General features: G+C 42.8%; 2 protein-coding genes and 1 non-coding gene across 3 annotated transcripts; 1 reads left to right on the forward strand and 2 right to left on the reverse strand.

Moving 5' to 3' along the window:
• Positions 1–7,462: 7,462 nt before the first annotated feature.
• Positions 7,463–37,879, reverse strand: TFCP2L1 (transcription factor CP2 like 1). The gene is made up of 15 exons (XM_036386802.1): positions 37,818–37,879; positions 33,440–33,591; positions 20,624–20,700; positions 18,964–19,069; positions 18,608–18,714; positions 17,866–18,018; positions 16,875–16,985; positions 15,076–15,167; positions 13,676–13,724; positions 13,486–13,579; positions 12,530–12,620; positions 11,859–11,959; positions 10,743–10,885; positions 8,330–8,381; positions 7,463–7,890 (listed from the first exon to the last, which is right to left on the reverse strand). The coding sequence occupies exons 1-15, from the start codon at positions 37,877–37,879 to the stop codon at positions 7,853–7,855; spliced, it is 1,428 nt and encodes a 475-aa protein (XP_036242695.1). The 3' UTR covers positions 7,463–7,852.
• Positions 37,880–58,151: 20,272 nt separating this feature from the next.
• CLASP1 (cytoplasmic linker associated protein 1) lies at positions 58,152–228,835 on the reverse strand. The gene is made up of 42 exons (XM_054515484.1): positions 228,730–228,835; positions 216,809–217,283; positions 183,919–183,997; positions 183,580–183,683; positions 183,012–183,103; positions 182,849–182,924; positions 180,156–180,253; positions 178,839–178,906; positions 148,449–148,601; positions 147,414–147,487; positions 146,663–146,755; positions 145,178–145,323; positions 144,300–144,435; positions 143,496–143,566; positions 142,488–142,547; positions 141,705–141,782; positions 139,692–139,859; positions 138,856–138,905; positions 137,519–137,689; positions 128,657–128,764; positions 127,155–127,181; positions 125,557–125,724; positions 120,343–120,450; positions 116,737–116,799; positions 112,752–112,855; positions 110,261–110,284; positions 109,102–109,346; positions 105,465–105,528; positions 104,129–104,131; positions 103,727–103,890; positions 102,767–102,845; positions 102,350–102,493; positions 90,207–90,350; positions 88,857–88,963; positions 83,853–83,969; positions 80,125–80,275; positions 79,282–79,528; positions 78,324–78,514; positions 76,556–76,684; positions 66,219–66,425; positions 63,935–64,051; positions 58,152–62,186 (listed from the first exon to the last, which is right to left on the reverse strand). Exons 2-42 carry the CDS (start codon positions 217,001–217,003, stop codon positions 62,100–62,102), a joined length of 4,710 nt encoding a protein of 1,569 aa, XP_054371459.1. The 5' UTR covers positions 217,004–217,283; positions 228,730–228,835; the 3' UTR covers positions 58,152–62,099.
• Positions 185,147–185,263, forward strand: LOC118689207 (U4atac minor spliceosomal RNA). The gene has a single exon (XR_004980586.1). It is a non-coding gene; the product is annotated as a U4atac minor spliceosomal RNA (small nuclear RNA).
• Positions 228,836–236,096: the final 7,261 nt, after the last annotated feature.

Consider the following 236,096-nt stretch of genomic DNA (forward strand, 5'->3'; position numbering starts at 1 on the left):
GGAACTTTCTTCTGGGAGGTAGTAGGCTTTGAAAATATTTTCAAGGAGGAATTCCTCTCAGCATTGCCTTTTTTTTAAAGTGTATCCAACATAATATTTCTAGCTCGTCTCTTCTCTACATCAAAGTCTTCAGCATTTAAATTTTCACTATGGAAAAAACTATTTCTCAGTGCACTAATGTGCTCAGCTAAATTTGGATTGTTGCTAATCAAACTTTTTTCCAGCTGCATCATACTTGCTTATTACTTAATATCAGATAAATCAGAACTGAGGCTTTTCTAGACAGCAAAATGGATAGTGGCACTGTTTGCAACAGCCAAAAATAGAAGATTTAGGATGGGATAGGATGAGACAGTCCTGCCTCCCTCGGCCACACATCTCTGGGGAGCAGAGGAGTCAACACTTGTCTGAAACTCCAGTTTGATCAGGACAACCAGCCTCTGCTGTAATATACTAAAAAAGCCTTCAGCAATTTAATTTATTGCAGGATCAAATCTTTCCTACTCAGGTAAGCCTGGAAGCATTTAGCTTCTTTACGGAAGGAGTATGACAGGTCTGCTATTTCCCTGTCTGCTCCATAGTTGTGACTAATCTAGCTGAAAGACTGCATTGTTTTGGGAATTAGAAAATTAATTTTAAAATGTTTACTTCCTGTTGAGGATTTAGATGAGACTATGCCAGTGCTTTGACTAAACAGCTCCAGTCTTAAGTCTTGTTTCTCCTCACTCATTAAAAGCTCTTAAGAATTCCTGTCCAGTCCTATAGCTGCTGCTAACTTCGGGATCTATTCTGAGGTTGTTTACATGTGTTTCCCACAGAAATTAAATTGTGCAGAACTACCACTTTCCCAGTCCTTGAACACTTTTTCTTAGGTAAAAACCTTCCTAGTGTTCCTTTCTGCATTGATCAACCCCAGCCAGCACACGGGTCAAGCTTACAGGAGAAGAAGGATAGTTTTGTGTGGAGTTTGGTAGGAACTATCCACGCACATGACACTCCCTTGGCCCCCCACCTTGCAGGATCAGGGAGGGATTCACCTCCAGCTCCCAAGAGCCCCAGGGATGGCCCCTGCAGCTGGCAGGCCTCATACACCCCCACCAAGGCACCAAGCATTTGCTGCCAGTGACCCCCCACACTTTGCACCCTCCAGCCAGCCCTGAAGAGCCCAGATGCCAGCCTTGGACCCTGGAGTGCCTACCAGCATCCTCCCTCAGGGACCAACCCACCCAAATTCCCTGTTGCTGCCTGGATGTGGATTTGAAGCTACACTGAAGCTGTGTGAACCCAGGAGCCCTGTGGGACACAGGGCTGCCTCGCCATGCATGGAGCAGCTGAATACAGTATCAGGCCTCAGACAGCTGGACTTCTGCCTCCAGAGGAATTTTAAACTAATAGACATTGGGGTAGACAGTCCCTTTCCTCTTCTCAGGGACGCATGAGTCACTGGTAGGAAAAGATAATAAACTCTCTTGGACCTCTACCTAGGAACATTGTCTGTGCCCTTATACTCTGCATATGAACTGCTGTTCACACCCAAGGCCCAAGATATGTTTTCTAATTTTGAGATTCAAATACTTCTTCAGCAAAGGAGCTGAAATGGCTTGAGGTCAATTCAGATTAAGGAGCACCCTTACATTGGTTGTACATCCATTCTCATTACTTTGCCTTGACATGAAGTTTGGCTGCTGGAAGAGTATTCTATCTCCAAAGTGGGCTCCATCTTCTCTGACTGGAAAATGACTCTGAACATCTGCTCATTTCCTGACTATGTAAGTTACTAGATCTATGGTTTGAACCTTAGAGGATACTGGAGTTCTTCCAGCCAAACCACTGTGAATGCTCCACAATCCAAGCCTCACTGCCAGCATGTGTCTCACAGCTGCTCAATGGGACAGAGCATTGCCGTGAGGAGGGACTCTGCTCATCTCTGATGTCAGCCAGGACAGGCTCTGAAATGGCTGTGCCTTCTGAGCACTGCAAGACCAAAGCCAGCTGCCATCTGACACAGCTGGTGCCCCCAGTAAAGCACATGCCCACAGTCACAGCCCCTGCAGGGACGAGACTTCTCCTCGTGCCATGACCCAGATCAAACATGAGCTGGTCACTGTGCTGTGGGGAAATGCAGGCAGTCCCAACTCGAGGAAAACACTGCAGGACATTTGGCTGCAGCTGACATTCTCTGCCCAGCACTTGGCACCCCCTGCTCCCCCCTCACCCCGAGATGGTGCCCAGCCCCTCACAGCTGCACGCCGAGCAGCAGCCAATGCTGAGGTGCTCCTGTGCCCAACCGCACCAAATAACCAGAGACCATACCCGTGCTTCTTACAAACAGATTTATTTGCATTTTGACTGGAGCACAGATTCTAGATACAGATTTCTTCTGCACAACAGTACAAGAGCCAGTGCAAAATATGCTTTTTTATTATTTATTCATGTACAAAAAACCCCAAAAACCAACAAAGGAAAAGACGAAGAGTGTGGCAGTATTTACTCACAACTGATACGCCTCAGCCTCCCATCGACCCACCTCCACTCGCCCTTGCCCATCATGCCAACTTTGTGGCCAGCACTGCCTGCCTCTAACAGCTGCATTGTCAGTGAAGAGTGGTAACTCCCTTTTGAAAGATAAACACCCCAAGCAAACCAGGACAGCAGGCTACTTTAAAAAGTTGGGCACACCATCTGGTCACCAATGCATCCCTTGCCAGGGAGCAGAATTTTGAGGGAATGGGAAAAAAAATACAAATCAAAAATGCACAAAAAATTAGGCACTAGCTTAACCTATTTGTTAGAGAGAGCCAAGGATGTTAGATACACCTCCAGTCTGCCTTCTCATATTCACTCACAGTAGTGATGGTCAAAGCCAAACACTCCCCACTCTGAGTACCCTGTGCTGTCAAGAGATTATAATCTAATGAAAATATTTCCATTACTAGCATAAAGTTAAACCATTTCATAACTGGAGGAGAAAGACTAGCTAGTCTGAATATAGCATTTCTTTGAAAAGTAAAGAAAATCCCAACAGATAAGAGACAAAAAAACCTATTTGAGTCATCCACCAGATGATTATTAGAATTACAGCCAATGCTTAAGCAATACAACATTGAGCTAGGAAAAGTCATCGTATGGTTGTTCTGCTTATGGAGTAGCCTTACTAGTTCACTAGCATTGGGCAATCTATTTCTCTGTTACTCTAACTAATTTTCAGAAGCTGCAATGTAGAACTGCAGTGTTAGTGAAAGAATATGCTTATCTTCACCAAGGCCTGGGATTTGTATCACAGAAATTCATCAAACTTACATCACTCCAAGTGTACCATGTCCAAATCACCTAGTTGCTACTATAGACTTTTACATTTCTACCCAAGGAATGGCCGGGTTTTGAAGCTTGATCAACCAGAGTCTTTTACACTGAACTGCAACTAAACAAAGCAGAGTACCAGTTAAAGCCAAAGAACACATGTACTCAGCACAAATATGTGTTGATACAGTACAGTATGTATGTGGATATATATGTATATATATATGCATATATATGTATATGTTACATTATAAGGAGAGTGCCATTCAGGGCTTCTCAAATGCAAGAATCCTTTTACCACCTCTGAGTCTTGAAACTTCAGCCCATTAAATTTCACACTAAAAGTCAATGAGAACTCCAGTATTTTCCACATTGAATGATTATTTCTATTTTAGCCAATTAACCATGCAGGGCCAGCAGAAAGAACAGGAGCTTTAATTTTAATAGCACCAGTCCTGCCACCTCAATCAGATGGCCAAGATTTTATCACCAGATCGTTTGCCCTCTCCCTGCCCTGCAGTTGTGTATCATGGGCATTACTGAGAGTTTTCCAGACATTACCAGAGTCATATTAATTGATCTCTATCATTTTACTCCATTGATAGAGAAAACGCCACAATTTATGAAATTTCAAGCAGACAGTACAGATCCGACAAGAATGCAAGTTTATACTCTGCAGTACTGGCTAGAGTCATATTGGTATTAATCACATGATGATTCTCCCTTTTCATCCCTAGCAAGCCCACTTTTACTCATAGTGGCTGTCATCATACATACAATTGAAGAACTGGACAGCTTGGGAAACTGTGTTACTCACTGTTATCCTAAGCCCCAGTCCTTATAAAGTTCTGCTGCACCAATTTCACATATAGCTGTAAAAAGTTCCAGTTAAATCACTTTGAGTAGGTTTTCTTACTTTTTTAAGAAAGAAATAGAAGCAACAAACAACAATAAAAAAGAGTAAAAATAAGTGTAACAGGCACTTAATAAAAACTAAATGCTATTTAGATGAGTGGGAGCTACTCATCTCCCTTGCCTTTAGTCTATCTAGAATTTAGATATCTATCCCAGACTAAACATTTGTGCTTCCTCCACTCTTGAGGAAACAAAAGTTTCCTTCTGGAGGCTGTCACTTCCACAAACGAGTCAAACAAGTCCCTCTAGGGATGGCAGATCCAAGGACAGTCAAGGAGTACCTGACACACAGGTGATACAAGTCTTTCCTTCTCTCTTTGTCTCTCTGCACTTTCCTCAAGGGCAGCAGGGGAGGGGAGGTGCTGATCTCCCCTCTCTGGTGACCAGCAGCAGAAGTGAGGGAATGGAGTGAAGCTGAATCCGGGCAAGTTCAGACTGGACACTGGAGAAGGTTCTTCACTAGGAGGGTGGTTGGTCACTGGGACAGGCTGCCCAGGAACTTCCCTTGCCCCTGGTCATGGCACCAAGCCTGCCAGAGCCCAAGGAGCACCTGGGCTGCTCTGGATGACACTCACAGACACAGGGATCAGTTTTAGGTACTCCTCTAAGGACCAGGGCATTGCACTCTGTGACCCTTCAGGGTCCCTTTCAACTCAAGACAGTGAGTGAGTCTAAGCTGAAGTAACTCAACAGTCTCCTGGACACCAAACCAGCCATGCTGTGTCTTCATGGACACATATATTGCTTAACCACTAACCTCCAAATTCCTGTTGGGGCTACAGAGGTTAAACAAGGACTAGAACTACTCTGTCAAATACAGGTAGGTATTACACACACCCCTAAGCCATACAGCTTTACAACAGCCTCACACAGAGCCCACCCATAGGAAAATATACATAGTCTATGGGATTGTTTACTCTGGTATATCTTTTAGAGCATGAGAGCAAGATATATTGTCAAATTCATCCTCAAATTATTTGATTTATTTTAAAAAATCTAAATACAGGAAGGCCCTAAGAGACTTCTTTTTGTTCAAAATTCATCAAGCAAGTACCATTGAAACACTATGAGGACTCTGGCATATAATTCCTTACAGGCAAGAGTTGGTTTTTAAAAGAATCAACAAGTTAGACATTTTATAACAAACAGTTCTCAGTCCCTAACTCTGGCAGCAAAGCCACCTCTATCCTTTCTTCACTCTACTGTATCAGTATTGCTGCGTGCCCTCAGTTACAGGGCTACCACACATATCATACCCATGTGGATATGATATGATACAGGCTACACTCCTGGAAACTTCAAGGTCTATTTAGAACCCTTCCCATGAGGTCAGATTTACCTGAGCTGCATGCCAATGACAGCCATACCATACACTGGGCCAGTATTACAGAGCAGGATGAAAAACCACAGCCAAGCCAACATCCATCTTCCAAAGCACCTTCTGGAAAATAAATCAAGCAGCTCCTGGTACACAGGGGCACACTGGTCGCACCTGCTCACAAAGGCATCTGGAATTCATTCACTGTTTTGGAAGGCAGCTGTGCGTGGCCACAACCTGGATTCCATGGCCAGGAGCTCCCTCCTGACCTACACAGCTTGGTTCTCAACCAAAAAGCCTCAATTCCTTCATTTCAGAAGGGGGAACCACCACGCCCCAAAGCCTAGACATCCTTCTTGCACGCCTACAATTCATGAAGCATCCAGGACAGTCAGTTGAGCAAGATCGTGCCTAAGGAGGCATTGCTGCTCAATTAGCTGAGTTGGCTGAAGGTTTTCCCATTGTAACACAAGATTTCTATTCTAGTATTATTTTCGGTTTTAAAAAAACCAAAAAAACAGTGGAGATGGGTGGGGTTTTTTTGCGCAAAACTTGATGCTTTAATGAAAAAAAGGTTGCTTTTCTCAATATTTTGCTGTTTATTTCTGTTGGGAACACTTGAAACACATAACTTTTGTCAGAGAAATATCAGTCCGTGTCTGTCCGAATTCCTCCGGTGTCAGCTGGGAGCTGTAACTCAAGGGCTCCATGGCCCCCTCTCTCCCTGGGCACCTCTCCAGCCCTCATGACGCATTCCCTGTTTGACTAACCCAGGGTAGGAGCATCATGGGATCTGTAATTCAGCCAAAGAGCTCAGCCCCAAGGGAGACATGGCGCACAAGGCACTTGAATGACAATTTCTGAGGGCTGCAACAGTAGCTCAAACTGATGCTGCTTGAAGGGCCAAATGGATTTAATTAAATGTTTCCATTTAAAAAGGCTGGAACATTTTATTCAGTGTTTTGCAGCTGACAATTTCTCATTTTTTGAAAAATTTCCATTCCAGGAAAATGTTTGGTATTTCACCTTTCCATGTCAGTTCAGGATGTAATGAAATGTTCAAGAATCAGATTTTAATGGTATATGGACACTCAGTTTGGGGAAACAGCCACATTAGTTAGCTGTCAAAAGTGAAATGGTTTCATCCATGCAAGAAAGGTGCAATCCAGTTTGCCTTTGACTTCAGTGGAAGCCATCTTTTTAGCTTAATGGAGCCTGGATGGAGTCCCAAAAGACCAAGGGAGGGTGGAGCTGATCATAGTTACAGATATGGGAAACAGGGGTCAAAAGTGAAAGAGCAAGAATACAGGAAGCAGCAACTAAGATGATCTGTTACCTGGTCTTGATCAAAACAGTTTTACCTCAGTAACAGGATGAAAATCCATTAAGATTATAACTTCTAATTCCCAGTTACAGTAAAGATAGCAGTTAATCACTAATTTGTAGAGTAGAATAAATCCATAGTATGAATTTGTCATGAGCACTATAGCTTCCAATGCTCAAAACGGTTCCTCAGAAAACCTTCATATGCTCCATTCAAGGACACTACTCTCAAGCTACAGATAATAATATGGTACTGAACTGCTCACCACAAGTTGTCTGTCCTCCCTCAAATCCCCCAGAACTGCTCTGCTGGATTGGTACTACAGAAGGTCTGTCAGGAGGGACCAGGGTCTCTGGACTTTGAGCACACCTGCAGGTGGAGAACAGCTAAGTGTGGGCTTCCAGAGCTGACACATCATTGAAGGCTGGGCACCAAACCCATCCTCTGCACTGCCCAAACTGTTTTGGGAGGTAGCCCCAAGCCTTCCACCTCAAAGAGTAGAAGAGGAACCCCGTGGAATCCACATCCATCAGCATCAGGGTGTGTGTTGAAAGCAAGAGAGCACTCAGAACTGTAAGTAAATCAATTCATGAGGGGTGAAGAGAATTGGGATTTGTTTATCTTTCATTTCCCTTTAGTACAAGGCAGATGTTTCTAAGTAATAAGCAGAAACCTCTACAATTTTCAAGACTGAAGAGGAAGGGAGGGAGAAAAAAACATGTACAAGCTTTGAGGATGTTCTCAGCTCCAGCTTAAAAAAACCAAAAGAACCAAAACAAAAATCAAACCAAACAAACAAAAAAACCAAACCCACCAAAATCACACACCACCAAAAATTTTTATCTGTAAAAGCAAGTTTTTTCTTAAGCTGTTTGGTAATTCTAAGTTCACAGGAGCATTTATCCAGAAGGTTCTTCGTGTTTCCAGTCTAGGTTGTAGCAATCTCAGTGAGGCACTAAGTTTTAGGCCATTAAAAGTCTCTCTGTGCAGCATGGTCATTTTAAAATGATGTGGTAGCCATCATTGCTCTCAGCTGAAACAAAGAAATGCAAAGCATATTTTCATTGCTTTTAAGAAACACCAGAAATACAGAACTTCAAATTTTCTTTCTCAGTATTTTGCAATAGTTCATACACTTGTTTCACAACCCACTCATGAAAACCAATGTTGAACACCTAAGTAAAATAATTTACATTAAAAACCCCTACATACTATCATATTTTATCATTTTACTCAAAGGCTTCCTGCTCATTTATGTCAGTGGTGTCAATGGATTTATGGAATTTTTGTAGCAGTGTAACTGAGAGTAAAGCACTGATCAGTCTATCATAGTGTAGTCAACAGCTTGACTTACACTAGATTAGATTACTTATCTTTTCAGGATAACAGCATTGAATTTGTGATAACATTTAGTGCAATTGAAAGGAGGAATTATCTTTAGAGTAACAGGTAACAGCAGCAGCAATACACACCTTTCAATGTACTGATAACAAAACAGGATTCATCTTGGAAGTTTTGCACCATCTGAAGGGCAGAAGGAAAAAAGCCAACACAATACATTTTTAGCAATTAAATTCACAATTCTTTCAGAGCCAGTATAGACTTAGAGGAGAGGTATTAAACAGCATTTGGTGTCTAATCCTGCACAGTCCTGAGCAACCCTGCCCATGAGATTATTAATGTACATGACTGATCAATTAAGGTCCTTGCAGTTGCTACTGTGTTTAAGGGAAGCTCACACTAAATGTGTTTGCCTGAAACTGATCTAGCTTATTCAGCATTTTACCATCCTCTTTGTAGCTCTTGATCCTGAAGGTTCCTATACCACTCCAATTATTCTATTAAAGATCATGCTCTTTGCTGCTTTTAGTGAAGCTGTACTAGTTTAGACAGGATTAAGGTAGCCCCTTTCCTAAAAATCCAATAGTGGTAATTATATATTCAGCTAAACTATGGAGCTCAGCTGAACTTACATCAGCATTTAAAGAATACCTGGAAATGGTAAACCCCAAGAAATGGACTCCCTTCTGAATAAAGGAATTGCTACTGAAAAGCCACCTCAGCAGCATCCATCTGGCTATTTTGATCAGACATTAGTACAGATGCTGTGCTTGCAGGATTAATTTACCTGTTTGTATTTTGTCAAGGAACAAGAATTGTAGTGAAACTATTGTAAGAAACAAGGCAAATCATAGAAGAAAGACTAGAACCTAAAGCTATTTGAGCTATTTGTGAGAGGCAACTAGATTTTCAGAAGAACTGCAGATACTAGTGACAGCTTTAAATAAGGAGATAAAGATTATTTCAGCTGCAATATGAAGAGCCCATTTAAGATTCATCCTTAAGTCAATGCTTCCTCTCATCTTAGAGTAGTTATGTGGGACAGAGGAGGTAAATTACCTTCAGGAGATGTCTCATACAGTTGAAACAAATGCTGGACACAATTCCAGAGAAGGGAAGAGTGACCTGAACCTCTCTGATCAGTTCATGAAATCCAGCCTTGTGAAAAAGCCTTCTCCTAGCTACTGAGTATCATTCAAGAAGTACATTTTTCAGCTGTAAGTTCTCACATCAAAATACCCTTTTCAACTTAGACTGATCTCCCTATACTCTTTTGGATTTAACATCCAGCCTCTACTCCTTCAAATCAAACTTCTCTGGCCAGTTTGTGTGTCTTTGCCTAATGATGCATGAAGTACATTCACAGACTGCCACACTCTTGCCACTATAGTACTAGTACAAGAAGAAAAATATTAGAAAAGCAATAGAACTTGTTAATAATTGACTTCAGCAAATACTTAAAGCCTTATACCCCGGCTGGTTCATGCAATTCCCCTACCAAGAGCTGCCTCCAAGCATTTTGCATCCATAAAGCATTGAAGTTTCAGATTTAATCAGGCTGGAATAGCAAGGAGACTTCAGGAATAAGCATTACAGCCTTCCATTTAGGCTCCAGTTGAGACCTATGCTCTGCTTCATTTGTTTTAACAATGCTTCTTAAAATGAAGCTCCTTAAGTGATTCTGGTGCATGAATGAGTAAGTGATTTAGTAGAGGAAAAAGAGGAAGAAGGGCAACTCACTATTAACCTGTAAGTTAATGGAATGGACTAAATTAAGGCATCATATAATGGGACACAAACAGTATCAGAGGTCCATAAATTATAGTATGCATATAGTGACAGACCCAGTGCCTGGAAACATGGGCCAAGATGAAAAACTAATTGCCCTACAGATTTTCAAACTTACCTTCTTTGGGCAACTTACCTATTGAATTTTAAAAATTCTTTAGATCCTCACTTCAAAATGTGTGTAAGTAGCCAAAATTAAAAGAAATTCATAGAATCATTTAGGTTGGAAAAAACCTCTAAGATCACCATGCACAAACATTGATCTGGCACCAGCAAGCCCAACTCTAAACCACGTCCCCAAGTGCCCCAGGGATGGTAACTCAACCACTTCCCTGAGCAGCCTGTTTCAATGCTTGGTAACCCTTTAAATAAACTGGTTTTTCCTAATACGCAATCTAAACTTTCCCTAGTACAACTTGAGGCCATCTCCTCTCATCCTGACACTTGTTACTTGGGTGAAGAGACAGAGCCCCACACTGTCACAACCTCTTTTCAAGTAGAGCACAATAAATGACCAATATTTTTTTTTTTTTTTACTTTAAAAAAGCAAACAAAAACCCCAACATCTTTTACAAAGCAAAGGTCTTGAAACCACACCAAAATCAGTGTTGTGCATGCTGATTCACTACTTTAACTTGTTGGGATTAATGGCTTTACAATTCTCCCTTGAAGATGCATTCCGTTATTTGAAAGTTCATTCTAGCTTCAAGAAGTCAGACAACTGCTCCACCTCTGACAAAGCTGCAGCCCCCTCACCTCATTGCTCACTAGGACGTGGATCCCCGTGGGTCCCTGCCGGTAGATGCGGTTGATCTGCTGTGGAGAAATGCTGTACAAGTTTGCAATCTTCTCCAGCAACTCCAGCATGGTCAGCTCCTCTAAGAAGATTGCATGATACACTGCAACAAGTGGAAAGCAGCTACAGAACAGCAAATACAGATGGCACCAAGACACTCAGCATCAACAACCAAATAGGTTCAAGATGAAGGTTCAAATGGAATAAACAAGCTTAGTATTTTAAAGCATCCTCCGAATATCTGATTTGATGATTTGCAGAAAAATAGCCACTCTTCCTATGCAGCAGGCAATTAAAACACACACAACTTTTACCCAGAGGAAAACATGGGGACTAATTACAACTTGCATCATGAGGCACTAAAATAGCCTTCTCATAAAGCTGCTTATATTTGTGGATAATCTTCTTTTACTGATTTTTGAAGTTTAAAAAAATAATTCAATCAAATAGTAAAACACGGGCTATGTCACACCAAAGCAATATTTTATTAGATACCATTCACTGATTCCACAGGCACAAACTAGAACATACAATGTAGAAGGTAACACCATGGATGACAGTATTGTTTTAGAAATCTAATCCAAATTATAGCTATGAGGTAGGAAAGCTGTGCCTGTTTATTACTAAATTCAAGATTTAAGGAGAATCTTTGTTCTCATTTGATTGTACATTGTGTCATGAGGGATGAAAAATTCCCAAAAGCTGTGAACTTTCAAGAATTATAACATTACTTTAAGACCTACCAACCTTCCACTCCCCCTGAATATTTTCAAACAAGACAATCTAAAGAAAATTGTGGACGGAAGGGTGGTTTTTAATGCTGTTGTCCCTACTAAGAACTGAATAGAGCTTTTGCTGTGGCACTCTGCAGACAATTTGTAAGCTGGGTCTGTCTCCCAGGCAGACAGTGCCATTTGGAATCTGTAGCTGTTAAACCATAACCAAAGTGGCAAAACTGGGATAAACAGGATCCCCTCAAACCCTAAGGACACCAAGCTGTCCTACACAGGAGCTCAGGCAGAAAGCAGCATTCTCACCAGGTAAGTGTTTAACAAAATCCATACATAAGAACTTACCACAAAGACTGCCATCTCCATTTTCTCGTTTTTGGTGGAGATGGGACCTGTTTTGCTCTGGTTCTTGACAGACATAAATTGTCATCTTGGGCCTCACATTTCTATGGATTAATCAAAACCAGCAGTAAGTTATTGAGTAGATCTGAAATAGATCTAAAAGTTCCAGGTCAGCTATCAAACAGTAAGAGATGGAATCATTCATGCCATGCATAAGTAACAAACTAAGGGATAGTCATGATGCTGGTGACTAGACAGCCTAGGATGTCTAGCAAGAGACTCCTGGGAGGTGATGCAGAGCATCTTAATCTTTTCAACATCAGATAAGAACAAACAGTTTACAGCACTTGCTAAGCAGTTCATCATACCTGCCTCTACTGATTTAAATCCTGCTCAGCTGTAGAATTTATGAGCAGCATAGGGTAGTGTAGGCTGTGTATCTCATGAAATGATGCAAGCAATCAGCTGGCAGCAAATAAACCACTAGAGATCCACATTATGCTGCTTTGTTTTGGCAACATTTCTGAGCTGTGCTTGGATTTGAATATCATTGTGATCTCCAGTCCCCTGAAGTATTAAAAGGGAGTATAAATGCTACAACTCCAGGATTAACTTCTAGTTAACACTGAAATTATCAAGGGATCAGAAAAAAATAGAAAGGAAATAGTACAAACCTTCCTTTAATTGCATTAAAGAGCCGAATTCCATCAGCAGGCCCACAGATTTGAACAAAATCTTCTTTGGACATCTTCAGTAAGTCGGCACCTACATATTTCAAATTGATTTTTCTTCAGAAGTTAAGCAAATCCCAGATTCCAAATAGTACGTATGGGCAGCAGAAAAGGGCAGGGGTAGAGGGCATAGAGAATCCACAAAGCTAAACCACATAGATTTATACAGAGAAGTTGCAAATTCAGAGAGGTGTGCACTTTAAATCAATCACTGTGAAACAGAAAGCTGGAAGCTGCCAAAAGAACAGTGCTGCATTGGAAAATACTCCAGCCAACTCATAAACAAGGTAAATATTTCACACTGGCCATTAAATGACCTGTTCTTCTGTAACTGTCACATTCACTGAGTTATTTCATCATGCTGCAAGTCAGAGAGAGTCTCCTCATAGTTTCAACACCTCTAACAACTGCCCCTTCCACCGTCTTACTGGTGTGTACAACTGCTGAATGGGAAGGCACAGTGAAGGTGCCAGATGCCTCTTAAATGTGCACATGGACAGGATGGGAGGCAGCAGACAGAAGATGAAATGCTGATTAGATATAAGAAAAAACATTTTCACTGTCAGAATAGGTAAATATTTGAAGAGGTTGTTTAGAGAGATTGTTGCATGTCCAGCTTTGGAGATGTTCAAAGGCAACTGCACAAGGCCCTGGACTTGCTTTGAAGTTGCACTTCATGAACTTAGGAAGGCCCTTCCATCTTAACTTATTTCCTTCCATTTTTACTTACTCTGTAGGTCTACAAACTGTTTTGACAAATGGTAACTAATCTAAGAACCAAAGAACAACCACACTGGATCAGACCAAGGATCCCATCAAACGTGGCCAGCAGCAGATGCTACATGAGCTGCACTTACAGAAGAGAAAAAAACCAGAACATTTGGACTGTTTAAACTCACCCGAAAAACTTGAGAAGAGTCTACAGAATGGAGAGAACCTATTACGATGAAGCCACTGCTGGGCATCTTGAATAGAAGCAGAAGGAAGGAGATGCTACATTGCAAAAAGAATAAGAAGGTCTTGAAATGAACTGTTCACCAGTGTCCTAAAAGAGAAAAGCACCACATTAACATGATCTCAAGTACTTACATCATTGCTGGGAGGCAGGAGCTCCATTTGGTGGGTTGGAGAACTGTTGCTAAAAGAAATTACATAAAGTTGGAAGAGAAAAAAAACACATTATTTTAAATTTTACATTGCAGTGTCCATCCTCTTCCCCCTCCTCTATTTGACTCAACTTTCACAAATTACATCCAATTTGGCTTTTTTTGTCTGTTACATCCAACTTGGCTTTTTTTGTCTATCAGATCTTTAAAAAGGTGTTCAAAATTTGGAACAAGAATAATAAAAAAAAAGCTCTCTACCTGAGTCATTTGTTGGTCATTTGAGGTCCTCATCAAAACTAAGAGAAAAACTCAGGTTTGCTCACCTCAATCAAGCTTTTCCATATGGTTAACTCACTAATGTGACATCACCTAAGCAAGAAAATTGTAACCTACAGGGTGGCTGAACTTGAAATTTCTATGAGCCAGAAATATCCTAACTAAATCCACTGTCTAGTAATAATTCTTTACAAAAAAATGAATAAAAGACCTTATAATTCAACCCTAGTGTTATCTTAAACATAGTCAAGTGCCATAAATCATGCAAAACCACATTTCTAGTAAATTCCCCTAAACACAGACAGGACTCCTAAACATATCAGGGATTTTACCAAAGGAAAAAAAACTTAGCAGATCTCTCTACTAACACAAAATTTTGTAATTTCAGTGTTTGTTCTTTCTCATAGTCTGAGGGGATTCATTGAAAATTAGTGATACAGCATGGATTAATACAACATGGTAATTAAGTTGTGTAGGAAGGCAATAAGATGGCAGAGTTCTACCAAAAGAAAAAGGCCTATACCAAAGTCCTAAGGGGAAGTATGCAGAAGGGGGGGACTGATAAGTACTGAGGGACACCAGTTATCTTCAGCATTTCAGAATCACTAGAGCTGTCTTGTTATGATGGCTATTTAATGAATTAAACATGTCTTCATTAGCCCTTTGTTCTGAAACAGCATCTCAAAAGCCAGGCTGTTTTGCCACAAACAGGATTTCTTTACATGCCATTCACCTAGGAATTCAGCACCCCAAACTACCTCAAGACAGAAAGTAAGGAGGAAACACCAACTCTGAAGAGGTGCTGAAAGCCTCTACACACTTGTGAGAAGACACTGGGGTCGGTGGTACAAGGCATGGTGTATTCTCACCAAGAGTGGCCCTGAGGCCCTCTGATGCTCCTCTTCCAGCCACCACATAAACATGCACAAACAGTACTCTGCACTACAGGGAATTCCTGGATGGAAGGTCTTAAAGGCTTTTGGAAAATACTTTCTCCTTGCCAGAAAGGGGGGAGGTCCTTAACATCATCTTGCAGGCTGTGAGATGCATGGACACACAAAGGCTACCATATCAAGAGGAAAGATAAAGCATGTATTTGTTACATACCCATCTCCGAGGTTGAAGCTGTTGGGAGAACTGTTGTAGCTTGGAGATGGAGCATTGTTCATTTGATAAGGCACATCTGGCCAGGGAGAGCACTGTTGGAAGAAAGGCAGTGGGGAAACTTTCATAAGGATGGAAATAAAGGATTTGATTCTCCTCTAATACCACATTCATGCTGTTGCCACGCCACTAACTTCAGCTCATCACTCCTGCTGGGAGGAAGAGACGGGCCATGGATTTTCTACACTGCTCTCCAAGTGGGCTGTCAGGGGGCCAAGATTGATTCCAGTTGTGCATTCCACATTTCTTTCTCCCATTTCACAAAGCCTGTCCCCAAATAACACTGGGCCAAAGTGTGCACAGCTGTAAGTCAGAGCAATGCCAGTAAGTCAAGTCAGACCGAAGGCAGCAATGATACAGAAATACCCCTGGTCTCAATTATAAATCCCTAATTAAATCCAGGCAAGAGTGACAAAAATGCTCCTGTGGCATTGCTTCAGGTTTATACCAGCAAAAGAGCAGAATTTGAACCAGCCTGCTGAAACCTCTGGCTATTAGTCAAACAGCTCCAATCATAAATGGCTACTAAGTGGAAAAAACTTTAGACAGACAGACACAAAGCTACTAAAGCCTTCACAAATATAGGTCAGACTCCACATTCCATGACAGTAGCATAAAACCAGAGTAACCCAGCTAGAATTGGTGACTGTCCTGAATTTAAGCCACAGTAATCAGCAGGAGAAATCTAGCCCTGTGAACCCCCCACCACCAAGAGCTCAAGAAAATGCTCTGTAGTGGCCTTGTTTGCAATGATAAAAAGACAGCAAGTGTAGCTTTGGAGCTTTATCATCTCCACAAACACTAGCAAATATTTTATAATCTCCACAAGCACTGGCAAATATTTAACTCTTTGGCAACCCACATTTCCCCACGCAATATGTCAAAGTGCATCAGAGCTCGCAGGCAGCGTCTGGGATCTGCCAACTCAGTAGAATTAGGTCTGTCAATCAGAAAACATGCTGGTTGCTCCTGGCAACATGAGGAAAATGGAGTGGGAGAGATTGGATCTCAAAAATAGGAAGTTTATTTAAATTAAGAATAATTAACATCATTTTTGGAAGTCCAGCAAGCTGCTCCAAAAAAAAGAAGTACTAAATCAAATAACAAGTCATTCCCATAGGGAGACTGAGCAACACTTAAATCTCTTGAGCCCTGTTGCTGACTAATTCTACAGCCTATGCTAAGTTTATACAAACATCTTAGTAATGACAGGGAGGGGCAGAAACACATACAACTTTACACCAGCTGCATCAGAATATAAAACAAGATATTCCTAGAGTACAACCCAAAATCTTGCACGTAACAACAGCTTCATAGGCACATTCCCAGAAAAACAGATCAATAATTTAATCAGACAGCCTATTCATCTGCTCAAGTGTCCTATCTTCAGCATGAGCTTTTGCCAAGCAGTTCTGAAAAAAATAGACAACTGTATTTTCATACAACTGGCACCTGAGGACCATGACAAGTGCCCAGGAGCACAGTGGTGAAAACTGAGAAAGTTGTTTTGGTTTTTTTTTTAAAGCCAGGCTTCTAAGGGTTAGTTTATACCCCAAGACAAACTTTGGCACCTTTCATAAATTTCAGCAGTGAGTCATTTTATAATTTTGTTTCACTCTCAGTTTCACTCAGATCTGAGCACACATGTCTCCACACAAGACAATCTCCAGGGGCTCAGATGCTGTTTTCTTTTAAATTTATCTCCCAACATGATGTAGTATGATGTGTCTAAAACACTTTACCTCTGTGAGAATAGTTGTCTCATAGGAAGGCTGATACTTCTCCTTCTCTTGGGTGGTCTTCTTTTCCATTTTTTCCCTGTCAGTCTTCTGCTTTCTGTCAGCTCCTTTAGGCTATAAGTACAAGCACAGGCTCTCCCTTATGCCAAGCATTACAAGTTTGGAGACAGAGGCCAACAGATTAATCTGTTCACAAAAGTCTCCTTAAGATTTACAGGCATTCTACATATGAAACAAGATCAGATCTGCATTTTCTAGACAAAAGAACTAATCAAGCATCCCCACTGTTTCTGTACATTCACCACTGATGCCTATTGCAATTCTGAAATAGGCTGACCACAGCCCTGAGATGTGATTCCAACTACTTCAGTCCATAAGTTACACACCTCAGCTGGCATTTGTAGCATCTTTCCAGAAACGGGAAAGACACTGCTCACAGGAACACAAGTGGAGCAGCACATCCCTTGAGCAAACAGGCCTATGGAGAGTTTGTTGTTAAGTAGCTATAGGTCTGCTATGCCTGGATTAGGAGCTTCAAAGATGCTTGTTCTATGAATCTTTTTCTCCTCCAGGTACCATAGAGACAAACTCTGCTCCAACAAAAACAAAACAAAAAAAAAAAGGTATTTAAGATCTCCACAATAAGATTTTATTGTTCATGGAGGGTTCAAACAAAGAAACTGAAGATGCCCTAATGCCTTGATTGCCTAGGAGCATCAAAACACACCGGATACCCCAAATATGTCCGTATTTTTGTAGTGTTTGAAGTACAACAGACTAGCACAAGCCTTGGTGCAACATTTCAACTAGAATTGCTGTGTAGGTCAGTGTTTATAGCAGCATGTGCACAGGACTCCTGTTTAAGATCTTAAGCATACCCAGTTAAAAGTCTGTTCTTTTACTCCAGTATTTGCATTGCTCCTATACCACCTGAAATCTTTGCGTATTCCTGTGTCGTAATCTAGTTGATGACAAAGCCAAAACTACCTCATACCTTGAACACTTTGATCTGGCAGCTTGCAGAATGCAAGTGTTCTGTGTATTCACCATTTTCATTCTGCTTAAAGGTGTCGATTTGCACCCGGAAGGGCACCCCTTTCTCTCCTCCATGCTTCCGTGGAGTAAATTCTGTGCTGATGCAATGTACCTGGCAAAACAGAAACTGTGCTCATCTCTGGAGACAGCTGGAACCTGTGCTCATCTGGATTTCAGATACTGCCTGAACATGAGGTTTTGGCTCCTCACAAAAAACGAAGAGGCAGAAGAGCTCGTATGTTTTCATTTCTGTTCTCCTTTCAACAAAATAATCAGAACAAGCAGTTCAGAAAGAAACAGGGCATCAGGAAAAGCATCCTTTAAGTAAATACCTCATTCAGATTAAAAACAAATCATTGATGCTCAGAATGAGAAATAGTCATGAAAGAGGAAAGCAAGGAAAACTAACAGGTTATGAACAGGTTCCTCGAAACAAAACCTATGCTTAGAAAGCAACACCAGTGTCTGAGTACTTTTTTAAAGAAAATCCTGGCAGTAGCAGGTAGTACCCCAACATTAACAAGTAGCCAGCAAATTGATTTAGCGAGTATCCTACAAATTAATTACACATGACTATCACAAGTTAGTAATTATCATTACCATCCTTCTCTCTTGCTCATGCATTGGCTATTTTTTCTCCCCAGGTCTTTAAAAGATATCTAACCACTGTATTTAGCACAGAAATATGACTTATCTCTTACCTGAATGAATGCTGAAGCCCTCTTTGACGGATCCCAGAGAAATTCAACAGTGTTCAACTGCGTCGGGCTAGCCCTGGGATCCAAGATACCAACTGACAGCGGGATATCTGTAGAAGAAAACCCCTAAAATTTTAAAAATATTAAATTGAAGAAGAGAAAGCATTTCCATACAATCAGAACATGCATGTGAAAGCGAAGCCATCAAAGACAGCTCTACTTGTGCCTATAGCGCCAGATCTCCTTCCCTCCCAAAGACATACAGGATTCTTGGGAAACCTAAACGCACATGCAAACACTGCATCATGCACCACTCATCTCCCCAGCAGTGCAGAGGTTCCACAATGAAATAGCCTCACCTATATCAAGGATGCGGTCCCCAGGCCGACTCCACCTCCAGCCCTCGAGCTGCTGATGCTCCGTGTACTGCAGGCGGCGGTCATGGAAAACCACACGAATTATACTCTGTTAAAAAAAGAATGAACAATGGCATCCAGAACCCTCTCTCAAGATTAATTTGGTTTTCCAGAGTAGAAGCAAAAGCTGATCTGTTATGCTTCTCACCTCCATTGATGAGGAGAGTAGAAGGGTCCACCCAAGAGACCCATCACCATGTGTATCAAATTCCCTAGGGACCCCTGAGAGAGAAACACACTTCCCCCTTCACAGGGCACATCTTACAGGAGTAACACAGCCCTGTACAGCTTTCTGGGATTCACTCTGGAAGCACTATAGCAATGTCCACCTAATCTTAAGTGTCATGGCATGTAAACTTCAGTATTTTGCCTCAACACCCAAAAGGGCTCATATGGGGGTAATATTTAATGAGTCTGTACCATGTCCCAGCCCCAGTATATCCCATTCTGATTTGCAAACGTGGAAGCAAGCTCACCTGTTGCTGTCCCAGTGGAGCTGACATGTCCAGACACCTTGTCAGTGGGAATTAAACTTTATTCCAGCCATTAAGAGCCAGTCATTGGATTTGCCCCAGAGTAGTTAAACAAGGGTAGGCAGAGTAGGAAAGCACCTGTAACAGCAGGCTGGTCTGCAATGGTGCAGCCATGCCAATAACTGGAGAAAAAAGGCTGGAATAAGGGCAAACCCCAGGGCAGACAATCCTAAGTACTCCTAACTAAAATGTTCTTTTGTATATTCATAGTGCTATACTTACATGAGTTAATGACCCCTAACATCCCAGTTTCTCAAGCCCACACTCTTGCCGGGGACTTCTATATCAAGTGAGTGAGCAACTTTTGCCAGTGAACCTGAGAAATGTCCAAAGCAAACCCTAGCTTAAAGATGCAAACAAGCCACAGTGGGAACACCTGCAAAATTGGAATCTCAATCCACATACTACCTGAAATGGGCCAAAAGACAAATCGGGAACGGCCTAAACTTGGACAACATTTGAAATCCAAATTGGAATACTAATTTTGCAACTAGTTCCCACTTCTCCAAGGAAATCCTGAGGCAGAAAGCCAAGAATTGAAGGTTGGATCTAGAACCAGGGTCCAGACCAACGTTTTTGAATTTGAACTGTTTTGGCAGTGGAGGAAACAACAGGAAAAAGTCCCCCAAACCAAACGATTAAGTTCTATATGTTCATCATTATGCCCATCACCAAAGTAAACTGGAGCTATAGAGAATCTGCCTGGCAGGACTATGGAAACACCCTGGCCCTCCATTTGTCACATAACAACCCAGGCATGCTGCTGTGATTCAGTAGGGAGACAAGACTGCCTCTCCACAGCTTTGACCATGTTCACCACTGAACTTTGGGATTCCCCTGAACCCAACATTCACAGTGAAACTCTGGGGTCATGATCACAAACAGAATAAAGCCCTGCAAAGCCAAGCTGCATAGTCCCATGAAACTAGCACTCAACAACTCCATCACCCCTGCTTCCATTAAAAACAATGGCAAAGTGTTTTCCATTGTCTCAGTGGGAGCAAGGTCAGGCCCTTCATTAAAGGCTGTATGTAGTAGCAGGAAGAAAAGAAATCTATGTTTCTCCTTACCTTTACATATTTTGTGTTTAAATCTTGAAACTCTCCCAATTTCCTATTCTCAAGTAGACGGATTTCATAAGACTGACCTAGAGTTTAAGGAAACATTTCCAAGGTGTTTAATATGTTGTAGCAATGAGAGAGTCATGCTGGCATTTATGTGGCTGATAAAGCATACATTTGATCAGGGAAAGCTTATTTTTGCTAACATAATGCATTTGCCCCAGTAATCGACAGGCACTAAAGCACAGCAGAAATCTGAGGGGAAGGTTTGCCTTTTGGCAGCTAAAAGCTCTCCATTAGGACATCAATTACAGCTGTCTCCCGAGGCTGCCATGGTTTTCTGGTCACCCTTCAGAAAGTCACCAGGTTGCTTGAGGCAGTTGTCCCCCCTATGCCACATGGCTGTAAAGGCACTGCCTCTGTCTGTCCCTTCTGCCAAAGCAGTTCTGCCAAAGCAATGCCTGTGTGAAGAAGTGTGTGCTGGCACAACAGGTCCAGGAACAATTCTGCAGAGGATGGCAACTGGAGAAAATCTTGCCATCTTCAGGGAGCAGCCAGGCCTGCAAGGTGTTTTGGTGAACCACAAAAAAAAAAAAATGTTTCATAAGGCTTGGAAAGTCGCTGCCAAGGGCATAAGTATTCCTCCAGACTTGTGTGGAGGCAGCAGTGGGTATTACAGCATGTGCAAGGACCCGTTCCAGGAAGGGAATACACACTTCCACCACCCCACCACCACCCTCACATAAGGAATTTTGTCAATTCAACAGAATTCAGCTACCTGGTTTATGAAATAACATCTCTCTGAGGCTGACAGCAGACAAAGGAGACTGATGTCTCAATACCTTACACATAGAAATTACTAAGACAGTACAAAAGCTCATTGTACTATACCAAGTCTTTACAATAAGCCTGCAACCAGTATCAAGGCAGGGTAGTACCATTAGGATTAACGGAGCATATGTGTACCTTATAGCTAGCTTTTCTTGCTCATCTTGCTATCCTCCCTTTTCCTGGAAAATGCACAGGGTATGTCAAGTCAGGCACCAAGGAGGAGATCAGTTTGGTTTTTCTGGCTCAACCAGTATCTCTGCAGAACTGGCCCTGCAGAAAACTGCAAACAGATCTATCTCCCTCTAAGCAGCTTCTACCAGAAGAGACAAAAATTCAGAATTTTTGGATCTGGATTTAGAAATGGGAGACTTATGGCAGCAGATGTGTCAGAGAGGCAGATTGCCTTTTGAGAATCCCACCTGCATGGGTACAGACCATATTCACAGAGCACAGAGATAATTGTGCTTATTCAGCTGGCTGGCAGATAGGAAAAAGAAAAAAAAGGAAGGACAAAAGAGGCCATATTGAAGCCCCAAATGTTTGCACAACAGCCCTACTGATGTTAGTAGGAGTTCTGCAAACAGGAAATGACCCTTGAATCCAGCAAGTGACTGAGGGCATGGGGAGAGCAGAGAATAAACCATATGAAGTACCAAAATAACCATGAGAACATGCACCGATCTTTACCCATCTCCTGGCACACAAGTAAAACAAAATTACAACAGTGACCTGCCTTTGAAGACTGCTAGAAAACAAAAGTGGATTTTGTAAACCACAGTCCTGAAATTGAGGTCTTCCACACTTAAATTCACAAGACTTTCCAATGCTTCCACTGATACATGTTAATATTGTTTTCACCTGGCAAATTTTAGAGATATTTACATCATCAATTCTGTTATATCAGCATAAAAAAGATCAAGGTCAGGTTAAAAAAATGGGTTTCTCTCAGAATCATAGAAAAGACCCTTTAGACCATCAAGTCCAACCATTAACCTAGGAATGCCAGGTTCACCACTAAAACATGTCCCTGGCACCATATCTGATGTACTACGCATTTTTATGTGCTGTACATGTTTATCTATGTTGCACAAATTGGCTGCTCCGTGGTTCACTCTGGAGATGCACTTCACCAGCTATAGAGTGATACAGCTCATCATCTTGAACCCATTCACACAGCCAAGTATCTTTTGCACTGACAGTTCATTCCCATGCAGATATGAGGCTAATTAATCATTACAGAATATTAATTTAGGTTTTGGAAGCAAGAGACAGTAAAAGACATCTGTGACTGTACTCAGGGGTAACAAGGACAGTGAAATGTAGTGGTATGAGCTGTGCTATGGAGGAAGGCAGTGGTCAAAGCAGAAGCATTGTCAGCCATTCAGCAAGTATTTCAGGAATGAGCAGGTTTTTGGGACACCCTTGTGCACTGATACACGCTTGCACTTTGGTCAGCTTGATCTGCTTATCCTCAGTTACAATGAGACAAAAAAATAACAGGCATAAAAGTATCATCCATATTCCTTTCAAACTAGCATGAAGCACTCAAAAACTCAGCAGCCATCTCTGACCCTTGCAGGGATAGGGGCAGAATTGCAGCCTGGAATGCAGTGGGCACCACACATCTCCACCCGACAGGAGCGATTCACCTCAGAAGGAGCCAGAAACAGATCCTGCAGACCAGTGAAAAAGAAACTGCAGTGTAGACAGAGTTAATATTAAACAGAAAGCCAAAGAGGAAATAACATGCTTTGATGAAAGATATATGGGTCATCTGATGGAAGCCCTGGAATGCAGTTTATGCCATGAAAAACCTCAATCAAAATGGTATTTTATGCTAACTGCTTTCCCCTTGAACTCTGAATGTTTAACTTGAGTTGCTACATGATTATCAAACAAGACTGCTCCCAGCCAAGCTTCAGAAAACATGAGGGTATGTTCCCCTCTCTGTGAAACTCTGTCAGTGAGAATTTGGTCCCAATTCCTCAAAGTTCCCTTATCTATCCATCTTCTGGTAGTGGTTTTTAATTTATTCTCCTTAAAGCTTTCCAGCAAATTCATTGCTTTGTGGCTTACGGTACCCAGAATTTATTAGCATGGACAGCATTCAGATATTTGTACTTTTATAGCACATAACTGCTTGGATTATACTTTCTCCTTGGAAAATACCTTCCAAACCTTGTTCACCCTATATTTTCCACCATTGCTACCAGCAAAACTAGTGAAATGGTGAATTACAATCTCAGCCCTGCAACTATTACTGTAGAGAAAAAAGCCTCTAAAGAATGACCACTTGGATGTTGGAAAACAAAATCCCTTTGTAAAATAAAGCAAATAGCAATCTAACCTAAAGGAAGCTGAACCCCCCTGGTGTCAAAGAGGGCAAAGAAGTCACACAAGGCTCTGATACACAGATCATTTATGAATCCTGCACCACTGACTCACCAGCACAAGCAGGCACACACTGACAGTTTTCTGCTAAAACTAAATCAGTAACAGATCATTCTTAGTCAGGCGTCCAAATCTGTAAAGAAACATGTCTGTAAGTGTGATTAAACAATCTGCACTTCCAGTTCCCAAGTTAGACTACAACTAGCTAAGCCCAAAACAAAGCTGAAATACAGAGTTCCCCTATACCGAGTTTTTCCATGTGTCTCAGATGGAAACACAGATTAATACAGGTCAGACTACAACTTCCCAAGTCAATATGTGGTGGTAAAGCTGGAGACAGGAGCAGAGGATACCAGTGCTGAGACTAACAGTGATTTGATTGAACAGCCCAGGTCAGGTGTAATACTGGGCACAAGCACAGGGGCACCTAAAGCACTTCTGTCACACCTGAAACAAAGGGGACACTTTGCAAGCAATCCCCAGCACAGCTGATGCTGCAGCAGCCTCATCCACGACTGTGTGACCTGTGCTCCCCTCACTCACCACAATCCTTCTTCTCTACCTCAGGCAGAGAACAGGATAGTAATAATGCTCAGAAAACCACAACACATTCCTGAGGTGCAGTTTGTCTCCCAACTTCATGGAAAGCTTCAGGGGCACCAATAAAAACCCAGGCAGGTGACAATACACTAATTTCTATTTTAAACAGACATTCTCTGGGCAGAAGGAAATTAATGTAATCTCCTCCTAGGCTAGAGTTTGAGCAATTCACTTTACAAACTAAGTAGTACGCAATAAATAGTAACCACCCAGGTCCAGAGAGTTCCTGGTTCATAATTCATGAAGCCAACTCCACCTATCTGAAGGAGGATTTATAGACTGCTTATTTTTTAAACTTGCATTGTCTTTGATAATTAACACACATTAAATGTGGGCATGGCCACTTAATGTGGGGCCAGTAGAATTTGAAGTCAAGCACTTACTACAGATGAAAAATAATTCAGTTCAACACAGGAGTGATTTCACCTGCTCAAAAGGTACAAGTTTAACAGCTTACTGATTTTCATGGAATTTAGACAGCCACAGAAATTTTAGGCAATTTCTGAATACAAAAGATTATCACTATTTCAAGCTCAAAGTTACATTTTGTTCAAATGTCATTTTACTACACAACCACAATATCCTGTTTGCTTTTCTTTGTTTTGGTGCTACATTTCAAGGGCCACTTGCACTATGCATTTTGTGGTTTTCCACAATACACCGATACAATACACTCATTTCCAATTAGGATGCTGATGTTCCAGACTGATATGACTCAGGCCTTACTTAATCTAACAAATCAGCCTTTCCAGAAATTAATTAAACCCTAACCTTTGAATAAGCAATATCCCCAACAAAAGTCTGTGGAAAAGGGAAAAAAAAAAACCCAAAACCCAACAGTGTCCTCTTTCTCAGAATGGATCCACATAGCACTAGACAGAACCAGCCTGGAAACTGTTTGATTATTAAGCCAAGCCAATAAAAATTCCATTTAGCAACTTTATATGGACATCCTAAAGAGCGCACAGATAAAGGCAAAGGAATGCTGACAGTCAAATGCACCATGCAGAAGGAGGGGGAGGGAAAAAAAACCCCAAGCATTTATCATACCAAACCAAAGCATATCCAGCAGGCAGGAGAATCACCTTTGAAACAGCCAAACACAACTATTCAGGGCATCAGGCACACACAAAGATTTTTCTGACAAGAAAGATTAATGAACCCTCAGGGTAAACACACAAGAGTGGCAGAGCTGGCATGTGAACTTGCATGCTTGATGACACACACCTTTTTAGCCAGTCACAAGCTGAAATAAAAATTAGCATAAGACTTGCTCAAGTGTCCCATGTGTGGACACTCTGCAGGACAAGAAGCAAAAGCAGAACCCTCAATCCCTGAACCACAAATGACAGTGAGATATTCTGCAGTTGCTTACTGTAGCCTCATTTGACAAGATGCTGTAGATGTTTATCCAGTGGATATTTTGAATTCACCAGCGACACAATAGGCCACCCTGGAAGTTCCCACTATGCTAGGAACATGGAAATCCTGCAAAGGAGGACAAGCTGCGGGCCGAGAAATGCAAAAGGAACACTAGAGTCATTCTAACACTGCAGGCCCATCTTGCCCCACATCCCATCTTCAACACAGCAGCCAGAGATGGAGCAGGGTTAATAAAGCCAGCCTTTTCTTCCTTGCCATATCTTCTCAGTTTCTGGTATTCAGAGTCCAGATTGCATCTACATTGAGCTGCCCAGCCATGACCAATGCTCATTAACTCTTTTGTGTGGTCTCCTGAATTTGCTTGTACTGTGGCAATCAGAACCACAATTTACATATGCCTTGCTTTAGCACTGACAGTCTGGGCCTTCACCTGCCTCCTGCCTCTCCCCTTGCACAAAGCCCCCTTAGCTCCACCATGTTTTGGTACTGAGGATTCCTGCTCTGCTTGCCCCTACCATCAGGGCAGCAGTGCTACAGGAACACAGCACAGCAATTCAACTCCCAATTCTACCACCACACCACAGAGCTTCACCCTCATCACGCCCCTTTTATGTTTTTCCTCCTTTTACAATGTGCCCCCAACTCAAGGGGGGTTTTCTTGTCTCCTTTTTCTACTTCCCTACCTCTTTCTTGTGGGAAAGCCAAAGAGCTGCCTGGGAGCCAAGTTTGCTGCAGGAAAATTTCACTGCTCATTTACTATATGGACATTTTTCAGAGTCCTACTCTCCACAGACTTTTGAAGATGGTCTATTTTACAGTGGTGACACTTCATAGCTAACAGGCACTAACAGAAACACTCCTCATTGACAATGGTTTCCACTCAAGAGAGGGAGGTGCATTTAAATCCCCAAAGTCTCACTTTGAATCAAGGACACAAGACAAGCCAGTGGACACAAAAATTCTTCTAGTTGCTCACTTCACTGTGTGCACTTGGGTTTCTTCTGCATAGACTTCCACTTGATCTCACCCAAGCTAAACCATGTTATAAATTTTGATTTTTCATACAAATTAATCAGTGAAAAAATTATGGACCTCCAACGGAAAGCTTAAAAAAATACCTACCCTGTGAAAATAATTTCTTCCTGTATTTCCACTTCTTTAGCATGTATTGAAACACCCAGGATTATCTTAGTCACATCTGTCCAGCTCAGAAAACCTCAACCCTCTCTGTGTAAGTAAAAAATACAGGCTTTTTCTGGTTTCAACCTGTTTTAAGTCAATTTGGACAACAGGTTTTATAGCTTTGAAGGAGTAGCTTTGTGTGTAATATTTACTTGAGTTTCAGATAACTAAAATGAATGGTCCTGGGTGAGGGTGCTGACGAGGGATGCAGAAGAGCTGAGTATGACTCCTGACCTAGCAGCTCCCTTAGATGCCCTCAGGTTAAGTCCCTTCCTCCACATTTCTGCAATAGGAAACTGGGAGAAGCCAGTCCCACTCCCACCCGTAGCTGCTCAATCAGGCTGCCACCACAGGGCAGGGAAGGAGATGGGATCAAAGCTGACTGTACCTTCCACACCAGTCCCAAACGTGGCACCAAGCTGGGACAGGAGGAATTTCACTGCTTGCTGTCTAGTTTCAGGGACATATAATAAATGCTTCATAGGAAGCAAATAGGAGGAAAAAAAGGGTGGGTTTTTCCCTACCTCTTAAGGAAAAAAAGTATATTCACTTATAAAAATGTATATTATTCCTACAAAAACAGTTAATCAGGTCAAACCTACAGTATTTTTCAAGCTTCTTACTGCTATCTAAAATGTGATCTTTTAGGGCACGAATTAGAGGAGGCTAATTGGAAAACTTCTACATCACCTCACAATGACAAGTAACATTCACACAAACAGCAAATCCTGTAAAATCACAGGCAAAAAACTCTCTGTCATAATTAAAGGAATCTCAAATAGATATGGATAATGAGGTAAAGTTACAAAAATCATGTGGAATATCAGGCAAAAATCTTCCCAATATTTTCATACTTCTTACTACACTCTGAGGAACTTCTGAGCACTCCCTTTTTTCACAGATATTGAAGATTTATGGGGGAACAAAATGCAGTCTAGGGGCTTCCAGTAGGATTTGTGCACAGGCTACAATCCAGCAAGCTCACAATCCCGTTTGAATTTCATCCAGATGTTAGCAACAGAAGAAAGGATTACAAAAAGAATAGAAAACAGCCTCTTGGTTAAAAGACAACTGAGATTCTAGCTTCCTCGGGACAACAGAAGTCAGATGCTCTACTTACACAGAGGTGCCCTGTCATCTGAAGCAAGATTCATGGTGAGCTTTGGGATGGTGTGGTTTGGAGACAGGGTTGTTTATCCTGGGCTGCCAAGTGAAGACAGAGCTGCCAAACATATGGGGAAATTGCTTCTAGCACAATTAATGGCTTCAGCTGAGACACCAGAACCTACTCAGAGCTGTCTTCAAAGTCAGGCAGGAGACAAATTCCTTCTCCAAAGATGAAGTGCACCACAAGAACCAAAAACACCAAAAGCCACTTTCAGAAATGGGAAAGACAAATCAGCATTGTTAGCCATTTCATTTTTTAAGCCATCCAAACCCAAGAACAGAGTGGAAAGGGGTCAAGGAGCAGTATGGCATCCCATTACAATTAGGGAAAAAGGATGCATGGGTGGGTGGGCAGGAACCAGGGGCACCTGGTACTCACAGTCCCAATGGCACAAAGCCACTGTTGTGCCTGTGATCTCAGGCAAGGGTGGAATGTTTGTCCACATGGGAGAAGCCACCAGCAGCAGAGCTCCTACACATGTCCAGAGCCTGGTCAGTGGTGGCAGTCACTGTTAGGAAAAGAGGTAGTCCTAGCACGGGACAAAGCAAAAATATCCCCATAAACAGAGCTATAATTAAACCAGAAGCACACCCAGCCAGAGCTGGTCACTCAGCTTTCTCTACACTTCATTTAGGCAAATAAAGAACCATTCCAGGAAAAGTATAAACATCCAGGCAGTTGTGACCCCATAAAAACTCAATTACGTAGGAGTTAACGTCAATATAAAACAGCTTTTTTCATTTACTGTAAAACTCAGTGTTTAAAACTGGGTTCTCTTGCTGTAGATTAGGCAACCAAATTTGAGCTTTAGACTTTCTAAGGGAGGCAAAGGTTCTCTTCTGCCTCCTGCTGTAAGCAATTTCATCTCCCACTCAAACAATTAGGCATCTACTCCAAAGCATCCTCTTGCCCAGTGCTTTCTGCACCTTTCTTTGGAGAAGCAACCAGAGCACATCTGCAGTCGAGCTGAGGCAGGACAACACCTAACAGATTTTAATGCAGCACCATTTAAAATGTGCCAGTTTATGCACACATATCTTGAACCTGGATATATGCCTTGGCACTGTGGGGGTGAAATTTGGGCTTTTGTTGAGGTGTGACCCAGACTCAAGTCCATCATTAGGTTTATGAGGCGTCACTTGCTAATACCCCTCTACAGCAACACTCCCAAAATCACAAGTTCTCTCAGATATTAGTGGTTTTCCCTCACGGCCTGGGTTTGTCTTCTGAACCATGTAGGACTGGCACTAAGGCTGACTTCTGGAAGACACCATAAAGCAGGGGTGTCCAGCCTTCCAAACCCTAGCCAGCTGTACACTAAAGTCTTTGCAGAGCCAAGAACCACAAGCCACACACTGCAGAGCGGGAGAGCTGAATGGAGCCCAAGGAAACTTCACAGGCAGATGACAGCAAGTTACTCTGAAGTACCACTGGGACTCTGGGCTGGATCTCTCACACAGCTTTCAGTGACCCTCTGCCACCAAACTTAGCCTCCCTCCATCTGAAGTAATTACCATCTGAAGTTCTGAGCCAGCCCAACACTGGTCATGAAACAAAATCATGACTTGAACAGCTCACAGTCCACATGTGGTTCTGGCACTACAAGCTGATTCCCCTGGGCAATGACTTTCAGGTTTTTGTGATTTTTGACATTTTGTTTTTTACAATAATGACTTTATTCCTCAAATTTATTAGCCTTCAGATCTACTGTGCACAGTGCTTGTTTCCTCCACATTCCTTCTGCTGCAATGTCCGGAACCACCTTTCATTGCATCCAATTCTGTCCATGACTGAAACTGGTTTCAACCAGCCTTGGTCAAACCACACCCCATATGACCATGGAATACGCACTGCATCAAGCCATCTTGCTGAAGCAGTGGTTTGTAATATGGTTGCTGGTTGATTGTTTGCTTGAAAATCCCTATCCACAAGAGACACTGAAATAGTGCTAAAAGGCAGGCTAGTTCCAGAAACGTTAGGATGTTTGTGCTGCAGACTTCTGGACAACTTAGTTCTGTTGACAGATGTGATCCCTGACCAAAGGAGAAATGCCAACAGCAGCTTCCAGTGCAAGGACAGCACCTTTACCAGTCTCATGGACTGAAGGTGGAGTGGTATTGAGACACCACACTAATAAGCCTGTACTTTGTCCCATCAGATGAGTAATCCTCCTGAGATCCAGTAAAGACCTCTTAATGAAGGAACTGCCCTAAGGATCAACAAACTAATACTGAGTTCAATTTGGCTCCAGTCTCCCAAGGAATGTGGGAAGGCAGGAGAGGAAAGAGATTGGGACTGACAAGTGTAATGAGTCAGTCTTTGGAAACCAAGCTACAGATCTGACTCTAGTTACCTCATTTACAGGCTGGTTCTAGAGTTGTGGCCAGAGAGCACTCATGGTTTCAAACTGGAGCAGACAAACTTGGGACTCTGCCACTGCTGAATGTCCCCAAGTCAACTTAACAGCTAAGCTCACTCCGTTATGCTCCCTCACAAATCCTTCCCCTGCCCCTTTGTGCAAACACTGGTCTCTGGTTTCCAGCTCCAGAGTCCTCTCAGCCTCCATCCTTGGGGAGAGTCCAGACCAAAGACCTCTTCCTCCTCAACACCACTGACCATCCCTCTAGGTCTATCCTGCAAGAAGCAAGGCTCAAGAGAAGCCATTATGCTTCCCAAGTCTGGAGCCCTCTCCCACCTGCACACAAACACAGCCACTGGACAGTCCTCCTTCCTAGACCATATGAAGTCTTTTCAGATCCCACATGGAACTCTCCACTGATTCCTCTTCCATCTCTGCTACTCAACATGGCCTTCAGTTTGCTACCCAGTACTTCCAGCTTTCCTAAGCCCATAGGTCAGGTCTGACAGAGCTTTCTTCCATGCACTTCTGCATATGCACATTCCTGAGCTGGTCCACTCACCACCACTGGAACCTGTCACATGTGGAGAATGTGTTCCAGGGCAGGAAGCAGAGCTGCTTCACAGTGACAAAAGCTCATAAGTGAGTGGTAAAGAGCTAAAGCTGAGAAGGAGCATTTCAACAGCAAGAATCACCTAGCAAGGAGAAAACCCCAAAGCCCTTACTCACATTTTGAGAAAGCAACCACACTGGATGTGAATTGCTTTGTTGGTGCTGCTGGGACAGCCACTGTCTTTGTACCTACCTTACTACAAGCCAGCCATGACGGACACACAGGCAGGGCAGAGGGACATTCATTAATGAAGTTACCCATTTGCTAAAGTAACCCATCACAACACTCAAGAAGGGAAGTTTTATGTAACAGTGCTTGGCCAATCCACGATAAACACAGAAGGAGGTTAAGGTGCAAGAGGTGTCCCTTTGCTTACAGCCAGCACAAGCTGATAAGGCACAAGGAATGGTCTTAAATTGCTTCATGAGATGTGGCACTGTAGCTGGGTCACAGTGCTTTGTAGTCAGCCAGTTCTTCTCCCATGCCACAAGCACTGGTTCCAGAAACCTCAGCTGCCTCGAGGTCCCCTTCACAGACCTCATCAGGCTCATAGAACACAACTCTACTAAGGGGATTCATTTTCTGACAGAGCCTTTTAATCCTCATCCCTTTTCAACCCATGGCAATGTTCTCACCAATAGCCCACTAACAGAAACTAGACAGCCCAGCTTCCCCAGTCGGCCCCTCTGCACAGCTCCTGCCCGCCTCATCCCTGCTCTGCTCCTCCAGGCCTGCCCAGATTCATGCTCTTCTGTATTCTGCAAAGACATCCCACCTTGAGGGATGAAAAATAGATGATGTCCAAGAAATGACAACAAAGCAGGAAGCACCGTTCAAGATGTAACTGTAGACAACTCCTTGCAATAGTAAGCAGGACAAAGCCTAACACAACATGGTCTATATAAAAGGCAGTAACTGTCTCACTTTACAAAGGAAAACATGGATTGCTCCAGTCACGAAGTTTTTTAACAAACTCATGGTATTGCATTAAGAGCTGTCTAACTTTTTCCCTGCCAAGGTAAAAAAGTAGGCACTGCTTCAAGTATGCTAAAATATTTGGCTGTCAACAGATTTTCATTTTAAAAAACCTTTTATTCCAATAGGAAGAATTGTGTTTCATAGGAAGACTGATCTCAATTTCACAATTGATATGCCCCATTATAACCTCCTGGGATCAGCTGTGTTTAGATAGATAAACTGAGATGACACAGTCACATATTCCAAGCATCTTTTGATCCTGAAAGATAGAACAGTGCCAGCTTAGATGACAGGAAATACCTCGTTCCTTGGGTAGAGGCTGATCTTTCTGTGGGGGTTCTATGGGTCTACCAGCTGTCAACACAGATCCAGCAGCCAGCTGCGCCTGAGGTCAGAGCCCAAGGGAGGTCAGGGCTCCAATTTCTACCAGCATTAAGAGACATCTATCCAGGGAGGCACCCAAGTGAGCATCCTACTCAGGGCATGAAGCTTACAGATGAGGCAGTATCCTGAGGCAGGAGGGGATCTCAGTGAAAGAGCAGACAGCCTTCAGCTTGTTGTTAGACCCTTTTTTACAGCCTGGCAGAAACTGAGCAAAAATTTGTTTTAGCATAATCTGTGCATGGAGAGGTCTGATCCCCTCAAGACCCAGCACAGGAGGTGCTGCAAAGTGACAGCCAAACACCAACCACAGATGTGTCTGCACAAATGCTGCCAAAGGGGGGAAAAGGAAAGAACACAGAGAAACAAAGTGTTTATCCAGGAGTATGAACCAGTCTGTGAGGTCAGCTATACAGGGCCTTGCTGCACTGAACCCTGGCAACTTGTCAAGTTAGGCACTGAGCAGAGGCACCAGCCAGCCTGCTGGAGAGATGTCACTGCCCAGACCTCAGAGCAGCCCTTGGATACCTGCTAAATCATTCCCTGGCTATACCCTCCAGCAGTGCCACGGGACTTGCAGTGGGGTAAGAGCCCTCCCCAGTCCAATGTGCTTCATCAATCTGGCCCTGTGAGATAAAGGCAGGAGGCTGCAGCTTAAGGTGTCTGAGATCAAGCCAGTGCTTTGCCACAGGGAACTGTGCATGCTGTAACACTGCCTTAAGTCAACAGTTAAATCAGAGGTATTTCATTATTTTAAAATACTTGATAATCTGGTATCTAAATGTGGAAAATTAAATATTTCTCCTTTCCTCCACCCCCTCCCCACTTCTACCCCTCTTTTCCCATCCCGCTGCCCTCCCGGTAAGGCAAAGTATGGGATCACATCTCATGAACTGTTCCCAGGAAATATCCTCTCCTTCAGTGTACTGCAGACCCTACCTTGGTTGAGGTAGGTCAGAGTCTCTTCATGCAGTTTCACGGCGGGGGAGGTGGCTGTGCAGAGGACGTACTGAAAGGGTGGCAGCTTGGCATCGTTCTCAGGAGACAGCTGCGGCTCTTCCTGCTTGAAGATGGGCAGCGCAAGCACATCTCTGCAATGCACAAGTTATACACAGTCAGAAAGAGTTTATGGGCTATCCCAGCCTCAATCTGCATCTGCTTCTCACCATCTGAGATAACAGGATGGTCTCTGGAGAAACACCAGGTTAAAATGGCTAAAAGAGGAAGAATTTGGCCTGTTTAATGTAAGCAGGCAACTTCTGCATCTAAGATATCAGCACTGCTCACAAAAGAACAGCAGAACAGAGTATGCCTGAGAACTAATGCAAGGTTTCAAGAAATAAATCAGATTCACTTTTCAGTTAAGCAGTCTTCTGGATGAGGAAAAAAAAAATCAAAAATAGATCCTTCATCCTTGTGGATGTATTTGATTAAGAGTTCTCAGGTTCTCAGATGAAAGACTTTCAGAAAAAAAAAAAAAAAAACCAAGAAAGGGCACTTTGACAGCCAAAAGTCAGATCAGTAAAATGTCTTCAAGTAGCAGCCATGGGTGGGAAGCAGACAAAGCTCTGGTGTACAAAGGAGATACTCAGGTAAATGATGGCATGAACGGCTGGATTAGTTTATTCATAATATGTCCCTGCATTCTAGTAAACCTGGTCCCAAGGAAGCATACAGCTCTTAAGTCAGCACGGGGCTAACTTTGTAAATGCACACACAGGTGTGTGGGAGCAGCTTCACTAGGACCTGCACACAGCCCCAGCTCCCACTTCTTTACAAAATGCTGATAGTGACCTGCCTGCTGATTTAGTCCCAGGCTGATCCCAACCCACACTAATCCCCAAGCAGAACTGGTATTAGCAAGGCTGAGAGCTCAACAAATGATGAGTTGATTAGTACAAAATGAGATGTCAGGAATAAGCATCCTTATCTCAGCCTGTCTGATACTGAAGAGCCACATTAGCCTTCCTATGCCACTAACGCTGCTGATCACTGTGTCCATCTACTTAAAACATTAATACCCTTCCAAATTAGGAGGATTATACTGAACACGGTGACAATTCAGAACAAGTGATTCTTTTTCTCCTCTATTTCTTCCAGATGTGTGAAGACTCGAGATTCACTTTACACAGGCTATAGCTCTGCTCCTTTTGACAACCCCATACACAAAATGCTCTAAGAAAAACCATCCAGCACGTACAGGCACGCAACCTGAAAGGCCATTAAGAATTTTTTCCTTGCCTGTTCAGTTAATGATCCACTTATAACACTCACAACCTTGAAGGCTACCCAGGTCATCAGTGAAACAGTGCAGCAGTTTAGAGTAAACTGCTCAAGTGCCTGGTTCAAACACAGGTACTCCTGTTTAATAGAAAACAATGCCAGAGAGCAAATTGTGCCATTTCAGATGCAGACAGAAGAAAAGAAACACCCATCTCTGTTTCCATTCTCTCTTGCAACCCCACGCCCCCAGTATTATCAGCCACTCGAAGGCATCCAGCCCCATTTGCTTCCTGGCATTACTGACATAATCACAGCTCTTGCCTAACTGCTGCCACAGAGAGGCTTTTTTTTTTTTTCCTTAGTGATGATTTACTACAGCAATGAAGTGACAGAAATGCCTGCAGTAGATTTCTGAAATAGATAGCATTGCTCCACACACATGCAGGATCTGATACTGCTCCGGAGTCATCTCACCCAGCCCGGAGTCATCTCACTCGGCCCGGATGCCAACATTTGCTCCTGAGGATGCCAACATTTGCTCCTGACCCTCTCTGCACAATGCTCTCTGAATGCCTGTGGCTTTACAGATGAGAACAGGTCAAAAACTCCAGCGCCCGAAAACTTCTGCACTCCGGCAGAAACCGCGCACAAAATCTGGCCTGGGTTTAACAGTTAGGGGTGAGGAATTTTTACATACACTCACCTGGAAGAGCTGAGAAATTCAGGCAAGGGGAAGTCAAAATTTAAATACCATATTTCACATCAGGTTCTCTGCACCCCTACACCTGCCAGCACAGCTGTCTGATCACTGAATTCTGCAAGCATGGAGGAATCCATGACTTGGTTTCTGGAAAGCTTCACCGTATTTAAGCTCTAACAAAGCCACATAAGTTAATCACATTTTTATTCCTAGAGCATTTAAACTAATGGCCTGTGGTGTAAACTGCTTTGGGCAAGACCTTCTTAAGCATTCGACCTTATTATAAGTGTTTGGAACTTAGAATGAGGTCAAAAGATTTTTTAAGTTATAAGTATATAAGCCATCACAACACTTATTTAACTCTTCACTCAAGAGCTGAAAATCAAGTTTAGGGAAAAAGAGGCTTTTACAACAGTTCCTATCCTAAAAAAAAAAAAAAAAGAAATATTGAACTCCTTAAAACTTTCCCAATTTTCACCGTGATCCTAAAGAATTACAGTTCTGCACTTAAATAACAATTAGTTTGCATCCCTGGAAGGAGAGAAAGCTAATTGAGAGTTCAGTCAGCTGACAGAACAGAGGGTAGAACATGTACTGCGTTTTCATTAAAAATGAATGAAAATTTATAAGAATTTTTCTGTAGCATCATCTTGCTCCTACTACAAATACCACTGAAGTACAGCAGAACTTACACTGATGTCTCAAATACACAGAAAGCTCTTGATCTCTGCAAAATGTAACTTATGTAAACTCTTCTTACAGCAACTTCAAATATTGTACTATTTCAGTTTCTTGTAATCACTACAAGGCGGTATAGAAAGCCTTCAGAACGGCATTGCTCAGCAGAAAAATGCCCCTGTTAGAAATGCATGTCTTGACACATTCTCATGGAAAGTGAATTGGCCAGAATTAGCCATCTCTACATAAAAAACAAGGGTTTTGTTCAGCCAACCTCCCCTGAAACACCTGAGGGCATTGTTGCCATAATAGTGGCTACAGGGATTTTAATCCCAGATCAAACCCGCCACTTATACAGAGACAGGTACTCACTAAAGCTGAAGTTTGTTCCTAAAACACCCACACGTCACCTCCATCCCAACAAAAGCCTTCCTGACAGAACAGATATCCTTTATCCCCCAGCTAGCACCAAGCCAGCAAAAATAAGCTAGTATGTTTTCTGGCCCATTAAACAGAATTTAAATTGTGGAGTAAAGCCTGACCCAGACCTGATGATCTTCTAGCACTCCTGCTACAAATCCATGGAGTTAAATGCAGCAGCCCGACCACCGTAAACACTCTCTAAAGGAGAATATGCTGATGCTCCTCTGCCAGTACCATTTTCACTGTTCTAAACTAATCAGATTTGCAAGTGCAAAGCAAGAGAGAACAAGACTTTTGCCACATACATGTTGTGAAACTGAGTTATTGACATAGAGGGAGGAGATGAAGAATCTTGTACGAAGAAACGGAAAAGCTGCCAGAAAGCAAGAATCTCCTAATATTGTATTATTGGATAATGGGAAATTATTATTTAGTCCAAAATAAAATTCCTTTGCAAGTACACTGATAGGCAGCAGAAATAGTCAAGATAGCGTGTCTCCTTGAAAGAGAAGCATTATCTGCAATCTAAGTGCTTCCCCAGACAAACTCAGTGCTCTCTCAAGAGTGGTTATTTGGGGGTACATTCGAAAGTCAGGGTTCTTGGGCCACAGCCAGGTTCTCCACTGCCACAATTCAGCAAAATCCCACTCCAGCAATCGCCACCAGCTGACGGCTGAGCTTTACATCTTCAGAAGGCAAATCGCTCACAAGCACCCAGCAAAAAGGGAACTCCCAAAGTTGCCTGCTTTGACATCGTTTGGAGGGAGGAAACACGGGTTTGTGCTACACATGTCACAGACTATTGTTTAGCAGCCCTTGTACTTAAATTAGGCACATTTAATTGAACGCAACTGTGCGGAGGCAGGAAAAAGCTGGTTTAGGCAAGTTCAGAAAGTGAAATTCTGCGCTTTTCACACATCGTCCTAAAACGCAGAGAAAGAAATCCCATCCCCAGAAAACTGGGTGCCTTCTCAATTTGCCAGCAGGCGTTTTCCTCAGACCTCTAACAGCGCTCCGCCGCCGCCGCACCTCCTCCCTCGGAGCTGCGCTATCCCAGCCCGGAGAAGAGGGAACCCGGCACAAACACGAAAGCAACGCTGCAGGGAGCTGCCTAACCAGGCGCTAAAAAAATAAAGAAGGGAAAAGAGAAAGCAAAAAAGGAAAACGGTCCCTCAGGCAGAGGGAGCGGCGCGGCGGGGCACTGGGAGGGAAGGCGGCGGGCGGGCGGCCGCGGGACGGGGGCACCCGACCGAACACGCACCCGGGCCAGGGCTGCCGCCGCCCGGGACTCACCGCAGGTAGCTGCCGGTCGAGTGCTGGTTGTAATGCTCCGGCTGCGTGTGCCAAAACAGCATCTTGGGGGCGGCCGGCGGCGGTCCCTGCGCTGCGGAGCGGCGGCCACGCCGCGCTGCCCTGCCTTGCCCGCCCCACGAGCGCCCGGCACGGCTGCCGCCAACTGGAGCCGCGGCCCCGCCGCCTCCCGGCGCTTTTATGGCCCAGCCCCGGCGGGCGCGGGTTGGCCGGGCCGGGGCGCCGCAGCCCGGCGAGCCCTCCCCCGGCCCGCCCCAGCGCCAGCCCCGGCCCCCGGCGGGCACGGGCCGCGCAGCCCCGGGGCGGAGCGCCGGCCCCGAGGGACTGGCCTGGCGCAGGGCGCGGTGTGAGGGTCCTGGGAGGCACGGACCTGGCAACCCCCGGGCGATCCCCGCTGTGCTGGGGCTGCCGCCTGGGATCTGGGCTGTGATTTAAACCGGGCCGCTCCATCCTACACCAGTGTGAAACTCCTGCTCAGGCTCCTCGGAAGTCCCTGTTTTCTTTAAATGAACGACAGCTGATGGCTTTAGGCCCGTGCTGTCTCTTACACTGCCCTGTGCCTCAGGTTAATGCGACCTTTGTGTCAGGGGGTGTTTTCCAACTGAGAGAGCGAGAGGCAAAGTTTGCCAGAGGAGGTGGATGAAGAAGAGAACAGTGTCAGAGACTGAACTCACACCTATGTATCCCATTGGAAGCCCTCCTGTCCTTTCTATCTCAACTCCCCCCCACAGTACAGAGAAATCTGTTTCTTTTCCATGTCAAATTGCAGATCCCGATCCTCAGCCACAAAACTGCCCACAGGTTTCATTTTCCTAACCCCCTGCTCTCAGGGCACCTTCATGTCCTACCAGTTCTTCTCTGGTCTGATAGTTTGGACAGGATGGAACAAAAGAGGAGAGGGACTCCCTGTTTAGTCATTTCATACTGTCTGTCCACCAGCAGAAATGGGAACAGATCCTTAGTTACTCTGAGTCACTAAACTAAATCTTTCAGTGAGTTTTTCAGGAGAGGGCTTCCTATCCCTGAGGTTCCTGGTCAAATTTCAGCTGAGAAAAAGGCACTTCACTCAGGGTACTTGTCAGCACTGGCTGTCAGATTTCACCCTTGGATGAGTTTTTTCAGACAGATGAATTTTCTATTTTCCTGCCATGGTTATAGAATATTGCTATTGTCATAACATTTATAGATCATAGTTAGGTCAAGCCCAATAGAGTCAGATGCAATATAATGATGGTCATTGGTGTTTCGTATCTTGAGATAAAGAACAAGGTAGCCTGAAAAGCAACTAAGCAGCTTTATAGAGATAAGTCTAGAAGTTTTTAGGATGTATTATTTATATCTGCTTGTTAATTTCAGAGCAAGAAATTGCACAAATCAATGCGCCTTTACAGTATCCTCAGTTATTACACAGTTAGACAAACACTGGCTCTAGCAAAGCAAAATGGCTGGAGTTATCTTTTTTATACTCTCGAAAATATTTAGCTCTGCTCACACAACTGAGACCTTGATTAGGCAAAGACTATATATAGCTCTTGGACTGAGAAACAAGGCAAAGTTTGCAGAGCTGTCCAAGGACTTCTCTAAATAGTAAATATCCTTCCACAGTTTAAGTAGTTTGCTGCACTTACTGGGGAAATATGAAGTCCAATGTAAAAGTAAGTTGCCACACTCTATAAAACAAAGGATCCCATCAAGACTGGAATGATATATTTTCTTTACTATCCTTCTAGAAAGTACATATGTTGGAATGAAAATTACTTTAAAATGATTCCACTCATTTCCTCTCTAGCCTGTTGATGAATGTAGAAAATAGGGTAAAGTCTACTAATTAATTTTACAGAGATCTGGCAGCAGCTCTGTCTTTTAAACATTCCTGTCCTTCCCATTCCTTTCTACGCCAAATCTGATGAAGAAAATGACTTCTTTGTTCTTTGTCTACCTCTCCTGAAAGAAATCTCAGCCATTTTCTGGTCTATCTGCTGCTCTTCCCCCAGTGTGGAAGTTTGTGCCACAACATCAAATACCTTCTCCTGGCCTTCAGAACCCACCACATCACATAGGCCAAATCATCCTCTGCACCTGTCTCTCTGGGGCTCTCAGCATCTGCTCTTCCTCTTAACACAACCCCTCACTGAAGAAGTCTTCTCCACCACAGCTTTGTCACCCAAACTTCCCTGTATTCTCCTACTTCCTCACAGATTAATTTCTTTGCTGTGCTGATTGCTTTTCATCTCTTGTTTTAGATGGTTGTTCAATTTGCCATGGTAAAATAATTTGATCATATGATTAAAAGAGATTGATTGAATATTTTGTTTGTTGGATTTTTTTCTACTTGAGGTAATGATATGCAGGGACCTTGGGATACTTTTTGTGTTGAAAAAAGGTATTTAAAAAAACACAAGTGTCTTCTCCTATGGATGTTTGTACCTGGAAACCCAAGCTGTGTGCTAGTGAGTTCAGTCCAAAAGTTCATTCTGCTGCTTCACTGTTCATTGCAATCCCTTTAGGTAAGCACTGAGTGGGAAACCTGTTTCATCTGCTTCACTGGAGAGTTGAGAGGTTTTGATCAGCTTTTCAGCACCTGGAACCAAACTAGCAGAATTTGCAGTGAAGTGACTGAGATACAGTCACATATTCAGTTCCTTTCTGCTCTGGAAGAACAATGTTCCCATTAGCCAAGGGTATAAATGGACTTGAGCTAATTGTCCATTGGACTAATTGTCAATTGGACTAATTGTAACACTGTAGAGATGGCTACAGAGCTATAAAGAGTGAAACACTTCACTTGCTTCTGAAACTGAAAAGAAACAGAACATCTCCATACCTTTATGACTTCCATCACAAACATCTGAGTTGCTTCTGGGAAGTCTAAGAGGATGCTCTATATCAGTTTAGCAATTTTGTGTTCACAAGCCCCAGATAAAGGATCAAGGGTGAACATTATAGTGTACCCAAGAGCAGCCAGTTATTCAGGGATTACTCCACCTCCCTCCTGATGCACAGACCATGGAATCTGGATGAACTGCAGGGATCTGAAATGAGCTGCAGAGACTTACTGAGATGGTCACCCAAGCACTGAATATGCTCTTATGAAAAATAGTCAGCATATGCCTTTGTGTTGCCTCTCTGAGTATTTTAGCTCACAGGTTTCCAGCCTTTGGTTTGGGGATCCTTGGGGAAGTTATACTGAAGGAGGCTCTCCAAGATAACCAAGAAATGTGACTGGGCTATGACTGGCTAAATTTGCTCAACTTTCCTTGGAAAATACTGAAGGCACCAGAAAATAGAAAGGACTGCAGGCCTGAGGTTTTAATCAACAGCAATATTATGAATGAAGAAAGGAACAGCTTTTACACAGCCCTTATTGCTTTAAATTAGAAAAAAACACATTTATTTGGCTTTGTCAGGGTTTGGGACTGCTTCCAGTGGCAAGTACAGGCTTTCACAGGTACTGACCCTCAAGTTCTTCTCATCTATTCCATGCTGGTCCATTTTTCACATGGAAACCAGCCCAGGTGGGTTCCCATTGCCCTCTGCTGAGCAGAAGCTGTGGGCAGTGGCTACCACCAGGAGTATGAATGTAGTCGTGGTGTTACAGCCAAGAAGGAGGACACTGAACTGGAAAAACTGAGAATGAATGAGGTCTTGAAAGTGTGCATTATACTGACAGAAACACTGAGCTTATTTTGGTTTTACAAGAGGAAGATTAACAGGTGACTCAAACATAGTCTATAAATACTCACATGGAAAATCAACATTTAATAAAATATGCTCCTGAACCTCACAACAAAGATACAAGAGCTACAGAATAAACACTGCAAGTTAATAAGAACATACTGCAGTGAATGTAATCCACCATGAGTGTAACTTTCCCAAACTTTGTGGTTAAAGCCACCTCCCGCCATCCCTATTTTCTAGATATAATTACAGACTAATTTTTTTCACACAGATACAAAAAAAAAAAAAAAAAGAAAAAAAAAAAAAAGTTGAACAGAAAGTAATTCATTTAGGTCCTGTGGCCAGTTTGAGAGAGGAGAGTAAAGAAGCTCACCAGGACTCTTTCTGTCATTACAATCTGTGACGTCTCCTGCCAAAGGCTTCCAAAAGCCATCTTATTAAAGTCACCTCCCTGCTCTACCTCGTGAGTGTGGAGCAATGTGTCCCCTTCCCTGACAGTCAAACTGCCCCGTGCTCATATATTGTGATGTGCTGTCAACACAATCATCCTGACACAATGAGAACCACATTAACTGAACTTAATAGCAAAACAAATATCAGGAAGAATACCACACAGACTGGCTTATTTTGTTATTCAAGTCATTCATTAAAACCCTCACCATTTTCTTACTTATCAGAGGTCACCATCAAATTTCCAGCTGCCACTAAATTTCCAGGCACAACATAGCACTGATGTATCCACGAGGTCTTTTTGCCACAGAAATTAAGCCTCATTTGCGAGCTCTCCCCAATGTCATATTAATCATTTTGACTGTCCTGATTTTATCACCAGAATCAAAATTTTCTTTCTTCCTGGTGAACATTTCTTTTAAAGTCATTTTGTCGTGGAAACAAAAAAAAATATATTTACACAATGAGGAAGATGGATGATTGGATGACAAAATAAGTGCTTTTTAAATGCTCATTATACATCTATTCATCTATTGGCTTTGGCTGTCTCATTGTGAGCTACAGGCTGCAATCGTGGGGACACACAGTAGCCGTGTTTACATTGCTGCAAGAGAGACCTCCGGAGGCAGCAGCACAAGCAGGAAAGCAGCACATGACTTTAAAAAAAAAAATTAAAAAACTAACAAAAGCAGAAAAAAAAAATCATGTACTTTTTGGCCAGCAGCAGACACTGACTCTGCAAACAGCTGTGCCCAGAAGCTGGCTGGGGTTAGTTATGGTCCCTCTGCCTGAGGTCACCGTCTGTGCTGCGCTCCTGTCCTGGCTGGAGCAGCGTGAATACATCACACCTCACACACCAGGGTGGCAGAGAGGGGGGACTGTCACTGCCTGGAGCTTTGTGGGGAGCCGTGGCAGGAGGTGAAGCATCGTCACTCAGAGCTGACAACAGCCTAGCTCTGCTCACAGCTCTGCTGCTAGAGGAAGCTTTGCTTCATAGCTGAAAATTGTAGCTGGGCCAAAAATATCTGTGATGGCTGAGTGTATCCCACATCCGCCCACCAGCCTGGTCTGCCACCCTGCCCCAAGCACTGGTGTCAGCACTTGCAGGGAGAGGAGAGCAGGGAAAGGAGAGGCCAGGAGCCAGGCTGCAGCAGGAACTGACTGCTTCAGCCAGCTTTGCCAAGGGTGGGTGTGGGAAAGCAGAAGAGGTGCCAGAAGATGTCTAGTCCATAGATCCCACAGACCAAGGCTGTGTCCTCTCTACTCATGGAAAGGGAGTTCTAAAAGCCTGAACAAGAGGCAGAAGACTCCCTCTGGAGATTTGCAGGCACCACCAAACTGGGTGGGGTGGTTGGCATTCTGAGCGCCCGTGCTTTGATCAGCAAGACCTTGGGAAACTTGAGGCCATGAGAAACCTCAGTGAGTTTTGCAGAGCCATGCAAAGCACTGCACCACGCTGGAATAACCCCATGCATCAGTTCAGGCTGGGAACCAGCTGACTGCAGAGCAGCCCTGATGAGGAGGACCCAAGTGTTGTCTTGAAAGATTAGGTACAAAACAGCAGTTCCCCCTTGCCACAAATGAGGCAAACCATTCCTCATAATGCATGAGATCAAGGAAAGCTGTTGCCCCTTCTCCTTGGTGCTGCTGGAGCTGCACCTGTTTGAGATTCCTGTTCAAGGTGGAAAATTTTGACAGATCCAGCAGGTGAACTGCTGAAACACTCAGTAGGGCACAAACCACCTCTCCTTTGAGGAGCGCTTGAAGGCAGTAGGCTTGCTGGGTCTGAGGATGATGACGTCAATACAGGGCCTAATAGCAGCCCACTATGCAAAGGCATTTAAAAAGGTGATGAAGTCAAGCCTTCTCATTGGCAGCAGTGATCAAGGCAATGTCCACAAGCTGTCACTTGGAGATTAGACTGAGCATTAACAAAAACTTTTTCACCAGAGGACTGGAACAGGCTACCAGACAGGCTGTGGCATCTCCATCCTTGGAGGTGCTGAAGACGACAGCAGCAGAGCCAGGGTTGATGCAGTTCAGGGGAGGCTCCAGCCCTGTTTGGAGGTGGAGTTTAGATTAGAGACATTCAGAGGTCACTTCCCACCAACATTTCAACAAGTCTAAGAAATCCTGCAAGGGGTACTGTGGTCCTGACCCAGGTTTTAGTCTACATGCTCCATAATTCCCTTTCTGCTCAAGGCAATGTCCAAGTCTTTACCAAATGTGTAATGCCCTAGCACATGTGGGACGTCCACAGTTTCCTGAAGAGACTCATGGTAAAAGGTCTGCATGCTGCTCTACTGCATGTGCTGTCCTGCCCCAGCAAGACTTCTATGCAAAAGCCAGCTGAAAAGTGGTTATTTTTAACTCTAGAGGAAAGGCTTTATTATAATCTGGAGTTGGCAAAGTTACAGTGTCAAGTAGCCACATCCTCTCCAATGTAAACTCTTCAGACATGAAATAATTTCAGGATAATTACTAGACACAGTTGAGCACGTCGAAAGAACTCAAATGCTCCACTCCAGGGCATTTATCTGTTTTAGGACAGCACTAAGTATGAAATACATTACAGTCTCTCATTTCCCCTTAAACACTTTGGAGACATTTTAAATTCCTTGAGAGGAAAACAATTCAAGATGCTTCATGTACTCAAAACACCTTTCAATAGTCCCTCGGAGAATGCTTAATACCTCAGCAGAATCACATAGTCCTTCACAAACACTATGTTTAAAAACTCAAAATACAATAATACATTGGCAATTATTATCATTACTATTATAATAATATTTGTTTTTGCTTCAAAGTAAAGCTTCCATCAAATTAGGCTTTTCTTATAGAAATGCTCTAGTTAGATGATTCACACGACAAATTCATAACTAAGAAGATAGACTGGAAAAGGGAGTGTGGTTTTCTTTTATTAGCTACATGTAGTCTGACTGTAATTATTCCCAACTGGAATATTTGTACATAAAAGCAATTTTGCAGTGGCAGTAATTTGTACAATTATTCTAATAACATGTTATTCCCTTAATTTTTATAAACAAATTCTAAGACTCTTTTTTATTGTGTTTGCAGAGCAATTCCCAAGTCAAATAATGAGGCCTCCCAAGTTCCCTGCAAGGTAAGGTAAGGTAAGGTGAGGTGAGTGGAGACTGACCTCTACTGCTAGTTAAAAATGCATTTATTTCCTCAATATTCCTTTCTCCCCCAGGATATCCCAGATTTCCTGCTTATACAAAGTGTCCTCTCTTGCCTCTGCAAGTCCTGTGGGACAAGTTAACACATTTGTATTAATGAGTTAATACATTTGTATTAACTTCATATAGATGGTGCAGAGTGTGTGTTCACCTTACACCTGCAAATATCCCATCACCATTAGGTAATGACCAAGTCACCTCACACTGCAGGAAAATTAAGGGCAAGCTGACATCACCAAGAACAGTGGTGGATGTGTGAATAAATCCCGGGGTGATGAGGCCCAGTCTGGCTCTCCTCAGCAGCCATACAATAGGGCCATGGAGAAGCCATCCCTTTCAAGGTGGGACATGCAGTACTGAAGTCTGTGATTTCGTTTTCTTCTTATGCATCCAGGGGTAAACTTCAGAACTATTTGACAAAACATAGTCAAGTTACAGGAACGTCAAAACCTTGCATGTGAAAGAAGAATCACAGAAACACAGACTATCCTGAGTTGGAAGGGATGCACAAGGATCATCGAGTGCAACTCCTGTTCCTGCAGAAGACATCCCAAGAATCTCACCATGTGCCTGAGGACATTGTCCAGACACTTCTTGAGCTCTGGCAGGCTCAGTGTTGTGACCACTTCCCCAGGAAGCCAGTTCCAGTGTCCAGTCACCCTCTAGGGGAAGAACCTTTTCCTGATATCTTAATATCTATCCTAGAGTCTTTATATTCCACATAACAGTGGGCACATTGATATAACTTTACAATAACCAGAGTGGGACCAATAGAAATGTGACAATTTCAGCACCTTCCCACACAACCCAGGGCAATGTTTAAGATGCTGTACTTTCCAAATTTTTTAAGACTTGAAATCACCAATTTCAAGTCTCTAATACACAAATCATCTGCCCACTTGTGCTGTGGATAAAGACTCCCAGAAGGAACGGGATAGCATCTGAGGGCACAGACTATTTGAATGAATACCCTCAAATAAGACAATCCCAGTGACCAAAGCACAAAACTGCTGCACCTGCACTTGCCAAAGAAGGCTTGTGGGTTTGTTTTCACAGTGCAATAACTAACCTCCCTGCACAGCCCTCCTGGGGGCCATCACTTCAGCTTTTCCCATGATGTAGTTGGCGGAGGTCAGCAGCAGTTCAGATGCACACTATTCAGTTCTGCTGGCTACAGCATGGCAAAAATGACCCATTTCTTGCCTCCTCTAGGTCTGACTGTCCAACAGCAGCTGGACTAAAGAGACAACGGATACCAGGGATAAAATTAAAGCTCACTGTATGGAGCAGAAACTGCTGTCTTCAGCAGGATTTTGTCTCAGGCTAGAAGCACTCCTGGATTTCATAGCAAAGACAAGTGCAGACTTTCAGAGGGAATTTTTTCTATTGTTCTACTTTAATCAATCAGTGCCAATTAACCAACATTTAGTTTCAGCTTGAGGAAGGAATGACAGAAATAATTACGTCCTGAGACAAACATGCCATCAACTTCTCCAAATCATTAACTGCATCAGATGAATTGGCAATCAATTAACTGAGATTAAAAAGTCTAACACAAAACCATCTTCATTCCCCTCTCTAGAACCAGGATGACACAAAGTTATGCCCAACCTCTGCATGTCTTCATATAAATGCAGCCTTACTCTGCCCATAAAACAGTTTTGCTCATTCATCTCAGACAGGGGTTCCTCTGACACTGAAATTCAACGTGGATTTGCTCTTAGCTGACCCTGAGCAGGGAATGGAATAACCCCTCCTGACATGTCTGTTTATAAGGCATCAGCTAAATAACTGTGTTACCACAGAATGATTCAGTCAAGAGCCTTGTGCTATAGATACATGTTGCCCATTGTAAAAGAAATTTGTAGGCTTGAAGACAGATTATTGTAGATAAAGTGAAGATGTGAAAAATATAAATACTAGTGTGAAATAGGCTAAGGTTGTAGTAGTTTCACTGTAGCTCTGCCTTCCTTATTTGAGTTATTATAAATATTTTTTTAGTATAGGGTGCAGAGCATCCTGAATTCCCTGGATTGTGCTAGTGTGATCCCATCGCTATAAACACTGAAGACGAATCAGATGAATCCTGCCAAACACCTGTTTTCATTTATCAAAACAAGGATAAGAAACCTGGCCACAATTTACAAACATCTCTTGGGAAGGGTCTCTTCTTGACAGAAGAAGAGGTGGTAACACTCAAGGGGAAGCTGAGTTCATCCAGCAATGTCCAGCTCATAACACCTGGTGTGGGCAGTAGCAGTCATGGGGATTATTAATGGTGAGACAGGACCATTATTTTTATGATAAATAAATAGAATAAACCCAAAGTGACAGTCTGATGATTATATACACTTAGTAGTGTCAAGCAGTCAGATTTATATCTAATCATCATAGCTGCTTTTCAATAGTTTCTACTTATTTGAAGTGGCTAGCATGTTGATTTATCATTATACCTGCCTTTTGTGCTTTTTTTCTTCAAAAGCATAAAATACATTATTCTGAAGTTTTTCTTCCTGCAAGTTTCTTGTTTGGCCTGTTCTGACCTTAGCAGTGAGTAAACTTACAAGGTTTTAATCCAGCAATCCAAAAATAAGCTGCATTGAAGAACTGTCTGAACCATTGGTGCCAGTGTACAGTAAGACTGGGAATCCATGGGGAATTCCAGAAAAAAAGGCTAGATTGTGATAATATTTACAAAAGGGGAGGGATGGCCTACATGAGCAGCTTGCTAACTGCCCAGCTCTAGGAATCAAGCAGTGAGCCACACGATGATGTGGGGAGATGTCGCTTGGTAGAGGCTGTGGGTGGCACACCTGGTGTTATCCCAGCTCAGCAGCAGGAGTTGGGAACAATCAGACTGTGACCTTGGAGTGAAGAGAAATGTGCTTTAATAAAGGTAACTTCTTTTCCTGCTGTCACCCCTGGGGTGGCCTGAGGCTCTGTTTCACCTGTGGGCTGTCCTTTGCTGTAGGCCATCCCTTGTTTGCTGGATCCAGCCTGATGGTGCATCTCTGCCAGCTCCAGCCCAACACAGCTGGGCATGGATGAATGTGACCAGAGGAGTTTTCCTCTGCAGCCTCTCACCTGTGGGGATTTAGATGCCAGCAGCTGCAGAACAATCCCCTGGCTCCTCCTGGATGAGGGGGTCATGCTGCAACCTGTGACCCAGAGACCCTGCAAGGGCCCAGGTTGCTCCTCATGTCATTTCCCCTCTAGTGGAACAGTGACTGCACTCCACAGGCCAGCTGGCTACAGATGGGACTTTTGGGGGATTCCCATCTCTACTGAAAATAAAAATAATGGTTGAAAATCATTGAACTACACAAATGCTACAGCCTTCCAGTGGCCTTGAATATGCTATTCATTGAGGTCGGAAGCTGCTATGGAATTTTTCAATACGTGATTTAATCTGAGCAGCCTGAGCTCCAGAAGCAGAGGGAGGAAACCCTTCCACTCTGGAGCCAGGGGCCCTCGGGCAAGGAAAGGGAACATTTTCAATGGCTTTTAGAGGACACATTGGCCAAGTCATGCATGTTCCAGCAGTTCACTGGCAGCACTATAAAGCTAGAAAAGAAGTGTCAGGTGAGCTTTCTAAAAGGGCAAAGATTGCTCCCTGCTCTGGAGCATGCCAACATTTGGACATTTGTGGGTTTTAACTGCATCATGGTTTGAAGGCAACCTCTCAGCATAGAGATTTTTTGCCACCCTAAACAGAGCCAGCAGAAGCTCCTCAGCAGGCAGAAACCTGCTGTGGCACCCACTTCTCAGCAACTGAGGTGTCCCTAGTTGGTTCTGGGGTGACCTTGCCCTGTCCCGAGAGCTGCACTGCCTCCCCATGCGCTTCCACCCACCTGCAAGACACACTGTCCCTCTTCCCTCACCTGTACCAGCAGCACCAGGAGGTGAGCAGCTCCCTCTGGGAATTGTTCTTTCTTCAGGAGAGGAAAAAATGCCTTTCTTTTTCCTTCAGTTTGCTTCTCAGATGGATCAGTCCCTGGATCTCAGTCTCAGTGTAGAGCAGTTGTGCCAGCACAGTGTGGGGAGCAGGGAGGGAAGAAGCCAAGGGAGGGCTGGGGATGGATTCTGCTCTCAGCCTAGTGAGGTATGGATATCACTGAGGGTATAGCCAGTGTCTAAACAGCTTTCCATGAACTTCTTCCACATCTTCCTGCCTTGATGGCATTCCTTCCCTCCTGACAATGTTTGCTGACATTTTCTGCATACATCATCTTCTTTTCTATTCCAGAAAATCTGGAACCTTATTAATAAAGCAAACAAACCCACGAGTCCTAACCTTCACTGTTTTGTTTCATTCAGTCCCAGTAACCCAAGGGAAAGTAAAAGACAACATTCACTGACTGGTTCCTGAAGGGTGTGGGAGCAGCTCTCAGCAGGGAGAGGAGACCCAGAGCTGGGGAGTACCTGAAGGACACAGACTGTCTCTCCTCACCCTGCACTACACAGCTCTTCCAGGCCCTGTGGTAAATGTGTGTTGAGCTTCAAGGGTGATGACCTCAAGTCAAGGGAACATCATCACCAAAGAGGGACCTATTCAATTTTCTGTCCTTCAAATGCCAGTGGCCTTTTTGTGGGTGTCTTTGAGTTTAGAGACTGGTCGAGGAATTTGTACTTCACACTTAATTGCATCCAACTGCTTTTAAAGCAGAGAGCACTGCCAGCCCAAGAAGTACAATCTTATCCCAAGGCCTTGAGAAACTGGTGGTGGCTGTTTTTAAGTGTCTTCCTCCATCACAAGCAGCTCTTTGTCAAGGGCATCCGAGGCTAACCAACAGTGATAAGAGGATCACATCCCCCACTGCTGCTCCAAGGGAATCAGGCTCTAAAGGAAAAACCAGTGCCTTGAAAGGCCTGGTGCACCAGGGCTGAGGCAGAGCTCCCTGCCCACCCCCAGGTGCCCTTGGCACCAAGGGTGGAAGTGCTCAGTTCAGGGTGCACAGCACCCTGGCTTTAGTCCCAAGGGGACTGGCACCACCCCACACAGGCAGGGACCATCAGCTGCATTTCCCATCTTGGGGCGAGTTAACCTGGGAGAGCCAAGGGAAGGGGAGGCTCCCCCTGGCAAAGGTGCCTTCTGCAGCATCCATGAGATGGGGGAACCTGGGACATGAGCTTAGAAAACAAACCCTAACACAAACAGAGCTGAAGGCATGCTTGGATAAAATTTGAATGTGTTTCAGCAATGGAGGAAGCCCATGACTGAACAAGTGTTTTAACTCCCTGCAGATATGTAGTAGCTGTGGAGGGATCCTGGGAGTGCTGAGAAACAGCAGAAAACTCACCATGCCCTTGATAACAGGAGCCTTGAAGGAAGATGTGCCCCACGTCCCCAAAAGATCTCCCAGTGACTGTAAATTGCTTTGCTGATTTTTTTTCCTGGATGCAGAGTTTGCGAGGCCTTCTCCTGAAAGGGACCCTGTTAGTGCAGCATTCCATGCTGCTGTTTCTCCATCTGCACATCCAGGGCAACTGGGCTGTCACCACAGGAGCACTGGGAAGATGGATTAGTTAATATTTGCTTAGTGCTCTGGAGATAGCACTATATAAGTCTAATTGCATTTTATGCCCTCATGTGATAAGGATGTCATCTTGGATTAGAGGGGATTAGTTGTTAATGCCATTCCTGTACATACCGGTCCCCTCCGGGGCTCTGATTTCTGCTGAGAAGGTTATTCACCCTGCTCTCAAATCAGTGAGGTCCTCCTGGTTATGATCATCATGGAAACCAAAGATTTTTGGTGGATGAAAACAAGACTTGGTGGATACCTGACTGCTGTCAGCCAAGCATAGGTGTGGGCTCAGTGAATGATGGTGTGCACTCTCTTTCTCTGGCATCCCTAAACCTTTGGCAAGGCCAGGAGAAGGGACTGAGGGTGTCCCCTCCCTCCGCACTGAGTTCCAAACACACCACCAAGTTATTAAGTACAAATGTAAGTTAATGTTTAGCACTTGCCCAAAATACAGTGATTGCCAAAAGCCAAAACAAGTGAGGATACACCACTGGTAATGACTGCAGGGAAAATGCCACTGAGAGGGCATTCCCACATCCTAGCAGCGCTGCCCTCCAGGGAGTGCTCCCAGCTGGGGACGTGTCCCAGAGGGATGCAAGGGGCCTCTGGCTCCCATGCTGCATGGCAGGAGCTGAGAAATCACAGGGATTTGGCTTTTTGAAGCCTGTTGCAGTGAAGCTTGCATCCCTTCCCCACAGCAACCCTGATGGCTCTCAGGAAAGCCAAGGCCCCTTCCCTGGTTGCAGAACTATCACAGATTATTCCAAGATCCCTTTCAAGATTCCCTTTGCAGTACTCCCAGTTGCTCCAAGCATTATTTTGGAGCAGGCTGGATTTCAGCTTCTAGCTCAGAAAGAAAAGGGCTGTCCTGTCTCCACCTCCCACCAGCAAGGGTTTGTCCCAGAAGAAACCCTGGATCTATCACCTATGGCTGACCACCCAGGAATAGCCAAGGGTAGGGCACAGGCTCCTCTCAGCAGCACAGGTTAAGGATATCACCTCCTGGCTCCCAGCCCCAGCTGACAGGAGCAGTTTTGGCTTACCAGCATGATGAAGAAGCTCATTGGAAAGGAAAACCTCTAGGGACTTCTGAAAAGCTGCACTAAACTTTCAGAGACAGATCCCACCATGGGCCTTCAGCAGGGACCATCTGCAGCCAGGTATAAAACAGAGAGCTGCAGCAAGAAGTGGTGAACAGCAAAAGGGGTGAACAGCATAAGGAGCCCTTTCTGGGCTTCATGGTGAGAGGGCACAGCTGAGTGAGGAGGAAGGTGAGGGCCCCACCTCTGGGGAGCCTGAGGGCTCAGGTGAGCACAGTTCAGGCTGATGCTGCTGGGAGCCAAACTGGGTCAGACTGGAGGTGCTTCTCCATCATCAGTGGAATGCAAAAGCAACTGGAGCTTTCTGCTTACCTGGGTTGGCTCTACAGGGCAAATACCCAGCTCCATTTATTTCTTATTGTTGGCCAGAAGAGTTGGTCTTTTGCAAGAGAGGAATAAATTACTACCACTGTCACTCTGGGTGGGTGTTCTCCATCCTCCCAGGGGAAGAGGTGCAGGGGGGCAGGTGGGGTGCAAAATGTGTGAGGAAAAAAAGGTTAGTTTGGTGTCTGAAACCAGACATGTTCCGTGGAGGACAGCCCATGGAGCACCAGGGGCAGCTGCAAGGCAGAGTGCAGGGGGACATGAGGCTGAAGGTGCCACCAGGGTGCCCTGGCTTGGCAGAGCCTCAGCAGAGCCATCACCCTGGGAGCCCTGAGCATCACATTTCTTTGGCTGCCAAGATGAACCTCCCTCCCAGCAGCTACTCCAAATGCAGGGCAGGGAGCCAAGCTGTCAGGGAAGCCAGCAGGATCCCTAGTAATTTTATTAAACTCAGCATTTTTTGGGAGAACATTTCCATTTCAGTGAGTCAGCAGCCTTGGGAAGTGTCCGTCTGTCGGCAGCAATGAAGCTCGAGGTGGGCACACAGGGAAAGTGTGGGGACACACACCTGACCCAGCATGGACACTGCTCAGGAGGAGACATGCAATGAACCTCCCACTTTCTGGCCAATTCTCCTCCAGTCTGTTCCTTGTCCACCAACAGAGAAGCTTGTCCAAGCTGAGTTTTCAGGTTTAAGTGGACTGACATGCAATAGGTCAAAACAACAGGATTCTATTCCTTCACATGCTTGATCACATCACCCCCTTGCAAAATTAGGCCTGGAAACAAGATGATCATAACTAGGAGGACCTCACTGATTTGAAAGCAGGATGAATAACCTTCTCAGCAGAAATCAATTTATTACTCTGATTGTTATGTTTTCCTCATCTAAATTTTTCTTGCTAAACCCAAAATGTCTTGCCCTATCCAGAGAAGAGGTTAACCCCCCTGTGGAATTGCCTCTTGCATATTTGAGGGCTGCGCTATGCCTCCCTGAGCCCCTTCTGTTGCCTGTTATCCAGCCCAGGTCAAGCTTGCTGGGAGTCATCATGTCCTTGCTAATCTCTGGCCTCTCTCCAACCTGCCCATGTCTTCTTCACCCCAGTGGGAAGCCAGCTTATCCTCCCAGGCCTTCTCTGCAAACCCCCAGTCCCTTCTCCCAGCAAGTCCTCACAAGGATTTACAGCCTGTCGCCCAGCAGGGATGGAGTTGCTCTTGTTGTTGGAGAGATGGAGGAGATAGGGCAGGGGATGCAGGCTTGGGGATACGCAGCAGATTGGAGACTTGCAAGGAGACCAGAAATGCTGTCAGCCCCCACTCCCTGCTCCCTCTCCACCAAGAGGGATTTTTCATCCAGGGAGCTGAACCGGGTCTACCACATCAGCTTGCAGTGCTTGAACCAGGGCTTCACCTGGTTCCCAAAAGGGGATGGCTCTGGGGCAGCTCTGGAGGGGCAAGGCAGGGAAACCAGGACCCTGGAGTGTCTCCTAGGGCAGGGCTTGGTTGGTTTCTCTCCTTCCTTTTTTTTTTTTTTTATTTTGTTGTGTGTGTTACCAGGGGTGGGCTGGAGTAGGACTGACACCGAGTCTCATCGGGCAGGACTCAGCTGCTCCCCATCCTCTCCCAGCAGGGTTTGCAGGGCTGCAAACTGTAGCAGTTGCAGGTACCTCTTTGCAGGAAAAAGCAGGAAAAAACTGGCAGGGAGTGGAAACAAGTGACAAGCAGATTAGAAACCCAGCTCCTATTTATAGACCGGCAGTCAAGAAACTGCCCCTGTGACAGGGCCATCCGTTTAACCCTTCTGGTGCCAAGCACCAACACCCAGAGAAGCTGAGCCCACCCAGCCTGTGCCATGAGAACTTTGGCACAGGGGAAGCAGGATCCTGCACCAGGGCACCCGTGGAGGGGGCAGAAGACAGGTCCAGGCACAATGGAGCCTACAGGGGCAATTCCTCAGCAAGGCAGTGAGGAGAGAGGTGGGGTTATGGTTGTTAAGAAGTTTGGTTACCAGGACAAGGAAAGGAATATATCCCAAGTTTCCTGCTGCGTGGTATTCAGAGAGAGACAAAAATATTTCCTCTAAGAGGGAGGTAATGAACATGTTTTAGGGGCAGCTCCAGTGTTTGCAGCCTCTTTTGTGTCCCCTGGGCTTTGGTAAGTTTGAATGTAGTGGGGGCCCTGCCTTTGAGGGGCACTGTGTATCCCTTGCCCAGGAGTGGTTGCTGATGCTCACACAGGGCTGCTGCATCCCTCAGGAATGCACTGTGACCCCTGCTCGCTGCTGCTCCTCACCATGGACTCCCAGAGCTCAGACCCTTCACCAGCCCCCTGCTGCACTTGCAGTGATTTGTTAAATGGATGCTGAAGCTCCTCTTGGCTGTTACTGTACCTGCTGTCACTTATGGGTGTCTTTCTGCCATACACGGTTGTTTTATACACTGCCATGGCAAGACTTTCCAGCTGTTCCCCCACTTGCTTGTGTCAATAGCTATTTTTACAAGATTGCCTTTCTTTACTTCTTAATTGATCTAAATCCTTTCCCTTAGCTTTCTTGTTAAAGGTGGATTTAAAGAAAAGGACTTCATTATCTCGGACATTTTTGAGTCATTATGAATTTCATCCCTGTCTTCATTAATTACTCATTACCCCTCAGCTCTGGAGGGCTGCTTTGTGCTCGAGGTGTTTGTGAGCAGCTTCCCAGGCACCCTGTAATCCCGCCAGCCCCGTGTTAGCTGGGTCTGGTTTACACTGCCCTCACCATCCCCTCTGCTGCTCCCAAAGCAGCTCCTGCCTTTCCCTGTGCCCAGCACTGCCTCTGCACAGTCCTGTGGCCCAGCTCCCTCAGTGGGGTACACCCCATGAGCATCACCCTGTGCTTCCTGCCTGCCCCAAGGGACAGGCACCCACTCCCTCTGTCCCTGAGCCGTGCAGAGAGGAGTCCCTGGCTCAGGCCAGTACTTCCCAAGACTTGGGCTGCAGTCAGATCCCCAGGCAGAATCTGAAATGTGAGCATCTCCTGTGCTGCAGGAGCACAATGGCTGCAGTGGGTGTCACTGCCCTCCCATCCTGCTGGCAGAGGAAGGCTGTGCTCAGTCAGGCACTCAGGTGCTGACCCTGCTGCTGAACCAGCCTTCTGCAGCCCCTTTTACATGCACATCCTGGCTGTAATCCTGATTGTCCACAAATGGATCCGTGACTAGGGATCACAATCAGGGATGGCCTTTCTCTGGACCTATACAACCACACAACCCTCTGAGAGCCCTGGTTTATGGTCTGCCCTCTCCTCCCTGGGTCAGTGTTACATTCATTTCTACCCTAAGCCTCTTCCCAGCAGGCTCCTTGCCAGGGCTGGACTGCAGCTGCTGGGGTGGGCCCTTTCCATACCTCATGGAAATGTATGAAAAGGCAAAGCAGGAAAAATGTATTGGGTTGGTGAAAGGAAGAGAGTGGTGTGTGATATTTGCTCAGAGAGGGTAAATGAGGGTTGCACAATCAGAAGCAGTGGAATTACTTCAGTTACCACTGATCAACTGAGGGGGGTTAAACCAAAATATCTTACTCTTTGAGTGGAGAAAATTGAGATAAGACACCTACCTGGTCCAGGAGTGCAACTCTGCTGACATGTCCTGAGTCACTCCTTGGCACTTCCCTTATTGGGAGGGAAGGGGTCACAAAATCATCTGAGGGGGAATGCAGAGGAAAGAAGCAGCAGCAGCTCAGACTCTTCAGGACAGAGAAATGAATTGAGAATGGGCTGTAAGTGCTTCCAGCAAGTCTTCACACTTGCCAGGAATCTGCTACCTACCTTTAATGGCTGGCAGTGACTCCAGTCCTCCTCCACAGGGGTGAGCTCAGCAAAACCCTCTAAACCAGGGATTACAGCCATTCCTTGTCCTCCAGCTCAGTCATGTGGCTGAGGACAAGGGACTTCATCACAAAGGGGATACAAGGCACAGATACTTTCAGGTGGTTCAATAAACAAACTCTCTTCTGTCTCATCCCAAAGAACACATGAAATTCCATAGAATCATTTAGGTTGGAAAAGTCCCCTAATGTCACCAAGCCCAGCTGTTAACCCAGCCCTGACAAGTCCACCATAAAACCATGTCATAAGTTATACATCTACTTTTTTTGAATACCTCCACAGATGGTGACTCAGCCACTTCCCTGGACAGCCTGTTCAATGCCTTGGACAACCCTTTCCATGAATTTCTTTCCTAATATCTAATCTAAACCTCTGCTGGTGAAACCTGAGGCCCTTTTCCTATGATTTGTTACTTGGGAGGAGAGAACACCTCTCTACAGCCACTTTCAGCTGGTTGTAGAGACCTGTAAGGTGTCCCTTGAGCCTTTTTCTCCGAACTAAGCACCTCCAGCTTCCTCAGCCACTCCTTTCAGTATTTATGCTCCACACCCTTCCACAGCTCCATTTCAGCACCTCCATGTCCTTCCTGCAGGGAGGGGCCCAAAACCCAGGATTTGAGGTGCAGCCTCACCAGTGCCCAGCACAGAGGGACAATCACTGCCCAGTCCTGCTGGCCACACTATTCCTGATCCAGGCCAGGTGCCACTGGCCTCCTTGGCCACCTGGGCACAGCTGGCTCATGTTCAGTCACTGTCATCCAGCACCCCTGGGTTCTTCTCTGCTGGACACCTTTCCAGCCACTCTGCCCCAGCCTGAGGCACTGCCTGGGGGTTTGTGATCCAAGGGCTGGATTTGACACTTCACCTTATTGAACCTGATACAATTGTCCTCAGACCATCAATCCAGCCTGCCAGATCCATGTGCAGAGCCTTCCTGCCCAACTTGGCATTGTCTGTAAACTGACTGCAGGTGCATTTGATCCCTTCATCCAGATCACTGATAGAGACATGAAACAGCAGTGCCCCCCACACTGAGTTCTCAGGAACACCACTGGTGACCAGCTGCCAATTGGGTTTGACTCCCTTCACCACCTCTCTGGGCCTGGCCATCCAGACAGTTTCAACCCAGCAGAGAGAGCACCTGTCCAAACCATGAGCAGCCAGTGTCCCCAGGAGAATGCTGTGGGAAATGGTGTCAAAGTCCAGGTAGAAAACATCCAAAGCACTCCCCTCATCCACTCAGTGGGTCACCCTGTCACAGAAGGAGATCAGGTCAGTCAGATAGGACCTGCCTTTCACAAACCAATGTTGGCTGGCTCTGGCTCCCTGACTGTCCTGTACATGCCTTGTGATGGCACTCAGGAGGATCTGCTTCATGCAGTAATACCTCAGCCTTTCCCTCATCCTTTGTCACTATGTTTCCTGTGCATGCAATAAAGGATGGGGATTCCCCCTCTGGCTGTTAATTGCTTATTGTCTTTTACAGCAGCAGCCACAGCCAGATTAAGTTCTAGCTGGGATTCAGCCCCTCTAATTTTCTCTCTGCATAACCACATGGAAAGTGCTCTGGGAAGAAGCCAGGGTCACTGGGCAAGGATGGACCTTCCCTCCTCCTGTTCTGGCACACAGCAGAGTCAAAACAGACCCTGCCACTACAGGGGCAAGATCTGCAGCAGGGAGAGCCAGCACTGCCCCTTGCTCCCAGCCCAGCCCTGAATCTCAATGCAGAAGGGTCCCTGGGCTGACCTGGGGCAGGGCTTGCTTCACTACAGGTGTTTAAATCGTGATGAGTTACTATTCCCACAGGAAAACACACAAGTGCTTGAGTGCTCAGGCTGCCCAGACAATTCAAGTTCTTTGTCATTTGGTACCAGGCACACAGACTTGTGCAGTTCCCAGCATTCCTTCACTTCCCCAAATGCTTCATCACCCAAATTTCTACAGCCATGTATTTTAAAACCTCTGTAATTCTCTCAACAAGCTTCAGAATACAGGTCTCTTTGAAGCCCTTCCTCCCTGAGTTAAATGACTTTGCACAACCATCAGCTTTCAAACACAATTGTGTCAAATAAGACCAAATCATCTACAAGCACAGGTTGCAATAAGGAGCTGTGTTGGACAGTGAATTACTTTGATGTTTCTCCCCCAAGAAGAAACCCAACCTCCACTTACTCTAGGGCAAACTCAAAAGGTTTTATTTTAATTTTTTTTTTTTTAGCAAATTCTATCACGTAAATGTTAACAAAAAACATCTGTACAATTGCCATGATACACTCAAAAGTGAAACAAATAAGATATAAATACAGATATGGATGTAACATGACAAAAGCGGAAAAAATAGAAAAAAAATACATGCGCATGAACACGGTGCCAACAAAGTCATTTCTCATGGCTGGCATTTTTCAGAGCGTTTTTTACTTCCCATTTAAAACATTGTTAGCAACGTCCTGCTGTGTACTACAAAGGTCTATTTTTCTGTCCCTTAATATGTAATATTATGCTTGATAAATAAAGGGGTGGGGAGAAAAGGTTCTGATGACAAAGATGCAAGTTACATTACTTATACAGGTTATTGGTAAGCTAGTAATAAGCAATTAAAAAGACAGTCTTGTATTGTAATCCAGGCAAGCACACATAGTGTACCTTAAGAAAGCCACATGCCTCGGTATTTCTGAACTACATGAGAACTACAGTACGTAGACCTGTGGGGCAGATGGAGCCGGGATTTGCCCATGCCCACGGAGCACTGGTGCAGCCAATGGCAGAAAAAACATCCACATCTGAGATTTCGGCAACCTTGCAGCCAAGAGCTGCTGTCTGCTGAGAGTTTTCTCCCATTCAGATTTTTAAAGCATGGTGGGCAAAGAAAATACACTTTTTTTTCTTTTTTTTTTTCTTTTTTCCTTTTTTTTAAAGGTACGAAAAATTGAAGCCCTGCATAATGGGCAGCAAGAAAAAAAAAAAGGCAGCTGCAGTAGGTGGCTACTGCCAGGAGAAGGTGAACACAAGCTTCACCGGAGCAGTGAGGCACTGCAGCATGCAGACCTTCCTCTGCAAGCGTGCGTGGACACTGTGATTTGTAGCCAGAGAGACCTTTATGCTTGCTGAAGAGAAAACAAGATGATTGTACAGCTTGTTGAAGTCAAAACCGGAGATCAGAGAGGTGACATTCAGAGCTAGCCCTTTGAGTACTTCAAAGGAAACACAAAATAAAAACTGGGTCATGTTCAACATACTAAAGAACCCCACTATGTACATTGTCGGCGATGATTTATAAATACCCAAGCAGAATGCTCCTACTGTGGACAGGCAGAACACACCCTAGAGTACCCCAAGGATGGACAGTCCTCCACTCACGCAGTGAAATCAAGCAGCACATTAATGAGCATCTGCTGACAAAGAGAACTGAATCTGATTCAGGAAGTAAGGCCTGATCCCCCTGCAGCCCCAGGGAAGCACAGGCTGGCCGCAGGCGCCGGCTCAAGGACGAGCTCAGACCCCGACTGCGGAGTCAGGGCCGTACAGTGCGTTCACTCTCAGTGCATACCCACAGGGTTTTATAAAGCATATAAAATCATTTCAGAAGGAATTCGATTCCTGGAGATTTGCTACAGTGTGCCATTCAATGGAAAGGAAAAAAAATCAAAACCAACCAACAGCAAATGATGATAGACCAAGCTCCATCACAGCTGGGAGGGACTAACACCACCTGGTCAGCTATGCTGACCTTCTGAACCCCAGAACTGGAACAGAAGATGCTGAGCTGAGATGGGGAGAAAGAGAAGCATAAATACAAAGCAGTTAAGAGCACAATTAAAAAAAAAAAAAAAAAAAAGCCAACACCCCCCCCAAAAAACCTAGCCCACTACTAAAAATTCAAACAAGACAGCTTAACTGCTGCCAACAAGTCAACTGAGTATTTCCTCAAAAGGAAAAATAAATTTGTGTTAAAATCAAATTTGAAGCATTCAAAAAAATTAAAAAAGAGCATTCTAACAAGCACACAGAAAGATGTGGAAAAGAAATGGTCCACGGAAAGGCAGACACGAACCATGGAGCAGCCAATCCTCCCCCTTTAGTGAGGATGGCTTTTCTGAGCCTGCAGAAAGACCCTGGGGGAATCCCCCACCCCAGGAAAGCACATGGTTTCTCCAGCTATAGCATTACTGGTTGGGAAAGATGAGGGAATTAGCCCTGCAGCCAGCAAAAGCCTCACACGTGTGTAGCAGAGCAGGTCACCTCCCCTGCTCTCAGGTGAGCAGGGAAAGGGACCAACAGGCTTTGCAGCCCAGTGACACACAGTCCCCACCAGCCCCAATCCCTCCTGAGAAGAGAAGTGGGAGAAAAGCTGGCACCAAGTGTCAGCTCCCAGCCTAACTCCTCAGGGATGGGGTTGAAACACAGAGGGATCATTGATGGAAGGGGCTTTACCCTCCCCTGCTGCAGTAATGGAGTCTCATGTTCTCAGTGTGCTCCCAAGGTGTCCCTTCAGCTCCCTAAAGGGGAGATGGAGGAAGCTGGAGAGACTCCAGGGCACTGAGAGCAGCAAGGGAACACACATCCATCACCACAGCTGCAGCCATAAGCTGCAAGTCCACCATCCTTTTGCATCACCAAGGAAAACCCCAAAACCCCAGCTGGGATCCACGGCAGGTTTGGGGTGGGCATGCCCATCAGCCAGGATCCAGCCCAGGGCCAAACCCAGCACATTAATTAGGAACCTCCTGCCTTCCCTGGTTACAGGCAGAGCCAGGGGGAGCTCCCCCTGTGCAGAAAGAAGGGTCTTTGTTCAGGGAAGGGCAGTGCTGTGGGGTATCTCATTGCTGCTGGTTTGCCTCTGCCCTGGTCTGTGTCATCAGGCTGCAAACACCTCACCCAGAGCACCCTGCTGCCAGCAGTGCCCAGTGAGGGACCCCACTCTTCTGAAGTGCAGAGCACTCAGCAAGCCTGTGCATGGAGATGGCACAAAGGAGGCTTCTAAGGGCAGTTAACAGCACTGCAGGGTCTTCAGGACTGTCCCAGCTGGCTCAGAGGTGCTTCCATGGGGTATTTCTGTTCAGATTCAGACACCCTTTCTGTCCTCTGGGATGAACATTTTGCCCAAAGTGCAAAGGAGCTGTGGGGACAAAGCCATCCAGCATCAGTGGGTCAGTCAGAGCAGCAAATCAGCCCTCTGATGCTACAGATCTCAAGGAAAACAGCTGGCACTGCAGTACAGCTGTGCCAGCTCCCACTGCCCACCCACTGACACACTCAGAGCCTAACCCAACCCCACCCACCCAACTCCACTATCCTATCTGCACATACCGGTCCCAGAACTGGGTCTCAGGTTCCCTTTGGGGAGTAACAGGTAACCTGGAGAGTCTTTTGAACATATGAAAGAGCCAAATGGGTTGAGAGGGGAGAAGTATTTACAAAGTCAATGAAAAGAGCAAGAGCCCAGCTGTTATGCACAGCACAGCTGGCTGGATAGCAGTTACAGAGAGATCAGCCCATCCGGGGTCTGTCAGAACTATGTACAAAACTCAGATGTTTAAAAAGAACCTACTTTCATTACTCACTTGGTATCTCTCAGTATTAAAGCATCTGAGGCTGGAATCACAGCCATACCTGCAAAGATCTCCCCATGGAGGGCCCTGCAAGTCAGGCAAGCTGCAACAGGGAATACAGAACAGGAACACAAGACTTGAAAGAAGAGAAGGACCCAGCCAGAATGGGTGAGGGGAGAGAGCAGGTAATTAACACAGAGAAACCAAAACTGGGTATGAACTCTACCAACAAGATTTGTTTGACTTTTACATGTGCCCAGGTTCTCGGACTCAGTGTTAGAATGCTAACCTAAACATATTTCTGAGATTTCAGCAGGCTATACAAATATGTTTAAGTATGGCTTTCTGATGTTCACTTTTAATGAAGACTGCGACACAGACCTTGCTTCCTTTACATTCAATACCAGTAAGATTCTACATAAAAGCTTTGAAGGGACTAAAATACTGATTGCAATAAATATCTGCGTGGCCTCCTTAAGCTGATGGAGCGCGCCAGTGAAGAGTAGCAGAAAGGTCTCTGAGAGGCACCGTTGATTGCTTCTAAGTCTACACATATGTCCACAGATCTCCATTAACTGTGCGTTGAAACATCTGAAGAGGAGCTGCTGTTGCTGTTGGTGGTCTGTGCCCTCTTTATATACAAGTTTAGTAGCTTCATCTGAAAGAAAGAAAGAAACATCAGGAGAAGAGGCCAGAAAAAAACAGAGGGGAAAAAGCTGACTGCCAATGTAAAAACTCGCATTCCATAGTGAGCTCATTTTGGGGTGAGCTGACACTGGGCACTCTGGAGGAAAAGCAAGAAATCTGACCATATTTCAGAACAGAGACAAGAGGCTATGCCCAGTCCCACTGAAGTTACAGACAGACTTAATGGGATTTAGAAAAGCCTCCTGCATTTCACTTCAGCAGCCATCAGTTCACAGACCTCAATCCTGCAGCCAGGCCAGGTCAAGCAGGATTCCCACAGAGGTCAGTAGGGCTGCAGGCACACTGGTGATCCAAGAGCCAAGGGTCTCCCTCCTAGGAAACACCCTGAAATTTCCCTGTTGTATAAAATGTTCTTTTTCAATGACATTATATCTTCACTAATGTGGTACATCTAGTGCAATTGCAGTTGTTATGACTAGATACTTCCCTTGCATGGATTTGTTTTCTTTTTCCTCCTTGCCACCTAAACTCTAGATCCTGTAATGACTCATGTTAACATTTAACTTTAAACAGGCAGGCAGTCTGCATAAACCCAGAAGAATTACTTACATGTTTATAGTTAGTGATGTGGTGGACTATGTTTGTGGCACCTAGGATACTGGAATAATAAAGCCTCTCTACAACATTTTACATGGGGATTTCCTAACATCCCAAATATAAACTTCAGCACACATAGCTGTCTCCTTGCAGAGCAATTTGAAGGCATAATTGTAATTTTTTTAGTGACAAGACAGAAATAAAATCCAAGTGTTTTTAGTCTCAGATTGTTTTGGCCTATACCACACTTCCTTACCCATGAAAGAAATTATGACTTCAAAATGAATGCAGTCCTCTGAAGTAAGTAGCTATTTATGTGCACATATTTGTTTCAGAAACAAAACCTGCAGAATTAATCTTAAAATTGTGTAGAAATCATGGGTATGAAGACTTAAAACAGCAGAAAAAAAAATTGTGGTGGCTAGTTGAGAGCTCTGAAATGCAATCAAACACCAACACAAAATTCTGGTCCAAAGGACACAGCTGAATTAAGGGCTTGGTTTCACTTGCAGCATCAGGTCAGAATTTGAGTTTTGCAGCTAGTCTTACTCCAGGGTACAAAGTCCTTTGAAGGGTCATTTGAGCTTGCTGTTGTCCCAGAATGGAAGGGACACACGTGCCCTGCTGTTAAGAGTGAAGCTTTACTTGCATTTCTACCAGCCCTAATCACAACTTGCTGCTGAGAGGACCTGCTCTCCCACCATCCCCATGCACTCCCACCACTCTCTCCATGAGGATGCCTGTGTGGCCACAGAGCAGACTAAAAGCTACTTAATTTGTATTGCAGATCTGGTTTTCAGCCAGAGCAGCCAGCTGAGCCAGCTCACTCCACAATCACATCTGGATGTAATGCCAAAGGAGGAAGACAAACGTGGCTGGAGAAGGACCTGCTCAGAGGCAGCCTGCAGTTACACAAGAGCAAATGTATCACAAAACCAATCTCCAAACACCATTAAGATTTTCTAAGTGGGATTTCAAATCCTCACAGTGCTGAGCAGGTGCAGTGCTGCTCCTGTGGCATTTGTCAGGGTGAGAGAGAGGATTTAATAGAGTTCAGGGAACCCGACCCAGAGCTCCAGTGAAGCCACTGGTCTTGCTGCTAGTAATAGCCAGCAGAATGGCTTGCAGTACCAAAACACCAGAGACACATTACTCCTGTACCTTGCTTCCTGTGAGTTGTGCGAGATGAGGTTTCAGTTCTTCTCCAATTACTGAATAAATAGCCACAAGGCAAAATACACTGGCTTTTCTGACACTGCTCTCCGTGTTATCATAACCCTGGAAATGAGAGGAAAAGGTCAGAAGACAAACAGCACTCCCCAACACCCTTCCTGAGCAATACACTACAGAACTGATGTACATTTTGCAAATGTGGCTGACCTAAGAGATCACTTAAAAAAACCTCTGCTTAACATAACAGTCTGCAATCTGAACACTCAAAGAGCAAGAGAATGCAATCACCCTATCTGTTCCTTCTGTTATTACTTATTACTGTCATGTTTTAAGTTATTAATATCTAGTTATTTATAGCATTAGATAACAACACATGGTTTCCTAACACAAGCTCAGGACTTCATCAGATACACACATTTCTGTGTCCAGTGCAGATAACCTAGATGAACTATCCTGAACAGTCAGGACTCTGGAGGGCTGCTTACCTATCAAGGAGGAAATACCACAGGAAAGAACATGCACAAAGACCCCTGTACATGTGCTGATCTCTGGCAGCTTGGACAGAGCTCAAACTAGCCAGCAGCTCACTCAGCAGCTATGGACAGCAGTGCCAAGCTCAGGCAGCATCACTCAGCAGCCATCCCACCCCTGAGAAAGGCAGACATCACTCCAGCCTGCGGGATGCCAGCTCCTCTGGATGCAGGGTGACCTCTGCCAGAAAAGCCAGAGGAGGGATGCAGCACAGCTGGGGCTGTCCCAGCTGCAGGGCCCAAGTACAGCCCAAAACAACAGTCTGCAGTCCCACACAGCACTGAGCTAGGAAAGCAGGAGACCTCGGTGAGCTCAGAGAAACACCAAGCTATTGAGCATCAAGGTGGAGAAAAGGCTGAGCCTCCTCATCAGGACCAGGACAAGCACCACAGCTTTGCCCTGCCAAGCCCTGCTCTTCCATGGGGTCCCCCTCTGTCCATGGAGAGCCTGCTCCAGGCTGTTGAGCTGCACACTTGTGCCCACACTGCTGCTGACACTCCTTGCCTCCTCAGCACTCTGCCAGGACCCTCAGCTTGGAAGCAAGCACAAAGGTGACTCTCTCCACACAGTCCTTCAGCCAGCATCCCAAAATACTTCCCAAATGTGAGGAGTAAATTCCTTTGATCACTGAGTTTCTAAGGTAAGGAAATATCTCAAACTCTGCTCTGAAACAAGAACCATTTAAAGTAATTAAAGAATACCAATAAAACTGCCTTTTTAAAGGCATGCTGCTCTCGGATTTTTCCAGTGCATCAAAGCTTTACTGTTCAGATTGTTGTCTTCAACAATGATGGCTAAAACCATTTTACAACAAAAGTTTAGATGAATGCAGAATTGTCCAATTCCCAGAAGCTGAGATTTAAGAATTGCAAGAGCTGACACTACAAAGTTGGGAAGAATGCCAGGATGCATAAGGGGAATATCAGACTTTGCTCTTGTCCTTCCAACATTTTAAGCTCAGAATAAGGAGGCCTCTTTATCCCAGTTCTCCATGGAAGTCTTACCCACCTAAACCCATCTCCCCCTTTCACCCTGCCTGATCTGTTCCTGTCACAGTCTCTCTCCAGTAAACACACATGTTTTCTCTCCTCCCTCACTGCTACTTCATGTATTTTCTTCTTGTTTGCAGCCCCATCCCAGCACTGCCAACTGCTTGTGCAGGGGACCAAAAGACAACACTGCTACAGCCAGTGCTCAAAGCTAAATCCACAGTGTACAACTAAGCCTTAGCACTGGCAAAAACACAGCTCCCCACCCAGCCTGAGAGAATTATGAAAGAGGCTGAAAAAAGTCAGCCAGTAGCTTGGTCCTAATTTCAGAGAGAAAAGAGGAAAGGAGCAACCTGCCTGCTGGGATTCAAATTCAAGTGCAAAGCACCATCAAAGCACAGAACAGCTCAGCAGAACTAAAGGGGAATTAAAGGGGACTACAAGATGTACAGAGACAGTGTAAAATGTGGCTAACTTCTATCCTCAAATTTATTACATGGCTGCTACGGCTTATTTGGGAGTCAGGAAAAGGCATCCAATTGTGGAATATCCACGTAAGAACCTGAGTTTTCCTTTCCTTAGCATTAAAAGGATGAAAAACTCATATGTAAAAATTTTATTTTACCAAAAATAAAGGGCTTAATTTACCAAAATCTGGCCCCATAGGATCCATCATTCTCCCTCCCTTGAGGCAGAGATGTCACAAATTAATGGTGGCTTGTGCTCAGGAGCAGTGACATGGGATTCTGTACCTGTAACAACCCAGGAATGATATCAGGTAGCAGCTGATGCAAGGATTCCTTGGAAATCCTCTCGATGACTTTTGTTTGCATTTTGATGGCAGCTAAGTTAATTGGATAGTCTGCAGTCTGAATGATGGGGCAGAGCACCTTGATGCACTGCTCGGGGTGGATGGAGCTCGCCAGGGTGGAAGCAGCTTCTTCAGCAGCTCTGACGACCTGAAATGAAAGTAGAGCAAACCCTTATGTTAATGAGGTCACCCTTGACAGCCAACATTGCTGCTGTGTGCTAGGAATGACTGCCAGGAAATGCTTGGGGATGTTCATTAACAGATCTGCAGGAGGCTTTGTTGAGGGGCAAGTGACTCGGAGACTTCACATCCTCTGTCTCCAGTGACATCTTTGTTCCAGCCAGTGGCAAGAAGTCCTTCCTGTCTGATGTAACTGTGTCAGAGTTGTGGCTAGGTTGAAAAAATGATCTGTCACCCAAGGCAGAAAGGCACTCCCAATCCCAGGAGGAGAGAGAGGATGACATCTCTCCAGCCACTGCCAAAGAACCCAAACCCACCAGCTTAGACTTACACAAAAGATTTCTCCTTAACCATTATCACAAATGGCTCTGTTGCAGCTTCCAGTGTGCACTCAGTGCTGAGTGGCACATGCCAGGCTGAGGCACCCCTGGCAGCTGTGTCCTGCCCCTCCCCAGCTGAACCACACTGCAGCCAAATCCAGGTCACAGACACAACCGGGCTTTAGGGAGTCCCTGACTCAGCCCAGGTAACCCATCCAGGCAGCACTGGGATCACCATACAAAATGGGAGGAAGAACAAAGGGAAATAGCAGCAGCACCCACCCTTTGCAACCAGCCCACACTGTAAAGGAGTCACAAAGCAAGAATGATGCTAAATTCAACTCTACCCTGAGAGAAAGCAGATTCACAACTTTCACTCTTCCCCAGCAGGTAGGACAGCTAGTTCAAAGAAGAATGACCCAAATCTGGTCTCTCCTCCCAAGAGAATTTATTAATTTTACATTCTGCAGTAATTGGATAAAAAAGAACAGGATGGGAAGGCAGGTTTTCTTTTTTCAAGTGTCTGTGCTAATTGCCAGGCAACAAAATGAAGCTTCCTCTTGGCTGCCCTCTTCCTGGCCACAAATAACACACTCTTTGCTCCTCATGTTCTTGTTACAACACAAAAGATGGAGGATGCTATTTTCCATCTTCTCTCACTCCCCTCTTCTCAGGGCTTACTTTAAAGGGAGGGTAAATCCTGAGCAGACAGATGCCCCCATGGGCAGACTTAAATCCAACACCTCAACTTTAAGAAGAAAGAAGCATTCACAAATCCTCATGTTTGGGATCTTCCAGCTAGTCCCAGGCAGTCCCTAACTAAGCCCAGGAACATTATAGCATCCCTCTTTCCTGGTTGTGTGGGAGGCTCAGGTGCCCAGCACCAGTTCTCTACCTCCTCCTAAACTGAACTACCTGGGGCTGTCTGAAGTCAATACTTTGAAACCAGCACCAGGAAATCTGTCCCAGGCAATCTGCAAAACAGCAAATAAATCAAACCACAGGTCTCCTGACACTTAGACTGAAGCCATGGCTGCTGAATTCGTGTTGTCTCCTCTCCCACACATCAAACTCAGGGACTTCTATTTGAGTAAGGCAACCTATGGACAGATGCAGCTCTATCAAAGCCTCAAAAGAAAGCGAGCTTTCATTATTTTTAAGCAGCTACTGTGGATAATGCATGAACAAGGAGTAGCTGGAAGCTTATCTTAGTCTATGGACTACAAAACACAAGGTTTAATTGACTTTTAAGAGAACAGCAATTAATAGTGACCAGAAGGGATCATCTCCACCTACAGAGCCAGCTTCACCCACAGTCACAGCATCATAGCCATGCTGCTAACATTAATCTTCCACTCATGCTGAGAGCTATCTCCCTGAAAGGAATGGCACAAGACACTTGTATTCCCAGGAAACAGCAGAACTCCTCTTGGCTTTTGGCATTCTCTAAGGCAGATCCAACAGTGAATGTGACCTCAGACACTTCAGACAGCACAAATGTTGCATGCAGGCAAGATATGGGCAGGATGGTGAAGTAATCTGAGATTTTGAACTTCTTCTGTACCAGTGCCCTATTTACAGAAATAAAGTTGTCCAAGTGCTCCATTTACCTCAAGCCTTTCTCAGCATTTAATTATAACATTAAAATATATTCCAAAATGAATGGCACTCCACAATGTGGTCAATATTAAAAAAAAAAAAAAAATTCCTGAAAGATCTGTGAATGAGCAGCTATCCAGAACAGAATGCTTGCTTTCCCACTTACAGCAATTTTCCCTCTTCCAGCTATGTCTTTGCTAATTTCTCTTCAATTTCACACATGAGAAGCATGAAAGTTAATATTTTTCCACATAAGTTAGTACTAGCTTAGGAGCCAGCACTGTGTGATTTTGTGGGGAAAGAAGAGAAACACCCAAGTACTTAAGGGAAATCTAATGCCAGGCTTTGATAGCACAGAGTGGAATTGCTGGAGTAGATCAAGCCAGGAGCTCCCAGAAGGTCTCTAAAGGAATCCACTTCCAGGCCCAGCAGCTTCTGATGTCTGCTTTCCACAAATGATGGAAAGCATGAACTTAGAGAGCCCTGATACTTTACCATCAATTTAACTATTCACTAGCAAGCCACTAGCTAAAAAACCCCAAATATTACTATTTGAACACAGGCCACTTGGGATTTTTTTCTGCAGCAATGTCAAACACAGTTGGAAGGATGTTTTCAGACACTCTCAGAAAGAAAAGCTTACACATATATCACAACACACTAAAAGAAAATTGTAAAAAAAAATTAAACCTTATATTCTCTTGGTATCCTACTTGATAAAAAAAGCAACAATATCTTAGTATAAACCTATGGCTAGACTCTGATCTCAAACATACTACCATTAAAAAAAGCAGTAGGTGAAAAATTTAATGAATATTCTATCTGGGTTTCAGCTCCATATCCTGTTTGCACACAGTATACTATGTCTATTAAGTTGAAGGTATGAAGCAAGTCCATGAGACAAAAAGCCTATTAACTAATCCCAAGCACAAGGAGCATTAAAATACAGTGATAATTTTTCACAAAATAAGCGAGAGTTCAACAGCAACAAAGGTCACACATATTTTGCCCATCGAAAGAAGAGTAAGGAAAGTTGTGAAGGTACAGAAATTATTATGGCCCTGCCAGTCCTGCTTTCAGCACTGCTGCCCAGTTCTAGCATGGATGTGGCTACATTTAGGCAGGGGCTGGCTATTTCACATCCCTTTCCCCCACAGGAGAATGCATTACACATATCCAGCATGACAGGAGCTTGTAAAGGTGACAACACCAGGGAGACTTCCAAGCCTCCCATAAGCACATCTGGCAGACAATTCCTGCATCTCAGCCACACTTCAGCAAACTCTCTGAGCTGTGATTAACTTTAATAACATGCTCAGGTCTCACTGACAGGATTCCAGCATGTGCTAACATGCTTGTTTGGATGAGAGCCTCTGCAGGTAACCAGCCCCTGGCTCCCTAAGGAAGCACCAGCAGGTGACAGGGTGTAGGAAGGGGTAGGGCAATACCAGCTGACAGTGAGCCAAAGAGAAAAACTCATCACTGCTGGCACAGGAAGCCAAATGCCACCATTTTGCAACACAAGTACTAGCCCTGTCCTTTCCTCCTGGCTTTGGCAAAACAAAACACTCAGCCACCCAGAGAGACTCTGCATCCCATGAGGGCTCTCAGTATTCACCCAACTGGCTCAGAGTTCTGCTCGCCTGGCACTGCCAGAGAAATCAGCAGCATTCCCAAAGAGAGGGAAGTGCATTATCAGAAGGTACAACCTGCCAGGTCATTTGGCAACAAGAACATGCAATTGTAACAGAGTTTAGCAAAGACATTTTGCCATGAGGCACACCGCTTGTTTCTTGCAAATTGTACATACCTTACAGTATCAAAAAATCAAGTGTCATTTTTAATCAGGGCTTTAACCTGATCAGCAGAGTGAAATAACCATAAAAGGAGTGGGAGAAATGAATAAACAGGATCAAGGAACAGGTCTTCCTCCCAGCTTTGAAGGCAAGATCAACAGATACACATTGGGAAGTGACAGGAAAGGCTTGTACTAACAGTGACACCAGTAGTGTCTAGGTAATCTACCCTTTAAGCCCAAGAAAATGAAAGGGTGCTGTTTGCTACGTGCTCAGACTGGGGAGCTTGCTGTCACAAGAGGATTAGAAGTTAGACAAGTTAACCAAAGGGGGAAAAAAAAGCCAACCAAACACAGGGAAGCAAGGCAGAACCATTCACACGGAAAGGCTTTAAGACAGCTGGAAGGGAGTGGGTCAGGTAGGGTATCAAGTGAAGCAAGATTTTTGTCTGACCTAATATAATTATTCTTTGGAATCTCAGAGATACAAAATAAAAGTAGAAAAGCCATCAAATGATGACAGCAGCTGGAAGCAGCAGGTTCAAAAGGGTGGCTGTGAAGCAAGATGTGCAAGACTAGAGAGAGCCTGCAGTTCTTTAAAAGCACAGACACTAAGCTGTATGTAAGGTATGTCACAAACATGATTTTACCTCCCAGTAAAAGCTTAGAGCAAACCATGGCTTGAACTGGATAGTTTGGCATCGTTCAACACAGGGCAGGTAGCCCTGGAATGCAGATCTAAGAGATAGCTCTTGGCCTTAAAGCAGCAGGTTTTTCTCCTTTCTAAAGGCTTACCTTATGCTCTACACACTGGAGACTAGATTCAGCCTGACTTTTGCTGGCATAACATAAGCTCTGTGTGCTGGAGGGCTCCTTGAAAGACATCTGTGATGCATTAAGACATTTCTAGTGAGTCTCAGAAAAGAGAAGTTTTTATACTTCCACCCAGCTTGCTTTAGGGAAGGAGCCATATTCACATGCACAAAGCCAGTGAGGTGTAGCACACAGAAAGCTGTTCATCTCCAGCAATGTCTTCCTAAATGCTACCAAGGAGTAAACTTCTTGTTAGGCAGTAACAGGTCAGGCAGTCCCAGAATATGCATGGGAATTGCTTCCTGATTTCAGTGTGAGGGGATATGCTGATGTGCAGCATTAGTATGATCAAGACAGTGAACTGTCACAGAGCCTTGTCTTCAAACAGAAAAGCACACTGGAACCATCAAAGTTCTACAAAATTTGCTGGACAAACTTTGGATGACAATTCCCACTGGTTTACCTGGTTCACATCACACTGCAGTCACAGGATCCTATTCATTTAAGACAACCAGAGCTCAGACTCCATCTCTTCCACTCAATTTCTTCTGCTCAGCTACTACACTTCATGCATTAACATGTTGCTTGCTGCCTGACAGCTGCAGCAACCAGCTTATGAATTTTGATAGTTTCATTTCTGCTTTGAAGAGACACAAAGTACTGGAAAATAAGTAAAGGAAAATGTCCTGACTCCCCTAAGGCATGCCAGGCTCATAGGCTACACAGGGCATCAGTGTAACATGTAGAGATCTCAGCAAAGCAGCACCTGTGACACCTGATGAGAGCTTCCCACAGGAGCTTAAGCTCCTTTTGGAAGTACTTTGGGAGTACTTTGCCATGACTGCTAGTTCCAGTGTCTCTGCAGAAGGTTGTAGAGGATGAGGCAGTGCAGCAAAGCCCCACTGAAAGTTTAGAGGCTTTGTACACCACTGTGAAACATGCAGAGCACAGAGAAATTTATTAAGCAGAAGAACAAGGTTTTGCTTTCAGGCTTACGAGGCATGTGGCTGTGCTTTTGAGCCAATTTTTGCCATGTAGAGGTGGTTACTTAAAGCCTGTATAATCTAAGCTGGAGGGAAAGGAGGTTTACCAGTACCTAGTCAGGCAAACTCCCATCCCTGAAGGCTTTACAGTCTAATTCAGACAGGAACAAACAATTATGGACTTGGTTTCAAAGCAGGAAGTGGACTCAGCAACGGGGAGTGCTAAGCAGATGAAAAAGCAGTGTGATTTTTATAAGGATTCAGAGATGAAATAGATTAGACTGCTTCTCCTGGGCACTAAACATTTGAAATGTATTGGGAAACTGAAAAAGCACATAAACACGTATTATGAAACATCAGTGACTGCCCAGCTGCAGCACTTGGTAGCTTCCAGCATAGACTAGGTAACAATTAAACTTCAGAACTTGATCATTTAGTGCTTTTTGTTTTGCAGAAACCTACACAGATCATACCATCATCAGAGGACAGTTACAATATATAAATATCAGAGGCCAATCTAAAAGCACCTCAGAAAGATAATAAAATTATCGACAGGTAATGGGTAACTGATTTTTTCTTCTCCCTCTTTCAGAGGGTTACAACAAAGAATGTACAATAATGTACAATAAGCATCCCAATTATGCTTATGGACTTTCTATATCATTAAATACAGAAATTAGGTATCTAAGATATGGCACAGGATCCTTTCCTTACACATAGAAAACAGACATCAGTTAAGTCTATAGGATTTGTGCCAGAGACAGAAGCAGGGAATTAGTTATCCTATGATTTCTAACTCTGCTGCTGATTTCCAAAATACTAAACTATTTCTGTTTAAAAATACTCAATAACAAGAAATTATCCTCATTTTGCTGGCATGAATCTGAAGCAATGTCATTATCAGTGGTATGGGTCAGCAAGCAGCATCACTCCTTAGTTATGGGTGAGTAACTACACTGGAACAAACGAGTTAATATTAACTAATTGGCAACAGAAAGATGGTTCTCTTCCAAATAACTACAAACAAAGATTGATAAAAATCAACAAGATTTAATATCATCCACAACTTCAATTACGTTCTAATGCTCCTAAAATAAGTGAAAGGCATTTACATGCCAACCCTCCTAAATGTTTCCAGTTATGACTGAAGCAGGCTTGACTCTTCACATCACCCCATTAAATCAACAGCATTGAACAGACTGTTGTACTACAAACAGTATAAAAACAGGACAAAGTTAAAAAATGCAAACTAAACATGAATCCCAACTGAGAGCCTTCTAGTCTGTAGCCTAGGGTTACATTAATTTTGACCTGCTATTGAGGTCTGTGCTTTGCCAATCTCCTGCATTTGTACTCACAACGAGGTGTGACTCAGCTCCAACTCCATGTACCAACTTTTCCTCTCCCATATCCCTGGGGGGAAATGTGGTGCTCTCAGCTGTGCTGCTCTGCTGATCCCCGACCTTGCCTTCAGCAAGAAGGCAGACGATTTTTAGACACGGCAAAGACCCAACTGTCTAAAGACTTCTGCTTGGCCTTGGAAAAACAGCCAATTATCCAGGCATCCCAAAATATCCAACTATGCTACCACTGCTTTGATACTTCCAACTATGTAATCTGGAATAAAGTCACAGGCCTTTTCTTGTTTAAAAAAGAAAAGAAACTTTAACTAGATATCAGCACTCAGCTGGGGGAGGGGGTGATATTTGCTGGTTAGTGAATATATTGTTTTTGACATTTGATGTCTCCTGGTGATGCTGAAAAACAGCAATATTGGAATTTGTGTAGACAAACAAACCTTCCTGATTTCCAAAGAACTGCCTCTTACTATGACTTCTTGGAGACAGTACCCAACCTTAACACTTCTGCTCCTCTTCAAATTCCCTTTGCTTGGTCACTTTAGATTGAGTCTCTGTGGGTCACATATAATTGAAAATGTGAGCAGTAGCTGGGAGCAATTAGTAGTCCCTGTGCTGAAGGGGAAATTCAGGTAAAAAAGACTGAAACAGATACAGCTTGCTCAAACAGACATTTTCTCCTAACTTACACAGCCTGTTGGACACCAAATTATCAAATCATACCCAAGGATCACTTCTGTCTTCTGCTACAAGGCAGAAGCAGCCCAGAAACATAAGAAACTGGAGTGACATCAGGACATCGCTGACACAACTATTAACCCTTTTCCAATTAAATTATATACCAGCTTTTCTTGAAATAGTTCCTACAGTCTAGAGAAGATTTGATTTTATACAGTGTAAGAACAGTGCAACCACTCCCTTTAATATTGCTCTGATATAGTGAGAAAGAAAGCTGTGGAACAGACTGCTCAGGACTTCCTTTCCCTCTTCAGCTATCCTTTCAAAGTGCCCTTCACTCCTAAACTGGTGAATCCTCATTTAATCTCCTGCTCAGTGGGATCCAGTCAAAGGGCAGCTCCTCCTGCCCTCCTGAAGAGAGCAGTGCAGCAAAGTCAGCAGTGGGAGCGAGCTGGAGGGCCACCAAGGGAAGGGAATTTGTGACCTCCTGGCTCTAGGCTATCTATGAGTTTGACCAACTGAGCCATGCCCAAATGATCTCTCAGTTAATTTTTCACTGACTTAACTGAATCAGCAAGTCCCAACTACAGGTAAAACTACTTTGAGCATATTCCCAGGTATATATTTAGCCTAGCTCATGTGGACACCCAAGTGCAGGTACCTTTCTTAACTTCAGGAATGCTGATATCTTCAAACTACTGACAGGCAGATGATACTTTCCTGGGCTGCATCATGGTTCTGAGAGCCTCATTTACACAGGGATCAGAAAATACTCATATACAGAAAGAAAAATCCAGAACCAATGTCCCCACTTAATACAGCTGTGCATACACAATGGCTGGCAAAACAGGAATATACCTGCAGTGTCCTGCTGTGACAGCTGCCACCCAAAGGTCCCACTGCAGCAGCTGATGTCTTATTATGAAGCTGCTTGGAAAACCATGTCAAATCAAAGCCACACTATGTGCAGCACAGCAGCTACTTGCTGAGCAGAGCACAGCTCAATTATTCTATAAAGAAGTGCCAGAACTCCCACCTCTCTTTCCTGGTTTGAGTTTATCTTTCCCTGCTTTTCCCTAGGAGGCACCTCATGCAAATCCTGAAGAAGCTTTCCACACCACAAGAATACAGGGGCATAAAGCATGGTGCTTTCAACATCAGTATTGATTTCTGTAAAACCCACCAGTCCCACAAGGACAGTGAATTCTGAGGGACATTAAAAACAATGCCAGGGACAATCTGGAAAGGTCCTGCTAGAAATGTTAGCTCTGGAGGATTCTCAGACAAAAAATACAAAGGGCACTGAGTCAAGGTGAGCTGAGAAGCATGCAAGCAGGAAAACTTGCCAATAAAAGGCACTCCTTCAGAACATAATGTTTTGTTTGACTGCTTTATCAGAATATCAATTTACAACTGCTTCTCACTACTCAACTGAAAAAGACAGGGGTGCAAAGGCTCTAAATCAAGAAGAGGAAGGTAGGCAGAGTAGGGTGGGCCTCATTCACTAAAGCATTAAACATATTCTACTTCTGTATTTTAGAGAAATCCAGACTGTTATTTTCTTTCCCTGAGGGTGTTTTTTGTTTGGCTGTTTTGATTTTCAAACAGTACAATTTCTGCTATGCATGGTTAAAATAATCTCTGTCATTCACCCAATGCTCTGGAGCAGTCTGGTCTATTTTAATAATCTTTTCATGGCCAAATATCTTCAGAGATGCCTAAAACTGCTAATTTAGAATGATCCTGCTGTAGAGAAGAATAAATGCCTTAGATTTCAAACCAAGGGCCTTGGTAACAAAACCATCACAGACTGCTAGGGAAGTTCTGGTAGCACTTTCCAGAAGGTTTAGTTCAAACTTCCAACATGAGGTAGATTAAAAGATCCAACTTGGAAATCAATCTACAAAGACTAACCTTAAATGTAATTTGAATTGATCTACTTAAAATGTTATCGTGTCCCTTTATTCTTGCTTTATTTCAGAATACTTTCAGTTTTGTATGTGAGTTCTCTCACAAAAAGGAAAATGCAATTCACCCTTCCCTTTGCCTCTTCCTCTGCCACTGCAGCATGGCCTCTGTCCATTTTCTCCTGTTACTCAGCAGTTCCCAATTTTCCAGCACAGCCCAATTTCACCATTCAGTTTTCACACACAATTCTGCTTGAACACAGCCTTTGTGTTCTCGAGTACGTTTTGTATTCTTACCTGAACACACAGAGGCAGCACAGTGCCCCCAGCATGCTCTAAGAAGTAATTAAACATGCACTTTTTTTCCCTACAGTTCTCAACCTGTCCCAGAATAAGCACGGAAATTAACAAACAGTGGCCTACCACTTCAGACAGCTCCAAGTCTATATAACAGCTCTGACAGTCTCCACTTTTTTCCTCACTGTTTCAGCATGTAAAAATCCTGTCTCTTCAGACTTGGGAGACTTAATACTGATTTGTTCCACTGTCAAGATGATTCAACATGTTTGCCTGTTAAGCCTCACAGGTCCTACCTTTCTTCAGCAGGTCCATGTTGCTTTTCCAGTAGCTGAAAGGTTCACTCACCTCCTTGTGGGAATCCTTATGTGCTTCCAGCGTTTTCATGATAGTCAACTCCGCGTAGTTCTTGAACCGCGCCGGCTGGTTCCGCAGGATCTCCCTCAGGACACGCAGTGCCAGGGCTCTGATTGAATGCTGTGTCAGGAAAACCAGACATTAGAAAAAGATTAGAAAGAGTCACTTCTCAAAATTGCAGTCTGAAGTGAATTCTGATAGCTCATCAGAAGTTTGCATGGCTCCCTACGCCACCAGCTCCAGTGGAGCAAGCAGTGGAATCAATGTAACAAAATTCAGAATCGGGCTCCTTGCCTGCTCTTGCACAAAAGCCACATAAAATGACTGTTCTCACATATACAAGAATCAAAATTACTACTTTCCTAAATTCCATTTTCTTTTGGCGATGAAGTACAAATTTGTACTCACAGGAGGACATCTACATTACACGATCATGTATGTTTTGCCTTTCCTCCTTTGCTCAGCTTGGCAGATAACAAACGGGGCTCCATCCATGCCACAAAGCTGTTTTTCATGTACTAAAGAAGTGAAACTGACTTGTCCTGTAACTCCTATGGAAATTACTTTCAAGGACTTAAGTTACTGTAGTCAACACTGACCTGTGTCTTCATCCTTCCTATCAAAAGATCATGAGCAGAGGGGATTTATAATATCTGTTTCAATTTCATAATTTACATTAAATTTTTGACCTGTGGCCACTCCAAATAGATGTCATTATTTCAGCAGAGAATACATACTTTACTTCATCCTCTTCAGCCTTTAAAACACATGCTTTGCTATTCATCTGCAAAATTCCTACAGAAGCACAATTCATGTGTAGTTAAGACAAAGTCACCAGACCTTCTGATACTTGTGTGATGGTGCTATCATTAAACATGTAGAACTACAGCAGTTAATGCTTAAACTAAGAACAATGACTGAGAAAATGTCAGCAACCTATCCTGCTTCAGAATTAACAATTCTGAGAGCATGATATATATTTTACAAGGAGTGTGAGAAATACAAGAGATTTTTGAATCAGAGTAAACAAAAAAAAGTAGTGTGTGTGCTTTGAAGCCTCAATATTGTAAGGTTCAGATGGAGCATGGCTCTGATGTGAAGATGCAGTGGGATGTTGAGCCTTTACCAAATATCATTGTGCTGCAAGCTGAACAAACACCTCCAAATGGAAAAAAGCCTAGCCTGTACATTACCACTTTGATCAACTATCAGACATAAAGCTGTGATAATAACACAGGTTTTTTTAACATTTCAAAACAAGATCCCCTAAAAAAGCAGCTTGTTCTTCATGGCATTTTTACAAGAGACAAAGACTCATCCCATGAGATCTAATACCCTGGGTCTTTAAACCACCCAGGGGAAAAAAATTAATTTATTCTAGAATGCCTTTATTCTGCTTGCTGGGAATGGGCATAATATAGCTAAGAGCTTGTAGCTTTATCCTAACTCAGAAGAGAGTAACAGAAGTCTTGACAATTTTTTACTAGACTAGAACTTCTTTTCTGATTCTAGTTAAATTTCCTATCTACTTATTACTAACACTCTGGAGGGAGGGGGAAAAACTGGGACATTTTCGAGTAACTTAAAACTCATCACTGAACAGAGTGAAAACTAAAGTAAGAGTTGTCAAACTTCAAAAGAAAAAATGAGCAGTGCAGTATCACTGATGAGTGGCAGGTTTCATTTAAACTGGTGTGTAGGAATTATTACACAAGATGAAGCAATGGACAGGAGAGTTAAGACAAAATCTACATCTCACATCTTTGTCTCCAAGCGTTTCCAGCAGCAAGAGCAAAATGGTTTTGAAATGCTCCTCCCAAACTCCAAGATTATCTTCCCTTGTGATCTTCAGCAGTTCCAGGAGAGCTCCTTTCCGCTCCTCCACCCGTTCGTTGTGGTTGGAGAGCTCCTTCAGAAGATCAGCCACCAAATCCGAATGGTCAATGGGTACTTCTAGGACAAATGGCAGCAAATCATTTGGAGAAATGGGGAAAAGATCAAAGGTGCCAAGACTGCTCACCCTCTACGGAATAAGGTTCACGTAACAAGGGGTCCCCAAAAATGCATCAACGTCCAGGTGGTCTCAGTCAAGCAGGCAACAGAATCAGACTAGCCCATAATTTAACCTGAGTTCATAGCACGGCTCATGCATCTGCACGTGGCTTCTAATGAACCAGGAAGAGATGACAATTGGATTTCTTCCAGTTCCAACAATTACTTCTACAAGATGAGAACTGCCGTGGTTTTTCCCAGACATACACACCCAAAACCAATGGTCACACGTATGACCTTTAGATACAAGTACAGTGACTCATCAGTGTACTGCAAAAGAATAAAGCTGATGTGTAGCTGCACTTAAATGAAGTCAAATACTCAATAACAACAAGCTGTTGAGTGAGGCATTTCAGCCATGAAAAGGGGAAGGTCCCAAAGCAGTGTCCCTACAGATGCATGTGGATGCTAAAGGGAGTAGTTTACAGGAAACCCCAGGCAAACAAGAATCAAAACTGCAATATAACATTTCTCCTCAGTATCCACAGACGAGATTCTGCTGGGACATGAGAACAAAGGGTATTTCATACCAAGCCTCAGCTCAGTTGCAATGTAATACACAACACATGCACAGGCAGGCACGTATCTGAGGGCACCAGCCATACACAAGTACACCAGAGAGGCAGTGAGCTGCCTGCAGGGTTACGAGGTGAGCGGATACAAACCATCCCGGAGCTGATCCATGTCGTCATCAAACACTGCTTCCTTCAGGGCAGTCTTGTCGTAAGTGTTAATGGTGTCAGCGTAAGGATAGGGGTTGTACTCCCGAGCACGGGGCCCTGAAAAGGCGCGGGGAGGCTGCGTGTTCAGGAGGGAGGTTTTGTTATCCAGAGCCATCCTGCCGCCTTCCACCATGTCACCGCTTCCGCGGACATCGCCACTGGGGAGAGCAAGGCCACCATCCCGAGACACCTAGGGGAATTGAACAGAGGGAAAAAGGTATGTTCAAAATTCTATGGAAACTGTAGCATTTTTGGAGTTCACCCACCAACAGGAAAAAGCACAGATTTACTTGTATTATTTATACATATCACTTATGTAAAACTTTGATTACTACCTCTTCCTTTCACACTACTACACCTGCTCAAAAATATCTCATAATCATAGTTTCTGTAACCACTCTTGCAGCATAAGATACTGTATGAGCTGTACACTTGGAGTGATCACAGGTCCTAACATTTCCCATTACGGACCTGACTACACACGCTCCAGGCAAAAGCCATCACTGAGCCATGCTGAGCCTGAGGAACACCAGCACTGTTTCCATCCTTCATGGCACTTGCACAGAAGCCCAGTGAGCACATTCCACAGGAGGCCAGAGTTCAAAGGGAGCCAAGGGAAAGTCAGTGAAACCCCACAATTAAGGTATAAGAAATTAACAACCAATAAGCAGAAGATGCCTGTAGCAGGAATAACTGGATTTTGTACACTAACAATCCACAGACAGGTTTGATCACAACGTTTTAAAATTTCATCTATTGGGGGACAATAAACAACAGAACACTTACAATGTCACAGTCCTTCTTTCCATCACGTTTGATTGGCTCATTCAGGTCCTCTTGACTACGGAAACTAAATTTCTCAATCGCTTCTGTGACTCCACGAAGAGAGCTGTAGATTTCATCAGAGTTTAGGTTCTCCGTGTCATAATCCAGCATACTAAAGACCAAACGTATATGAAATGTTACAAATGAAACTGGAATCCGCTTCTGACTGTCAACAAAAACAAGCTGGAGACATATGGTTTGGAGTGCCCTTTCTAACAGTGACTTGTAACACAACATGGATGGAATCAAAGCAGAGTTCAGGTCTGAGCTTCCCCTCAAATGGGGCTAAAACAAGGAGAACACATTGCTGTAAGTGAAGGGAAAACAGGTCCACTGTTTCTTACATTCAGTAAATGTGCTACCTTCTGTAAACCAAAAAACCCTATTCCCAGTGTGGCAGTGGTGTAATTTAAAAAGGAAAATAGTATCAATCACTGTAAGAACTCAAAATGGTTGTGACAGCTGGTGGAAATGAAATCAGTGAAATTTAAGTTTAACAATATATGAAACTATGACAGATTTAAATGGAAAGGAAAACATAACTTGACATAAACCTTAGTCTAACATGGCCCATTTTAATTTATAAAGTAAGTAAAGTAAATTTATATAGTAAAACCTAACTCACTTGCACAGTGCCTTGATAAAAATAGCATTTCAGTATTTGGCCTAAGTTTGGGCATTCTCTCACTCAAACCTGACACTTTCTCGCAGTTTATCAGTTCCTCAGAAATTTCTGAGCCAAAAGTTTTGGGATTCCTTGAGGAGTTATCCAAAATTAGGTCTCATGATAAATGCCTTGCATGCAAGGGCAGATGATATTAAAAGATCTGGCAAAAGAGAAGTTCCTACAATCTCTGAGAAAATAAAAAAGCATTATTGGCAGGGCTTTGCTCTATCTAGGAGAAGTTGAGTTTGCATGACAATCACTAAATTAATAGATCCAGTAAGAGAGAACAATTTCTGGCGTAGTCTCAGATCTCAGTAGAGCCAGAAGCAAATAGACTGAATCAGACATTTACATCAAGTTGTTTGTCAATAAATGCAAGAAGTGGCTCCCTACAGTGGTGAATTACTATTTCATAACATTTTGGGAAGAATGACAGGATGAGCTTGGAGGCAGATGGCTGAACTGAGCTGTGTTCCTTTTCCACAAAAGAAAGATTCCCTATGAGATGGGTGGGGAAAAACCCAAACAAACAAACACGAAAATCCCTTCTGAATTCTGCGTACACAGCTGTTATTTTCAATGGAACCAAAAGCAGGATATTTAATATCTATTAAATATCTAGAACCACAGCTTTTTTTCTGGAAGAAACTTGGGACTTCAGACAGAGGATAAGATGGGCTTCCCAATTCCTTTGGGATTAACACACTGAAAATAGCCATAATCCCTGGCTCCCAAGCAACGTGTTCGCACTACACTTACACAAGCATCAGCACCATGTATTTTGGCAAAGAAACCAAAGAACAATTCCCCAAACAGTGTCTGGCAGATCAGGGAGAATGAGCAATCATTTAACAGACCAAGATCAGGAAACAAAAGCTGTTCATAAACCTACAGAGGTTAAAGTATTTAAGGCTTTTCAGACAGCTGAACAACAGTAATACACTGTGATGGCTTTCCAGACAGAAGGCAAGGCAGTTTTTAGGTTCTTTAGAAGTACCAGTAGGGAATAGGAAAATCTTTGTTTCATACAACCTCAAAAATATACGTTTTGAGCTCAAGCACGTTTAATTCACAGCTATTAAAGGACTTTTCATACAACTTTGAAGTGGGCAATGAAACCACCATTTGAAAAGGTATGACTGTACCTGTGTTCTCACACCAAGAGATGATGTGACTTACCAAAGGTCACACAATTAAATCCATGGCAGAAAACCCAAGAAATAATCACAAATATAATACTGACAATAAATCTGCTGAAGTCATCACTTCTTTCCTCAGGGATGAATTCTGCCCTACACTGTTACCAGAGAACAATGAGAATACAGACTCTTCAGTGCTAAGGGACTAAGGTAATTTCTCAGAGCCACCAATCTGATGCATCTGTCAAAGCACAAACCCACATTTTAATAAAGATCTAAAGAATCCAGTGATTTCATATATCAGAAGTAAGCCTGTGTAGGAGGTCACATTATGGCTGTGCTCTACATGAATGAAAATTCTACAATGTGAACACACGTCTCTACTGACAGTATGTGCACTGGAATACTTCACAGACAACACAATGGGGGGAATAAAAATAAAATGGAACTACACTCACCTTTCAGGAAAAAAAAGGCACAAAAGGGAAAAAAAATTATGACCCATGCAGAAAACTAGAGGAAAGGCACAGGATGAATAAGAAGTGAGTAGAGATGAGCAGCGTTTAGGGATGTCACAACATTATTTTCCATCTGCTGCACAAAACCAATGCAGCTGTCTGTAAGCTTATAAAGATACAATTTGGTAGTTTTCCAGTCTGGCACGAAATACATTTTACTTCCATAAATTGTTATTCAGTTTCCAATCCAAACTATGTGTAAGTAGTCCACAGTTTAGTGTCTTCAAGCAGTACACAGTAACTCATGTCCTTGCACTTTCAGGCTCTGGGCTGGAATATATGTTACATTATTCGAAACCTTATTATCTGGCGTCAGATAAAAGAAGACAGAAAAAACACTCTCAACTAGTTTTATTCCAAAAATTAATATGGATCCCCTCCATTGATATCTCCACAGTGTCCTAGCAGAGTCAGAACATTAATTTAAAGTTTTTAATTCTGCAGGTATTCACAGAGGTACCTACTACTGCATTCTATTTTCTCACTCAGATGTCACAGGTTCTCAAACTTTAAGCCCTTAAAGAAAAATTTCTTTGCTTTTCTTTCAATAGTTTTTCATTAGGACCTTTTGCTTTAAGGAAAGACTATATAGTCCTTCCTCAGGTAACAGACATATCTAAGTCAGGAGAAACCACATTTACAGATGGGTTTGTTGTCAGGGTTTAAACATTAAAAAATCCAAGTAATTTAACAGAGATCTGACAAATTAAATTTGTATTCAGGTTGGGTTTTTTCTTAAAACTAGCATACAGCTTTAGTCCACTTTATTGATCCAAGAGCTGTATGCAGACTGGAACAACATGTGAGGGCAGAGGAGGAGAAACAGATGCTGAAATTGAAACTGATATACTCAAAATCTTGTGGTAAGGACAATTTTAATTTCAATACTACAAATTTCCAAGATGTTCCACAATCACAATACACAAGCAAAGCTCTATGTGAAGTCACCCCTGAGCTGTATGTGTCCATCTGGAGATCCTCTAGTGTCACATGCACAGTGCAGCCAAATTGAAAGATCCTGCCCCTGGTAATCGTAACGCAACCAGTGCCTGCCAAAGTGCTCAGCAACTGTGTTCTGCATTGGAAACTGACTGTGAAGCATATTCCCTGCCATCTTCTGGAATGGGTGAAAGAGTCTGGAAAAATCCACTTTTTTTTATCCCCACTTGCAAGCTGCATCTTCCCCAAGCAGCGAGCAAGTGGTTGCTCATCACCCCTGCTCTCTGAAAGGTATCATCATCATCATCTCTGTTCCTCTTCCAACCAAAGCCTCTGCAAATCCCACATTTGAACAAATCCTGTGGTGTGAAAGGTAAATAATACTGTGACACCTCAGACAAGTTGGTTTAACAGGTAGCTTGTTACCTGGGAGAGTAAGAGCGTCTGAAAGTCTTGTGGGAAGGAGCAGTGGGGATGGAGTTAGGCTGAGAAAGGGGAGGGGGGTGCTTCGACAGCCCATCTGCACTCCAACCCCAGAGCCGACTGCCGTGACCAGAGGAGAAACAAAAGAGAGAAAAAACAGAGAAAGGAGAGGGAGGAAAAAAAAAAGAAACTATAATCTGAGTGGCTTAGTGCTGTCATGCTGCCTTGGAGAGAGAAAAAAATTAATAGAAACAAAATTAAACAAGAATACTCCATTGCGCCTCACAAGTCTTTGTTTTGGTCTTTATTATTCATTCCTATTTTTATTCCTAACATAATATGATTCACAAAAAATCCAGTCCCTGCTTGTACTAACCAGTAGATTTCACAAATGGATATAGCCTCTATAAACAACTCCATTTATAATGTTCTACGCAAGCAATCCCTGGCCACACGTGTATTCAAACTCTAAGCAGGTGTTTCTAAGCAACAGGATTTCCCTGGAAGAAAGAAAAATTGGATTTTATTTATTTTTTTATTAGACACCTGAAGGTACCTTGTAAAGTTTGTCTCCTGGTGCCTCTATAAAAGCCTGCAGTCAGGCCCTACATAATCAGAAAACCTTTGCAGGGCTTAAGATCTGATCCTGTTTCACCAGATTCAAACTGAACCCAAATATGCAGCAAGGGAAAAGTCAGTCTAGAGTGTCAATGTATCATGGGGACCTGGCCCAGGTCTCAGCAGACAAAGCTGGAAAGACTGGGTGAAACCAGCCTCTGAGTTAATTCAGATTGCTCCTTAAACTTTCACAGGCCCCTTTAAGTTACTGCATGACCCTGTGCCTTTTTGGGTGAAACATCCATTCCTGTGTCAATTTGTCAAACCTCTTGCTTTTGTCCTTTCCTATTACGGTACATGGATTTTCAAAATCACCTTCCAGTGAGAACAGATGCTTCAGCTGGTGGAGTATTCACAATACTACTTTGTTTCTATTACATTTCAGCACATTGTCTTGGATATTGTATTTGTACATATGCAAGTGAAAGATACTTTCACGTGAGAAGTGACAAACAAGTCAAAATTGCTCCAGTGCAAACAGCAGCAAAGCCAGTTAAAAAACTCCTCTGAAGAGCAGTGTCAAGAATTTCACTCATTAACCAGCAATCAAATCCCACAGCTATTACATGCCAGTATTATCAAGGAAATACTCCAGACTTCCAGACTGCTTATCAGAAGTTTCACAGCTCAGGTCTCACCTACCTGAACACAGGCCACCAAACAATGCAGGCTTGTTCTTATTGCATAAAGTGAGTGGCTTATTTTAATTCTGTTTCCATATCTTTGTTTGCTCAACTTAATACTGAAAGTGTCAATCAAATTTTGTTTTTAATGGTATTATTTATTATCAGTGAAATAGCAAATATGTAAACTTACATAGCCAGATAAAATTGTAGCCTTTTATTCTGATGCATTTCCTCTAAAGATCTTTGAAAGACTAAATTGTTTTCTTTAATTTTGGGTGATTTTTGCTTATTTGTTTTCAATAAACAAAACTTGGCAGAAACTCATTTCAAATGTATTCATTCAATTACTCCTACAAAATTCTAATATGTGAAGTTCCCAACCTGAATGTAAAATTTAAATATGCAGAAGTCAATTTACCATTCAGAACAGTATTCTAACACCAAAGGACTTCACAACCTAGTGTTTGCCACTTTGTACTAAACATCATTTATTAAATCTCAGAAGATTTCCCTGTCCTACACAAACCCAAGCCATGAATCTGTGCTTTGCCTAGGAAACATTCTTCTCTTTCAGTCTGAAGTCTGGTGGTTTTTTCCTATTATTTTCAGTCTTCCCAAATGCCCTTCCCTGTTTTCTTTTTCAGAAAGCATCTCTCTTCCATAACTCCTCTCACCAAAAACTAACACTGTTAATGAAAAAAAAAAGCAGATACAAATGCAGAAGTAACTCACAGATGTAGTGGATATGTTATAGTGACCATGAAGCAGAACTGGAAGGAGTAAATGAAGACAGGAGAAAGGACTCTGTCCAAGACCCTGAAAGCATGCAACCCTCCTGAAGACTTTAGGGGATACTTAAGCAGATGTTATCATCTGGATAGGCAAATCAGCTGTTTGCAGAGTCCACTTCAGCCAAAACATTCAAAATCTATCCCTAGAGCCCAAATACATGTACACATAAATACACAAACACACAACTCCCAAAAAATCAGTCACCTGGAACACACAGATACTACAGTAAATCTGTATCAAGGAAACCTTGCTGACTAATGTTGAGGGTATTGCCCTCAAACCATCAGTAATATGGGAGAGCAGCTATGCTTAGCAGCATTTTCATATTTCTACAGAACCCAATTATCCTTTCTGCACATATCCCAGCTCCAAAGACACGTATGCCTCTGCATTTAACTCCAATCTGTGAACCAAGAAAAAAACACAAGGAAAGCATAATCTTCAAAACCAAAGCTGGCCTTAAGAAGTGGAGATAATCCTTCCACTGACTACACTCAGGCTGCCTGTACAAGGCATGGGCAGGGACAGGGTAAGCAGGGCCTGCACACAGAGCATCCCAGGAGGCAATGGGAATGCACAACCTGACTACAAACCTTTGGCAGCAGGCCCCATGAAAATGTAAGGCCAAGCCTACTTTTGGAGAAGAGCTACACAAAGAAACTGGGAATCTTTATCCTTTACACTGCTATCAGAATGACCTGGGCATGCTTATGTTCTGAGTTTGTAGAGAGAAAAGTGACATTTCCCAGCAATGCTGAATAGCAAACAAGCATTTGAAATGGAAACACGACACTGAAACACCTATACCAAAGAATGCAATACTGCAGCACACGCTACTTACCACAACCTGTCAGCACATCTTTCAAAGCCTCTTCTCTGAAAGGACAACCAGAGCTAAATTCTCCCTTTAAGTCAGGACTGTGCCCAAACTGTGCTACACGAGACATTTTCAAGAAGGATGCAGCCCAGCAGAGCTTCAGAAGCTACTGCCCCTGATTTGCAGTACTTGCCTTTTCTACAAATGGCAAAAATCTGCAGATACTGTTACAGCTCAGAGGGCACTCACCACAAAAACATACAGCTTCTCCCTTCCAAATATTTCAAAGGGCTTTCATAGCAGCTTCCACCTTCACCTATCACTGAAGAGTAACTTTTAAACATCACTCTTGAATAACTAAATCTAGCAAGGAAGCAGGACACACTTCTCAAAAAGACACCTAAATTTTTGATTAAACACCTCCAAGAACTCTACAAAATGGAAGGAATGATTGTTTTCTAAAGGAAATTCCTGGCAACTGCATCCATGGCAGAATGCTCTGGAATTATATGCCCTCTCAAACTAGTCCTTGAGAACAAATCACATGTAGAAAAAACCCTTCAGTTTCTAAATCCAAAATGCTAGAAAGCAACAGCAACAATGTACACTGGATGCTTTAATCAATACTTTGATATTTGCCTCCTGACATCAAGAGGTGAGAAGAATGCAAAGACAAATAGAAAACAGTGAGTGAAGTGGCAATAAACAATTGTGTCCCAATGGCAAAACCCAAAAGGCATGGTAAAAGGTTGTGGAATTACAAAATAAGTGCCACATGCCAACATGGCCAACAAAACCACAACGTAACCACAGGGAGACACAGTCAGTAATTTCCCATGACAGAAATCAGCAGGGCAACAATGCTCAAGCTAGTCAAAAAGGAAGCAACATAGTTGGAACTGTTCCCCTGAAACTCTACCACTTAATTTCTTAATGAAACCTTTGTGGAAAAAAATTCTTAATAGGCAACTTGGCTTTGGCTTGCCAACTCTTGGTTTAGTTTTGAATTACAGGCGATTTAGAAGTCACAAAGATGTATTTAGATACCCAAAATTTTCTCAGGAAACACCAATGATTCCTATGCTGCTAGTATTAGTATAATTATTCATTAAATGCTAAAGGCCTGTACTTTTCCTGACACACTGGAACTCACATGTCTAAGCATCCCTAGAGAGTTTTGCAATTAACATGGGTAGATCAACAGATTTCAATGTCATCTGCTACTCTGCACTATGAACTGCAGTCCCCACCCAACATGGTTCCTTATGCTTTTCCACAACCTGTCATGAAGAGGACAGGCAGATAAACGCAGCAGAATTTAAGCTTTTCCAGAGCATGAACCAGAGCTTGTCCAGGTAACAGCTTGCTGCTTTCCTCCAATATTTCTATGGTCCCAGAACATACAGTCTACAATGTCATCTCCCCTGCTCTAAGTTTTAATGCTGCAAAACATCCATATTCCCAGCAGCCAAGAGCCCAAGTCAGCTGAATACAAGATTTTGGAGTGGACCAAAATATTCTAGGGTAGCACCTGCAGCTTCATCAAAACACCTGATTGCAATAGACCTGCTGCTCAAAAGACCAGGCCACTGCTCTGCTGGTGAGGAGCCAGGTGAGCAATTTGGGAGGTACTCAGCACTGAAACAGTCACTGACTCTGCTTGTCCTGCATCCTCACAAAGAATAAGAGGGGAACAGCAGATACAGCACTTCTCTCAGCAGCTCAAGCCCTGTAATACAGCCAGAAGAATTACTGATTACAGGTCCACACCTAAAAAATGGCACAATCTGAAACTCTTGTTCTGAAAGTCATCACAGACTTCGTGACATAAGCAATCTCAACATGACCTTATTTCTAATGCTGCCAATTAGTATTACCTTCATTAGCCACAAATGTAGTTCTGAAGAAGGCCACAAAAGAAAACTAATATGATAAGAAAAGATATTAAGATTACACAGACAGCATGAGGACTGGAACACTGAAGTCAATCACCAGCCACATATTATCATGTTCAAACACTGCTTCTTTGCAGAAATCTACTGTAAACTTATTGTCTTCTTTTTGCTTTCAAAGTGAGTCATATTCTGCAAACGCACACTTGGTGTTGAAATCCTTTAGTATTTTGCAAGGGGTTTAATTAGCCTGCCACATTACCTTGGAGACAGTCCACCATGGGAGCAGTTGGTAGGTGAAGTTAAGGGGCTGGTTCTGCTGCTGGAGTGCCGGGAAGGAGTCCGACCAAGGGTATTGCTGGGGGAACCCTGACACAGAAGCAGGAAGACAGGGATTAGCAATGTGTTGCAATGCACAGGCAGGAGTACAGCAACAGGTCCAAACAGTGCCTCTGTTTGTTCTAGACAAGCTTAGTGCAGTTTTGATTATGCCTTTTGACCTAAAAATCTGCAGCCATGGCTCATGTAGTCATTAATATGCTCCTGAAAATATGACTCTGAGGATAAAGAAAGTGTATGTGCACTTCTGTAAAACCCACAGTACCTGCAATTTAAATACACAACATGTATGGCCTGAAAATATTGCCAGAGAACTGGTCAATCAATCCAGCTTCTCAAACAAGATTTGCAAGGCTCCGAAATATGCTCATCATTACCCTGACAATTTAGTATTCTAATTACACAGCTATTTTCCACATTGTCTAAAGCATTCTGATTATGCTTGTTAGGAGCATAAGTAAGCAGTCTAACTTAGCATTTTTCCACTGGCCTGCACAATCTTTTATACCACAGCAAAATGAGTAGAAATTGCTCTCAATTCTGACACTTTTCTCACAGAGTCAAAACTATTAGAGAATCCAGACCATTTGCCTGGAAGCCTAACGCTGCAGTTCTAGCTTACACTAAACTCTATTTAGCCCTGTGGAAGTGCAAAGATAGGAGGGTTCAAATTCCAGCAAGTTCACAAGATTTCCACATTAAAAAGACAAAAAATTCCCTAATCCTTGCTGCTCTGGGAAGGGAAAGAAATTTCCTATTTAAATCTACTAACATATTCGTTCAGTGAAATAAAAATATGTAAGAGCTTCATATAAAAGCAAAACATAAGGTAATAGGCATAGAGTGAGGTGACCTTGTAGATCCTATTAAAGATCCTGCAAGCTCCTTAACAGACAGTATAACAGTTATTAAATTGATCTCAGTAACAGTCATAAGCCCAGAAAATCTGTGGTATCAGGATCTGTTTTAGCCAAAAAGTCATTACTGGCAGGACTTTCAAAAGCACCACCAACTTGAAAGCACAAACCCCACCAATTTTAATGCACTTCTCAGTAATTCTTTAATCTCTTCTGGTTAGGACTATATTAAATTTTAAAATAACTGAGTTTTTTATTTTAATGGTTCCTATTAAAAGCAAAATCAAACAAAGGCTCTGTTGCCATATTGCTTCAAGACAACAGTTACAGATAATTCAAACTGAACATCTGCAACAGCTTATCAATGAGCTGCTGTCTTTGGGGCTCTGCTGTTTGCAAGGACAAGGGCCTCTCACCACACTGGTGTTACTGGAGTTCTTGAGGTGGTTGTGCAGGAGCTTGGTAGCACCATCCTGGAATGTTTTTGGCAAGGCACCAAGTAACATGGTAAACTCAGGAGTGTTCAATTCAAAGAGAGAAATCAGGACTATTTGTGCTGCCTGAAAAGAAGAAGAAAAAAGAGACCATCAGTTTTTGTTCTTTGAAAGGAGCATGCATTCTCTTGGTAGTGATCCTTACAGTAAGTGATGTGTGTTTCATTCAAAAACAAGACTCTCCTACCAGACAAATCTTTGAAATGTTCTTTGTGATAACTCATAATGAATTACTAACAGCAGTAGTTAGCTTTAGTTCTTAAAACTTAAATATATTTCTGCATTTATATCATTATTTTCGCAGATGTGAAGTGTACAGCTATTCACAGCCCAGTGAGAAACTCTTACCATTGTCCTCTCCAGCACATATTTCAATTGAACAAGTTACTGCAAAGATTTACTGAAAACAAATAAAACTAGAAGTTCAAACAAGTATGAAGACTGTAGGACTGCAATTTGTCATTCCTGTGCTTTTTATTTTACATGTGAATGGGATGAGCTCTCTTCCCACCCAACCTCTTCTCTTCCTAGGGATCCCAAGTTTGTTTCATCAAACAGATTATTCACCTCTCCTTTTAAGTCTTGACCACTCAGGCTTTTTCAGCAATAAAAGACTCCATCTGAAGTGGAAGACTTATGAGGATGGTGACAACCACCATTCTCTGGACCATGGGCCAGCTAGACTCCACCACATTTCCTAAATTTAGTAAGTGAAACCGAGGTACCACTGAAACAATTGAGAATTCTATCATTAATTTTACTGGATAGGGTTTGCTTTATGTGCCTCAGAGAATCCTGCCAAAACAGGATCTCCCCATGTCCATTAGCAAGCACACTGCTCTGCAGATCCTGAACTAAGACAATGGAATCAAATGGGAGTGGAAGCAGAATAAATCACAGTGTGCAGACCTGAAAAAGTAATTAACCTCACATGTTCCTAACTAGACTTCCCCAGCAGCACCCAACCTGTGTGGATGCACCAGTTCTGTGGGCTTTTTCCCTGACTTTACCTTGAAGAAACAAACATCAATAAAAAGAACAAAAAAAAAAAAATGAAGCTATGATGAAGGACCTCTGATAGTCTGCAGCAGCACCTTCTCCAAGGGGGGGTGTAGCCATTGACACATCCACCTTCAGAATACATATCTGGACACAAAGCAGTGGCTTCGGCTCACAAAGTTAAGCAGCAAAGCTACACATGCTCTTATTTTGGAAAAGCATACACATATGCTTAAGAAGAGCAGACACTTGGGTTTGATCCTTTCAGGTACTTTCTAAAATCTCCTAAAAATTAAAAGTAACTTTGAAAAGGGTACAAATGTAATTCACTGCTGTAGGGATAAATGTACATTCATCGTTCTCATTACTTTAAAGAATGATTTTTTAGTAAGTTATGTGCTCACAAAGTTGCCATAATTAATTGAATCTGCAATTCCCTGTGGAGTGGAATTCTTCACAGATTATGAACTTGGGTACACAAGCACCCTTCATAGTGGAAGGGAATCACAGTACCCCATTGTTTCAGTGTGCAACTGCAATTCAAGCTATACTGTTTCTTCTGTCATCAGCAGCAACCAGCACAGCTTTGCATATAAAAACATTTTCCATCCATGAAAGTTTGGTATCATCCTTTTCATATGGCCAACAAAGGAACCAAGGCCCACAACACTCAACAGGCTTCCAAGGACTGCAGCAAACAACAGGTCTTCAGACTTCATACCAGATGGATCATGATGACTCTCCTGCCAAAACTCTTACTGACTTGAACAGAAACACAGTATGCCATTATTCACTCCATTCTATAGATCTAAGGATGAAAGAAGCGGGGAGATAGTTTTCCCCATGGCTTTCTCAACTCCATTGTCTACCCTCCTCTGACCTGAAGTTTTGGACAACTCTGCTATGAAGCCTGCCTGGTATCCAACAAGGAAGTGTATTTCTGTCCATTTTGATCCAAGAACTTTTAAGCTTTCATCGGCACAGTATTTTCTGTAATAAAAATATTACTGCACACAGGAGATCTCAGAACAAGGAACAGCAAGTTGAACTGGATGCAAAGTGACAAGTCATGCCAACGAACATTCCCGCTGGTGAACGGCATGCGTATCCTCGATAGTTAGGAGTGGACATGCAGATCCTCTGTGTCAGAACAAGCAGACCTCACATTCACTGGGATTAAATAAAAACCAACAAAACCAAAAAACCCCAAACCAAACCCCACGAAAATTGATCAACAAGGTTCACAGATTGAGAGATTGCTTGGAGAATAAAATATCTGGAGTTATCAACTGCTAAGTCAGGAGCTGCCCAACAGAGATGTTTGAGATGCATCTCAGAGATCTGAGAGAAACCTTCAGCAAAGCTCCACCACAAACACTAATAGCACAGACATTGTCCTACAGCAGGAGCTGAGAGAAGTTTCAGGTCTCAGAGGTCACTACAGTTTTGTTCCACTTTTGCTTTTTGGCTTTAATAACAACAGAACTATGTCTACCCTCCCTCTTTACATAAAATACAGTTTGTCTTTAGGGGTGTCTGCCAGAATTCTGTATACCCAGTGCTCTTCAGCAGCTTTCCTGTCACCTGTAAATAGTCACTGGGCTTTGAATGATGTGCTTAACACCAGCTCCCAATGCTCACAATCTTCTGTGGCCTCAAAGAAAACAGACCTATAGTTTATGCCTTTTGAAATAAAGCCAAGGACTACTACATCCTGAGAGTGGTGTTCCAGGAAAGGTCTCAAAGACAACACTGAAGTAACACAGGTAAAACCCTGTCCGTGTTCTTTCTAAATTGTCTTCAGACATTCAATGGCACTTCCAGGTTTATTTCAGGCAAAAGCCATTATTTGAAAGTCTGCCCATAATTTCCTATTTAATATTTAATACATAAAGGCCTTGGTCCCTTACCACTGTAAGATCAACATTGTTACTTACCAGCCTCAAAAGCTGGAAGGTCCATGCTAGCTTGAAATCACATTTGTAACATGCTTCAAGTTTCACTCCTGAAATGCTTCTAACACAAGTAATTTATTTTGGTAATGAAGAGCATCAGGAGCAGCATTTCCCTATCTGTTGTAATAGTTAGATCTGGACACACTTGCTAATCCTCTAAGTTTCACTTATCTAGCATATTTTTACCTAATCAAAGGACATCTTCTACAGATAATGTTTCTAAGAATTTTAAATCTGTGGATTTTCAGTTTGTAACAAACCAAAGACATTTTCATAATCTCTGAATTTCTGGACGTCTTTCTTCATTAGATTACTGTCGGAGTAAATAAATAGAACAAGAAATAAAAAAACTTATTCCTGTACACAATGCACATTCTCCATGCAACACTCATGCTTGATGATATATAGTCTTAAGAAAGTCATATCTGAATTTTCCCTTGCCTTTGTGTCCCTGTACCATTAGTACAGAACACTAATCCATCTCCTTCAGTGACATGCAACGTAGACTCTACAGATTATCTAATCTTAATGAAGCCATTCTCTGCTGCCTTCAGCTGGAGAAACTCCAGTCACTTCAGAGCCTGACTATGCTAGAGAGGGGGTCTGGCTCAGTGTCAGGTTCTTGAATCATTCGCAAAGGATTGCTTATGTCACTTTGTTATTTTCCTTATCACAATGCAGTGAGAGATCAGGTTCCACAAGCCAGTAGCAGCTCCCAAAGTTTCACACTCAGGTCACTGCAACTCCTGCTGTCCAACAGTGTCACTTGTTTTCTAAAAGGACACAAATGCTTCAGCAATATCTGTTTTTTGTTTTTACCTAGATGGTGGATGATAGTCAGATTCATCAAAATCTGTAACTTTTTCAACTTTGTAGAATTATAATAAAATGTCTTGGTAATCTTTTGGGCTTACTAAGCAAACAGATCAAGGCTAAGTGGAAAAATCCATTGATTTTAGAAAGGAAATGTGGTCAGTGACCTAGGGTTAATAGAAGTGCCTTATGACTGCTGCTGCTGCTGCTCCAGTGGACCAAGCAGAACAAGCAGATAGTTTCCTGAGCTACATGAAGGCAGTTTCCAAGTTACTCAAACATCTATTGGTGATGGGCTCCCAACACTGGCAGCCCCATAAAAGAAGGGGACTTTGTATCTTGATCCTTTATGAGGAACTACAACAATAGAGTTAACAGAAAAACGCATCAAAGCCAAAAATTACTTCAGACAGACACACTTTTTTCAGGCTCCCAGTCCAGGTCTCTTTACACAGCTAGACAGTTGAGTTGAGACTGCAAACACAATTAGTGTGATTAGTGCACAAGGCTTTCAGTCTACCTGTTTACATTTCTCTTCCAAGTTTCCTTCACCAGGCCCTGAGGAGGCTGTAGTTGTCCTAGCTGGCAAATCCTCACCCACCCAACTATGCATCGTCTGGGTTTGACAAACAGGAAAGTTGGTATTATTCAAAGAAAACATTGATTTCAACTCAGTCACCTAAACAGTACATGTGGTATCTTTTTGCAGAAGAATTTTGATCAATTTCTTGCTTCATTTCAAGTAACAGAAACTAATAAAAAAGCATTATTTGATGTCATCAAAAGAGCATTCCTTTTGGCAGAGGGCAGCTGAAATTAAATTCAAAATTAAATTTGGCCACAGCTCTCCGGCTTACACATGATCCCTTAGTTCTTCTACAAGGCATTGCTTTGGCAACCTCCTGGTGGCCTCCACAGACACTTGAAAACCTCTGCTGAGGTGCAGAGCCTAGGCAGTGCTGAACTGGGATGGCACTTGGATCTGGCCAGCCAGGAATGGGGCAATAGGTGCATCTCCCTGCACCTGCCCTCACAGAGATCTTAAAGTTCAGAGAAGGTTATGGTTAAAAACTTGCAAACTCCTGTCTCCAGTCTGGACATCAGTCTGATGGACTAACACTGCCTATAAATGCCTTTTATCATGTGATCAGTCTGGGGAAGAGCCTCACTAACATCTACTCATCACTTTTGACAAACACAATTATATTCTGAGTGCATCACACACAATTGTATTCTGAATGCATAACCATCCAGTCTAAGAAAAATGTGGTTTTTAATAACTTAAGGACAATGGAGGAGAGAAGCTCTCTCTCATGTCACTTTGATTTATACTAAACTGCAGATCAAATAGAGATCCACTGAGATCAAGGGGTAGCACTTGCACATTAGGCAGCTTGCATTAGCACACACTGGCACATGGCTGCAATTCTCCAATGAGTAGCTGGTGTTAAGTGAGTTATTCACATCTACTGAGAGTTTGCAAGCTCTAAACAAGTGTTATTTCAGTATACTTTCCAGCAGACAATTAAGCATTTGCTGGCACTGAACTAACAAACTATCTACCAAACTTTCTGCTTGTTCCTTTTCCAGGCCTAGAGTCAGATGAGCAAGGACATCCACATCACAGGTATGGCAATGTGAAGCAATAAATGGCTTTAGCAGTTTATTATAACCCAAGCATGTTAGCTTGAGTACAAGTTTTTAAACACACAGTTTTCCCAAAACACTTGTATTAGCATATGCTGTTCATACCCACATCCTGAAAAGGAAGAATTTGTTTAACAAATTGAAATACAGAAACAGATTAAATCCATGTTGCTATTCTGTTTTACACAGTACATACTTTATACACCACAAAAGGCTTTTACAAGTCAGAAATAGTTGTATTACAAGTGTCAAAGGCATCTCAGAAAAGTGACAGCAAAAAAGATGCACCACCAAACCACCACACGTTTGGATTACTGTTCTACAGCAGATTATGATTCATGACTGCTGTTGTTTTGTGACCTGGGCACAGAAAAGACCATGGCAAAAATGTTCATTATTTCTTGAGAACCAAATATGACCTGAGAAATCAAGTTTGATGAAGGCGACCCTGAGTAATTTTGCTCATTATAAAATGGTAGTTGTTGCAAAACCAGCTTTCAGGACTAGAAACATAGGTTACCTTTCATTAACTACTGAGGAACTTTACTTATAAACCTGGCACAATAGAAGTCTAAATTCTCAGGCAAATATAAACTAAGAAAGAAGAAGAAGTACTGAAGTCATATGACTTGTAATGAAAACATGCACTTTAATCTGCATGGATTTTTGAAATGCTAGAGGAAGTATGGCAGAATTATCTGTCACGCTGCAAACAGCTCTGCATGCATCATGTAAACATCACCTCTAGACTTAATTTTCAAAACAGAAACATCACCTCTACCTGTGTAGGTGTGTGAGTGCTTATATAAATGGCACATACACACAAACATATTGTTCACAGATACATAAGTGTGACTGTACAAATTCTGGGAAGCCATTTCTTCTCTCGTATTACCACGCACTAGCTTTTCAAGCAAACAGAGTAAGTGCAGAGTATGTGTATTCAAACTGCTTTCAGTTTAAGGAAATCCAGCCTGGCACCATGCTCCCAACAAGAACATCCCCATTTTCAGGCCACTAACACTGGGTGAAAGCCATTTTCCTTACAGTGCGTACACTAAAAACATTTGGGCTCTCATAGCTCTGCAGCATCAAGTTCAAAACAAACAGAAAATGAGGGATACTATTTTGGAAACACAGCTAGGACACAGAGATCCTTTTTGTTCTAATAGCTTTAAATCAAGTAAACACTACAGTCCACCAGGTGCCTTTTTTCATGCATTACGCTATTTTTCCTAACACTGACTATGTTTTAAATGCCTGACAGAAGTTGCTCTGGGCATTTAAACTGAGTTTGACTTTTTTTGGAATATTCTTTGGCTAAAAGGCTGACCTCAGCAATATGGATGTAGTCCTATTTCAGATTTCATAAGTCTGAAATGAAATCCTAATGCCTGGTGGTGCTCTGGTAACTTGGCTCATCATGGAGTCCATGAGATGCACAAGTCTGGTGCAGGAATACTGCAAGAGTGCTAGAGAAACCTCTGACCCAGAAAGGCAAGGGCCTGTGGCTGGAGAGTACTAAAATAATTTGCCATCAAAAGTATTTCTGCAGATGTCCTCTTTGCCACTGCTACTGTAACAGGCCATGACCACCATGTTCACTGTGTTCATTGAGTGTTCACTGCTCAACAGCAGTACAAATAAGCAATGCCACTGCAGCTCACTGAGAGGCTCTGAGAGTGCTCTTACACATCTGTCCCAGAGCCGCTGAAATCAGACCAATGCTATGGATGATTAAAACTTCCAAGAGATTTTAGTGGTCTCATGGCATCACTATGCAAAGGAGCCTAATTTCCTTCCCTTAAAAGTGCTTTCCTGTCACTGGTCCTCCTACAGTTATCACAGAAATATTTTATCTAAAGTTGCTTGATCTAGGTTTCACTGATAGATAGGTTTTGTTAATCAAAGTGACAGTATCAATATTTCTGAAGAAATGACCTTGAGGATTACTAGTTACAAGAAGTAAATACATCTTCATTGACTGCTTCAGCTTATGAAGTGCATCTTGGCCTGCAGTTTTTTCTCTGAAATCTTCCTCATCTTCTTCATAATTCCAAAACTGTTCCTCAATCAATTTTAGTGAAAAAATCTGATCCCAAACTCATTCTCTTAGGATATCCCTCAACTTCACCTGCAAACCAGTGGTTGCAATCCAAGGAGGGCCTTGCTCAAGGTACACTCAGGAGGGCTTCATCTTCATGAAACTTAGAGCAATGCAAGCACCCTCCTGGGCTTTTTGATTCAGTGCAATGAATTTGGATTTTCTTACCAAAACCCATCCACTCTGTATTCAAGGGCAGTTTGCAGTGACAAGTGGGACAGTTGAAAGAAAAAGTCTTCCCAGTTACATAAGTGGAAGGCAGAACGTGATTTACACTGTGACACAAGGCTGCCCATAACATGTAAAAATGCCTTCAGGCTTGTAAAATAAAACCACCATAGGAATGTTTCATCAACAGAGAAGCCAGTCAGGATATTTGGAGCAAAGGAAAAAATTTCTTCTGCCCTGAGATTAGTAGTCCAAATACTGATCAAGCAATACGGATCTTGTTATTTATCATTAAGACCACAGCTGGGCTGATTAACAAGATGGTAAGAATTGTCACTGGCTCTTCACCTCAGGAGGCCTCACTCCCCTTCAGCCTGTATAAAGTCCTCCTAAACACTAAGATCCTGTGTGCCCTCACAGCTGATTCCACAGCCGCAAATTCTGGGCACTTAGGTTAAACAAAAGTTTCCATTCAGACAAGCCTTGGACACGAGGTTTCTGTAGGCTTTGGCCAAAGTCAAATGAGAAGCCTTATGCTGATTTCCATTCTCAAACTGATGGCTCTTTTCCAGGATCAAAGTATTTTCCCACACACAGCCATCCAAACTCAATCAGCACTTTACCTACGTAAGGATTGCACAACAACTCTGCTGGCACTATCACTAATAGAATGGTGAGGTTACTGACTTACAATGTCCTCACAGACCAATCATCACAGTACTGGCATTGCCATTGTGTTACTTTTCTGTGGTAATTAACTGCCTTTTGTAAAATTATTTCATCAAATCTTAAACAAATTCCAGAGAATTAACACCCTGCTACAGCAGGAAACAAATCAGTGCAGAGGAAAGCCAAGTATCTCATACAAGGTTAGATGCTACTGCAGTCCAAATTACAGCTCAGTTATCTGAAATCCTGATCTGTGCCCTGTCCACTGATAAGCTCTGCTTGGGGAAAAAGCCACGAGGTGCCTGCGTGTGCAGGAATCACCAACAGGTGCTCTCCTCACACTGGAAGCACATCCCATCCAGGCCTACACGTGGCATTGCAGGACCTGCTCCTGCCCTGTGGCTGCTGTTCAGCATGGAAGGCAAATGTCTTCACCTTTCTTCCAGCACTGCTTGCAGGAAGTGAACCTTAAGCTGAATGCAGGGTAAACACACACAAGTACTAACAATCTTTAAAACAAGACAAATATTTACCCATAACACATTGCAGATCACCTTATTTTAAACTTAAAGCTTGACAATAATTTTAACTGCACATAGCTCATGGCTACTGTCAGCAGTTTAAGTGGTTTCTGCCCTGAGAGTGAATCACAACATTTTGTCAATGCACACTTTAGTATCAACTGCATGTTCCTCATAGTACATCATGTCCTCCCTGTGATAACAGACCTTATGTTTTAACTACAGATGTCATTTCATACAGGACCATAAACTGCTTTATGCAAATCAGCATTTCTTTTGACTTTTTCTTATCTCACTAGCTACAAAACATGAGCTGTAGTTCAAGTTGTGTCAGATTGGTTAAGTGTGCTCATTAAGTGAGTTTAAGTGCTGCCACAAGAAAACACAAAGTTATTAATAAAGCTGCAGCAATCAGTTTGAAAAGGTTTTTGGGCTAAACTACATTTTTTGTTCTGTTTTTCCCCAGTGCCTTAACACTATGTGGCTGGGACCTCCATGACCATCACAACCAGTAAGTAGTAGTAATGGACAGAGTATCACTAACAAAAGGATAATCTCAGTATAGACTGAAAATATAATCAGTTCTGTTCTTGAACAGATGCCTTGATTGCTATAACAGGATCAGATTTGCATGACTAATTGCCAGGTGCACACAGCAGCCACATGCCTTCCTCACTGACAGACATCACCAGTGTGAGGAAGTTTGCTTTATCTGCCTCTGCTCCCAGGTAAACCCCAGCCAAAACAGCATGGCCACCACACAGGTATTACTGGCATTATGGCAGAATTCAGTAACTCAGACTTGGGTGAAGAGGATATTGGCTGTGGGACTCCATTTCTTGGGGGAAAGAGTGCCTGCCTCCACGAGCAGCTCAGCAGCAGCATCACTGCTCCACCAAGTCAGCCACAGCTGGAAACTGGACTGCACCACCCAGCTCTCCATACCACAAATGTTGTGCACTCCTATCACCTGCAGGAGCTGAGCTCATTGCACTGATAGTCTTAAGACCAGATTCTATTGAAAAACTATTTTTACATTTTTTACAGACCTCTTGTGGCACTTCAATCACCTGAAGAAAAAACTGATTACTTCTTCTTCTCCCCAGTAATCTCCACTGCTGTCTCAGTTTTCAGGGTGTCACAGTATTGACAGGGCATGGTCTGCTTTGCATTTAGAATACCATAGATCTTGAATGCCACCATAATACCTTCCACAAGGGCAGAATCTTCTTATGCTTAAATGAATCATCTTGATACTAAAAAGGTACTAGTACTACTTCTTTTTCCCCCAAGTTACATTGCCAGAAAAAAACATGGCAATATTTGTGTTCTTCAGAACATTTCACCTGCCTAGATTGGCTCTTGATAATCCAATTCACTATTGCATAATAAATTTATAAGTCTGTTAACTACAGTCCTGACAAAGATAATGGCCAATGATTGCTTATAAATCCTTAGCTGCACTGTTTCTTCTAAAGCCTCTGGTTTGTACTATGTTCTTAATAAAATCATAGTACAGCAATGGTATGATGAAATAAAGATCACCTGTGCATTTGTTTTTAGTAGCCTAAATTAGCTGAACTGTGTAATGATTTATTTGGAAACTACTGGCAACAAAGGCAAATCCACGTCACATGCAGGTTTAATAAAAAGAATTTTCATTCAGTAATCTCTTGCCAGCCCCAAGGCACTTGCCCAAGTACCACTCAGGTAGAGTTTGCTGGAAGTTTTGCCAGAGCTGTGCAAGACATTGGAACAGACAGAAGGATGGACAGCACACAGTGAGCAGCTGCTCCCCACAGCCCACAGGGAACAGCACAGATCCAATCTTCCAGCTGCAGCAGATACTCTCTGCTTCCCACTGCACGCAGCAATGATGACCCCTAATGGTGGAATGTTTCTCCTGCTGAGCAATATGAAGAGATTTTGCTTTTCAATGCATATTTCTACTTAAAATAATTACAACTTCCCCTCACAGCCCAGCAGCCAAATAAACTGCTTGAGATTCACCTAAACTGTAGCACAGAAGCAGCTGCTTTGCCTGATCAATTCTTTCTGACTTTGGACAGCGAAACATTAAAATGCAAATCCATATTCCAGATCTAAGTCCAGAATTTAAAGTATCCCTTTTTTCCTGAGGGAGATTGTCTTACAGAAGCAAGTTTCAGTTACAGTGCTGTGAATAATCCCTCCAGGAAGTCTTCAGAAAAGAGGATATTCCTTTTTCCCCCAGAACCAATCATCTTTTATATGAGCAAGCAAACAGCACACGCCCAAACAGCTTCTTTGAAGCCTTCCTTCAGCTGCTGGATAATGCTGCATACATGTGTGTGGGAGCACATTTGATATCCAGCAATCTTTTCATCAGAATCAAATAAAAGTAATTTTATTATTTCCAAAGTTATAAAATTGCATGTTATTCTAGTATTTTAAGCCACCATTTCATGTGCATATAATGTAAAGTTCTCATAGAATTTTTACATTCTGGAATTATTAACATTGGGCTGGGATTTTTAAATCCAAGTTCATCTCAAGGCCTTTAACTCCTACTGGAAATAGAAGGTAATTTTAAATTGTGTTACAGATGCCAGCTCCATAAAACTAAGTCTTGCTTTTCTCTTGGGAGAGATGAGTATCACTAGCTGTCCCATTTTAGCTTGCCTGACACTTGCATTGAGAGCAAGAGAAAGAACAAGGTAACTATTACCCAGGCCTGACCTAATTGTGTCAGTTTTTTCCAGGTAGAGATAAACACACAGCACTTAAAAGAGAAGGGTTGAGAGCCCCTGGCAGCTTACTGATTTGTTTACTTTCTTTTAACAACATTATAACACTGAAGTTGTATTAGATTTTTCAGTCTACAAAGCACAAAGCCTTCACCTAAACAAAATACAAACCTAGAGATATTTCCAGAATGCTCAAGAAAAAGCACATTTTCAAACCATGATCTCTTTTTGTATGGTAATAGTAGCTAAAGTCACACAAGTAAAAAAATATATGAAGACATGTTTCAGAATTGTGTGTGGGCTGAATTGACAGTTTTGTTTGGACAGTGAGGTATGTAAAATCAGGAATTATTAAAGTTTGAGTCTGATCACTGAACTTTTCATTACCTTTATGACAGGTTTGTTTTTTTTCTCCTTCCTGAAGAGCAATAATTACTACAATTACTTCATCCTCCTGGCTTACCTTTCTCACATCTGAGCTCTTTGGTTCTGTAGTCCAAGTTATAATTCTAGATACAGCAAGTCTTGTCTCACTGGAATTCACAAAGTCTGTTGGATCCATCTGTCTTGCCAAGGACTCAATATACTTCAGGATGGCAACTTTGACCTGAGAAATGCAAAGGGATTTGTGAAGCTCAGGAGTTGACAAAGATGCATTTTTTCCATAGGAACAGATCCCACTACAGACTGACAAGACTTACATCACATGGTGGGGAAGAAGTATCCCTGGGACATGTCTCCAAGTTGCCAATACAGTTTCTATATCATGCCCATAATACAATAATTACCTTCTCATGAGTTCTATGCTTTATGACATGCCTGACATGACAAGCTAAGACAAGCACATTGATGCTTTAGTGAAATGGCTTTTGATACTGACCTTCAGGTTTGGTGTCTGGGTCTGATCTACAATAAACCTCATCAAAATGTTAAATTGCTGATCAAATGGAAAAGAATCCCTGTCCAAAGGAAACAAAAGCAAAGATGTAATGCAACATAAATGAAATTAACTCAATAACTCAAAGCTTACATTGCAGATTTCAACACACTTTTCTTCTTGGTAACTTTACCATCAATAAGAAAAACTCTAAGCTTAAGGATTAGCTAGTGATTGACAAAATACTGGAGAAAACTGCTAAATCAGCAACTTTGCACACTGTTACTCTACTGTCTGTACACTTCTGTTGGCATGCCTGTCCATTTCATTTCAGACTCTGCTTTGCTCCCTTATCTCTAGAAGCAGCTTGGTTTATCTTGTCCTTAGGTTTCATACCTGGTTTTGATCTCTCTCCTCTTTTTTCCCCACTATTTTCTCCTAGATTATGACTAGTTTTTCTTTTCTTTTTTAATTATCCTATTTCTAGAATGAGCTCATCTTTACTGTAATAGTATCCTGTGCTGGACACACTTTGCAAAAGACATGGAGTACACAATTGGTGTGAACACTGCAGTAGCATTCAAGGTCTTATCCTGACCTGTTATTTGTGTTTGAACAACATGAAAGAGGTGCTGAACTTTGTGGTAAAGCACCATTCATATTCTGAATACTGCATTTTTTGGGTACCTGACAATCAAAAAAACCTGGTATCTGAGCATACACCCCACAAAATGCTAAAATTAATCCATTATGTATTTTGAAATTTATGCTTTGAAGTTATTTATTTAGAAGAGAGACTTCTTAATTCAATACTTAAAACACTGTGACGTAACTTTTTTCTCCTTTATTCTGATATTCATCAAGATTGAGCCCTCAAAATGCACAGCACTGCTGGATTTCTAAAATCACACCTTCCTGTAATCCCAAAAAACCTCAGCAACATTTGCCATCTGAGTACTCTACCTGGTGACATCCAGAGCTTTTTGAACCTTTGCCTGCACAGACCCCAACAAATCTGCTCCCATTTTCTTTAGCAACTGGGTCAGGAGAACAAAAAGCCAATCCTGCAAGTCATCTTTATGAATGATGATGAAATCAACCAGGGTTTCCAGAAACATGCTGAAGACCTATAAAGAAAACAAGTGTCAGAAAAACAAATACAGTTCTTAAAACAAAAATATTCAAAGGGGAAGGGGGTTTACAGTCTGAGTTTCATGATGATTTTGTTATAAGAGTTTCATGAATGAATGATTTTAGTGACTACATTGCTCTGGGAAAAAAATCAGGCAAGACATGTCTAAAATGTGTTGTATTAAAAAAACCACATGTAACAAATGAAGGAAGGAAGGGGTAGGAAACACTTACTCTCTGTTGGGAATTCCACGGCAAAGCAGGCCATGCAACAAAACAAACCACTCGTTAGCACACAGAGTGATCAAGGATGCAGTTTCTCAACAGATAAAAGACACAGTCATTCAAAGTTGACATTTTCTTAAAACACAATCTCTTATTATATGCCTTGGATCAGATTCAGTCTCATCAGTCAAGAAAGTAACATATGTTTATATACAGTTATATGAATAAAGTTAATGTGTTTAACACCATAACTAAAGAGTTTGTATCAGTAATTCTACAGAAGCAGTGAGGAAAACAGATCACTGCTGCCACAAAGGATATACTTGAGCCCAGTGTGCAATAAACTCCCACCTTACTCAGAAATTGGAATTATTTTGCAAACAAATAATTACACCTTTGCCCTTTCTACTACACAAACCTTGGGGAACTTACCTTGGGCATTAAGAACTTACAGGTAGGTAAGTTGTACAAGCTTGGCGAGACCTGTGGGACAGCTGGCCCACAGTAGAATTAAGGCAAAAAATGCACATTTTGAGCAGGACCTGTGACAGGCTACTCTGCTTGCCCATGGAATTTCCACTCAACAATCATTTATTAAAACTGGTTTACCAAGAGGTCTTGAAGTACAATGATTTATACAACTTATTCTTTCTCAAACTGCATTTAATCCAGCTGCTAATGTTTTTACCCAGCCATATTGGTTTTCCTCAACTAGCAAAACTCAAAAAAGGGCATGAAATTCCATATTCCTTTTTCCCTGCTCTTCCTTAGCTGTCCATAGAAATCCACTAGTCTTGAACATGCCTATGGACCCTACATCCCCATTCTGTGGCCCACTTCTTAAAAATGTTTGTAAATTCATGCCACAGCCTTTAACTTCCAAGGTCAGTGATTTAAGGAAGGCAAAGTAGCTGGATTAAAGACCTTGATTATGAGAATCAGAATAGTATCTTGGTGAGACACCTACTCCCAGGTGCACACAACACACAAACCCCAGTGGCTGTGATGTGGCTGGCTCATGACCCCTAGAGGACCACTCTTCCCTGTGCATCACCAGAAATACACCCTAGAGAAGTGCAAATCAAACTGAACTCCTGGCTCCAGGAGGTGACCTCTGGAAGGCACTAGGCTGCTCCTCAGGCAGCATGGAGTAGCCAGCTCCTATCAACATGAGAGAGACTGAGACACATCCCCTCCTTGTAAAACAAATGTAAACCAAGGAAATTTTCAAATGCCAGTTTTCCCCAGCAGATGGCAGGGGGAATACAAGCCACTCATCTTGGAACAGTGCCAAATGTGCACACACAGTAATGCAGGAGAGTGAGCCAAGGCTTTGTGATCTTACCTTGCTGTGAGGGTCAGCAAACATGCGAGTAAATATTTCACACAGCCTTTTTAACTCCACTCGGCTAAAATACATAAATAAAACACAACATTAATGCCAACGTTTTAGTTGCAGCATAGAAAAGAAAAAGCAGCTAATAAATATTAACAGCTGAAAGATCTAACCCTCTTTATTTAAATGTTACTTCAGTCACACTTCTGAAAACTTTGTCTATCTAGGCAAAGCCTTTACTGGCACGTCAGTTTAACTGCTGGGATCACCAGTTTTACATTAAGAATCTAAGAAACACTTTTTTTTAAAAATCTTAAACCAGACAATTTTCTTTTCTGCTGCTTTTATTTTTTTTAATATTCTGGATTACAGAAGGCAACTTGAAATGTGCATGTTTGCGAGGCACTTAGTTTCTGTCTCGGTCAAGGTTGCTGAATCACTGAATTGTGCATTTTTTTCACCTTAAACATAGGTTTTTCAAGTCTCCTTTGTGTCAAGGATTTCAAATTTTCAAGTAAAATCAGAACTTTCTGGTTATATACTAATCACATCTTTTGGGTTAAATTCCCAGTTGCTTCAGTAGTATCAGTCTAGAATTACAGATTATTAACAGATTCAGAACGGACTCCAAAGTCTGACAGCAGGCAGGCACATTGAGGAGCCAAACATATAGAAATGGAAGAGACATTAACGAATGGCCAACTATTAAATCAGAAGATAATTACATCAAGGAACAATCTAACTTCCTATTTGTAAGAGATTATTAGCTGTTCAGTAGTGCTCTTTTTATGGCAGGAGGAAAAAAGAATGATGCATGAGATACTGAGTTGGAGTCAAACGCAGAACTCTTTGGTGCCAAAGCTCTTATCTGCAATGTATTGAGAAGCCTTAGCTTTCCTGCAAAGCAAACTGGCAAAAAGGACAGAAGCTTTTCTTGTTTATGGTGCAAACAAAACCAGAGCAAGGCAGTTAGGTTACATTTCCTGCATACTACGGATGCTAATGGACATTTTTCACAATTACAATGAAACCAAAGCAACTAGTGAAATGAACACTGACTGCTCAGAGAAGAGTTACTGAAGATTTTGACTAAAGGGAATGTATTTCCAGACCAATAATAATTCTACAATCCACCAACTTCGCTCTTTCTAAAAATAATCTTCGAACAGGCCAGAATAAGGCAGTAGTCTACAGATGCTTTATGTTACATTGTTTCTAAGAAACACAGAACTTCTTTTCCCCCAATAAATCTATGCATGAAAGGCTGATTAAATTTTAAAAGGGCACAAAACCAATGGGTTTAAGAGTCTGGTAGAGAGGGAAAAGTCTTCGTAACAACATCACAGTAAGCTGTCAGCTTAATTCAGGGTGAGGCTGCACAGGCTCAAAATGACTACAGCACTCTCCTGACATCATGCAGATTGCAGGTCTCTGAATGAACCCTTGTTTATTACTCTAATGAATTTCCTTTCTGGACAAAGGTTATATAAAGTCAGCAAGTATATGCATGTCTGTTTCTAAAAGCTCACAGACCCAAGGTAACAATGCAAGCACTAAAATGCAACAGGTAGTGGAAGAACATTTCCTTAAGGGACTCGTTTGCCTTGTTTTATTTAGGAGACCTTACGGGGAGCCCTTAAAAAAGTAGGCCACATAAAGCTCTATAAAACAAAGAGGATGGGAAAGTGCACATCTCTGGATATGCAAATCCCAGCTAACACAGGATCAGCCATCTTTCAGTTCAGAATACTAAAGAAAACCCAGCCACATCACCGCCTCTTATTAATGTGTTTCACCACAACAGAAGGCATCAGGTTTAATTACAAGACAGACTTGCCCCTTGGACTAATGACCTTGATGATGTTCTCAAGATGCCGTGGGAACAAGCAGGATGATAAAATCTAATCATTAGAACAGGCACCAGATCAACTCTGAACCAAGGAGGAAGCAGATCAAAAGAAAACCAAAATGAAATACAGAGAACTAATCACAGTATCAAATTTAAAAAATAACTGCACAGAGGTGTAGTTTCTGGGACAGATTTAACAATTATTCAGGATCAAAGCTAAGACAACTTGCTAGCTTGAGGGACTGGTGACAGCACAGTTCAAAAACTACAACCAGCAGGGTTGAAATCAAGAGTTTAATTCCACCAGTATTTCTGCTAAGATCTACTGACCTGGATAAACAGCCCATCACCAAAACTTCTCAGAGCTTCCTCCCTTGCAACTATCCCCAGCAGCACTCCAAACCTTGCTTATAATCCTCACACACTTTTGTGGCAAAATCAAAATCTCACCCAACTTTTTCATAAAAGTAATGAGGTGCCACAGTTTTTCCACACAGTTTGTTAAAGAGAAAGAAAAAAGACAACATACATGGTGGAAGTATCTTTTAAGAGACTCAGAAATAGACCACATCAAAAAGCATCTGTGATCTAGAGACTAACTACCCATTTTAAAAACCTGTAGCACTTCCCATTTAAGGCCTGAATTACATCATGTGAAGTGCTAGAATATTTTTATAATGGCAAGAAACCAACTTTTTCAGGCCTGCCCTCAGCACACTTTTATTCAGACTGTTAACATGAACCATCAAATTCTTTTCAGCCAGTGTGAAGCCCTTTTAAAATAGAAACAATTGCACAAACCCCAAGTAGGGAGGCTCTAAACAACCACTTATAAACTTGGCTATAATTTAAGTACATATGATTCGTAACAGAAAAATAAAATTGTCATTCACAACTATTTGTGAACGTTACCTTCAAAGAAGCCAAGAGATAAACAGCTTATTTCAAACACTTTCTCCATAAACTAAGGGTGAAATGTCTATGGCCTGAGAGCCAGCTGTCTGCTTAATGTGACCTGTGGCCATAGGGAGTTTCCAAATGACTACTGGATAATTCTGAGACCTACTGGGTAATTCTAAAACCTCTTTAAAGGCGTGATGTGCCAAAGGTGTTTGAAGGGGTTATGTGGTTCTCAGCAAGGGAAAAAGGTCTCCCTCTGCTACTATATGCAGTTTCAGAGCTGGTACACATACTTCACAGCCCTAAGAAACTTCCCTCTACATTACACACTACGTCATTTATACGACACAAGTTTCTGATATAAAATTTTTCAAGAGTTACAAACAGGATCTATAATTACACCTAACACAGCCTTCATAAAGAGTCAAAGTACAGCCAGCACCAGCACTGTCTGATCTCAGCTTTGAAACACACACCCCAAGTCATTTTAAAGTAAGTGCAATGTTTGCTTCACCAACTAAATTGCCATGGGAAAAAATACTGAGGGTTCAAACAGGCTAATGTAAAAATGGCACCACCCTTAGAGTATGTTAACAACAGCACCACTGTGGGAAATTTCACTGTGCTACAACAACACCTATCACTGGAGGTCTTCATGAGACAAATGAAGGCTAGAAGAAGACAGCATGCTGACCTGAGCCCTTTCTACACTACTGCCACCAATTATTCTGATGACACAGCAGAAACCTTTCCAAAAATTAACTGCAATCCCACATTGTGGAGACAGAGCCTTCACATGGAAGACACTACCTGTCTCCATAAGGCAGGTACATAATACTGTCTTCTGTCTGCAGTCATTCCTAATGAATTACTGACACCAGAAAACTATGAAGTCACCTCAGTGTCCTCTGGCTCTTCAGTAGATTCTGAAGGCCTATGAGCCCCTCTTTCCTTTCAGACCAGTTGGAGCTGGCGCAGTGGTTGAGGACCTCAGCCACGTCTTCGGTCTGGCGCAGGTAGTGCGGAATGCCCCCGTTCCTGGAGCCGTAGGAGCGCTCCGAGCAGGCGCTGGAAGCGTCGCTGTTGGCATCGTCATCCGAGTACATCCCATAGGGCTCATACCTCCTCCTCACTGGCTTCTTCTGGAAAAGGGGAAACTCACAGTTATCAACTTATTTATAGTTACATTGAGGCCAAAAGCAAAACATTCTATTTGCAATCACTAAAAAGGAGATTAGTGCTACTGTGATAGTGACTGAAGTGTTTTAAAGATGTCACCATGCATTGCCTGCTTACCTCTTACAGCAGTGCAAGACAGAGCCCACTGATTTCAGTGTGAGTGACTCAGGGAAGAGAGCCTGCCTTCCCCAGCATGAAAATGATGTATTTATGCCCAGTAGAATTAAGTTACTGGTAATGAAATTAAATACAATACATGTTCTATTGGCAATAATGGTCAGTTCCATTGTTGCAGATACTATGACAATACAACCTCTACTTTAAAAAAAATAAAGATAAGGAAGAAATAGCTGAAAGAATCTGTGCTGGCATGCCCAGTCACTTTGATATCAATACTGAAGTGACTCTAGAAATGCACTGGATATGGGAGATGGCAATTTCTCTGTTAGTCTGGGCTAGGATTCTTTCCAGAGACTGCTAAGGGAGTTGAGTACTCAAATCCCACTCATTTCCATAGCATGGCATTAGAGGACCTAATTCCCTTAGGTACATCTTTAGGTACTGCCTTGATCTTTACAGAAAGAATAGTAGCATAATTGGCAGCAAAAAAAACCTCTTAAATAAACCTTAAAAAAACGGCGTTGACAACATAATGTATCAAAAAAAAAAAATCATCTATATTCTCAAGTGTTTGCTACAGAATTCCTTCCAGTGTCCAGTCCTGCAGGTCTTGGACTTATGAGCCAGCAGAGTTTTGCTTCCACTAGGACTGGAGGATTGAAGCATAGAAATTAACTCACGTGCAGTATCATGGGCGTTAGCAACAGGGTGGGGAGAGTTGGAAAGTAGAAATAAAAAGTCAAGAAAGCACTAGTACCTTGCTCCTGGAGTCTCCTAACAGCTGTAGGCAGGAAAATATTGAAGGGTGGGAAAAAGCATAGAGAATTATGTCAGAAGCTTATGTAGGGTTTGTTTTTGCAACAAAAACGTATAGCAAATGTGTCTAAGCAAATTAAAAAAAAATACAGTTTTTGCAAAATAAAAGTGGGTATAATAATGCCTGACTTTATCTCCTAACTGTTACACTACTCATATTGGCTACAATTTCCCTTAGGGATCTTGGAAGTGAGAATATCTGTTAAAACTTTTTAGGAGCAGATCTATACTCAGCACCTCTTTTCTTACTTTTAAGAAATCTACAATGAAAAATACCAGAGATTTTGGTAGTGATTTCTCTTTCCCCACATATTACTAGCAGCGTTTTTAGAGTCTTGCAGAGAAATCCTGATGTGAGGAAGTTGCTATCTACAGTACAGCACACTTAATCAACTTCACTTGCCAAGTTCTCTTTCAACCCACAGTTCTTACACCACACTGTTTTGAAGATTAGTTTCTTTTAAGACCCCCTGGTTGGCACCACTGGCTTAAAGGCCTTACTTAACAGCAAAGTTTCCATCACCCTTTGAGCTCTTCTGACAGACCCAAGCAATGATTCCCAGTATTGACACTGTGGGTTCAGGCCAAGTCCAGCTCAAAGAGAAGTAGTGGATCCAACAGTAATTGTACAGAGGGAGAAGAGGTCACAGAATGACCCACCATGTTTTGTTCCAATTGAGGATTTGGCTGAAGCCATCTTTGGAGAAGTTCTTTTCATTTCTTACTACATGGAAAAGACAACTCTCTGAAAACAAGGTTACTGGGTAAAAGCTGGCATCACAACAGTCTCTCAAAAGGAGCCTGCACAGGCTTTGTAAGTTGCCTGTTGTCAGAAGGCAATGAAGAGAAAACTGGGGTGGTGGGAAAGAAGGGATTAACAAGATTGTGTTGCATCTCCTGAAGCTGTACAAATTCAGACTGATCAACCAAGTCAGCAGCACCAGCTAGTTTCCTGCTAGACTTAAGTATTTCCCTTTTAAGTGCTCAACCCTTCAAAATTTTAACATTTCAGTTTAATGTTACTTAACATCAAAACTGGAATATTTAAAAGAGTACTCCAAGTCTTGCTGAAGATTAAGTCACACCCAAAGAAATCTCAGGGCTTAGCAGTCAATTGAAATACTGTGACACTCTCCTCCCTTAAGAAACATGTATTCAGCAGCTGCTCACATGCAAGGATAAAGGCTGATTTCATTTACACAGGCAAACCATTGTCTGTAATTATGTCCTGAACTGCTCTGGTAGCAAATTTGAGGTGCTGAGAGCAGAAATGGGCTCACAAGCTATTACATTTGGTGATGAAAATGCTCACTTAGTGATTCAAACCACTACATGCAATAGTCCCATCCATTGTACACTGCTCTACCTTTCTTTGTTCACAAATACTTTCTTTGTTTTGAAAGATAAATTTTGTAAAAAGGGCCACTTTTCTGGAAGTACTCTAATAGGTGCCATGAGCTGGGTGATAATCAGACATAAAAAGGAAAATGTTGGCCCTCCTTGGGGAAAGTGAATTAGGAAATGTAGAAAGGCCATCTATCACAAACACTGGCAACATGGTTCATCTTCCTTAATGTGCATCTGAGACAGATTCTGAGAGATCTGTTTCAATATACATCAGGAAATCCTTCCCTTGTTCAGGTCTACAGCTGGAGAAGACCAGTGGGTACCCAGCTAGCACTGTACAATAATTTCTCCCGCCTCTACAAATCCTCACTCCCCCAAATATTCGAGGTACATACAAAGGCTTATCATGTGCCTTCTGAAAAGACATTTTCTGGGCTCTATCCAAGAGATACCACAGTACAATAAGATTATACAGGACAGCAACATTTTTTAAAATGACAAAATTTACTAGGAAAAGCAGTGAATGGTTGAAAGTATTAGCAGCAAACCAGACAAATACAATTCAACTTACACCATAACAGCATGAGATGGTACAGATTCCATGCAAGCCAAGTTATGAGCTCTCTGTGTATCTACCCAGGTGCCAATAACACAGGGCAGAAACTTGTTCTTGCTAAAACCTGATCAGGAATTGACACTAACAGAGAATGCTGTTTTTCTGACAAAATCTTCATGCAGGTAATAGGACTGATGGAAATCTCTGACCCCCTGAGTGCTGAGCACCCTCACAGTGCTGGGCACATCCTCTGACAGCCAAGTGAAAGGCAAACAGCTGATTCAACCCATCCTGCAGCTGTAGTACCAACCCACAGCACTCTGTCTGACGACAGCTGCAGAGAAGTGACATGGAATCAGGAAAAACATACTGCTGCCAGTATACCCAAAGTCAAACCAGCAAAAGGTAACTCTACAGCATCAGACACTGGCACAATCAGGATAAAGCTATTTAGAAAGAGGAGAACATACGTACAGGTAACTTTAAGCCACTTTCCGGAGTTGGAAGCATTTTGTATTTTTCCTCTTACCAGTGCATCGGCCACAGCAGCCTCCAGATCTGTGCTGGTGCTCAGGACTCGCATGGCATTCACAGAAGCAGGCATCCTGCCTGGCTGTCCGAGCCCAAACCGGTCTGCACAAAAGACAACAGTGAAAGGGATTGTTCAATGATTCACATTCACTTGGAATCCTAATCAGGTGCCCCAGTAGTTCTCCCCACAGACTCTGGGAACTCACAGTGCTTTTCCATTAAATGCCCTTTTACCCAGAGCTCCACAGAGTCTGCCATTAGGGTAAGAAATAAACTATTGCCTGTTGGGCGTTGGAGGCAATTTTGGATCCTCAGGGCAACTTTTCATTTATTTATTTTAAGATGGGAAGCAGGGTATTTATTTTCTGTTTCTTTTTACTCAGTTGTCTCAAAGTTTTATTTTAATGTCAGAGACAGACAGGCCCATCCCAATCTGGCACTCTCAAAAATCAAGAGAGCTTCTCATTAACTTCAGAGAGATAGAACCATGCCCAGTGTCAAAACACGTAAATACTCGAGCACTCATCTATCCTGCAGCCTTTTCTCTCAGCAAGGATGTGAGACTAGCAGCACCAGATTAGTCTATTTTATGTCTCAAGGCTTGATTAACCAGTAGAATATACCCCTACACCTTCACAGTATAAAAATTAAGTTAACAACTCACTTGTGAAGTGACTCCAATTTCTGGTTCTCTTGAGAAGAAGTTTAAATTACAGAGCTCTATATCAAAACTGGTTTTGAGCAGACAATATAATCTTTTTTCCCTTTGAATTTGATGGCAAAGCTCTCAATGGCATCCAAAGCAATGGCATTGAGTTTAAAATGCCATTTACACTCCTAACATTAATTAATTTACTATCATTTGCCCAGTTTACCAAAAAAGTTACTGAAACTAGGAGTTTTTTTAGCAAAGACAAATTCAGAAAAGCCCACTAGCAGAGCTATGACAGAATCAGTAACTTAAGTATCACAGGCCAGGTTCTGGCAGCCGAGTCCTTCTGGAGCGGGGTGGGGGCAAATCAGATACCAAATACTGGGATCCTGGCTCTGGTCCATAAGCAGAAAGATTGGTTATGACATTCCAAGTTTTTCTTCCTATGTGGGCTGTTGTTTGCTCATGGAGGGCTTAGACCATCCCTCCTGGAACATATGTTACACCTCTGTCCCTGTGCCCACACATGCCAACAGGAGTTTTGCCAGCAAATTCAGCAGTGCACGGATCAAGCTGCAGGAACCCATTTAAGAGACCTTCAGCTGATCCACATCAAGCAGCAGGAGAGTGGGGTCAAGTCACACAGGTCTTTTAATACTTCATCTATAATTAATTTAACAGTGGAGAAATACTGCTTATCAAACTGCTGAACCATATTGTGGATTTGCTCAAAAGTGAGGCCAAACACAGGTATTCAGCAGCTTAATGTGTTTTTGGGGAAAATACTGCATATCAAAAATTTCATTGCTTTTTCCTTTATGAACCTACTGCACTGAAATATCTTTTAGGGATTAGCTCACACTGACATGCATAATTTATATCACAGATTGAAGCTGGCCAGTTCTACTGTCCTAATTACAAAGCTTTATTCAAGATTAAGCTACTGCGGGGATATAGGGAAGATTTTTGAAGTCCAAAGTATTTTGAAAAGAAAAAAACCCTGCAGACTAATATTTATTTCAAACAGAAGTGATACCTATCAAAATTTACTGTTTCTTAGAGTTATGTACCCAGACAAGACATTTCTGATTTACAACAAAAGCACATTTTCTACAAAACACGTTACAAGGGAAAAAAAAAAGAAACAAATTTCTTAGAACTACTGCCAAAAAGTAATCAAATCATGACATTTCACGAAGAAATAAAAGTTGAATGTGTTATTACTATCCCCTTTTTTAATGCACTTGGGTCAAAGAATAATTTCAAATATGAAGATGAAACAGTGCTTTATTCCTAAAATGGAAAAGTCTGTGCACACTTAACAGAAGCACAGAGATGACAATGCAGTAGGTCTGACTGAAACTAAAGACACCACTACAGAGATATATACACTATAAAGTTGTACAGAGGACAAGGATTTTCCTAAGTATAAATGAGATCTGGTATAGTACAAGGGCTGCAACTGTTAAGTTCTGGACTTGGTTTTATATTTAAATCCAAACCAATTACATTACTCAAGTGTTACTGAGATCAAAATTTGGCTTTAACTTTTGAAACTACATAGCATGAAAATAATGTTTTTGAATAAATTTAGAGTTACATTAGAAAAGGGAAGATAGTTGGTTGGGGTTTTTATTAAAATGAAGAACAAAATGACAAAGTAATTCAATTGTAGATCAGTTTAAATACCCAGCATAAAGAAACAAAATTGAGCTTTTTTAACACATTAAGTACAGTGTGGCATGCTGGCTTCTATCTCCATGGCTATCAGGAATCTTCTGAACTACTTTGTTCAGTGTTTTTGAATTTACAACACCCAAGTAACTACTCCAGGTTTCTTCCCCATGACACTGCTGCCATCCTGGAGTGCTGAAATAAGAGCACAGGAGAGACCTCAATGTATCTCTGATGTGGGGCTGGGAATACACCTGGCTCCAGGAATAACCAGCACAGTCAAGCCCAAGGTTACTGGGCAAGAAATCTGCAGATGATGCTCTGGCCATATTCCCTCATCTCCCTGGCTAGATTCATTCATTATACTTGTTACAAACTTGGTGAAAATTTGCAACCATCATTATTAATTGTATTTTGCCATTTTTTAGAATATTTTGGCCTTCTGTAGCACACAGGTAACCATAAAAAATTTGATTATGCTTTGTACCAAACCACAGGAGCCAAACATGAAGTGACTATCACAGGAAGTCAAAAGCAAACAAAGCTTAAATCTGTATTACATCTGAGCTATTTCAAATATTTTTAATTATTTTGGTTAAATACAAATTCAAATTGTTATCTGACAAATGCCAGTCAAATTAGCTTGCATCATTTCTGTTGAGTAACATGATAAGGGAAATGTTTTGAGAATTTTAATTAAGTGACAGCCATTTAACTAGACTCATGAGAAACACAGTATTTTTCACTCCCTATCTGAAGGGTGTTAATTAAATAACTTTCAGTATAACAAATTCCTTTTAAGATTTTATCCTCCAAGAAAACACTGAAGCCCTCATCTTCTACATTTTCTTTGTCCCCACAATTAAATCCATGTTGTCCCAAAGCTAGCACTCATTCAATTATTTTTAAGATTCCCAGTAAAATATCCTTATTTCAAAAGGAATTATGGGTTCTCCATAACTGCAAATCCAGTACAGGAGTGGGACAGAAGTAACTGGAATCTGCAGATTTTTCTCATGACATGTAACCATCAGTCACATTATGCAAAGCCCAGCGAAATTAAGAGATTTTTTTTTTTCTTTCAAAAACTTCCATGTACTTTGGACAAGGCCTTGAAAAGTATATGAAGGATGGATCAGCATGTGTTATGCTCCAAAGTTCATTCTGAAAGCTCATCAGCTGCTTATTTTTTGCTGCTTTTGTGTATTTTGGAGAGGATTCCACAAAGAACTTTCATTAATAGAGACAGGAGTCCAGAATATTTAGTAATAATGGGATAAAACCCATTGGGATCCTGTCCTAGGCACTGGAAAGTGCTACACTGCTAAAGAGGAAAAAGAATCTGCAAGTACTCTGCATCAGTCCGGATTTAGCCCATGCTGCACAACTGATCCAATTTACAGGAGAATTGAGAAAGCCCTGGATCACCCTTTGTTTAAACACTGTTCACAATGTTCCTAAAATGCACAAAATTAAAAACATCCAATAAATGAAACTCAAAACAAAAAGCCACGTTGAACAAAAGCAGAACAGAAAGCCCGGCAGCGGTGAGAAGCACATGCCAAGTGCTGGCTGATGCACACGATGGCAAATGTTAAGATGGTGTAAAACAAGACTACGATTAAGAAGCGGATTCATGCAGTTAGCGCTTGTTCACCTGACTGCCCAACAGAATCAGCAGTGGAGAGAGCACTAGTGGACCTGGAATGACGTCGAGAAGCTGCAAGTAGAAGGAATGGCAACACCCACAGGATTAACACACATTGAACCCGAGACAGAAAATGCCACAATCCAAAGGGGATGCGTGTGAGCGCCACCGGCAGAGGTGTTTGTTTCATAGTGACAGGGAATGGCGCTGCGCGTGGATGCGGAACAGCGACAGTGCGAGCCCCGCCGCCGCCTGCAGCTCCCCCCTTCCCCATGGCCATTAACACGATGCATGACAGAACTCATCTGGAACAGTCCCAAACTGGGTGCAGCTCAGCAAAAACACCCCGATGCACATCAGTCACGTTCCAGACCTGCAGGTCTGGCAGGCGGCCGTCATGAGAACGTGGAGCACGTAACTACAGAGAAGGGTTTAGATGTGTCTGATCTAAACCCCAAAGTGAAGCTATGAGGAATGGTTACGAATTGTGCTTGCAGGTATTTTTCCACAACGTTCTAGCCTATGCATAATAAAATCAACGTTAACAAAGAGAATGCGTAACCACATAAGTAGGAAGAGTCATACAGGGAGGTCACCAACCACTGCACAGGTCCTCGGGTTGGTTTCTTTTCCAAGTAAACACACGTACACACATATTCAAGTGTTGCTACTTCCAAAGGTCCCTTGCTTTTAACAAATTTTGCATACATGTTTCTTGAACTTTAGTATGTACATGCAGAGCTAAGGAGAATATGCACATCACACGCCCATCTAGAATGACACATGTATACAAATTGTTAGAAGCAATGGAGTGCACACAGTAGCAGAGGAGCCTAAGCCAAATATAGCTCCCACTTCAATTCCCAGTTGTTAGCAGCACATCAATCAAAAAATGCCTTTGGAGAGGTTTTCAGTTCTTGGCTTCAGCATACAAGTGAGTTCTTTATGAAAGCAAATGAAGAACGGGCCCAGTCATTCCCAAATTACACAAACTTAGTCTTTCTAAAGTTTTCCCTATGTCTAGCAAAGGACATGCTCACCAGCTCAAAGCAACTGACCCAAGAAACTGATTGTTCATTTAAGCAATTCATCACCACAGACTCACTGAAGGCCTTGCTGCTTTAACATCATAACTAGTACTGTCAAGAAACTGAAAAAATAAAGCAGAATCACCTTACAATACAAATAGGCTTTGTCAATTATGCACATAAGTGTGCAGCATAAAATTCTAAGTCGTCCGTTTAAGGCAAAGCATTCATAAACACAAATACTAATATAATGAAATAGGAATCAGCAACGTGAGAAGAAAAAAATGTTGGGTTTTTCTGACTTTGAGAGCTTCACTAAAAGCTATATGTAATGTGGCCTTTAGCCATGGAAAACACATGCATTTATTGAAGAGAATTATCCCACTGATGTGGTAAGTAAAACTCATCAAAGTTTTGCATGATCAATGCAGGATTATGGACTGAACCTCACAATTAAGGTTCATAGGTCACAATTGCTTTCCTCCAAGCCAGCCACTGTGCCCCTGTGGAGACCACTGTAAGATCAAGGCCCAGGGAGAAACAAGAATAAAAAAAAATGTTAAAAACCTACATCTCTGCAAGGAGGCTGACTGTTTTTACTAACTTAGGAAGCAGGATTCATGATACACAGACATGTGTATGCCTGTACTGCAGCCCTAAAACAACAGGATGTCAGTGCTGACATTGACCATAATGCCATTAAATACAACAGTCTTGTCATTTCCATTTAGTTATTCTAAATATAATTCACAAATATACAAGTTAATCTTTATAAGCAAAAAAAAAAAGAATGGCAGAAAACCAGACTATGAACAGCAGGAATATATTACCTTTGCATTATTGCAAGATTAACTGGGTTCTAAAAATACTGTAAGAGAACCACATTGTTTTGGCTTGAACTGACATATATAAATTTCTTTGAGATGAATAACACACCACATAATTAACAAATTCATGAACATATTTGATCTTAAAGCTTTTCAATGAAAACACAAGAAAAGGTAATAAGGTAACAACTACATTGTGTTATTGTTGTTACATTGATATTTCCTCCCCATGTAACCTTTATGACCTAATAACAATGTATTTATTGAAAAGCATTACTCTTCAGGTAATTAAAAATCATGAACTAAAATGAGATTATGCTTTCCTCACAATAAAACAGTATAACACACATCTGTAACTGACTGTACACTTATAGTCAGTGTAAGAGTCGGACTCAACACTGGTGGAAGTCCAAAGCTCACACCAACTATGGTTCTGATACACTGCATTTACTTTTCAGAACAAGGGCTCAAGGCAGTATTTCAATGACTGTATTGTCAATAAAATAAACAAAACACAGCACAGTGACATAGAACACTGACAAATTAATACTGAAACCCAGCTTACTTATACATTTTGGCTGGAGGAAAAAAGCTTCATTCAGAATTAAAGCTAGGCAGGTTAACTATAAAAATAAGCTACAGATATGGATCAACTGTCTTTTTCTAGATCTGGTATGAAATCAGCTTAATTTAATCAATAAAATGTTCATCTATTTATCTTAAAGAGCTATGAACCAAGTTATGAGTGCAAAGTTGAACTCCTTCCATTTTTCAGCAGAAGTTGAGATAATAATGTAAAACAGATTATTTTATAGCTCAATATAATGAAGTCATTGAACCCAAAAGCTTCTCCAATATTAAAACTTATGCTCTGTTCCATTTAAACATTACATCATACAACTATATTTTGTCACAATGTGCAAAATAGATACTGTAACACCATTCTTCAATAAATTACTACATAAATGAAGAGGGTCTGGAGATTACTGTACTTCATGTCTGAGATGACAAGTTTTGATACAAGAAGTAATGTATTTGGTTGACATATGATATGGCATTTGATCAGAAACATTAACTATCTTGCTGTATTCAGCATTGTGCAGAAAAACTTCTGCATAAGGTAAGCGTAATGAGATTTTCTATTTGTACTGTACACTTTAACTGCAGTTTAATGATGCTCCTTTAAAATCTCAGTCTTTCCTAGGTTTTACACTGCCTGACAAAGTTTCCTACAGCATGTGCAACTTAATTATGATTGACTATCCTGTAAAACCTCTACCAAAAGAGAGCTGCTATCTCCACTGGAGGATTCAGGATAGAAATTATATACTGTAACTGTACCTAGCTGTAAGAAAATCCAATCATGAATAATTGAGTCACTCAACAACAGGCTACAATGCTACAAAAACTACTTCACTGTGACCTAGAAAATCCAGGCTTGCCCTCCCATAGATTTCCATCAGTGTTATTAAGCGAAGCACAGCAGCCCAATAGAAGCTGATTCAATCAAACTAAAAATTGCAAAAGTTCAAACTAAGCTATTTCCCTGCTAACAGTGAAGTGCTGAGAACCAGAATTGAAGCATGCAGAAGAAAACAGAAGGGGAAAAAAAAAACGGGGTTGGAAACGGGGAGTGTCAGGAATCCAGAGGACAGAAAAGAGCTCATTCCACCTAGCAGTGTCTTGAAAGGGTAATCACAACAAGGGAAAAAGGAAAAAAAATATTGACCCTTAAAGCTCCAATGCCTACATGTACTCACCAAGTGGAGGGAAGCCCCGAGCAGGGCTTGTATCTCGACTGCTCTCACGGCTGGTATCACGACTGCACCCCTGACTCATGCTGGGTCGGGGGATGCGACTGCTCCGTGCTAGCATGCAGCATGGAGAGTTTCAGAGAAGGTGAACAAGTTTAATGAGGACAGAAAGCTCAAAGTCAAGTCACAGTTCTGTTAGTTATGGTAATTATTACATTAGTAATTACAATTTGTAGCAGCCTGCTCAGGCTCTTTACAAACCAACTACCTTACATGCTGAGCTGTGTTTGTGATGTGAAATTTCAGCAGCGTTAATGTCTGGCTGACAGTCTGCTTTTTAATTAAGCAATCCAAGTTTTGTCATTCAAGTAGAGCAGGAATCTTCAATCATTTAGGGAAGCTCTACTGTTGCAAAACAGATGAGGCTGAAAGAAACCCTTCTGGAATATTCCTTCCTTCATTTTAAAATAAACACCCTTCTGGAACAAATGAGCAGACAAAAATTTCTTTAAGTAATACCAATATGATGTTTTTACATAGATTTGCCTTTCACAGGGAGAGTTTTTGAACAAATATCCTAAGGAAAAAAAAGGTGTACTGCACAGACTTGCAGAGATATGTTTCTCCAATGAAAGATAATGGGGAAAAAATATTTAGAACCTGAATACCTGAAAGACAGGTTATAAAAAGTGTTTTGAATTTGAAGCGAGCAGTAGCTTCAGATATTTAACAGAAGCTAACTTCTGCTCCTCAGACATTTCTAGAAGTTTATCTTTATGGTTTTATATGCACACAGTTTGAGACTTATGCACAGTTCAGGGGGGCTTTAAACTATACTCTTTACTTGTACAAAACCCTACATGCTTGCAGATGTTTGAGACCCTGAATGTTTTAAAAATGTTTGCAGAAAGTTATTTAGTAAGCTTTATGCCTGATGAAGAATACAATATTTTCTTAGAGCAAAAACCAGCAGTTAATTGTCAGGAAAATTTAATTACAAGAGGGATTTCCCTTGCTGTTTTAAAAAAGCAGTAGCATATTTCAAGCGTTCAGGAATCGCTGTTGAGGAATTTTCTCAGGCACAGAGTAAAACCTAATCTACCAGCTTTGGTGACAACACAGCAGAGGTACATATGCATGAACATGCTAATACTTTGACTGTACCCTCATTTTTATAAAAATAATGTCATTTTGCATGCTTCAGAAGATATATATATATATTCTTGAAAATCTCTATTGGTTTGTATACAGAACTTAAATGCTAGACTCAAGCTGAAGTTCCTCTACAGTGCTTCAGTGCTCTCACATCCTTCAAGCATCCTTCAAGCAAAACAGTACAGAACAAAATAGAAACCTTCATATTTGGGTTTTAAAATTCAAATAGAGTCTTCTGCCAGATTCTTGCTTTGTCAAATCCCTTCAAGTTTTGCAAAACCAAGTTCATATCTCTGTGGTGAATTAATGGTTCTGATGGTTGACCTCTGATGTCAGAGAATGTGAGATGAGCTATCAACCAAGCTGATTAGATCACCACAATGTCTAATGATAGTGAGTTAGATGGTCATACAATAAATACGACAGACTAAATTATAAGAGCTGGATGAAATTAGGGTTCATGAGTACAATAATCCCATCTCAGATGTACAGGGGAAGAAGCTGACAAGTGAACTACAGGTAAAAGTAACACTAAAGTTCTCCACACAAATACTTGGTTTGAAATTGCAGACTCTCTAGAAGCAAACTTCTCATTCTTGGGTCTCATGCTTAGATGTAAATAATGGCAGCCTTCACATCAGGTTTGCACAAGCAGTAATTTCTCTTAAACAGAGAAGATCTGCCCATCTTTTCTATAATACAACTGTACTAAAAACAGTAAAGGCTCTTTAGAGAGGGAGAGATGTGAATGATTACAAAAATTAGTGGATGCACACAATAGATTCTCCTTCCATACCAGCTAACAGCAGCAGCATGAATATGAGGAAAATGCACTTTAATTGCATTGTCCTACACTATAGGACAATGCTACAGATGAAGCATAATACTGACTGCACAAACAGAACACCCAAAGCCAAACACTGGGTACTTCAGGATTAATGGTCAAATAAAAGGATTGCATGTTGCTGGATACAAAAGAAAATTAAGGAAAAAAAAATGGATTGAAAAGAACTGAAGGATGAGTCTGCTGTGGACTCCCAGGCACCTGCCTCACATTTTCACCACCATGTTGTGTAGAGAAGATTTTGTATCAGCTACTCAGACTATTTCCTTTAGACACTGCCAGCAGTAGAGGCCAGCAGTGTTGTCATTTAGCTAAGTCTCTCACACTGTGACAGCCTGTCTCTGCAGTGCAGGGAGCAAAAGCAAAGAAGACAGACCAAGTCTCAGTTGGAGAGTTCTCAACCCCCAAAAGCTGGACAGAAATCAAGTGAATGAGTAGCAAAATGGATTAAGAGGAGTAGGCAGCATGAAAGCAGACAGTGTGTCCACAGCCAGCTCCTGTGAGAAAGTCTAGGACAGGACAAGGACGGGTTGTTTCCAATAATATTCCAACTTTGTAATGTGTACTGTACATCCAAGTTTTACCAATTTCATCTGGAAAGTCAGAGCACTTAGACATGGCTCACACCATTATTAAAACACATTATCAAGCAGTCTTATGCCAGTGGAACCCAAGAGATGCAAATATCCCCAGCAGAACATGAAAGTGCCCCTGTTTACCAATCTACCAGAAGAAACTGGTACTTCATTAGGGTGTGAATTTTAATGATTCTTAAGTGAAGACTAAAAATCAGCAGACGCTTTCTTACATCAATACCAGCATTTTAAAGAGCCTGAAATTCTGCCAAACAGCCAAAGGAAAGCTCTGCAGTGGGGAACACCCAGGCAAGGCAAGTCAAGAACTGCCTGCAGATTTCCAATGAATGTACACAGCGTAACCCCAACAGAAAGAGTGCTGCTGCATGAAGCTGATAGGCAGCTGTGCTTGCTCCACTTTTTGGAGAATGGATGTCTTGGACCTCTCACTTCTTTCAGATCCAGCTGTGCCACACGATCTGCAGAGCATCCAACAGAATTAATTAACTTCAGGCTGATAATTTTCAATCCATGGGAAATGGACATCACCTGTTTGAGCACACGATCTCCTTCAAGGAGCCCAAAGAAATGCTCAAGATTAAATGGACTGCACTCCTCCTTCCCCTAGTAAAACTCACTGAGCAGACAGCAGAGGCAGGCTTAAAACTGAAGTGTCACAAGCACAGACATACAGGTGACCACACAGGACCTCAGAACACTGAATGCTCCTTGTTGCACTGCCTCTGGGGAAACAAAATCTTCTTCAAGCTTCCCAGCACACAGAAGGAATCTACTTCATGGATACCTGTAGTCATCATGGAAATCAAAGCTAGCAGCAAGGTACTGATGCTAACAGAGGGCTCTATTATTGCTACTGCCCCAGGAGAGCCTGAAAAACCCCAGGGATGGTTTCTGCATTTGGAATCAAGGTGAGTGGGAGTTAATTTAATGAAACGAACAAACAAAATAAAATATCAAGGAAATATAGAGACTGAAGCAACACAATAAAAAAGCATAAAATACTGTTAGCTACTATGTCATAAAGTAATAAGTACAATGGAATAATGGTATACAGCTGACAGCTCAAAAGCTATCTCCATCTAGGTCAGTATTACAACTTTCAAAATCCAATAAATAGAAAGAATTTCTGCATCTGAACAGTAAAGTGTCCGACAATCCCGTTCCCATAACAGCTCAACCCAGGCTGTGTCCATCAACCTGGGAGGAACAGGTGAAAGCCACACACTGATACATGTCAGATCTCTCTCCCACTCTCAAAGAACAAGCACTGGTTATGTTCTCAGGGAGCACGTCAGAGAAATGATACAAACTACTCTTTGAAAAGAATTCAAGGCTCCTGTAATATACCTGAAAGCAGGCAACCCAAGAGTGAGGATTCTACACAAGGCAATTTCCCTTCAGGTGCTCAAGAATGTTTCAAATCAGACCACATAATATGATGATCAGCTTAAGCATGTGTGATGGTACCATCCACCATTCTTTGCTTCCTCCTAAAAAACAATGCTCTTCTACACAGTGACAGCAGAACAATTACCTCTAGTGTTTGGGAAGCACTTCACATTTTCAAAGCAACGAACAGAAAAGCATAATGTATTCATACAGAGCCCATAAAATAGAGCAGACAGGAGAAGAACACTGAATTTGGAAAAGCAGTCACAATGAATATGCAGTATTTTTTATGAATCATAATGGCATATACACTCAGGTGCTTTAAACTCATTTCAGTATACTGGAAAGAATGAATGAAATAGTTCTTTATTAACAACCTCCTCTAAATAAAGATGCAGCTCAAATGTAAAATATACAACTATTGCTAAGACAATAGTTACAAATTTAACTGCCAACAGTAAGGCTACAATTTCAATAAATTTAATCTACTGGTAAAGTTTCTGGAGATAAAAATAATTTAGAATCAGTATAATTTAAAATGTTTTCCTACATTAGCTTCAAACTTAAAAAATAATTTATATTAAAAATGAAAATGTTCAGACAGCACACTGAATACCTTTTCACTTCAACTCAGCTACATAAAGTTTTATATATATGATATTTACTCACCTGACGTTAAAAAAAAGTCTGCTGATAAATTTGAAAAAAGAAACTATTACAGAATGTTTACATAACAGATTACAGTCACTGAGACGAGAGTATCAAAAGCAGAACAATTACTACGTAAGTCTAAAATGTGTTCTAAGGACGTGGCCAGGATATTAAGGATGAAAGAAGCAAACCATTTAAAATGCAGAATTTCTAAAATAATCCAAGAAGGTACTTTTTGCCCTTGATTCCATGTGACTGTAAAGATTGCTCAACTCATTTTAGGAATAAGTTTAAATGAGGTCTCATTGTTCTGATGGTTATTCACAATTGTTCTTGCTTCCTGATCTAATAATATTGCTCATGTTGACTTTCAAACAGAAACACATCATGACATCTTTAAGCTTACTTTGAAACCATAAGCTCAACCTGGAAAATTGAAATTACTCTCCTACAAACCACAATCACATTAACTTGTCAGCTGAAAAACTCAGAAGAATAACAGCAACATGAACAGTTCCCCAGCCAAGAGGCAAGGCCCTCCTTCAGGCCCATGGGCCAGCAGGTCCCTGCAGTGACTGTTCTTACCTAGGCCTATTCTGTTGGGACTCGTCTCCCGACTGCAGCCCTGGCTCCGAGGAATCTTGCTGCGCTTCTCTGAGGATGATGGCACTGCCTGGACTCGGGATGTTCCACTGCTCAGGCCACCATAGGAGCTTCCTAAGAGCTTACCCGGAGAACTAGAGCGGCTACCAGCTAGGAGAGAACCAGAAATGAGGAACAAACAATTAAAATCCCCCAAGATTTAAACACACTGACAGCAAAACTGGAACACAGTCAACTCTATGTAAGAATCTAATCCAAATCCCTCAGAAAACTAATGGGAGTGTTCCCTATAAGCTTTCAAGAAGACTGAGAAAAGCCCATGGACAATGAACACTGACATCAGGAACCCTCTGCTACCCATGTAGATCAAGCCCAAAGCAGACACTGCAGTGTATGAACACACTAGTTGGCTTCTGGAGAGCTTGTGGAGGTGCTGGGGCAGCCTTGCTGCAGCAGCAAGGGATTTCGAGGCTGCCTCACCTCCTCATAAAGCAACACCAACCAGGCTGTGTGCAGAGCTGTGCTGCAGTGCCCTGGCTTCTGGCACAGGTCACCTGCTGCAAATCAGCTCAGGCACCTTCGTGCTACACTGCAGTGGTGGCATTGCTTTCCTGCAATAATTCAATGAAGGAAAATAAAAAACCCACCACATCTGAACAGATCAGCACAATAATGGGTAAATCCCATGAGCCTCACACTCGCAGAGATGCTGGCTTACTTAGGTCTGGCTGGTTAAACATAAATCATTTATTTTTCAGATGATGAAAATTTTTAGCAAGTTGATTAGTTGGCCTGTTTTATTTTTCCTTGTCTATTTGAATAGTATATGGCAACTTTACATTTCTTCTACGAAATGAATATGTGAGCCCCTGAAAATCTGCTGTTGCCATTGCTATTTCTGACATTAAATTTATTTGCTGAAACAGCCTGGAAAGGTATATTTGAAAGGGTTGCAAGAGCATACTCAGGCAAGCTCACATTTTGAACCAATAGTCACACTGATTTCTTGCTGAAATGCATCTCACATCTCAGAAAAATTTCCAAATACTGTTACAACTAGAGTACAATGAAAGTTGAAGATTGTTCTTCTGTCTTAATGTAAGAAGATGGGGAATTCTATTAGCATCATGAACAATACCATAGCACATGTATAAAGTTACTTGCCCCCTCCAATTTCTTGGCCAGAGCCATTCTGAACCAATCAAATATACTCCAATACTGTATGAAATGCCAGCTCCATTCTCCCCACCCCAAAGTGACAGGTGCCAGTCTTCCACACAGCACCATGACCTAAGAGTCACTGGTGTGAGCAGGGATGAACTGAAGTAACTGAGAGAAGAATTCAGCTCCTGGAGTTTGAGCTGCAGCAGTGAGCCAGCTTTGACATCAGAACATACGTTTACCATGTTTGATTAGTGGGAGAAAGCAAAGTCCCTTGCCATACACATTTTGATTTATGACTTCAACAAAATGCATTTAAGTCTTACAGTTAGGAGAGAATGAGGAAAGCTAAAAGCTTAGCAGTTAAAAAATGTGAAGGAAATAACGTGAAAAAGCAAGAAAGGGAAAATGTTTCTTACCACCAGCAGGATTAGCTGATCTGGATCCTTGATTATGAGGGCAGACCAAGGGACAGGCAAAAAGTGGATTAAAAGACAGCAAGACAATACAGCGTTCAGCATGCGGTTTGTGCTATACACAATACACACAGATTTATTTACAAACATGTCACTCCTAAAGCCTCTGCAGAATGCAGTGAGTTAATGTGCAGATGCAACTAAACTTCCCAAGGTTGACCAACTTCTCAGCAAAATGTCAACCAAGACCCAAGTTCTGCTCTAAACTGCACCCCAACCCAGTCTGCAAAATTACAACATGGTTATGCACTGTGTGGGCATAGAGAATCTGGTCCTGTGACCAACTCAACATATTTGAATTTGTAAATTATTCCATGCAACATTTGTTTAAGGATAAAGATCACATCTAGTTGAGAAACTCAGCAAACTAGACCAAGACAGCAGGTCCAGATATGACCACCTGAAATCTTCATAAGGCATTCTATAGAAATATTAGGTCCATAATCTTTGAAACCTTTAAAGAATAACTATTATTTAAATACTTCTGAGACTTGTCTCATTTGGTCTGACCATTTTTCACCAAACTAAGAAAAAAGGTGACTTCTGGCTTTGGATAAGTTCTAAGTTCAATACTGAAAATATCAATTTACATTAGCATCCCAAAGCCCAAATATATCCTTATGACCTCAATGTAAAGATTTCCATTTGGCCCCAGGCTCAATATACTATGTCTTTCTGCAGCTCTCCCAGTCTAACACAAGGCTGTAAACAGCTTTTTCAACCCTCCAGCATGACAGAGCAAAGCAATGAAAGAATGAACAGAGAAGGGCTTTCAAATAGGGGTACAAAGCAAGACAAGTCCTCAGAACAGACAGGTCCTTCACAAACCCAATCTCCTATTCACAAGGCTGAAGGTCCTCATAACAGGGAGTTTCTCGTTCCCCCCAGTTCCTTTTTAGAGTCTGAGTGACAAAATTCTCCTCAGATACACATGACAAATATGCAGCAGCACCGTATGTGTGGCTCCTAGGAGAAAACCATGCCTTGCCAGGAAGCCAGAGAGTGCAGATATGTCATGTGAACCAAAGCAGAACCCTTTTTCTCATATCTACACAAAATAGGTAATGTCCTATTTTCAACTGATGCCAAACCCCATTAATTTTAGACAGCTCACGTGTTCACACATACAGAAATAGTCACATAAGCAGGAGAGGCTTGGCAGGGCAAGCAGTCAGCTACAGGCACAGGGGGTGTCTCAGCAGACACAGTGCCAGTTATTTAGAGCTACACATCACAGTGACACGAAATTCTGCTACACAACTGGTAAAAGAGGCCACAACTAAGCATTGGGATTTGGGGCCCTGTTTGGCAGCAGGAGCACACACTGGCTAGGTGGGATTCGATTTGTCCAAAGTGAGCCCAATTCTCTGATGGTGCTACTGCAATTCAAGAGAAACACATGAGTAACTCTCTGTTCTGCTCCCCCAAGAATAAAGGATCCTTACGCTGGGACTGGGACACCACTTTAGCGCGGCTGCGGCCTCGGGTGTCGGCAGGCGTGGAGGTGACACTGGTGGCACTGCCAGAGCTCTGCCTCCTGGTGCGGATCCGGCCTGGAGGGATGCAAACACAGTCACACTGTTAACAAGGCTCTTACAAAGGCAGCAGCAGCAGCGTCTAACACACTATGCACACAATTAGCCAGGGTACAAAAGAAATTTACTGGGAGAGGCAACACCTTTTATTATGCTGGCTGAGATGCAGGGGAGGGAGTGGAAACAGCCACAGCCCATAATCCAAAATCTTCTTTGCTTTCTGTAATGCTATCAGCCAGTTTAATTAAAAAAATATTACCTCTCCATAGCTTTTGCTCCTGTTCTATAGTAGCTTCTTTACAAGGGATCAACAACAAAAAATTTCAAGTCTCCTAAATGCAGCTTCCTGTATCAAATTATTACTTTCTGACAAGGTGATCACCCTTTCAGAGACAGGTGTGACAGATGCCCTCCCAAATTCCATCGCTGGGATTTCCAACTAGCTGTCTGGTGCTTTAGATCCTGCTCCACCTGCACAGGCTGGCAGGCACTCCTGTGACAGTCTGTCATCACAGCCTGACCACACTTTTATTTCAGGCTCATTGAATTTTCCCTGCTGTTAACAGGTCCCTCATATTTATCCAAGATCAGTGCAACTTTACTTGTAATGGAGAGCCCTATTTAAGATAATCAGTGTTGAGGAAAACAGATTCTGTGTGCCTTCTCTTTATTTAAGCAAAGAATGGATATAAAGTCCCAAAGTGTTCTCAGTCCTTGTTTTGTCCTTTCCTCATGGAAAAGCCACTGAAATTTGAGCTAGGAAAGCTTACAGGGTCATCAGTTCATCCCCTTCCTGGGGTAGGGTTGTTTCCTACAGAATGCTCTTTCCAGTGCTATGCTTCAATTATTTGTCTCTAGTTAATGGGAAAGAAATTATAATTAAGAGTAACACAAAGAAAGCCTCCATCAATACTTTTCCACTCAGTTCTTAGCCAAGACTGAAGTTCTTTTCTCAGGACTCATGCCAGTACTATCCTGCATTCAGAGGATGACTTCCAGTCTCAGGCACAATAATGAAAGGAAAAAACCCACAGCAGGTAAGAGAAGTCTAGACAACTGCACCCAGTGGTTATAGATACTCATCTCCTACCCTCTGTCTCCACCATAAGCATACAGAGATATATGAACAGGGAAACACACACACTTCCCACCCAAAAAAACCCACTTCACATAAGGCACACATGCAGGACAAGACAATGGCAAGCAGCCCAGACAGAGCAGTTGGGAGCTATGTTCCTTCTCTGAGCTCTCAAAATATTCATAACATGGTCTGAAAGCTTCTGCTAGACCCAAAGTGACAAGGAGATGCCTAACTTTGAGAAGAAAGGGTAAATTTGTTTGCAAGGGAAAAAGCCTACAAGACAGCTCTACTTTAAACCTCTTCACCAGCACCTAGTTTTAAAAGAGCTGAGTAGGCAAAGTACAGGGAAGTACATTCAAACAAGTGTTTATAGACGAGGAAGGAATCATCAGCAGAAAACTGGGAAAATACAAACAAAACTTTTTAACCACTGGCTCAACTGAACAAGCTCTGAGCAAACCCACGTGGGTCCAACAGCCATAAAACTGGCTGCTGATGTCTTCTTCACCACAAGCAAGGCTGCAGATTCCTCTGCTCTAGGGCATTCTTGCCCCTTACAAAGGGTCAGCCTGATGCACTGCCAGAGGCAAGCTCTAGAGCTCTCTGCCAGCCAGATCCCACCCCGTGAGAGTTTGGCACAGCTCCACACAGGTGAGCAGAGCCACCCTGTCACTTGTTGATGAGGTGGACCCAAAGCCCAACACAGGCTCCAAGGCAGGCAGGCATGGGGAAGGAGGCAGGCAGACATCATGCTCCTCTCAGAAACCTCAAGGCTTCCCTTCACTTCTGTCAGGAAGGCATCACAGTAAGACAAGAATTTAAACCTGACCATCTTAGGAACCAGCAATGGAATTCATTTACATCCTTCCAGAAGGCCAGTGGGAGGCCTTGGCATTGCAGGAAGTCCTAGGGGGAAATCAAGCTGAAATTCAACACTACACAGTAACAGCAGTACTGGAAGACACATTTAGTGATGTGCATGGGCCAAGAATGGGTGAGAAGGGACTGATGTCTCCTCCTCTTACACAAAGGCCACTTAAGACCCTCAAAATTTTCTGGATTTTTCTGCATCTACGCAAGTTGTTGTTTTTTTTCTCGTATCTTCATCATTAGGTGACTAAGAAGGGGAAAACTGGCATAAGATGTGTGACTTTTCCAACTTATGAAAAACAAAGTCTAAAATAATATATGAAGTGGAACTGAGATTCTGAAACCATTTCTAGAGGCTTAAAAAAATTAAACAGAACTAACAGAAACTTAATTAACATGTGATTATCAACAGGACTGGAAGAAGAAAACTCAGCCCTATTTTGAAACCCCTGAGGGCTGGTGGACAGATTCCTACCAATTTCAGCAGTTTCTGAATGAATGAACAAATGCCCAGGAACAAAATTCTGCTTCCTTTTGGACTGGTACATTTGCACACCTGATTTAGGCCTACTGGGTGTCAGAGAGAACAGTGTGAGAGAAGAGGCTGTTCTTCCACAGTCAGAACAGAGTCCAAATGCTGATACAGATTTTCTCATCCTTTAAAAAATGCTGACAAGCATTTGAACTAACACTGCACTGGACTTGCCTTGTGCAAATGGATTTTTAATATATATTATACCAAGTACAACCTGCATATATAGTAGGTAATACATACAACACAAATGTGGCTACTATATTCCCCCAGGAATTTCATTTGCAAACAAGAATCTGCACTCACATCCAAGAGATATTTGCACATAGGACTATGTGTGTGGTTTTATCTCTATCATTCTAACCCAGACATAAAAACTCATTTCAAGCAGGACTGGAAATATAATATCAAGTAAGCTATTTAGAATGTTTCTTGTTCTTAAATTCAAGCAAACACCTCCCCTCCCAAAACTTCTTTGCTTTCAAGTGGGTTTGTTTCCATATCTAGTTAAAACTACAGATGTAGCAATCCATATTTCACAACCATTATTTTTCTGCTGCTTTTAAAAGTATTTCTGCATTCGAACAACAACAGCACAGCAATGGAATAGATAAAGACTGCCCCAAAATGGTTTTCAAAAACCATGAAACTATTTCCATAAAAAAGCTCTTGATCTAAATTTGACATGTGACACAGTGCTGTTGGTACAGAAAAGATTTTGAAAGACTCCATAGAAATGTGTTGTGTTAAGAAATCATTTCTGGATTTTTAAGAGGTTTTGGTTTTATTTTTTTAAAGTTATTGTCATCTTTACAACTATGGTTCAGAATCAACCCTGAAATGTCTAACAAATGCCTAAAACTAGAAAGGTTGTTTTGGTTTGTTTTTTTTCAGAAGAGGAACAAATTAAGGAAGTTTCTACGATAACATTTGTGCTTTACAAGAGGCTTCACCTAGCAGGTTGAGTCCTCTGCGTGGATACTGCAGTATCCCCACCCCCAGTGCACAGAACAGCCAAAGGCTTTGTGACACTTAGTCTGCATATCACACTGAAGAAAATGGTTTTCAAATAGTCTAGAAATGGTATGCAACAGCTTCACAACTCCCTTTAATGAATTCCATGCAGTGAATAGGGACACCTACAACCACACAAGTTATACATGGACTCACTGGGGCAATGATGGTCTCTCCAGGGATCACATTAATGCATTTACCTGGGCATTTAGGTTACCCAACACTGGGGTTTTTGCCCCACCTGGAGAAAACATTCCTGAAAGAGCCTCTAGCCCTAGCTGTATCACTGCTAAATAACACACGGACATGGGAGACACACACAAAAATCAACTAAAAACATAGATAATATTTAAAGAACTTTTTACAACCTCCATCAGAATGGTTTCCATGCATATTTAGCACTTCTACAATGACAGAAAGACCTGACTCTGCACAATGATTTTCCCTGAGAGGCACTTGATCCTTATTGGAAACCATCAGGCTGTGCTGCCTCAGGGTTTTACGTGAGATCTCCCTTCAAAGCAGAGGGCTCAGTGAACACTCCACTTTACCCTACACAAACAAACACAGCCAAATCAACTCAGCAGTTGCAATGGGATGGAGCAAGAAAAGCAAAAAACCTACTACCCAAGCAATTCTGTGTAAGGTACCACTGTCAGTCGTGACTTTGAATCAAGCCTCACTCTTAAGGACAATGGACAGCTTTAAGGCAGAGAAGAAAACAGGAATGGTGATTTCTTTCAACTTGTGTTACTCCTAAAGCCTTTGATAATGCACTCAAGGTGTCTACCTGAGCCTAAGTTATCTGAAAACTGTAACAAACCCCACTTTATTGCCTTTCTGGTGAATACAAAAACTATTAAAAATGTGCCACTGACTGCAAACTGCTGATTTTGTTGTGAGCTTGCCAATCACAGGTCAAACCAGCATTTATGCTTTCCCATTTGGAGAAAGGCTTTGTCTGAAGGGCTTGACTTCATGCTTGCTTTGAAAAAAAAGTAACACAAATACTATGAACCCTTCCAGTTAATGAAAGCATTATGCAGCGTTTTAAAATATTACTTGAAAAGCTGTTTCATGATAAAATAAGCAGAAACTTTTCTAATGTTTTCCTTTTAATCAGGTACAACAAACATGGCACAAAGGTCACCTCCCTAGCACTGGCTGTGAAGATCAAGACCGTAAAGGTTTATCTCTTTCTGTGTGTAAAGCCCTTAATGCAGTTCAGAAGATCCCCATGCATGAAGAGTCTGGGCAATCAAGGCACATCTGTGCACTGCATGAAGACCTGCACGAACCTCACTGGAATACAGACTCACCTGCCTTTCCATAAGGAGGTGCATTCCTACAGCATTTGCCAATTGTTGGGATGTCACAATTTCAAACCAAAGGACTGATACTCAGCTCTTAGTTGGCATTCTTGCACTGACATCACCTACTCTATCTTGTTCCATGAGAGAACCAAGGGCAAAGCAGAAGGGAACTGCCAAGTCCACACAATGCTGGCTCCCAGCTGAGGGGAATGAGCAGGATTTTACAATGTAGCTACAGAAAGCCATGATGGGAACCAGACTGCAGATTTAATGTCAAGCTGAACCACACAAAATAACACAGGAATTTTCTCTTAAATTACTTACTGGTGACATGCAAAAAACCCAAAACAAACCACAGGAGCACAACTGTAGATGACATATCTGCTTTATGTCCTGTTTCCTTCTGTTTCCAGAGCAAGAGGATGTTTTTTCCTGACTCCACCCTCTTAATTTTTACATTTATGTCAAGAATACAAAGTTTTATCTTCCCTGCGGTTCCTGACTCAATCTGCAAGATCACAGAGTTGGCAGAAGACCTTACTCAGTTTCATTATTCAGTGAAGGACACACTCAATCCTGAATAAAGGGTTTTTTGCCTCAACTACCTCAAAGGAAAAAGATGAAGAGTTTCAAACAGTGATTAAACTCATTCCTGAAGTACTCTGGCTATAATAGCATACTGAGTTTTAATTCTCCCTGATCCTCCTCATCGAAGAAGAGAGAATCCTACGGCAAAAAGAAAGGATAAGACTTGGTATCTAAAACTGAGGGGACAGCAAACTCAGTTTCTGAAAGTTCATCTCTATCTTCCCTGCCCCAAGCAACTTGCTGGTTTCTATTACAGATTTTTACCAAATCCAATCTGCTCCTAATGTAACTGAATTGAAAACAGTAACCAAATAAAACCCCCACCCTTCTGCATCATGACAATAAAGTATTTAATAAACTAAAAATAGAGGTATTGCACACGACAGCTGTTGTAACAGGCCTCTGCAAACATTATTACAGCCAAGGAGAGGATTGAAAGCTGGTATTTCATATAAAACATTAAACCCTCAACATTTCAAATGTAGGCCAAAAATAGATAGGTTTGAGAACTAAGACAAAAAAAAAGAAAAGCATCAACAATTAAAAAAACAAGGAAGAATAAAAGAGATCAGTTATTACAACAACCTGGAATTTTTCATCTAACTCATGACTGATTTAGAAATACAGGTCTCAGGTGAACTTCATATTCCTTATCACTGACAGATCACAAAGCAAAAATACTTCCTGCTCAAGATGAGATGTAGCTCCTCTCTCAACACTAAGTACCATTTCCAAAAACGGTACAGACCTCTTCTTCCAAATAATAAATCAACGTGTCACTAATAGTAAAGAAAATAACACAGATGTCACAACAGCACAGTGGCACTTCTCAGACCACCACATCCAAATACAAGCAGCCATCAAAGATATGAGCACAGTCCCACAAGACAGTAATAGATCCCTTGAAAAGAGACTTGCACTGGGAAAAAAAAAGGCTTTGCTGCAGAGTGTGGTATCTCCATTCTGTGTAGAAAACATTTTTGTTTCCAACTGCTGTCTACCTAAGAAAAAGTAATTTCCCAGTGATCTTTTTTTGCTGAAGAAATAAGAAATAAAGAACAAGTTTTGACAACGAGCCAGAAAAACAGACTGGGATCCTTCCCAAACTAGCAGGCTCAGTGTTCTAGTATAAAAAGCCTTTCCTCCAACTGTCTTTGGTGTAAGCCATCTCACTCAGACAGTTAGCAACAAAAAGAGAGAGGTCAGGTTTAAAGAGGTTGACTAAATATTCCTTCCCTAGAGATCATTGTTTACTGTCCTCATTTTTCTGCCATGCGATCATCTCATTCAATTCTCTCACTGCCCAGTCTCTTCCCAAAAGCATTTGGCAGTTGTGACCTGAGCTTTGGATGGAAAAACACAGCAAACCTTTACACATCAAGGAGAAAAGAAATCACAAGCCTTGTGTTGTTTGGGAGTTTTTTGGGGTTTTTTTTTTTGGTTGAGGTTTTTTTTTAGTCAATACACAGGTCACCTTGAACCAGAAGCAGAGCTTTAAATAGAGAAACCCACACAATAACTTAGTGACCAGAGTCATAAAAGCAGACTAATGGTTTTTAGTAGGGAGGAGCTCAAAGAGAAAGTGAAGAATACCCCATGGCATCAAAATGAGCAGGACAACCATGCAACACTTCATGCAGGTCACCAGTGAACATGGATGAGAACCAGGTAACACTTTGAGAACAGAGACCAGGTAGGGTAGAACGACTGTGGACACACCTCAGTTACACAGAGACTGCTTACCCTCAGGTTTACTGGTAGTACCATCTTTAGGCAAATTAAAGAAAAGTAAGGACAGGGTTAATAGGGAAAAATCAGTAACATCAACAGAAGTGGGCACTATATATTAGCTAAATAAATATGCAAAAAAAATTAATACAATTAAAGAAATGAAAAAAGTTGGACCAAGCAGCAAATCAAACCTTGATGTATCAGAAGAAAACACTTGCAGGTTTTCCCTCCTGCAACAACCAACCTTTGCCCAACTCCATTTTCATTGTTTGCCTCACCATTTCTCTTATGGAAATGTGCAGGTGATAAATGTCCCTACTAGCTAAAAAGGAAGCAGGATCCTTCAGGAGCAGCCATGCTTGCATCACTTAAGAGTGAATTTGCTACTTTTCTCTTAGAGCCTGGTTAAAGAACAAGACTGACACTGGATTCAGTCTATAAGCTTCAAGGACCACGTCACCTCTAAGCAGATAATTCCTCCCTCTTCATTCTTCCTTATGAAATAAGAGTGTTTGAAGCCAGTTTAGCCACTGAAGCCAGAGTGCAGCACAACTCAAAAGTGGCTGCATCTGTAAGCCCACCATCATGGGATCAACTTCACATTCTGTAATTACACTTCCACTGCAATGTATCTGCATCTTGAACCAAGTAAGAACAGTTTAAATCAGAGTAAGAATTCAACTTCTGAACTGAATGCAGCCAACACACCTAAACCAAGGTAAAGCATTTCAGATGTGAAAGAAACCTGTCTGAAAATCGAATCCATAAAAATCATCCCTATATAATTCACCACTTACTTTTTACAGGTTAAAGAGCAAATGCCCTACACTGAAAGAAGGAACTCCTCAACCCCTCTCAGTGAAGACAATGTACACAGCTTAAATCAAGAGCACAGACCCCCGAGTTTCTTCCCTGTTGTAAAGGTAGACCGATGACAAGTCTGGGATTAGATTAGTGTGAAATCAGCAGAATGAGGAAGGAGCTCAGATGATCAGCTCTGCTCACAACTGAGATGAAGCTCAGCAAATACGATGTCAATGACTGCCTTGCATTTCCTCCTCTGTGACACCCTCAATGGCAACTCCAGGAGAGAAAGATCCAATGCAAAGTCTGTTTTAAGAAACCCTGAGACACCTGAAGGCGATACACAATGCTCTGAGGGAATAATGTGACATGTGGCTATAATCCAAAGAGTCAGCATAAGGAACAGATACTTATATCCTGTCTGATGATATGGCAAGGCCGACCTCCTCTTTGCTTCTCCATCTTTCTCCTTTGTGAAACAGAAAGGGAGCAAACTCAACTAAGATGTACTATTCAAAGCATAAAACAATGGAAAAGCAGTTTCAGGAAAGGAGGGAAGGAAAAGAAGGAAAAGAGACAGGGGAACACGTCAAAAGGAATTGAGTAGCATTGTCCTCAATCTGTGAGACGCAGATTATTACACAATTCAAAACTGTTGCTTCAAGTCACTTCAGTTGTTTTATTTTTTTCCTTAATTCCAAAGGGCAAGAGATCACACACTGATCCTGGAGAGCTGGTAACTATCTCAGAGGCACGTTCTTCTAGTCAGAGTTTATTATTCCAATAAAACTGCGAGGCACTAAAGGAAGCTAACTGCAATTGTAGAACAGTAGATTTACCTAGTGATGCGTATGACCCTGGGGGCAAGGCTGCAGCAGAACTGAAGGGGGTGGATGCTCCAGAAGACGTCACTTTTGACTTGGCACTAGCTGCTGCATTCACATCGACGTCACTGCGGGATCGCTGCAGAGATCCTGGTGTTGACACAGATTTTGTACTTACTGTAGATGCTGCAGATGGGAGTGGGAGATCCAGAATAAAGAAGATTAATTTTTTGAGCTGTGTGCTTCAAAGAGCCTGACAAGCAGTTTAAAGTACTATTTTTAACACTCCCTGCTGGCATTGAAATACCTCAACTAAGAATGCTTTATCAGGGCAATGTGGGCTTCCCCACACTGCCTGCAAAGATATTTCATCAATACTGCCCTGATACTACCTTTAAGAACTTGATAAAGTTCTAAAAGCTTAAATGATAAGATAAAAAGGCTGTCAGGCCAGTAAAAAGAAATTTCTAACAGAGTCTAGATGGGAAAGTTCAACCACAGTACCCATCACTGGCACGTGAGAGTTGCTGGCCAAAACAGACCTGCAGGTCCTTCAGTCCAGGTTCTAATAACTTCCTTCCCAACACCTCATCTTCTCATGAGGATCGTTGTTCCCATCACTTGTTGATGCTCACCCTCTTAAGCATGAAGCTTGACTACTCAGCTGCAAGCAAACATGCATTTGTGTGCACAGTCAAGTAGGTTACACAACAACATCTCCTTGAATCAAAGGTATCAGTAGTTAAAGACAAACCAGCCAGAAACCCAACCTTGGTCAGGTGTAAAAGGCAGCTTATCTTTTACCAACAAAGTTTTATCTATTAGAGTCTATATTAAAATGCATTATTTAGATTATTGTATGCATTTACTTAGGACAGAAAAGCTGTACCTAAATATTCCATCTGACAAGAAAAACAGATTAGCAATGAGATGGAAATCAACACTGTAGGACTTGTGTGCAGACACCTCCAGTAAGTGCTGAAACCACAGAGAATAAATAACAAAAATTGTAAAACTGAAGGCACTATTAGACTAGGTAGCTGCAAGTCTTAGCATCAGCAGGAGTTTATTCAAGCTATTACAAAGCATACCTTGGCTACAATTTTCAAGGCTTTTTATGCCTCCCTTCAGGCGTAAGAAATTATTGATTTACTAACTTCTTTTAAAAGCATTATTTTATCAGCAGCTGATGTGTAGAATATGGTGTAAAATCCAAGAGTAATTAAAATTTCTACATTCTGGGCTGCTGTTTTTTACTGAGCAGTAAACAGTGATCAAAGTTGGTTTTTGATTATCACAATGTCACACTTCCTCAGCAACACCTGAGCACATTTTTCAGCTCCTGTTCTCACCTCTTGATGTTGTACTTCCAGTAGGACTTCTTTTGGCAGACAGTGGACGGCTGGAAGTTAATACAAACACTTATTAAAACAAAAACTTTATATTTCAGTCATCAAGAGCAGTACAATTCTGTTCCCTCAGTACACAATTAACAGGAAATTATTTATATGCAGGAATAAACTACCAAAGCTTGTTGTTTAAGAATACAGCATCACCATGAAATTATTTATAAAAGCATTAAGAAATAAATTAGTACTCACATTATTTGTGTGAAAAAAAAAAAGATTTTTAAGAAAATTTTTTGTAGAATTAAAAAGTTACACCAGTAAGTTACAGATATTTTCATATAGGTCTTACACTTAAATCACACACATTTGGAGACTAAGTTGACTGTATATCTGAGAGTAGATTAAATACATAAGAGTTACATATTGATTCTGCAGTTACAACACAAGTTTGTAATTTCTTTTACCTGGAAAAAGACAGACTTAAACCTCTAGGATTAATGCTAAAGGCAGAACTTTAATCTAAGCCCTGTTTTAAGCACCTGAAAGGAATAACTAACATTATCTGCTGAGCACAAATAGCTTCCTAGAAAATTATTTATGGAGTCAAGATAATAATTATATTTTAAAGCTAGTACAGGGTTTTGTTGTTCATATAGTGTTGGGTAAAAAAAACCCAAACAAACAAACAAACAAACAGACAGATCAAGCTTGGAGTAACCAAGTGTAGAGTCCAAATAATGACCAGATGAGCCAAAGCAATGCGATGGCTCCCTTCAGTTTAATGGAGCTGTCTGTCAGCAGTTGGTCAGATGGAGAGGCAGTGACACAGAAAGCCTTACTTGAGACTCTCCTGGGAGCTGGAGGAGGAGCGATCCGACTGTGGCAGGGACACGATGCTGTCAGAGTTCTTCAGGTGGGACTGCAGGGCCTTCTGGTAGGAAGACTCCAAGGTGTGGTACAAATGCTCAGCCTCTCTGCTGAAGTGACTGTGGAAACCCCAGTAGCACCTGGAATGAGGCACAGCACTGTGAACACCCCCTTGTCACGCTTTAGGGGCTGTGGCACAAAGGCACAGCCAGGGCCCTTCTCACTATACCCATCGGTGGGGCCAATGCCCAGCCATTTCCAAGCTCCTACTGCCCTGACACATTTAAGACAAACAGCATTTTCAACCATTGTATTGCTCAAACAGCTGCACAAAGACAAAGCAAATAAAAAAACCATTTGGTGCATTTGTTGTAAAAGCAGGAGTAGCCAGCCAACAAAGCTGCATTAGGGAAGAAGCCCTCATCCTCCCAGCTGTCTACTGCACATGGGAGACTGCAGGCCCACCAGACTGACACTAGTTTGGGACTGGGTGTGCAGCAGCTACTTCAAAGCCTGCCAAAGGCAGAACACACATGAATGGGCCTGACTGAGGAAAACACCAGCTGCTGCTTCCTTTCTTAAGTTTAACCAACAGGTCCCCAAGAATGCTGCAGAGACATGTCTCTGTACTGAGTTGAGGCTGCTGCCTGTCTTTTTGGAAAAAAAACAAAAAAAACCAAACCAACAAGAAAAAGGAAAGAGAGGCTCACGTGCACTTCAAATCAGTGCCATGATGAAAATAAAAGAGCATTTTAAGATGAGGGAAGAATTCCTCTATGGTCCAAACCTCCTGGCTGATGGCTAAACACCATTCACTCTTGAGGCACAAAGGAGATGAAGACTCTCAGTACTTTTCAAGGAGCAACTAATGGGCAGTTCAAAAGTAAGATCATCAGATCAAATGAATCAAGAATTGTTTGCGTGTGACAGCCAGTCCTCAGAGAAGCCACATGCACTCTCCCATCACAAGAAGAAAACAAATTTCTGTCTCACAATCAGCCACATTACTATTGAATAAACATGGGAAGAGAGAATTAAGCATGCTCTCTGAAGTCCCATGCCATTCTCCTTGCTGTCTATTCAGCTTAACTAGTCACCTGCTGTGAAGTCTCAGTGACTACTGTAATTTTCAGTGATGGACATGCTGCCTTTCAAAAGGATTTAAGCATCCTACTGTGAAACACCACTGCTTAAAACACAGCATTTAGATTAATAAAATGTATTATTCATTGGTTTTATGTTTTACACTATCCTCTTTCTGCAGAAAAACGTTCCTGTAGTGTTCTGTTCAAAAAAACAGGACCCTGGTACACAGCACACTACTGTAAGTATGATCATACTAATGGAAATGCATAAGATCTGCAAAAGAATAAAATCAATTGCAAATATTAAAATTTCCTATAGATATACACAATTTTTTTTTCACTGTCATAAAATACTACCTTAATTTAGGATACCATTTAGCAGTGTACTAGCACAAGGACTTTGATTTCAAGAGTAGCAAATAACAATAGAATAGGCTACTTCAGTGGGATGGGACCTCTAAGAGACATCTAGTCCAGCTGCCTGACCAATTCAGAGCTGACCAAATGTTTAAGTCTGTTGTTAAGGACATTATCCAAGTGCCCCTGAATCAGGCCTGGGGCATTGACCATTTCTGTAGGAACCCTGTTCCAGTGTTTGACCCCTCTCTTGGTAGAGAAATCTTCCCTGATGTCCAGCCAGAACTTCCCCTGACAGAGTTTTAAAGCATTCCCACCTATCTATTACTAGATCACAGGAAAAAAGGATCAGCACATCCTTCTCTGTTTCCCCTCCACAAGGAACTGTACAGAATGGTTACCCCTCTCTTTTTTCCATCAACTGGGAAGTCAGGAGAATGTATCTTAACTGGATTTTTGTCTCAACTATTCAGTATCACTGACTCATAAAACAGGGACAAAGAAGGGGAGGAAGAAGAGACACCAACAACAGCTTCCACTTACTTTCTTGCCTCTATCCTAGCTTCAGAGTCTGCATCATGAATTCCCTTCTTTATTGTTTCAGCCAACACTGATATGTGTCTGAAATAAGAAAGAAAATATTATCCAGCAGTTCAGAAAGACATGCCACACTTATAAAGAAATGACTAATTTGATTTTGCCTTGGTTTCTGAGAACAAACAGTTCACTACATCCTTTCATTGCAATCAAGGATCTTTTGTGCCCTTTATTTATTTATTCTTACAAGTCAGTTTTATTTCATCTACACTGCTGTCTAGGAAACAGCAAGCAGCATCCTTCACAGACCTTTACTTAACTATCCAAACTGCCTTGATTCTAGAACAGTCTTCTAACCCCTAAATAGTCTTGTGCACTCTAGGGCTAAGCCTCTCTTTGCACAATTACTTCAACTGGTCACTAGTCTGAAGTAATGTAGACGTCTCAGAAGCTCCTGATAAGACATGCAGCAGACTTCACCTCACCATCTCACTTCAGGGTGCAAAAGGAGAAAAAAATTGTTAAACAAAAGTTATTGAGTTCAGGGATTTGCTCAGCCAGGTTTTCCAAGGCTGGCATAGGAGACATACTCACCAGACTCTGACAGAACTACAGAACAAACAGTGTATGTGCATACGTGTTGGTTTTGGGTGGCAAAAACATCTCTACTACAGCTACCTAATATGATCTTCTCTTCTAAATGATCCTTTCTCCAGAATGACCCAGGAAATTATCTCCTTCTCCCCAGATAAGTAGGAGAGAACAAACTCACTTGTATTCAGAACTTACCTTTCTAAGGAGTGTGTTTGCCACTCCTGCAACAGCAAGTCTAAAAATTCAAAGCAGCGCCTGAGAAAAGAGAGAAGAAATGCTGAGTTTAAGTCAATTGGGGCACACTGGCTTTGATATACCTGACTGTGAAAAACAGCCATGTTTGCTTAGGAAGTGTTTTGGGATGTCAAAATTCAGTATTAACCCTAATAAAAATATCAACAGCTCTAAAATCATTAATAAACAGTCAGAAGTATTAATTGGAGGCAGCTTGCTACAGGGAAGTGTGAAGAGAGGAATTGCCATAAAACAATCCTGGAAGCTTCCTTTTTCATTAAACAGGATAAGGCCCAGGAGATTGACACTGACACTCTGTACCTCTTAGTCCAGGCTTCACACAGAAACCTCACAGTTTGCCTCACGTGGGGAGAGACCTTCCCACTTTACTCTCCCTTCCTCACTTCAAGAACCTTAAGGCACAAGTGTGCTGAAATGTGTTCAAGGTTTGTCCAAAATACAGCAACCAAAAAGCCCTTCCTTTTGTCCAACTCAAAGAGAGCCAGTTAATGCATAAGGAGGAGACAAGAGTCTCCCAGTGAGGTAGTGGACTGAAGCACTTAGATTCCAAGTGCAGAAAGGATCATTAGACCATTCAGTCCAACTTCCCTTCCAGATGATGTTTTCCTGTAAGACTGATTTACTGTCTCAAAGAAAACAAGCCAGAAGTGGGGAATAGGAACTTGTCTGTAAAAATGCCAAAATAATATGTTGTTATAACAACATGTAAGGACAACAATTAATTTAAAAAACATTTCTTCTTGTGGAAAAATGCCTTTTCCTCTCTGCAGTGATGCAGTTTGTGCAGGATAGCTGACTTTGAATTTGAACTCAAATCAAGGACAAGAATGAGATTCATGTTACAATAAGTGTTTGCAACCCTTTTCACAAATAACAACAAATACATTCACATTTTCAGAAAGCATCTATTTACTAGGAAAAACCAGTAAATGCAAACTAAATTCTCACCTTCTAACTGCAACAGACTTGGAGGTACAATTACTGGTTATGATGGGTATTAACCGAGGGATGTGCGTGTGCTGGAAGTAAAGAAACAAGAACAGGAAGAAATATTTACACAACAATTCCACAGAATGAAAGACCATCTCTTTCAGCCACCTGAGCCCAGTTCTCAGATCCTTATTGTTGCTCAGTGCTTAAAAATGGAACTGCGAGATAAAGGAACACTAACAGATATGGGCAGATTTTTAATATCAAAAATACTTTACAACTTATCAGCTAAAACACCTTTAACAAATACTTGATTTTCTTCTATAATGACACTCTCTAGTGAGTCAAGTAGCTGAAGTCACTGCAGGAGGATCTGAACTGCCAATGGTGACAATTTTAGAGACATTTGGCTACCTACGGCTTACCCAATGAATCACTAGGCAGAAGTCACCACTGTGAACTAAGACTTTTGAGAAACATGGACTGTCTGTGAGGTATTTTAGAACATAATGAAGAGGATGAGTCTGTGCTGCAAGGCTGGTCTAACACCCTTTCAAAGAAAAATGTTTGCTCAGCTCTTAGAGAGATGGAAATATCTTGCCCTGCAAAAAGAAACATTTCCCCTACTATCTTGGCAGAGCTTAACAAGCATCATCTGCACAAGGCTGCAGAACATCTGAAACAGGCAAACCCAGCACTATCAGAAAAGTAGATTAGGCATGAATCTTATTTTTATTGCAGCAGCATTCATATTTCATATTTCATCAGAAACACTGCAGCGTTTGGAAATTATAAAACTGTTCTCTTTTGATGTATACTTACTCGAATGATTAATCTAACTGCTACAACACCAGAAGTGGCCATGACTTTGGCACTATTTGGAATTAGGTTAAAAATTGTTGGCATGATGGCTTCTGCCCCATGGTCAAACTTGTTTCCCAGAACTGATGACAAATGTCTGAAACACAGAATGAAGTCATGCTGGTAAGTGAGCTGAAGATAAAGCAAGTCATACTTGTACAGAACATGTGACATAAGCACATCTGACATCTCAATCTTTGCAACTGTCACCTCCTCTCCAACTCTAAAGGACAGATAACACCATGTTTCAAAAAACAGTTCCTTTCCTTTCATTTCAAACTTGTGTCCTGTATTCATCTGAACCCTGAGAAACAGTAAGGTCAGCATAAAATAAAGTAACTAGCATAGCTAAAAATTTATTATCAAACAAATGGGATCAAGGTGATAGAATATTTTTTGTTAGTTTATATTACAACTTTTCTGAAGCTCTCTATTAAAAAAAAAAAAAACAAAAAACATGTCAGAAACACTGCAGCACACTTTTTCTTGAAGTATTTCACAAAGGACAGACCATTGGAAATAAAAACTAGCTCTATCTGAACCCTGAACAAATGTTTATGAACAAAACATAAACATTTCCAGCTTTATTGTTCAGTGCTTCCCTACTTGTGCTTGCTCATTCATTCTGTGCATCCCACATCAGCATTATTTAGTATTTAGGAACACAGCTTGGCAGAATTATAATTAGTGGCCTACATGATGGAGTTCCAAACAGATGCAGACAAATCATATTCTAGCTTTAACTATTTAGCACTAGCTGCATCCTAATTGTGTTTTAACCAATGCCTGTTCCTTTTCTTCTACATCCCATTTTAAACACACACAGAAAATAAACTCACCCCAAGGTGATACAAGCCTCTCTGACAACCTGAGAGCGCAGGTCTTTAGCAGATAATTTAAATGCTCCATCCAAAAGTCTTAAGTGCTGGAAGAAGTTATCATATTCTGCAGCTCCAGCCAAAAGTAAGGAGCGGATCTTTTTCAACTGTTAGGAGTATAAAAGAAATCAGTGACTGTTAATGAGCAGCAAATAAAAGGACAGCTCAAGACCAATACCTGGTTCCAGGTTTCTTTGTGCAATTATTCATCTACATGCATTGAGGAAGTTGATTCTTGATGTCCAAGCAATTTTATTATTTCCTATCTTATATGCAACCCATGGTTAGCTAACATACTAAGTACAATAAGCTAAACATCCTTGCTAACTTAAAGAAATCCAGAAGTGTTGCATTCAGCTATTCAAATTGTATCATTAATAACCCAAACAATATTTTTTTTAAACTAAAAGGTATATTAAACATTCCCCTTTGCTCTCTTATTTACAGCAGCTTCTAATGTTTAGGTAATCTCACAGCTGACTCTTGTGTTTAAGCGATATCTAGACTTAAAGGGCATGGTTCACACTCAGGCCCGGGTAATAATGACTTATACCCAGAATGTGTCCATTGACTTCATTAAAACAGTTATCTGGCTCTAGCAGAAGGGGAACCTTAACCCCATCAAAATGGGAAATTTCCTATTAATATTACAGGGACCACCATCTCACCCTACAGACAATCCTCTGACACCTTCACAGGCCCTCCCATGCACCAGTGCATCAGCACATGGGCTCAATTTCAGCTCCCTGTTACTCAGTACAGAAATCAAATTTAACAGAAGTAAGCTGAATCAGCCCAGTGTGCCACTCAGATCTGTAATACAGTGTCTGACAGACATAGCAAAGCTGCTACACCAGTGATGAAAGTCTACTGTGTAGACAAGACTGTGCATCTATTTGTATCATGAAAACACAGCTCACCTCAGTAAATAGTATTTGGTCTTGACATGCATATAACATCCAATTTTCCACTTCCACACTTCCCACAGTCATATTTATTTATTCAAAACTTAAGTGTGTAGATTGTTGCTGAATTACTTTACACCTTCCTTTTGCAGAAGTATAAATAAGTTCTCTCTAAGCAAAGTAATTTTCTGCCTTATCAGGTAAGTTTTAAAATATTCTGAGTAAGACTTGACATTTTGATTTTAGCACCTGCTAGCAAATTTCTAGCTTTGAACCTGGATTTGCTGTACAACTTCCAGTTCAACCTGATGCTGTCTCAACAGACTCTTGTATACCAAAGAGCAATTTCCCTCACAAATGTGGCTTAAATTCAGTCTCACAAGGAAACATTTCCCTCAAGTTTGGTGGAACATAACAGGTGCTCACCACTAAAACTGCATTCCAGCCTTAGTCCGAGGTTTTCTCAGTACCCTCAGTGGGATTAAGCTCAGTGTAGAAAAAGCTTCTATTAATAGAGATCCTATCTAAATTCACTACTTACCGCAGAAACTCTCTGTTCCCAGTCATGTTTATCGTCTGATAGGATCTCTCTGATCTTGTTTATGGATTCCTCAAGATCCCGGCTGGAATAAATCTACAAATTGAAATACAGAGTAGCACCATAATGCAGGATTTACTCCATAAAATCAGATTATTTCCCAACTCATGCTTATGTCCTTTGCACCTCAATGCTTAAACATCATGTGCTAGCCTTGGACACAACTGACTTCGCGCAATGCACGGAATTTATACCCATTGCCTGCAACTAAAAATTTAAAAATTATCACAAGATGATTAAATGATCGTATTGCATTATTTTACTATAGTTTCACAATTTTAAGCAACATTCCTGCAGCTACTAGTGGCTATATTAGTCAAAACCTATAGAAGATCATGAGTAGACACATGTGCTGTTCAGCAGTCCCAAATATAAAGCTCCAGTGAAGGAGAGGGGATACATGATGCATCTCAGCTATCCAGCTAAATCAGCAAACATGCAGTTTTCACACTCACAACAGCAGTGCTTCCTGAGACACAAGTCACATTAAAGCTTTCAGTTCCCAGAGGGTTTCACATAAACTACTAGCACACCCCACTATTTAAAACCTGCCTCCCTTCAACTTCTAACCTGCTTTCCCCTTAAAGATTTGCCAACATCATAATGAAGCACAATTCACCAGTGATTAGCATGAGATCCTATATCCACCCTCTGCTTTTTAGTACAGCATGGTTTAACAGTTAACTCTACTTACCTGAACTGTAGGGACATCTTCAAATGCCTTAATGAAGTCTTCTTCATCCACAGCACCTGCCCCCTCTTTGGCTGCTGACACACAAATGAAACAGCCTTTTCAATCTTGTTATCAACAAGAGAATCAATTAAGAAACCACCAGCTATCAAGGCACTTAATCAGGAGAAAGTTCACCACCCATGCAGCCTGGGAGTGCTGCAGATGTAATGAAAGCAGAGGCAGGGAAATTCAGTGCCAGGCACTGGTGAGGCATTCATGGCATCCTTCAACTCACAGGCACACAGAGCACATTAGGGAAGTCATTACAGTAGTCACTCAACAGTTAGGGGACACAGTCTGAAAGATGAAAGGGAATACTTACTTTAATTATATGGGAGACTTTATTTTAAAGGATTTAATCCCATGTATAATAGATGAAGGTGGAGATCTGACAGGTGCACAAACAGGCGAACGATAAGGAAGATAAACAGTCTCTGGAATACTAATCAGATTAGAGACTGCCTGATATAGGGAACTTTCTCCCTTTCCCTAGGACACATATAAAATTAGAGCTACATGTAAAATAATTGCTAACATTCAGAATGACTGATCAGTATCCTTTTTGCACCTTCATTACCAGAAATGCCCAAAGGTCTTAAAAGAAAGCCAGTGTGTCAGGTTTAGACTGCATGGGCTGAAGTGTGCCTATATAGTTTATGTAGCTATAAGCAGCCCCAGTTCAGATAGAGTTGAAACTACAAAGAAAAAAATCTACACACTGGAGCACCAACATGATTTACTCACAACCCTCAGTGCACAACCACACAGGTGCAACCTCTCACAAAATGCAAAACAAATTATGGGGATGTGGGGATTACTTGGAGATTCATCCTACCAGACTGGTTGTGGCATGCAGAGAACACAGACATAATGACTGCATAAGGAAAAATTTGACACTGGATTCTGGGGGCCAGTCTGGAAGTGCTTGCAAGAAGCTCAGTATAAACACTGTAAATACTTCACAGGCACATCAATTTATACAGGCTTTTGGCTTACTTGAAGACTTGGAGCCCAGAGGTGCAGAGCCAAGTCTGCGGGTGGTGCCCATCCCAACTCTGCGTGAGTTTGCAGGGGCCTTTGAAGATGTAGAGGAGCTGGCTGAGGAAGGTCTGTTCCCATCCACGGAGTCTTCATCATCAAAAATTTTATCTGCCAAAAAAACCACACTCAGCTGTAAGACCAATGAAGCAAAGAGATGTCCCAAGGAACATGCCTGTGTTATGGCAAACATGCTACATTTTCCAGCCTGCTCTGCCAGCTCCCATCTCAGCAGCGTCCTCACGCTAAAATCCAGTTAGTCATGGAATGCCTCCAGCTCACTGAACCCAATCCTTCACTGCTGCAGCCACTATGTTATAAACCATTCAATGAATGCATTCAGATGACAAGAATGAACTTCAAATCTACAGCAAAAAGATGCAAGCTCCAGAAAATACTTGGGGTGTTGACAGTCTGCAGCTCTCACATTTGTGTCTCCAAGAGCTCTTTTGACACAGACTGTAGTGAAACTAAGACCACAAGCAAATCCAAGATCCAGCAGCAACTGTCTGCATCAGACCAAGGATAAACAGTCACCCAGGAAAGTTCACATGGCAACACCCATGTTGTTGATGAACCACAGACCATTAATCACAGACCCATCTGGAGCTACAAATCCCCTTTAACTCTTTAACACCAGAGATTCCTTACAAGGAAATACGAAAAGTTTCCTCAAATTCATAAAAACATCATTATAAGGTGCATTAAACCCTATAGAACATTCTGTGTACATCCAACTTCAGCCTCTACCACCAAACATGATCATAAATTAACTAAAAATTAATTACAGCTGCTTTGATTCTCAGTCAAGGTTACTTCAATTCCAAAGGACTGCTTATATTGCAGTTTTACACAGATTAGCTAATTCACTTGAAAAAACAGCCTTAGGTTGAAAGGTGACAAAGCAGTTGGGCAGCTGATATAGATGGAACACGTAATTATTGAGGCCAGAAAGCCAGCTCAGCCCCCATCACTCAGCTTCTCCACAGGAACACTTCATTGAAGATTTGAGATCAGCTTCATGCCCATCCCTCTCCAGCAGCCCAAGGTACACACTCACTCTCCACCAGATTAGGAACATTTCCTTCACAATTTGCACTTGGCAAAAAGTCAAGCAGGTGCTTTAATCCATCCCTGCTCAGGAAAGCATCTGGGAACTTCTAGTAACAAATACAGGCTCCTAGTGAGACACTAATGAGTGAAATTTAATACAGGCTGAGCTTTCTGAAAGTAAAAAAATAACTTGATAACAGTACAGGCATAGTCTTGGGGAGGCAAAAGAACAGGAAGAAAAGCCTGTTTTGTTCTCAGCTCAACCACCTTCAGTTTTCTCTGCTCTAAGTGGCACTGGCTTATTAGCAGCTGGACACAGGAGAACTATCACAGATCATCTAAAAACCTACACACCCCATTTCTGATGTGCAGCAGGGCACATGATGCCATACACCAATCACAACTCGATATTGGCATAGCAGGTACACAAAAGCATCCAAAAAGTGAAAACAGGTGGACAAGGACATATCTTCATTTTGATGTTTAAGATGTCTTGAAATATGGGAAAGGGCTAGGGGAAAAAAACAACTCTAAAGGAAAGGGGTAAAATAATAACTGGTGTTCTATTCCTGTTATTGTACTGTTGTTCAGGAAAAAGTGAACAAGGCAAAAGTGAAAAGAACTTAGATAAATTTCAGGTCACACAGATGAAGAGAATATAAACCACAATTAGGATGTGGACTGTCTCTTTAACACGGTGCCTGAAGGCAGCCATGGAGACCATGCTATCTCCCTATTGACACCAGTCTTGTTCTGACAAATGTAATTCAAAACTAATTTGAAAAGAGCTTAGGGAACAATCATGAAAATGATTAAAGGATTAGAAAATATGTTTTTAATTCAATTAAATGAAAATTCTCTGCAAGAGATTGTTTAGTCTAGCCAGATTCCTAATAAGTTGCTTGATTATGTTCTGTGTTAACACAGCTACTGAAGATTTATTAACACAGTTTTCCAATGTGATTTAATAATATTGTTTCTCACCTAATAGAAAAACATACAACAAGGTAACTGGCAGAGGTTAAAAACAAATTAAATTCCGAGTTGCCTTTTTCCCTCTCTTCCCCCTGCTCCCCCCTCCATTTTTTTCAATAATCACAGGGCTGACCCTCTGTGAGGTTAGGAGGTGCATCACCCAGTGAATTCTACCATAGGCAGTTCCTAAAAAAGGAAAACTGAATTTTTTTCCCCCCAAAAGACACAGTCTAGTTCAAACAGGAATTATTTCAAAAACACTACTTGGTGTGAGTTGCACCAAGGTCAGAGCAGATCAAAATAGGCTTTAAAATGTGTAATCTCTGAAGCCTCTAGGACAAGGTTTAAGTGATTCAGAAAGACTTGGACAGCCATTCAATCCAAAAACTTCAAGCAAAACTTGTTCCAGGTAAAATTATTTCAAAAGCTCCTGTATAAATATTTAGCAAACTATCATTTGACATGTGTGTATTAACAGCCAGGAGCAAGTTGGTCATATTCGAAACAAAAGGTACTTTTAGTGGTTCATAGCCTCTTTCATCAGGTAATAAAATTCTCCATCAGCTGCATTTCAGACTATCTGGATGCAGCCTTAGTTAACTCACTTCCTCTTCTATATGCATTTTTAAAGCCTCAGCCCACTGAAGGGAGAAGAGGGTGTGGTTTCCTATTTCATATAATAAATCAAAACTAAAAAAAATCCAGATATTAAAAGCATTGCACTCCTGTAGTATTTTAGCAACTAAATAGACTATAATTTCTTTCTAAAACAGGCTTTTCTGAGCATTAGCAAAAAACACAACACTCCAAAAATCAAACCAGCCCACCCACAGTTCTGGGGATGACTGGATTACAATCACATCTTCCTGCTCGTTAAGTCTGCAAACTAAGCATTACATATTTATCAAACCAGAAAACCCCTTCAATAACCCAACAGCATTTTCTCATCTGAGCAGTGCAGAATGACAGCACCACATTCAGAACTGCACATCAAGTCTGCCAGCAGCACGTGTGCAGAACAGAAAGAGAAACAAAGAACAGAAAGGAACCTGGACACAGGAGTACAGAAAAGAACAGAAAACCAAGCTACTATACATTATTGTTACAAAACCCTTTTTTTTCTTTGCCACCCATTGATTCCTGATCATAATAATCATTTGAACCAGGATCATATTTTTCATCATATCTGCAAATGGCAAATTCAGCACGGGTGTAACTCTCAGGACACCAGCTGAGGTGCACTGAAGCAGAATCGGTGCCCCACTCTAACATTAAATTACCATTGACATTCTCCCATCACAAGACACCCCAGTGCTCTTTTATAAGGACCTTACAGTACTCTCTGTCAAAGACATGCCCTTATAAAAGAGGCCTTTGTCTGCTCGCCACTCTGCTGTCTCAGAGACAGAGAGAAGACAATCTGCTTTACGTTTTTCAATTCCTTTACATTATTTAAGAAGAAGAGAAAATTGCTTACAAGTACATATCCTTCTGCAAATAAGCTTCCTCAACATTCCTTCATATTTTCCATAGCGTGCCCAGATGTAAGAGTGCTTCACGGAGCGCTGCGGCTTTCAGTCCACAACATAATCAATCCTTGCCCCTCGGATTCATTAAGCATGCTGTCTTCACACGTGGATTTAAACAGCCATGGCCTCTGTCCTCTCTCTCTACGGCTGCAGATCTGCACAATTCTTATTAGCAACACCCATTTCAGCCCAGGAAACTTGGGTTCACTTCTAGGGAGGAAATTCCCTACTAGCGAGGGGAAGCCAGGACAAATAATCCGGGATGAAGATGAGCTGAGTGTGCCTGGCTCGGTTGCCTTGCACTAGGAGCCAGCCTGACTTTATCCCCTGGGAAGCGCTAACAGGAGCATCTCAACAGCTGTCATCATTTGTCCATGACGAATAAATTTAGTCATTATTCATTTTAAAACGTAACCCCTTCAGGTCTGGGCAAGGTGAAAAGTGGGGACAAGAAGCTGCTACTCAGGAACCATGGTAAACAAGGGCCAGCACTTCCCTTGCCTGTACCACCAGCCTGGGACCTTTTAAAGCAGAGCCTCCAATGTCCTTTCCAATGAAAAAAAGATGTTTTCTGGCTTTTAAAAATTTTAGGATGTCAGATTCAAATCTTTTAGTTATTTGTTTGTAAGCTTTAGAGAAGACAGATACTCTGTAGTGATGACAGACTGGGAAGAGAGCTTTCCATCATATCTGTTCCTCACAAAGATGCCCTACTATGGTCTTCAGATTCTACTCTGTAAAGGACTAAACTTGTCCTGGGCCCACTGTGCCCACTCATCATCTGTTCCATTTCCAAGCAACAGAGCAGCTGAAACAGGCAGGATGGGTACCTCTTGCATGAATCACCTGCAACACTCTCAGAAGAATCCCTCTTTTGGGTGCAGATGGAAGTGGACAATACCAGAGGAACCTGCCTCCCACCATTCCTATGGCATGCTCCACCAGGAGCAGACAGGTAGCTGCTAAAGCTGACAAACATTACAGCACTTCCAGATTCCATGCTCAATCCCCACTAGGTGGACAAAGCCCAGCGCCCTGAAGATCTGAGAGCCCTTTACAAGCCAAGAACACACACCAGCAGAACTACCAATGCCAAAGGAAACAGGGTGTGTTCCTCTTTAATCCTTTCTGCCAGTCACAAGTCCATGAGCACTGGACCATATTTTTGAGACAGACACCCTTTTGACATCTCAGCTCATGCCCTCCCCCCAGGGCAGCATCTGGCACCCCCATCTCCAGCTGTGACTTCTGTTGTCACCCTCTGTTGGGTGTCCAAGCGAGACAGCTTCAGCTGAGGTTAGAAGCCTTTTCCCATTAGCACGCATGAAATCCAGGCATGGGTTAGCTGCAAGGCTGTCCGACTCCAACACGGGTGTTGTAGAGGTTTCTCCATGAAAATGAGTTATAAACCCACTAAAGATAAAGAGACATGCATATGGCCCTCAGCAGGATTAAGTGTTTTAAAACAAAGGAGTGGCAGCTACAGGCAGAAGTCCATGGGCACAGCACATCATTAAGGTTTCCTGCTTGGCCATCTCCCAGTGTCCCAGCTGCTCTCCCTGGCCCCAGACACAGCTCCTCCTTCCCACTCTCCACACCAGGCAGTGTTTTGCACCTAAAAAGCCACCCACTTGGCCTCAGTGACCCTGGTCAGTCCTGCCAATGCCACCTGCCCCTCTCTCTCCCATCATATCCAGTTATCCCAGCTTGACCCAGTCACCAGCTCCAGTCCCAGCCCACCCCTGCTGCTGCCTTCTGGCACCATGTGCTGAACCACCTCATCTCTTTCACAACTGGCTTTGAAGTGGAGTCCCAAAAACCTGACTTCAGCATGAACTGCTCCAGGGGCTGAACAATGATAAGGACATGCATATCACCCAGTACCTTGGCTTTTTTTCTCTTATCTCACATATATCACCCTATTTAAACTACAATCCACATTATTATGGGTGGGAGTTTTTCTGAATAAGGTTTCAACAATGCAAGTCTAGTCAATGTATTTATGGCAATAATATATACAATAAACAACACAGCTGCCATCAGCCACAGGTAAGGTGGTGCTTAGAGACTCAGGCCAAGAATGTCAGGCAAGGCAGGTGCAAAATGCTTTTTGCTTTAATAATTCTTAAACACCACATGCTTTTTATTAATCCCAAATGCTTCCATTTTCCCTCCTTAGCAAGGAAAGCCATCATCTTGTTTGCTGCCTCATTCTGTCTAATCACTACCTAATGAATCTAATAGGTCTTCAACTTTCTCATCACAAAGGAAATGAAAAATCCTCAAAGAAGTAGCACCTGGAATTGTCTTCTGCTCCAAATACATTGTATTTACATAAGCTATTGTTCTAATACACAGACTGCTTAGACCCAAGCACCCAACGACAGCAATTTCACAGTATTCATGCCTGCCATCCCTCTGTAAGCAGAAGAACATTTAGGCATAGAAATAATTTAAAAAGCACATTCCTGTCTAGTGAGGAACCCTATATTTATTAAACCCATATCAGTATGGTAAAATTGACTTTACCAAACTGGTATGAGGAAATTGTTGCACACGTTGACCTGACCACATCCAACCCCAGACTAGGCAGACACAAATATGGAAAGTAAATTCCAACTTCCATCTCCAAGAATAAGCAACAGCCCAGCAACATCCAAAATCTGCTCTCAGGGACTGGCCTGGTAAGTCAAACAAAATCATCCTTCAGAAGACTGATCTGAAATCATGCAACTTATGATGATATAAGTTACTTTTCTGAGGGACATTAAAATTTTCAATCCTGGAATTAGATGACTCCAATTTAAGATGTAGCCATGATGGATGGCTGCGGGCATGGTTGAGAACAAGAGTTTTAAAGACTTGAAAACAAGAGACAAATTAAAAGGATGTAATGAGCCTGTTTACTTCAAAACAGAACTTTTTTTAACCATAATGTTGACAGTATTAATGCCATCATGTCAACAAGTCACAGCATGCCCTCTCTAATAGCATCTATGAGCACTAGCACAACTAAGAGCACAGCAAACAAAACTTTTAAGAAACTTCTGTTCATGAAACACACATGGAAATGGGAGTTTTTAAGAGTTAGTGAAACTGTCACTTAGCCAGTTTTCAGCCATATCAAAATCTCCATTAGCTTTAAGCAGATTTAGAAAAGTGGTGGTACAAATGTTTCACTCCTATCATCTTAATTAAATATCAATAGCAGACAACATAATAACTATGATACTGAGTGAAAGAACACCAGCTCAAATAACCAAAATAATTCACAAAAGCATCAAATATTGAAATAAATTCATTAAGAGCTAGGATTTATAAGTTTCACCAATTACTTTACTACAGTTCATACAGACACCTAAAGAAGAATCAAACACCCATGTGTGAGGAGCTGCACAGACACAGCCTTTACCCCATAATGATTTTTAAAAATTAAGTAACTGAGAGACAGACATGTACATAAGGCAAAATCAAAGTGGAGAAGAGACAGAGATAAGGATTTACTTTCCTCAAAGTAATCCTTGGTAATACAATATTCCCACAGTGCTTTTCCAGCCAGCCACACAGCCTTCCCCCAGACCTCAAGAGCACCAGGAAATCCACAGTGCATACCTTGGAAAAACACACCCACCCCAAAAGCCCACACATTTACATAAAGTTTCAATTTAAAGAGCAAAAGCAGCTTCTCCCTGCCCTGCTCTCACCCCTGTGGTTTCCCAGAGGTTGGTCATTATGCCTTGTGGGGCATCCACCCTCCATTCCCTGCCAGGCTGTCCACACATCTCCCCAGCCTTCACGAACACCCCAGCTACTTCAGAGCCTCTAACACACTCCACACCAGGGTGTAACTGCTGTGGCTTTCCCTGCTGACTATGCTTGGGGGTGCTGCCCCACTTCTGTTCTGGACCCTTGAAAATACCCTTTAATTGCATTGCCTTATTACTCCCTCCTCACTGTGCTCTCATTAGCATAATCTTCAGAGATGAAAGAGACAAAGTGGGTCCCTGGGCCCTAGAGATACCAATCAATGAGAGACTGTGGATGCAGGATGGCTCAGGGAGATCTTTTAGAGTCAGAAAACATCTTTTGACAGAACTACAGGAATGAGCCTTGCCACAGCATCCTGTCATACCCAAACTGCAGATTTCACTATTTCCCACTTTAATATTAATCCTCTGTGCTGCACTGCAGTGGCAATGTTAAGATTTTGCCTCAGCCTTACTGAAGTTTAATTATTTATGCAAATAATTGTATAAAAGAAAGTTAATTCTTCTGCCTTCATTCACAAGACAGAAAAATTCCATTCTGCAGAGGCACAGGAACTCCCTCAGGCACCATTTCCATATGCACACATAACAGGGATGTGTCAGGTTAAAGAGCAATCAATGAACCTTCCCCTTCCTTGCTCTCACCTCCATCTCTGCATTTGCTGGAAAACTCACAGCAACAGCCTGGACTCCCTGTGTTTGCAGCAAGCCAACATCAGGATTCAGGCAGCAAAGGGCATCAGCATCACCCAGCTGCTGGCCACCCACACTACACCCAGCACCCAGGCAACAGCCTCCTTTGCCAGGTCTGTGATCAGCTTTGCACAGCATTTGCTTTAAAACTTATATAAATGTAACTAAAAGGCCGAGCCTTTCAACAAGAGCAAGAAGTATTTGTTGTTATTGTAATGTGTGAGTAAACTGAGACACAGCTGAGGGACATTCTCAAGGGTGTGAAGACTCCAGGGCACTGCCAGAGCCTAGATTAAGCTCCATTCCTGAATAGTTTTTTGTACTGGTCCCTTTCTCTTCCTCTGACTAAAGATGCAAGGAGTGCCACAAATGTTTTCTTATTTTCCCAGTATTATCTTCAAAATTGCTCTATGCATATTCAAAAAAGGACATTTGCAAACAGGCTTGGGAAAAGAAGAAATAACATCATATATTAGAATCAACATATTAGATATAAAAATTTTAATTTGGTTGTTCTTACAGGTTGCTTGAAGTTTAGCCACATCTAAAACTGAGTTCTCTGTATTTCCCAGGGTTGGCACTACAGGAAAACAGCAACCAAGATTAAACTAAGCTCCCAGGGAGACACCTGCTGGCAGCAGCCTGGGGCTTATTTGCCAAAACCTGAAGGAACAAGGAGATACCTGTGGAATCAATACGTGATATTTTGTCTTACCTGGACTGCCTATACCCTATGGAACTTAATTAGCAGGCATACCAACAATCTGAAGCCTTCCAATGGGCAATGTTTATCACCAGTGAATGGCAGGAGCCCCATGAGAAGACAGGGCAGGTGACTCCAGCCCCACAACCAGGTCCAGATTTCCAGCTATTTGCACCATCTGCTGCCATGACTTCACAGGGTGAGGCACTTCTCCAGCCTGCACTCCCCAGTTGGCACTCCCTGTACAGATCCTTCTGCCTCCTCAGGCAATAATGACCAGTGCAGCTCAGCTCGATGCTGACTGCCCCAACACCATCACTGTCAACACAAGGAAATTGCAGTTTCTACTGTTAGCACTTATCACTTCTTGAGGGGATGCTCCTTCTCAACACACAGAACACTGAGGTGTAAAGTACTGACAAGGAGCACACAGAGCTGTTTTTGGAAGGAAAGAGCATCCTGACGTTTCTAGGACAAAGTGCTGTTACAAAAAAAAGGCAAAGGCATCTTATTGCCTCCAGTAACACAGAGCACATTGGGGGGACAGAAATGCTGCAGATCCCACTTCCAGCCACCACAGAACATCCTGTAAAGCCTGCTAATGCACCAAGTCCTGCAGGAGAAAGCTTTCTAGAGATATCTACAAGGAGATAAAAATGCCAAGCTGCAGCCTTGTTTCTTTTTGGGTTAATTCCCAGAGGATGGCTGGGTCGGTGAAGTTAAGCCAGTAAGCTGTGCTGGAGGGACCTGGGGAAGCTGCAGAACCAGCCCTTTCCAGTACCTTCATTTATGTTTATTTGCAATCATTAACAGGGACATGTTGCCCAGCACCTCCTGTGAGATGGTGGGGCATCTAAACTTTCCAGGCAGCCACCTCTGAGCCAAAACACAAAATAGATGCAATTATCCCAGAACATTGAAGGAAAAAACAAGGCTGTCAGCCTACAGGCCTGTACAGCCGCAGAAAACAGGAGCCTTCTGTCCCAAGGCATTCTGTCTGGTTAAAGGCTAATGCAAGAATATGGGTACTGCACTGGCAAAAACTGTACAGTGTTACACACATCACACATCAGTGACTCCCATCCAGAATGCCTGGCCTGATGCATAATTAATGTACTTTAATTAGATGACCATTTAAAATACTGTCAAATGCTCAGTGGGCAATAATCATGAGATAAGAATGTCTTAGACTGAAGGCAGGTTGAGACAAAGGAAAAACCATAGGGAAAACTATGGAACAACTCCCCAGCCTACATGCCTTTTGAGAAAGATTATCAACTAGTAAAACAGGCATGACCAGCCTGATAACCAGGAATTTCCACCATAAATAAATGCTCATCTTTATAAAGATGCATATTACTACAGACTGTGAAGACACATGTACAAGCAAAGCATACAGACAAGTTCTGTTTATTTAAGAATAATCCAAAGTTGAATTTTATGATCCAGGCTATGCTCTGTAACCAGAAATGGTTACCAAACAATGGTCTGAGGTGCCTCTGAGCTCCTGCCACAATGGCTACTAAGTTAAAGAGTTGGCTCTGTGATCTCCACTGCAGCTGTCAGCAAAGGAAAGGGATGGGGAGCCAGACTTGATGCTGGTGCTTCTCCGGAGTATTCAGCAGCACTGCCTGCCTGCCACTCTCCTGATGCACTAAAAGGCACAAGTTTCTGCCTACTCCTAACTAATAAAAGCAGGACTTGGGAACATTCCTTTCTCCCCTCCACTTCAGTACAGCTCCCTGAGAGCAAGCAGAGCCTTTGAGAAGCTGCTTCAGCACCAGTACACCCTGCCAATGTTTGCAGCCCAGGCCAGCTTTTGCAATGTCTGCATGAACACATTCGACTGCAACCAGAGCTTAGAGCAGCAGCTCCTTAGAGCTGGGGAGAAATACCCATTCCCCACTCACATCACACTCATTTTGGCTAACACTGGCAGAGGGAAGCAATGGTTTCCTGACAATCAAGTCCATTTGGTTCTTACCCCCAGAGTCTTAAAGAGAGTAAACACAGTAAATGAAAAGCTAGCATTTCACTTTTCTCAGGATCATTGTAGAAAAATCTTATTGTATTTATTATGATCACTCAAGACCAGTGACTCCAAAGGTAGTCACTGAAAATGTCTGGGGTTTTTTTTAAGATGCAAAAGCAGAAACTAGTAAGTAATATGAGACAGGTTTTACTTTAAGTGAAAAAAATGCTTGTTCAGTAATTTTTAGAATGCATGTTCACTGGCAATAATTAATAATACTACTCTGCACAGATTTGTGTATGATCTAGATAGGATTAGTTCCACATTTTTGGCACAGTGGAAACAAAGGCCAAGTACACAAGGAAGCTGACTGCAGGTGGAGCAGAAAACTCAGAATTAGAGCACATGCCAGAAGATGTATAAGAATATCAGATTTCCTTTATTTAATCACCATCACATTAGGCTAAATTCTGCTTCCAGCTCTATACATTTGGGATGGAGGTGAATCCAAAAGTGTGCAGAACTTTGCAGGATTTTTTTAAAGTTGCTATTATCTCAGATTTTCTTCTGTATGGTTTCAAGTGAGCATAGAGAGTTTCAGTACATCAACTAGTAGCCTATTTGACAGATACTTCAGTACAGCATATGGTTTCCACATGGCTGGCTAACATAAACAATTCAGACTGATATTTAACCTTCAAATAAATATTTAAGCTTCAAATAAATATAAGCACAGTCTGAATGCCTGATTTACAAATGAAAAGCTCCAATTCCTGAGATACATCAATTTCTTGGGCCTTTTTCACCCATCCTTCAAAGCCTCAATTTAAGAAAACCATGGGCTTAAGGAAAAAAGTCACAGGAGAAAAGCACCAAAACCAAAAATGTGTCACAATTTATAAAATATTAAGAGTCAGCAGGGCTTCTGTTTTCCTGAAGCTTGTTTCATCTACTCCCCAACACCTTTATAACAAAAGGTAGATCTTTGCTCCTTCATCCACATTCCTCCCCATAAAGAATCATCATTAGGTACAGCAAATAGAGCAGTCATACTCAGAGGGAGAAAAGCAGACAAAAAGGTAGAGTGAAGACATTGCTGAAACTTTCCTTCCTTTTGTCATTAATTACTTCAGCCTACTAAATTTGGTATTCATATTTCAGAGCAACATGAAACTCCGAGCAAGCAGGGAACTTTAATGTGCTACAAAGAAGAAAGCCTCTTTCTCAAAGTGCATGCAATATAAATAATGCATAGCACAGATAAAAATAATTACTATTATTTGACTTTATTATTAGACTTTATAAAGAATAAGCACAAATATCCCCCTCCTTCTCTTTTAAAAGAAAAAGGGCAGTTAAAAAATGCAAGTAGTTGTGTCCTAATCAGTCTAAGATATTCCTGCCCAACCCATTTTTATTTGGCCTCAGTCAGTGCTACTGTTCACTTTCTCCCCATGGCTCAGCACCCTTTTTCAACCCTCCTCAGGTCCCTGCACCTAGGTAAAACTTAAGCCTGTCATCCAGCCATCCAACACCATCTGCCATGACTGAAAGTTGGACTTAATAATTGATTCTGATCACAGCTGGTCATTTGACTTCTCTAGTAACCATGCTCTTTTCTTCCCACATACTATGTTCACAGTAGAAGACTTCCACAGCTGGTCTGTCCAAGAAGTAACAATGAAAGAAATCAGTTTTACCATATAAAGCCACCTACTGCATCACATAACAACATGTCAGGATCAAATAGGAAATTCAAATTGAAAAAGTGTGTTTGGCAGACCAGTAAAATCTTGATTCATCTGATCTGAACTCTGCCAGTTTCTCTGCTGTATCTCCTGTACCACTCAACTCTAACTCTGAGACCATCTCACCCACACAAAGAACTAAACAAAGGGACTAAGGGCAGACTTGTTTTTGACCTTAATCTCTTAGTTTTAATCAAGTTCAAAACTTGGTAAGAGGTGGTGGAAGCTCTGAATAAACATTTACAAGCAAGCAGATTCCCTCTGGTTCAAGGGCAAAGTCTGTCAAGTGAAAAGGAAGGATGAGTTTGCCTCAGGACTCAGACGCACGATCAAATTATTGCTGCTTAACAAGTTATAAGACACCAGCTGAGCCAAAGTAGCAGCCCTTGAGATGCTATTAAACTATGGCAAGTGTAAGGTAATTTAATTTAACTTAGCCCTAAAGAAAGAAAATTAGGCCAAGCAGAATCATTCACATTTACCACAAAGAATACAAACACTAACCACAACCCAGCTAACATCTTACTCTTGATCTGCTCATTAAACACTCCACAAAACAAATGCTGACCTAAACAGAATTGGAGACATTAAAAACCAAAAGGGTTCCCATGCAAAAGCTGGGAATGCTGATTGCAGAAAAAGCCTGGCACAGCCATTTTCACCACTACTGGGGAAAAAAAGAAGTCAAAATCACTCATCTTTCCTTAGCATTTCTCACAGGTGATTCTGCCAAGAGAAGCTGATGTGGAACAAGACTGAGACAAGGTGGTGAGCATGGCTGGTATTAAGTCTTTCCTCATTCAGAAAAGTTACCGAAATCATTATCATCACAGGATACCAAAACTCAACTGATTTCCATCTATACAGACTTCTGGTTTCAGACAGGCACATCTACTGCCTCCATGCAAGACTTAAAGAAGTCAACAAGGCAAAACTAAAAAGAAAACAACACTTTATTAATACAAAGAACTACTTTCTAAGCAGCATGAGAAATCTCTTTTCCCTAAGGCAAGTCTGGCTGGCACAGTGACTTTGTACATCTGTGACCCTGAAAGATCACTGCAATGATAATTCAAACAGACAAATTAGACAGCAGCTTCTTCCCTCTTGCACTGCTTTGTCTATGCTGTAGAGAGATATGTCCCTTCATATGTGACACTTACACTTTCCTCCTAAACAGCAAGCTGTAAAGTGTAGTCCTTGTGAAGGCTCAGCCCCTAGAAGCAAGCTGTCCCCTTTTGTCCCCTTTTCAGCAGGCTGCTTATGACACAAACATAGAAGTCACCAGGAGAACCAGACTCCACTACACCGTGCTTCTGCTTTGCTACATTGTAAAGATGAGCATAAATACATGTTGAGATGAACAGTTCCTACTTTTATTTCGGTTCTAGGATATACAATTCACTCTAAAGCTTGAACTCAATAACCTGAAAACTAACGAGGATTTTTACTACTTGCCTGAAACACTGATTACCAAAATCTAGGTAACCAGGGCTTAGTATGGTATTTGATGTGCACTGCCTGAGTTAAAGTTTGGGGAGATGGAAATAGGCTCTGGAAATTACAGGAGAGGCAGAGATTAAATTTCTACAACACACCAGGAAGGACAGATAGCGAGCAGAGAAGAGAATAGAGGAATTCTTGTAAAACACGTATGACAGGAATTCACACACTGTGCTTTGTGAGCCATCCCAGGAACTGGTGCATATGCAACTTCTTACTTGTCAGATCAAATAATATCATGCTCAAAAAGCCAGAGGCAGGCATCCCTTTCAGTCCAGCAATTGAATTAAATACTTCCTAGTGACTGAAGCCATGATCCCTTATTACCCATTACTATAAAGTCACTCCCCACAGTTTGATGTCAAAATCAAATATTACTAAAACAGTATCAGCCCAAGAGATAATTTAAATGTCCAATTTTCCCACTAACAGTCAGTTCTTGGGTGGTATTTTTAAAGTTGCCAGACAAGCTCAAAGCCTGGCATAACAATCTAGGGTGATTCAAGGATGACCAATTCAGACCTTCCTCCTGTTCAAGCATGTTATGGCATGTACTGTAATGCAGGAAGACTTTTAGATCCACCTGCTCTCTGGGACTTAAAGGACAGAAACCCTTGTACTCAGGGGGTGTGGGAGAACAGACAGAAACAGAGATTAAATGGATTCATATCATTGTAATATCCTACCACTTAGGAATAGAAGAGAGCACATGGGCAACTAACTGCAAAACCAAATAGCACAACATCTGAGCATAAATCTTAATCAGGAGTAACAACAGAAACTAACAGATTGCTTTAATCCTAAAGAGGCTTCTTTCAAGGTTATTCAACAAAATAAAACAGGGATGAAGCCTGAGACATTTCTATTTTGGAAACTCTGCAACAGGTTCCCAGGTTGAGATAATGGTCTTCAAGCACTTACTGGGCCTTTTACAGTGCAACAGCACTGATGAAATCTTTCCCTGAACCCAGGTTTACAATAAGTGATGACTGGGAAGAAGAATTTGTTTTCTAAGTTTGCTCTGAAGATACTGATCCCAAGATAAGTATCTGTACCCACCAGGTCACAGAGGTGGAAGAGCTGAGGGAAGGAAAGCTCTCTGAAGCACCTCTGAAGTCAAAGGATGATGCATCCTCACATTTGCATGATTTCTCATATCCCCATTTTATTAAATCTTTATTTTGAGACCACTTTGTTGTCATCTTCCACTCACTTTGTTGTACAGGAGAAAAGGCATGACTCAGAGAAGAGGAGGTGCAGAAGAGCACCATTTCTCTTTCAAAAGAAGCAAAATGGATGACTTTTCTTTGTAAGGGTGAGGCCACCCAGCGAACCCCCTCTTGCCAGTCCTCACTCCAATTATGATCCTCTGTAATACATCTGTGTACTGAGTGACAAACAAAAAGTCCAAGTTCAAGGTTATTAAAGGTACTTTGTCTCTCATGGGTTGTAAGGTGTCCAGACACACCTAGAATTTACATTCCAGAGCAGGAACAAAAGAAAATAACACATGTCAAAGAATTCAAATCTCTTATTTTAAATGCATTTAATTTCAGACACAGGAATGGAGAGAATTCAAAATATGGGACTAAGTTGTTAAAAATGAAATGTGTGTTAGAGAGTAAAATTTAACAAGGAAAACAATGGTTCTTCCACATCATTCATTTCACAACAGCTTCCCACTCACATGTGCAAAGCAAAATACACTTATATTATATACAAGTAAAATGTATTTGGTGGTTTTTATTTATTAATTGTGTAGTAACATCAGGATTACAGGTGACACCAAGACCTTCCTTCTACCAGCTGGAAGAGACTCTGAAACCTATATTCAAATGATAACAACTAGTCATAGACTTTATCTGAGAGTTTCCTTTCTGAACCTTCAATTTTGGGGCTTTCACAGTGACTCACAGGAGTGCAAAAACATTTGTCCAAAAGCACACTTGAACCAGTTGTAAAAACTGAGAGCTACGACTCACTATTTCTATTTATTCCTTCACCAAGTAAAAGGATCTTGACACTCAAGTAAATGATTTGGAAATTATAATACTGCTTAAGATCAACAGTCAGATTCCAGACTCTCATGCATTTGCTTTACATTTTCACAAATCAGAAGGCAGGAGTGACCATGTGTTACACTCAGTGTAACCAAGTGTTAATACTCACTTTGACAGGCAGGATTACTATCTGTTGACACACTGAAAAATGCTCACAAACTCCATGACTGAAACACTATCAGGTATGGAAGTGGTAATACCACAGAGCAGGTGTGAAAGCAGAGGCAGATATGAGCACCAAATTAGCAGGTTTTTATAATTAGCAGGTGTTTCCAGGCATTGCTTAGACTATCCAAAGAACCAGTATGAAAATTTTAAAAAAATTGCAAGAACAGCTGACTGTAACACAAAGAAAATAAAAAAGTGTATCAGTAGTTGCACATCAGAAAATGTCAAGCAGACCAAGTTACAGAAGAAAAAGCCATATAAATCTTTCTCCATCCAATTCTTAGTAATTTTTAGCAGACTATATAGGCTGCTGCTGCCTTGTTGTTTAACACAAATAACAGGGAATGCTCATAGGGCACTGTCATCTGTCAGCAGCTGTTACTGAAAACCAAACATGGGGCAAGTGAGCAGTTCACAGCACTCTGCCTCCAGATGCAAACAAAATTCAGAAGAAATAGGAATAAAGTGTAGGGGAAAATAATGTCTTATCAAATCCTTAAACCCAAATTCTATGCTCAAATGTATATAAACCTTCAGCATTTCTGGAGAAGACAAGTATCAGTCATAGCTTGACCACTTCATTCCCTTCAGAAGAAGGAGTGCTGAAGGTCCTGTACACATGCAGATACTATAGAAGAGATTTCTGTCTAGGCATGATTATTCCTCAGACGTGGCCAACTGCTTTACCAGGTATCAGTTTATTCAGACAGAAAAAATATCTGAGGCCTCCCAAAACATGAGAGCAGGATCAGCCTGGTTCATCTGAAGTTTCCACCATTAACCAGCTTGAGCCACCTGAATTGCTCACCTCCACTACACATCCCTTACCTTAATTTCAAGTAGCAAGAATTATTATTTTGTCCAGACTGGAACTGAATGGCTCAGTTACACAACAGCTCTTTACTATTTGTCCTGTTGTGGGCTGCCTGCAGCAATCAGTGACCAGCAGCATCCTTTTTCATTGATATAGTGCACATCCCATCAGCTCCCTAGATGCTGTCAAACACTGAATCCATGCTTAGAAGCCACAAGCCAGCCAGGGAAGCAAGCTTTGGACCATTAGCCTGCATATTAACCACCACCCAGGGGCCTTTCAGGCCAGCTAAACTATGTCAGTTGAGCTAAAAAGATGAAATTACACTCACACTGCCCCTCTGGCATGAGAGTCTCTTGGCATGATTTAGTCTGAAGAGTCTGTGAAGGGATGAGAACAACTTTGTCTCCTGGCACTATGGAGAGAAGAACCCCTAAGTGTCTTACAGAATTAATGCATGTCCTACATGAACTTCTCCATTCATGGCTGATTCATGTCCCATTCTCGTTTAGGCTCAAGAGGTAACAAGCATGGCTTCTTAACAACAAATGACTGAAAGGTCAGCAAGCATCTTGCTAGAATTAAAAAACCCATAAATGAATCACACCACAAACTAAAGATGGTGGCAAAACTTAGGAATTTCAACTTTCTAAATGAAAATTTCAAACTCAAAGCAATGACAACAAAACAGCCTTAGGCCTGTCCAAGTCCCACTCCTGCAAGCACACCACCATGCTGGCAAATCATCTGGTTCTCTTTAGCAACCATCTGTGCTTGCCTTCACTTAAAGAAGAATTAGCAAACAGAGGAACTGGCACATGAGAAGCACAGCACGTAACAGACAACTACAGATTCACTTTTAGTTTTGCTCAGAGATTGAAAGCAAGTAAATTCAGGGTTTTTTAACTGGGAGGCAGGAATTTCAATAAAACCTTTACATAAGGATGTGCATAAGAAGTCAATGCTTCAATTAGCATAAACTCAAATTGTCTGCTTTGCCTCTTCACCCATGCAAAGCTTCAAGGCTGTCCACTACATACTTCCTCCTCTTTACAGCTAGAGACTGAATTGATGAAGTCTTCACTGAAAAACAGAATCAAGAAGATGGGCTGGAGAAGTTCCAGTCCCTCCTTTTTAATAGTAATTTTGTGTTTAGTTTTTAAATATTTGAAACAGGTTCTTCTAATTCATCTAGAAAGCCTCTCCCACTGACACAAAGAACCACTGATAATTCCTGCTTGGAATAGAGGTGGATTTGTTGAGGTGATCTAGGTTAGTCATCTAGATTACATTTAAACCAGGCTTACTTAGCTTCCTTTTCCAAATATTACAAGGAAAGAAGGCAAAAAACCTTACTGAGATGAAGAAAAGGAATTCAAACATCCTGAGTTATAAGAAATATTTAGGCTGTCTACATAGGGAAGAGGAATACAGAGATCTGTCTGCGAAATAAAGCGTGCCATTACAAGTGAAGTTTCAGGAGACTCCTAATAATAGTATTTTGAAGAATGGCATGAAGATTAAATGGAACAAAATACAGCTCACCTACTAATTTGTAGCAAACTGCTCTTCACATAAACAGTTAGACTATATCCACATTTAAGTATCAAGTTTTAAATTCTTAATATTAAAATCAAAGAGTAATTTGCATCTTAATGCTTCACTGAAAATGCCCATGTGCAACTTGACAGTCACACTGATGACAGACCAATAAAATTTAAGTGAAGCATTATCACCCATTCTAGCATAACACCAAATCAGCAGAGGATGTGCATTAAGGGATACATGCTGCCATTTATAGAGGTGCCTCTGTTGTGGCTTGCAGCCTTTTCATGCTGACATCAGGCTGTGTTGCTAGCTGAGGTCACATTCTCTTCTGCCTTTAGCCCTGTTACCACTCGTGATAAACTGGAGAGCTGAATATCAGACACAATCTCAAATGGCAAACCTTGCCTTCAGCTCACTGACACATAGAGCTAGAAAGTACTGAGTAAAAAAACCACTGAATCAGTTTGAAGATCTTCCATAACTACTGCATCCTACAGGAGGAAAAATGAAATAATGGCATAATTTAGGTTAAAGGGACCTCTGAAGGTCAAGTGACTCAACCTCCTTTTTTAAAGCAGGGCTGACAAAGTTGTATTGCTCAAGAACACTTCCAGGCTAATTTTAAAAACCTCCACAGATGAAGATCCTCTGGGCAACTTCTTCCAGTGCTTCACGCACTATCTTCAAAGTGAAGGAAAATATCAACACATGGGAGAAAACCCCAAGCATAAGGCTGTCCTCTCAGTCCCTAAAGTATGTGGACTGCTGGAACTTGCATGAAACCAACTGAAAATCTCTTGATGAAAAAAACCCTACTTCTAATTCAGAGGTTTTCTGGAATTAGTGGTCTATGCATTATAGGTACAGGAAAGTCAAAATTCCAGCCCAAAATTTACAAGATGGGCTGCTCATCACAGCTTTTTACTGGCATTTATCCTGTGGGCAGTGTCACAGAAACCCCCTGCATGCCATGAGGGAGCAGAGATCACCTGCTTTCAAACACTGGTCAGACCATGGCTGGCCAAGGGTGCAGAGCACCATCAAACACAGTTCAGGTACATTCTCACCTCTAACAGGAACTATTTACTGCTTTTAGGGTATGGTAAGCATGGTGTTTCAGATGGCTCTGTGATGCAGCTTTCCTGGGAAGAAGCTGTGGAAAGGACCAAACATAACATGCTCCCACGGAGGCCCTGAAGGGAACATTCTGCTGCAGCTGATGGAGCGCCCGGCCTGCTCTATACAAAACACACAGGACCTGGCACAGTCCAGCTCTGTCACAAAGCTCCAGGGCCCCAGTATTCTGTCACATCTCCCACACTTTCAGCAGAGTGAACAGAGCTCCTTATAATGTGCTGCTGCAAACAAGAAATAGTTAGGACAAAAATAGGGACAAGCCTGCTTTAGAGCCCATGAGAATAAATAGGCTTCAGGGAGAGCCACGAAGGAAAGCAGCAAGCACAGAGCACAATGTGCATACAAAGACCTACAATACAGAGGCTTTGGAGAAATCCCACTGCAGTGAGAAAAAATCCAGTGCACACATCAAAAAGAAAAGAAAAAAAAAGACATCTAAGGAAAGCACTAGAGACAAGTATGGAGCTTCTTAAGGGGGAGGGAGCAGAGAATAAGTTTCAGCGTGCTGGTGCATAAATATTTTGCCTGTGGAAGCTTGGGATCAGATCTTATTTAAGTCTCCAGTGAAAAGGAGCGTGACTGTCCCTCCACATCACAGAAGCTCCATGTGATTAGAACCCTCTGCAGATTCAGCTCCTGCCCAGCACAGAGCTCAAACAGCAGGAGCTTAAATCGGAGCTGAAGTGCACTGGCAGAGCTGCAGCAGGGGAGAAGTGTGCCCAGCCCTGCCTCTCCAGGGCTGCCTCTGGGATTGCCCCTGATCCCAGCAGGAGCTGGGGGGAGTTCAGGGGAAGAAACATAAATGATGGAGAACAGAGTTAGACCCATTCTTCATAAAGCTGCCCTAATTAGAAATGTCAGGCCTCATTATGAGCCAGCGCTCACTAGACAGGAGTCCCATTGCTGGGCAGAGACGTATGCGTGAGACATGCATTTCTTAAAGATGTACACATCCTTCCTCTACCCACACCACAGCCAAGGGAACAGCCTCACTGCATGGGGGTGAAGGCAGCACCATGCTGCCAACTGCATAAACACTAGCAGCAGCAGTGCCAACACTGTTTCATACCTGAAACTCCTATCTCCCCCTTCCCTGTGGAAGGCTAGGAGCACTCATGCCTAGAATACTCATAACAAGGCTTTTTATAACACAGTGTACCAGAAATTTACATAGGGGACTGTTCATCTCCCATGGAAATAATTAGAAAGAGTCCATTGGTGTCAAAGGGAGCAGATCTGGAGTAAAAGAACAGTGTAAATTTCTCTCTTCTACCTCTGCATTCAAGCATTCATTTCCAAAGAAGCCCAGATATGTCTCATATTCCTTAGACATAAGCATCTGCACCTCATACCAGACACATCTATGTCAAGCATCTAAAGGATTTTGTTGTGCACTGACAAGCTCTGAAAGAAGGCAGGTTAGGTGTGTCACAGGAAAGGGAACAGCTCTGGAAATATGGCTGCTATAGGTTTTGCAAGTCTTGAAAAAAGCAGTTCAGGTGACACTTCATAGTGAATGAAGGTATTTCTCTCTTCCTCTGTAGTGCATTGTTTATAAATTTTGATAAAATTCACCTGGCTTGAATCTGAAGGCCACCTGCAAAGCAGCAGCCATCAGCTGCTTTCCTCATGAAGATTTGTCTGCAGTGAGATCCCTGCAGGCTACACGTGGGGTGTAAACCTAGCCAGGATTATTCAGGGCTGTCTGCAGCTTTGGGGCTTCAGGGGAATAAACAAAAAAAGATACTCAAACTGCTTAGCACAATGCAACAAAAGGATTCTTTTGACAGAGCAGCAGGGCAGAATTAATTCCTTCAGCAGGCAGAAGAAACCCAGTCATTATGCAGTATTTGCTGTCTTAATACTACAAAAATAGGATGCATTTATTATTATTGCTCAGTTTTGTTCTATTTCACATCACTGTATTTGAGCTACAAACAAAATACTTCAGCCAAACATAACAGAGGAGGAAGGCAGTGTATTGCCAGACCAGGGCCAAGTACAGACAATGCCTTCCCTGTACCTCCCCTCTGGAGTAACAATCCAGCACTTGTCCACTCCTGCATTTTGGAAAAAGCTCCTCTTCATGCCCCCACTAACATGGCTTTAAGGGCAGGTCTTGTTCTACCACTGCATGTTAAAACTGGATATACCATCTGTATTAGTAAGTCTTCCTCAGAAATGGGCTCAGCAGTCTTATCTCATCCAGCCTAAGGTCAATGATCTGAAAAGAGAAAGTAACTAGGTACAAGAGGACTTTCAAGCTTCCAGGTATTGGGTCTCAGGTTCTTTAGAAATCAACCAGGTGCTCTTCAGTCTAGACTCTTTAATAAAACCTCACAGTTATGGCAGCTGCAGCTACTGTGGTTACAATACACAGGAACAGGGATGTTATTTGTTGCTGGTAGGAGAAATATGTTTCATGAACTTCTGCTGTCCATAAAAGCCTATCCTGTATTTCACCAATTACCACAGAGTGACTGCTGTCCTCAGAGGCTGCTAATTACAGCAGCTAAACCCAGTCCACTTGCTACATACTCAACCTGAAAATAAATCTCATCAAATAAATGAGAGCAGCAGCACAGAATTTATCAAAGTGCTCCACAAGAGGTGCAAGAAATTTCATCTCTTCCTCAAGCAGTCTTTGGCTACCATTGAGGCAGCTGATTAAGGACAGCAACTGAATTCTAACTGGGACAGTGATTCTATATAAAAACAGCCCAGAGCATTCATTTAGAAGTAGTTATTAGGAAACTACTCTCCAGCACCCAGCCAGCATACAGAAAGGAAAAAGAAAGACACCTACTCCTCCACCACTTTCTTGGAAACTGAACTATTTGTGAGCCTCAGGCAAGGACTTCTATGCCAAGAACAATTTTGTAATTATTGTCATAGGAGCAAAAAGCTTGTGATACCTTCACTTGTGCTCACAGAAGTACTCTACTATGTACCCCCAACAAGTGTTGAAGTCAGTGTGTGTGAAACACAAACACAACCCAAATAAACGTCACAAATCTGCACAGTGTACAACCATAGGATTGGTTGTACTCCCACCAGATTGCCCTTCAGTGTGCCAGTCTTCCTCTATGATATTTGAATAGCTTGTACTCCCATTGCTCAGAGAATTGCTGAGAATTAAAAGGCTGACTTAAAATCACTGCTATGTTGACAGTGATCAATATGTGTGTGCACAAGCATATGTATGAACCATCCTACTGATGAACTTGCCCCTGGAAGATTCTGTGTACCATAAACAAAGCTAAGTGATCAAAACCATAAGATTTAGCTAGTCCTTTCATGTAAAAATGTCACTGGAGTTATTAATGCTCCATCTTTGACTGCAAGCTCTTTCTGACAGAACAACTACGAAGGAGAGCCAGCTGGGAAAAACAGCACAGGAAAATACCACTAAACTGGTGCAAAGACTTTAAGGACCACTGCAAATTTAAGGCTTCGTTTTAGAGGTGAAACCAACCTGACACCAAAACAGGTGAAAGAATTTGAAAGAAAAGGTCATAGCAGAGAAATCAGCTATTAAGCATTCCTGAACTGTGATCACCTCCACAGCTGTACCAGATGTTACTTCAGTTTCCTTGGGAGGGAAGGGTGTAGGATTTTTTTCTAATTCCAATTCTTTATGAACACTGGACTACAAATTCATACTTGCCACGTGTTCTAAGTTGCATGTGTTTCCTGAGGCAGCCACGGAGTTTGCTCAGATACACATGGTACTTTACCAGTGGCGAAGAAGAGAACAGGCCCTGCATGAAGAAATTCATCTCCACATGTGCAGGACATTGATGCATTTAACTTCCATCAGTAATAATAGAACGGTGCACATTAATCTTTTACTCATGAAGCCCACACTAAACAGCAGCATCTCATCCTTTAACTGCCTACTCCTTCAGCCTGTATTTATGCATGTTTGTTAGTGATGCTGGTAGTAAAGTGGTTCTGCTTAATTACACCAAAGCTTTGCCAAAAGAACATTTGTGTGTTCATATAAAACCAATGGGCTTAGGGGAAGTGATGAAACAACCTGGTCTTCTCTGCAAGGAAATCCTGGATGAAGGTACTTGGATTCAATCCAGAATTCACAATACACTAACAACTTACACACGTACTTTTCTTCTGACATTTGCTACTACTACAGTTCAGACAACCAGCAGTGACCTGGAGGTCAGACATTTCCCAGCTGATAAGATCAGCTAGACCACTGCCCCAGGCTCTTCATTCCACCAGCTGATCTTTTAAAGCTGAGAAGTTCCCAACATGATGAAATCATCACACTTCACTGACATGCTTGCTTTCTGCAATAAACAATGAAGTACATTAATTATTTAACGTAATTCCAACTTTGGAAAAATCATGGATTAATCTCAGCTCCTCTTTTGAGAGACAGGAGGAGCCAGAGTGCAAAGGTCTCTCATCTGTAGATAGTACAGGTGATGCAGTTCATGAGGAGAAGAACCAGCCCAGACAGGTTTCTGTGTTAATTTCCTGGCATTGGGAGGCATGTACTGATGGTGAACGAGGAACACCACATATATGTATCCACTGCTTCCTCTGAAAATACATGCAGCAATTGCCTTGGAAAACAGTGTTCCAAAAGCATAAAATAAAGATCTGTCCACATAAATGGCACATACTGTAGCATGCAGTATTCATTCCACAGCATTCAATTTGCCCAGGAGATTTCCACGTTCTGGTACAAAAAAACCTGCCAATTAACTCACACCTTGAGACAGTAAATAGCAATACAAACCCAACGTCTACAAAATTTGGATACCGACTGACTCAGACTCCCTAAAATTAGTCTACTGCATCCACAGTGTAGGAAGGATTTCAAAAAGACAACAGGTACACAGACTCGAGAGAAAAAGGAGAAGAGCTTTTACAAAGATGGCTAACAGAAATCATCTCCTCTGAAAGCTCAGATGAAAAGCACAGGCTTCTTCTGTACCAAAAATAAATACAATCTATGCTTCCCTCCTGGAAATTAATTCTTGACAGGTGAACAGATACAGAGCTCCTCTGCCTTGCCATTTCACTAAATCCCAATACAGCCTCACCGACTACCACAGACATCCTGTTACAGAAACGCAGTTGAAACACAAAATACAGGTTAAAAAAAAGTGGTATCTCTATTTGGTACATTCTTGGAACTATGATTCAATGCTAATTCAAAAGTACTCATAACCGATTTAAATAATCTTCCCAACTGGTGCTGCAAAAGGAAACAGTTAGGAAATGGAAGTCTCAGAGATCACTCAAAAACAACCCAGATCAGCAGGGTTTCTGAAAATTCATGTCCTTCACCTCTCTCAACCTGTTCTGGTCCCTTACTTAAGCAGACATTCTTTTTCTTCACCCCATCAAACAGACCATTTATCATATTTTATATAATCTTAAACTGAGCTTGATGACACCAGGCTACAGATGCTTGCAGACTATTTTTTTTAAGTTCCACTTTTACTGCAAGATTGCTTCAGTCTCCACACACCGTTAGAAAGAAGCAGAGCAGTGGAATACTCAGCCATTAACAAATAAACACATCCACCCGCGTGGCACATTCATTAGCACCTACCTTTCCCTGTAGTCATTATTCTCTGCAGTGCTGGGGAGCTGCTGGAGAAGGGCGCTGTGCTGGGGAGCAGCCGTCTCTCAGTACATGTTTCTCAGCAACTTAATCACCAGCAAACTCGCCAGCCTCCTACACCCCTTTGCTGTGTGACCTAGCAGGCGATTGCCACCTCTCCTCCAAAATAAAAGCCTGTTCAGCATGAGCTGAGCTCCATGTGCCCCCCTGTGCCTGCCTGCTCACACCCCTCCCCTGCTGCATGCCAGAATGTCAGCAATATGCTTATTTACAAAGCTGTCAGAAAGGGAGCAGAGCTCCTCTTGTCCATTTATACATTTTATTAATTGATAGTACATCCTTCCACAAGGATGTACTATCAATTAATGGTGTTCATTCAAATATCACTCAGACACTGCTGCTCTCTCTCGGCCCACACAGGTGAAGAGGCATTTATTTGCTTTTTTCATGCCCTAAAAATGCTGAGTCAATTAAACCAATCTTCTGTTTCACTTTGTATTCCAACGTGAGAACTGTATTAATAGAGAGCAAGCCATAATGGCAATTTAATTGCACAAGAAGGTATGAATGCAAAAAAGCACAGTGCAGCATTTACTGGTTCAAAATATCTGTTATCCTGGACAATTGTCACTCCTTCCCATCTGCAATTCTGCTGCTTGATGTGTGTTGACAAACAAACAATATTCCACCCTCAGATGCATGGCACCACTTGGCAAATGTGGGTGGTTTTCCTTCATATAATAAATATGAGAATAGTTTCCAATGACTCAGCTTTATTACCAGCAAAAAAACCAGGACTCTAAAATAGCTCCAGTTTTCATCTATTTAACTCCAAGTTCACAACTTCACAAACAGAATTCATTTAGTAAATAGCATATTTGTCTTGTACACCTTCCCAAATAGAAGCAGTTCTACTGAAAAGTAGCATTGCTCCCTCTTCATATGTTTTCAGTAACTGAAATTATCATGTCTTTTATTTCAGCACTGTTTTAATTAACTTGCTTACTCTTAGAACACACACTCATGCAGTCAGCTACCAAAATTGCATCCTCCCCTCACCTTACTCCACAAGTACCCGTGGGGGAGAGATTTCAGCTCCAGAATTCTGGCTCTAAGATCCTGCTTTGATTTCCTTCCAGCCCAAGACCACTACCACCTCCACTGTCCCTAAATCTTGCTCTTGTGAGTCAAAATTCAACATCAACAAGAAAGTTCAATGCCCTCCTTTGCCACAGGAACACCACTACAATATCCCTTCATGCACAAATATAAATGCATCTCAGAAAAATAATGTGACTTACATAAAAAATGAAGGTTTGTATCATATTAGGATAATCACAATGATGAAAAGCATGAAAAACCACACTGAAACATTTTGGTTGCTAAAAACTTTGGTTTGGGTGATTGATTCCTATCAGCCTGTATTTTTCAGTAGATAATTTATTTTATTCTTAATCTTCACAGAAACTTGATCATAACATCTTCTGGAGTCCAAATCTGATTCAAAGTCAACTCAAATCTATGGAAAACCTGTACAGTTTCTGTAAAGGCCCTTCCAGATAATACCAAGGAAACCCATACACCATGAATTTCTTGGAGTCTCTGTCCAATAGCCTCTCTCTGTATCACATCCAACTGAAGATCATCACACAATGCCACTCAAAAACAGCAGCTGACTAGCTGGCAATTACTGGCTCTTTCATGCTGAAAATGTATTTGTCCCAGGGGAATAAGGCATCTGCATAATTAGCAAAAGCAGTTACACAGAAAATAATTAGCTTGCTGAAAGCCCAAAGGGGGAAAAACTATAATTTTTGCTTCAAGAGGCTGACTAATTATATGCCAAATAACAAAACAGAGATGCACTGAGAATCATCAAGAAATCCAGCATGGATTTTAACTTCATATTCTAGCTATAAGGGCTCCTGGTAGCCTAGCAACAAGCAGCATACTTGGGCATGCCAAAACCTCCCCCGACTTAATGAAACACCTCAGATTACTATGCAAACCTCCCCCACCCCACTATGCATTTGATTCTTGTGTTACTAAATGATAAAAACAAAGCCTAGCCAAAAAAATAATCAAACAATTCAAGATAAACTTAAACAAGCACTAATGCACTACAGTATATAAAGATAAGCCAAAACAAAACATGAATTATTTTCAGAGACTTGAAATTCAGTCTGATTAGAGTTGACTCATTAGATTTCTTCTGTGGATTAAGAGACTGTCCTATTATTTTAAGCAACTTTTCTAGTAGTCTTTGTAAGATTTCTGTTTGTTTGTGTCTTGGGAACCACTTGATATGAAAACTTTAACAAGTTAGAGCAACTCACTAATCTCCAAAGTACTGCTGACATACAGAGAGTGCTGCTGCAATTCCTTCCTTTTACTTGAATCCTCAGTGACCTGGCAGAGGTAACTGTTGTCCCAAACAGTAGTGTCAGAGGCAAGAGACCAGTTTTTACTGTGTTCCACTGCTCTAGAAGCCAGAGCTGCTGCCCCAGCTGCCCAGTAGCACTGTGTTCTGTGCTAAGAGAGGTTTGACAACCACTTTCAAGTCTCGCTGTGATCAGCATAACTCTGGTGCTCAGTTATGAGTGACCTTTCAGCCAACAGCCTGCTCCTGGTTACCCACAAGAGAAGCACATTCACACAGTCACCCACCCAACCACTCTGCCAGGTTCAAAGGGTTAACAAGACTGAGCTATTTCCACCATTTCCTGAGAAAGGCAAATCTTTTGCATGTGCAATATCTATCACCATCCTCCCTGGTGACTCTGACAACTGCTGAAAGTGTCACCTTTGTTCAGAAAGTGTCAGGGACACAAGAAACCTGACAAATTTAGCTTGTCTGTCTTTCACAGGCCACAATAAACTTGTGACTGTGGGTGAAGATAAGGCTCCTTTTGCTGGCTTACACAATCTCAGACAGATAAACTGCAAGTTGCACAGAGCTGTTGACACACAAGATAGGACAAGCACGTAATGCTGTATTTGTGCTGTGCTTGGAGGGCAAGGAGGAAGCAACAACCAAACCTATGGCACTAAGGGAAACTGAACCCTCCCCTCAAACACACACACAAAATGTTATTAGTAATGTTATCATTACTAACTTCACAAATGAGAACTACTTTAATTCTGCAACTACAGAACAACTTTTTCATTTCTAGGGAAGATGAAAAGGTTCTGGCAGAACAATAGGAGATCCTGCACTTTGCTCTCTTTGACCCTTAACACTCCTCCAGCCTCCCTTTTCCCCCAGGCTACTCTTTTGTCTCAATGTTCAAACAGGAGATTCTACTGAGCAGAAATCCTACCCCACACACAGACTCCAGAGACTGCATCCTGCCACAGCACAAGCAAGAGCAGGGAGACATCAGGAGATCAGGTTAAACAGAGTGCAGAATACAGGAGTACTTGTGTTGGGAGGTACTGAAAGCCTGTCCATGGAGTCAGAAGATGGAGATCATAACATCTCAGGACCTCAATGCACAAAAGGGTAAATCTTTCACTGAAACAGTGACAAAGGGGTATAAAGGAAAAAATAACTTTCAATGAAGCCTAAAAGTAGAAGATCTGATGCTTCAGATGTAGCAATACATCTCAGATCACAAGTCTGCCTCCTAGAAACACCAAACAATAGCAATCTACCTAGTACAATGATGCATCAAATTGCTTTTTCTTTTGTTGAAAGTTCATTCTATTCCACTGCTAGCAAGACAAAAATTCCACCTTAGCCTAGCCAAGCAGAAAGCAAAGAAGTTGAGTCAGCAGTAAATCTGTTTCAGTTTGAGTAGGGGTTTCAGAGAAATCATCTGGAGGCTGGGAACCTAAACAAGTTTGCTAAGGGATTAAATATTTACTTCCCCTCCCACCTGTTAAAGAAGAACAAGGACATTTGTTTCTCAACTACACTTTTTTACCCCTGTAAGGCTCTGTCCACCTGGACATACAAAATAGTCCCATATTATGCAAAAGTATAACTTTAGCCTATTCCATCACAGAGGAACATGTACTAGGTCATCATCATTCCCAAACATACAAGATAATACATCACATTTCTGAATAATTCAAACTATAATTTCAGGATTTTCAAATCAGTTAATTTTATTGATTCTGCAGGGATGAAGTTTACTGTGTTGTAAAATTGTTATGCAAGAAGAATGGTGGCCAGAAGTGAAAAAGGGTTTTTTCCTATTTAAAAGAGAAAACACCTCTCTGCTCTCTTGACTTTGAAGAGCATGGTGGGAATGGCTGGGACATCACCTCCCCTGCTCCTGGCCCTGCAGAGGGTGTGAGTTGATGGGAACACACAGTGCAGAACTCAGATTCTTCATCTGCTCTACTCAACTGGCAGCAGAAAGATGCATTTCCTCACCAAGGATTCTCACAAAAATTTACTGTTAAACAATACTTATTAAATTTATAATACTTGGTAAAATTATTTCCTCGCTCATAAGCTTATCTGCAAACACAGTAATAAACACTTGTTATTACACTAAGCAAAATACTAGTCTCAGACAAGACAGACAGAATTAAGGCTCAGATTAAGGGTCTTTGGCTATCAGTCCTAAACATACAAAATATGCAAATTTAGTGTCCTGGTTTTGGACAGATTTGGGAGGAATCCCAGACACTTAGGAACTGCAAAATACAAACAACATGAGCTTTAAACAGAACACTGCTGCATTATTGTGTACACTCTCTGTGCCTTTTAGGGCATTAAACTGAAAAGGCAATTCTTCTCTGAAATTACTATTTAATTCACCTTATGAACAACTTACATGCACATGGACTTGAGAACAGGAGAAATATTTTCCTAATGTAACTCAAAAGGAAAAGGAGACAGTTAATAGCATCACCTTCTCTTCTCAAAACTTAGGCTTCCTTCTCCTGATACTACAAAAAGACAGCAGACAAACTAAACATCCATTTTATTTGTTGCAAAGGCACTGTGTATATTTCTGAACAATCACCATTCTTGCTTCCCCTAACAGAATGCTTGCTGTATATGCATTTGAATGCCTCCCCAACTGAAAATTGCTAAAAGGATCAAACAGAGAGTACTCTACTCACCAACTGAAGTCTGGACCATGTTTCCAGATTTTTGGACCTCATCGAATTTTGTAAAAATTACATTCAACCTGTTTGAAAGTTAAAGAAATACACAATGAACAACTGAATTTAAATTTTAGGAATATTAGAATCATAAAATCCCTAAGGCTGGAAAAGACCTCTAAGACCATCGAGTTCAACCTTTAACCCTGCACCACCATGTTTACTACTAAACCATGTCCTCAAATGCCACATCCACATGGCTTCTGAACACTTCCAGGGATGGTGATTCCACCACTTCCCTGGGCAGCCAAATTCTAACATTTTATGATCTTATAGAACAGATTTGGCTTCACTCAGGTCATTGGGAGAACTGTAAAAAATGTCAGCAGAAAATGTCAATGCAAGGAAGTTATTTTAATATAAAAAAACAAAACAACACCAACACACAAAAGCTGAAAGGAAAACCTGAGATATAATTGAAAATACTACATTACTGAAGATGTGATAAGGCTAATTGTTCTAGTTCCAGTTCATCACCACTTTTTCTATCTTAACTATTTACAGAAATACCACAAAACACACCCCTAAAAACCAACTTGACACAACATTTGTCTCTGGCCCTGACACCTTCCCATTTATGTCACAGGTCTGGCAGAGCAGAAGATTCTTATCACATCTCATCATTCCTTCCCAGTGAGTTTATTACTTTAAGGCACATTGTGGGAGCAGATGCTTCCACTGGAGAACAAGAGGCAACAACAGTGCTGCCTCCACCTGCATGTGCCCCAACTCCAGAACCACCTCTTCCCTCTGAGCAGTGGCAAGCTGCCATCTACTCCATCCTCAGGGCTAACCATGCTCTGCCCTGAGCACTGGAGGCAAGATGCACAGCAGCTGTCTAATGCACCTGAAACAGCAGAAGCAGAGAGACATGGCTTTGGTTTTGATGTAAGTTTGGTTGCTTTTTGTTTGAGGGGTTTGGTTGGGGGGGCAGGGGAGGGAAGCTGGTTTTTTTTTCTTAAATAAAATATTAAAATGGATTATTTTGTTTGTGAGTTTTTTTGTTTATGACAGCCTAAGTTGCATAAACACAAGCTACTCTGAAGTGTCTCCTCTCTACATATGCAGAACCTACAGGAAAAGTATTAATTCCCTTCATCTTGATCAGCACTAAGTAAATCTGAGTGTTTATCAGATTAAAAAATAAAAATAAGAAATGAAACAATGATCCTGGGAGAAGGTTCAGGTCATGAGGTTCCCGAAGTCTTCTGAAGGAAGGAAGGGAATAAAAAGCAGCCCAAAAATAGTGAAGACCTAAGGATATTCTCAACTTACCGAGACTGGGGTAATCCTTTTTTACTGAGATCAGCCCTTACACGCTCACCAACATGTCTGTAAATTTCCACAAGGCTGTTTATTGCTGCATCTCGAACCTGGATGTGAGACATGAGAGAAATCAATCATCTTTACAATTTAAATTAATAAAATCCCTAGTAAGTCCTACATTAGAGAACTAAATTTGTCTATTTCTCAGCAACAACAGCTGCCACTATACACATTACCACACAGCTCATAAAGGAGCTTCCAACCCTGCCTTTCACATGTTAACAGTATCAGCAGGTAATTGAATTGGAAAGGCAGTGAAGGTGGAAGATGAAAGGTTTCGTGCAAAAGGAGCTTGGCTGCCTTTGCCAAACTCCTCCCATTGTATACAACAGGTACATTTACTGGATGAAAAAAGGTAGAGACACAAACAGATCTTATATTACTGGGAGATTGTAAAATAAACTGATTTTTAATGCTATCTTAAAAACTTACATTTCTCTGTTGATAATAAAACAGGGAGGAAGGGAGGAGTAATCAATCACCTGAGTCACCATGAATTTTGCATATTTTCCAAACTGATTTGCAAGAAATTGCTGAGCACATCCTTCCTTCCAGCCAACAGAAGAGACATAAATCTGATTAAGTGTCACCTTTCTGTACTTAAAACCTTCCTTCACTAGACACAGCAGGCAGAGAAGGTAAACAAACTATCTGCTCTGCAGAAACACCGACTGTGCACTTCTGCTTCTCAGAGGATGGCCCAGCAGCTACCCCCACATACACCCCAGAACTAGACATGGAATATCCTGAGACACAAGCCAGAATTGCCTGTAGGTGGGAGTCCAAGGGCAGGCACACATACCCTGCCTCCTGGCCAAAGAAAACCCCAACACCTGACTCACACCCACCTCTCCTCGTTCTCCTGCTCCGCAGCCTTCCCACTCAGCAGGTCCCTGCCAGCCTCCAAACCCCTGCTCCACTCATGCCAGCCCTCACTCAGCACTCCTGCCCATCAGCCCCATTTGCCACCAGTGCTGCTGGGCACAGCAGGCTGTGGGGACCCCTCTGGTGCCCCCAGTTTTGGGGTGCACAGACCCCAGCCCAGCCTGAGCACAGCAAGGATTGCCCTGTGTGCACAGCTAAGCAGAGGCACAGCTGCAGGACTGTAAATCCCAAGAGGCAAGGCAAGGAGCCCACAACATTATACTTGGTTTAGTCTACCACAGCAATAATAAAGCTTTAGTAATTTTATTTTTGAGAAAATGATCAGAGTTTAAGGAGTGTTGTCACATCAGATGCACACTGGGTTACTCAATCACATCAGATGAAAACAACAAAAGCACTATTTTTGAAAAGGGCTCTGATGGAACAGCTTTCACATCCACAACAAAAGAAAAAAAACTGGACTTGACCAGGAACTGTTTCTCTCCTCTCTCCAAGAGAGGGCAGCAGTGACCGAGCCGAGCGAGGCTCCCAGCGCTCAGCAGCAGCTCCAGGGGAGCCCGGGACCAGCCCTGCCCCAGGGCGGACACTGCTTCACCAGAGCCACTGGCACAGCGATTTCTGTCTGACCAATTCAGGCACAGGCTTTCTGGGGATGAGGCACCAGACCCAGGAGAAAGGGAAAGATCAGCCTTGTTTCCCCCTGCAGTTGGATACAGGACTAGGAGCTGTGGCAGGCACAAGGAAGAGGCAGCACAGAGGAAAAATGTCTCAGTGCCCTCACCATCTTTCCCGTTAATTCAACAGCTCATCTATGGCAGCACCAAGGCACCTGTGTGCTTAAGCCATAAACTCAAGATTTCCTTGGAGGGTAACAGCTTGCTTAGTCCCAAGCTGAGAACTACAGAGGACCCTAAACATTAAATTTCTTGGAGTAATGAGCTTACCATCCTGCACTGGCACAAGCAGCAAGGGAAGGCTGCTTCACTCTCAGTCCTCTTAGCAAGGGGAGACCCTGACAGCCACAGAAATCTGGCCAACTCCCCAGAGCAAACACAAACCCATTCTCCAGCTGGACACCCCACACCTCCTTCCAGCTGAACACCCTCTCCAGACCTGGATCACAGATGTGTCACCCATGCTGGCAGAACAACCAACAGCATTATTCAAAAACTGCTAGTCCACATTACACAGCGAGTTTGAACACTACTTGTCCACCTCCTTCTTCTTACTAACCCCACATACTTACACCTAATTCCAAACAAGAAAAAAAGCACTAGGGAATAACAGATTTTATTCCACTTGTATTTTCATTGGGTAGCATTGCTGATTAAAGGTCCTGGTACAGGTTGTCTTCCCCCCTATTCAGAAACTGCCTGTACAACTTGTGGTAGTGCACATGGCCAGGCTGTCTGACTGACCCCATCTGCCCTCCCTGCCCAGACTGGTTTCTCTCTGAAGGTGAGGGGTGCTGCACTGAGCCCAAAGGGATCGCTGCAGCCTCCAAGGCACAGGAGTTCCCTTCCCACAAAGGTTTCCCTTTTCTGTTCATCTCACCTGCAGATTCATGTTGTTCTGCTGAACCCTTGGAGTAACTGATATGCTGGTTTGAACATACTTCAAATTACACCTTTCCAAAACCAGCCAAGGGTTCTGCGTGCACAGCATTGTTCAGAGCTCACCACCAGCAGCACAATTAGCTCATTTACCAACAAGGCAAGCAGCACAACCTTTAGATGTGACTCACAGCAAAAGCTCACCTGGCTGTTTGGATCTCCAAGTAAGTTACATATATGTGGCACTATCTTACTCAGTGTTAAACTCTGAGCTCCAGATCTGGGAATAAAGAACAAAAAGCACCATTAGGAATCAGAGCAGGCTCATCTACACAACACACAAGGTTTGCAGAAGGTTCTGACTTACGCATTGAGTGTTGCAATAAGGCAGAGGCAAATCCCTTCTCTTGTCCGAAAATTCTTGTGTTTGAATCCTCCCAGCATCCTGTCCCACACATACTGAGGAAGACAGGAAAGAGAAAAAAATGAGATAGGGTAAGAAACAGATTCTGTCTTCCAGCAGACATACACCACACCACCTCTGGAGCTCAAATACAAGCCTTACACTCATCCAAAGAGAACAGGACAAAAAGGAGCAAGATACTTTTAGATCTGACTAATTCTTTGTTTTGTGCTCACTTCACAGTAACTCCCCACTACCTAAAACATACTTACAGAAAGCAAGTACTTTCCAAAAACCTGGAACAATAACTCTTGGCATATACCCATCCCATCCCTGGGAAATCCACTGACATGATCTTGTGTTTCCTGTCAGGCAACAGCCTTCCCAAGTGAAGTAAACATCTTATAACAAGGTCTAGGGAGATGAAGCCATTTCAGACAGAAAAATGGCAGAGAAAACCTTCTGACAGAAAAAAAGGTTTCCTGTTTTTTCACAGCCAGTCATTCATTCTCTGGAGGACTGCTGAGCATACCTGAGGGTTAGCAGCTTGTTCCATGATTTTCAGCAGCAAGGTCTGATCCTGCTCCCTCACTGAGTCCTTAGAATCTCCCAGCCTATCAAGTAAACTTGGCAGCACTAGGGAAAGAAAATGGGAACATTCAAATACCTCAGGAAAAAAATGTAACAGTGGCAGAGCCCCTCTGCTCTTCCCCCAAAGCCCGATGGATGCACCAGCCTCACTGCCCTTCAGCAGAGGATGAAAACCACTGAGAACCTCCCAAGTGCTCTCCGGGGAACAAAGACAGCTCTGAGTCCAGCAGCCAGTGCAGGTGGTGGCAGTGATGGTGACACTCACACAGAGACCCCTCACCTGTGCCAATCTGGGCCTTGAAGCGATCTTGCAAGCGGGACACCAGTGCAGAGATGATGTCAATCCCCAGGAGAACCACCTGCAAGCACAGAACAGGCAATGAACTAAGAGTGCACTGCAACTGCGATTGCTGCTCAGTGCTAAATTCATGTATATAGATGTGCAAGGTACACAAACCTTGTGCATAAACCATTTCAGTATTTGCTGTAACTAGCATTCCTAATTCATTGCAATGATTACAACTATAATTAGAAAGTGGTATGCACTAAGAATTGCTTAATTATTTATTGGCAGAAATGAAACCAAACACTATTATGATGTAACTGGAATTCAAAGAAAGACACCTAGTTTGAGAGAAGCTTCATGACAGGCTGCAGATCAGAAAACCTGGTCTGATTTTAACTAAGCTTACTTACTAAAAAAAGGCACATCACATACTGAATGTACTGTGTAGCCTGTGTGTGAAACACTTTGCAAAACTCTATAGATCATAATCATGCTGGTACAAGACACTTCTCCCTAAATTTCTGGATAAGCACCGAGGTTAATCACGCCTAGAAGCGTTAGGGACAGCCAGGCTCCCGAGGTGGTGCCACCAGGAATGCTCCAACACAGCCCAGCTCCCTGTACATACCCACAACTGTACATATATACACAGACAACCAGTGCAGTGGTGGTGGCCCCAAGCCTGCCAGAGGCAAGGATTGCTTGGATAAGGCTCTCAGGCACATCTGGGATTGTTGGGGCTGTCCTGTGCAAGAGCCAGAACTGCAGCTGATGATTCTTGTGCGTTACTTCCAGCTCAGGATATTCTACGATACTGTAATACATACATGTATTTGCACTCCCGTGTGTACACGCACACAGCTGTACTCGTTGTGTACCCGCTGTCCCTCCCGGTACCGGGAGCTCGGTTATCCCCGCAGCCGCGCGTTACCGGAGCCGTGCCCTGCAGTGCCGCGGCCGCTCGGCAGAGAGCGCGCTCCGCTGCCGCGGAGGCCCCGCCCCCTATGCAAATCTGCGCCAGTCTGGCGCGGAGCACTCTGGGTAGCGGCTCCGCCGAAGGGCTCGAACCCGGGTCGGAGCCGCCCGGGCGCGCCGAGCCCCGCGCGGTGCGCGCCCCCGAGCCGGGCGTCGGGCAGCGGGCGGGGCGGGGGCGCGCCGCCCCTCGCCGGGACCTGGACGCGGTTCGCGTCCCCCTACGGGCGGCGCGCCCCAGCGGCCGCCAACCGTCCTTATCTGGGGGTTGCGCGGCTGCTCAATGAGCGTATGGCGAGAGCAGCCCTGCTAACGCCTTAAACAACACAGCAGCGCCCGCTCCGTGCGCGGCGCAATTTTTGGAACCTCGCACCGCGGCGTGTGCGCGGCGCGTTCTGAACAACGCTCGCCTCGAGCTAAACCGAGCCTCCCACGGCGCTGTGCGGGACCCGCGTGGGGCTGCGACCTCCGGGCCCCTGCTCCCACCTCCCTGCGCCGCCCCCATTGTCCCTGCCCCCTCCATGCAGAGCGCTGCTCCCAGCGGAGCCCGTACGGGGCCGCTCTGCGCTGAAGCCCGTGCGCTACTCGCGCAGCAGCGCTCACCCCACAGCCCTCAGCCTGTCACATGGATTCGCTCCAAATTCGGCTCCAAACACCCGGGGAAACAGCCTACTACTCCATGCCAAGTATCCTGTAAAAAAAACCTTCCTAAATACCAGCCCCTGGATCCTAACTTCTCCCAACATACAACTTCACCTTCTCCAAAGAGCACCTGCAGTCTTCTCCCCTCACAGTAACAGACCCTTCAACACTGCCAATTTTTAATTCAACAATATTTATTCATACACCAAAGAAGCTTTTTCCTCGTGCTTTTGTTTAGCTGTGTTTCGTTTTCACATTCATCTCGCACATTGGATGTAATCTACCATTGCCAAATGCTCAGCCAGCTGCCCTAAGGGCTATCGCTGCCCGTGTCTGCCGGCTCAGGGGAGCCTCGCCCGCCTGGGGCCCGGCAGCAGAGCCCCAGCAAGAGGGTGGGCTCCAGATCCGCATCAGCGCAGAGAGGCTTTTAGGGAAAGTCAATGGGACTCTGAGTCACCATTCACAGCTGCCTGATCAGAGCCCCATCACGGCAGCATCCTGCACAGAGATAAGTGTGCTGCCTGCAATTACAGAGATGTGCCCCAGGGATAAATTCGATCCCGGGAGAGGAAGGAATCCATCTCTTCTTCAAACTGCCCGAAAGCCAGGAAGAGTGAGGGGAACTCATCACTCAAACATGAGAGGAAACCATGCACAGTGCAAACATACCCTGCAGTTCACCCCCAGGAGAAGGCCAGGAGGATGAGCTAAGCTACGCACGATTTTTGCTGTTGTCCTTATAAATTAGCACAATTATTACAGTGGTGCTTGGACAGCTATTGAGGAAACAGCAACTGGGCTGAGCAAATGTTACTCCCAACTATGCTGGATTCATTTATCAACCCCAATGTGACACCTGCCTCACAAGGTCAGAGGCAGAAAGCAGAAATCATGTATGGATTGACAGAGTCAACAGATCCGCTACAGACAGATAACAGACAACCCAGGGCACGGCTGGCAAATGAACAAAGAATTAATTGAATTCCAGCCCTGGCTGCATTGCACTGAGTGCACTGAAGAGCCCACCCATTCAGTGCTGGAACAGTTACTGAAGCTCTGCCTGAATTAACACACACCAGGGGCCAGGAGGAAGCTCGGGAGCAGCGATGGGCCCTGGCAGCAGCCATCCCACTGCCGTGATCCCGATGCAGGCCTCTCCCCAGGGAGCCAGCTGGCGGGCACAGCTCCACACCAAGGCACAGGAAGGGCAGCTCTCCAGCCGAAATTCCAGATAATGCTGCAATGCTGATAACTACACAGCTATTCCAGGCCTTGACATCAGCACAGATCTTTTAGCCTCCTATTTACACGGGCCCCCAAAAGAGTGATCACAGAATCAGGGAGTGACAGCCCTCGGCCTGAGGATCTGCTCTGCTCATTTGACTCCTGAGGTTCCCCAAGACAGGCAATAAAGCAAGTCGTGCCACCCAGTATTCAGCTCATTTGGCATCTGCTGCTGCTTTGTCTTGTCTCAGAGTACTTTCTGTAGGCGCCAAGGGCTGTCAGCAAACCCTTCTCCTGCCTCTCTCCAACTGCCAGGTCATCTCTCCCAGTAAAGAAGTCTCTTGTTAGTTCCCAGGATGCAACACAGCCTTTCCCAATACAGACAGTCCTTTTCTCAGAGGTCAACAAAAGCAACTCAAAGCATCTGTCCTTTAATATCTGGGTGGTGCTGAAAGACTTGCAGGCAGCTCCCCATATCAGAGAGCAGAGAGTCCATCATCATCTGCTCCAGCAGTACATGGTCACCAAGCACGGCAGACAAATCCATCCAGTTTAAAACAAGACACACCTAAACACACTCCTATTAAAGGGTAAAGAAGCGGCACAATCCAGCAATATCTGACTGAACACAAAGAAACCAGAGTGAATCAGCTTCAGGCCACCCCAATGGCCTGGACAAACTCAGAGGGGGGGAAAGAGACGAGCCCTTCCCTCCACTCACCACACCATGCCACAGCAGGGATGTGGAGGTGGCTGCAGGAACCTTCTCCCCCCTCTTTGCAGGGAAACAGTAGTGGGGTGGGCAGTACACCCCCACAAAGTCACTGCACTCTGCCAGCCTCCTGCTGAACCTTCCCTGCCTGACAGCTCGGGACCTAAACGGGAATGCTGGAGAGAGCTTCTACAGCAGCTGTGACACCAGTTTGATTCATGCTGCTCCAACATGCTGATTGTCACCACTGCTGACACAGCTCAGCTATTTCACTTTGAACTCTGAGAGGTTTTCTTTGGAGAAGGCATGGGAAATGGAAGACAAGACTTCTAAATTTCAATATTAAAAAAAAAAAGAATTCTAAGAGTATTCAACCACGGGTTTTTTTTAACAGTTGCTTAGCTAATCTGGATTCATAAGCAAAAACATGGAGAAGTGCTTGCATACTTGGAGTAAATTTAATATACTTTTGAAAAAAGTGTAACACTTCAGATTACACACCGAGAAGTCCAAGGCAAGCAGAGATGGCTCACATCACTGCTGGTCTGATCAGTGCTGATCAGAGAGGGAGCAGTTCCAATTCCTTGTGACATGAAACATCCACCACAACTGAACTGGGCACTCAAGACCAAGCTGAAGTGAGATGATATTGGCAAATTTAGTTTTGAAGCCAGGTATTTTGGGTCAGCACAGCAGTAACCAAAGTCCTGTCAGAGAAATCTGGAATCAGCTTCTGAAATGCTGTATCCCACCTGCACACGACTATAACCACATCCACCTTGGAATAGTCCATATCCTTCTGCCATTCCAAGAGTTAACACTCATCTTCCAAGGCAGCACCACATCTGCACTGGAAGCATGAGTCCCTCGCCCCAGCCCAACAATCCTCACAGAGACACTAAGGTTTTTTGTACAACACAATCTGCAAAACCAACACCAGCAAAGAAAAAGGCAGCAAGAGCAGCACAACTGATTTTACTGGCATGACTGCAAGCTATGGTCAAAGAGCTGAATGGGAGGAAAACTTTAAATATATATTCTTGAGTTCTTTCTCTAGATTGATGAGATACCATTCATTCTGTCACAGACACCACCTTGAAAATCCTCAACTTCCCTGATGGAATTAGGTGAACTGAAACACCCAATGAAACCACCAGCACTTGTAAAATAAGCACTTGTAAAAACACTGGTTATTGAAAGTTCTTCTTCATTTACAAGCCTAGTAACAGATGAGCAACTCAGTAAAAAATGCATTGTTCTACAGTGAAATAAATTCCAGGAGAACTAAGGTCATTTAAATGTTGGGAGACATTAAGAAAAGGTTGTCAGAAATGATCTCTACAGAGATGTATTTTTTCCACTACTGTTAGGACACAAGGGCACCTTTCATGTGCAAAAGCAAAAAATTCCAGTAACTATCTTCTGGATTCAGTAAAAAAAAGCCAACAAAGTGCCTCAGTTGTCTCTTGATCTAAAAGCTAGAGATTTGGTAGAACACATGAGAAATTCAAAGCAATTTAAAGAAAATGCACTGCAGAGCAAAAAGTTATCATTACAAAAATTCCACAAAGTGATGCTTAAAAGAACTCGATCACCCTGAAATGCAGACATCTGCTTCCAGAAAAGCTGACAAGTGTGTCCCAGGAGAAAGAGCTGGACCAAGTCAGCCCTCAATCACAGTGCTCCCTACCCTGCCTCTGCTCAGGGGAACTGAAGGGGGGAATTCCAAAGAATAACTTCACCCTGTTTTGCAAAGGTTCTCCACTTGTGGTTGTGTATGATGAGAAGAGGAGCAGCCACTGGGCTTTCTCCAAAGGACATGGAGGGAAGCACAAGTTGCAGAGTCACTGCTGTGGAGTCCAGGAGGCTTTTCTACCCTGAGCAAGGTCAGAGCTCCAGACAGCACAGTGGGTAAATCACCATTGACACAAAATACAGTCTGCCTAAGTCTCCAGGGAAGCAGCACTCATGGTAATACAACAGGAGAATTTGCAGTTGGAAAGCAGAGTTACAACTTACTTCACACTTTCACATCTCAATTACCCCAAACACTGCTGGAAAAACAGCAGCAGCACCATTTTTCAGGAAGGTGGTCCTGCTTATGCAGCTTCTTACAGCTATGGATATTCAATGCTTAGTGTCTTCACATGAAATGACATCAAAACAAAACACCTGCACTACCATCTGCTATTGCCTTTGGTTCCTCACCACAAAACAGTTAAATATCTTAGTCACAAACACTGCCACTGTTCCATACATTTCCATTGCCCCCAGCTGAGCATTTACACTTACAGCCAGGTCCTCAGCCAGGAAGGAAAAATTAATATAACTGTGAGCACTGATGAGATCTTGCCCTGGGATCAGCACCATTACTTCTCTGTAGCTTTGGTAACTAGTTGCATCTCACAGCTCAAGGCATAATGAAGCCTCATACAATGAGACTTCATTGTATGAAGGATTCCTTTTGCTACAGAAAAGCAAAAAGAATATGGCAAGGAAAATAACAAGGCCTGCATTGCCTTTAGTTTTTTGTAGGAAAACGGAAAGCCTTTATTATGGCAACTAATCAATTGCCAACACAGCAATGTGCCTTATTAACAGAGCAGGCTGCTTCACCTAATAACACTGCCTTTCCCCACCATTAGCAGCAAAAGGCTGCTACAGTGCACAGAGCAAGTGAGAAATCACACTGGGAATCTGCCTGCAGGCAGAACCATATTAGCTGGAACACCTAAAAAGCTCCAAGCACAGAAGCACTGACCCCAACTCCATCTCTAACACTACAAGAATAGAAAGGGTCAACACATTTTAAAACTGGAACAGAAGTGTTTCAGAAGGTTTAGACAGCATCTGGAAAAAAACAAGGGAAGCACACAACCTAGCAGATAATCACTGACAATCTTCTGCTCCCTTAGGACTCACAAAGTCTACTGAAAACTGTGAGGATGTTCAAATATCCAGATACTTCCTTTGATCACTAGTTTCCAAGCTTCTGAACATCTGCACTTCCAGATTACACCGTTCAACACCAGCTTTTATGAGGAACAGCAATACTGCAATGCAATGATGACAGGATGCATGGCCAGCCTCATGAGGAGGGCACCAAAGAGATGCAGACACAGCAAAGTCCCACCAGCTGCTGGCAATGTGAAGAAAGCTGGGGATCAGTCAGGGAGGCAGAGCAGCCCCAGTGGTGAGGAGAAGGCAGCAGCTGAAATGAGTAGGAAACTTACGAGATGATGACAGCTCTTGCTAGGTCCTGGCTAAAGAAGCTTTGTTCTTGCCTTGTTTGGGAAGAAAGGAACACATGCAATTAAAAATGCAATAGCATTTTCAGTAGCCACTGTCTTTGTAACATTTTGGAAACACCCTAAGACCTAGAGCTTTCACAGCACCTCCCACCCTGCACAGACAGACTGCCTGCTCAGCACGTACCACACAGTCCTACGCCTTTGGGAAGTGTCTCCAGACACAATCAGCAACAGCTTAATGTACAACAGTGAAGAACTCCATGCAGAAAAGAAGGAAGGTTCAAGATGCCTTTGTCAGCCACAGAAAGATACAATAGCCCAGGAAAGCGAAGAGATGGGTGCTAGGAAGAGAAAAGGGTGAGAGGTGGGGAGAAGGAATTCCGCAGAGGAAGGCACCACTTCAGCCAGAATCCTGCTCGTACTCTTTCTGACCCACTCAGGAGAAAGCCCAGAGGATGATCCTTAAAGGCACAAGTTAAAACACTTCCCAGTCTCACCAACAGCAGTGAGGGGTGCAGCTGAGCTACATCTAACCCAGCATCTACAGCAGCCACAAGACCTAGCACAGTCCGTAACAGAGTGATGCTTCCCCCTGTCCTATAAGGTCAGTGAAGTCTGAGAGCTACTGCCTGAGCTCTTGACTACACCAGTTTCTTCTTTTGCCATTCCCTCTAACTCCCTCTCCAAGCTATTCTTAATTGCTGTTTCTCAATTCATGTCAAACAACTTTAAGGGAAAACTTTCAGGGGCTTACCATCAGTGCTATACTCCAGCTAAAACCAGGACCCCAGCAGAAACAGTGTCACAAGAACAGAGAACAGGAGCACAGTCCCAGGGCTGACCTGCTCCCCTGAGTGAGCCTATGCAGGTGGAACCAGACCTCACAGCAGCAGATATGTACCAGTGCCTGTCTGCAAGCTGGGCAGCTGTCAGAATGTGCTCTGCTTGAGCTGCTGTGTGTTCCTGCAAGGGACAGGGATGTTTGAGTGAAGTGACACCTCTGGGCCAAGCCTAGCACTCTGCAGACCTTCTTACACAGCTTTTGGCTCAGCAGCTTGAACCACTCTGTAGCCCGTGCATGCCTCTTGCAACTAACTATGTCTTACATCCAGCTCTTAGCACAGCTCTTGATCAAGTCCAGCATCATTTTTAATATTGTTTAACTTTTGGCAACTATATGTCTTCCCAGACTTTGATCTGTCTGGTCTAGGAAACCAATGAAAAAATATTCTGTCCCTGCCCATTTAAAAGTTAATTCTAGCTTAGAGGGTAATGCTTTCCACATGCTTCAGAACCAAATCCCACATGTCACTTAACACAAAGGAAATAGAAATTATTTAATGTTGATCTCCTCAACTCCTTTTGACCTGTGTGTCTTTCCCTTTGCCTTTTTGGCTGTCATCATTGAGATCTGGAGCAACAGCTGATGCATCACTGTGAGCTCTCACAAGAGAATAAAACATCTGTTTTCCTCCCTCAGACTGAAAACAGTCGCCTTTTTAGTTGTGTCCAACAGACACTCAATTATATGACAGCACAGTGAGGCACAATATATCTAAATCAGGGCACACCCTCAGGCCACATGGGTGCCTGGCATGTGCTCAGGAACCCAAAAAGGCTTTGCAATCTCAGGCAGGCTACCTAGCCAGAAGTATCCAGGATCTGGGACATCTGCAGCACACTTCAAGGGGAGTTTTCTTGCCATGGAAATGTCTGCAGAACTGCTCTGGAGCAAACACCACATGCACCAAGTGCTGTGCAGTCCCCCTGTGGCTCTGCTGTGGACTTGGGGTTTCACTAATAAGCTGTCTGGAAAACCCACTTCCATACAAAAACCATTCCTTATCAACCAACTCACCTGACATTCCAGATCTGAAAGAGGTGATAGTAGTCACCATGGGACAACTCTCAACAAAACCTGGCTGGAGAGATTTTTCTGGCTACTGTAGCTACTGTAGTCACAGCATAACTCACTGCTATGAACAACTCCTGCAAAGTACACCTGGAGAAGCCCAGGCACAGCAGAGCAAGGTGAACAGCCTGGCAATCACTGGTTCAAGATTCAGCCAGGGACACATGGATGGGCTGACACTGCTAACACAGCTCAAGCAGTGCCTGCTCCATGTCTGTTTCTGTGGCTGAAGCAATCCAGTCTCCAGACCTGTTCAACTGCAAGCATTTTACAGAACCCCCCCAAAACAAAACAAAACACAAAAACAAACAAACAAACAAAAAAACCCAACAAAAAAACCCCACACACAACAAAAAACAAACAAAAAACCCAAAGAACCCCAAAAAACCAAACCAAATCCAAAGAAACAAACAACCAAACCCCCACCCCCCAACAAATCACAAACAGAAAAAAAACCCAAAAACCAAATACCCTCAGCCAACCAAAACAAACAAACAAACAAAAAAATCAACCACAAACAAGGGAAGAGAAGGGAATTCTGCATCCTGCACTGTTTGAGGGAGCCAGCATTTTGCTAAGGGAAAAGAACAAGCCATCTGAGCAGCTGACAGCACAAGTGGAAAACCAATTGGAAAATTATAGGGACAAACCACATACATTCTGGCTTCTATATCCAGCTCTAGAAACACATTTAAACAAGTCAGGCAAATAGCTCCTATCAATGCTCTAGTGCCACAGCTACACAAACAAGCATCCATCACGTTAAGAGGTTTCCATGAATTCTTGTGGATTAACACAAGAAAAGTATTAATTAAGTGTTCAACGAAATCATTAGTTCTTGGATTAATTATCTTAAACGGAACTCTTTAGACCTGAAGCAGATCAGAGGAACAGAAGCTGTAAGTGTAACAAAAGAAGCCACTGACACCCCAGGGGAGCTCAGCCAGACCAAGCAGGTACGTCCTGGACAGGCTCTACTCACCTTTCACAATGCTTTTACTACATTTTTCTCTCCTTCACAACTCATTGTTATTTTCAATATAACAATGGCTAAGCTGAATCAAGTGTTTAAATAACTTTTTTGGGTGATTTTAGAAGGCTGATGCCTTGTTTTGTAATTCTGTTATTTTCTCAGAGGTTTGTTCTCACTGGACACTTGCTGACAAGATCAGATTGCTTTCTGCTGAACAGGTTGGAGGCTATGTAAGTCTTCCTGCTCCTGCAATGTCAGTAGTGGTTTATTTCCTTTGAGATACTTATTCCAAACTGAAGTGTCCCATAATTATTTTTTTTTTTAAATACAGCAGCAAAACTTTCACACAGATGGGAAAGCATGGTCACTCTTAGAACTTCAAAACCTGGTGTCTTGTGAATTCTGAAACAAGACAGACAGAATGCTGGATGTGATAGTGTGCCACTGTTAACCTGACATGAAAAGGATGCCAGACTGCTTCTTCCCATCCCAGTTGGACTTATTGCATATTCCAAACCGAGTAAAATGAAACAGTAACTCTTTTTGCATAAGAATGGGCCTCATCAATAAATTCAGCCGAGAATTTGTTTCTGAAGCCAATTAGTTCAACACCATCTCCCCTCTGCTGCTCAAATTAGATCAGTCAGGCCACTTTTCTAGAGTAGGTGTTTTGTTGTACTTGATTCTTAACACATAGGTCTTCAGCTAAAACTGACTTTGACTGTTCATTAAAACCTGCAACACCTGTTAGAAGCAGCCCTGTCAATCCAAAACCAGGTTTAATGAGCTGCTGTGTCACCACCTGTAAGACCCTGCTGACAGACTGTGAAACAGAAAAACTTTTTTTTTTTTAATCCTTCTCTATGTAGAGTAGTGTAAGCCAGGCAACATTTTGTAGGCCCCAAAGACTCCAGCTACATGATCTGACCCATGACAATCTTGGACTTCAAGAGTGTTTCACACAGCTAATAAAGGATCTGCAACACGGATAAGGGAGCAAGATACACACATACTTCTAGTTCAAATACTGCCAGTCATACCAGGGATTGAGTTATTCTTTTCAGCAAAGAAAAAGGCATTGGGCTTTTGGTTCATTTATCTAGGAGGTTTTAACTTGACATCATCTGATAAAAGTAAAAACTTCAAAGTCACACAGCGATAGGCTTCAATTACTGTTTCTCTATCAGTCTGTCAGTGGCAAAGTGACTCAGGAAGGAGGAGGGAATGCTGCTGGCAAGTCTCTTGCAGTCTAAGGCACAGAAGCTATTTCAGCTGAATTGGAGATTGAGTTTCACAGATAGTAACTATGTCAGGCTAGAAAACATAATTTAGAGGATTTAAAATATGACAATGCCTAAGGATAACACAGAAACATAATATGCTTTTCAGATAACACTGCTTGTAGTACAGGTTAGAGACCAAGTGGCTGCTTTTTCTTAAGAACAGACATTGTAAGAGAAGTCAAGCAGATAAGTTACTAAGTCTTCCACAAAATCAACACCACAAACTGACTCAGAAGCAGATGCAGCTACAGTTATGCCTCTTCTTGCCCTTCATCCTTTTCCTCCTGTAAGTTAATAGCACTTTCCTGCACCATAGCACGACAGGAGATACAAGGTAGTGTTTTTCATTAGTTTTCATATCCTCATCTAGAACTACAGAGCATTATTACTATCATAAACTTGTCACACTGAGGTCTAGCAGTACTGTATGTTGCAAAGAGGTATTATTTGGCTTCTTCATATACATCTGCCTGCAGTGTTGGGACCGTGCCAGCATGCAGTCCAGTAACAAATGTAGTTCAGTCTAAGATCTATAGATGCAGGAAAAAAATATCCATGCAGACCTACTCGTATAATTACATCACCATTTCAAGAGTTTTTTCCTCCATCTTTCAAAGACTGGGAATTTGACTGAGCACATATATACATTCTGTTCCTTGTCTCTGAATTCGTACATCAAAGAAGATGCCACAACCACAAAGCAACACAGAAACAAAGCACAGATTCTTTATTAACTCTTTCTTTATAAAAAAGTCTTCAAGAACTATGCAGGCCCTGCAGTGGTTTCTGCTGTATCTTGACATTTTCATCAACCAAAAGTAAGGAATTTGAAGTAGCTGCTACAGGCCAGATTCTGACCTATCAGACTAGCACAAAACCAGAACCTTGAGCCAGCTGTCTGCTCTCTGTCCAGAAACAGGACAGGGAAATCAACTGTCACTGCAAATTTCTCTCCTTTTGATGACTTAATTCAGAGTCACCTAAATTCTATTAGGTAGGGAAAAAAAATCCAGTAACACATTTTTTGCTACTAAGCTACTTCAATCTACTACAGAGACCACATGCTCTTTCAAGAGTTGCCCAATTATATGCTGATCTTACATGGGCTTTGATGGTTTCTTTAAGTGACTCATTAAATAATCCAAGATAGTGAAAACTTTATTTTGCAAGACAGGTTAATGCAGTTACATTATTTTCCATAAAATTCTTCTTGATCACTAGATAATTAGGACTAGGAGTCAAGATACTGCAGCACTAACTCCTCCCTTTTACTACTTCTCTCCAGCAAGAAATAAAAGGTCCCAGGAAAAATACCCATGGAAAGCAATCCCAAATGCCTCCTTAGGAGGGTTTGAGAAGACATATAACACCAATCAACACCAGCTATGGTTTTATTGTTCCTTTCACCTGTACAAAGCAGCATGCAGGCAAACAGCACCCTTCCAGCCTACACTGTCTCTGCAAGAACTTGAGGAAATTCTGACTTAACAGAAAGGAACTGAAGTGCTCCCAGGTGCCTCTGAGCACCACAAAACAGAGTTGCTGTAGCAGAGGTAGGATGGGTGTCCCAAGTGTGCCCTCCAAAGCCTTTGGTCAGGGTCTCTTCCCGCACACAGGTGATGTGGGGCTGGCCACAGTTGCCTCACAGCCACCCTGAGCCAAGAGCCAGCCCAACACCAGGCACACTCAGCAGGGAGCTGACAGACAGCTCTCTGTCCTCACCAGGTGAGAGAAGAGCAGCACAAGTCAAACCAGTTTTCTGCTCCCATAATAGCAGCTCAAGAACTCCTTTTGAGACAAGTCTAGGAGCCATTGCTGGCTTCTTGCAAGCCCTCACTACAGCAGCACACTGCAGGGCAGCCACAGTGCATGTGAAAGGCACACTCTTCCTCAGGCTGCAGAGCTAACCAGGAGCACCAAAAGGAGAGCTCCACCAAGGAATGGACAGGAAAGACTGTGAGCCTTAAACAGACACAAACCAAAGCACCATTAACACCGCCCATCACTCCTGCCATGTAAGACACTCCTTAAGCACAGTGACCACCAAGGGAAGCTACAGCCCAGCTGTACTTGTTCAGGACATTACTGCTGCAGCCTCCAAGACTGTTTCTCCTGTCTGCTGTTGCTTTTCAGGCTGTACATGCAAGTTCATCCAGAGGAGACTGATTTGAACCCTCTGTCTCCAAGGGCAAAATCCTCCATGCACAAAGATCAATACTACCTCTTCTACAGGTTCCCTTCCCAGAAATGACCTTAATTCATATCATCACATTCTTGATCACAGCTGAAGTTCCCAGAGTGACATTTCAACATTGTGACCCACTTGTCTACCACAGCAAGAAAGCCTCACAACAGTGTCTCCTTGGTATGACTGTAGCTGCACTCACCCCATCTGCCAGCGTGCTCTTTTCCCTGCCACATGCTGTGCCTTTCTAGAGATTACAAAAACTATCTCTGCCCACGACAATTCCTTTAAAGCTTCATCCCACATCTCCCCCCAGCTCTTTGCTAATGACACTGCTACAGACCTGGAGCTGGAAGCCAGAGCAGCTACCACAAAATGGCTAAAGATTCCTTTAGATCTTCATTAAATAATGAAGATATTACACCTCCAAGGGCACATGACCCCTCAATGAAAAGGAGGCATAAACAAGGCCTTTGCCTTTGAGCATACCTACAGGAAGAGGAGTTCTGTTCTTCTCTACCCTTCAATTATTTAGCACCTTTCTGGGATGAAAAGAATGGTGTGCCCTCCCCCCAGAATCCCACCAGATCCAGCAGCACAAAGCTCTGCCAACACACTGCAGAACAAGGCACAAACCACCAGCCTCATTTGGCACACATTAACAATTGTACTGAAAATCACATTGAAGAGATTTTGCTAGCATAGACTTCAGCAAAGGTGGTGATCATCCTTTCCCATATCCTCCAGGAGAAGGATAAAGAGAAATCCTCTTAGATTAGCTAGAAAGAAAATTAAACATGCAGAGCAGAGGGGCACTGGAGCAGACTGATTCGGGAGAATGTGAAATCTTCAAAGGATGTATTTTAAGCATAGGTTGGATAAATATCTGACAGAAGACATCCGGGTATATTCATTTGTCTTCTGTGAACAATAAACTGGATTTGACTGTTTCCTGAAGTCCCTGGTATTACAATACCTACAAAGCCTCAAAATTTCCTCCCTTGCCATTAGAAACACATTAACAGCAATGTAAGTTATTAGTTAGTAAGCATCCTTTATGAACAATAAAAGGCAGAGTGATAGACTCTTATTAGCAATCCTCTGTAGGAATACACTACACTGGCTAATAAAAGTTACTCCCCAGGGTAAGGTTGACACCCTGGTTAATAGAACTCTCCAATACTGGCTTAAATCAAGATTAATGTACAGTCATGAACTATATAAAGACTACGCTGAACCTTAGGCTCCCTCTCCTAGGTCTGAAAGTCAAACCATATCCATCCTTTCTTCCCCTGCAGGATCCTTAGCAAATTCTACACTAATGATGCCAACTTAAACACACACACAAATACAATTTTCTTGACAAAACTTACTTTGAGCCAAGCTTTGAGAAATATGGAGCATGTACATCACAAGATTTCTTGGAATAATGTATTAGAGAAGGGCTCACTCAGAGAACATGAAAGAGCTTTCTCCTCACTGCAAGATGCAAGGAGACATTTGGATTCTAACAAGCTGAGCTGCTCCAAGACCCAGTAAAACTCCTCATATTTGTGACATTCATATCCAACAGCAATAAATACATCTTAACAAACTTTTGGCTCTTCAGAACAACTTTCTAACCATCCCTCCATCTAACTTCACAAAACACACATGCTGGACTCTGCATGGAAAGGAAACAGCCTCAGAATATTCAGCATGCTCTGTCTTGGGTTCCATATCAGTATGACTCAGTTGTGCTGCTATGCAAGACCTGCTACCAAAGCCAGAATAACACACAGACCAGCCCTTTCCCAATTAAATCGAACTCATTTATGCCACACTGAGTTAAACCTTGTAAAAAAGGCTCCAGGCTACTCAAAGCAATAGAAAAATTACTTTAGGCTTGCAGTGTTTTACTTATTAGGGAGAAATTTAAACTAAATTGCACAAAACTGTGTCAAAAGAGATTTTCACCATTTCCCAGACCATATGGAAATTGTCTTACCACCATATAGTTAAAAACCACCACATCATCTTTAGCTGTTGGATCTGAAAGGGGCAAGACACAAGCTGATCTTAAGTCAGACATCCTTCCCCAACCTCAGATGTCTTGACACCACCTCCATTTTCAAATCACTACAATGGGCCAATATCCTCAATTTAAGAAGTACAAACATTTTCCCTAAAGAACAGATAAGAGACTCAGGAAGAAGGGAAGACTTCACAAACTTGGACACTGTATACTGAATCTGAGTCTGTAACAGCCCAGTTTCTGCCTGAAGCACAAGCCCTGCCCCTCCACTGACTCCAGCTGTGAGCTTCACAGCTCCCAGGCCTTGCAAACAGACTCACTGCTCTTCATACAAGAGAGGATATTAAACAGCCCAGGTTACCTGAAAATAGAAACTTTATTTTAAAACCTTATCTCAGGAGATTTTTTTTCTGCTGTGGGTAGCCTGAATACCATAAAGACAGAGACCACCAAAACACATTAGTTACTACAGGCTAGTCTTACACATTAATGTGTAGAACTCATATCACATTATTGCAATGCCTTTTCATTCTAAAACCACAGGGAAAACACAGCCTAGTTTGCAGTTAGGGTTTCCTAAAATTTCACATTCAACCTCTGAAACTCTTCAACAAATTTTCTCCAGAGCTTTCCCCGAACACAGATGAACAAATGGGCAAGCACTTCCAAGTGGGGCACTCTGCACTGCTGCTGCAACTGCGTCCTCTCTTGCAGCCTTTAAGCAGAGAGGCTAAAGGACCTCCTCAAAACCTCCGACAGGCAGGGAATGCATCTCCTTGCTGACTGCAAACCCTTGCAAGCAGGACAGAAACAAGCCCAAAAACTCTGCTGGTGTCTGCAAGGTATCCAAAGCGTCATCTCATGAGCCACCTGCAAATACACTGGACTGCTATTCTGAATCCCTACACAGAAGAGCTTGGTTGTGGTGCAGACCTGTGGTTTGCAAACCTGGCTTTTATCACTACCACCTTTTACAGCCTCAGCAGTGGAGAGAGATGGGTTTGCTGCAAGCTGAGTCAATAGCAGCCTCTTCATTATTAACCACTCTTCACTATCGCTCTCCTCGTACTGACACCAAAGAAAATCCACACAGCTCCTTCACTGGTCAGATTGGGAGCAGTAGAGGTGCTTGACAAGGATCTGCAAGAGAAGTTTTCTTCTTTCAAACCTGGACTATACAATATGCTTGGGAAGGGAAGAATGGCAAGGTTCTGCCCTCCAGTCATTTCCCAAGAGCCCAAAATACTGGAGGCACAATTGCAATCACCTGCTGCTAGAGCTGCCAGCTCAGCAGCAACTAAGCCCTGCCCATGGCTCCAGAGTGAATTCACTGTGCTGGTTTGAGGAACTGGGCAAACAGACCAGACTCAACAACTGAATCCTGTCAATACACTTCTCTCTCCTTTAAACAACCTCCTTGAGACCTGGGGGTACAAAGCATCATTAATCTGGAACGAGAAGCATCTGCATGTGGCATTAGCTAGAACACCTGCATACAGCAGCAGAAGAGAAACACCTTTTCCCCTGGAGCTATTCCCTGCAAGGGCACCTGCTTTCCCAGCAAACCTTTACACCAGCAGAAACCCAGTTCCCACCCAGTTGATCACCATTCAGCAACCCAGACAGATGGTCTTTAACTTGTAATTGTAATCTTCTGACACACACAAAACCCACCTGCAGTAGTTTAATCATGTTTTTACACAGAAGGGGCCAAGGCTGGCAAGCAACTCACCTTCCACACAGTGAGGAATCCTTTTCAACTGGAATTTGTGAAACAGCCTCCATACTTTGGGGGGTGACTTACAGCTTCATAGAAACATAAGGCAAAAAATGAAGACTGTGAAAAATAACCAGGGATTTCCTCTTCACTGTGCAGTCACCTTGCCTGCCAGCCTATTTCAGTCATGCAGGCAGAGGAGGGCTTCCTCCCACCATGCCTGGTACAAGCGTATTCCTAACACTGGTCCTGTACGTCTCCCTGTGACAGTACTGCACACCAGGTTCTGTGCTCACTCACACCAGAGCAGGCCAAGGAAGCTCCAGAGCAGTCTTGGCCCCTAGAGCCAAGCTACCTAATGCACCTGCTGCTGCAGCAATCAGGGCAGGGGGAGCAGCTCCACGTGAACCTCTACCAATGTTGCAGTAAATACACTTAAAACTTCAGAGCAGTTTCCTTACCCATCTGTGGGCAGAAGGGAGGCAGGGTACACTGCAAGCCCACTTCCAGATTTTCCCTGTAGTATTGCCTCACTACTTCATCTGTGAACGAGGAACCAAATACAATCTCTGCCTTAATGCCTGCTGACTAAAGAACACAGCATCAATATTTAAACCAGTCAAATTCCCTTGACAAAAAGCAACACATTTATGCCGTGTCTATTGTTCAGGCAGGTAGGAGCAGCAGGCTTCAATGATGGATTAGCCATTTTCTTGGTCTGAAAAGTAATTCCAGATACTTTCAGATGAAATGCACGACAGAATTTAAACATTTATATTAATCTCCTTCTTCCATAATCATTGTTTTCTTTTGATCCAGCATCAAAGACTTTAAAGATATGTATATCATTAACTATGCCAATCAGAAGAGCAGTGAACCTGCAAACCAACTATTTACAGTGTATGTTGAAAAACATGAACTAAGTATTTTTAAATCAGATCTTGCAAGATCAGGGGAGAAGCAGGAAGGTTTCTCATAACAAGCAGGACTTTCAGGAAGTTTTATACAGATTAGTTCTAGTGACAGCTTTAGACATCAGACATCAAATAACATTATCTCTATTGAAGGAGTCCATGCTCCAACCCAAACACTCTGGACAAACACAGAAGATGGCACTACACAAAGCATGGGCCACCACCACAGCCTGAGGCCCACCAGGCCCAGAAATGACATGAGGCTCAACTGTCTACAGCGCAGCCAGATCACCTACTGCTCACCACTAACAAAAGAGCATAAGGAAACAGGGAATCTATAGCTCCCCAGGAACTGAACATTTACCTCCCTGTGACTCTCCCCTTGCAGACTCCTGGTGCATGTGCACAAACTTGCTTTCAGCAGCAACTTGAAGCTCACAGCATTAAGGAGAAAATTAGCTGTGCAAGTCAAATAAAAGCACGTATGCTTCTTTTCAAGTTTCCTTTTAATCTTTGCATGCTAGATAAAAGGAAAAAACAAGATTCATCTCACAGATATGCAACTGTTCCAAAAACAAGCACTGAAGAGCAGAGATTCAAAACAGGCACAAAGATGAAAACAATATCCATATGCAGGTTAAGCATGTCATCCACAAACACTGAACCTGTCAGTGAGAAAGAGAATGCTTGTGGCAAAGAACCTCTTTCAGCTCTATGTGGGTTCATTCCTTATCTCCCTCCCTGCTAAGCCTCAAGCCTCAGAGGAGCAGGATGCACCCTCAAGTTCAAGAAGAATGTGGAAGAATGCAAGAATGTGGACGCTACCACAGGTCCTGGGACAACCAAATATCTGCTGGCCAGCTTTTCCAAATACCTCACTCTCAGCTCTCGTATTTGCCACAGAACAGTAACCCTTTCAATACAATGACACAACCCCCAGTTGGTAACCCAGCATGAACCCAATAAACCAATGTTCTGGACAAGGACAGCTCTCGTGACTGAAACCTTAATTCCAAATCACAATCCAGCTTGTAATGCTGGTTAGTCAGATGCTCTCCTCAGATGCTTATACCTAGAATGATTCTATTCAAGTCAAATGAGATAGCAGATTTCCCACAAAATAACCAAGATAAGATTTCAGGATGTCAAAACAAACATTGTCTGGAAGCAGAGGGAATCTCACACTACTGATCTAAGAAGTACAAAGGAAACAGCAAGAAGAGGAGAAGAAAATGATTGAAAACAGTATCTGTCTAGCATCAAGCTACATTATTTTAAAGAATACATGCAGCAAAAACTATGATCTCTTTATCCTACATTATTTGCAGCAGTAACAGATTTTTAGAGGCAGAAGGGCCTCATTGGATCATTTAATCTGATATCCCATGTAATACAGTACATAAAATCCCAAGCAGTTCCTTCTGCACGGAAACCAATTATTTTCTATGAATAAAGTATTTCTTCTGAAACAGCGTTAGGGTTTAACTTGATTTAAGATTCTCAAATCAAATAAAGGAAGAAAATCAGAACTAAGAACTGTGACCAACAATTTATTTTTTGCTATAGATACAGACAATCCCTATACACAGTAAAATGCAGGAAAACATAAGCATTTTTGTCATCTGCCAAAAAGGGAATCCCCACTCCCAATCCTAAACCAATAGTTTTCAGCCTTCTGAAACATACAGTGATCTACATACTTTCTAATAAGGATGTGGAACTCTACAGAGCAAACAGAAGCCTACAGACAACAGCCTCATTTCCTTTAAGTTATCTTTATAGCTCCCTAAACAATAAACCAAGTTCCACATGGCTGAGAGCTCACAGCTTAGAAACTGGTGTGCTGCTCCCAGTGTGCAAAAAAGCAGAGAGGGCTGGGGTTGTTCCCCTATCCATTCTTAGGCAGTATAAAAAAAACTGTAACAGCCCAAGATTTTTCCCCCATCTTCTACTGTGTAAGATTTATACAAAATAGCGCATTTAGAAGATGCCACATTCACAAAATACCTAAGTAACTAGCACAGAAGCCAAAATTTCTGATATGAATTCACATATAATTGATAAAAAAAAGAACTATCAATGTGTTGCTACTTTAAAATCACTGAAACTATCACATGGAAATACAGATCCAAAAGCTTCAAATAGTGCGAGTGGAAAATCATAAATTTCAATCACAATCTCTTCTGTAACAAAAGACTAAATAAGATTAGTTACCCCCCCATTACTTATTATTAAAGGAATGCCTCAAAGGAATGTCTCCCAGAAAAAAATCTCCATAAGAAACAAAATTCAGATGTAAATTAATCCTTATTAACATGCACACAAGTAACACAGGCATGTTATTAACAGCATTTGAAGATCTCAAACTAAAAATAGACAGATCTTCTGCACATTAGAGGTGGTGTTCATCCAAAATTCTGTCCCATCTCTGGAGAGCCTGCACATGGCACATTGCAGCAGCTGGGGTCAATCTGAGTTTCTACAACTTCAGTGGCAGCAGGATTTGGCTCTTAATTAAGTTCCAGACTTCCCATTGTCCCAACGCTACCACACCTTTCCTGACTAAAAAAGCAGGTTTTAGAGCATTTTTGTTTTAATTGTTCCTCAGCCAAGTTTGGCTGTAGAGCCATTTTCCAGCACACGTTCACTTACCAGAACTGCTTCTCTCATTTATCACAAGTGTCCCTCTGATCCCTGGAAAACAACCCCCCAGTAACACACTTTATTTCCATCCTCCCAGTCTGAAGATGCCAGACTTCAATGGTGATAGCCATGAAGAAAACAGAAGGAAGATAAACAGGCTCAGGGCATCTTCTTGACGTGCCAGAAGTTTTTCCTGGCTCAACTCCCACCCTAGTGCACACCAGCTAAAAGTCCGGCCCTTGGCCTCTTCTCTTTGCCTGTGATTCCCTTATCCCAGTTTAAAAAGACGCACCAGAATCTCTCCTCCTGCTCTCTTCCTCTCAGACTGCCACATGAGAGCCACCACTGGATATCTTCCCACAAGGATAGCAGAATCTGTCCCACACTCATCTTTCCCCAAATCAGCAGCTCCTTTCTCCTCCAAGCTCCTGGCTCATGCAGACCTGCAGATTCCCCAGAGGGCTTTATCCAATTTGAACTGCAAGCATTAAGCTGTCTGCACAACAACTGGTTCTTTGAGACAGGGACACTTGCACAGCTCCCCCCTCTTCCTCACTGTGTGTCTCGCCCACCCAAAGCACAGCCTTTGCTCAGCAGTGTTCGAGGGCTGCAGCTGCACCAAAGGAGCCCCTCTGAATGGGAGCATGAAAACAGCAGGACCACCTGAACCACCCTTTGTGCCAACAGACTTACACTGATGTTTGACCAGTGATCTTGGAATCATCACAAAACACACTCCTGCAAAATAATTGTGATAAATATGGATTGTAGTTAAAACATAAAGAACATCACATGGAAGCCTGGGGTACCCACACAGAGTAAAAAGTACATATTCCAGCAATTCATCGTGGCTCTCCTGTCTAAATCAACTTTCCCTTCACCTTATTTCCCTCTTTTATGTTAGCTGAAAGAACTGGGGAGCCCATGGACCCATGTGACCTAGACAACTTCACTACTACATCATGAGAAACCTGCTTTCCACCGACAAAGCCAGCAAGCCACCCTCACACCAGCTTTCACATGGGTTAGTTTTGTAACAGAGCTACCACCTAGAAAAGTCATCAACTCTCGTTCTAAAGTGTTTGCCCAGCTTCAGCACACTCTCTGCCACAATTCTCATGCACTACTTCCTCCTGAAAAGGGCCACCAGAAAACTGAGAAATGCCTATCAGAAAGCCATCAACTAGATCAATTAGCATCAGCCCCAGATACCTCAGTGATAGCACAACGAAGGATAAACAGCTAAGACCATGTTAGCACCTAGAACTCATGATCTCTCCCTGATAGAAACCTGAAAGATACTTTTCAAGTTTGCTACACTTGAATGCAGACCTAAAATCTAGTCCATCTCATCTGTATTAAACAGCTTGAAGATCTCACATGGTTCCCAGCAGCTCACCTTTCTGCTATTACAAAGCCTCTCCCTTCCACCTTTTCCAAATGTATGCCCCAATTTGTACCACTGCTCCTGTAAGGGAATTATTTTACAGATACCTTTTTTCATGGATGATCCTTCTTTTCACACCACCATCACTCTCTAGCTGTTCTGCAAATTGAAGCTTCAGATCTCCACCTTCAAAGCACTGTCATTTAGTCCAAGATGTCAGCTCCTGCCTTTCCATTCATCTGCAGTACCAGCTCCCATCAAGCCACCTCTAGGTGCAACTTTTCACAGCACTTTTCTCCACACATGCCCTCCTGCTTAGGAAACCTTCTCATTAACTTTCAGCAGGCTTATAGAACAGGAAATTCCAGAAGGAAACAGATTAAACTGCAAGTAGAGAATGGGACCTGACCAACATGAAGAAAGAAGCAGAGTTCTTTGAAGGCAACAAGAAAGTTCAGATCTTGATGGGGATTGAAGCTAGCAGTCTTCCACATGCAAACCTACTCACATAAATTATTCACATTCCAGCAACATTATGCAGGTAACAACTTCCCAAAGACCTAAAGGAAAAGAAAGCAGAAGAGGCAGACAGGAAAACCAGGAAAGCCACCCATACAGGCCTGGAAGAAAAGCTCTAGCCAGACAGACTATATTGCGATCTGTAAGAGCATGCACCTCCCAAAACCTGTGTGCAGTTTCAGCTTTCCATACCACATCCAATCATTGCATAAGAAATTCCTTCTGGAGGTCAAGCAGTTCAGCCAGGCACACAACAGCAGCACAGCGATGACACCCTTGGTGCCTCAGGATACAACACTGCAGTGCTCCTCTGAGCATCTCAGAGTCAATCAAGGTACACAACTGCCTTCTCCAAGGGCTTAATTTACAAAAGTAGGAGTGTACTGCAGTATTTGCACAAGGATCATTCTGTCCACAGCACTCCAAACAGATGAAAGCACATACAAACACACAGTTTATTGAGGACCATTGGGTTAAACAATTTGGTGCATCACGACTGATTCCATCAACTATGAGCAAACAGAATTCCCTCCAAAACTCAGGTGCACTTTTTATTCCAATGTGAAAGCTCAAGGTGTCTATATTTACAGAGCTATTACAGTAACTGGAGTATGAACAGGTCTGGCTTCATCAGACCACTCTGGTGATGGGTGTACATCAGTAAAAGCCTGTAAAGCCCAGCTCTGTACCACACTGGACGAGCTGTGACCCTTTATTTAAGCTCCCAACAGTGAGACATGAAGTCCTCCCAAATTGTTAAAAGCAGACATTTGTTCCATGTCACTGCACAAGCACTGATGCCTCCATTTGCTGCAGGATTTCCAATTAGACCCAACACAACTATGTCACTTGATATTAGTCAAATGGAGAGTCATGGCAATACAAGGCAAACTCGCTGTCTTTTAATAGAGCACAGGTCTAACAGACAAAGAAAATTAGTACAAAGAGCTGATTCCTAACAAGCATTTCACAGTAAATGCAGATCCTACTCAGACAATATAACTTCAAAACACACTGAACTGAAGCAACTTTACATTTCCCATTTGCTGTTACCAGGTTCTCAACTACCAGCTGACTGGCACAAACACTCAACACTGGCAAGGCGGCAGCACCACAGTTCACCTCGCAGTGCTTCCACATCCCAAGGAAATCTTGCCAGCCTTTGTGCCTGTGTGCACGTCCTGCCTGTAGGAGCAGAGCTGCCACACAAAGGGCATGGCCAGGCTGGATGAGGCTTTGAGCACCCTGTTCTAGTGGAAGGTGCCCCATCCACTGGCAGAGGGGCTGGAACCAGATGATGTTTAAGATCCCTTCCAACCCAAGCCATTCTGTAGTTCTATGTCAGAATGGGACTCTAGTGTGCAATTTTTCATCATTTCCACAAACTTCTCCCCAGGAGGTTACTTCAAGAGATGAAAAAGCATTAGTAGCCACAAAAATTTTCTCACACTTAATGCAGATTCGATCCTACACATTCTTTCCTCTGGCCAAAATCCCAGCCACACTATAAAAAATTATCAGGCTCTCCATGGTCTGATAACTGCGAGTCTTTGCTCTGATTCTTGAATACTCAAATGTTGCTTTATTTTAAAGTTCCATGCTTAGCACAAATGAAGAACTCAGTAGGTTTTGCCTAGTTAAGAAAAAAATAGATCTCATCTAGAAAGAAAGTAATGAGCGATTTGTGAGAAGCAACATTCATTTGAAAAATTCAGACTACATGTCTCCACTGTGTTCCCTCCTACATTTAATGATACAGCCACGGACCAGACGACACATGGGATACAATTACATGAGGCAGCTTCATACACAAAGCACAGTTCAGCCACCAGCTCTGAGCAAGGCAAGCTGACTGTGCTCAGCCTCAGTGAAGCTGTCACTGGTACCCTGGGTTACTCAGAGTCACCACACAAAACTGCTGGCATCACTGGCATCCCAAAAACATTTACATGGGAGTCAATTCATGTAAGCACCTCTGACACCGGGACACTTAGTACTTATCAGCTAATAAATTCTGCTAAAAAACAAGTAATAAATAAGCTTTAGAGCCTTGACAATATACAGTGATATGGTAGATGAAACTAGATGGTGAGTCCAGAGATCCCTGCAACCTGAGTTACCCGGTGACCCTATAGCTAATGCTACCTTTCTGTTCCAAAATGCAACTGCTGAAAAAGGAGGGCTGCCAGAGCCAGAAATGCACATCTGAAACACAAAGGTAACCCTGCAGCAGATTACCTAGTCCCATGGGCTAGTCTTCCAAAAAAACCCATAGGTGCACTTAATGCTAAGAGCACACCGGAATGTTTAAAAAAGCATTAACAGGTATTTTCCAGTCCTATTTTTAAGGAAGAGATCATTAAATTATTGATCTTATATTCATCTATTCTTTTTTCACCCAACTTCTGAATTCTCTATCCAATTTTAACAAATTTCAACCTAATATGATAGGGAAAACAGAGATACCAAAGATTATATGCAAATACAAATACAGTAACGAAAAGAGAATCCACAGAAACACAGACCTCAGCATGAGGAAAACCAAAGCATGAGATACCAGCAAATCTAAAAAGAAAAAGGCAAAGGAAAAAATGAGGCTTCATACAGCTTCCCTACTTACAAAATTACTTAATTAAAACTAGACCAAGTCAGAGGCAACTGGAGCCCACTGACAGTGGGACTTTCAGTACACAATTTTTTCATGCGGAAGTTCAAAGGGTGAGACAAGGATGACTTTTATGACAACTTCAAGGAATGTCCCACAAAGAAGACATGGAAGAACGTGCATACTTTCAGTGGAGAAGCTAACAGGTTGGTGCTGGTGGGAGGACCCTGGGGGCTGATGAGCATTTCTTTCAGCATCGAGAGGACAACAAAACTCCACTGAACAATTTAGAGACTAGCAAAGAAATCAAGGTCCCAGTAAATCCAGCACTAATACCAGCCTTCCATTCAGGTCATGTCAGGAAAAGTGAGGATTCACTCCTACTCACCCTGCTTCCTACTAAACATGAAGGCAGATGGGTCCCACATGCATATAAATGACTGCTAATTTTACTCCAGAGGTAACAAGCACAATATGAACACTCTGTAAGTCACTTGGGGATTTCTAAGGATCAAAACCAGTACACTGTTCAAAATATTTTATTTAAAGTGTTCAAGCAATTTAAGACATAGTATCATATCTGTTCTACCACACAAAGGACTGAAACAAAATTGTCCTACCACTATGCATAATCCTGTTACTCTACACTGTACATAAACAATTCAAAATCATCACAAGATCTATCCTAAAACCAAATGTCTTGTCTTATCTGTTCATCTCCAGGAGTTTTCCAATGTTCTTTCTGCAGGCAACTTTCATCTGACATGCAGTCTAAATTTACTCACAGCCAGTTTATACCCAGTCGTTCTTGTGCTAACCTTGCCCTTTAAATCTAAGAGTTCTTTCCCATCCCTGACAGTCACTCCTCTGATGTATTTATGGACAGCAGTCATATTCCCTGTCAGCCTCCATACTGTAAACTAAACAAGCCAAACCTCTTCGTCTCCTCTGGTCAGGCAGGCTCTCCAATACCCTGAACACCCCACTAGCCCTTCCCTGCACCTGTTCCAGCTTGAATTCCTTTCTTGCAGACAGGCAACTAGAACTGTACAACACATGCCACAGAAGGGCCCAATAAGGCACTCTACAATAGCATTAGTACACCCTTATCCCATGAAAATAAATCCCCAATAATCTGCCTTTTCCACCAATGCATCAGCTGTGACCCTTAGCCTGCAGTGAAGCAATACACACCAAGGTTTTCTGGCTAACTCTGTTAGACCTCTAATAAACCCTAGTGACAAGACTGAAGTGCTGCACATGAAACACTACACCAGCATTAAAGGAATAGCTTTATCCTCTCAATTTAGTAACCACAATGGTTCAGTCTGTTGTGTGTTGACCCAGACACACAGTTCCAAACAAGAGCCTCTCGGCCTTGCCAATGCTGAGCCAGTCACTCTACCAAACACACAAGAGAAAACATATCTAACAAAACAAAAATATAACAAAAACACCCAAACAAATACACACCAAAAAATACCACCCCCCCAAAAAAACCACACGCCAAAAAACCCCAACAAAACCAAAACCACAGGCACACAAAAATTAAAACACTTAACAAAAACAACAAAGCAAACAAACAAACAAGAAAAAAATAGCCCCAGACAACTTTTCTTAGTCCCAGCACTAAAATCCTAAGGGAGCTTAATTTAGTCAGCTAACAAAACTGGGGAATCAAATCTCTACAAGACAGAGTGATATGCAAGGGAGACTTTTACTTTGCATCCCATATTTCCATTTATTTCTCACCATCCACTATGGGCCACCAAGAGACAGGATATCAAGCTGTAATTTAATTAAAACTCCATGTAAGTGTTGCAATTACCCTCAGGCTGCTTTGGTCAAAACAAGAGAGATTGAAGTGGTTGAAGGGGTTTTACTGAGTGTGAAATTCTTGGTTGGTTTAAAGCATCTCCTTATGGTTTGTAAGGTTGCTGTGCTGCAGACACTTCTGGGACATCTGAGGACTCTGCTCCAGGCTTCAGCTACTTCTGAAACAGGTGACCCAAAGGAAATACACTTTGGTTTACAAAAGCTACCTGTCTTCTCAGGGATAGGGTTATTTTCCCCTTCAATTCATGAATGAGCTTTGGATATTGAGCTTTAAAGCCAGGAGAAAAAGAGGTTAGACCTTGAAAGTGCCACTATGGAAACAAACTTCTGTCCTAATTATTTCAACACTCTGTCTGCACTCTGCACGTTCCCTTGGGATCCTGTAGGTTCTCATTATTTGTATTTGATTTGGTAATACCTTGGTAAACAACTGAGAGACACTGTTCTTTAGCATGCTCAGGATCACAAACCTTTTGTTTTATGCAACCAGTAGCACATCCACTTTGTGCATAAAACAACAAGTATTACTGCTCCACTAGAGTTCTTCCCACTACAGCCAGAAAAGGACAATCCTTCCTGCTATACCAGTCTTTATTACCTTTTAAGCATGAAGAAAAAGCTACAGAGGAATTCTAAATGCTGACTTGCTAGAGCAGGTAATTTTTCCCCTGCTCTGAATCCAAAGGTCTGAAACTAGCACTAAATTTGATCTATTCCAGCTGCTACAAATCTTCTGTTCTCCACTGCACCCTCTGTGGCCCTCCCCACACTGCTGATACCACTGAGGTAAGAGCTGCACCATAATCCAATCAAATTACCATACAGAGCAGTTAAGTGTTGGGAAGGCAGGTCCAGCTATTAGAGCCAGAGAAAAAACAACTGATCAGCTGGACTGGGAATGAGCACCAATGCCTACAGGAAACTGGGTATCCTGGAGCCCAAACTCTGCTCTTCCATAAGTTTAAGGCAGGAAAACCCACCTATTAGGAGTATGCCAGCACAGAAGCTTAAAAATAAGGACTGGGCACACTCCACAAATGCAGTTCAAATGAGTCTTTAGCCCTTCCTAAGGTAACTCTTCTCCCCACAAGGGAAGTCATCAACAGCAGTTTCTGCACAGTCCCTTTTGCAATATGGGCGTATGGAAGGAATGGGCTGTACTCTCAAGTCCAGATCTCAAAATCACTTTTCCTCCATAATCACTTTCTCATGTCTTTTGTACATCAAAACTAATTTAATTCTTCTCTATCAGCCATTTCAGCTTCATGGTAAAGAGTGATGAAAGCAGTAGCTGACTGTATACATTACTGATCTCCATGCACCCCCAGCAGCTCAAAACTCAGCAGCTAACAGCAGCTGCTTGGAAACCCTTTACAAGTCTCTTTTTCTTCCACAGATGGTGAAGTCCTTTCCCTTCATGAATTAAATACTCAACAAAACACACTCACCAAATTATCATATCAACCCATAACCATGCATGATAATTATGTCTTAAATCAGGATTTCTTCTACCGAATTTCAACCAAAATAAACATGGTATAGAGAACAAATGTATGCTTATAATGAACAACCATTCATCAGCTTAAGTAACTCTAATGGATGTCACTTTAAACTAAGCCTGCACCATCTGTTCTACCCCTCAATTAGCAAGCAAAAAAAATTATTCGATACACAGTTTAAGAAAGCCAGCTAATTTATGTAAGTTTTATTTCTCTTCAGCTCAGTGAAACATGCTCTTGCAATGCCTGATATTCAGAAACAGATCAGAATGGAAGGTTGCTTTCTCTAATGCTGTTAGGAATTTTGTCAGGGGAAATAAAATATCTGTGCCATATTTCACCATATCCAAAAAATGCTCGTTAACATCTTACATTTTACATTAAGGAGAATGATGTCTCTCTCAGTACCAAAATCAGCTGGGAACTAAACAAATCAAATCCGAAGTGCTGCGTACATGAGCACAAACAAAGCTCAGGATGAAGCCCTGCCCAGACAGACTGAGTCTACCAGCACAGCAGGAGCTGTGGATGTGTCCTCAGACCAGGGGGTCTGTTAACCATGTCAGTTCCTAACTCGCCTCCCAGAGGCAAAACCCAGTCCAGTCCTACAGGCTGCTGGGCCTCACACAGACCTGGCTGCCCTGGGACAAGGGGACCATTCCATGCAAGGTGAGATACTCTCCTTGGAAAGCAAACCCTGTCCAGTGAGAGCAGTGCAGTGCCAAAAAATCACTACTTGTGAAGGTGCATGAAAAAAATACAAAGCTGCATCCAATTCCTTACTGCAAACCTCCATCCAGTTTCCCTTCAAGCTGGCCTCTCCTACCACTCTGCAACAAGTGAAAACACTGAATAAAATCTCTCTTCATTATGTTGGACCCTGACCTGCTTGAAGGCTCTGTCACCATAAATTTCCCTCTTAGATGTTTGTCTAAAAAACCCTACAAAAATAAGAGCTATTTCCACTGGAAACCTCAACTCCACCAGTACAGGCAACACATCCCAGGGAAAAAGGTGCAAGAGACCTCATCTCCCAATACTGCTGAGGAGAAGCAGGTAAGAGAAGTCACAGTGCCAAACACTCTCAGCTCACCTCTCAGAATAGCATCCTGGTGGAAAACTACTTTAACATCCTGGACATATTACTTTACACCTTAATTTACATCATGGTTTGGGTACTGAGAAAGGCTCATCAGGCACAGATGAGCCAGGAGATCCTGCACACTTAACATCCCTATTACTAAATGCTGCAGAAGCAGCTCCAAGCGAGGTGGCTCACCAGGGGATTACTGACATTTCAGCTCTCTCCCCTTGCCATAGCATTGTGGAACCTGAGAGGACGTGCTGAAGCCTCTGACACTGCTGTGCTGTTTTGCCTCATGTTTTAAGACAGACAGCTCTGTGCAGGCCTTGGTTATTGTTCAGAGATTGAAAGCTCAGCAAAATAACTCGCTTTTATGCTTAGCAGGGGAAGAAAAGGAGTCAAGCAGAACCACCATCCTGAAACAGCACAGACCAAGCAAACAAAGCACAAATGAAGAAACAGACCAGAGGCAGAATTCCTCTTTGGCCTAAAGCATCCTGCAATACCTTCCCCAGCTCAGCCTCACTGGTGTAATCCACAACTCCTAGCGCTCACACAAACACAGGCTCTCTGCTATAAGCAACTGTGCTCCAAAGAGGAGTAAGAGCTCTCAAGGAGAATTCATCTTATCACTCTGCACCATTCTTATGTCTTCTACACACCTGTAAGTGCTGCTGAGAAAACTCAAGCCTGCAATGGCTGTTGGGTGCAGTTCAAGCAAGCATAAACATGCAAATGGCTTTGCACTGGACTTCAGTGCCTTGTTTCATACAATCACCTTTACGTTTCCTTGACTTGAAAAGCATCCTGAACTATCCAGGTGCCTTCTGCACCTCAGGCATCTGTCTGTTACAAAGCAGGGACCAGTGATCAGGTCACAAGATGATTTGTTAAGGAGTTTTAGAGTACTGAATGCTATCAGAAGTATGTTAGGCCTCACCATATTTTACACATGCTGTTTTCAACAGACTTGAGACAGCACCAACCAAAGAAAAACATATCTGCCCCCCATAATTCTTTTTTTCCCTGAATATCTTGAAAATAAAGACTCCATTATCTACAGTCATGGTGCTGAGGTCAAGGACTTCACAAAGAAGTGTCATGAAAAAATAGAAACAATGTACAGAAAACCAACAAAGCCTAAAAAGGTCAACGAGGGTCATGACATACACAGATCAGATGGCATGCCAGTGAGGGAGATAGCTTGAGCCCTTCCTGTAAAGATGCAATTTTATCACCAGTTCAAGCTCCTTTTAACCCAAACTAAACTGGTTTGCCTTAGAGATGCCTCTTCTCTGGTCCACTGCTGTTTCCTTGGTGATAACATATAAGCACAAGTGTTCAGTTAGAGGAGTCCTAGACAGGCAGGAGCCATGAATCCACTGGATGCTGTCCAGAATAATGGCTCTTGTTATCCATACTCAGTCTTATTCTGAGAACACACACTTTATTGGTGAAGTGCTAGGAAAGTTCAAATCATGCAGATGATCTCAATCTTTGTTTTAAACTGATACTCTTTCAAGCGAAGTGACTGAGGTGAGAAGAGAAACAGACTACAAATACTCAGCTTCTTCCACTGTGAGCACACCATTGCAGTTCAGCTCTCCAGATGGCTGTGATGCTTAGCCTTTCACTCCTAAAGTTGACACACTAATCCATGAACTGGATCAGATGGCACCAGCTCCCCTGCGCTCTCACACCAGACAAAGCTGAGCTTCTGAACCCCTACCCCACAAGCAGTCAGGGAAAAAGGCAACAATAATGCAGATGCAGGCATTAAAACAGAAGGAGGAGACTGGCAGAAGAGGGGCACTAAGCCTTGGCTGGATCCTGAGGCAGACTTCACCACACCACTGACCTTCACATAGCCAGCTTGCCCCACTCAAAGGCTTCACATCTCCTACTGTACTCATTCACTGAGAAAACACCCTCCAGACATCTGAGACATGTCTCTGTTATGCTTACTAGAACTTATTAATCACAGCAAATGCTATCTATAGAACACACACATTAATGAACAGCCAGCTCAGCAGCATGAGTTCTGGAACAGAGTCACTACAGTACAGAAGTGCCATCAGTTTGTTACTGGAAAATGAATACCACAGAGATCATTATAAGCATGTAGTTCAACAGACAAAAGATTGAGAAGAGAGCAAATTATCTGAATAGAAATTCTGCAAACTAAGTGCAATACTGGGATTGCAAAGCACTGCACAGCTCCATGATCTACATCACTTCATGAAATCCATGCAACACTCTGTAATAATTTCAATTTTACTGTGCTTGGGTTACTGTTCCACTGAGAATCATGGAAGTTTATAGGAGAAAACCAGTTAGCAAGAAAGGGGCAGTAAGAATATATAATACTCTCAGAAAATTATATGTACACTGCTTGTTCACAACAGCAAGCTAAATATTTCTTTGTGTGTTCCACCAGAATAGATTCTCTATTGAGACCATATTAGCTTTGGTGGTTTGGTGATAGTGTTTTTAGTACATGAGGTTTTTTTCCCATACATGCCAAACAGCTTCTACAACAGCTGCTTGTTGACAAAAATGAAAAGAAAGAAATGCAGTTGTGCAGAACACTCTGCAATGTCACAACCACCTCCCAGTCAAAACTTCTATTAAAAATAATTTAAATTGAGTATGCTGAGCTCCAGAGCACTTACAACTCTCCTTCACTTCTACAGGTGTGAACTCCAGTACAACCCCCATCTTTAGGCACAGCTCTGTAGGAACTTTCACTCTGAGATTCCCCACCACTTATCAAAAAGGAACATTATTACATCCCACACATTAGCTTCAGTACTTCATTAGACTTTTCAGAGGGCCTCATGAACAGACCAGGACAAGAGTTTTCCAAGTCACAGCTGAGAATCCCTCCCCACTCCCACAGCACCTGGCTGTGGTAAGACTTGCTCATTAAATCTGAAGGGAAATGAAGTCTCATGGCAGGGATAACAAGGCAGTGGAGTTCCATGTCCTACCAACTCATCTCAACATTATCAAATCCAACAGAAGGCACATACACACATTATCTTTCTTGAGCTAAGTACAATTCATCTACTATGTTGCCCACAGAAAACAGCAAAAGTCTAGCAAGATTTAATAACAGTGAAAACAAATGCAGTTCATATATGCTTTTTTCAGTTTGATAAACCTTTTAGTATGGCAGGAAATCATGAACACTGCTAAACTATTGGGATGACCAAAGCATGGCATCAGCAAACAAAGTACACAAGGAAACCAGGATATCACAAACTATGAACACCAAATGTAAATCCACTTGTGCTTAAAACACCATTCACTGAATTCCTACTGCCTTGAGTCCTCGATATCATAGCAGCTATCAACTACCAAGATATGGAACAACAATCACTGATTCAGTATAATTACCACCTTACAGAACAGTATCATAGAATGTCTACTATACAGCTTTCATTTAGATCAAGTAGCATTTGACATCGACACTCCTGACAGTAATCACATTCCACATGACAAAGTCTTACCTTATAATTGCTGGAATTTACCCAAGAAGTGGCCAGTCCATCAACCATTTTATCCAGCATAGTCTGATCATGTTCAAGATCAGCTGACTTCTGTTTATCTGAGAAATAATCTATCAATTCCTGGCCAACCTGAAGTCTTTTTCCAACATCCTTCTGCAGCACCTGCGCTAAGCAGTACTCCATACTGGGCTCCATAGTGTCTCAGAAATACAGCAGCAGCCAGAAAGCCAGAGGGCAGCAGGGCCAAAAACTCCCTCTACAAATGTACGCAGGAGGTCGCCTCTTTCTTCTGTGAAGGTTACTGAGGGCCTGGGTTTCAAAGATGCAATTCTGAGAATGGCAACAATGCACCATGTGTGTGTGGACAGCAGCTGGCAGGATATTAAAAGTCCAATTTAAATAACTGGTAATAGATGAAGCAATGAGCAGCGCTGTACAGTTGAGTCTGCAATAAATCCCAATTCAGCAGTCCATTCTGAAAGAAATGAAAAAGAACAGTATTATAGGTTAAATTAAGACTGGAGGAAAAAAAAAAGATTGAAAGCATGTCACAAAATAGGTTATTCACATACAGCTGTGAAGCTGTGGAAGGCAGATACGAGCAGCACTGGTCTATTTTAAGGAATCAAACAAGGTAGGTCAGGACAAAAACCTTATTCTTTACAATAGCAGTTATCCATCAGTTCCCTGGAAGTTTTAGTGACAGACAGTAAATTTGTGGCTTAAAGTAACAGCTGATTAATAATTAGTATTAATGCAACTGCCATCATTCACCCGAAAAGGTGGAGACAAAATCCTTAAGCAGGTTGCCAGGAAAACCTATCTACTTTAAGTGAAAGCAGGAAGAGGTCTGGATCCTGTTTTGACTGTTGGCCTTCAGCAATCAATGTCATCAGCTGGTCAGCAAGATAAAGCACTAACACAGGGCTCCAGGAATGTACAATGATCAGTTTTCAAAAACTAGGTGCTCAAGGCTGTTTCCAGGCTGAATTCTGTTACATCCCAACTACACATGTCCAGGAAACAGCACTCACTGGCACACTCTAAATGCAGTTCTGACAGCCAAGGCCACACACAAGGAAGGGTCAGGCCGAACTTTGCTGCCACTCTGAGGCACAGCATCACCTCAGAAGCATTTGGCTTATGAAAAAAAAAATTACTGTATGTTTGGGCTCTGTTTATGTTCTTGAACTCCAGGAACTCTCTTGTCCGCTTCATTAGTGATTCTTTTTGTCCCTCCATCTGCAGCCAAATTAATCCCTCCAGGCAGCCAGGGACCAGACTTAAGGGCCTGTCCTCCACCTTCCCACAGACCAGGGTTCCTGGCATCACCACAGTGCTTCCTGAAGCACTCCCTCATCACAGGTTAGCCCTTTCAGGAGCTGGGTGATAAAAACCCAGGGTGTCTTTTTGTTTCCTGGCTAATAATACCCAAAGCTAGAAATCTGCCCTACTTTTTCCACCAACATGAGGAAAGCAGGTCAAGCTCAGAGTAAGGGAAGAGGTTGTGCAGCGGACACCTGCTTCAATAAACAACTGGAAGGAAGCTGGAAGGAGGCACAAGTTTGCTAATTGGAAGCACAGGGGCAGCAAATAAATACCTTCTGTTTGAGCAAATAAGGTCTTAATAAGGCAAGATGGGCCTGACAGCAGATGAGATGAACACAAGAACCCCAGCCTGGAAAGAAAAGCACCCTTTGCACAGCAGGCTATTCAGTTCATTACCTCACCCCATCTTCCCTGGCCACATCTCAGCATCACCAAGCACAGCATCTAGACTCAGCTCTGGGGGCCTAAGCTTCCCTAACCCTAAAAGCATTGCCCACACATGTCCCAGCTTCCCACACTGGTTGTGCAGGAGTCACCAGAGTGCAGATCCCTCCATTCCAGGCAGTTCAAATCCCTACTGGCTGATGGGCATCAAAACTGGTTTAGTAAACCAATGGACTCACCTAAACCAACTGCCAGGCAAATCCTACCCTCAGCCAGAAGGGATTGTATATTTGTACACTAAGCTCCCTCCTTGTCAGCAAAACCTCATCCCCAGAGCAGCAAGGAAGCCTTGGCTGCTACTGCACACACAGCACCTCAAGCTTTGAGTTAGTGCTGTGCCAGATTACTGCTTGTGACCCCTACCCCAATCTAAACCATCTCAAGGACACACAGAATTCCCACCATTTTGTTTCAAGTCACCTCAGGAGGGATTTGATTTTAAATTCTAAGACAGTCAAAACCCCCTCCAATCAGTACTCTTAACACCTTTTTTCTTCTAAAAGAAAGTTCCAAACTAGAAGGAAGCATTGCCTTTTGTACTGCAGTTTCTCACTTGGTCACTCACCATCAAATCTGAAAGAAGCACTCTGAGCTTTCCCATCCTCAACCAAAAGTGGTTCATGACATGGCACTCACTCCCATGGCAGCACAGGCACAAAACCAGAGCTATTTCCACAATTGTACAGGCACAGCAGAGGCTTTTATTCAGGTCTCCCTGTCTGCAGCTTTGAATACTGGCCCCTGCCCTGCCCTCTAGCACAGGCTGGTCTTGCTCCTTGCTGCAGACACTCCACTTAAGGGAGACAGTCTTACACACAGCAGCATCTAAATATCCAGGGGATGGATGGTCACATAGTAGGGAAGCATTTCACTGGACACCTCTCCAGCATGGAGCTACTGGAGAAGCAACAGGGAACTGGACTCCAGAAGCTGCACTCATGTTCAAAAGGGGACTCTTCTGTTAAAACTGGATACATAGTGAAGAAAGTCTAAATGCTTTTAAAATGGAAATTTAGAACTTGCTTAAACTTGAAAATTCAGATTACAGAAGGGTGTGAATGAGTGCTAGTTGCCACAAAATAGCCATTTTTTATTAACATCACACAGAGGCACATCCCAACACGTCCAGTAACAATTAGCTGGTCATTCTGCCATGAGAAATGAGCATTCAAAGTTCCAGGTCGGCCTTCTATGTGGTTTTCATTAAAGAGTTTATAAGTCTCTGCCTACAGAGACTTACAAGCACAGAAACAATCTTTAAAGCAAACGAACGTAAATAAATTTCTCTCCACTTTCCTTGCTTATTAAACACATGAAGGAAGGCATAGGACAAAAATCTTGTCTACAAAAATCTTGCACTACAGAAGAACAAATTTGTGTCACAACCTTGAGGACTGCAGTCTAAAGAAGATCCACTATACATTATGGCACTACTATCAAATGCATATGGGGAAGAAGAGCCAGAAATATCTTTGAACCCTGGGGAAAACAGTAATAGGAAACCAAGAGGAAAAGCTCAATGTGGCTTGCATCTACCAACTAACAGATGTTTAAGTAGCACTTTTCTAAAAAAAAAAAAAAGCTATCCTGTACATGTTAGGAAGTCTGTTGACTCCCCTCTTCCCAAAAGGAGGAAGTGGAAAAAACACCACCTGAGAAAAACAAGACCCACACTGACAAAAAAACTAACCTGCCAGACAATGAAGCAAATGGCTGCTGCATCCCATCAAGTCTGCAATCATCTGGGCAGGTGCTCCCCACATAAGTTTTGAAAACCACCAAGCCACAGTTCTCAGCCCCAGAGGTCCACTCCTGGACTTTTTGGGTAGCCAACGTTACAAGACATAAGCAACTTTGGACGGGGATGTTGAGTACAACCTCTTCCCACAGAAGAACAGTCATGCAGAACTCAAAATTAATAACTCAGTGGCACAGGTCCTATGTTTGGAGCTCCCCCAAGTTTTGAGAAGGGTTGCCAGTATAAGCTTCAGAGCAAGGGTTTTCTCCAATCCTCCCAAGCCCTGTAGTCTGACCTCAAAGAGACAAGCTAGGCTCAACATGTAGACAAAATAATCCAAGTGAAAAAGCTACCCCCATTCTGTCATTGAAAAAAGGTTCTTTGTTTCACTAAGCAGCCATCAAAACTATGTGCTTCACAACACCCAAATTCTCCATCAACAGCTATCCAGCAGAAAGCCACTATACAAATGTTTATGTTTAATGCCACCTTGGAGCTCAAAATGATGAATTTAAAGGGGAAAGCTGACAAAGATCAAACAGCCCAAAGTTACTCAGCTTCGATACTACCATCATAACAGCAAAAGCTGATACAATTCACAGTAAAGCAACTGGCTCAACACATTGAATAAATTAATCCAAAGAGTAATAAAGAAATACTTGTTACCTAAGATGCTGTGGCAATATTAAACTGGGTACCCAAGACAATGAATTTTTTTCAGCACTTAGGAGACACCACTGACCTCAGACTAAGTGAAAGTGCATGATTTGCAATTCTCAAGTAAGATTTGATCTTAGGATAACTTCACATGAAATTTTGAATCTTCTTCCTCTTGCAAGGAAGGGAACCTGAAGCACAAAAAAATGCACTATTACTCTCTTGGTGTCCTGCCTACCCTTGGGAGTTCGTCCAATATAACTATTTGACTTTAAAAATGATGTTCCACTCTCTTCTGCTCTAGACATCAGGTTGTCATCTTTGTCATGTTTCACTGTCATCTTCATTTGCCAAAAAGTCAATGCAGTCCATAACTTCCCCAGCCAACTGTTCCAACACAACTGCTCCAGACACATGCATGCAGAGACAAGCCTCTTGTTGCCACTCACAATCACTAGAGGCAAGAGCCAGCACCACTCAATAACCAGTCATCTTCCTGAAGGTCTCTCTCAACTTCCAGCCAGTGAGCCTAATTTGTAACCAACTTGTAAACATGACCACACTCCTTTGGTGCCTTTTTTTTGTGTACATGGTTAGTTGCAGCTCAACATCTGTAGAAATAACACAGCAACACAACAGTACCAACAAGTCTCCTTCTTCACAAGTCTCAGGACCTAATTGCACAGTCACTTCAGTTTAAAATTAGTTTAAGGTATCTTCAACAGACCTCTGTCAACAACTGAACTCCGATCCTTCAGGAGATCTCCACCCTAGCCAAATGAAGCAATTTTTTCAAATGTAAAAGCAACCAGGCATCCAACCTGCAGCAGTTCACCACTTCTGCAAGGTGGGCAGTGTGAACACATAACTAACTTGTTTTGCCAGCCAAGCCCTCTTGGGCAAGAAATTCAGAGCACTTAGAACAGCATGTGGAAACCATGTGCTGCAAAGACTAAGTGGATATCTCATCAGCAAGGCAGTGTCAAATTGCAGCTCTGCAGGGTGGAAGTTCTCAGCCCTCTGTCCACTTCTCTATTTTTGCTTCCACCAGTACAGCTATACCCTCCCCAGAGGGGACTGGTGTCAGGCCTCTACAGAGTATTACAATCACCAAGCATGCAATCAAACCTGCTCTTCCCTCGGGTGTGCAAGCAGCCGTGAACAAAGCAGCTCAAAGTGCTCCTACTCGTTCAAACTCTGAGACAAGGAGGTGGCAAGTACCACATCAAGTGTCCTACTTGAAGAAGAAAGCAACATTTTTCTGGAGGCAAAGGGAGTTTGTAGGAAACACCCACCAAGCAACTGACAGATGGGCTCTCCCCATTGTTCACCTGTATCCATAAGAAGGTAATAATGTTTCTTTAGTGACAGGGAATATTACACAATCACTGGGATTGTTTTAAATCAGTAATTAGTGCTGCCCTGTACTTGAGCCTCCCCCTAATCCAAAGATGGCATCTTAGATCTCCAGACTGACAACTCATGCTTTTCTAATTAGCTGGTGGGACAGGCCCCGTGCTTATCTCCCTGTACCAAGTGTCTCTGGTGGCACTTGATGCACTCCTTCCACGCCCCATCCAGTAACTTTTAACTGTCCTCAGACAGTGCCAGGGCCACCACTTCAGTCCAACCTCGCTGAGAAGGAAAGCACTGCCTAGATGGATGCAGTTTCTTTTCAGGAAGGTCTTCAGAGGAGGGTTTCTTTGTCTTCCCACAGCACCAGCTGCACTAAAGCAGTGTAAAACTCTGCTGCTGCAGGCAGTCCATCCTTAGAAGAGCCAGGTCTGGCTGAAGGCTTGCTAGGACTCTGCTAAATACTGGCTGGTCTTCAAACTTACCTGGAGTCTGCTAAGGGGCTCATCTTCAAAAGTACAGACAGTAACCAGCCTGCAGCAGGGCACAACGCCACTGCCATCAGGAAAACTGAAGCAGATTTCTAGAATGAAAACAGCTGAAAGATTTCCAGGGCTTAAGTTAACCGTGGCCTTCCAGGCCAGATACTGGCTGTGAAAGTTGCATTACCTAGCCTGGGTAAAATGAGAGATAATTTTCAGATAACAGAAATTCTTATGCCTCCACTAAGGGTTTACATTGCTGCCTGGGTAACTGAACACCTCACACAGAGCTACCAATTTCAGCAATGCAACAATCTTCAAAAAAATCTCCTCAGTAATGAAGCTGTAGCAAATCAAGACAACCCACAGATCACCTCAATGTGACTCCAATACCCTACACTAATGAAACCACTTTGCAGACTGGGAGTAACCCTTCCAGAGTGGGGTAGAAAATGAGATGAGCTTTAACATCTTGTTTTCCTAATACAACCCCTCTCTGAAATTAGTTTGGTTTTAACTTTGTCTGAGACAAGGACAAGTCTAGAATGAGCTTTCAAGGTCTCCTTCCTTTTTAACAGTTCAAGTGCCAAGACACAGCTCAAAATCCTACAATGGCAGGAGCTGCTCTCCATAGACTCCCTCTTGCAGACATCTCAGTTCATGGTTCCAAGGAAATTTACTGCAAGCAACTTCCTAGGCGCCTGTGGGACCAGTGCTGGGGGGACTATCATCATGACACGGGGGACTATCATCATGACACTTAATTCTGTGAATAGTTCTCAAGTTTTGAGTTTACATGTATGAAAATATCTTCCTTGTCCCTTACTCTAGAGATCTAACCTTACCTCAGAGCCTGCTGCTCTGACACTGTGGGACCCTGGCACACAAACCATCCAGCACTGGCTCTACGACTTCCAGCCTGGCTCTGCAAGGTGATCCAGCCAAGGGTGCACAAGGTTCCCTCCAGGGGGCTGTCTGGCAGCCCAGAAGAATGGAGGTGTCATCAGCCCCCTTTCTACAGCACCTAGGAGAGCAGGACAAAATTTTCCAGTCACATCCTAACCCTCTCCTCCACAATCCAGCACTAATATCGGATCATCTGGAAAAAACAAAGGAAGAATAGACTTTCATCTGTAGCCTTGTGGGCAAAATGCTTAGCAAGGTTTGGAAATAGAACACTACTGAGAATTAGAGCAGTGACCCATCATCACTTGCAGTTTGCTGGCATGACAAGTGGCTTCACAGAACATCTGAATCTTGAAATTTCTCTTTGCATTGTGAATTATTAAGTCTCTCAGGCTAAGATTACTAATTTATGCAATCCTGAAGATGGAAAGCATCTACTTTGTGTACATCACTTGAAGAAAACAGTAGTATAAAATCACCTTCCTATTTTACAGCAGGTACAGGGTAGGAATTCAGTGCCTTTCCCAGAGTCACTCTAAAGTAAGTCTCCAGTGGCAGTGGTAACTGAGGGTGAGATAACACCTTGGGAAAAGAAAAAACCAATTCATCACATAAGATCCACATAACTGAATTTCAAAGAGAGCAGTGGTTTGATATAAATTTCTTACTCCAATTGTCCAGGATGTTGCTATTCCTATTGATATATAACTGGCTAGTGACACCGAAGTCAGTTTTTGTGTGGAAGTCCAAGCCAGAACTACCTCGGAAGGAAGTACTTGAGAGACAAGTGCTTATAGTAAAATGACAGGCTGGAAAAGGAAAATAATACAGAAGATCAAACCTTGGGTGCAAGCCCTCAAGGGACACTGGCTGTGGGGTGCAACAGCAGCAATTTGCAAGTCAACAGTTTCAGAAAAAGGTTATTTGCTTGGTCTCCTTTCAGGCTTCCCAGCTAATATCCATCTCTCTTCCATGATTCTAAGCACAAGTTTTCTGCATGGCAAAACAGGGGTCTTTGCCTACCCCTGCTCTCCTGGGCTGCCATGGAAACTCCTGGCCAAAGAGAGGAGAACTCAGCAGCAGCAGGATTACAACTGCTGACAGGCTGGGGGGTGTAGAAGGCAGCACCCAGCATCAGTTCAGCTCCAGGTGGGGAAGGAGAGTTACCCTCCACACTCAGGTATAAGCAGATCTCACTCAGCCTGGCACTTGCAACTGCACTGAAGTGGATGCCAAAGAAATCCCTCAGCACAGACTGCAGGGGAGTGCAGAAAGCCACCATGACACTTAAAGGTATATAAAACACTGGGTGGAGGAAACACAGGACATGGAGGAGCAGAAGGAGGTTTTATTTGACAGTACTATGAATTGGGCTGAGCCCTAGTAACAGTTAAGGAACTTCTGGCCTACGAAACCACCTGCATATAACAAGCAGAGACACACCTGCAGTCCCTCTCTTCTACTCAGCAGCACTTTGAAACACCTGTCAAAATTTGACTTTATTTTGATCAGATCTCTGCCTCAGCAAATTACTGTTGGTTCAATTTGGCTTTCTGAAGTATCTTGGAATCTGAAGTAGCTACACGCAAAATGTGGAGAAAGGGCCACAGACTAAGCCTGAAATACTGAAACACTGCATCAGGGACTGGCCTGGTTAGGCTGTTTAGTCTGTTATCCTGCTGGCAGTGGATATAAATTAAAGATTTTTAAATCTTCCCACTCTCAATAAACTAATGATGATGACGCTTCCCAAATAATTAATTTTGTGGCTCCTGCTTGGCATACTTGTTTCTGGATGCAGAATGGACATCTCCCTCCTTGCAGAGCCAAACATGCAGAGATTTGATTAAGGGGCAGGACAGGAAGCCAGATAAACTCAAACACTAACCATGAACTGAGATCAAATCTCTTGGGGAGCACCTGCAACCTCTTCAATAAAACCTATTTACTGCCCTTCTACAACTTGAACATTTACAACTCCATGCAGTTAATTTGGGTTTTGGGTGTGGCTTTTTTTCCAGGTGTAAGAGTGCTAATGCTCCCCAAGAGAGGAGAAAGTGAACTCTCCCATGTATGACAGAGCCAGACACCAGTGCAGAATGCCAAAGAACATGTACGTGCTCAGCTCCTCAGTGTGCCACTGTGCAAAGCTCACAAACAGCTCACATCATGCTTTCACACAGCTTTGAGAACTGGTAACAGGTTGGTCCAATGGCCAAGATCCAAACCACTGAATGAGCTCTAAAGAAACACATCATGCAAGCTTCAACACTGTACAGTGTGATGGAAATGGAACAACTGAGCAAAGCACAACATGAAGAGGACACCATCAAACAGCAAGGTAAAGCTAAAGCTGCACATCGCTGTCACATCAACCTTCATCAAGGAAGAAAACAAACCCCTTTCCTCACATGCTCAGAATTTGCTCAAGTCACAGTCTGAATAAATTAATAGACATGGACAGTCTATTTTACTTGCTGGGGTGACAGACCTTTCTATACTTGCCAGCATTTTCTCCACTGCACTGGCAATCACTGCTCCAAGGTGTGCTGGCGCTGTCACAATCCAGGAGAAGCTTCAATTACAAGTGCCAGCCAAGGAGGCACAAACAGCAGCAAGCCCCATCCAGGCACACCACCAAGATTTCCAGCCCTAGTCTAGGCAAGGCCTGAGATAATGAGACACTCTGTGACACATGAGCCTGATCCAAAGTCATCTGAGGCCAGAAGGGACCTGTAATGGCAGTCCACAAGCTTCAAAGCCACATTACTCCCACAGAAATCCACGTGTATGTTGAAATTGTGAGGTACATGCAGGGAAGGTGACTACTTATCCCTCTGAACATTTCATGTCCAGCCTCCTGAACATTTTCTGACCTGCTCCTGACACAAAGGTTCTTGAGGGCTCGTCTGTAGAGGACATCTTGCCCCCATCCTCCTCTGTGATATTGTAAATCACTACAGAAGTGGCCATTCTTGCTGTCAACTCTCATCCTCTTAACACCCAACTGCCCTGACCCAAACTGCCTGATGGATAGAGAAGGATTGATTAATATGGGAGAAACGGAAATTTCATTTCAGTTTGACTTTTGCTGTTTAGAGATATGGTTTTCTTAATACCTAAGCTGTAGCACAGATTCAAGATCCCTACAGAACTTCAAAGATGCCTGGAGGACCAACTCATTCAATCACAGGCACTCTCTCCTCAGCTGTACTTCTGGGGAACATCACATGAACTAGAGAAACATTTCCACTTCCAAAATCTGCTGCTCTATCACTTTTAACACCGCTTGTTATCAGCTAAGTGAAGCAAGGCTGAAGTCTATAATGCCATGGCATTTTTCCTCTTGAAACAGAAAGTTTTGAAGCTGCTTGACAAATTCTAAGGACTTCACAGGAATGTTGCAGGCATCAGTATGAAAAAAATCTATTTATGTTGGCAACAATTAAAAAAAAAATTAGGCAAATGAGACTATGAAATACAGAGAGAATCACCCCTGGTGACATGTCATTGCTCTGTCCCTCTGGTAACTTCCAGGCATCAGTCCCACTGACAGGGTTCAACAGAGAAAACAAGCAAAGGCTCGACTTTGCCAAGCCCAGGAATGCAGCACAAAGGCTTGCTCCCCACAGCAAGCTGTGTTGCCACGACAAGAAGACCCTGAATATGACAGCACTGCAGTTCCACTCTGCACTTGGGTGCAGTCCTTTACTCAAGAGAAAGCTGACTCCTACTGCAAGTTCGCAAACACATCCCTTCTCCAGCTGCAAAACTCTTAAATCTAATTCAGAATCCCACATGGAAGCAAACACTTGCACTTTCAAAACCTTCCAAGAACTATCTAAGCACTACTGATCTAAATGATGGATCTGTGTCTCCAGGTGTCAAGCGACAATGATTTGTCCTCAAAGGTGCCCAGGGAGCATCAAGAGGAGCAGTGACCAGAGATGCAACAGCCCAAAAGACGCAGAGAAATGGGCTACACTGCTCAGCAGCAAACTGGACTAAGACATTTGTCTCTGATGCTGGCACAAGTGCTGGGCTAGAGACCACAACCCTGCCCTAATAACACTGGCTTGGCACACGCTACTCTACTGAACCCTAGTCTCCTTTACTGAACACTGACTTGTGAACTAAGTCCACATGGGGCAGAGAGATCTATTGGTCAGAACAACCCACACACCTGGGGAGCCTCTGTGCTACTCCACCTCACGCTTCCCAGACAACCCTGAGCCTGTTGTTACCCTACCTCAGTTTCCCACATCCTTCTCAAGCAGCTATGCAGGGTACTGGGAAGGAGGCAGCCTTTCCCTTCCTCACCAGTATCTTTAGACATATAACATTAAAAATACCTTAAGCAGAGCCCACACAGGCCTGTAACGTGCACAATTACATATTATTTACTCAGACTTAGTATCTCTCTTGAAGCATTTCTGCAGGATTTGTCTAATGACCAACCCAGCTCTTCGCACAAACTCACAGCTCTGACCCAACTTCCATTAAAAACGCTGCCAGAAACGAACGAAGCGGAGCACGGCACGTGCACAAAGGGGCCAAGCACAAGGGCCGAACCCACCCAACCCACACGATGCTCTGGGAGCGCAGCAGCCCCAAGCGTTAGCGAAGCCCCGCGCCGCCGGCAGAGCGGCCGCACCTCTCTCCGTTCGCCGAGCCGTCCGTTCCAGTGGGAGCCCGGCTCTGAGGCGGCCCCGGCACCGCCGCTCCCGCACGGCCGGTGCTCGGCGGCCCCAGGGCGGGGGGCCGAGGGGCGGCCCCTGCGCCAGGCCCCGGCAGCCCCCGCAGCCCCGGTCCCACCGGACCGCCCTCCCCTGCCCTTCCCGAGCCGCGCCGCTGCGAGAGCCGGCACCGCGCTGCTCCCGGCCGGTACCGCGGACGGGTCGGCCCCGCCCCGAACCGCGCTCCCCGCGGTCACCCGGCGGCGGCACCGCACACAAAGCCCCCCGGCCGCGCGTCTCCCCGCGGCCCCCCCGCGGTGCGGGCGCGGGCGGTACCTGCGGGGCGGGGGCGGGGGCCGGGCGGACGCGCTCCCTTCTCCCTCTCGCGTCTCCCTCCCTCAGTGCCGGCGGCGGCGGCGCCCGCTCCGCTCCATGGCCGCGCGCGCGCCCCGCTGACCACGGGAAGAATGGGGGACCCAGCGCGCACGCGCCGCCCGCCCCGCCCCGCCCCGCGCGCCGGCGCGGCGCCGCCCTGCGGCCGCTGGTACCGCGGTGAGGTCAGCGCGCGCCGTGCGCATGCGTCGGGACCGTTACCGCGCGCCCGGTCGCCATGGCGACCCCGCCCGCCGGGAGCCGGGAGCGCGGACACGCGTGTGCCTGGGAATGCCACTCGTATTCCTGGGAATGCTACTCGCGTTCCCGGGAATGCCACGGCCCCGTCCCCGCTGGCCGGCCTCCAACCACTGCCGTGCCCCCGGCTGCTGCTCCGACCGGGGACAGGCCGGAACGCTTTGAGAGGAGCCCCGCAGGCTGCGCGCGGAGCGTGAGGGCTCAGCGCTGCCGCGGGCCCGTGAGCGCGCTGCCTTCCCTTGGGAGGAGCCGCAGAAGCACCGGGTGCGGCAGCCCGGACGGACACAGCGGGACACCCGCTCCAACCTCCCTGCTCCGGCAGGGCCAGCCCAGAGCACAGGGCACAGGGCACGGCATTGTGCCAAGGCACCTCTGGAGTGAGGGAAACTCCGCACTGTCTCTGGACAAGCTGTTCCAGTGCGCGGTCACTGCACACTGGAGAAGTTCTTCCTCGTGTTCAGGCGGATATTCCTGTGCATCAGTTTCTGCCTGTTGCCTCTTCTGTTGCTGGGCACCACCGAGCAGAGCCTGGATCCATCCTCTTGACATCCCCCTTTAGATATTTATACAAATGGATGAGGTCCTCTCTGTCATCTCAAGGCTGAACAGCCCCAGTTCTCTCAGCCTTCTCTGATACCAGAGATGCTCTAGTCTCTTCATGATCTTTGTTGCCCTCCCACTAGACACACTCCATGTCTGTTTTTTGCAGCCTTAGTTTAAAAGCTGCATTTAAAAACAACCACTTCTTTCTCCTTCATGGAAAAAATTGCAGTACTCCCACTCTACAACTGAGGTGAGAATGGGAAATAAATGCCCTGTGCAGAAGCTCTTTACCAACGTGTATTTGGCCATCTTGTTCCCTGGGCTCATGACTGCTGTTCTCCTGTTGGTTGTGGGGAATGAACCTCCATGTCCCCTCAAACCACCACTGTCCTCGTCCTCTGTGGTGCAGAAAGCAGCTGACCTCCATAACACTGCAGCTGCCGATGAGCACCGAGTCTGAGCCCTCAAAACATGGGAGAGCAGCATGTGGAACAAAGGATCCATTTTCATTCATAACTTCATGAAATAATAACACCCTTCTCCTCGGCTCACAGCTCTGCCACGCAGTGACTTTTGGCAAGCTCCCTCCAATAATCCAAGATTTTCCAGCTTTTTTGCCATCAGGTTGCAGAGCAATACCTACCTGCTGCTTTGGGTGAAGCCATTGGCACAAGCTGAGTGTAGTCTGGAACAGGCTGCACAGATGTCAAGAGAAAGCTGGGGATATTAGTGCTTAAAAGGATGCCAGGTCTGAGTAAACTGAAAGCAGGTGATTACAAACCAGCTTTAGAAATTACCATGGTTCTCACCCCCGGGCAGTAGCTAATCTCCTGAGAGCCCTAACTGGCTAAGCACTATCCACAGCAGAGACAGCTCTGCTTCAGCACAGCCCATGTGCCGGGTGTTTCCCCACCCTGGCTGGGCAGCTCTGCAAACAGGACTCCTGCAGAGTCTTGCCCTTCTCCCGCTGTTGGGACTCCTGTTTTGCAGTCTCCCAACAGCAGCTGAGGCCAGAGATCATGGGTACATTAACAAAGGACCAATCATTCCACTTCGTCTGGATCTGCTAGAACTACAGGTAAAGTTCTCTCAGAGAGTCTAAATAGATCCTGCTCTGTTCCCAAAATACCTTCACAAAATACCTTCCTCATTTTGAGCGAGAAAATGAGATAAAAATGGAATAGTAGTAAGTTAGGTGAACTATGATAAGCAATATTTTGTTTAGTTTTAGTAAGAAATCAATAACTTCATATCACACATTTATTATTGCATGTCACACATTTGCTGAGAATTTATTCTCTTCAGTATTACAATGAAGAAGCATTTACTTTGGAAATCTCCCAAAACTGTCTTCTGATATAATTGTATGTTTGCCCTTTTTTCACAGATTCTTTCTTCTGGTGATTCTACATTCACTGTTTGGCAGGCTAAAGCTTTGTAAAGAAATGCTGAGAAATGCAGCTGACATAAGTTAAAGTATTTTTTTCTCCCCTCCTAGGTAAAATTTGCACAGAAAATATAACTTTTATTCTCTCTTTTGTTGCAAGACTTCAGGGGACAACAATGGCATAAAACCTAGAAGCTTCCTTGTGCAACTGACAGATTGTGGACATGGGCTTTATGCATTTTCTTCACATTTTTATTTTAAAGCAGGTAAAGTCTGCACAGAAATAAATTTGTCACATAATCAGCTCAAATATTTGGATTTTTTTTTCCTGTTGCTACATGACTGTTTCCTTACTCCCTTCAGAGACTTTTAGAACAGTTTATGCCTATATTCAAGACATTGTTCCATGAGCAGCAGCACTAATGATGCCTGGTTCCTCACAGGTCGGTGTTCTTTGTCCCTCTAATCCGCCCTGCTCTCTCAGCAGCCCTACCTTCCTTTGTGTGTCCTGTGCCACTCCCCTCCAAGGGGACACGGTGGCACAGTGGGGTTAGTCCAGGGCTGTATCCCTGTGCAGATGGAAGGTCAGCCCTCCATCACAAGGGATCAACCATGCCCGAGCTCCCTCCTGCCTTCCCCTGAGGCTGGCAATGATTATTTCTCTCTTCTATTCTCATGAAACTTGAGATTGTTTCCTCCCCCCTAAACACTGAGAAGGGAAAAGGAGGGGGTTAGCCTGACAGCTGAATAGAAGCAGACAGACAGACTAGTCACATAAGCCTTGTTTTCATTAGGAAAAGAAGTCAAAAATACATTGTAACCTGCGGGTTTTCTTCCAACTTTTTAAAAGTAGGAGGTGAAAGCATTCTTCTGATTCTTGGCCTTTAGGTTTCTTAACATTATTCTCAGTATTCTTTAATTCTGCTCTCGATTCCATGGCACAATCCATCAGCTTTCCCAGGGCCATCACTCTGCATTAGTTCTGGCACACCTGTGACAAGCTGCGCATCCATCGCCTGTGACAGTTCCCAATGGAAACACCATGAAGGCATTGCAGGATACCCCAAGGGCAACCAGATCCAAGCTTCTGCATGGAATCCAGTCTGCAGAGATACCTCAGCCTCTCCAAAGTTATGGTTAGGTAACAACTGTGCTATTGCTAAGGAGCTCTTGGGGATTCATCCTGGGGTGCAGAGAGGACTGTCTAAATGAAGGAAATTGAAGTAACCACTGGAGGAGCTGCTGCCATCACATGAGACTGCTTGACCAGGCCTTCACTACCAGTGGCTCAGCAGCAGACATTTGGAAGTTCCCCTATCCATAACATACCTTAAAAAGGTACTTTTTACTATGCTCTCATTTCTGAAAGATCTCCATTTACCTACCTGTCTCCAAAACAAAGAGGCTAGTGCAGCAGAAAAGTCTCCTGAGAGGATACTGCTCCCAGTGAAGCTGCAGGCATCTCCCTAATCAGTCCACTGCAAAGTATACTGTTCCCTGCTGCCTGAGAAAGGTCTGGTTGGACACAAGGTGCTGTGTGCTTATACACATGCAAAACAAAGCACAGCCCATCTGCAAGGTGAAAAAAGAGATGAACTTATGGACATCTGCAGCTAGGGCACAAAAAGCTTTAAGTAAGGGCAAAACAAAGTCAGAAAGCTTTTTAAAATAAAGAAATGTAAGGATATTCTAGCTTTCAATTACAAACACTGCTCTTTCAAATAAAAACACATCAATAAAACTATGTTTCTGCTGAAATGGACTATTTCAGCAGAAATACTGACTATACCTGAATGACCTGCTCTTCCCCTTTCCTTCAGGGCCTTTTTGCACAACATCTGCTCAGGAACCTGAGAGCCTGGTGCTTCAGGGTGAAATGTTTTTATTTATGAATGACAATATGATGATGTAGCTGCCCATAACAGCAGAGGACAACAGTGTGAAAGCCTGGCTGTCCCTGGGTTGTTTTCCTATGCAGACTCAGCCACATTTCCTTTATGTGCTGTCCCAACTTGACTGCTTGCATGGCTAAGGGGGGGAACAGCTTCGCTTGACTCAATGTAGCAATGGACCTCTCCCTTTGCCATCTCCTGGCACTTCCATCTCCTGCACAGCCTTGTGCCATGCTGAGGAGAAGGCTGGACTGCTGTTGGCCCAAATACCATGGGCCAACACGAGGTGAAGTCCAAGTACCCAACTTCTGAGTGCTGCTGATCCTACTCTGGCACAGGTCCCCGTGTGACTCACCTCTTCTACCCCTCACTGACCTGGGAAACAGGGAATAAACTCCTCGTCAACGCTGCATGAGAACAACACTTGAGACAGGGAAAGCACAAGTACTTGAGATCAACGTGAAATTTAGTAATTCCTCGTTCTTCCCTTTGCACATGGCAGTTGTCACAGCCCCAGATTTGAGCACTTTCAGCTCACACAATGTGCTCCCACACCGCTATCTTTAATTGGCACTTTCCTGCCAAGCCTCAGCGTTTTGCATCGGACTTTTTCCACGTGAGAGCTGCCACGAACAAAGCATCCCACTGACCCACTTAACTCCCACGTGAAGGCACATGAAGCTTCGCTTCAGTCACCAAACAGAAAAGAAAACACAAGAGCAGAAGGTTTTGATTAAAGGGAAATGAGCAAATGGCTTCAAGGCCCATGGAGTGCACGCTGGCTTGTCTACGTGTGCTCACTCCTTGCAGACATTTGGCCACCCAAGGAGAAACATCCTGTACAAAGCAGGTAGTCTTCAGGCAGTGTGAATTGGGTTGGATTCGAGATTTCCCGTTGGCAGAAAGGTCCTGTGAGCCATGCGACATCCCCACAGGCTTCTTCCCCTGACCTGGAGTGACTGCCTCCAGGAAGGCAGGGAATGGTTCATTCTCCCTGACCAAACATCAAGGAAGGTACCAATTAGTGTTAATTGTGGCATTGTATTGTGACCAGAGCCTGAGCTGAAACCCCCCAAAAATGAACACAGGCTACTGGCAACATTTAATGAAGTAACCTGGAAGATCAGCTCTGGCCTTACCAAGGCATGGGCACCAGGTCTTGTATTTTGCATCAGAGACTGTATTTTTCCTGGCTGCCCTCAGGCCTCTGGGAAGAGATATTTACAGGTCAAACTTACAAGAGTCCTATTTTGTCTTGCACTTAAATTTACCTTAAACAACATTTCATCCCCATTTCCGCCTCCCTCATTGTTTCCTGGTTACGCTGTTTCAAATGGATTTACCTCTTCCTGTGCTTGTTCTCTACAGTCATCTGCTGATGCTATTTTATCTTTTTTCCACCATCCAAACACAATCATGCTCATATCTCCTTTTTTTTTATACTGGCACATTGCACATGCACATACCTTACCAGCATGGGTTCTTTCAATATTTGAAAAACATTTCCTTTTATCCTCATTCAAATATTAAGCCAACTGGAAAGTGACACATCAAGGTTAGGAATGCAGTCTGCTCCTGACAAGGAAAAAATGCTGAGCTCTGCAATGGAGGCTAAGTGGATTAAGATCCTTTTTAAAGATTAGATCACCCTTCACCCTAAATGCAGATTTCTACTGAAATTAATGGAAGCTCTTACAGAATGCAATGGGAAGGCTGACATTGAATGGCAACACAGCAAACATACACTGGCAGCCCACCCAATCCCAAGTGTCCAAATCACTAAGTCCAAATGAGTCTTAACAACCAACTGGTTGATTTTGTACTATATCTTAACAGGCAGGATTTAATCTTGTAAAATTATGAGCTGATGGGGGAAAAAAGATGAGGTAGTAGTTCTCAGGATAAAAACTTAGGCTGTGACTCATCTGATGGAGCTGCACTGACATAACACCAACAGACACATTTGCCGTAGGAGAATCCATACTACCTCTGGAGCTAGTCCTTTGCACTTGCATAGCTCCTGCCAGACCAGCCACAAAGCTCCAGCAGTTCCAACCTAGAATTTGTTTTTAAGGATACAGTTCAATAAAATGCACTTTTAGCACTGCCCTGTTAATAAACCACATACAGCATGTCTTTGTGTGGGATAGCTGAAAGAAAACTTTATAGATTTGTCTTACATTCCCTCTGCCATCACCTCTGGGCAGATGAACCCAACCCCCTTCTAACAGGCAGACCTGCAAATGCAGCCCAGCACCTGAAAATCACACCAGAGCCCTTCCAACTCTCACATCAACAGAAATAAAAATAGTGCAGGTGACAAAGCAGCTTTGCTGCTGCTGCTGCACAGCTGGCACAGACCCTGCTCACTCCCCACTGCATGGCTGCCTTGTGTGAGAAACAGTAACTGAGCAAACAGCAGAGGCAAGTCCTGCCTTCACCCTCAAAATGCTGCAATGCTCTCAGCCTCATGAAGCCACGCTGACAGAAGTAACTCTACTTCCCTGCTTGTCTTAAAAAAAAAAGCAGTACACAAGCAAACTGGGAGCTTTTGCAAGCCCTTGTGGGAAACTGGCAGCAATGCCTCACTACAGAGCAAGCAGCCCAATTTCCACATCTGTACCTGCTTACCAAGGCTCCTCTCAACCAGTACTGGAAAAATACACAGAATAGAACAGGGCTTTCCAAAATCACTATCACAAAAATGAGATTTGTTTCTTTCCTTCCTGTTCTTTAAAACAACAAGTTTCAAATCCAGGGCAAGCCCCAGTCTCCATGTGAAGGATCAAATGGACAGACAGGGAAAAGAAGCAACAATACCAGTGCCTCTGGCTCACTACAGGCCCCACCTCACTGTCTCAAAGTCCCGCAGAGTTAGTCCTCATAGTTCTGCCTCTCTTCAACAAGTTTGAGGACTATCATAAACCAGCATTTTCTTCCCTGATCAGAGGCAAACCTCGTGTAGGAGCTTCTTTGCAGCTTTTCCTTTCCCAGCACAGGAGAACCACATGGTTACTGGCCACAGACACACAGGTGTGTAACTACTCCAAGCCTCCCAGGACAGCCAAGATCTCTGTTCCTGCCATATGTTTAATTAATGCTGGGTGTCAGAAGTGATGAGAGGCCTTGCTGCACCCTGCATGGAAGAAAGCGTTTCACTTCAGGAATTCTCACTCACACATTAACCATTTCCTCAGCTTGCTCTGACAGCTGCTGCCCTTGGGCAGGGAGGGATGTGCCTGCATTAGCAG

This window comes from Molothrus ater, chromosome 7 (genome assembly GCF_012460135.2).
Source record: "Molothrus ater isolate BHLD 08-10-18 breed brown headed cowbird chromosome 7, BPBGC_Mater_1.1, whole genome shotgun sequence".
Taxonomy (NCBI): domain Eukaryota; kingdom Metazoa; phylum Chordata; class Aves; order Passeriformes; family Icteridae; genus Molothrus; species Molothrus ater.

What these genes read in the sequence shown, in the direction of transcription:
- TFCP2L1 (XM_036386802.1), bottom strand. Translation starts at nt 37,879, where the DNA reads ATGCTGTTTTGGCACACGCAGCCGGAGCATTACAACCAGCACTCGACC. An exon ending in GGGCTTCAGCATTCATTCAG is followed by an intron (nt 18,019 to 18,607) that starts GTAAGAGATAAG and finishes CTGTTTTGCCAG; the next exon opens with GTACATTGCATCAGCACAGA. An exon ending in TCCTGCCTCCCAGCAATGAT is followed by an intron (nt 13,580 to 13,675) that starts GTAAGTACTTGA and finishes TTTGCAATGTAG; the next exon opens with CATCTCCTTCCTTCTGCTTC.
- CLASP1 (XM_054515484.1), bottom strand. Translation starts at nt 217,003, where the DNA reads ATGGAGCCCAGTATGGAGTACTGCTTAGCGCAGGTGCTGCAGAAGGAT. An exon ending in CAGTTAGATTAATCATTCGA is followed by an intron (nt 143,567 to 144,299) that starts GTAAGTATACAT and finishes CTTTACTTCCAG; the next exon opens with CACACGCACATCCCTCGGTT. An exon ending in AGCTCCCAGGAGAGTCTCAA is followed by an intron (nt 138,906 to 139,691) that starts GTAAGGCTTTCT and finishes ATTAACTTCCAG; the next exon opens with CCGTCCACTGTCTGCCAAAA.